This window comes from Maylandia zebra, linkage group LG2 (assembly GCF_041146795.1).
Source record: "Maylandia zebra isolate NMK-2024a linkage group LG2, Mzebra_GT3a, whole genome shotgun sequence".
Lineage (NCBI taxonomy): Eukaryota > Metazoa > Chordata > Actinopteri > Cichliformes > Cichlidae > Maylandia > Maylandia zebra.
In genome coordinates, this window is record NC_135168.1 from 32,239,126 (window position 1) to 32,489,853 (window position 250,728).

At 41.3% G+C, this 250,728-nt stretch overlaps 17 protein-coding genes and 1 long non-coding RNA gene across 33 annotated transcripts in view; 9 read left to right on the plus strand and 9 right to left on the minus strand.

The window, feature by feature from the left end:
- ints6l (integrator complex subunit 6 like) overlaps positions 1–7,101 on the plus strand; it is a 23,109-nt gene extending 16,008 nt beyond the window's left edge. Inside the window, exons 10-19 of one of the 2 annotated variants that reach the window (XR_013101177.1) lie at positions 366–460; positions 549–659; positions 1,239–1,454; positions 1,574–1,700; positions 1,830–1,972; positions 2,064–2,295; positions 2,375–2,749; positions 3,708–3,763; positions 4,785–4,878; positions 5,287–5,382. Coding sequence is in view for 1 of the 2 variants with exons in the window: in XM_004563213.6 (XP_004563270.1) it covers positions 366–460; positions 549–659; positions 1,239–1,454; positions 1,574–1,700; positions 1,830–1,972; positions 2,064–2,295; positions 2,375–2,749; positions 4,785–4,878; positions 5,287–5,382; positions 6,905–6,908 (1,493 nt within the window). In the remaining variant the exon portion in view is untranslated. Of the gene's footprint in view, positions 1–365; positions 461–548; positions 660–1,238; positions 1,455–1,573; positions 1,701–1,829; positions 1,973–2,063; positions 2,296–2,374; positions 2,750–3,707; positions 3,764–4,784; positions 4,879–5,286; positions 5,383–6,904 lie in introns of those variants that run through there. The other variant, XM_004563213.6, reaches the window with a different exon arrangement.
- Positions 7,102–8,176: 1,075 nt separating this feature from the next.
- mmgt1 (membrane magnesium transporter 1) lies at positions 8,177–11,929 on the minus strand. Its single transcript, XM_023153463.2, has 4 exons — positions 11,773–11,929; positions 11,387–11,439; positions 11,184–11,287; positions 8,177–9,033 (listed from the first exon to the last, which is right to left on the minus strand). The coding sequence occupies exons 1-4, from the start codon at positions 11,918–11,920 to the stop codon at positions 8,877–8,879; spliced, it is 462 nt and encodes a 153-aa protein (XP_023009231.1). The 5' UTR covers positions 11,921–11,929; the 3' UTR covers positions 8,177–8,876.
- Positions 11,930–12,091: 162 nt separating this feature from the next.
- On the plus strand, positions 12,092–15,107 carry pfdn6 (prefoldin subunit 6). The gene is made up of 4 exons (XM_004563214.4): positions 12,092–12,297; positions 12,501–12,571; positions 12,695–12,819; positions 14,834–15,107. Exons 1-4 carry the CDS (start codon positions 12,234–12,236, stop codon positions 14,952–14,954), a joined length of 381 nt encoding a protein of 126 aa, XP_004563271.1. The 5' UTR covers positions 12,092–12,233; the 3' UTR covers positions 14,955–15,107.
- Positions 15,108–18,809: 3,702 nt separating this feature from the next.
- Positions 18,810–20,071, minus strand: her5 (hairy-related 5). Its single transcript, XM_004563216.2, has 3 exons — positions 19,933–20,071; positions 19,745–19,840; positions 18,810–19,634 (listed from the first exon to the last, which is right to left on the minus strand). The coding sequence occupies exons 1-3, from the start codon at positions 19,981–19,983 to the stop codon at positions 19,167–19,169; spliced, it is 615 nt and encodes a 204-aa protein (XP_004563273.1). The 5' UTR covers positions 19,984–20,071; the 3' UTR covers positions 18,810–19,166.
- A 4,616-nt stretch (positions 20,072–24,687) lies between these two features.
- her11 (hairy-related 11) lies at positions 24,688–26,167 on the plus strand. Its single transcript, XM_004563217.2, has 4 exons — positions 24,688–24,856; positions 25,069–25,164; positions 25,285–25,378; positions 25,465–26,167. The coding sequence occupies exons 1-4, from the start codon at positions 24,803–24,805 to the stop codon at positions 26,052–26,054; spliced, it is 834 nt and encodes a 277-aa protein (XP_004563274.1). The 5' UTR covers positions 24,688–24,802; the 3' UTR covers positions 26,055–26,167.
- Positions 26,168–50,568: 24,401 nt separating this feature from the next.
- On the minus strand, positions 50,569–53,639 carry fgf20b (fibroblast growth factor 20b). Its single transcript, XM_004563221.6, has 3 exons — positions 52,578–53,639; positions 52,241–52,344; positions 50,569–52,093 (listed from the first exon to the last, which is right to left on the minus strand). Exons 1-3 carry the CDS (start codon positions 52,849–52,851, stop codon positions 51,848–51,850), a joined length of 624 nt encoding a protein of 207 aa, XP_004563278.2. The 5' UTR covers positions 52,852–53,639; the 3' UTR covers positions 50,569–51,847.
- Positions 53,616–74,958, plus strand: micu3b (mitochondrial calcium uptake family, member 3b). Of its 3 annotated transcripts, none has more exons than XM_004563219.6 (15): positions 53,616–53,955; positions 56,915–57,062; positions 59,550–59,581; positions 59,737–59,815; positions 64,073–64,120; positions 64,228–64,310; positions 64,386–64,457; positions 66,316–66,357; positions 68,189–68,284; positions 68,719–68,807; positions 69,035–69,206; positions 71,226–71,334; positions 72,547–72,704; positions 73,157–73,225; positions 74,270–74,958. In XM_004563219.6, the coding sequence occupies exons 1-14, from the start codon at positions 53,689–53,691 to the stop codon at positions 73,223–73,225; spliced, it is 1,464 nt and encodes a 487-aa protein (XP_004563276.2). In that variant the 5' UTR covers positions 53,616–53,688; the 3' UTR covers positions 74,270–74,958. The 3 variants fall into 3 exon arrangements, with proteins under 3 accessions (XP_004563276.2, XP_004563275.2, XP_004563277.2); XM_004563218.6 differs by having other exon boundaries at positions 53,617–53,955; positions 74,267–74,958; XM_004563220.6 differs by lacking the exon at positions 68,189–68,284 and having other exon boundaries at positions 53,619–53,955; positions 74,267–74,958.
- A 2,735-nt stretch (positions 74,959–77,693) lies between these two features.
- zdhhc2 (zDHHC palmitoyltransferase 2) lies at positions 77,694–89,950 on the plus strand. 2 transcript variants are annotated; one of them, XM_004563224.5, is made up of 14 exons: positions 77,694–78,128; positions 80,417–80,443; positions 82,058–82,152; positions 82,774–82,894; positions 83,073–83,142; positions 83,255–83,287; positions 84,410–84,530; positions 84,671–84,709; positions 84,875–85,007; positions 85,634–85,760; positions 87,059–87,151; positions 87,385–87,500; positions 88,608–88,675; positions 88,764–89,950. In XM_004563224.5, the coding sequence occupies exons 1-13, from the start codon at positions 78,002–78,004 to the stop codon at positions 88,646–88,648; spliced, it is 1,143 nt and encodes a 380-aa protein (XP_004563281.1). In that variant the 5' UTR covers positions 77,694–78,001; the 3' UTR covers positions 88,649–88,675; positions 88,764–89,950. The 2 variants fall into 2 exon arrangements, with proteins under 2 accessions (XP_004563281.1, XP_012777878.1); XM_012922424.4 differs by lacking the exon at positions 84,671–84,709 and having other exon boundaries at positions 77,696–78,128.
- A 658-nt stretch (positions 89,951–90,608) lies between these two features.
- On the minus strand, positions 90,609–97,864 carry cnot7 (CCR4-NOT transcription complex, subunit 7). Of its 2 annotated transcripts, XR_013101181.1 has the most exons (8): positions 97,672–97,864; positions 96,912–97,035; positions 96,644–96,837; positions 94,537–94,698; positions 93,357–93,501; positions 93,113–93,223; positions 91,689–91,880; positions 91,345–91,482 (listed from the first exon to the last, which is right to left on the minus strand). XR_013101181.1 is itself a non-coding variant. In XM_004563222.3 (7 exons), the coding sequence occupies exons 2-7, from the start codon at positions 97,026–97,028 to the stop codon at positions 91,351–91,353; spliced, it is 861 nt and encodes a 286-aa protein (XP_004563279.1). In that variant the 5' UTR covers positions 97,029–97,035; positions 97,672–97,863; the 3' UTR covers positions 90,609–91,350. The 2 variants fall into 2 exon arrangements, 1 of the variants encoding a protein (XP_004563279.1); XM_004563222.3 differs by lacking the exon at positions 91,689–91,880 and having other exon boundaries at positions 90,609–91,482; positions 97,672–97,863.
- Positions 97,865–102,519: 4,655 nt separating this feature from the next.
- On the minus strand, positions 102,520–114,453 carry mtmr7a (myotubularin related protein 7a). 2 transcript variants are annotated; one of them, XM_004563225.3, is made up of 14 exons: positions 114,299–114,453; positions 113,877–113,999; positions 113,572–113,734; positions 113,175–113,332; positions 112,963–113,091; positions 111,757–111,891; positions 109,242–109,374; positions 107,822–107,931; positions 106,048–106,173; positions 105,671–105,720; positions 105,386–105,586; positions 105,142–105,276; positions 104,869–104,995; positions 102,520–103,981 (listed from the first exon to the last, which is right to left on the minus strand). In XM_004563225.3, exons 1-14 carry the CDS (start codon positions 114,320–114,322, stop codon positions 103,646–103,648), a joined length of 1,950 nt encoding a protein of 649 aa, XP_004563282.2. In that variant the 5' UTR covers positions 114,323–114,453; the 3' UTR covers positions 102,520–103,645. The 2 variants fall into 2 exon arrangements, with proteins under 2 accessions (XP_004563282.2, XP_076747183.1); XM_076891068.1 differs by lacking the exons at positions 113,877–113,999; positions 114,299–114,453 and having other exon boundaries at positions 113,175–113,385; positions 113,572–113,709.
- Positions 114,454–122,995: 8,542 nt separating this feature from the next.
- slc7a2 (solute carrier family 7 member 2) lies at positions 122,996–132,941 on the plus strand. Of its 2 annotated transcripts, none has more exons than XM_004563226.4 (12): positions 122,996–123,272; positions 124,404–124,781; positions 124,860–125,015; positions 125,921–126,086; positions 126,220–126,356; positions 126,437–126,659; positions 127,379–127,518; positions 129,919–130,021; positions 130,476–130,687; positions 130,794–130,960; positions 131,061–131,169; positions 131,544–132,941. In XM_004563226.4, the coding sequence occupies exons 2-12, from the start codon at positions 124,412–124,414 to the stop codon at positions 131,723–131,725; spliced, it is 1,965 nt and encodes a 654-aa protein (XP_004563283.2). In that variant the 5' UTR covers positions 122,996–123,272; positions 124,404–124,411; the 3' UTR covers positions 131,726–132,941. The 2 variants fall into 2 exon arrangements, with proteins under 2 accessions (XP_004563283.2, XP_004563284.2); XM_004563227.4 differs by lacking the exon at positions 127,379–127,518 and adding an exon at positions 127,774–127,910.
- Positions 132,942–133,686: 745 nt separating this feature from the next.
- pdgfrl (platelet-derived growth factor receptor-like) lies at positions 133,687–138,921 on the plus strand. The gene is made up of 6 exons (XM_024804351.2): positions 133,687–133,920; positions 134,890–135,160; positions 135,755–135,906; positions 136,641–136,934; positions 137,501–137,637; positions 138,600–138,921. The coding sequence occupies exons 1-6, from the start codon at positions 133,866–133,868 to the stop codon at positions 138,783–138,785; spliced, it is 1,095 nt and encodes a 364-aa protein (XP_024660119.2). The 5' UTR covers positions 133,687–133,865; the 3' UTR covers positions 138,786–138,921.
- An 864-nt stretch (positions 138,922–139,785) lies between these two features.
- mtus1a (microtubule associated tumor suppressor 1a) lies at positions 139,786–166,421 on the minus strand. 5 transcript variants are annotated; one of them, XM_076891087.1, is made up of 16 exons: positions 166,287–166,411; positions 164,632–164,783; positions 160,345–162,339; positions 159,972–160,194; positions 158,708–158,941; positions 157,353–157,445; positions 156,865–156,984; positions 150,331–150,548; positions 146,212–146,278; positions 143,897–144,111; positions 143,664–143,769; positions 143,452–143,525; positions 143,258–143,353; positions 142,539–142,655; positions 142,353–142,450; positions 139,786–140,820 (listed from the first exon to the last, which is right to left on the minus strand). In XM_076891087.1, the coding sequence occupies exons 3-16, from the start codon at positions 162,220–162,222 to the stop codon at positions 140,592–140,594; spliced, it is 3,768 nt and encodes a 1,255-aa protein (XP_076747202.1). In that variant the 5' UTR covers positions 162,223–162,339; positions 164,632–164,783; positions 166,287–166,411; the 3' UTR covers positions 139,786–140,591. The 5 variants fall into 5 exon arrangements, with proteins under 5 accessions (XP_076747202.1, XP_012777887.3, XP_012777888.3 ...); XM_012922433.5 differs by lacking the exon at positions 164,632–164,783 and having other exon boundaries at positions 166,287–166,421; XM_012922434.3 differs by lacking the exons at positions 164,632–164,783; positions 166,287–166,411 and adding an exon at positions 164,169–164,582.
- On the plus strand, positions 166,341–179,882 carry polr1d (RNA polymerase I and III subunit D). Of its 2 annotated transcripts, none has more exons than XM_076891122.1 (5): positions 166,341–166,503; positions 172,329–172,426; positions 172,841–172,917; positions 177,327–177,409; positions 179,521–179,882. In XM_076891122.1, the coding sequence occupies exons 1-5, from the start codon at positions 166,474–166,476 to the stop codon at positions 179,566–179,568; spliced, it is 336 nt and encodes a 111-aa protein (XP_076747237.1). In that variant the 5' UTR covers positions 166,341–166,473; the 3' UTR covers positions 179,569–179,882. The 2 variants fall into 2 exon arrangements, with proteins under 2 accessions (XP_076747237.1, XP_004563286.1); XM_004563229.5 differs by lacking the exon at positions 166,341–166,503 and adding an exon at positions 170,542–170,645.
- Positions 166,678–170,112, minus strand: sybl1 (synaptobrevin-like 1). 3 transcript variants are annotated; one of them, XM_004563233.5, is made up of 8 exons: positions 170,001–170,112; positions 169,242–169,420; positions 168,999–169,056; positions 168,591–168,728; positions 168,349–168,439; positions 167,999–168,066; positions 167,759–167,851; positions 166,678–167,643 (listed from the first exon to the last, which is right to left on the minus strand). In XM_004563233.5, exons 2-8 carry the CDS (start codon positions 169,385–169,387, stop codon positions 167,575–167,577), a joined length of 663 nt encoding a protein of 220 aa, XP_004563290.1. In that variant the 5' UTR covers positions 169,388–169,420; positions 170,001–170,112; the 3' UTR covers positions 166,678–167,574. The 3 variants fall into 3 exon arrangements, with proteins under 3 accessions (XP_004563290.1, XP_004563289.1, XP_004563288.1); XM_004563232.5 differs by lacking the exon at positions 170,001–170,112 and adding an exon at positions 169,833–169,994; XM_004563231.5 differs by lacking the exon at positions 170,001–170,112 and adding an exon at positions 169,833–169,994 and having other exon boundaries at positions 169,242–169,462.
- A 4,004-nt stretch (positions 179,883–183,886) lies between the features above and the next one.
- LOC101481778 (endothelin receptor type B) lies at positions 183,887–196,339 on the minus strand. Its single transcript, XM_076891099.1, has 9 exons — positions 196,193–196,339; positions 192,476–192,981; positions 191,090–191,202; positions 190,800–191,004; positions 187,342–187,491; positions 186,905–187,038; positions 186,708–186,816; positions 186,548–186,620; positions 183,887–186,445 (listed from the first exon to the last, which is right to left on the minus strand). Exons 2-9 carry the CDS (start codon positions 192,860–192,862, stop codon positions 186,339–186,341), a joined length of 1,278 nt encoding a protein of 425 aa, XP_076747214.1. The 5' UTR covers positions 192,863–192,981; positions 196,193–196,339; the 3' UTR covers positions 183,887–186,338.
- LOC143421520 (uncharacterized) lies at positions 193,849–198,386 on the plus strand. The gene is made up of 4 exons (XR_013101197.1): positions 193,849–193,957; positions 196,591–196,650; positions 197,169–197,222; positions 197,846–198,386. It is a non-coding gene; the product is annotated as an uncharacterized LOC143421520 (long non-coding RNA).
- Positions 198,387–236,343: 37,957 nt separating this feature from the next.
- On the minus strand, positions 236,344–239,349 carry cysltr1 (cysteinyl leukotriene receptor 1). 2 transcript variants are annotated; one of them, XM_004563280.6, is made up of 2 exons: positions 239,204–239,349; positions 236,344–238,443 (listed from the first exon to the last, which is right to left on the minus strand). In XM_004563280.6, exon 2 carries the CDS (start codon positions 238,433–238,435, stop codon positions 237,401–237,403), a length of 1,035 nt encoding a protein of 344 aa, XP_004563337.4. In that variant the 5' UTR covers positions 238,436–238,443; positions 239,204–239,349; the 3' UTR covers positions 236,344–237,400. The 2 variants fall into 2 exon arrangements, with proteins under 2 accessions (XP_004563337.4, XP_076733281.1); XM_076877166.1 differs by having other exon boundaries at positions 236,344–238,446.
- Positions 239,350–250,728: the final 11,379 nt, after the last annotated feature.

Genomic DNA, 250,728 nt, shown 5'->3' on the forward strand with positions numbered 1-250,728 from the left:
TTGTAGTAAATTTGTCTTTAGGGTGGCCTAAAAAACCCCCAAAACTATAACTTCTGGGTCAGTAGGCCTGAGCTGACATCATATTTAAAAGCTCTCCTTTTCTGGGACACCTCATCATCTCCAGTCATGACAAGTATCAGTCTAACAACACAGAACATCATTAAAAGGTTTATCTTTAACAATTCTGTACAAGACATGAATATTGTCTGGGTCTTTATGTGTGTTTCAAAGCTTGTTGTAGACTTACCATCATCATCCTCAGTACTGATGCATGTGGATCAGTGGGTCTGCTGCAGCTGGACACTGATGCAGATGCTATAATCTCTCAGACTAACCCACTGCTCATTTTCTCCTTCTCCCTGCAGACGATTTTTTCAAAGTGCACAAACTAAAACCAAACCTTAAGTGGCGACAGGCCTTTGAGATGTACCTGAAGACGATGCCGCCATACTACCTCTTGGTAAATGAATGCAACATCTTTAATGCTGCCTTTAGCTTAAATTGATTTATGGTGTTTTTCTTGTAACTAACATCTTAAATTCTGACAGCCCTTGAAAAAGGCACTGAGGATGATGGGTGCACCTAACCTTATCGCGGACACCATGGACTGCGGACTGAGTTACAGCGTCATTTCTTACCTGAAGAAGCTCAGCCAGCAGGTAAGTCACTTCCAGGCAGTAAAAGAGGTTTTGTGGTGCTTATTGATCGTGATGAAATGTAGAGATCAGACTAAACGACACAAGCGCTGAGGAGACTGAACTGAAACTATAAACTTGTCAAAGACAACGAGCACTGATGCTGTGTGAGGCCTCCGGTTCCATCAAAGGCTTCTTATCTTATTTCTTCTGTTAGTTTAAAGAGTATGTTAAGCATCAAGCAGCGGCGTCTAAGTGGAAGTATTATTCAAGTCATAGTTTGGAAACTCATGCACGCTGACTGGATATTTTCAGGAGTGACAGTCTCACCATCTGCTGCAGATACAGGTGCTGACTATACAGCTATGAGTCCCGTGCTGCCATAATTTAACTATCAAGTGTGGAGCTAAAAGAGTTTCTACATGAGGATATAAAGTCTTTATAAATACTTGTCTTATTTTTTAATATGATTATCTGTGGCTGAAATTATCTGCATGAAAGACTGCCAAGAAATGGAGTGGAGAGATGTCTTCCAAATTATATTTCACTCATTTCACTTTGCTTGTTATCCTCATACTGAGATGTTGTTTTGTTGGCTCGAAGGCAAAAATGGAGTCGGATCGTCTGATTGTGTCGGTGGGGAAAAAGGCTCCGCAGGAAACTGGCATAAAGGTGAAGAACCACTCCAGCTCGCTTTCTCTAGCCCACCGGCGAGACTTTAAGCAGCTGCTGCAGGGAATCACGGGGGAGGGGCCCCTTCGCCTGCCGGACATTAATTTCAAAGAGTTTGCCGGTTTCCAGATCGTCCTGCTCAACAAGGTAGGTTTAGGACAGTCGGACACTTTGTGCAGTGTGTGGCATACTTTCTGTCAGCGGAGAGGGAAAACACAGCGTGTACAGTATTTGGTAGGATTCTTTCTGACTAGATGTGTTTGCAGGATGTAAAGCCTCAAGCTTATCGGAATGCCTACGACATCCCAAGACGGAACCTCCTGGATCAGCTCACACGAATGCGCTCCAATTTGCTGCGGACGTCACTAAAACTGATCCGAGGGCAAGATGAAGGTAAGTCAATACGCAGTGTGTTGCTAGTGGGAGGCAACAACTTAATGAGCTTGCATCATGCGTTTCTTCAGCTGGAATCCGGTGTAGTTACTACAACATTTCATGAAATCATCGTTTTGTGGTTGTTAGATTCCCTGCACAGTATTCCAGTGGCTCAGATGGGAAACTATCAGGAGTACCTAAAAATGATGCCGTCCCCTTTGAGAGAGATTGATCCCGATCAGCCTAAACGGCTGCACACATTTGGGAATCCTTTCAAGCAGGATAAGAAGGTAATGCAGTTTAGCTGCACACAGATGTCTTCACTCCGTATCGCGCCCTTACATTGTGTAACGGTTTCCTCTCTCTGTCTGTTATTCCCAGGGGATGATGATCGATGAGGCGGATGAGTTTGTAGCAGGCCCTCAAAATAAGAAGAGAGGAAATTCCAGTGACTCCAATTCGGGAGCTACTGTGAAGAGAAGGCGGAACATGTCACCGTTGCTGCGGCGGCCGCAGACCCCATCAGGGAACACCAACCATGTGGTGATTGGGAAGAACCTAGCAGGGATTCAGGGGCAGCAGAACCTCCTCAAACCGGGTCCACAGAACAAAGGTAAGATGCGAAGGTAATGACAAAGTATGCTCGAAGGTGGTGAATATGAGGCTCACGCTGTTCATTGTTGCATCATCAGGAGTGGATAGCATGGTGGTCACAGAGAGTAATGGCGACAGCGCTCTCGGGCTCGACTCTGGGGAAATCTGGCCTGCAGAGATGGAAACTGAGGCAGGGAATACATCCTCACCGAGTTTAGAGGAGAACGTTGGGACAGGAGCAGCAGTTCGCGGGGAGGACCTTGGCACGATGGAGGAGAGGCTGGTGGAAGATCATCTAAACGAGCAGCCGCTGGAGGAGAAGCACAACTGTGAACGCCTGAGTCCACAGAGCCAGCTGGATGGCGCTGACGCTGAGCCGGCAGTGCCTGAGATCATTTTCATAGCTCCACTAGACGGCAACCTGGCAGAGCTGCGGACGCGGGTCATCAAGGAGGTCCGCAAACCCGGACGAAGTGAGTGCATTTTTGTTTTTCAACAATATCATAATTAAAGATCTTTACACAAAGAGTGCTTTGCAAAAAAAACCAACACAAAATTCAGAATTTTTCAGCTCTGGCATTGCCGTGTAACGTAAGCGTTACGATTTTATGAAAAGTTTCCATCAAACCACGATGAGCTGGTCCTGATGTTTCACAACAAGAAAAGGAAGAAACAGATTCTCAGTTCATCCAATTCCTCAGGGTTCGATCCAGGAGATGAAACTGCATCACGGCCGCTTACGTACATATTTCAGGGCGTCAGTGGGCAGTTTGATCTCTTGTTAGCAGAGCTGGGAGCTGTGAAATCATTTCAGAGAGCTAACTGTCCTGAATCAGCATCTAGCTGTGTGTCTGATTTATAATAATATTATTTTAGTAGTTGTATATGTGTGTTACGAGGTCACTTGTTACCAAAGGCAGTGGCCTGATTAGTCACATCTGTTCTCATCATCTATTTGCAAAAAAATGGAAAATTCAAGCTTGATTGGAAAAAATGCCAAAAATTATCAAGCAAAATTATGTGGTCTGTGTGAACGGCTACATTAAGAATTGGTGAGTCTCTAAAACATATTTTTCCAGGCCTTCATATTAATAATAGCCAAAAAAGACTGTCAATATGAAAAGAAGCAGAAGCAAAACACAGAACTAAGACTGATGCGTGACAGTCTGTATAGTTTATTAGGAAAAAGTGCAAGTTTTAAAAAGAAATATTTAATTTCAAATAAAAATGATCAATTTCAAGTGCATGAAACACGGACTTATTCAGACGACGTTGGAGAAAGTTCAAAAGAGTTCCTCAAACCTTTTCAGATTTTTTTGTTTGCTTAAAATATTTGTGTTAGTGTTTGTAGTGGACGGTCGGACATTCTGGACAATATTGTGATTTAAATTATCACAGTTGATTTTTATTGATTTTTTGGGTCTTTTTCAGCTTTTGTTGACAGATACAGTGAAGAAATGACAGGAAGGGACAGCAAAGACAGAGAGGCAGGGGAAGACACGTGGCAAATCACTGAGCTAAACCGGCGCCCGATCACAGAGGATTTATTGAACTTGAAATCATTGTCCTTTCAACAGCGAATTTCTTTGCATTATACTTCACTTTATCAGGAAGTTGGTACACTGAAAGGCGAGCGCATCGTAGCCAAACACAGCAGCATTCGTCCCATAATGTTTAAATCTTGCCACAGTGAGACTTCTTTAGCTGTTTACATTTAATACTTATTAATCTAAGGTAATCTACGGTTCGTATTCATCATCTGATTATGAGTTCCAGCACAAGCTGATTTCTAGTCATCTGATGAGATTTCAGGGTCCTGATTTTCATCCCCATGCATTTAGTTTTTCATGTGAACTCCCAGATGAAGATGCTCTAAAAAGGTAATTAGACTGAGTGATGCACTTTCTAAAACAGTCTTTGGTCATTGTTGGTGGGGGAATTATGCTGCTGTGCCTTTAAAATGTTCTTTTAAGATAAAATGTTTTCCTTTAGTTCAAAGTTCGGATGAAACGGATGTTAAACCTCTTCAAACACATGAAAACTCTTTTCTCCTTGGGCGTCTGTTAGAGTTATTGTCAGATGTCGTCTTTATGGGGGTAAAGTTAAAGGTCGAAGCTTGATTGTCCTTAATGCTTGATCATATCACACTTTCACATGTTTTAAAATTGGATTAGTTTTCTGATTTTTAGCTTTTTTTCATTACATCAGAGAAGAGGTAGCTGTAGCCCATTTACAGTCTATGTGCACCCAGTGAGGAACACTGCAGTATTTTTAAAAAAAAATAAAACATAATGGATCTGTCAGCTGTGCGGCCAGTAATACAACATTAACAATATGTTTACACATTTTTAAAAACTTTTTTTCATATAAATCCCAAATTGTTTTTGATTTCTCAGCTAAATCAGTCAGAGGTGGCAGAGAAATGTAAAATACTGATTCATTTTATTTCTAATTTGGGGACGTACTGGGAACATTTGAACCGCTTCCTTACCTTGTGCCTTTTCTCAGACTATGATGCAATACTCAGACTACTGCAGCAGGTGAAAGGCCCGCCAAACGTACAGAGGTACTTCATCCAGCACGCCATCAAAGAAGCAATGAGGTAAGAAACTGAGCGGCTTTGAATCTTTTGAAATCCCCGGACAAGCCTGTTAAACAGCGTGTCGCTGCACTGACATACAGTGAGTTCAGTGTTTCTGAGGCACTGCGGCTTCAATGGCATTCATTTCATAGCCCTTTGAATCAAATTCATCTGCAGCACTCTGATAAAGTTTGAGGTTCCCACTGCAGTAAGCTGGAAAAGGAAATCAAATCGATAGTGTGAGCTCCCACCAGCATTACAACTGCACTTGTTCCAAACACCTTGCCGCAGTTCATCTGTGGATTCATCTGTTCTGTCTCTTCTTACACTGATTTCATGTGAGGTTGATGTCGCACAACTCCTTGTTCTTCCTGTTATTGAAAAGTCGTCGCTGTGATCCAAAGTAACATCTAAACATGTCCCGAACAGGTTCAAGAAGCGAGTACTGATCCAGCAGCTGGAGAACGCCCTCACGGAGCTGGAGGAGAAGCAAACAACACCACAGCTTCCCAATGACCATGGCAGGTAGTGACAAAGCCACTTTTGCTTAAATTTTCTTGCCGGCTGGACATCGCAACCCGAAGAGAGGCATCCCTCTAGACCAAGCCTCAGAAATTCCGATTTGGAAACCAGCTTGGGAGAGGAACAAATGCACTGATAGTCCCTGTGCTGTACGTCACATCCTGTTAGAGGCAGAGGGCTTATTCAGAGGAGGGGCCTTGGGGAGCAGCTCCACTGGGGATGAGTACAGACACTTTAAAAATAATCCTCTGACAGATGCCTTAAACACCCATATGGCTTTTGTCTGTATGGGGACGTTGCTCAGAAACCACACATACACTCCATTAGACAGATAACACAGTAAGCCAGCAAAGCAGTGGGTAGACTGGCTTATTGGGATAGTTATGCTAAAAAATAAAAAACAAAACAAAACAGGCCCTTCTTCAGCTGGTCTGAAAAGTGTTTTATGGGTAATAAAATGTGCATTCATGGAAATTCACGGATGGAAGGAGAAATACTGTCCAGAAGCAAGACAAACCCTCATATTTTTTTGTGTTAAATCGGCACTTTGTTGTCCATGTTACTGTTGATCAATATGATTATTACTGGTTGCACTGGCATCAGAGGTGGGCAATATGGGAATAGGACTATGAGTGCCATAGTAGCAGAAGTAACAGAAAACAGAGATTTGAGACATCCAAACCTTCAGCATCAGAATCTGTGAGATGTCGGCTTTCAACCCGATGGCGTGTCCGTGTCCGTGTCATCGGCTGAACAATCCGCGCTTCGTGCAGAATCCGTTTACCTGCTCTCGTTTTCTGTTTTAGCTGTTTGGTGGTTGCTGAAATAATTTTGTGAGCTTTAACCGGAGATTCTGACATTGCTGGTAAAATACATTTGTATTTAAAAATCAATTCAGGATATAATGAATCGATAACGTGTTATTCAAGCTAAAATCGATTTGAATCAGAAAAGTGAGTTTTTTAAACCCACCCTTAGTAGCGATAAAGCGTTGCTTTTCTGGGAATGCATTAGAAATGTGTATTTATGGCTAAATCAGTCAGCAGGCTGCACATTATGGAAAATACTGTGTTCAGTATTGGTGTGTAATAGATTTGAGTCAGTATAGCAAACTCATAGTGTGAATATGACCATATTGCCCAACCCCAAACAGCATTAAATAAGATTCACATATGCCTCACTCATGGCAGCTCCCAACATGTTCTGAACCCACAACCAGCTCCAACCTTTTAAAGCGTGACTTTGAAGGACAGCACCAAGTAGCCGAATCAGTGTTTTTTGTGATAGTTGCACAGAAGCAGCAGTGTTTACTGGTTAAGTGACCGAGGAGCATTCTTCCTCTCACCTGCCATCACAGCAATACAACATGGGTCACTCCTGCAACTCCACAGGCGCACACTCACGCCCGAGTCATCCTCACACCTCAAACGCTCCAGTGGTTCCTCAGCGTAACGCAGTTTTGCATCCAGCAGTCGCCTTTTTGTTGAAGTTGAACCTTTTGCATTTCTCCTCTGCTGCTTTTCAGATGAACCCGGTGTCAGCACTCCTCCTGAGTTCTCCTTGTTTTTACAACAGATGTACACTACTTTTTAATGTTCATAGGGAATAGAGATTATTTTTGTGAAATTGCTTATTTCAGAGTCTAAGAAATATTTTGAAAGACAAATGTTCAAAGCCATTTTTGTAAACTGTTAAAATACATATAAAAAGTGGAAAGTTTTATGAACCTACTTCTTTTTTCATCAAAATAAAAAAATAAAAAAAATGATAAAAAATTAAGCCACGGGTAGAACGGTGTTTTGTGCGTCAGACTGTGTAGTTCTAGCTTGAAGTTGGTGTTTTTTTTAAATACTTAAACAGTTGATGAGCACACAGCTCGCTTACTTTCATCTTTTTTATTCAAGCAGTTTTGGTTTAACCCCCATAAAGTCTCTAGAGTCTGTGTTTCTTTTGTAAAGCCTCACTTTTAAACTGAGCAAATGCTGCAGACACAACACTTTCAGTGTGTGTCTGACAGAGTGATGGAGTTGTGGAGCAGAGCTCTACGACACGCACGGCAGCTGGACCTATTTTCTTGGTGACCCTTTGTCATTGATTACCGTACAACAAATTGTAATTTTACAAAGGCCTGCAAACGCTGGAATTGCATTTACACTCAGCAGCCACTTTATTAGGCACGCCTGTTCAACTGCTTGTTATTGGAGGTGTCTTGCGAGCCAATCACACATCAGCAACTCCGCGAATTTAAGCGTGTAGACGTGGTCGAAATGACCTCCTACTTTATGATGCAGCTCATAAACTTGATCCCTGTGTACTTAGTGCAGCTCTGCACATCACACTTGTTCTTGAAAATTGCACCAGTACATCTCCGAAATCTTTTAAAGTCTCAATTTTTAAATTACTTGATTCTTGTGTTTTTATATTAAAGACACATTAGTGAAACAAGCATTTAATATGTACTTTTTCTCCATTTCTGTTCTACATGGTTTGTTAGTTTGCTCCATTTTAACCCAGACTGGAACTTTAGCCTTGACTGCCACCTAGTGTCCATCATAAGCAGCTGCAGGTTTTTTGAATCAGGAGGGTTTTTTTGTGACGCAGCAGTCCTGCACCAAGGTCACAGGTACAGCACAGCTCTGCAGACTGTCACTATAGTAATTAAATTTTTTAAAGCCATGCGTACCAACTTCTTCCTGCATAAATAGATTACCTGGAAAATAAATAGTCCACTTAGTTTTGTCTCACAAAAGCAATATTCCAGCCCAAGTACAACAAAAAAGGAGATCTGGACACTTCGTAAAATCAGTATGCCTTTTATTAAATTAAAAACAATCTGTTGAATATTGACGAAATGTAAAATGAAGGGAAATAAAAATCCACTCTAATGTACCAGTACTGGCTAGTCTGCCTTATAGTGTTCACAGTCTCATTATAATAGCGCTCTAATATCGCCCATCCCAGTGTTCACCTCATTTCCTGTGACTTAAAAACCATTTTGTGTACAGATCATTTATGCTTCCTGGAAATAATAAAGCAAATATTAGAGTCCACTGATTAATCTAATTTTAGTTGACAAAGTTTTCAGTTGCTGACGTGTGTTTGAAACGAAACAGCAACCAAAGCAGGCTTTGTTATTCCCTTCATACAAAAGATATACAAAGGAGAGTAATATCCCAGTTCAGTTCAGAAGGGATCAAAGGGGTACATGTCTCAGTATTTTAAGACTCCAAAGCGTTTACATACTGTATATACAAACAAGTCTGCTTGGAAATAATAAAAACAAAAACTGAGGGGTTGGCATAGTCAGTGTTGAATATGGTGGCAACCATGTTATGGACAGAGATGCATGTTCAGACAGCATTATTAGTTTATTTACAAAAAAATAAAGAAAAGTTAAATAGGAGAAAGATGAATTCTGACACGTTCTCCCTCCTTCTGCCTAACAAAAACAAATCTTATCTGACAATGACCGTGTTACAGACAGGAAAAGGCCAGTCTCAGTGCAAATGCTCCAGCTTGCGTAACCGTATGGGGTTGGGCAGAGCTTGTTGGTTGCGTACAGAAGAGGGCTCCTCCTCTGGTGTGCGGAATAGCACCCGACCCCTGTGATTGAAAAGGTAGAAGGATGGGTGGTTCCTCAGAGTGTCAAAAGTCCTGGGGAAAGAAAGAAAATAGAAAAACGTCTTAAACACTGGCACCAAGAGGCAGGAAGTTATGGAGATTGATTACATTTGTTAAATTATATAATCCACTCCTGTAGGAGAGAAGGGACAGAAAAGTGTGTTTACATCCCAATACAGAGTTAGAATAAAGAAACAAACCAATGTTAACACCCACTGGAATCATTAGTGTTGCAGTGTGGACAACCCAGTGTCCAGTCATCAGATGAGACATTTTTCAGGTAAAATTGAAAGTTTCAGGGGAGAATTGCATCAACTGTGTAACATTCAAGCTGTGATTTCTCATGTGGGATGCTTTGCTTGCCGATTTGCATCTACAGGGTTCACTTATTAAATCTAGAAGTGGTTACACTCCCGCTGTAAAAACTTTGCCTATATTTTGGGTTCAGCACTCAAACTAACCAGTTAGCAGATCACAACATGAACAAGTCACTTATGTTTGGCTTTCTTACCGCCTTACTTCTTTAAAACATCTCTTTAATTCTTATGTATGGCTACGTTCACACTGCAGGCGAAAGCGCATCAAATCCGATTTTTTTGACCCTATGCGACCCATATCCGATCATGCTATGACAGTGTGAACGGCGCAAATCCGATATTTTCAAATCCGATCTGGGTCACTTTCGTATGTGGTACTGAATCCGATACATATCCGATGTTTCAGAAAGCGACTGCTGTTTGAACGGTCAAGTCGCATTAAATTCGCCTTTTACGTCACCGACACAAGACTGAAGCCAATTATCAGCGCCAGAGAAGCGCCCGAGAAGACATCGCGAACGCTTCCTGGCCATCCAGTGTAGATGTCAGTGAAACTGTTGGGAAGACAACGTAAACATTTTATTTGTACTGTATAATCTGCAGATTCTGACAGAAATCTGCAGCTATCCTTTGAAGCACCGCTCCTCTCTTAAACAGCAATAAGGATAATTATTAGGTTATTTACATTATTATGTAAATAACAAAATAACTTAAAGCAAAAATTGGGAAACGTGAAGTCCGAAGTCTTCATATTAAGGGCCATCAGTCAAACAATGCTGTTGGTCTGGGTCTAAACAGAGCGCGTTGTGTGTGACATCTTCTTTTGCGCATGCGGGCCGCTTTGAGCGTTCACACTAGAGCACGTTTGCTGTCGCATTTAATTGTAGTGTGAACGAGCAGACAAAAAAAATCGGATTTGATCAAAAAATCGGAATTGAGCATTAAGACCTGCAGTGTGAACGTAGCCAAAGACTGCTTAGTTTATACAATGTTGCTGCTGCAGTTGCGTCCTAATCACTTTATTCATTCTTTTATCTGATCTGATAAAACCTCACTGATGGATTAAAGGTGATCAAGCAGGGATGGGAAACATGAGGCCTAGGTACCAGATTCAGCCCGACAAGGATTCAGACCGGGCCCACTCCATGCCTTTGAAAAATGTAAACAAGGGTATAGAGCCTGGGTTTAACAGTATTTTCATGAATTTGACAGCTTTTTCTATTGATAAACACCTCACCTACCTACCTACAGCCATACACACAATGCCAAAGTAATGAATATATAAACAAATAAATGACAGTGAAACACATGAACTTTTCTATGTACTACAGAAATGTGTGTTTTGTTTGTAATGTTACACAGTTCTTACAGTTTAAGCACAAAGACTCATATTAATCACTGCTAAAAATTATTGAATTAATAATTTTAGTCATTTGCAACAGTATGATACTAGACAGGCACACAACTCCTCCCTTCACTAACAGCTGAAGTAGTCAATGTTCATAACACTGAACAACAGACTGAAGCTCCAGCCAAAACACCATCTTGTCACCTGCAGCTGTAGTTATAATAATGTCACACTGTGACCCAAAGTTCTTCTGTCAACCCAGCAACCTTTCATTTACTTTCACGTATAGGCCCCATTCTTTGGCTTTGCTTTGAATACGTTTTCAGTCTTAGGAGGCTTTCAACACACTAGCTGTGTGATGTAAAGCTGCATCTGTGGGATTCGAGGTGAACAGCTTCACAGTAATATTACTATAAATGTCGCTGAGGTGGTGAGCCATGAGCTTCCCCTGTGACAGAGGACAAAAAACAACTGCACTGCCGAGGGAGTGGAGGTGTGCCAAGGTGAAGTCAGCTTACTTGTTTTTCAGCTCTGAGGAAGCATCCATATCTTTGAACTCTCCAGCGATGTGGACAATACCGTAACAGGTCATGATAAATGACAACAAAGTCTGCAGTACAATCTGGAAACATAAAGAAGGAAAACGCTTGGTAAAACAAAAAGAAAAAAAAGAAAAGTATTTGAAATCAGGAAGAAGGCTGAAAGGATAAAAGTTACTCACATCAATTGGTAGCGTCTCGTGCTCCTTCTCTGTAAGTCGCATGTATGATCGATCTGATGGGAGAAACATGTTTGAGCTAATGCAGTTAATAAAATGAACACCTAACACAAACAGTGCTAATTAGCCAACTCTAAAAAGGGCTCCAAAAGAAATGCCATTACTCTAGATAGCTGTCTACCACTAGCACTGACTCTGCACTGCAAGGAAAAGATTTCAATCGCAACCACTGCGCCCCATTCAAAGCGGAGCAGAGCCCACCTAGCATGATGTTAGCTAGCCAAAAGGCCCGAGCTGCTGTTTTGTCGAGCTACCCGGTGATACCGGAGACAGTGTGCGTTAAATATAGCTACAGAGACGTGTCTTTGGCTCTGTGCAATGAAACTCACGTTGTGCCGCTGAGAAAGCCGCATGAGCTAAGGAGAAAAGTCCGATGCCGACAACACCTTTCCAAAACGACGAAGCCATCTTGAACCGAAGCGAAGAGGAACTGCGCGTACGGTGTCGTAAAACGGTGTCGTAAACAGCCGCACACATGGCGGTGTAAAAAAACACCCTATTAATAAGTGGGAAATTAGTTATTAAGGGAAACACATATTAATAAGTTATATATAAATATACATGAATATACACAGACTGAATGGTTTAATTTGACTACTTTATTGGTCGCGAATACACGGCCCTTACCCATTTGTGCTCTTACTTTGAAGGGATGAGCTAATATCCGCTCTAGCCTCTGCCCTTTCCGGTTAGCTCGCATAGAGCTTTCATATGCCATATCATCTATAACTTATTATATCTCTTTGAAACATTTACTCACTCGACAGTACTATTTAAAACAAACACAAATATGGCAGAAGCCATTCAAAAGAAGCTGAAGGTGGAAGTGGAGAAATACGCGCAGATGCAGAAAGGTGGGTGCTAGCTAGCCCTGCGTGGTTTCTCCTAGTGTGACATGATGCATTGAGCTAACTGACCATATTAGGAAAGGTAGATATACATTAAAGTGTGTCGTTATAACTGCCGTATTCATTTGAATTATAGTCGCAACAATACTTTCGCTGTAATTAAAATGTAACCAGTTCCTCCCCTGATTAGCTAACTGTGTATTGTTCAGAGGTTAGCAAGAGCATGTCAGCCAGACAGAAGCTCGAGACGCAGCTGACAGAGAACAACATTGTTAAAGAGGTAACTATGATCGCTTATTTGCTATTATATTCACTGATAGCACCATTGGCATACCATTTGTTTCTATGTTGCGGTATGTGTTGTGTTCTGTAGTAAACACGAGATCTCATTTTGTCTTTCCAGGAGCTTGATCTGCTGGACTGCTCAAACACCGTTTATAAGCTCATTGGTCCTGTATTAGTGAAGCAGGACCTAGATGAGGCCAAAGCCACAGTAGCCAAAAGGCTGGAGTACATCAATGGAGAAATGTAAGCCATTTCACCCACACCAATGTGTGAAGACACCTTCACAGTGCTATGGGAATACATGAGGTTTTGGTCACTGGGGATCAATTATGATTCAAAACACCCGCTGTGAGTTGACTAAGTGTAGGTGTTGTGATGATGGGGGAGAGGTGGAGCGGGCGCACACACCGTCTATATTGGGGGTGGGCAATGATTTTTGAGAACATGAGAAGCTGGGGCGGTTTTGGATGGCTGCCCCAACAAGCTTATAAAGAAGTTAAAATTAATATTGAATTCATATTTAGCACATCTGAGTTCAACTTATTGGTGCAATCCTCCACAACAGTCCCGGGTTCTTGGGAAAATTAATTGGCCTCCTCTGGTCTATAACTGAGACTCATCAGTATTGCAGAATTTGTGACATTCAGAGAGTTCAATTTAAACAAAAAAACTACCGTCAAGTCCAAGAGCTCAGATTCACTGGTGATTGCACACAAGTAAAAAGACAAGCAGCGCCATCACCAACTGCAGCAGTAATTCAAGGTGTTATTGGTGTTATTGTAAAGGCTGCTTCGCAGTCAGTCTTGGACACGTGCATGACTTCCTGAAATCAGCTGTCATGTTGTTTAGTCATATTAAGCTCAAGGAATAACTGATAAGAGTCCAAGTTCTTTTCTTTTCCGATAAGATAAGATAACCTTTATCAGTCCCACACATGGGAAATTAGTTTTGTTCAGGATGAGTTCAGGATGTGGTGGGAGTCAGCAAATCTGTTTAGGATTACTATTGCTTCGCTGTAGACTAAATACAGTGGACTCAGAGGTTCCTTTTGTGCCAATATTCTGGTCCCACTGTGGCCTGAATCTGCAACAGAAGACTTATGAAGCATTTTAACTTCAACTCCAGGCTATACTTACAGAGCTAATTAAACCAGCTCTGGGAAAACATTTGTCTGTTTCAGTTCAACTTCCAACATTAATTCTTTCCTCTTTTTGCTCTTCTTGTCCTTGTCGACATACATGGGACAGTGTTTGAAAAAGTATTTTATTACTTCATGTTTTTTTTTGTTTTTTTTCCCCATTGTTTGCAATCTGTCCAGGAGAATAGATCCATCTTGTTGTGCCCTTGCTCTTGTTGTGTTGCCCCAGGTCTTCCCGCCTCATGTTTCCCCACTGGTGTGCACACCAAGCCAGTTTTGTAGCTGTCCTCAATATCACCCAGCTGCCTCTAAAGAAAGTCTCATGTTATGGTCAAATTGATTCCATTTCCCCTGTTGTGGACTGAAGTCCTTTTCCAGTCTGCACCTTAAGACAGTGAAACCAGAGTCTTTTCACTGGACTCACTGGAGAGGCAGCTGATTATTGCTCCAATATGTATTGTTCCAAAGTGTTTTTATAGCCACATGTCTAATACTGTGGTAAACACTACAGTTCACATGTGAACGTAGTTTTGGGACAACTGGAACCTCATAAAATCAGAAACAATGCCTGCCCATTAAAAATGAACTGTGCAGGCAGCTTACAGATGACTCCATTGTAGATATGAGAACAGACTTTAGCTGTGTCACTGTGCTCCTTCATAGGTAGAGGGCAGTCATGAGCTTGATCTGTGTCAGTCTTTTCTCCTCACTGAGATTACATAATAGCAGAAGAAGATTTAAAAAGACCAGAGTCCTTTAGGCAAAAGTACTAAACTAACTTCTTGATTCAGTTTTATTGCCACTTTGTGCTTTTTAAACGGGTTACATTTTTTTGTACAATTATAGATAAAAATAGAATAGAATTCAACTTTGTCATTGCACATGTCACAAGTACAAGGCAACAAAATGCAAAATGCAAAAATGTGGGTGTGTGGGCTTGTAATACTTAATTTAAGGTAGCGTTCTTTTTGTGTTTGAATGGTTTGAGATATTAAATGTTAAAGTATTATAATCCTGAATAATTACAGATGTTCAGTGTACAAGAATGGGATTTAAATATTCCTCATTTGTGTGTGTGTGTTTAAAACTCAGTGGTTTCCTTTTTTTGTCCTTTTGCAGTCAGAGGTATGAGACGCTACTGAAAGACATGGAAAAGAAATCCGAACAGCATCGAGAAGTGTTGTCAAGTTTACAACAGGAGTTTCAGAAAGCACAGGGCCTCGCTGTGGGCAAAGTCTGATGGAGTGATGTAGCTGCACGCACGCTTACACAAAGTAGTTAATATCATGTAAACCTGCGACACTCTGCTTGTTTCTTGGCATTTCTTTGCAGTGTTATTACTGTGACTTTTCTCTTGATACGAATAAACAATTTTTTTTGTCATGAACCATCACCTTTGCGTTAGTTTTCATTTTAGGGGGCATTTTACCTTTAGGACATGTGCTGCATCCTGACAAATTACACACCAGGCCTGTGCAGCACTCTGTGTTTGTTTCTGTGAACATTTGCCTTAATTACTGGGGCATGCTGGTTGCCACCAGAGCAGATGTTGTCCAGTCACTGACCTCTTCCACAGCTTACAGCAGAGAAAAAAGCACAGCGGTGCTGCTTTGTTCAACTCAATGAATGTGCGTTCCTCTCCATTTACCACCAGCGGAGGGGTTCACTAATAGTCAAGAAGTGAAGCCTGTCTGAGGGTTTAAAGGAAAAACATATACTCTAAATTAATATAGATATGCGACTAAACTGTTGTCAGCCAGCGGATTTTGAGCTTTTAAAAACTGTTCATACAGAAGAAATACCAATTGTGTTATAAAAGTCGCACGTAAATCGGTTTCTTTGCTGAATTTCGCCGCTAACCTGTGTAATTGTAACCCTGCTTTGCAGCGTAGGCTACATGTGTAAAAGCCGAAGCCGAGCGCATTTACGGGCTCAAACTCCTGCATCACCGGTTTGCGTTAAAATGTTTCACATCTGCTGTGAGTATCCTTAATTTGGCTAACGCTAACCTCACGAGGACGTGCGGTAATTGGCACTACGACACGAAGGTGTCCTCGTGCACGAGTCGGTTATCTCCAGCGCGCGTGCTCCAGCAGACCCATTAACACCTGGAGGTGCAATATGCTTTAAACACAGCCAGAGCCGAGCCACTGACAGACCGAAACCAGCTGAACGTTCGGGTATTTAGTCGGTCTACACGAGAGAGATACTTTGCTTTGTTTTGTTTTTTATTGATTTCAGACAATAAAAACTGTCTGTTTACCTGCTATTAAATCATGTGCTGTATTTTGTGGCTCTGACTTGTGTCTCCTGCGAGCGTCAAATGCTTTGTTGTGGAGGGCAAACGGCGTGTTTATTGTGTTCTCCCTAATGTGGGAAAACCATCACGGGCGGGAGCAACTGCTGATCTGCAGGTTTAGTCAAACACTTTCCGATGCAGTTTGGGATATTTGTTTTGGGACAAAATTCAATTTCATGTCCTCTCTGGCATCATTCTGAGCAAATCTATCTGATTTATAGGTTGTATTCTTATCCACTTCACAGCGCCTTTAAAAAAACAAGTTTCCTGTTGACCTGTTTGATCTTCATTTAGACAGATGCCCCTCTAATGAAACCTAATCTGATTTCAACTTTAATTGATTTACTTAGTCTTGTGTGGGCTTTTCTTCGTGCGGTTAAAGCTTAGAGGCGCACAAAGGAGCATCCTGTCCAGAGATCAGCGCAGCGGGACTAACACCTCCTTTGATAGATGTTTTCAAACGCACTTTGAAGGAATTCCTGTAGGATTTTTGATAAGGAGACTTAAAGAGACACACGATATTTCAAGTCGCTATAAACATGAAGCTGTGGATGAGTTTGTGAGTTTTGACGCACAAACACAGAAAAACATACATTCTTTAAAATGTCTTCTTTTATTTGTGTCCTCTGTCATTTTTTAAAAAACTTAAGGCATTTCAGCGATGTGAAGGGAAAACGAGAGCAGTTACATTTTCAAATAAAAGGGGATGATTGCAGGACAATCACCGCTACTTTATCCAGGACGGGTAAGCGTTGGGCTGTGACCTATCACATCCAGCGTGCATTGAAATGCTGATCGGGGGCAGTTCCCAGTTTTGAGTGGATCTTTTTTTCAAATGCAGATAAGCACACAATCGAGGCTGTTATCGCACTGATCACACCTGGCGGTAGCCTATTCAGACAGTTTCATCAAATCTGTCACCAAAACCCAGAACGTGGATTTCAAAGTTTCTCAAGGCTAAATAAATATCAGCCCCTCTCCCCTCACCACCAGAGACAGTTTCCGTGATGCTGTCCTTTCAGTGGCTTTGATGACACAAACAACAGCAAAACACTTGCTGGCTGAATATCCCCAAGATCTAAATGATGGAGATGCATCAAGACACTGGCTGAATATATCCAACATGCTCCTTTTACAGAACCTTGTTAGTATATGTTCTAAGTATAGGTCTTTGGTGGAAACAGACCACATCACATATACCTCAACAAAACTGGCAAACCTACATTACTCAACCAGACCATTTTACCATCTGGACGTTAATATAGTTTAATATATTTGTATTTATATAATGTATTTACTTTAATTAGTTTACTTATTCTATGTGTGTTTAATTATCAGAATAAGATTTAAGAAGTTTGGAATAGTTTCAGTTTATTCTTAAATCACAAATCAACTCAAATACAAGGTCCAACATAATATTATATAAAGCTTATAAATGGGGACTCAAACTTTAGATAACATGGACCAAATACATATATAATTTTCAGCATATATTATCATCCTACCCTAAATCAATGCAAATATCCTAAAATAACCCAAGGATCCTCACATATAAATAACACCAATCCAATAGTTTTAAAAGGTCTTTATCATACAGGGTTTTAGTAGCAACTGCTTTGAAGCTCATTCTAAAATTGTGGATCTCTACAGTTTACACTAAAACTTGTATAATTAACTTTGCATTTATTTCCCCTCAGAAGCATTTTTTTGCATCGTATCTGTGAGAGGAATAATCTATAAGTCTTACATTATTTTACATTACACAAGCATTCAGAAAAATGTTGCATTCAGTTAACTAAAGATTTGTAACTATGAAAAGAGGATCCGCCGGAGCATCCAGCTATATAACTTTGGTTTGTAAAGTCTGTAATCTGTATGTAGGGTAAGTAATGCACCATAAAACAATACAGCAATTTCAGTGAGGCTCCGAGTCAATTTAAACCCGGTAAAAGGTCTCACTTTAACAAATAAATCAACATATTTAGATAATTTCTTAGTAAGGCTTTTAGTTAGAAATGATTCAATGCAAAAATGTAAATCTAATTTTTGTTATTTTTTTCTGGCTTCTGTTTGAACAAAACACAATAAAATTTGTTGAAAAGGAAACGCACTAGATTTAAACCAGACATTCACCTTTATCGATCCCTCATTTATAATATGTTGGACATTTAAATAGTAGCAACATTACTTCATATAGTAGCAACATTACTTCATATAGTAGCAACATTACTTCATATAGTAGCAACATTACTTCATATAGTAGCAACATTACTTCATGCCAGAGAAATTAACGAAAAAAGCTGTCGGCATATCAAAGAATAAGAAAAGACCCTAATGTTGACCCCCCCCTCCCACAGGTGTGTGTGTGTGTGTATATATATATATATATATATATATATTCCATTTCACACCTGGTTTTGCTTTTTAGTTTCCTATAGCCTTTTCTTTGACGTGGGAGGATTTTGTGGATTGGATGGTGCCGCACCCTGAAGGAGTCTAGACTCTGGACAGTGTGTGAATGGGCGCCATTGTTTGCTCCTCTACCCCTGAAAAAAAACTGCTCTGATGATTCGCCTGCCTATCAGCATCACAAAGGATGTCATAACTGTCGATCGTTGTGGTTAACTATCCTGTGCCCGTTTCATCTACAAGTGCAGCAGCTTTAAAAGCTTCACACGATACAACAGGCCACTCTGGGAGGTTTGAGCAAACTGTGTCTTTATTGAAGACTCAGCAAACACATTCATGAATTATTTCTCACACACAGTGGCTCAAATATATACACACGTTCGAGCCAAAAAAAAAAGAGGGAAAAACAAAAACAAAACCCTCAGCAACAGTAAAGCAGGGAAAGCAATTTTTCGCCCGTCCTGTCAGCACAAATAAATGTTTTACGTACTGATGCGTAAATGTGGAAAAAAAAAACCCAACCCCCCCCAAAAAACTTATGAGCACATATAGGTGAGGCTCAACGTTTTAAAAAGAGAAATCACTGATTACACTCGTACATGTGCGAGGTAATAGAAAGTGACTTGAGTGAGCTAAATACAGGCTGCGCAGTAGCCTAAAAAATACACATTTATACATTTTGCTCGCAGTTACAGCAGGTACAGTAGTTACAAGGACACATAAGCCTCGGTCTTGATGCTGGAATCACTGAGGCCAGGGCCTCCACAGGGGATCAGGGATGTGCCCCACACCTGCGGGGGACAGATTGCTGGTGTCAGCGTGGAAGCCAGCCGTCTGCGTCAGGTAGTGGTGAGAGAGCTGGGGGTGATGGAAGGGCAGAGGATGAGGAGGCAGAGCAGCAGGAGGATGGTGAATGTGGCCGGGAGTGGTGGGGTGCATGGGGATCTCTGGAAGCGTAAAGGAAGCCCGAACAGCCGCTCCGCTGGGCTCCCCTGCCTCCTGGCTCTTGCTGGCTATGAACTGGTTGACCCTGAGCAGGCAGGTCCTCATGCCGTCATGGTAGCTGGACTGGCAGGCACAGGCCGGTCTCTGCTCCACGGACAGGGCCCTCTTTGAAGCCTGGTGATCCTTCTGTACATCCTCCTCTGCCTTCAGGAAATCGACCACACTCTCTAGAATCTCTGCCTTCTCCACTTTCGGATTCTTTAGTTTCTGCATTAAAATCAAATCACTCACAAACAGCATATAAAATAAATAACAACAACAACAACAACAAAAACATTATGAACAATCGAAATTAAAACTACGACGCAGAGACGTACCTCATTGTGGGTGCTCTCCAGCATCAGAACTCGCAGCGTCTCCAGACTGTGGTTGATGCGCTCCCGCCTGCGCTTCTCCATCTGAGGTTTAGAAATCTTTGTGGGCGAAAAAGTAAAACACTTTAGACTGCAAACAGGAAGATCGCGCTTTTTGCACAAAGTGTTGCTCCTGCGGAGATGTAACTCACCCTTCTGGCGGCCCTCTGTCCTCGAGCTCCAGGTGAAGATATAGCCTTCATGCTTGCCTCGTGCCTCTCCTCGTTGCTGCAGATCCAAACCGAACGAATGACACAAGTTTGCGCCCTTGTTGCAATTTGTTGATCCCCGTGCACACGGTCACGCCCCCTCTTGACACCCGATAGAATCTGAGTCACGTGGTTCGATACAGCCGTTGCTTCCATTGAATTTTAAATGATTTTGTTTAGGCACTCTTATTAAAAATGTTTATTGATTTAATGGAACTTTTTGAACGAGTGAAACAGCTAAACACGAGGCCTGCCTTTTTTACGCATTTAACTCGGACAGTTTCTTTTAGATCGGCTCCCCAAAAGCATGAACTCTGTCTACTCCTTTTTCTTTTCGGTTAATGCTTGTGTCTGCTTGATGCTTGAAAATAAAGATCAGCGGTATTTGCGCAAACACTGCCTCATTCATATTTCTATTTTGAATTATTTTTGTGCGTTTCTTCATCAATTCATCAGCCTCATGTTGCCTTTTTGCTTGTGCACCCCGACACAGAATACCTTAAAAACCTAACACTCAAAGAGACTCGTTCAAAACAAACAAAAAAGCAAACGCGATGCCATTAACAGTTGTCTAATTGTTCTTTTGGAAAGTAAAATGGTGATCCAATGAATACGTTGAACAGGCACTCGATTTATAGGATTATTGTTTTGCATAAATACACTCAGTCGTCTCTCTTGGCCTCCTCTCCACATGCTGATGACGATTTAAACAAAAATGTAAAGTTGGATTCAGCACCCCAGATTCAGACTTTGATTTTTCGGCACTGATTTTTCGTGTGTAGTGTGGTAGACCTCAGCCTTCCACCCCTTAATTCCTTCCTTTACAGTTTTTTTTTATTGGTTTGGCGCAGTTTCCACAAGCAATTGGTACATTTTCAAAACTCTTAGTACTTATATCACAACAGATCATCAAAAGTGCACCTTTTTCAAACATTTCAGCATATTTTCAATTGTGTTAGTACAATACACATAATGACATAATATCCTTTTCACTACACAAAATAAGTGTTTCATCTAAATAAATGTTTCGTTCACAGTTACTGCCTTTCATAATGTTATCACTATAAAATTTTTGATTTGCATCCCTTATTATTCAGTTTAATACATTTTTTTGTCATTTAATTCAACCGATCTTAATGTTTAATCAATGAATCATTCATTATGTCCATGGATTTTCAACTTGACTGATTGTTGTCTGGTCATTTGTAAGTTCCTTTTGAGAGGAACAATGTCCAGGTGAAACAACTGCGTTCAGAATATATTCAGATACAACACTAAACTGGCATGCAATTACTGTAACAGAGGGTGATGGAGCTGGATGCTGCTGTGAATCATCACAAGTATATTTTTGTTGATGAGGCCGGTTTCAATCTGGCAAAAACTAGACACAGAGGACGTAACCTTATTGGGCTACCATCCACGTCCCTGGACAATGTGGGGGGAACATCTCAATGTGTGTAGCTATATCTGAAGATGGTGTGGTAGGCTGTAGACCAGTTCTAGGGTCATACAACACTGAACACCTGATAGTTTTTTTTAAATGAACTGGAGCAGGCCTGTCAGGGAGAAGACATCGTCTATGTTGTTGTGTGGGACAATGTCAGCTTCCACCATGCACAGCTGGTTCAGGAATGGTTTCAAACACACCATATTCCCCTTTCCTCAACCCAATTGAGAAATTCATCTCTACATGGAGGTGGAAGGTGTATGATCGCCATCCCCATGAGCATGTCTCCCTTCTTCAAGCCATGTGTGAAGCTTGTGGTGATATAACTGCTGAGCAATGTCAAGCCTGGATTCGTCATGCCAGGAGATTTTTCCCACGGTGCCTGAACAATGAAGACATCCACTGTGATGTTGATGAAAACTCATGGCCCAATGTTAATGACCGGCTTGATTAATTGTGTAAAAGTGATGAAAATAAAATAAAAAATATATTGTGCTTATGTAAATGACTTGTTGTTTTTTCTCCCTTTTTCGCGTGTGTGTGTGTGTGTGTGTGTATATATATATATATATATATATATATATATATATACATATACATATACACACACATATATATATATATTTTTTTATGTCTGAACATAAGTGTAATATTTGCTGTGTAAAGTTTTACAGTTCAGTTACACTCATTCATCACCAGGGACAATTTGAAACGCTTACCTTATATTATTTGCTCCTGAATGAAATGATTGGTAAAAGTACTAAGTTGAAAAAAGATCTTACTGTTTTGTTTGGGTGATTAAAGCAAATGTTCTCAAAATATATCACAATGATCATGTGTTCTGAAACAATGATTAAGTGGAATGAAAATATGTGCAAATACAATGAAATCATGACATCAGATTTTAAAGAATGACTAGTGGTGTTACAAATGTGATCAAATGTGAGTTTTGTACTGAGAGATTTAAAAATGCACACTTTAGTTATGAAAATAGTACCAAACCAATTTTAAAAAAAAAACTGTAAGAATGGCTGAAGGAATAGTGGCATCTCTCAGGTCTTGTGTCAGGATTTTGTTCCCTTGTTTCTTAAGGACGTGCTTTTCATTACTGATATTTTCATTAGCTGGTGATATGTTTTTAGGCCTGCATGTTTTTCTTTTGTCCTCCACCTGTGGATTGTCCTCAGTTGTTGTTTTTTTTTAAGGACAAAGTGCACACGCCATGTTTCGAATAAAATCTCTTTGGGAATCCCCTTATTCGTGCAAAAAATAGTCATTTTTCTGCATGTCAAATTGTGTCTTAAATTTGGCATTTTTGCCCCATAGATAGAGGCCGCTGGTAACAATAAATAAATACAGAAATATTAAAACAAAATAAATAAAATAGATTATTTGCTCCATTGAGGTAGGTGCCTTTTTATGCTTGAATGATGTTAAGTGGCTTAACAAGCAAACAAAAACAAAAAAATCCCCAAGATATTGCTTAGACAGTGGTCAGATACAACAACTGAAAATATATGAAAAAGCATTCGATGTCCAGAAAAACACAAAATCCTCCATAAAGCCTGAACACTACAGAAAGTCACTGGAGGCGAAGCATAAAGCCACGAGGAATGGCTCAAGACTTTTTAGAAGTTGATTTTTACACTCAGGTGTAATGATCATTATCAACATCACCAAGAAAAAAATCTACTTTTTCTAGTTTTCTACTGAATAACAAACATGGATGCCCTCACGGCATCTCGCTTCCACACACTGTTATGTTTTTGCTGTTCTTTAAACTTGTTTGTTTCATGTGTTTGGCCTTAAACATTTTATACATTAACAGATGTATTTCTGACCCTGATCTACTGTAATTGTTTCCAACATGTCATGCTGGTGAGACCCACTTTTTTTCCTTCTTTAAAAAAAATCTTTCCCGGGCGTACTTATTAACTATCGAAATACAAATAGTGAAATCATCGAGCTGAACGACTGTTTCAGTGCGACCTGCGTGTTCTCACATGACGCAGAGTGAGTGAAGTTGGCGTTAACTGCGCTTTTAGCTTGGTGTAGCTCTCTGTGCACTGCATTTATGGTCACCCTGATCCTCATAATGGGCTAAAGAGTGTGGAGATAACACTGGGATGATCGGATCACGGGGATCCAGAGGAGATTAAGTAGCTTTTCAAAAGCAATGATACTTCCGTTTCAAATCAAAGAAAGGGCGATTAGTGGAGGCCCGGGGATCAGCCCTGGTTTCTATGGCAGTCGGGAAAGAAACTCGCTCTTTAAGATACACCATTTGCAGCATGAGGATATAAAATATAGATATAGAAAGGAATTAGGTGTTCAAGTTGTGAATGCAAATACAAGTAAACGCACAGTTTGGGTCTCCGAGTGCGCTCGAGCATTAATGTGTGCAGGATTTAAGCCACGTGAACCCGCCCCATAAATAATGAGCCCGTGAAACCTAGGATGGAAACTGACTGGTCTGAAATGCTGCCCTTCTAGCAGAGAAATGGAGCATTCAGTTCTAATATGGTGACTCCTCGTGTGTGCCAGTGACAAAGGAGGCTGGGGTGTCGGACCTGACAGGTTTGGGAACGTGGAGCGAGGTCGACAAGTGGTTTGATTTTGAAAGAGTTTGTGTGAAGTCCAAACACCCAACCAACTGTCCCGAAGGAGAAACTGGCACACACTTAACGCTTGGGTGTCATAATCATCATCTTCACACGTCATCACGTCAGCACACCAACTTGCCCTTCTCCCATTTGGCCCATATCTACAACTGTGCGCTCACGAAGTTGCTTAAATCTAGTTTTTAACGATTATCTTGTGTGCGTAAAGCTGAAAACGCAGACAACACACGAGGCTATCTTCAACTTGCGCCCTGCTCCTTCATCTCAACTTGGTCTTTAAAGAAAAGGAAGGACAAAAATCACTTCATGCAACGTGCTGATGTCTCACACGTCACAAAAGTCCTTGTAGCTGCTCGTTTTCTCACTTTGTCCCTGTTCCCACGAAAATGGGATGTTTCCCATGATCTCACTTCACCAAGTGCACCTTCTTGGTGTTGCAACCAAACCTCTTTCCTTATTAAAAAAACTAACTAACTATCTATCTATCTATCTATCTATCTATCTATCTATCTATCTATCTATAGGCCACACGTTTAGCCACAGATTTAACATGTTGTCTTTAATTGTCACCATGTTGGTAACGGTTTCAAGTTTCGGTTTTCCCACAGTCACTCCAGTCTCTGGTCAGTGTCATCACGCACACATGCCAGCCAATCAGAGGTCGCAGGAGGTGCACTTATAAGTCCCCCTGTAGGAGGCAGGGGGCTTTAAACCGCTGGAGGACATTTAGATAGAGCACTGCAACATGACCAGGAAACTCCAAAACCAAACCCAGAATGATGGGAAGAGCAGGAAAAGGGTAGGAAACTGTATCATTATTCTGTGTTATATTGCATGATTCTTTTTGGGATTAGGAAAACTTTTTATCACTGTAAGCTAATGTTCTTATTCTAAATTGGGTAGACGAGGACAAAGTAGCTTCTTAGCTTTAGCAAAGCAGTGAAGTCAGCATTCGTTGTGTTGAACTTTCATCACATCACTAAAGCAAAGCTTTGTCGTGACCTCTCAAAGACTCTGAAGCCAGTTGTGGAAAAGAAGAGAAGAGATCGAATAAATCAAAGTCTAGCTGAACTGAGGCATCTGCTGATGAATGCCACATCTGATCCAGTGAGTAATGTCTGAACAACCTTAACTGTGTATGAGTTGGCAAGTAAGCCATAAATGCAGTGGGAAAAAACGGTTTCTCCTCTCCTTTGTTCTTTGATTTGACCTGTCCATCATCAACAGCGGCTGCAGAATCCAAAAATAGAGAAAGCACAGATTCTGGACTTGGCTGTTGACTATCTCCAAAAGTGGACTGATAAAAAGGGCCCGAGCAATGGTTAGTTAAGCAAAATCAAACTAAAACCAGCATATTCATGTTCCACTTGTTTATCCCTCACATCTCTGTCTTTTTGCATCCTGCAGACTCATTTGATACTCATGCTCCTTTGGCAGACAGTGGCCACTCGGAGTCCAATGCTCCTCCTCTCTTTGGCAGAGAGAGCGCAGGTTTTCAGCAGTGTGTGGCCCAGCTGACCAGCTACATGCACAGGATAACACCGGCACAGAGAACAAGCCTGATTGAGGGGCTTAAACATCACGCAGAGGGTCTGCAGCTGAAACCAGACTTCAACCAGCGCGCAGCATCCGTGGATACCATTTGCTCATCCAACTCCAAAGATCCTCCCGTTTTGCTTTTCCCGTCTTATTCCCCATTTCAGCCTCTCGCTTGTTCCACGCCATGCCATGACTACCTGAGCCCTCCTCCTTCTCCCTGGCTCTCCCCTTCTTTCTCCATGTATGCCACCTCTTCTTTTGCGTCATTTGCCTCTCTCTTCTCCATCCCCCCCAGCCTTTCACCTCCATCTTCCAACACCTCCTTCTTTAGCTTCTCACCCACAGTTCCTCACTCCAGCCTCTCCCCTCTCACCACAATGAGACCCCCCTCAAACCTTCTACACAGGGAAGTGTTGGCACCAAACTCTTCCCCACCCATTTGGAGGCCTTGGTTTTGATGTGGATCAGAGACTGACATGCTGACAGGAGCAGAGCCACCTAGTGGGGATAAATTGCAATTGAGGGTGGAAAATTCTCAAAGCCTTGAATGTACAGTGTACAGATTTTTAAAGTTGCCTATAATGTATTACTATTCTTGTAAATAAATTAAGTTCAAATTCGTAAAGTGTGTATTTGCTTCCTCCCGTGCCCATGTGACATGTCATTAATCTAAATCAATAGCTCCTAAACAATCCTGAACAATGGCAGAGCCATACATTTTTTTAAAGAATATTTGTGGCCAGGCTGAGACCAGAAACTGATTTTATTTTATTTGTATTTTCAGCTCTTAATCTGTAAGGGAAAAAACAAAACCAGAACCCAACAACCTTGCAACAGATGCTAAATGTATTTTTCTTTAAAATGCTAATAAGGTAAACTGTAGTAAAGTGGGCCATTAGGTAAAGTGGGCCATTCATGGTTTGAGTGTCTCAGCTCTTTGAAACTTAACAGCCAATGATCTCAACAACAGCTTTACAATTAGCATTTAATTTTATTGTTCAGAGTTGTTGAGAGGTGCAGGGCAATTTCTCAGGCAGCCTTAAAATACTTCACAGTGAGTGGTGACATATCAAATCAAATCTTGTTTATAATCTCACTAAAAGAGCTTGAAAACATTATTTTCATGTACATTTTCACAAGTCACAGCAGTAAAGCAACAACTGATGGAGGCTGTGGCAACATCTGGAGGCGTGTTTGCCCAAGAAACACGGGGCAGTTCATCAACCACAGTGCAACAGTTTAGCTCTGGATTGCATCAGTGATAATAAGGGCGACCGTGGCTCAGGGGGTTGGGAATCGCATCTGTAACCGGAAGGTTGGTTCGATCCCCGGGCTCTCTGTCCTGGTCGTTGTGTCCTTGGGCAAGACACTTTACCCTACTGGTGTTGGCCAGAGGGGCCGATGGCACGATATGGCAGCCTTGCCTCTGTCAGTCTGCCCCAGGGCAGCTGTGGCTACAACTGTAGCTGCCTCCACCAGTGTGTGAATGAATAGTGGTATTGTAAAGCGCTTTGAGTGCCTTGAAAAGTGCTATATCAATCCAATCCATTATAATTAATGTGTGTTTTGCAAATATTAGGCTTCAAATTTCCATTTGGTTCCCTGCTGTTTTAGGACAGTATCAGAAGCAGCTCCGCTGGCTAAAAATGAGCCTACACACAGTATGTTAATGTCATGTTACTTATGTGGCATTAAAGAGCATTAGAGGCATAGTTTATCCCGCTGGTTCTCAAACCTTGTCTTAGATGCCAAAGAATGTTCATGCTTCCCCCAGTAATGCCCCACCAAGGGCATCAGAGCCAAAGTTTGAAAACCATGGGTCTAGGGTACATATACACAGCCTCCACATCGCACCATAAGACTGTACTTAAGACTGTGTGAGATAAATTGAAGAATTCATTGGGTTTTGACTACAGTTTTGAATTCACACAGCAACTTAGTAATTGGTCTTTACTGCCCTGCCCTGTGTGCCTTAGAAACAATACTAAAGCATGCCCTTTAGGACCAAGCTTGAACAGAATGTGTTTGTGTTTATGAAATGAATCTTTTAATTACATTTTTTCACCAGCTTTGGAAGGGCAATGGATAAGAGCCGTTAAATGAAGTAACTTGAACATTGACATGATGATCGATCACTTTTTAAAATTTGTCTGATGCAATGTTTGAAGTTAGGATACATACAATTTTAAAAATGTGCAATAAATTAACTCAAAGGTGTCAAACCATGTCAAAGTTCCTCTTTGATGATATTCTGTAATATGTTTTTAACACAGCCCTCTTGTGTTGCCCATAAATTAAGCTGTAGGGTATAAGTGGACACATGTAGTTTCCAGGATACAAGAATGAAAGTGTAAAAAAGCTGAGCCGGTTTGATGATATTCCTTACACGATCAAAAGAGGGCAGCATTGACACAGCATACACCTGTGTGGCAGAGAAGGTGATCTGGCTTCCTTCGTGACCTGTCTTCCAGCGGGTGCTATAAAAGGCGGCTGTCATTCGGGCTAAATAGAGGATGTCATTGAGCTATTCCATCAGCGATAAGCTCGAGATGCACGATCATCACTCTTCTCTCTTTCCGTCTCTCAGTGCTCAGGCCACTCCTTATCTTCTGATTAAATCTCTATTACAAGCTCGGAATATTTTCAGCAGAGAGGCACCAAAGGATTTGGCCTGTGAAAACAGAATTTGTCACATGAGAGAACATGTCTTTGGATAATCGTTATTCCCCCCCCCACTTCTGAAGAAACTCTGGAGTTATGAGGTAGCCATTGTTCTTTGTCAAAGAAATGAGAGGGCACGCACATCACTGTATAGCTCGCTTCCTCACACTGCCTATTTTGATAATTCTGGAAAGAAAGCAGAGACAGTTGCTCATGCTGGAGATATGATATTTTTTTCTTTTTTCTTTTTTTGCGGCATGGCAGATAATTAATAGGAAAAGAAATCACCTCTTGGATTGACCTGACAAAGGATGAAAAATCCCTGGCATTTTCTCAGGACAAGCTGATTACAGCTGATCCTGTTACCCTCTTTAATCACTGTTTTTTTCTGCCAGGTTGCATTCCTGGTTTGTAGAAAGCTCGAGATGTTGTGCTGTGAAGATGTCACAGGTTTGTCTCGGCCTGCAGAGAATCTGCAAATTCCTTTGTGTTGGTGCGTTTCAAAAGTCCAAATGCTGGTGTCAAACACTTCCATCACACATGTGCACACTTGTATGTGTTGAAAGTGCAGTATGTACACTACACAGTATGCACACTGTACTTAGCCCAGCAGGTCCACAACGCAGGTGCTCGTTATGACTGTCTGCCAGAAGGAGAGACATCCAGAAAACATCTACAGGCGTTCTTTTCAGGACCGAGGGTGACAAACATCAGAGATTTATAAGCAGCTCTTATATATTTATCAGCTTTGGTAGAGCACATTTGGACATTTCATGTTTCGTTGATTGATAATCAGTACCCAACATGCATCGCGGGTTTTAGATGCAGGTCATCAACTTAGTTTTTGTTAAAGAATAACCATAAAGTTTAGGTTATTGTTGTTTTTGGTTAGGGTTCAACACACAAAATGATCAAATCAAACTACATGAGACGCAATTTAAAGTGTAGAACTGACAAATCTAATTCTATTCAGTATGTTGAAGCTATCATACTACTGTAGTATCTCTGATGTTGGAACCACCCTTTCAAAAAGGTCATGTATGGTCATATGTGGATGCCCTGGGGCGCCTCTGCCAGTGCGCCCCAGGGCAGCTGTGGCTACAATGTAGCTTGCCATTGCCAGTGTGTGAATGTGTGTGTGAATGGGTGGATGACTGAATGTAGTGTAAAGCGCTTTGGGGTCCTTAGGGACTGAGTAAAATGCTATACAAATGCAGGCTATTTACCATTTAGTCTGTGACCACACGGGGGCGCCCACATCGAAGAGAACAAGAAATGCAAAAAGAGGTATTCTATTGATTATTTTCTGATTGGGGCCATCTGAGAGATCAAGTTGGCTTATGGCATCACAACACTTACAACATTTGTGGTATTGGAAAATCCACACTGATCCTGAAAGTAACCAGCAATAGGATATAAAAGAAATTAGTTAGCAAGGTTGTGCACACTCATAGTTTAATGACTTGTCAGTCACAAGGTAGGGAATGCTTTACTGTCCATTTTACTCTAAATGGCACCATAATTTTTGAAGTCGCCCCCTACTCGTCATTACAAAGAATGCAGTTTAAAACACTTATCTTTTGTGGGAGGGTATGTTTGTGACTGTGATTTCCATCATTTGCTTCACTCATAGCAGCGGCAGATTCTTGGGAATGTGAAAGGATTAGAGAAAGGCTAAATTTCTTTTGCAGTGCAAAAAATCAGGACAAGTACACATTTCAAACTGTGAGATGATGAAAATCATTTACTGTTTTACGCATGAAGACAGCAGACTGTATTAGAATTTAGAGGTCACCTCAAAGTCAGTGATCTGGTCGCTCAAGTCACAGGTTATTGTAATGTGTGACGTATGGAAACATTCAAATCCCCTAAGGTGTCAGTGGGGCTCACAGTTACCGGCAGGACAAATTAATCTTGTTTCACTAAAATCTAACCAGTACTCTGGGAGAAGTAACGTGTCTTATTATGGACTGTCGATGGATGACGGACGCCTCACCATGACCGGAGCCCATTGGTCAGGCCAGACGAAAACTAAGCTAAAAACCACGTGTTGAACTGTCTGTTATAACTTGTGTAAAATGCTCAATAGATTAAAACTCCCAACTATCCCAGCTGCCAGTTTGTTGAAGGGCTAACACAGAGAAACAGATTCACACCTACGGCCAATTAACCTAACCCCATACATGTATTTGGACTTTGGAGGAAACTGAAGAGATTCCTCAAGGATACGGGGAGAATGGCCCAAGCTTATAGTCGAACCCCGGACCTCTTCGCTGTGAGGTGACAGTGCTATGCACCATATCACGTTGCCCCAAAAAGATCATTTCAATTTTTTAAATAAAAATCATCAGTCCTGATATTTTTTCCTTGGTATTTGTCATTGAAACTAAATCAAAAAACACAAATACACTTTCAAAATCGGAACACTTCTGATTCCTCTCCCTCATTTCACAGGTCTTAACCCGTTTGTAGGTCCAACAGCGGAAAATGATCTTACACAGGAGGGAGAATCAGCTTACATTTAAATGCAGAATACTTGTGCACCTTTCCAAGGCCATTTCAGACTGATCCAGTGCTCCTCCCTATATTTTGGCAACATGATGAAATTGCCTGAAAAGTATGCAGAGGAAAAATCCAGACAGCACATTATGCACATTTTGCCCTTCATATTTTGGAATCTGTCGAATGTGAGAAAAACAGATGAGGAACTGCTCTCTGGAGTAACTGTTTGTGATTTTCTGAACCTCTGGTGTCTGGTGTGCTGTCTATTTGTGTAGGAGTGACTGTGCATTCTTTTGGAGTTGAGTCGATTTGTTTGACTAAGCTTTGCTTTGGAAGACAGTCCACGGACCCACTGCTTTTATCAGTCAGATTGAAGGACTGCTCTAGACTCCGTAAGCATCCGCGCAGAGAGGAGGACTCCTCACTAAGATCGCATGTCAATACTCAAGAATGTAGATCTGTCACTACTCACAACTAAATATCATTTTTTCCTACCTTTCATTTCTTTCTCTTTCCCTCTTTTTGCAAAGGTCTTTGATGTAAATAGTGAAAGGATCCCAGACTGTAGCAAATTACCTGAGGACTGAAACATTTTTGACATAAGTCCTGAGAGACGAGGGCAAGCCACTTTTCCTGGCGGCCCCTTTAGCGTTTTTAATCTGGGGCTGAGGGAGACAGCAGCGCTGACAGAATGATGGGACAGCTGGACATGCTTCCAGGCCAGCAGCAAGGGGCAAAAGAAAAGCCATGAGAAGGGCCACTGCAAACATCTCAGCACCGAGCCAACAACTCAGGACTGCAAACCAAAGCAGGACGCAGTGTGACACGTGTCCTTGGGAGACATCTACCTCCTCCACCTTTCTATCTCAATATAACAGTATGCATCTGCAAACACGAAGGAGGGAATTATAAAAGAACCGCTTTGATTTTTTGTTTCATTTATGGCAAAAAAAAAAAGTCTCACACTTATGATATGTAGTGATGATGACTTATAACTGCAGTATTTCACAATAGCTTTGACTTACAGAAGGGGTGTCGAACTCCAGGCCTCCAGGGCTGGTGTCCTGCAGGTTTTAGATCTCACCCTCGGTCAACACACCTGAATCAAATGATTAGTTTGTTCCCAGGCTTCTGGAGAATTTCAAGACATATTGAGGAGGTCATTTAGCCATTTAAATCAGCTGTGTTGGATCAAGGACATATCTAAAACCTGCAGGACACTGGCCTGGAGTTTGACACCTATGACTTACAGTCTCAATTATAACATAAAAAAGATTGGAACTGGTTCATCATTAACACTATTAATGTAATAAATAATTAATGAAGAAGCTAGTTTGATGATGCAGATAACACATTCAGTAATCGATGTCGATTAAACCACAATATTACTGCACATATGCTGTAGATCTCTAGACCAGGGGTAGGAAACTCCAGGCCTCGAGTGCCAGTGTCCTCCAGGTTTTACATGTGTCCTTGATCCAACACAGCTGATTCAAATGGCTAAATTACCTCCCCAACATGTAAAGTACTATGAGGTCTTACAGCGTTCTGGATCAACAGAGGAAACTTCTAGAACAGTCCAATAATATTGGCTTACAATAGTCCAGTTGTGACATGATAAAGGCATGGACTCTGAGGCAAGCTGTTTCTAATTTTACACATATTGCATGGACAGAAAGCAATTTGTTTAATATGCACACTGAAGGACATATCTTGATCAAAAACGACTCAAAGATTTCTCACAGTGTTACTGCCGACCAAGGTAATAATGTCCATAGTAAGTATTTGGGTACACATCATGGTTCTAAGATTTTTAGAGCTGAGCACAAAAACCTCAATTTCATCTGAAATCAGGAGAAGAAAATTATGGGACATTCAGGCTTTTATGTCTTTAAGGTATACCTGTAGTTTAGTTATTTGATTTCTGTCATCTGGCTTCATAGATATAACTGAATATCATCTGCATAGCAGTGAAAATACACTATGTCTTCTATTAACATTGCTTAAGAGAAGCATGTATATGTAAAAAATAATGGTCAGAGCACAGAAGTGCGTGAAAACCACAACTAACCTTTGTGTGTGAAGAAGTCTCCCCTTACAATAAAAAAGCATCATTTGCATTGTGATTAAATCTCACTGAATCAGCTGTTGCATGAAAAAAGAGACAGAGTTCCACATTTCGACAACATTTTGTTTGTAAAGGTAAGAAAATAGTAATATTATTAAAAATTGTGCTTACAGTCATTATTTTGTTTGCATTCATTACAATTTCATGTAAGTCTTTCTGCATTTGTGTGGTTTTCTGGTTTTTTTTTTTTTTGGCTCAACTGGAAATGCCACAGTCAGGATTTAGTGTTTTTTCCTTCCAAGATCACTCTCATCTAACCACACCCTTACATTCCAGATGAGACACACACACACACACACACACACACACACACACACACACACACACACACACACAAATATGTTAAAATGCCCAAATTTACAAGAAATATGTTGACAGCCTGATACAAAAACAGTTCTGACTGCTCTACTTTACGTTCCTCTTCCAAACAACTGCATGATGGGTATTTATTCATTTTTACTGCATACCCTTCTTGCAAAATGTAACGCCTGTAATAAGGTACACAGCTAGCATTTCTAGGTGGGTGGGTGCATTTCTGTTTTCTTCAGTACTTGATTGTAAAGGACAGACTTTGGAGTCAGCTACCCAGTTTCCTGTGAAAGTCAATTTAATTTTTAAATTGTCTTTTTAAATCAAAGTTAGCATCCCATTTAATATCACTTTGAGATATGAATGCTTCTTTTTTTTATCAGCTCTAGCTAGTGCTGGCATCAGCTAGTAATTCCTTAGAGGGTTATATTAAGTTCAACACAGCCAGGCTGTCTTAGGCTTAGCTTGGCTTGACAAATCCTAAAACCCCAGTTGGCGATAACAGATATCACAATGTGCATGCTCACATAAAAAAAGGTTTCACAGGTCACATGGCTTTTCTTCACAGAATATGATTCCTATGAGTGTCACCTACTCCAGTCAGTGACAATATTAGATAGTGGTGTCTGGTGAGTTAGTGTAATAAAATACAATTTATTTAAGTATTTTGTTGAGTGCGCTCTCAGTGCTGCTGTTTATTTACAAGGTGATGGCTGCAAGTTCTGAAACTTAAACCTGGATACATTTAAACATTAAAGGTTACCATCTCATAGACTAATAAGGTTTGTTGGCAGATGAAAGTGAAATTAATTGCACTGATTGAACAGGTATTCTTGATGTGTCCAGTTGTTGGAATTCCAGCTGTGTGAAACAGATTAAATAGCCAATGAGAATCAAATATAAAACATGTACACATTTTCTAAACAACATGCACATTCCTGTGACAATGCAATGCAGTTTGCACTTAACTCTGTGGTTTTATTCGAGTATGGAATAAATCTGCATTACATATGTTTCATATAAAACATGTAAACCCAACAGAAAATCTATACTGTGCTTGAAACATGAAGTACACAAAGGAGTAAATGAAAATGTGGCAATTTGAGAGGATTTTAACCCTTACATGCATGGATTATGACAACCTCAATCAGGATTTTTTTCCCCCTAATATTTCGGCATGAAAGATGAATAAAAATAATTGAAAAAATCTTGATTAAGGTTGTCATAATTCATGCTTGAAAGGGTTAAATAACAGAAACACGTCACACATCTATAATAACATTAAAGGACTAGTGGGTGCCAGGGTATGGAGTGACATGTCAGTGTGCAATGTGGTGCTTTATGTGCAAGTATGCCATCAACACCGACACAAATACAAGAAAACAGCCTTTGAATAGCTGTCCACTGTCGTGACCGCTATGTATGAAAGGGTTAAACTGACATAACCAGGTTATGTGTTCTACATCAGTTACCATGGTGATTTAGCAGGGTAAAAAGAGAGCCTCTTTCGTAACACAGGAAACTCTGACTTTAAGCTTGAGATATCTGGCTAATCTATTAATCTTGCTTCTCAGTATACCCCTCTGGTCTACCCAATTATCTACATATGATCTCACAAAAGAAAACAAAAAAACTCCTGAACAGACAAGATGGCAACAGCCCAAAAGCCAAATTTGAAGGCCAATCTTTGATATAGTGAGTATGTTTAAAGAAAAATGTATAACTTGAATAACTGCTGGTAATACTGGGATGCAGATTTTGTTACACTTGGACAAACTGTTTCTTTCCAGTCTTCTAACAGAAGCAAACCCGCAAACATCTGCAGCCTGTAGAGACACACACACAGTTGTTAACCTGACTCTTGGCAAGAAAGTGAAAATCTTATTTCCCTAAATGTGCAACTGTTACTTTAAGATTGGAAACTATGCCGGATTAAAATAAATCCTTTCACTTGAAAGAAAAAGTAACACATTTAGCTCAGACTGAACATCCCACCATCTTGACGGGAGCTCCATTGTCACGACAAACATGCTTTAAGCGGACAGGAAGTAACCTGAGCCAAACGAGAGGATATTGAATCAGATGTTGCTAGCTTGTTTTTCAGAGCAGGGCAATTATATTTGACATAAGGCGCTTTCCACTCATGCATCAGTGCTCTCCACTTTCAGAGACTGGTATCACATTGGTCCAGTGGTTTGCCTTTCTTCCTCTCAATTTTACAAAGTCATTTTGCTGTAGATGATGAACAATGGCTGTCTTTTCAGAGATCCTATAACCTTTTCTTCCCGGGGGACCCCTTTGCAATCGAGTATGCCAAAGCATATTGTCATTCGCGTTGCTTGCGCGGTCCAAATTGTAATCTTCCCAGTGCTGCTTAGCGATATCTTGAGATTCAAAGCGCAGTTAATTGTCAGCATGTTCTGACCTGAAATGCATCTCTGTTGGCGTCATCACAGTGCTACATTCATCACATTTGTCTTAAACTTTTAACCCAGAGGAGCCATTTCTTCAAACTTGGGGTTTTGACTCGAGCCTCTCCCGCCTGTTTTCCAGCATTTTCCTGTGTTTTGTGTTTGAGCTCTGGAGCGCTCCATTTTCTGTCTGGGAACATGCATCCTCTTCAGCTTGCGTGACCCTGTCCGCCCCCTCCACCCCCACCCATGGGTGGGCTGTGACCCTGCTTGCCTGCAGCCACTACAGGTTACAAACTCTCACCCTGCAATGCTTGTAATCCTAGGGATGCACTTCAGTGTGCTTAGTGCTCTTTGCCCCTTTCTAGAATTCAGTAGGAGCCCAACAGGTCACAGGTCAGCGTACCAAACAGAAGCTGCAGATAAAAATAGCCACTGATACATAGGTCATCTAAAAATACTAGCTCCTGTCCGTTCTTATTTACGGAATACTTTGTTTTGCAGGGAAACATTTGGGAACTTTTGACATTTTCCACCGGCCAACGTCTGCAGAAACAGGAGTGAGAGGCTGTTTTGTTCGGACAAAAAGCGGGCTTGATGATGCAGATGTCTTTTTCTTGTATGTAACCTCATACTGCTGAGAAAATGTCAGTGCAGGCGAAAGAGTGTGTGGACATCAGATTCTCCGGGACCTTAAGGGGCCCCATGCACTGACAAATAGAGCACTCTGTCCTTATCTCGACAAAGTAAGAATTCCACCTCTGCTGCTGGAGACGGCAGCGTCTGAAGCCAGAGTTTATGAACAATAAAAAGCATATTAGGAAAGCTCTAAAATTAGCCACGGTTGAAATAAAATTAGTCTTTATTGCAACTGTGTTTGACTTTGTATTGCCTCAATTTATAGTGGCTGCGCTATGTTTGACAGCAAACAGTGGATAGTTTAATAGGAAGGGTTGATAAAAGGTGATTGACACCAAAGTGCACAGTGTTCCAAATTTACCACGCCATGACAAATCTATAAATACAAGCCTGGTGTTCTTTCAGGAAACGAGGTAGCCTCTTTTTCTAAGAATGAACAAACTAATCAAGACAGCATTCTAGTCCTTTATTGACTTACTCATGCATTACAAGTGTGGAAAAAATGCTTTTTTATTGCACTTTCACAAGATGACACCTGGCAGAACTGATGTAGGTGAGCAGAGTGTGCTCTGTCTTGGGGATCTGGGGTTTCCCACTGCAGCTCCATGCAGGAACAAGCACCAGAGCAACGGAAAGGAGGAAATTATATATCTTGACTGCCAAATACCTACACTTTTAACTTAGGTGGTAGTCATTTGTGAGGTGGCTAGTGCAGTCATGCTAATCAGTAAGTGACCAGAGAGTAGTGATGCTTGGTGTATGAAAAACGGGGAAAAAAATACAATATACAACTTCTTACTAAGGTGTTGGTCCACAATATGCTGCCAGCTGTCATGTAATTAATATATCCTTAGTGCTTATTTTCTTATTATATTGTTTTATGTACTTTAATAATGAAGGTTTGTAAAGCAAGGCCACTTTTGACTCATAAACTGAGTGCTCAGCCAGACTGAAAAACAGGAAGTTAGTGTAGAGCTGTACAAGTATATTAATAAATACAGGAAGCCAGACAGAAAAGAGGAACTTGTACCATATAAGGAGTGTTTGTATCGAAACTGTGTGACGTGTAAAGTACCAAAATAACACCTATATGTGAGACGTTATTAAATTCTAATGTTAGAGTTTCTGCAACTGGCTTTTAGGGCTGTGCAGGGCTCTCTCTTCCGGAAGATGATTGAATAAAAAGAATTATAAATGTTTTTGACCACTATGAGTCGGGTTTTCTCTGTTCTATCATGGGGATCAAAGAATCGGGTTTTAATACAGGTTAGCTTCAGTCTCTCATAAAGCGGTCAGGAGGGTTGAGATATGATGACCACAAAGATCATAACATTTGATTGATATCATACTCATTTAACAATTCAGTGACCTATCGTGCCTTAAAATCGAAGGGACCACTCTCTTCAGATTTCTGTTTCATTGGGGTATAAAGGTGAACTCTGGTGGGCGTACAGCATGCCAGTAAAACTCTGCACACAGCAGAGTCACAGCAGAGCCCATCGCTGTAGGTGTCGGATGTTCCTGGTGTGTGTGACAAATGGACCAGGCCGTGTGTTGGTTATATGATGCTTGTGAGTTTTTCACCACTGTACAGTCAACTGTCCATTCTTTATAATTAGGTGTGTAAACAGTGAAATCCTGGCTGATGAACTGTTCTTTGTGACATTCTGATCATATTCTGATTTTTAGGACTTGTTCAGTTTATCATTTCATACAATCCACGAGGACCATAATTTCAAATCATCCAACTCTAACTCACTGACTCTTTGTGATGGAAACAGCTTGAATCTGTGCACTGAAGTTAAACTGCTCCAAGATCGGCTAGCGGGCTGGTTAGCCCAACTAGCCTGGCTATTTATGATGTGTAATCAAACATTTACTGGAACCTGATGTAAATATGGCCAATCTCAAACTCACATCAGCTTTTCCAGCATGTCCAGTTGGTCTTCATTATAGTAATTAGCTGTGTCTTCGGCTGCGAGTGAGGGGTTTTAGTTGGAGAATCCACAGTTTCCAAAGCTCAAGGTTGTGGATCAGGTGAGGAGTGAGTACAGATTTCTAGAGGAGACCCTAACATGGTCCAGAGGTGTATGAGAAGATGTGCCCAGAAACTTTTAAAATCATTGTTTGCAAAAGCTGCGGCTAGCTTGACTAGTAGCCAAGCTAGCAGCAGCGCATTACATTTACAGTGTTATCTGGCACCATCATCAGGTCTGTTTATGACCACAATCATTCGCTTGACTGGGACTTTCTGTTTAGTGCCATTTGCAAACATTAGCATGCCGCTATTCTAAACTAATGACACATTTATCCAAACTGTCTTTCTGAGCATGTTAGCAGGAGTTAGCTAGTTAGTTAGCATAAATCTTCAGTTTTTCTAATTCATTTTTGACATCTTAGGATTTGCAGGGCTTTCTTGTGTCAATGCTGTTAACTCTCCTGACTACTTCAAGCTCCACTGTCACTCCCGTTACAGTCTCCCTGCCTCTGTGTGTGTTATACATATCTGGTGACATCTGGGAACATTATCATAGCACACTCTGAAGGCCTGAGAGCAGCGACACGATGTACTGCGAGGGGATCAGTGCTTTCTAACATCAAAGCTGCTACGCTTGTTCTACGTCACAATCAGAGATTCTCCGGCACTGATAAATAAGCATTAGTTTGCCTCTCCCAGTGTTTATTTTTGGTGGTGACGTTTTCTTCTCGAGTCCCATCGCCCCCATCCTCAAACATACCCTCTGAAAGCTTGAGGAACTTTTAAGAGATGAGCACGCTATCTCCTCTTGAGAAGTGTTGCGTGAGACCATGTGTGTGTAGTTTATCAGAGCTTTTCTTTGTCTCTTTTCATCCAGCTCCCTATTTCTAAGTTCTTCATAAAACACAGCTGCCTCCTCTTGAGACTAGACTTATCTGTCATTCAGGCTCCCTCCTCTTTTTTCACTGTGGTCTAAATGCATGGACCACCAACCTCTCATCTTCCCTGAGGAGTAAAGGCAAGGCGATGTGATGGAACAGATGAAATTCTCCTCAGAGCTACGGGACCTGGTGGTACTTTGTCTAGCCCATCTAGATCACTCTGATAAGGTGCCACGATAAGTAACATGAAAGTACCCTGTCATCAGCTTTTTCTTCTCTTCTTTTCTGCCCACAACATCACAGCGAGGCAAATAGACAATACTTTTGCATATCACTGGCTTTCAGAAGTAAAAGATGGCATGAAAGAGTTCTCAAGCCTCATCTCATAATTATCTACTTCATTGGGTCTCCTGCTGTCCTCTCCATTAGAACCACATTCTTCAGGTTCAGCTCAGAACCCAAAGCTAACAGCGATGTTTTATTACTGATCTGATACTCTGTGGCACTACATCTGACTTCACAAGGCCCTGACTTTTGTGTTGGACTGAGGTCCTGAGCTGCAGTGCCAGGACAGCAGATTACGCTCACTATTTTCCACCCTTAGCAAAAGCAGTTCATCTAAATTATGCTAACTTTATCTGCTGAAAGCAGTAATAGTTTTCTGTCACAGTAATTTTTTTTTTTTAGCATCAATAGTATCATTTTCACATTAGTATCTCTCAGCACCTTTCTTTTTTGGAGATATAAATACTTTTGCTTGGACCAGTTTGTTTCAAAAACATATTTTTTTTACCTTAACTGGTTAGATGTGGGCCATCTAACCAGTGGGCCATCGCCATTTTCCCCCCATTGGAATCTTTTGCAAATGCCAAATGCTATTTTTTGCATTTGATTTCATTTTTTTTAAAAGGATGTGTTGCTGAAATGTTTCCAATTTACAGAATGACAAGCCCAGTGCCAAACCTGAACAAATTAATTATGTCAGCCACTCTGCAGACATTCAAGCATACTTCAATCAGCTCTGTTCTGATCTTGCGCAGCATCCTTGTGGGTCAGACCAAAGGAATGAGGTGGTCTCTGTGAAAATAAACATTAACTGTGAGATGTATTACACCCAATTGCAAAACATCCACCAATGACAACATAAACCCTTACCTGTCTTCCTTCAGGGCCCGGGATTGTAACTGCGACTGTGATTGGTCGCTCTGGGTGAGGCATGTTGGGGAAATAGCATGCCTTTCTCCTCACAAGAAAACTGTCTTTGTTTGACTCTGACAGGGGGAATGTGTGGCTAAGCATCTATGTGGCACTTTGAGCGCTTGAAATGAGTCCCCAGTATTTTCCTGATGTGCGCAAGGAAGCGCTTTGATCCTGGGTATCAACTCACTGGAAGATAGTGCTTTTCCTGGTTTGTTTCTTTTAGAGACAAACTGAGTTATTTTCTAATCTAAACCAAGACTGAGAAAGAAAAGTGTCAAATTCTACCTTTGAATACTCAAATATGACAAAATTAGCTTTCTTTAATAATGAAACCAGGTATTGTCTTTCTTTTGCCCAACAATTTCTTTTTGCATTTCAATAATACAGAGTGGTTGACCTGCCTAGCTGGCAGCAGGTTTTTGATCACCTCACTGATAACTCTGAATCCAATAAAAACACACCTGGGTTATTGAAAGACCAGAGCCAACCAGACAGACTAATGTGAGCTGGACCAGCCTATTAGTGCAAGCACAGTAAGCATTATAGGGAAATGGCAAGGAAATAAATGGCTCCTCTCTCTAACACTGGAACATTTGAACAACTCCCCAAACTGTTCTGCTGAGTCCCAAAGCTTTGAAGTCTAATGTCTGCCTACTGAAGCAGACACTGTTCATATCTCCTTGGTTGAGGCATGGGAAATGAACCCAAGAAGCACAAGTGAAGGTCTACAAAGCTTAAATATGATATTTCCTGTGTGTTCGGTCGCTCTGTTCTTGGCCAGATCTGTATGGTGATTAGTTACTGGGACGTGGAGAGGTATGCATGCCTTATGAGCAGGAGGACAAGGAAGAAGAACCTCATCAAAACCACTCCCTGTCCAGCTACTGCTAATCTTTGTATTCTACTTATAGCGGTCACTGATCTGTGAAGGCTTTTCTAACTAGTCCTGGGTGTTATTAGAGACTAGACCACGTATGTCCACATTATTAGATCTCTTAAAAATCTGCATGAATTTTCCTGTAATGTCACTTTGAGTTTGACATCTGGGGTTTAGGGTTTGGAAAGGTCTACAATAAAACTGATGGCCACATCCAGTTTTTGATTTGGCCAATACTTCTTGAGCATGTATCTGGAAAACAAATGGCATCTACGTTAGCCTGATTTTGCGTTTAGTGTTCATATCCACATGTTAGCATGATACTCAATGCTCAAACTGAGCTCAGCGTTAGCTCAAGTGGACCATGGAGTCAAGATCAGCCAACATTCTCAGCAGACGAGCAAAGTCCCGCATTAAAGCACCCTTTAGCCTGAATATAGTTACCACTGCCCCTGCAAGCTAATTTGCAACCCACCCAATTTTTCATGTTATTTGCACCATTTCGGACTTATATATCATCTCATTTGTCCTTGATGTCCGCTCTGTTCTGTGATTCACATTCTGCACTCTCTCCACCTTTTCAAGTGTAGTTTAAGGTCACACCATTGGTTGTTGCATGCTTTGACTATGATGTCACCACATTTCCTCAACCATTTACATCTAGTTTTTGCTTGCCACTGTTGCCATCACAAATTGCTTAATGTTAGGTTACCATAAACTAAGCTTGACAAAAACCAATAGGTTCAAATCCAACCCAAATGACAGTAGAGCATTTCGACACCAGCAGTTGTCACTATTGGCATGTGCTACAATTCATGAGGACAGTGGAGACCATAAACTGGGCACTGGTTTTCAATATCTACATCACAGAACAGAGCCAGACTGCAAAAAGTGGTCCTGATAGAACTATGAAGAGTTATATACTGAACTATGTTTGCCTCTTAAACTGTATCTTTGCTTTTAACTGAAAGCATTAATGTGTCTCAGAGTTTCTAGCATGGCTCAGCTGCATGTTGTAAAAATAGAATAGCAACCTCCTTATAATTAGTAAAAATATCAGGAGGTTGCAGCAACCAACTTTTGATCGCAAGGCGATTGCACAGGTCACCTGTGACAACTTATCGCCAACTGCACTTACTCTCAGACAGTTTTTCACATAACTGCTCAGACAGATCGCCCGTACACTGCAATCAGTTTGAGTCAGTCTGCACTGATTTCTGAAGTTCTGTTTCAAATCTATGAGGTTCTGGCTGAATGTACGTAAGTAGTTAATGTGAATTTCTGTGTATGTACAAAGCAAGAAATTGGAGATTTTTTTGCCAATTTATCGTAAAGATATTGCATTTACTGGCCAACCTGAACACGTTTAATTGACACTGATAGCAGGCTGGCTCCATCTTTTTGCCACTTTATCGCTGTCTTGATGCGCCAACGTCAGTTTGAAGACAGCAATTAACTGTAACTGTTACAAATTTGCAAGGTGACTGCATAGTGAGTCAATTAGTCTCCAATTACTGTGTACGCTTCATACATGACGAAAAGAGATGCCCACAACCCAATTTTCAGCCACAAAGAGGAGGATATGTTTTCAGTGGCAACGGTGCCAATGCTAGCTGGCTTGCAGACAACATCAGATTTTTATGAGGCCTTTAACGTGCACGAGTTGTGATGTTGTTTGTTGTGCATATGTGTGATATTTTCATCTTCAGCGAAGAAGAATTTGGTATTCTTCTAAGGGACAGTTGGTGATGTTGCATTCGTTATATTTGTTGAACACGCAACTTGCCAATTCACATCTCAGGTATTACACCATGTATGCAACATGCTCACCGAACTAGAATTGTTCTTAAAAAAAGTCAAAATCTCGATCTTTGAACGGCGCGTCCTCTTCTTTCAGTCTCTTTTAACTCTTGTGGTTTATCACCTGTTGCGGTTCTTTCGTGGTTTTTCATGTTGCCTCTGATACTGGAACAAATGCAGGCTTTGGGAAAATAAAAGCTCGCTCCAGGCTTTGCTGATTAAACACTGAATCTGTGATAAGCAGGAGATATCAGCAGTTGTGAGCAGCATGCTGGGATGGATTTTGATTGATATGGGTCCATTAGAAAGTCTTCTAAAGATACTGTCACAGGAGTTTTCATCACACATGCTGGCTGGGAAATAATCATGTTATAATTCCATTTGAGAGTTTTTAAAGTCATTTTCATTGTCATTCATCCAGTTTTCTCATCTGTTTATACTAGAAGAAGATCCAAATTCTGTTACTTTGTAAAAGGTTTCCTAATCTGAAGAAAGGTCTATAAGACTAGATCCACATATTGTTGAATGGTCTGCACACTGTGAAGCTCCCTGAGATAGACTTAGTCTGGTTTTAGATTGTATAAATACAGACCTGATATGAGTTAATGCTATCTTATCCAATAAACCCATAAGAAGGCTCTCCCCCCCCCCTATTTTACAAAAACAAAATGGCCTTCAGTTTTACAGTTGGTGGTGTCTGGGACGTGCAGAAGTTTGTGTCCAAGTTAACCGAGGTTTAGCACCGTCCACTAGTCTTGTGTGTTGTGGTTTAAAGGTGGAGTCAGTGAGGTGGCTGTGTTAAACCGCCCGTCTCGTTGCCTCTGTAGTGGAGTCATGTGTCTTTCCTGGCCAGGGGATTTCCTTCTTCCAGAAGCACTCAAAGTTATTACTGTGGAGGAGGATCTGAGCTCTGCTGCAACGCCTGTTTGAAGTTCGCCACAACGTTTTGCACCGCTAACACTCCCAGAGATCACAGCGAAGAGCAGCCGCAGCAGCAGGGAGCACACACACGCAGACGCACACACCGCTGTCTGGTTTCATTTTAATGTGATCCGAGGTTACAGGCGTGATAACAGTTGTGCAAATCCACTTTCACCCAGCTTTTATATCATACACACTTAACACTATGCATAAGTGATGTAATTAGGGGTCGTAGCATTTATAATGCAGCAGATTACAGGTCTATTGATTCACATTGATTTCTCTGAAGTGGTTTCTGTGTTGGCTCACACTCCTTTCTATTCTCCAAAACAACAAGCGACTCAAGCGGCACCCTCAGAGCCTAGTGACTCGCCGGGGCTTGTTCATGTTTAGCCCTGTGATTTATACAATGCAACTATGTAAGAGCTACAGATTAATGTACTGTATGGCAAAGCCCTGTTTACTCTATCTGTAGAGCAGTCTTGTCATAGGAGATAAGCTGTTCACAATCACTAAACACACTCTCCTAGAAGGGAAAGGAAAATGAATTTTAATTGTTTAACTTAAGGATTACTTGACAAAAACTGATCTAAGTGCAAAAGAAGTTTCACACTTTAGAGTGAAGCTATGCAAATCCCTACAAACTCTTGTCTCCCGGTTTCTTCTGCAGCCCATTTGTCTTTGTACTTCTGGCAGCGTGATCTCCAGATAACGTCATGTTTAGAATATGAGTTTCTAAGTTCAAAGAGTGCTACACAAATATTAGGCTGCCGTGGTTTTAAATTCTTAATATGGAGAGCAATTATTGACCTTTCTTTGTTAGATGGTAGTTGTTTTTCAAATGTCTTTTATATGAGTAGTCAAATAGCTTTCGGGTTACAGGGAAATTTTTGCATGCCCGGTCGGATGTTCCAGTCAAATCAACGTCTAAATTTCATGTAATACTCTCATAAACCTTTGTATTTAGTGTTACCATTTGCTTAGTGTTATGCACACTAAGATGGCAAACGTGCTGTAAGACTAGCATGTCAACATGGTAAAAATCTTAGCATGTTCATGTTAGCATCACTTTGCTAACTGCTGGTATGACCATAGCTTTGTTGACACTGAGATTTTAGAGTGCAGCTTGAGTCTTTGCATTGGGTGATTGTTAGAAAGTACTTTAGCTAAGCAGCTAATTCTGTTTGAATCTATCAATACTGCAAGATGACAGCTCCCATATCCAGGCTAAATTTATGTATATCGTGAGGAATAGGAGCATTTTTGTCACTTTTTTACAGTCACTGGTCGCCATCTTGATTTCAAAAATATGAATGGGATGAGAAAGGGCGGGTCTAACTGTGAAAAACCACTTGCTCCACAGCAACAAGTTGTTAGCCAAAGAGCATAATAGATAATCCTCAATTTTGTATGACCAAGATTTACAAAACAGACTTTACTTTTATATTCACTGTGACCCGAGATGGATGACAGTGCCCATAAACACATCTGGAAAGAGTTAACAGGGGTCAAAACAGAAAGCTGTTTTCCCACAGACTTCTATAGGATCACGTCTTTTTTCAACCACAGCTATCGCCACCTGGTGGCCTTTAGAGAGAATGCATTAAGAATGGTCTAAGGCAATTTTGCAATGGCTTCATTTTTCTGACCCGGAAACTACTCCCATGTTTTATACTGACCATGAGTAAAAAGCAATAAAAACAAAAACCTCTCTGAAATAATGATGCTTTGAAAACGTGAGATGAAAATATTTGAAACTGAGCCCAGTGCCTAAATGTATTGGATAAATGTGTTGCAAGAAAAAAGGCAACAGAGTTCAGGGAAACAGAAAGATGTGAAAAAAAAGAAGGTTAAATGCAATAATGTCTCACAGGCTGATATTTAAAGCTAGAATATTTGCTTTCTTCACTTTCCTTTCACAAGGTGAAAAACATGCAAGATATCTTTCTGATTTCCTGGAAACAACAGCAGATGTTTAAGATATAGTTACGACTTTTAAAGTTGATATCAAATAATACAAATATTTTTAAAATGTGTGATCCTCTCTCATCTTTTACCTGTTGTCCATGCTCTTCATTTAAAGCATAATCACTTTTTTTAAAGGCACATATCAACCTGATTCTATTTTTACTTTAGACTGCTGCAGCTCAGAGCCTCTGTGTGGACGAAACAGTCAAGCAGTGGAAAAGTTTTAAGTGTTGCTGTTGTTCTGTCAGCTCAAGCAGTTGCTGTCCTCAATGAGAGGCAAACAAAAAACAAAGAATGTTCTGTTGTCACTCGCAGGAATAATTAGTGGTATTCTCCGGATTTGGATGTTGGCCAAAGCACGGCATTTCATCTGCCACTGTGAGCTGAACATATATTGGGTTCAAATGAGCTGAAATGGCCAATAGACGTGCAGGGTTTCACGGTGAATTCTTCTCGCGTATCGTTTTTCTCTTCCCCCGTCTTTATGTGGCTTGCTTTAAGCCCTCTTTTCTCTCCTTCTCCCCTTGTTTTGTTATTTTACCTGGAGGTGCAGGTGTGAAAGGGTGAGGCCGTGGAAAAACATTCGATTCCGTAAGCTTGTCATGAAGGAACCCATTGACTGACCTCTGCATCTTGGCACACAATGACAAATGGGTTTGCAATTTTCCGCCTGACTGAGGGGCAACAAAGCACATTTCCACTTTCACCGGTAGGCAGCGAGAGTACAGTCTCCCGCTATCTCACTTGCTCTTTAACCAGGCGGTAAGCGTTACACATAGCTGGACTCTTTACTTTGGCGCCTTCTACCCGTACGGTCAAAACAGACAGTCCCACTCGGTGTGATGTATCAAGGCAAACATAGTTAAGTGAAAGCCTGACTTCACGCAGTGAGGTAATCTGCTGATGAAGACAAGAAAGGCTTGTTTTTCTTGCATCACATTTTAAGACTACTGCTCTTTTTTCTGCTCACAGTCACTGTCACAAAAGCTCAGATCGTCTCAAACTGGTTTCTTCACCATGACAGTGATTTCACTGTACTCACCAGATCTCAGTTGAGTGGTGCAGCTTTGCGATGTGGTGGAACGCCACATTCACGTCATGAACGTGCAGCTACTGTGTGATGCTTTCATCTCATCTAAACCAAACTAGCATGTGTGTCTTCGGTGGACTTTTGCACTGGTTAAAGCAGCTGCACAAATGTCAAATAACTTTTAATAAAGTCATTATTTGTTGTTGTAGCTGCCTGCAATCTTCCCAAATTACCAGATTAGAAGAAAGACAATGCTCTAAGTGAATGTGAAGTCTGTTATATCTAATATGTTCCAGCATTTCCAAGCTACACAAGGTCTTATATTTTATTTCTCTGTGTGTTATTTTGTTTATGCATGTCTGTAAATGCTAGCTGGTGTTCCTTTTTTCTTTCAATTGCTTCCAAAGTGTCCAAGAATGTTAAAAGTGGAAGCTATGGAAATGAACCAATTGACCTTTTTTCTGACCCTAGAGATCTCCACGCCCTGCGGGAGCACAAACTGTCAGACTGCAGCAGAGTTGGGAAATCAAAGAGATCTGTGCTGTTATTTAGTGCGGCGGCACCTTCAGACCTGCTGCCACTCCCCCAGCATGGATTTCACACACTTTTTTTTGCCACACTGCTTTCAGTTCAAAGAGATAATTTGGTGTTAATGAGAATGGCAACTGTTTAGGAACCACAGCGGCTGGTTTTATTGCTTATCTTGGCATGATTGCACAAAAAACAAATCCACTAGTGATCCAGACATATTTGCATATTTGCAGGGTTATTGTGTGTGTGGATGTTTTGCATCTGCCCTGGTGGGACAGTCCAGCCAAGGAGCCCGGAGTGGCGATTATGTCCTGTAGGGATAACCTGCCATGGTGCTGAGAGCCTAATTGATGCCTCATGCTTTTTGGGAGGCAATTATAGCGTCGAAATGTCAAGACCTAATTTGTGACTCTGTAATGTGGACACGCAGGCCAGAGGAAACGGTGACACGGCTGCTCCGGAGGAACTCACACACTGGTTTGGTCAGCAGATGTGAGGGGCCTCTTTTGAGCGAGCTGGTCTAAAGTGAGGGGACTTAATAAAAAGATGCAATTTTTATTCTGTAAAACAGTTAAAGTTCATGCCTTCAGAGTATAAAACAGGCACAAACATTTAATCAGAAATGTGCACTCAAGTGTGAAATGTGAGCTTACCCATTATCCCAATGATAAATTAGCACACAGTACTGTCATATAATACTCGATCAATCAACGCTGCATTAGCACATATTTTATATTAACAACTGATGAAATTCCTGTTTGTAATATCAAAGCTTCAGCTCTGCGTACTGTTTTAATGCCTTTTAGCTCTTTGTTTTGGCCACAGCCGGACTGTTTTGCTTCACTCCCAATGCTTTCTTAACTTTGCTCCAAGTGCCGAGCAGACGGTTATTTCCAGTGACAAAAGGCTCAGCTGCACTCTGCCAAACAGGAGACAGAGCTGTTGACTGGATGTTGGCATAGTGGAGCATTTAGCATCTGTGTTACAGTTGAAGGTGGAGCTGTAATTATCAACAAATCCGGACATAAAGATGATTATTGACTCCATAAAAAAATAATAATTAAATTTGCAAACTGATTAGAAAGTGTGAAAAAGTTTTATATTGTTTTTTACATGCTCTTAAACCCTGTTATCTGCGTGTGATTGGTGATTAGAGTGCATCATGTGTGGTATATACTTTTATCGACACCCTGCTGATCTCTGTGTGCTGTTTTTGCTCTGTTAGATGCTAAAAATGGCAGCTGTGGATTTTCCAGCTCAGATTCCTCAGCCTCCACCAGGTTCTGTGTGTTCACGTCCCTTTAGTCGAACAAAGCACCGTCAGTCACCGGCACCGTTTCATGCCTTGTTAACCGAGACTCTAAACTCTGCAGAAATGTGCCCCGGCTTCTTCTCCTTTCTGTACCGCACAACACCTAAACATGGCTGTTTTCTACTAATGTCTCCATGGAGATGCAAACAGAGGAGCATATTTTCCACTGGAGCTGACAGCTCGCGATGTGGAGTGTCAGTAAATCAGGTATGCCGGTCTAATTGCAGCGTGCGAAGTGCAAAACCACAAAATCCTCTTAGCTATGACACTAAAAATTATTGAACTCTAACAAAGTACAATGCAGGACGTGTAAAAAACGCCATTTTTCTTTTTCAGGGCACAAAACATGAATGACTACTGGAAGCTTGGATCAAGGGATGATATTTGGGAAGGCTGGATGTAGATTTTTCCGGAATGCCTCTCTCTCCCTCTTTCTCTGTGTCTCTCCATAGACTAGGATAAAAGCCTAAAAGTATCAAGTGGATAACGCTATACTTACACTTCTGCTGTAATGCCCATAAACACACATGCAGCTAATAATTTGTGCGCACAGCAATTTACTAAGGAATAAACAAACAACAAAGAGCCTGAAATCAATAGTTGCAGGATTGCAATGACACAAAGCTGCAGGCACCATCCCTGTGCAAACACAGTCTTAGAAGTGGCCACAGCTTTAAAGCAACAGGTGAGCTTCTCGGCACCTCCCCTGTCTTCCCCAATGCAGCCTTCTAAATATAGAAATTATGCTCTCTGATAATTGGGGGCAGACAACAAAGCTGGCTATATTTCCACCCTCCTCCTCCTTCTGCTGCTGCTGCTAAGTCATGTTCCCAGCTGACAAACAGCAGGCCTGAGATCAGAGTGTGAGAGCTGGAGTGCTGAGGGAACACCTGCGCTGCCTGACTGGACTGTGAAGATAGATGAGGAAGATCACTGACTTCCACACCTGCCAGTGGACTCATGCCATACCCACACATTCACACAAACTTGATTTGCTTTTCCCTCCCGAGGGCTCTTTAAGGCCGCTGCTGAGGACGCGATGAAAGTCGGTGGAGCATCCATTAAGCATGGCAGACGGCCCTCCAGAGTGGGTGTGGACGAAGGGGTTTAAGTGTTTTCAGCAAGGAGTCGTGGACCACCTGGAGGAGGAGGAGGAACAGGGGGAACAAAAGCATCTGTCTAAAGGGGCCAAGTTGACTCCAAAAAACCCCACCAGTTTAACAAGTGCCAAAGAGCACTTCTGGGCATCAGGTATCACAAGTCAGGATTTCCAGCATGTTTAAAGAGATGACCTTCAAAATGTGAAAAGGGAGGGCTTACGTGCTTAGATTGGACAAAGTCTGCTTTTCGTGCCTACAAAGGCAATGGCGACAAAGCCTGCACTGAAACATTAGTATTGTTGGAGATGTCGGGAACAAAAACAGCAAAAAGCTCCAGGTCAAAGTCACGGACAAACTCTGGAAAACATGGAACAAGACAGGAACAAAGCCCTGTTTGAAAACTGAGTGTCTAAAGAAAGACATGCTGGAATAGGCCTGCGTGCGTTTACTGGATGGACAGGGGGATGTCCACGTGCGTGCAGGATATATAATCCACTCCTGGATGCTGTCATTAATCGACAGCAGTTGATGTTCAAGGTGTGCAGGTGGGAAAGTCCCACAGTATCACTCTGTAGACAGGAGAGAGTTGGCAGCAGGGTTGACTATCCATATCAAGACAACCCCACTGGCTCACACACTCACACACACAGTTCACAGACTGATCTTTCATGCTTCAACACAGATCTGATCCCAACCATGGAGGAAACTGTGTACAGATAAGAGATACTGCAATGTAGTTTTATTTTGATGTTCATGTGCAATTAATATTTTGAACATAAAGACATATTGAGAAAAAAAAGAGAGAAAGAGAGACTACAATTTCTTAAAGATGTCTTGGCCACCTGGACATTCTTTAATAGGACATGACAACAAGGCTACAAATCTCAAATGGTGAGCAGGACTTTCTTAATCCTTATCGCCCTGACCTCTTCTTTTTATGCAGCTGCTAAAGTGGCAGGACCCGAGCTAAAGGTCAGATTTTATTTGGCTTCGATCATGTCCTCTACGTTTGGAGCGTTCGGGAGGGAAGCTTTGAAGTTTTATGCATCCATCAGGTCTATGATTCGTCTCCAGGCGTAATGGCATCCATAAAGAAAGACAACATTGATCTCATAAGCAGGTTTAAACTGTTCAGAGGCAAAGTTAACCAGTAAAGCACACCTTTTTTTTTTTTTTTTTTTTTTATTTAAATACCCCCGTGTCAGTTGCCGTGTCAAAAAAAAAAAAAAAAAATTCACAGTAATCACATTATGATAAAATGCATGCCAGATGTGGGAATCTTTTCAAAGAATTTGCTATTGTTTTTTTTTATAATTTTTTAGTCATTAGTACTAGCTGAATAAATGACAGTTCAGTTCAGTGTGTCAGTTTTTCTATAGTACAGTTTCTAGTGGGCTTTTGTTTTCTATATTATCGTTACAATTCTAGCTGTAAAAATATATTCTCAAATAAATAAATATATAGCATAAATATGTGTATCTAAAATGAATAAATAAGCTTTTACACTTTGTTTTTTTAAACAGGTCTAAAGACAGGTGAGATTAAAGAAAAATCTGTATTCCTTCAAAGTCCTTCTGATCAAGCTACGTCTCTCTGAGTGACACTGTAGTACCATCTTGTAATGTCACAGATTCCCACAGACTCCACACCAGCTGGCATCTCTGTCCAACTGAGGAGATACTCCACAACCGTTCAGCCCTGCTTCTTATTTGTCTCCTAATCCACGCAGGTACTTTTGTGGAAACAAATGACGCCCTCATGCAGAGCGTGCAGACATTCTAGCCTGTCCTCCTGGCTGCTGAGAGATGATGGCCCGTGCATTCCTACAAGAGGCCCCCCACCCCCTTCTCCGATGCCTTTATCCCCGCTGGTCGGGCTGCTGTTCACCAGCCTGCGACCGGTCACATCCCCGCCTGCGTCCCTCCTTCTTCCTTTCTGCTCCCAGGACTGCCTGCCAAGGCTTTTTAAGCATCTATTCCTGATCTGGACCAGGCCTCCAGCTCTCAGCTGTGTCCCAGGATATCCCTGTACAGCTCTGGCACGCGCTCAGGGTCCACAGGCCTGGGCAAGAAGTGTGTAAATTTCTGGTGCCGCCTGGATTTAGTCCCATCCCTTGGTGTCCCATCTTTATTTAATGCCACAAAGTAACGCGTCCCTTTGTCTCCGTGCTTGTAGCGGTTGGATGAATACGTGTTGTACCAGTTCTCCTCAAACTGCTCCCTGAAGACACAATCAGCCGTGAGCTCCTTCTGCAACATGATGTGGGGGGAAACAGAAACACACATCCCAGTTATTCATTAGGATTATTAATTATAGAGGAATGAAAAAGTCTTTCGCAGGGGAAAAAATTGAGAAATAAAGATTTGGGCAACAGGAACAAGAGAAATGATACTTACAGAGCCATACAGCTCTCCTTTGTTGTTCATCCCCAGATAGAGTCCACTGTCCACCCCTTTAATGCTTATCAATCCAACAGCCAGGCTTATGAATTCCAAAATACCTGCAGGAGAATAACACAGTTGTTCTGTAAAGCCTGGCAGAGATAAAAGAATACGATCAAAGAAACTCAGTTCATTACCACAATTAATATTTGTAAATAATCAGAATCAGATCGAAACCTGTCTGTTCTAATACCATTGTTGGCGCGTTTTCGTTCTTCCTCTCATTTGTTTAATCTCAACTACTTTTCTGCAAGTGGAATTATATTTTGAAAAAAATGATCTTAGTATTTACCAAAACGGCTGTGGTCCTTCCTCGTGCCTTGCACTGTGCCATCCGGAAGTATTTCCAGATGAAATCCAGTTCTGCAGTACAACTGCCTCCTCCTGAGAATTCCTTTGAGGTGCGTTAAATCCGAGAATCTGTCCCCAGGTACGAGGTGCTCTTCCAGCCGCGTCTGGCTCTCCGTGAGGAAGAAATGAGAGCCGACTTGTGCGACACCGTCGATGCCGTGCCAGACGCCTCCAACTTCTCCCAGAGTGGCAGCACCACCACCAGCAGCAGCCATCGCGTCCGAGCTCAGCGGGTAAAGTTCAGAGAGGAGGTCCGGAGGGAGCGCTCTTGCGTAGTAGGCTACCTGGCTGCCACTTATTGCATGTTTACGTCCCTTCTCCTCCTGTGTTACTTAGCACATGTCCCCGTGTGGCAGTCACAGCCTCGGGTTCGTTTCCCCTGACATCAAACACTCAGAAAATCTCAGCTACTGGCTGCACAGACTTCTCCGGGTTGTTGTTGGGTTGTTTTTTTTAAGGTGCGCCTTCTTCATCAGTTGGAGGTGGGCTGCAGTTGCTGGTCAGACAGCCCGCATGTTGCATACCTGTCCACAGTAGATGCTCGCGCCTCTGTTGTGCCGTGGCGGAGGTTTCAGTAAGTAAGGGGCTCGTTGAACGCTGCAGTGCAGGTAAAAGGAGCTCCTGGAGGTTTTGTGCTCAGAGGCAGGTGCAAAACCACAGGACTCGTAGTGGGCGGGGCTGTCAGATTAGACGTGCCCTTACAGGGCCTTTTCCCCCTCTTATCTCAGTGAGAGAGAAAGAGAGTTGTTGGTGGGCTGGTGGCTTAAACTGAGCGCGCGCATCACTTAAAATAAAACCAAAAATAGCAAAGATAAACTATAAACCACTTTACATCACCTTTAACACGAGATATAACTCTACGTGTAGTTTCCCCCCCAGCAGTTCTTTCACTCCTACAAATTTGACGTTCTTTAATCCACGAGCTACTTGAAATACCCACGGCATTTCTCGCGAGCTCGCGAGTAGCAGACGGCTCGAGCTCCCCTGCTCTCCCTCTCTCTCTGTCTGTGTGTGCGCGTGATATCGGTTACGACACCATAGTGTAAACAGCCATGGCTGCACTGCGCAGGCTTATCGTTTCATTCAGCTCCAAAGCAGAGACGTTCACGGCGCAGAAACCGCCTCAAACACCCTCAAAGGCGACTAAAGCGCAGAAACTTATCGCAGCGGGAGCGAGCATCACAGCCGGCGCCGCTTATTATTACTATTACTATTATTACTCCTGCCGCTCGCACGTCGGTAGGCGCCCCGGACTGAAGAGCCACGTCGAGGCTCGACTCATGCATCTGGCGCTGCCATCAGTTTCCGCCACCGATAAGGTACGATAAAGTAAGCAGCGGCTGCTGTATGGCGACAACATTCAGCACACACACACACACACACACACACACACACACACACACACACACACACACACACACACACACACACACACACACACACACACACACACAGAGAGGAAAGAAATTAAAAATACTCTCAGTTTATCTTCAATGAACAGCAGCAACCTGAACCCCAGCACGTGATCACCAAGACAGCCTCGTGCACGTGAAGTGACAGTTATAATTATATGTCGTTACCATAAGGAGCTATCCGCGACCTTTGGTGCTGAAATGGCAAAAAAAAAAGTGGTCAAAAGGCGTCCCAGATCGCGTGGCCACCATGACTGAAGGTTTTGCCTGATTGGCTTACAGCCTATGGGCCAAGACTGAACATTTAATGTTGTGTACGCACTGCTGTGTAGATTTAAGTGGTGGACAACATAAGAGGAACACCTGACTGCATTTGTAACCAGATACTGTGCTGCAGTGTATTTGTTAATATCAGAATTTGTTCTGTGTGGTGTTTTCTAAAATACTTTTCTATAATTTACTATTTTAGCATTTTGTAAGTGGTCTGAATGACTTGTAGTATGACGATATATACTGCAGTATACTTCCTCTATCTATACTCTCACGGATCAGTTTGTCAGATGCACCGTCCTATTACCAGGTTTCACTCTTTTACCTTCACAGCTGCTTTAATTCTTCGTTTCATAAATGCAACAAGGTGGTGGAAACACTCTTCTGAGGTTCTGGTCAATGTTGACTTGACAGCATCACATAGTTGCTGCTGATGTGTCGGCTTCACTTCCACGATAGGAGTCTCCTGTATCAGCACATCCCAAAGGTGCTCTGTTTGACTGAGATCCGGTGACTGTGGAGGCCATTTGAGTGCAGTGAACTCACTGTCATGTTCAAGAGGTCAAGACTGTGATAATAAGGGGATGAGTATAATCGATACAATACTCAGGTAGGCTATAGTGTTTAAATGATACTTAGTTGTTACTAACAAGCCCCAAGTGTGCCAAGAAAATATGCCCTGCACCATCACACACCACCACCAGCCTAAACTGTCGATACAAGGCAGGATGGATCATGCTTTCATGTTGTTTCTGCCAAATTGTGGCCCTACTATCCAAATGTCTCTTGAGAAATTGAGACTCATTAGACTAGGAGTCTTTTTCCCCAACCTTCTCTTGTTCAGTTTTGGTGAGCTGGTGTGAATTATAGCCTCTGTTCTTCTGCTGCTGTAGCCCATCTGTTTCAAACTTAGACGTGTTGTGCATTCAGAGATGCTCTTCAGCATACCTTGGTTGTGTTGAGTTACTGTTGCCTTCCTATCAGCCTGAAGCAATCTGGCCATTCTCCCCTGACCTCTGGCATCAACATGGCATTTTTGCCCAGAGAATTGCTGCTCACTGGATATTTTCTCTTTTTTAGACCACTCGCTGTAAACCCTAGAGACGGTTGTGTGAGAAAATCCCAATCTGGCATTAAAAACCATGCCATGTTCAAAGTCACTTAAAAAAAAAATCACATTTCTTCCCCATTCTGGTGGTCAGTTTCGACTCCATCAGGTTTTCTTCACTGCATCTATGTGCTTAAATGCATTGAGTTGCTTCCATGTGATTGGCTGATAAGATATTTGTGTTTAAAAGAACTTGGACAGGTGTATCTAATAAAGTGGCCAGTAAGTGATCATCTTATCTAAACAGGACTGGATGTTATTTTAAAATATTATGTTTTCTTTGTAAATGAAACCTTTGTGGTGATTTTGCTTTTCAGGCGCAACATTGCCTTCTTTCAAAAAGCAAGGACAATTCATGGCATCTGAGCAGCTGTAAACCAGAACAACACACAAAGGAGTCATTTTAATTCTTTAAAGCTTCTTTAAAACATGAAGTAATTGCCAGAAAATTAAATCCTTTTTGTGAACCTTCTGATAAAAAAATTAAATATTAATTTGCATGTATGAGTTTTAATTTGTGTCATATTTGCTACATCAGGGGGAGTCACACTGATGATGTAGAAATCTAAAACCCCCCAAATTCATGTATCAAATATTGGCTTTAAAGGATTAAAACACACTGGAAAGTATATAGTATTTAGTAGCATTTAGACAAAGAGGACAACTGCAAAAAATAAATAAATAGATAAATTAAAATCCAAAGAAACAAGTAATTGCTGTCACTTCAGCAGATTTTTAAATGTTTCTGATTCAGGTCTCCCCCTGTTTATACCCATTCTTTTCAGCACCAATTATAAGCTTCATACACAGACTTTTGCAGCCTGGTTCTAATTGTTTAACCTGTGTGCATTGTGTCCTGTTACACAGCACCGCAGAAATGTGTCGACAATGCTAACAAGATTTTTACAGATCATTGGGGGATGTAAACAAACTCTTAAACCATGTGTGATGTGCTCGCTTGGCTCCACGCAGCGAAAAGATTGCTTCTTTGATATCTGTGGCTAGGAGGGAGGTAAGCTCAACTGGTGTCCACATAAAGGGGGGATCCAGGGACACAGGAAACTGGACACCAGAGTTTGGCGGACATGCTGATATTTGATGAGAGGCGGGGGTGGTTAGAGGGGGTTTAATGGTTAAGCAGAGGGGGGCACGCATTCCCCGGGTGTTTGCTCTGTGCCCAGTGGACCTGGCGGTGTGCCACCTGACAGAGAGATCCACTCTGTCTTCACCAGTCCGGCCTTCTGATCTGCCTGGGTTTGAGCAGTTGTAGGGACATTATCTGCTGTGCAGGGATGAAAAATAAGGCTGACATAACATGCGCCCCATTACCGAATTAAAGCATGGGCTTCTTTGTTGTGCCATGTGAGCGAGGCTTTTCGTGACAGAAAAAGCTTCCATGGATTTCATAAGAAGCATCTTTCAGACACTGTAATCACTGATATGATTTGCAGTATTTCATGGCACATGTGTGTCTGTGTGTGCTTGCAGACAAGGACCTACGGTCTGGATGATGGAGATGCCTACATGTCCTCCTATGAAAACAGATTTCGTCTGTTCAGTTCGGTGGAGTACGAGGGACAGCTCTACATGACTCCGCTGAACTTCATCGAGTCGGTCACTCTGAGCGAACCAAAGAGTGAGTCAGCTCCTGACAGCCAGCTCACAACACAGTGCCACATGTGCTTTGAAAGGAATGAAGGAATGAGTGTTGGTGCTCGGGTCAAATGGTTAGCCAGTCAATTAATCTCTTACTTATTCTACTTTATAAAATGCCAGGATTAGCTTGAAGATTTCACTGTGGCCTTTGGGGCTATAAAGAGTGTGTTTTCCTCCTTTTTTTCACTACACGGTCAAACAATTCATAAACTGCTTTTAAATCTTTGCCCTTTATTGAGCCAATAGGACCTTTGGAGACCTTAGAACAAGAAACTGACAGTAAAAAACCTTTTTTCAGTTCACCTATGTGTATTGCTTTAGCACATTGAAATAAATGGTAAAATTGAGTTTTGGTTCTTTTCTTACAGTTCAGTAAATAAAGCCACAATGTAAAATTCAATTCAGCTTATTTTATCTATATAAAATCAATTAAACCTCTTTATATTTTAAGGTAAAGACCCTAAAATAAATCAAAGCAAACAGAGAAAACCCCAACAATCACACGACCCCCTGTGAGCAAGCACTTTGGTGACAGTGGGAAGGAAAAACTCCCTTTTAACAGGAAGAAACCTTCAGCAGAACCAGGCTCAGGGAGGGGCGGGGCCATCTGCTGTGCCTTGTTTATAATAAACAAGCATTTTATAAAATAATCAGACATACCAGGTTCAAATCTAGGGCGCGGGTGCTCATTCCATGGAAGAATCAGCTGTTTTTCTTTTTCTTCTTTTGTAAAATAACTTTAGTATACTTAACAAAGCCACACGAAATTGTACCTTCCTGTTATGAAAACTGTTCACGGTTACAGGCCCTTGAAGCACATTTAAGTTGGCTGAAATATTTTAGCTTTTTAATTCACGTTATTCAGCCAACATTTTTGAGTCCTCAGAGCCTCTTGAATACACATCCAGGAGAGCATGATGGACAGCAAGAAATGGTGTATCCTCCCAAGCCAACCCGGCATGCTTCCACCCACACCTCATCAGGTGTTTAATTAAGCCCATGCAACACCCAAACAGTCCACCATCATCAGTGCGAGGACAGTTTGGGCTGCAGAGGGACGTAACACTTTACTTGACTGTCGTCTCTTTATCTCACGGTTTTGCGTTCCACCTTTATCAATAATCTTGTTAATTATTTTCATACTAATATAGCTTTTAGTGGCAATTGACTGCTACCTGGAGCCTCAGGTTAGGGTTGGACCAACATTTAGCACCTGTAACTATGCTGTATTGTGTCTCACAGGGGTTCATATCGGAAAGTGCCATTCCAGAAATCAGACTTTTTTAGGAGTCAGGAACTTCGGCAAAGGAATCTCATTTAGTTTCTCTGGTTAAGACTGCAGGATGTGTGTAAAATATGGAGTTTTGAATTCAGCATCTTTTTTTTCTCCTTGGCTGATCACAAAGACAGGGTGGGGACAAGTCCTTATCATTTACTGGGATGCTAATTTTACAGTGAAACGCAGGCTCTTGAGTTCAGTGGCATCCTAAAAGCAGGCGATAATGCTTCTGGTGAGATTACATTTGTTGTATTAAAGATTTATCTGACTTTGATTTATTTAAAGATGTCTCTGTCATCCGTGCACGAGGACCTGGTCTACCATTTACTTCACAAACACAGCAGATGCCGCATGGCCTCCGTGAGCTTTGTTGTTCTGCGAATGAATTAACTGCTTTTGTCAGCTGCCATTTGCTTAATTACATGTCCGTCATGTTACCAGATAAATCTCCACTCCTTCATCCGATTGTTTTCAGTTACGCAATGATTTAATAGCAGTTTTAAAAAAAGCAACAAAAAAAAAAAACCCCAGGGTGTTGTTTTCCGGAATATCCTTGTTGCTGAGGGCCTGCGAAGTATCATCGGACAATTAGACACAGCTCTAAGTGCTTTCAGTCATAACACCTGCATAAAGATAGACATCTTTACCAGCAACCTTACTTTTATGGCTCATTTATGTGGTAACAAAGTCACAGGGACCCACAGAGACCAAACAACTTAGCACAGATACCATAAATGTAATGATAAGGCAGTCTTGACTTACTGTGATTGATTGTAACATCAGGTGTGTGGCCTCTATCGCTGCATCTAATGATGAAGGTAAACAGGAGGCAGAAAGGTAGTGGCACGCTATTTGTTATTGTTGTGAAGCTGCTTAGTGTTAATTGTGTGGCTGTAATAAAGCCATGCTTTTCTGTTCAGTGCTGCCATACATAAGATCTGCAGGATCGTTATTCCAGACAGAGGCTTTAAAATGTGTCGGTGGAGGGTTAATGTCAATGTTATCGACACAGTTTCCCAGCCAGGTGTTTTTATGATGTGTTCTGCTTATCTTCTGCTTTATTGGCCCCTGGAATGTGCTCATGGAAACACACAGCGTATATTTCTGTCCCTGTAAACATTTGTTTTCACTCGTGCTTCCCAGTCCTGTACTTTTGACTCAACTAACTGTTGGCCTTGTTTCGTTTAGGTAGGAGAGTCTGCAAGTCCCTTACGAAAAAGGTGAGTTTTCCCGTCATTTGTAGCCCTTGATGCTGCTTCACAGAGCCTCCTTATCTGTGTAAAATCCTCTCAAATTACTGTAACACCAGCAAATACATCACACTGAAGGGCTAAGAAATGAATGTGAGATCAGGGATTTTCTTCTGTTCTCGCAGGAATTAGACAAGATGCTGGCTGATACCCCACCTGTTTGGAAAGGATCATCTAATTTGTTTAGAAATATCCGTGAACGAGGTAAAGAACCCACTCTCTGTGTTCCTGCTGTACACATAAATCCTTTGTGAGATTTTATTTTTTAAGGCCCTCCCATGTCTCGTTCAGTGCGTGCTCTGTTGTCCATGTGCCAATCTGGAGCAGAAAGCGTGGGTCGTAGTTTCTATCTTATCTTTCCATCAGTCTGCTAACATGTCATAGATATATTTTTAGATAACCTTTTCTTGAAGGAATGGCTCATTGATGGTACAGTACACACAACAAGGCTTGTTTGTGTCTGTAGTAAAATGCTTCAAAGGTGAAGTTATTGGAAGCTCATAAATTACATAATTATGACTGTAAGCAGCCTGTGACAAGCATCCTTGAAAAAGAAAAAAATACTTAAAAATGCTACAAATGTTAGGAAAAGATTCATAAATCTGGCGACATAGAAGAGACTAAAACTCAAGTCAAACTAATATAATACTAGAACTTAACGTTATCTCAATATATAAGCAAAGAAAATACAAAATAACAGAAAAATGCTGGGTCACAGACCCAACCTCCAAAAAACACAAGTACATAAATTATTTGTTTGGTTCAATTTAATTCAGTTTTATTTATACAGCACCAAATCACAACAACGGTCACTCCAAGGCGCTTTGTATTGTAAGGTAGACTCTACAATAATATATGCAGAGGAGAAACCCAACAATTGTTTGACTCCCTATGAGCAAGCACTTAGGCGACAGTGGGAAGGAAAAACTCTTTTAACAGGAAGAAACCTCCAACAGAACCAGGCTCAGGGAGGGGCGGGGCCATCTGCTGTGATTGGTTGGGGTGAGAGAAAGAAAACAGGATATAAAACATGCTGTGGAAGTGAGCCAGAGATTAACAACATGATTCAATGCAGAGAGGTCATGTATATATAAGGTTTTATATATATACAAGTAAATATACAGTACTTTGCCAAAGTCTTGATCCACAGGTTATTTCTTTATATTTTGCTTCCAAGGAGCCAGACTTTCTTCTAATTTTGTTTTTTTTAAAGTGGTCATGAGCAACAGTTCTCTTTCGTGTTTTTCTTTGGACACTGGGCGCCTTTATTAGCTGAAAACTTGGAAGATTTTGGCATGGTGCACATTGTATCCATAAAATAAAAGGAAACTTGAGAAGTAGATGAAAAAATACCCAGGCTTAAAAACTAACTTCAGCAGTTGATTAGTATGTGAAAAGTCATGTCTTTAATAAACTGAGACAAAACCTGAGAAATGCATCTGACCCTTTAGCTGATCCATCTACTGTTCACTGAAACCTCATCAGAAATGGTCTCAGTGGCTGTCAAGAAGCCGTTCTTAAGGAAGGGAAACGGGGACAAAAGGCTGACGTACGTATGCCGAATGACACAAGAACTGGACTGATTTGAATGTTTTGGAGAGAGAGAGGTACAACAGTAAATGTCTACAGCCAACTGTAAAACACGGTGGAGGCCCTGTCATGGTTTGAGGTGCTTTCAGCCAGTGGTGTTGGGAATCTTGTCAAAACAACCTATGATGGCCTATCAGCAAGCACTTGGTGACAGTGGGAAGGAAAAACTCCCTTTTAACTCCAGCAGAACCAGACTCAGGGAGGGGCAGCCATCTGCTGACTGGTTGGATGTGAGGGGAGTAAGACAGGACAAAAGACACACTGGGGATACTCCCAACACAGTAAAACCATACCTGGATAGACAAACACACTATCAGTGACGGACTGGCCTCCCCGGAGCCCGGACCGCAACATTATTGAAGCAGTGTGGGACCATTTTTACAGAGCCTGGAACAGAAGGTAGCCGACATCCAAAGAAGAGCTTTGAATGTTTCAGAGCTCTTCCTGAAGACTACTTAAAGAATTGAAAAGAAAGCTGCCTAAGAGAGTTCAGTCTGCACTGAAGAATAAAGGTGATCATACAAATATTCACTTTTAAGCTCGTTAGAATTGTACAAACTCTCTTTTCGCCTTTTATACTATATTTCCCTGTATGTTTGCACGTTTCAATAAATATTCCCATTTTGCTCATAAAATATAAAGAAAGGACAGGTTGCTGAAGACAGTATTGCATTTCAGACAGAGCGTCACAAATACGAAGGAGAAAAGGCAACCAAGACAGATTTTCCCTAAGTTTTGGTAAATGACCTGTATTTGTAGAGCGCTTTTACTAGTCCCCTAGGGACCCCAAAGCACTCTACACATCCAGTCATCCACACACTGGTGGAGGCAAGCTACAGTTGTAGCCACAGCTGCCCTGGGGCAGACTGACAGAAGCGAGGCTGCCATATCGCGCCATCGGCCCTTCTGGCCAACACCAGTAGGCGGTGAAGTGTGTTGCCCAAGGACACAACGACCGAGCCGGGGCTCGAACCGGCAACCTTCCGATTACAAGGCGAACTCCCAACACTTGAGCCATGATCGCCCTCTACTTTTAATTACAGTATGCAAAACACACAGTGGGATCCTTCACTTGTAAACCACTACACTATGAGCCACTATGCTCATTATACCATGCACAATTAAAAAGCTAAAACATGAAGAAGGTTAGAGCTTTTAAAATGTTCTGGTGTCACCTACTCATGTGTAGTGATTTCTTGTTGGTGGCATAAATTATCGAATTTATGTGCTAAGTTTTTACATTGACAGCTCAACTGAAATCTGTCACTTTGCACTCGGCAACATTGTGACTTCCCAGTCTTCACCGTGTGCACCGTGCAGGCTCCTGAGGCCCGTAAACCGTACACATGAACACTGCACTCTGCACGTCTTTAGCCTATATGTGCTGAAAACAGCAGACTGTGAAACTGCCGCAAACCTGAGGTCTTCGTGAGATCACACGAAGCCCAACTGAAGTTGTCGGTGTGACTCAAAGTCCCCTTTTAATGTTTCCACCTGGGCCTTCAAACTCTGAGCGCAGCAGGTCAGACGTGGCAGTGGAGCATCAGATCTCACTGTTCTGCTCTCCTCCTGTGTTGCTTTAGCTAAGTGCCAATGCTGGGATTTGGAGCTTTTAATCCTGCTGTTAAACGTTGCAGCTTTGTCAGTGAAAAAAGGACTAGATTGATCTGTGAACAAAGCGTTGCTTTTGAGAATGAGGGAGCTGTTTGAAACCAGCTGTGTCGAGACATGTCCCACTGGCCACCCCCCTGATCACCACGGACATGATGAAGCCTAAGAATGGCATTGGATTACATCTCCGGGACTGCCACTCTGTATGAAGTGTTTTTGTGGAATTCTTTGTATTGTCTAACAACATCTACTTGAGCTCAGAGGCTGAGCTTGAAGGGAGAAGGGGGGTCTCCCTCCACGAGTGAAGGTGTGTGGTATTGGTGAGACATGGCAGGAATCTTAAAAGTTTTTTTCCCTGTCTTCAAGCTGTTTAAGCTTTAAAAGCTTTGAAGGTAGAGATCTGTTGTCATTATAGGGTCATACCTGCCAAACTGAGAGAGCTGGGTGCTTTGTTTTAGAATATTTTTCGATGATTTTATGGCTGATCCCATGCACAACTGATGATCTTCTCCCACCTTAGTTTGTGCATTTGCAAAATGCTTCCAGCTCCAAGGAGAAGCATAAGACGGTAATAACTAAATCTTTCCTGACTAGTTGGGTTTTATTCCTCGAGTGTTCCTCTTTCTGAAGATATCTCCCTGCAGCAAACCTCGTACCTGAATTCTTTTCCCATAACATCCAGAGCAGTCACCCAGAACTATCTTACCTCGATTCTCGATCTTCCTGAGCAAACAAAAGCTTGGGAATGCTTTCAGAGGCAGGAGGGAGAAGCCTCCTTAGTTGGTTGAGATGTCTCCTGACACTTACTCTTCTCTTTACCGTGTCACACAACAAAGGGGGCTGAAGGATGCGACACAAAGCCCAAATCGGCTATTCTCAATCAGTGACAGATCACTCGAGAATGTATTACACCTTGTTACCCAAACACGATCAGAAAGCCACGGGCCTTAAATTTGTTTGGGTTTGTGTCCAGATAGGTCAGCTCAGTTGTAAAGTTGGTGTTTGTGTGAGGGGAACACCAAGCATGAAGTAAAAGGCACCTTTTAAGATGTTATCGCCAAGCACGAGGAGATTACCTGTGTCTGAAGGCGTGCTCTGTTTCTTTGGATGGATTGTTCATCTCGGCATCATGACTTTGAACATCTGCAAACACCTTGAGCTACCTGGTTAAGTCATTTGATGCCATTTTGAGGGTGAAAAGGAACATTTAGGTTTTTGTTTCTTGTTTTGACTCTTTTCTTTTTTTTGTCTTTGTTCTAGGTGTCATCAGTTATACAGAGTACCTCTTCCTGCTCTGCATTTTAACAAGTCAGCATACCTTTGAACTGATTTACTCTGTTATCTTTAAAATTTATATTTTAAAAAAGCAATATAAAGACGCCTGTCTGACGTAAATCCATTGTGTTTGCTTCTAGAGCCCCATGCAGGCTTCAGGATTGCTTTCAACATGTTTGACGCAGATGGAAATGAAATGGTGGACAAAAGGGAGTTCTTGGTGGTATGGAAATCACCATTATTTATCAGATTTAATCACATGGATTTGATGTTTAATATATGGTATGTTCTATCCTAGCTGGAAGAAATTTTCCGTAAGAAGAAGGACAGAAAAGACATTACTGAAGATATGCAAAGACAGGACCAGCAAGTATGAGCTTAAATCCTTTTTTAGTGGCTCTAATGTTTTTTTTCCATCAGCCTGGATTCACCAGAAAAGGCCTGAAAAGCATGCTGCATGCCGTCTGCACAAGCAACACTGTGACAAAGTTTGCAACTTATCATATAGGAACTATTGGAGGTCTGGATCTGTTTTTTTATGCGCTTATCAGAAAAGCAATGAGGCTTGCTGTGGGGTTAATTTAACACCTTTTCCTGTCTCTGTGCACACACTGGACACAGTCTATTGATATCTTGCAAATCATCAGCCCAGATGGCAGCCCCTCCCTGAGTGTGTTTCCGACTGAGGTCTCTTCCTGTTAAAAGGGAGTTTTTCCTTCCCGCTGTCACAGAATACTTACTCATGTTGGTGGTTGGGGTAGTAATCTGATTGTTGCAGTTTTTTCTCTATTAATGTAGTGTCTTTACCTTACAATATAAAGGGCCTTGAGGTGCTAGTGAACTAAACTAATAGCTCAGTATTCAAGATGTGCTCATTTCTGGCTCCACACTGAAGCCCACTTTGAAGGACTTAGCCAGTGGGTGAAGTCACATTTTTGACATCTCTCTCTGACATACAATCTATGGCAACAACATGCAACAAGGTGGTAATTCAGTGTGTCACAAAAGCTGTTCTGAGGAAACGATAGATGCCACCACTAATTTGCCTCAAGCTAAGCTATTTTTATTTAAACTGAACACGATAATGAGCTGGAGAGTTATACGCTAACGGTAGAGATAAAACTGAATGCCAAACAAATATAGCAACAAAGAGCAGCCACCGGTTTGAGTTGCAACACTAGAAAAGTGTTGCTAGCATTACTTAAGTTGGCCATTTTAACAGGGAGTTTACTGTTAATGACCTCATATGGCCGTTGAGGAACTGCAGTTTTCATTCCTTCATTATTCAGTGCATTTTCGCGCTTTGACCACAAACTGGGAATTGGTGTGAACTGACAGAGCTGAAACAAAACATAATTTTTATATATTTAGCTATTTTTTATGGGCTACAACAGCTTCTTTTTAACTGTTTCCAACTAAGAAAAAAAGAGCTTTTAGAAATCCAACGAATGCTGCCCCCTTAGAGCAGAACATAGTTTGCAGCTAAAGAGCCATATTGTCCCTGAGGAGGTGGTGGAGGCCAAAATCAGAGCTGAAAGGAGAATGAATGATTGATTTACATTCAGAAACCTCCAATGAAATGTTGTCAGTCTTCTTCTCATATGAACTTAATAAGCTGGTGAGACGGCATGTTTACTGCCTGCTCTGTTTCCCGCATTAGTGCCAAAAAAAGAAAAGAAGTAATGCAGATTTAAAGACATCAGTCTGAATCTCAACATTGAGGTCAGATCAGACTGTGTGGGTCTGTGCTCGCTTGAGACACTTGCAGTAATCCTAGAGAGAAAACTCGCTGCACAGAGGTGACGGTGGTCATACAGGGTAAAACATGCCTAAGGCTTTCATCTTTTTGGAGTTGTCTTACACTGCATGCAGGTGGATGTAAACAGGGCGAGCTCAATAGAGCGATAAGAGCGACTCTTTGAGGTCTTATCTCATAAGAACGCAGCATAGAGGAGCTTATTCTGCTGGGACAAACGTTAGCATCTCTGGACGGCCTTGAATTAAAATTGCGCCCGTATAACTATCAAAAAGATCATTAGAATGGATTCTCTAGATCAGGATGGGCTGGCTGTGCATGCGTTTATAAGGCTTAACAGTAATTTGGGACCATTGTCAGATACGCTGTCTCGACTTGATGTCTTTTCCAGCTGTCTTCCTGTTTTAAAATACATTGTGAATTATAAGCTCTGCACTAATTCACCTGTCGTCTTTTTTCTTTTGCATTTCAGAGCCTGCAGCTTTACGGAAATCACAAATCCCAGGCTCGCAGCGTATGTAGCCTGTAAACGGTGCCTCTTCTTGCACGCTTTCTGGAATGTGGTCTCCTTAACCTGAGTTATCATAGGAAATATACATGTTTCTGAGGGGCTGACACCACCCGTATTTGTCCGAGATAACCTCACTTCACATTCAGTGAAATCCGAAATACCTCACTCTGTGCTTTAGAATTATCTCATATTTGTGTGTGTGGCAAAAGCAGGAGGGGTGCAGCTCAGATGATTTATGTACTCGCCTTTTGTCAGTGTTGGGCAAGAGATTTCACTTCAAAAAGCTCTTACCTGAAGACTGACACCGCTTTTGCTCGGACCCACATGTTTTATTTTTACAGTTTCTTGAGGAGTGGTATTTAGGCTCAGGTTACCTTTAGAGATGGGTTTGACCATGAAGATGCCAGTCAGACGGGAGCAGCAGAAGCACTGTGAAAGCCGCTCTGCAAACACGTAGGAGAGCCTGCAGCTAACTCAGAGCGCTGTTTGAACACTTTACCTGTAGGTGTGTCTTCTTCTTCTTTCTTTTTTGTGTGTTTTGATTCCCTCTGCTTTACTGTAGGTGTCTTTCCTGCACAGAGTTCAAAAGTCAAACCTTTTCAATAAGACATAACAGGCACGTCTTGAGTGCTGCGGTTGGGCTTTCCCCAGCATATTCTAATTACAAGTGTTTCAGAGTCTTTTCATGGGATGAGATGGGAACAGCGGCCAGCATTAAAGAGCTGTTCCGTAATTAGCTGCGGGATCATGCCGTACATCTCCCTCTCTGCTAAGAAGCACTGAGGCGTAGACGAAGAGCTGTTTTATCAGCTGTCTCGCTTTCTCCCTCGGGCCTGAGAGATGAAAAAAAGAACTGAATAAGATAAATAAATATTATGAAATGAAGCAAGCCACACTTAAGAACACGTGTCAGCAGCAGCTGGCTGCTTCTGGTTGGTTTTTGCAATACTTTTGTTTTTCAGGGAGGTGATGTCGGGACTTGAGAGGCCTTGAGGCTCAAGAAACGATGGGTTGAAATAATAAACAATGAGAATGAGAGGGGACCAACATCTTTTGTTTCATAAGTGGGAGTTACATTTGTTTTTCTTCACTAAACAGAAGACTGGTTTCCTGTGATCTTTTTTTCTTTTTTTTTATTGCACATCAGTAAGGAGAAAATGTTTTCTGGAGCAGCTGTAGTCGCTCCGCGGCAGCTGGGAAGGCTAAGGAAGAAGTGTAAACTGTAATAATGGTAATTATCCGTTAATCAAAGATCTAAGCCGCCCGAGCTCGTTGAGAAAAATACAGCAGAGTGGCTTCCAGTAAGCATCGAGCAGTGGATGTGACGTGGGGCAAAAAAACACTACAGTTCTGGAGATGGAAGGTGTTCGATTGCCTGCATTTACTTTGCAGTGTAGCATCAAACGATGACATATTGTCGGATTCAGTTTCAGCGCTGACCCGGCATGAATCCTCCTCCAGGTCTTACACCTCGCATGCTTTGGACATGTGTTAGCCACGTTGGCTCGACATCCCTGCCAAGAGGCTGCATGCATCGCTGCAGCGCAGGCTCATGTCAGGGCCGATCAGCCTCTCGGATACGCAGGTGTCAGCCCCGCGCTGTTTCTGCATGTGTCTGTCCCCGTTGTCTCTGTGGGTATTCAGCTCACCTGTCTGTCTGTCTTTTTTTTGTATGCCTGCCCAGTTCTCCATCTCGCTCTGTTTCCTCGATCCTCCCGCCTGTAACGCCGTGTACCGTCTGAGTCTGTTCATCCACCTTCCATTCCCCTTCTCTTGGTGACACGAACCAGATGTGTTATGTCTTCTAACAGCTGTGCTTCGATTGCTACCACAGGTTCTAAAAAAAGACGGTCAGCATGTGGCTGCCCGAGGCATGTGGGATGTTCTCAGACGTGGCACGAGTCAAGTTCTGTTTTCTGATCTCACCGAGGTAGCCGGGCACTTTTTTTTAGCTGTTTTGCTAAATAATCACAAAAACGATGCTGTGCATGATCCTCAGTTTCCTGATGCTTCTGCTGGAATCTGACAATAATGTGTTAGGGAGCACAGCGCTCTCCACTTACGCATCTGTCTAATCAGTGGTGTGAATTTTTTAAATGGCGCGTCGACAGGAAGAAGCGTGGCATGGCTGATGGTTCTGTTGCATGGCACACGTTTGTTAAAAAGGAGAATTAATTAATTCTGAGTCGAGCTGAATCTGGAACATTCAAAAGCTGAACCTGACAGCTGGATGGGAAGTTTTGTTGAAACTTTGTTTCTGCTTTAATGGTTGCAGTAATCAGTGGGATTTGTTGCATTGTGTGGTTTTGCAGTCTGTAGCTAAATCTGTGTGTTAATGCTGTGAACTTTTGTTCCCTCTCATAGAACGTGGACTTAAAATCGGAGACCACACTCTTGGTGCATTTCTTTGGGAAAAAAGGCAAAGCTGAGTTGAAATTTGAGGATTTTTACAAGTGAGTCGAGAAACCCGTTGCTTGCTCGGTGATTAATGACGATGTCCCTGGAAAAAAAAAATCATTATCTGATGCTATTATACGGCCATTAATCATTTTCATACCGTACCGTACTAACCCACCGACAGTTAGTGGTTTTGTTATTGACTATGTTAAGTATTCCTTTGTACCAAGCTTCTGGCGATGGCGTTTCCTGTCAGCAGCTGCCGTCTGTCTCCCTCCTTCAGGTTCATGGACAACCTGCAGACAGAGGTGCTTGAGATAGAGTTCCTCTCCTACTCCAAAGGCATGCCCACCATCGGCGAGGAAGATTTTGCTCAGGTCCTCCTTCGCTACACCAATGTCGAGGATGTTAGCGGGTATCTGGAGAACATGCGTCACAGTATACCAGATGAAAAGGTGCGCTTTTACCTTCAATTTCCCTTTGAACATTACTCAAACAACGAGGTTTAACCTACAGTATAATATAATCCAATACCACCAGTATACTCGCAAAGTATCCCCCTACTTCCTAACAATGAATTTAAGAAGTACATCTGTATTTTCATCATAGCCTGTATGAATGAAAACTCTAATGTCACCCGAAGTTTAAAGTATTGCACCTTTAAAAAATAAAATAAAATACCATATTCATGTGTCCATGCCCTTCATCATACAGCATGATAAAGGCCGTGGTCTTATTCATGCTGTCACAAAACCTTTAACCTTCATTTAGTTGGAAGAGTTGAGTTATATGCATGTCATAGTCAGTACAATTGTTATGAAGGGGTAAATATACGGTGGCCCTGAGAGGTCAAACGCACTGCAGCCTGAGAAAACACCAGCAAAAGCACTGAAAAGCCAACAAAACACCGAAACCGAAACATTGTGTTTTGTGTGCTTTTGCAGCATTTTGTCTATTTGCTTGTGTTTTCTTAAATTGCCTGGCTGCTGTAGACTTAGCTATAATGACCAAATAATTTTTGCAGCAGGTTGTATACATTGTCCCCCCTGATGCCCATGAGTCGGCTTGCTTTTGGAGCCTCAAGTGGCCACACAGGGAAGTGCAGTTTTTGGCAACTGTGCATTGACTTTGTTTTTCTGCAGCAGCAGCCGCAGCTCAGAATTTCTGCATTTCACTGGATTTCACTGTAATTAGCTGCTGAGTATAAGAAAAGAGGGTTGACATTTTTTTGTGCCAAACTTTAGCTTGAAGATGGTTAGTTTAATTCAACTAAGTTTGCACTTAAATATGCATGGGAATGATATCGCCCCTATAGTCCAGTATACTCTCTATCCTAAATGGAAGATATGTGTTGCTGCTAATTGGCAAACTACTACATCAGACAAGATAAGACCTTGTGAAGCCACAAAATATTGTGGCCGTCCTGTTAAATTCCCAAAATGAAAGAATTCCCACTTCTGTGTGGCCCGAATAAAACACAAAGCTTCAAAATTGCTAAACCCCAATAAAAACAACTGCAAAAGTCATAACACTGCATCACTCCAGCAGTCGGAGGGGATTTCCAAAAGCTATGCAGACTTTTCACTAGATGCTCTGTAGAATCATGATTCTTCTACAAAGACAAAGTTTGGATCCTCGCGTGGCTTTAATCCCGAAGTAGTCTGCGAAGATATTGGTTTACATGAACATGGAAGCATTTCACCCATCTCTTCCTTTTAATGCCGCTCTGTGAATTAGCTGTTGAGTGAAACAGCCTCATTTTGGCTTGAATTTGTTTTTCCTCTTGGCACGCTGACCCGCATGAGAAGGTGCCAGCAGCTCCTCAGCCAACTGGAGTAGCCTGTTGCTAGATTTCCATTGATAATCAAGTGGGTCTCATCATTACGCTGAGAGATATTTTATGGCTCTCACATTGTTAAAACAGCAAAGCATCACAGATTAGTCATTACTCCATTTGTTCGGCTGTGTGTGTTGTCTGTTTGGCTGGGCCCCCGGCGAGAGAAGCAGCTAGTAGCTGCAGGATGGTTGAGTGGACATCAATGGGCTCAGTGTTATAGTCATCAGCCAAGCCTGAGATGTTTGGGGATTCATCACTTTTGTTTTTGTTTATTCAAGTATCAGGTTAATCTGCTTTAGAAAAGTCTGCAAACGGCCTGACCTCTTCCCAAAAGCGACGATCCTCCCCCCCTTCCTCACCCACTGCTGACAGCTCAGCGTGTCCATACCGCACAGGGAAAATCCAGCAATGTATACTTTGTCTGTTTGGGTGTGTTATCTATCTGATGACTCCAAGGTCCCACACACACTAAAGGATTCCCCACCAGATGAAAGAAAGCAGATTACACATTGTGTGAATTTTAGCACACGGTGCCGGAGTGTTGACACATGTGTCTTGTTTGCTTTACGTGTCTCGGCGGTATCGTGTCCGTGAATAAAAGCTTTGCCTTTTTTATTTGGTTATTATTCCTGTGCAGGGAATCACTTTTGAGGAGTTTCGGTCCTTCTTCCAATTCCTTAACAACCTGGAGGATTTTACCATCGCCATGCAAATGTACAACTTTGCCAACCGCTCAACTGGGCAAGGTAACGTCTCACATTGTGGATGCATGGACAGAAGGTGCTTTTAAAGTGATTTTAGTTTTATTTTGTGTCTCTGACTTCTTGTTGTCTGTCTCTGACTCATGGGGGAAAACCAAAAACACAACTTCTAAACTTCTATAGAAAGGACCAACCATTTCGTAGTCTACCTGGACTAATTATGAAGAGTTTTAAGTCGAGAAAAATCCATCCATCCATTCTCTTCCGCTTAACCTTTTTCAGGCTTGCGGGAGGACTGAAGCCTATCCCAGCTGTCTCAGGGCGAGAGGCAGGGTACACCCTGGACAGGTCGCCAGTCTGTCGCATGACGTCGAAATCTGTGATATAACTACAGTTTATGATTATTCCAACTCTAATGTTCAATTTCTTTATGTTTGTAAAAAGAGACAAAAAGTGCAGAGTTTAAACGTCTCCTTAGCATCATTACCGTTAACAGATCTGAAAAAAAAATGGTACCATCATCTAGCTAGAGCCAGAAAAAGTAAATCCACACCTGAACACTGAATCTACATGTGAGTGTATTAACAGATTACAACTGCTCAAGCAGCCTCCAGTGCAGCAGGTTACCTGCCTGCAGGGATTTGCTCCCATGCAGCTACAGGCAGTTTTGTGAGGCTGGTCAGAGATGATGGGCTCGATGACCTTTGACTCATAGGTGACTTTGACTGAAGTGTTCAGCCTGCGCTTTAGCTGCTCCTGTTTAAAATGTGATTCGATGCTTTGTGTAGAACTCGAGTCTTAAATCCATTCGATTAAAATAGAAGTATATTTATTTGTTGCACAGAGTGTCGTAAATTCCTCCACCAGTCTGAGTTGTGCTCTTCATGAATAAATTAACCGCTCTGACTTTCATTTAAAAGTTGAGAGAGCTTTAATATTTATAATATTGCTCCTTTGACCAACCACAGCATTAGATTCACCAACCTAATATGGTGATGGTGCCACGAAAACAGCTTGGAGCCACTCAGGGCATAAATAAGGCCTTCTGAGGGTGCCTCGTGTCCTTGGTCTGACATATCGCACAGATGCTTAGTTGGACGGAGATCCGGGGAATCATGGAGCGTGGCAGGACTGCAGCAATGTTTAGGTGGATGGTATCAAAGTATGATCCACATAATTGCGAGGATCCAAAGCTTGATACTGATGTTTGATACTGTTAACATTGGTAATACACATGTGATAATGTGTCATCTGCAGAGGAATTTGCCAGAGCGGTGTACGTGGCCACCGGCATCAAACTGACCCCCCACTTGGTCAGCACTGTCTTCAGGATCTTCGATGAGGACCACGACAATAAGCTCAGCTACAGGGAGTTTGTTGGCGTCATGAAGGACCGGCTGCACCGCCGTGCTGGGGTAGGACAGCTGAGGGCTTTTATGCATTATTGATCTATTTTCTGCTTTTTTTTTCTTTAACTCTCTCTGTCAGTGCAAATGGGCTCAAAGGTGAGCACATAAATCAGAGTCAAACAGGAAAATACGGTTTAATTAAGAACTCAAATATGCATGTTTACATTCAGCGATACTAATTTCCTCTACTTGATCAGCTTCTAGTAACAAAATCGTCATGTGTTCTGCTTAATTTTGACTTTAAGTAAAGGCTGATTTTGTGCCATTTTTCTTTAGCTTGCAGTATCCTTAGATACACCACATAGTAATGTTTAAATTACACTCCTGCTGCATTTTGTCACTGAAACACAACTCAAAGAGTTGAGCTTTATATGGCACTATACTGCCATCTAGTGGCTTCTCTTCAAATCAAACTGACTTTCTTTCTCTTTCTTTCCCCTTTCGCACATAATTCACAGGGCGTCCGAGTGGAGGAAAAGTTTGTCTCTTTCAAATCCTGCATGAAGAAGAAGCTTTCAGGCAAATAGGTAAAAGTTTTTTGCACGGTGTCAGCGTTCACTGACGAATGGGACAAAATACAAAGAATTAAAAACTGCACTACAGCAGCACACAGTCTTTGGAGATGTGTTTGAAGCCCACGCTGTCCTCGTCGGCAGCATTAAGTTTCACTGTAATATTAACGCCTGAACAACTGCCACCAGATACCGGCTTAGGCCTGCATACATGAGCAGTGAGCAGTGCAGTTTAAAGCTGTATACATGTTTCAAAGGAACCTCGCAGGAGAGGGCATAATAATCTGATCTCTGATTAAAAAAAAAAGGAAGGAAGGAAGGAAGAAAAGGAAGGAAGAAACTAAAGGAAGGAAGGAACAGTGGTGAACCGCTGGCAGGGTCATGGACAGGCAATGCTGACTGATGCAAACGGGGAGTGAAGGCTGGCCCGCATGATCCGATCCAACAGGCGAGCTCATGTAGCTCAAACTGCTGGAAACTTAATGCTGGTTCTGACAGAAAGGTGTCAGAATACACAGAGCATCACAGTTTGTTGTGTATGGAAATGCTTCTATAGGAATAAGGTGAGCTGGTGAAGGCACTGTTAGGTTGTGGGTAATGTCTGCTGGAATGGTTTGAGGAGCACAACAATGAGTTTGAGGTGTTGACTTGGCCTCCAAATTCCCCACATCTCAACTTACAGGACTGAAAGGATCTGTTGCTAACATCCTGGTTCCAGATACCACAGCTAGTGGAGCCCGTGCCTTGATGGGTCAGGGATGTTTTGGCAGCAAAAGGGGCACAAACATGATATTAGGCAGCTGGGCACAGTGTTGTGCTCAATAGGTGTACAGAGCCTGTGCTAAAAATTTACTCTACTAAACTTACATCATACTTCAAAAGACCTTGATTTTTTTTCTTCTCTACATACTTGCAGGACTGCTGCTTCACTGAGCTCCATGACCTTTTTTAAGAGAAGGTTTTTGTTCCTCAGAGGGAAACACTGAATTGTCTTAATGCTCCCTTAATGCGATTTGGTTTCATGGTTACTTTTTTCTCTTCTCTCTGTTTTGTCAGCAGGTGCAGGTCCCAGCACCAGTGCATGTCTTACAGTGTGGATCAGCAGCGTCTCCTCTCTGCGACGACAGAAGGGTTAATGCACACTGCAGCACATTATTGCTCTATCTTAGAAGCTTTGAAATAAACAGGATGTGGCACGAAGAGGATGTGGTCAGCCAAATGGAAGAGGCGTTGTAAGCGGTCAAATGAACACAGTGACCTGCTACTTAACACCCAGCGTTACAGGACTCTGCAAGTCTAACTATATGCTTTTGCTATTTATTGTTGCTGACTTTTATTTATTAATTTAAAAAAGAAAAATCAGGGTTTTCTTATTAATGCTTAAGTATTTTTTTTGGTCACTCGTTCTGTCCTGAGCCTGATATGCCTGCATACTTGGTCCTTTTGTGGTCTCTGCAGCCCCCCTGAACAGATCAGCTTCCCCTCCTCCTCTCGCTCGCCCCCAAAGCTCTGCAGCTAAAACCCTCCAGGATCCTCCAGAGAGGCAGCAGGCCCGAACACACTCACTGTGGCTTTCCCCCCCGTTTGACTACAGGCAGCTAACAGTGTTAATCATTTCTTGGCTGGTGCAGAGAAGTGCTTTCACACCACTTGCAGGGATGACCTCTGTATAAACGTATGCAAAATGCTAAAGCCATATGTTTGTTTCACTCCTGAGCTTTAATATAAATGGAGTTACCGAAACTAAATGTACTGTTCCTTTAACTTCCACTTATTGTAATGAGTTCTTAAGCAATGTCATGCTTTGGGTAGAGCTGTGCTGAGGGAAAAAAAGTTACATGCTTTAATATTAACCAGACTAATGTGTTTGCATTTCAGACTACTCTCTGTTTAAATATTGGAATAGCTTAGCTGCCTCTTTATTTCAGATCAGGCTTTGACTGTTACACCGACATGCACGTCACTCACGTGATCACTGTTTTCACGCCTGTAAGCGAATAAACCGCTCTCGGCCGAGCGTCCTCTCAACAAACTGCTGTTGCTTTCTCCTCTCTGTGATTACAGTGGACTGGTGGCAGCACCACACTAGATAAAATTAGCTGTTTTAATCTCAACCTGAAGGCAAATCATTAACAGTATTAATCATTGGGAACTTGGGGCTGTGTGGGTGTTCAAGACTCTAATCAGGGGCTTTTTTTAATCTTTGAATGATTAATTCAGCTCTAATCCTGCACTTACTGAAGTTACATGAAAGGTAGTGTCATTTCAGTGATCACACATTCATTCTTAGCTATTCAACTGTACTTTGCATTCCAGCTTGTTTTGATGAGGGCTTCACTTTTCCTTCACTTTCATGTGAGCAATCAAGTTCATATAAACAGATATTGTGCCATCTGAAAATGTCTGTTTAGTGGTGCTTCAGCAACTTCAAAGAACTGCACCAAGTTGAGAGACTATAAACATTAAAGAATTCCACATTCCACAGGCTGAGGAGCATCACTTATCCAAGTGTATTAGTCTGAATCCATGTGGAAATGTAACCGACGCCTGCTGTTGTGTCACGTTGTGGCTTCACTGAAAGCTTCAGGTCATCTGCGCTGCCCTCCAGCGCCATCTCTTCAATCAGTTTAATTTCCCTCCATTTAACTGGGCTGTACTTCCCAAAGTAACACACATTCATAAGGATATTTTCACTTTATCGTCAGATAAAACCTTACATCAGCTATTCTCATGTAAACTCACGTATTCATGATCACAATTAATTAAGCTTTGCACAACAGGGCTCTCAATAATGTGCATAGCAAATAATAATAATACACATGTGTAATATATTAATTAGTAAAATAAATACTTTTGAAAACTGGTCAAAAAGTGAGCCATAATGATCTGGATTGATTGACTTGATTGATTTTGGTCCGTGTACCCAAACACTGTGAGGCACACGAGGGGAGAGTCCATAGAATGAGCACAAGACCTGTAAGTGCTTATTGTTCTATCATTTATTCTATTATAGTTATATTTATAATTATGATTCATTTGTGGCCCACATTAAGTGTAGGTTGAAGTCCTTTCTGAAGAAATTTAAATACATTTTCTGTCCTTTGGTACATTTTACACGCATCAATTTGCAACGTTTGTAAAGTTCAACACATAAATTAGGGGATAACCAGCTTATACTGAAATATAATACAGTGAAGCTCCCAGTGATTCTGTGGTGCTTTCAAATAATTATTTTCATTGTTTATCATACTGTGTTGTCTTTGCTGAGTATTTCGCACTGTCCTTTTTTCTGTTTGCTAACTTCCTCTTCTTACATTACTCTATGAGTGCAGGCTGTATTATAGAGCATCCTGACTGGGTATGCCGTTGGGATGCAAGATGTTACTGTGCAGAGTTTTGGCGTGCTCTCTCTCAGTCTTCACTCCGAAGATTAAGAAGCTTTAGACCTGCAAAGGTTTGTGGTGTCATGCCCTGGCCCTAACCATGCAACATCAACTTTTGAAAAGACATGGCTGCACAACTTTGCACGTGCCTTCAGGGTTGCCCTTTTTGAATGAAGGAGAAAAAATGTCACAATAACAGCCTGCATCTCAAAGGCATACTGTGTCAGGGTACTCTAAAACAGCCTGCTCCTCTATACTAATGTTTCTTTCAATGTAAGAAGGGGAGGGTTAGGATTCTCTACAACACAGTCTGAAGGGGAAAAATATATGTTCTCCCTTCTAAATAAGAGGCCATGTTAACGCTGTAGCCTACACAACTGGAGCATGTGTTGATATGAAATGAGAAAAGGAGGTTAGAATACAGCCCGCACCCAGGAATGAGTAAATGTAAGGGCAAACACTACATACTATTACATATTAATACTAATATTTATAATCTAATGTGTGCCTATCCCTTTTAAAATACTAAGAAGGTGCTCTTTACTTACATTTTTATGGGATATTTGTTTCTGTTTCCCTTTGAACCTCCAGTTCTTTGCTTTTTTAAAAATCATAAATCACTGTGCAAAATATGGCACACGCTATAGTGTGCAGTCTGCCTGTACAAAGCATCCTGCGGCAGGACTGCGAGAATATTTTGCAGGTGGAGATGCAGTAGAAGCAGCTGGATCGCGCAGACCTCCGCCTCCACTGTCAAGCAATGATTAAACACAAAGGTAGGACGGAGAGAGAGGGACAGAAGAGCGAACAAACAAACAAGAACACAGAGAGCAGGATGAGTGTGTGAGGAAGGAGCTGAATCACATCACTCACTCCATCTGAACAAAAAAATAAAACAGACCAGAGAGGTACAACTGACCTCACAGTCTTGTGTAGACTGGACCTATATTTGTAGTCGGCGCGCGCGCACGAGTCCGTCTGAACTTGCTGAACCCATTTTCTGCGCGCGCTGAAAAATGTGCCAGGCTTGCAGCATCCCGCGGACGTCATGGCAACCTGTGGGGAAGCAGGCGAGCGCGGACTCGTAGTGAATGTGTGCTTGAGCTCGTGCACAGGTGTGCGTGAGCCGTCTGATGTGTTGTTGTAGTCTGTACTAGTAGTCGAGCAGGAAGATCAGAGGGGAGAGCGGTGCAAGCAGCACCACCACCACCACCAGCAGCGGAGGAGGAGGAGGAGGCAGGGCGGGAGGCTGGTTTAGGATGTTGCGTCTGAGCTGTCGATTAGGCTGATCAGAGCCGGAGCTACGATGCAGTGACAGTCTACGGGAAGACACGCACACACACGCAGCGGGGGAGAAGAGGGGAGAGCACCACGCGAATGCGCACGGGAAATGATCCGCTCCTAGACTATGGCACCGTCGGGCTCGCGTAGTATCAAGCGAGGCTGTCAGAGAGTTTTGTACTGGATCCCGGTCCTGTTCATCGCTCTGATAGTGGCGTGGTCATACTACGCGTATGTTTTGCAGCTTTGCATAGGTAAGAATGAGCTGTCTCGGTAGTAAGGGGGGATGATGTGTGTGTGTAAGAGAGAGAGAGAGTGTGTGTGAGGAAAGGGGAAATGCCCCTAACTGGTGTGTGTGTGTGTGGATTTTTTGAGATTGGGTGGAAACACATTTCCCTTTCAGCAGTTTGTGAATCAGGCTTGTTATTTATTTATTTTATTTTGGCATTCACAAGAATGTCTTTATTGTTCACGCAGTGTGTGTGTGTGTGTGTGTGTGTGTGTGTGTGTGTGTGTGTGTGTGTGTGTGTGTGTGTGTGTGTGTGTGGACAGTCACATGACAACAACACTTCAGCCAGTTGTCAGCATATTGTTGCAGGCAAGTGAGAAATGTGTATTTTCACAGTGCAACTGGAGGACTGTGCAGCCTGCTTTTATTATGAAGTATGTAGCACAGGGTGTGAGATTGGGATTGGACCATCTGTCTCAGATTATCTGATTCTAACGCCTCTATCAGCACTATCTTAAAGTCTTACTGTAATAGCTTCAGGTTCAGTTTGCAGTAGCTTCATCGTGTGACAAACACTGCAGGCATTATCCTATAGCAATAAAAGTCTCTTATGGCTTTAGTCAGGCATCCTTCCTTCACTTCCCCTCCTGCAGCTGATTATTGGGTGGCGCGGTTACAGACGGCGAGCCTCCTCGGTGAGCAGTGAGCACAAAGTTGACCTGGATAGTGAGTAATGGTTTCTAGGATGTCTCAGTGGAGTCTCGGCAGCCTACTCTTGTGCTCCATTTGGCACATTGTCAGACCACAAGGAAAGAAAATCTGCTCTGTCACAAAAAAGGGGGAAAAAAAGAAGGGGGGGGGGGGGGGCACAATAATGGAGAACATCTAATGAGACCAAACAGAAGCAGTTTGATGTTCTGGCTGATTGATCCTTTATCTGATCTTCTCCAAATTTAGACAGACACCAGAGCTTAGAGTGTGCAGGAGTCATAGTGTCATGACACAGCAGCTAGATCCTGTCCCACGATGAACCTCTTCTAGAATTACAGGTCACCACGTGTCTGCCGCCACCCACAAGACTTCTTTCATTACTTCAGGGGAATAGAAAAATAGCCTTTTCTTTATAAAACTGCACTGTTTTGCTGAACAACGGGGAAACAACAGCGATGCTCTCGGGTCACATGGAACGGGCTGATGAAAACAGCAGCAGCAGGCCAGGAAAGTGGCCGCTCGGGGCCAGCGTGCTCTCCGCAGCCATACACAGAGTCAGTTGTGTGAAAGCATCATCAGCTGATACAGCTCGCTCATCAGCTCATGTTAATCCCATTGTCTGGCTTACATAATTCACCCCCAAGCAATCTGAGGTTGACCCACTTTCCCGCAACCCCCCCCCCCCCCCCCCCCCCCCCCCCCCCCCACCCTCACCCACAACATCAGCCTTTTGAACAATCGATCGCCTTTTAAAGATTGTTAAAGAACTGAAGTCAGATGCTGTTTAGCTTCTTGTCCATTTTTGGAGACACTTTTTGTCAGGAATGCAAACACGATTAGGGAGCGCTGATCCATGTACATGTCCTTAATCAAACACACACACCGTCAGACTCTGGGGTTTTTATGCTGGCATGGCAACATGCACACAGTTTTTGACTGTGTGCCACGATTCAGCTCCTTGGCTCACCTATTCTGAGTGTCTGTGTGTGTGTGCACGCTGCGTTACTGCCTGATTGCCAAAGATAGATGATTCCGTATGCTTAACTAATCATTGCTTTGAGGTAAATGTAAAAAACACCAACAGGAAATTTCCCAACAGGTCTTAACCTCTGCCTTTCTAATGTTTTAGTCCAGCGCTGAAGGTGTGTGTGTGTCCGTGTGTCCGTGTGCAGGTTTTTTTGGGATGCTCATCCAGGTGCTCCTGTCAGCCTCCAGCTTCACCCGGTCCCTTCAGTGGGAATTCACACACTCAGACACAGACACACTCGCTGTGCAGGATGCTCCTTTGTTTTTCACTACCTGTACTCAATGCTCAGCTATGGAGGAACAATGAGTCAAACTGTTTGACAGGGAGCGTGTTGCATATTGATTTTGTGACTGGTGTGAGACCCGACGTTGGGACGGAGGCTCTACAGAGTCAGCGTTTCTCCGTTTTGCTGATTTCAATTCAGGCGCTGACTGATGGCCGAGCATGTTGACAGTCACAATGAGAACCACCCCACACGTGGGTCATCCCCAAGTTAAGGAAGAAATGCATATGTGAAAAATCTGTTTCTGGTAGTCTGACTGTGCCTTTTCACTGTTTCCCTTTCCATTCTTCAGAGTCCATTGAAGACACAGGAGAAAAGGGTAAGTGCTTTATAATGGCGTTTATCATCCTGAGCTCCATGAGGCAGCTGTTCTCTGTTAGGTGTTGAGCTGAGTGGCCTTTTAGTCTTTGCAAAGGTAAGCCCTCCAGCTGGAAATGTGCCATTGGGTTTTGTCATTAAACTGTATGTTTAAAGGTTTTTATTTAGTGTGCATTTCACAATATGGAGGTAAGTTCAAAGACACCAAATGAAGACAGGAGTGGTTTGTTTTCAGCAGTCTTTTTAAGGAGGGAAGTTGGATGGAGTTAAATATTCAGACTCTCCAGAGGATAAATCCTGATAACTAGTAGCATTTAATGTCACCGACAGGTTAGATTCCACCTATTTTTTAAAAAAGAAACATGGCTAAATAATGTTAAAATGCATGGAAATATAAATTAATTGCTTTGTCAGAAGACCTATTAAGCTGTTACGCTGTAAACTTCATTGTCATAGTTGGAAAATTCCAGTTACATGAAACTGATCTCAGTTCAGTTCAATTTTAATTATATTGTGTCTTTGTCTCTCTTCGGCCGCTCCCTTTAGGGGTCTCCATAGCAGATCATCTGCCTCCATCTCACCCCGCCTCCAGCGTCCTCCTCTGTCACACCAGCCCTCTGCATGTCCTCCTTCTCTACATCCTTCTCTGAGGTCTTCCTGTTTTCCTCCTGCCTGGCAGCTCCATCTTCAACCTCCTTTTTCCTGTTCTGCACACGTTCAAACCATCTCAGCCTTGCCTCTTTAGCTTTAATCTCCAACCTGAGCTGTTTTTGTCCATTCTGGTCACTCCCAATGAAAACCTTTGCATCCTCAACTCTGACACCTCCAAGTCCGCCTCCTGTCTTATAGTTTATTACAATTTATAACCTCACTACCATCTTGTAAACCCTCCCTTTGTTTCTTGATGCTATCCTTCTGTCACAAACCCCCTGATGCTCATCTCCACCTGCTCCACCCTGCCCACACTCTCTTCTTCACCTCTCTTATGCATTGTCTGTTGCTTTGGATGACACCAGGCATTTAAGCTCATCCACCTTCACTACCTCCTTGCATCTCCACTGTTATACCTCCACTATTCACGCAGATGCATTCTGTCTTGCTTCTACTATAGATTTTCATTCTTCTTCTCTCCAGAGCATACCTCCACCTCCAGACTCTCTTTCACATGCTTCCTACCAAGTTTCATGAAATTCAGCTCAGTTGTTTTTGCTGACAAACAGCAATGGCACACTTCCACCCTGGCGCTCGCTTTAGCAGAGGAAATAATCAAAGAGACTCTCTGTAAATGGATTCTGTGCCTGCAATAAAATTTCCATCAGCACACACTTAAGGCATCTTAAAAGTAATTAAGCTGCATACTGAAGCCATGATTGGCTCAATGCTGAGTTTATACAACTTGTTCATTGAGCCCGATTTCTCCTTCACTTTGATTTACACCGTCCCAGTGTTTGGCACAACAACAAATAATAATTACCGCAGGCTGATTTTTAATACTCTACCGATTTTCCAATGAAAAAGGCGAAACTGAATCACCAACATCGTTCTTGTTCAATGGAGTGTACGTGCACCGCTGAAAATTGACGCTGGTGTTCTTCTTTCTTGTTTTTGCTTGCAGTCGTATACTTGCTGGTGTACCATGTCGTTTTCATCATGTTTGTGTGGGCGTACTGGCAAACCATCTTCACCAAGCCCATGAACCCCCTGAAGGAGGTGAGTGTGTCCGACCGTGACGCAGCGTGCATGTCGCAGTGTGAAGGGAAGCTGTAGTTTAGCGCTTCCCCGTGTGATTGAATGCTGCATTTAGACTAATAATACTCTCCAGTGGAAGTGCCTGGATCTGCACTCTTAATGGCTCTGATCCTGGCCACAGCACTTAAGCCCCGCGGGGTGAACACATGCATACATCTTAAGAGAAAAGCCACGGTTGCAATTTCCACAGAGGCGAACCGCAGACACGCAGGCAGCAATCATTGGAATAAAAGTCCAGACTTACATTTGCTGTGCTGTTTGTTATGGTTATTTGTTTCCAGTGTTCGGTTATAAATTGTCCCGGTGGCTGCGAGGGCTGGAGAAAGCCCCCCACCCCACCCCAAAAAAAACACCAAAAGAAAACCCAGAAACAAATGGAAGAAAGTGCCCTGCTAAGTTGGCTTTCACAGTAGTAGAAATTCCCGCATTACTGATTCTCACACAGCATGGGGCTTGTCTGGCAGAATAATTCAATCGGTTTTAACAAATGCAAAGGGGCGGTGAACAGCAGTGATGGGAGATTGGTCTGCTGATAAATCACAGGTGTTGTTTGCCTTTCCCTCCGTGCTCTGCCCTCCATAGTTTCACCTGTCCCACTCTGACAAGGAGCTGCTGGAGCGTGAAGATCGGGGAGAGTCTCAGCAGGAAATCCTGAGGAGGATAGCCAAGGATCTGCCCATCTACACCCGCACCAACTCCGGAGGTACAGTAACGGCACGCGGTGCCGCTGAGGCAGAACAGCTGGAATAGTCTAGACTGACGCGCAGCTCTCAGAGCTCATTTCAGCGCCTGTCACCTTGTTAGTCTGTGGTCAGGAGTTAGGAGAGGCTGCTGGTACTGCTGCTGACGGCTGTGTGATTGAATTGGCTGTGTCTCCTCAGCAATCCGTTTCTGTGACCGCTGCCAGCTGCTGAAGCCTGATCGATGTCACCACTGTTCAGTCTGTGATAAGTACGGCTCCTCGCTCATGCACCTTTAGAGAACAGACCGCACTATTCGCCGCACGCAGGTGCACAGAGAGTTACTCACAGTTTCACTGACGTCTCACCCTGCTGTGTTACAGATGCATCCTGAAGATGGATCACCACTGCCCCTGGTATGGAGTGACTGTCTTTTATTTAACACACAGTATTGGATTATTGACACTGCATTAGTGCACCGCTGTACTCACGTGCACTTATGCTCTTTAGCGATATAAATTCCCTTTCAGTAAAGCCCCACAGCAATAGAGTTTCACTGCAATCCATCATACTGAGATTGCACCACATTGCCAGAGCATTCAAGATAACTAGCAAACAGGCCTCGTTTAGACCACACAGCCCAGCCCACTCTGCCCTTAACAGTTTCATAATGGAAGTGTTGCATATCAGGCTAGTGGAAAAAAATATAGACTAATTTTTTGGTGGAATTTTCATTTCTGCTTCCAATAATTTCATCATCACCTCTGAGCAAATTTTGATTCGGTGTTCCAGCTTTCATTTTTATCTAAGTCAGTAAAGCCTTCTGGAAAAACAGAAAAAGTTTCCCACCCCTGACGTAGATGCACAAACAGCTTGATTTGATACTCTAAGCTACCAGCTGGTTCTGGCAGCAGAGGGAGACAAGACAAATCCGATCCTAGTGTGTCTAATTTTTGGTAAACACGATCAGCTTGTTGGCTCTCTTGTGAATAATGCACCATATCTGGTGTTCAGGGGAAAAACAGGAGAATCAGTAGGAACTGTGTATATAGTTTATACTGGGACATGAAGCAATAAAATCTGAGATTTCTAGTTATTTATTTAATTAGCTGGTTTTATTTGGGAGTGAAACCACACACACCTGTGCTGGCCTCTGATTGGTTAAAAGGACTAATTGCTGGTTGATGATTTTTCCAGCTAAAAAACCCAAACAAATTCACAAACACCTGATAGAAACACTACATTTCTGTCACTTTGCTGCCTGGCAGACTGTATCTTCCCCTTTTGTTGACTGAGCTATGCGTTTTTATTATAAAAACCCCTTTAAAAAGCTGAAATAATAGACACAAATGTAACAGCTGCTTTCTGTCGGCTTAGTTCCATTAGCTAACATTAAAAAAGGTCCCTCCCCCTAGCCCATCCCTGCTGCTCTGCACAGCGATGTAAAGCGTGTCCGAATTGTCTCAGGAATATTGAAGTGTGCATACAATCGTTTCCATCAGCAGCCTGCGTCCTTTCATCCATTCGTTATTTTGCAGGGTGAACAACTGTGTGGGATTCGCCAACTACAAGTTTTTCATGCTGTTTTTGTTGTACTCGCTACTCTACTGCCTTTTTATAACTGCTACGGATCTTCAGTACTTCATCAAGTTTTGGACTGTAAGTACGAAGCGATCATGGTGTAATATGTCCGTGCGTGAATGTGTTGTTGTTGTTGTTGTTGTTGTTGTTGCTGTTGTTGTTTTTAAACAACTTGTTTAATCACAGATGAATATTTATGTTTTACCCTTTTTCACAAGGCTGGAGGTAGAGCACATTTCCGCCTAAAAGAATACCTGGTATGAACCAACCAGCTACTAAATTAGAGACTGCTTCCCTTAAAACAGCTAGTTGAAGTCTCTCCAGTTAGAGAAAACCCGCTGATGAGATTTAGTTTATTCTTGTGTCAGCTTTGTGCCGGTGTAGCTCTGTTAAAGTGTGTGTGTGTGTTTTTCCCTTCTCAGAACGGCCTCCCAGACACTCAGGCAAAGTTCCACATCCTCTTCCTCTTCTTCTCGGCCTCCATGTTTTCCGTGAGCCTGGCTTCGCTTTTCATCTATCACTGCTGGCTCGTCTGCAAGAACAGATCCACTCTCGGTAGGTAGCGTCCTCCGCGCCCGCATGCGTGCGTCTGTGTGTTTTGAGTTTTGACGCAGTGTTTGCAAAGCCTCAGCTGGACACCAGCGCTCTGTTTTCTAGGAATCTGCCTCCTCTGTTTGCACAGCATCGTCTTTGCACTAATGATGAAGGATGCTGTATGCCTTTTTCCCCCCTTTCTCCATCTGTCACCATTCTCATCAGCACACTGCCTTGATGAGCCTCTTTGGGCTGCTGTCAGACAGAGGAGTTTCCCATTATGCGTGCACAGTGGCACACTTTGTCCCTGTGCGTGGAGGAGAGTGGATTATCCAGAGGAGTATGTTACAGTGTAATGCAAAGACACAAGGCTGGGAGCAGTAAGCAGCTTAGTAAGAGACACTGATACGGTGTTCAGAGGGAGAAGTCACACCTGGCGAAACAGCCTGAGATCTAGTTTTTCCTGCACAACAAAGACACTTTGATTCAGAGTTGTTTTCTCGATGCCACAGTTCAGCCTGAGTGGGTCCCGCGATGATCCGCTGTTTGATCGAGCTCCAGTTTAAAATTAGCAGATTGTGCAGAGGCTGAGGAGGGAGTGCTGTGTTTCTAATTCTTCTTCTTCTTCTCCTCATCTGCTGTTACAGAGGCAGTGCGTTCTCCTGTGTTTCGTCACGGCACAGATAAGAACGGCTTCAGTCTGGGCTTCAGCAAGAACTTCCGCCAGGTGTTTGGCGATGAAGTCAAATACTGGCCAATCCCTGTCTTCTCCAGGTGAGCTCATCAAAAGCAGCTTGAAAACCACTTCTCAAATACCAGACAAAGCATTTGAACCAGTCATAAATGATTAACACCAGCCTACAGAGGGTTATTTTACAGTTTATAAACCCCGATGACCACTAAAATTTCAGTCTAGCCTGAAGAGCAATCAGGTCAGAGACTCGAGGAGCTGCTTCAGGATACAATAATGTGATCAGTAGAATTATAATCATCCCACACCTGCTGAGAGGCTAATATGTGACTGAAAAATGTCCAAGCATGATATCAGAGCATTCTTTTATGTTTTTTTTCCCCCTGGTATCTTAAGTAAAGTCATACAAACAGCCTATTCAGAATGTTATATTATTAGATCAAAACCAGCTCTGAATAATGCCGGCATTAACATTTACACTTACAGTCATGTGGGGAATTCACATTTATCTTCTTCATAATCATGTCCTTCAGGCAATGTTGTAAAAAAAAGAAGCAGTTTAGGGAATTATTTTAGCATATTTAAACACAACGTTGTCAAAGCAGCCGTGAATGAATGAAGTCAGCAGTGAGCTCAGGGATTGCTGAGCATCGCCACTTAGTTTGAAACAAAATGGTTCAAAAGAGACAGAAAGTCCCAGAAGAGACAGCAGCAGAGCATTAGATCTCAGGAAACAGCAACATCACCGCTGTGAGTTGATGCTGATGCTCCAGTTTTGCAGCTTAAATATTATTTTGTGACTATACAGCAATTTGGCAGTGACAGCTATATGAACTGCAAAGTAACAAGAATCTGACCTGCGATAAAAATGGAACATGGACTTCCTGGATGTCACGTTACAATTAACTACACGCCAAGCTATGCTGTTATTTAAATGTAAATATCTGATGTTTTAAAGAGAAAAGCTGTAACCGTGCTTATTTGTGCTGTAAAGTTGGATTTTTTTTAACACTGTAGTCGATGGGGTTTGACGGAATGTTGGTGGCGGGCTCAAGTGGCCACTAGAGGAACTGCAGCTTTTAGCATTTCACAGCGGTTGGTATGAATAGCAGTTTTTGGTGGCTAGTGTTACCTAACAACACTGCATTGCATAACTAACTTTGCAGAGTCGTTTTCCTGCCTTGATTATCCATACATGCTTTAATGTTTAGCTTTTTTTAATCCTATAATTTCAAGGGACTCATATTCAGTAAAAACATACACAGGTTTGCTTTAACAGAATCTGCTTAAACTTAAATATGCATCCATAACATAGAACACTTACAATCTGCAGTAATTGGATCATGACAACTGTGCTTCTTCTTGTCTGGTGGCCTTACAGTTTAGGCGATGGCTGTTCGTTCCCAACCTGCCTGGTGAATCTGGATCCGGAGCAGCCCTCCTCACCAACTGGCTCCAACCCAGCCAACAAGAGGTGAGTAAAAAATAACACCATCCAATTAATATGTGAACTCGAGTACTTTACAGAAACAGAGTCTGCACAGCTGCATATTAGCCTATAGGGGTTTTATCAATTGTGCAGATTTAATTATGCAAGAAAATAGATCACCTGTTAGCAGCTCCATTATCAGTGATGGGTCTCCAGGTTTAGATTACAGGAACATTTTGCATTGATTTTCACCCCCGGTTCTGTTTGTGTAATCTTAGTGCAGCAGAGGGCCGTCAGTTCCCCTCCAAACCACTCAGAGAAAGCCAGAGTCGTCTGCTCACCAGCACCCCCTCCTGGTCAGAGAATGAAACTGCAACGGACAAGGACAGAAAGGGTAAGATGATGCTCCTTCTGTAGGGTTCTCCGCAGCTGCTTGATGATAAAACAGCAGCACTGTACCAAGGTCTTGAGCCACTCATTTTCAGAGGAATGGGTTTTTTTAGTAGCTATTGATCAAAGGCTGAGGTATGCCAAATCACACGAACCAGACTGAAAATCAGGCCTCATGGGGTGATGAATGCAAATTTGAAAATTTTGGCTCAAAACATTGTTAGTATGTGCGAAGGAGGTCAGGAGTACGGTGGCCCTGAGAGGCCAAACACACTGCAACTTAAGAAAACACCAGCAATAAGAAACACGTTGCAAAGCACACAAAACAAAGGGGAAAAATGAAAACAGAAATAGGAAAAAACAGATTTCCAAAAGCAAGGGAAGTGTTTTTGGGGAGACAATAACTCGACGGACCAGTTACAGGAACCAAAATATGCTAAGAATTGCTCTGGGAGACACTTAAAAGAAGTGGAGGATCTATCGGTTTTATGAGGAAAGAAAAGATGAGAGGTAAGTGTGTTAGCCTAACTATTAGCCTAAAAATTCGTCATCAGTATTATATGAATCATCAGATTAACACACACCTAGCATATTTTGGTTCCTTCAACTGGTCCGTCGAGTTATTGTCTCCCCAAAAACACTTCCCTTGCTTTTGGAAATCTGTTTTTTCCTATTTGTTTTCGTTTTTTCTATTTCTTTTTTCCTATTTCCGTTGTGTTTTGTGTGCTTTTGCAGCGTTTTTCTTATTGCAGCGTTTTTCTTATTGCTGGTGTTTTCTTAAGTTGCAGTCTGTTTTTGTCCACTCATGGCCACCGTACAGGAGAGACGGTTGTGTTGACAGCCATCAGTAAAACACGTTGGAGGCTCTGTAATGGTTTGGGATGTTGTCATAATTTATGGAATTATTATTCTTTTTTGCATGGCAAAAATCCCAAACACGCAGTGCAGTGAAATATATGTGTGTGTGTGTGGAGCACCATCAGTCATGGATTGCTGCACCTATTTCCCATTTTCCAGTTAAAATGTTAAAAACTGAGTGCGAGCTCAGGAGTTTTGCACAGTACTGCACTCCAAGATGTTGAGTAATGTTCCACCTGTGTGTTTGATTCAGGTGCCAGTAACCCAGGGATGACCATAGAGAACGAGGCGTAACCACGTTTGACACTACAAACCAGAAAAGTATGTTTACGCTCACGCACACCTTACCTGCAGAATGAGATTCAGGATTATATTTTTAAAATTCACGTTTCCTTGTTTTGTCTCGCAGGTCTATGCTGCCCCCTCCTCTGTGTCCGTGCCTATCAGAACGTGACGTGGTGGTGACATCATATTTGTCGTTTTCCATTAGTGCACCATGCTTATGAGAGACTGACTTCGCTAACAAACCGGAGGAAAACATAATAATCGTCATTTACTTCTCTTATCGTTATTATCTGCTGCTGCCTGAAAGTTGGAACAAGTCGACCGTATTTGAAACTGCATTCCAATTATCCCGTTTTCTTTTTTCTATACAGACAAGCACAGAGCAGCAACAGAAGAGCGGACTTTTTGCACTTTGAACTATAAGTGAGCTGCTTTTGTACGTCCCAGTTCAAAAGTCTGCAAGTCTGTTCGTTTTCAGTCGTTCTCACAGCGTAGCGCTCGAGTAGATGCAGTTTGCCAAATGTTTGCTCTGAGTATAGATTAGTAGTGATGTTAATGTGCTATATAACTGACATTCCTTCAGACATTTTTCTTTTTCTGTTTCTTTTTTTGTCGTTTGAGGGGCTGGGGGCAGGTTTCTCCACCCGCTGTGTTGAGTATTGTGCAAGTTGATGAAATGATGCATGCTCTCATCTCAGGATGTCAACGCAAACACACCTTGTGAAGTGAACGTGTCCCCCGCCCACCACAGAAAAGAGTAGTTAGTAGTAATTAAATTCCAATAAGGGCTCTGCTAGATCTTTATAGCATATATGAGGATGTTGCCGTCACACCTAAAAGCTGGTGGTGCTCTGTGCGTATGACAGCGCCCCTCCCCCAGTCCCCCCTCCTGCCAAATATGTCCTACAGTCTGACGTCAAACTGCTGGCCAAAAAGCTTCCCGACTGTTCTGTCTATGAAGGGCCCGCCAGCAAAAACAAGCCTTTGTGCGATGCTGCTGCAGATTCTGTTGATTGTTTTAATATCTCACATGTTGTGGATGTACTGCAGAGCAAAAAAAAGAAAAGAAAAAAATCTGCTCCGGTCGCTTCGTGTGGTTCACTTTGACCTTCTGAGGCTGGAAACGATTAAAAGCGTCACTGAAAATTAAAGAATGTACGCTCTTCTCAAAACAAAAAGCTTCATAGTGACAGTCAGTGTTCGATCTCTATTTTTCTATTCTTCTGTGTATGACTTAAAGACTATATGGATGTGAGAGGCAATGTACTGTACAGTTGTGATGCCTTACAAGAATAAAATGAGCTCATCTTCGGTCTCACTCGATTCTTTAATGGAAGAACGCGAAGCCACTGAAAGATACGATGGTAGAAAAATTTCAAGCCTTTATTTACAAAATCATCTAAAAACATTCCTCTTTTTTATTGCATATTCTTCTTCGACTCGGTTACAGTGAGAGAAAGACGTACTGCAGAAAGAGGGAAGTGCTTCAGCTGTCGAGTTTCTGTCACCGGAGGTTAATAAGCCGTGAGCCTACGCTTTAACACGCACCTATGCAAGTTCAGGATACTATTCAACAACAGCGTTTATTCTTGTTTTTGTTTCTTTTGTACATGCGGCAGTTTTATGCGGCATGAATGAACTGGAAAAGCAACACTTGAAGGGAACCAAAAAGCACAAAAAGTCTAATTCAAAGGTCAGAACTACAAATGAACTCCCGCTTGTTAAAAAAGCACCGTCACTTCGAGTAAAACATTCCTCTTCTTTTATTTCAACACTAAAACTATAAATTAAAACAAAAACTGACTCTCTGGTGGTTACTCAGTGGTTACCTCGGCACTTCCTACAGCTTTCATTCTGTTTTTCTTCCCAACACATTTTTGTTGGTTGGCTGAGGTGATGTGATGTTTACACGCACATCAGTGTGCATCCATTCTGACCAACTGATAATAAAGAAATGGCATCCACTTGCTTTATGGTCTGCACCGCTTTAAAAGGCTTATTACAGTGGACTTAGCTCTTACTCGGGTCGTTATAAACTTAACATTAACGGGACAGATTAGAAAAATCCTCAAGATTCAAGTGCATGTAAACACACCCCAACTATCAGAGAGGAAATCTGTGTGGACTTAGTGTTGAAATGGGGGCAACTAGTCCATGCCAATAAATTAAAAAGTTAAAAGATAAGAATGCAGTTATTATTAAGGCTGAGCGTGGTGAGAGTTGTGATCGTACAGCTTTACATGTTCACAATGTGAAATGGGAACATAGAGAAGGCAACAAAGAGGCCAGAGAGACACACAAACACACCGGAAACATTTTCAGCTTTCCTTATAAAATCAGGTTAGAGCTTTAAAGTGCAAAACATTTCTACAGAACACTTTAGGAAAACTAAAATCCCACCTTTTTAAGCATGTTAAATTGAACTGAACCGACCACACGCCGTCTACGCTGCCTCTTAGGAATAAAAGACTAAACTCAAACATGCAGTTGTTTGCATGTGTGAGGACAGCGGTGATTCTTTTTTTTTTGGACCATCATATTCATTGGTCTAAAGTGAGCAGAGCCTATGAGAAACTTGAGAAACAGCTTGCTAAACGATGCACGTGTAGGTTATTTTCTTCTTCCATCATTATTGTCACTCGGGAGCTTGGCGTCAGAGCCGCACTGATTTTGGGTGTGAAGTGCAGGATGGGAAGAGTTTCGGAGCGATGTCACGACTGCTGCTTGTTAGCCTCTTCTTCATAGGCGTTTCCGGTTCCGTTCTGGACATAGGCGGAGCCTGAGCCGAGCCCGTACAAGTGACCACAGTACTTTGCATCGTCGATATGATCCTCAAAGAACATCTATGGGAAGGATTACAAAAAAACCCACACAATAATACAATCAATTAGTGGTTAGGATAACACACAAAGTGTGAAAAAAAGATCACGTCAAAGTGTACCAAGTAAATAAAGGGCCAAAATTACCGATATCAGTTATTGGTATTGGTGATATTGATATCATAGTGGTATAACTTTCCAGAATAATTATTTAAGACAATAAAACAAACCTTCCAACACACATTACTGTTTGTAATGCTTTCATTCAAGGTCAACACTATGCTTCCTCAAGCATTCAAGTCACATGACTTCAGAACAACTAAACACAGCAGAGCAGGGAGGAGGGGGTGGAGCCTGTGTGAAAGAAGCGCTGTTTGCACTGCCATGTCTACTTTCTGATGATTGGGAGTAACGCACTGAACCTAGAGAAGAAAAACAAAGTGAAGTATCAATTCTTTCATGCTGGTATCGATCCAATACAAGTACCAGCGTTAGTATCGATACTTGCGATATTTGAATCGATCTGCCCACCTCTATCAAAGCGCAATAAACCTGTATTATTAGGTTTGGCCAGCACGGTGGGGACTTTTCTGGTTGCTATGGGAAAACCAGCCTACTGCTTACTTCAATCCAGAATTACATTCAAAGTCCGGCTCCTCACATACAACGGCTTAAATAATCAGGCCCCATCTTATCTTAATGACCTTGTAGTACCATATCACCCTATTACAGCACTTCACTCTCGCTCTGCAGGCCTACTTGTTGTTCCTAGAGTATTTAAAAGTAGAATGAGAGGGAGAGCCTTCAGTTTTCAGGCCCCTCTTCTGTGGAACCAGCTTCCAGGTTGGATTCGGGAAACAGACACTATCTCTACTTTTAAGATCAGGCTTCAAACTTTCCTTTTTGCTAAAACATATAGTTAGGGCTGGACCAGGTGACCCTGAATTCTCCCTTAGTGATGCTGTAATAGGCGGAGGGATTCCCATGATGCATTCAGTATTTCTTCTTCAGTCACCTTTCTCACTCACTATGTGTTAATAGACCTCTCTGCACTGAATCATATCTGTTATTAACCTCTGGCTCTCGTCCACAGCATGTCTTTATCCTGTTTTCCTTCACTTACTCCAACCAATCACAGCAGATGGCCCCGCCCCTCCCTGAGCCTGCTTCTGCTGGAGGTTTCTTCCTGTTAAAAAGGAGTTTTTCCTTCCCATGGTCACCAAGGTGCTTGTTCATGGGGGTCATATTATTGTTGGGTTTTTCTCTGTATGTATTATTGAGGTGACAGTGGTTGTGATTTGGTACTGTATTAATTGAATTGAATTGAATATTATTTATGACATTAAACACTTTACTGTTGAGTTTATGGTCAGATCAGTCGTCAAACAATCAGGATGTGAGTGAAGTGCAGACTTTAAATCACAGAGTTTTACAAAAGTACTCCATTAACGGTTTAGGACTTGAAGCCATTTTTACAGTGTCCCCAGCTCTATGTTCATGTTGACCCTACACTCAGCCTTTCTCAGAGACTGAAGTTTTTAAACTGATTACATGTATTAAACACGTCTGAGTTTTGGGTTGATAACGTGTTAACCTGTATTATAAACTGGGTCCTTATTCTGATCCTCTCCACTCTCGAACACGGGGTACGTACCTCTCTCATCTTGAAGAAAGCCATGCCTGTGAGCAAAGAGTCCGAACCAGCCTGATGTTGTGGTCCAATCCTCTCCAGCTCTAGTTGCTCAGCTACTTCCTGAAGCCCACCCTGAAAGCAACACACTTGAGATCAGTGCATGCAGTCAAAGTAAAACCTGAGGGATTGCATCAGAAATCAAGGTGATTAAATTAATAAAGCAGGAGATGCTGCGTGCATGCTGCTGGAATATTTATAGAAGCACCTTCAGGTTTTTACAGCTCTTCATGAGGTACTTGACATCGTAAATGACTGGGAAGTACAGGCGAAGAATCTCAAAGAAGTCCACCTCCTCCTCAGGAAGGTTAGCGTTGGACAGAATCTTAATCAGGTATCCAAAGTCATAGCCACTGTAAAACACACACAGCACACACTTTAACAAAGTTGCTTAGGAGCACAGCAGCTGGTGTCAAATACTATATCACTTTCAGTCTCCAAGGAAACAAAGATAACTAAGAGTTTCATATCAAAGAAACATTGAAATAAAAATACACTGTAGTTATAAATTCCATTGTGGCAACTGAGAAAACTAGACGAGAATAAAAGTAACATCAGTGACCTTCAAACCCAATCTTTGGTTTTTTTGTCCCATTTTTTTTCTCTTTGGTATTTTTTCATACATAAAAATGAGAACAAATGATGTGTTTTTGTGAAAATCTGCTAGTAACAAAGTAGTTAAGTTAGTAGTTAAAACCAGTTCTTTGCAAAGTAGTGTGTTAGATGTGGCTACAACACTGGTTCATCTCTTGAGTTAGGTGCATTTACTGCTAGGACGATTCAGAGGTCAGTGCTAAATGGCTTCACAAACAAACAGGAAAAAAAACATTCCTCTGAATATTTTCAGGTACAAACACTTGAAAAAAATCAGTGAAAAAGTCGTCAGTGTTCAGAGGAAAAGTTTGAAGGAGCTTTAGAAAGCCTGACAGCAAGTCTGGCTGCTTGGAAGCAACATGCAAAGAAAGACGGCACAGTGCTGTGTTTTTGGTGTTAACACGTTTGTGGCTAAATAATCTTGGTGCTCTGTAACATTTCTTATTAAAAAGACGAGACAAGACAAAACTATTTGACAGGTTAAATATAATTTCAAATTGAAACTAAACAGCATGTCTGAACAGCTCAGCAGACATGTAATTTGGTTCAAACACTCATATTTGAAGAGCTTTTACAAAGGTAATATATAATATTCAAACTCGGTGATAGTGTACCAAAGGTAAAACGCTGTGTTTCTAATAAGTGCTTTGTTATTAAAGAGTAAAAAATTGTGGAAATCTGCCTTTGCTGCCATGTGTGTATAAAATAGCTATAAGCCAGTTTCTGGATGTGAAGCAGCAGGTAAACACAAGTGTTACTAATGACACTGCGAAGATTAAGTCAGAGCAGAATACCTGTGAAAAGACAGCCACTTGACTCCGTCGCAGAGCACCACACCTGATGTCATCAGCAACTCTGCAAAGTAAAGCGTCTCAATGCCTTCGTCCTCGTGCTTCTTGAACTGAATCCCTGAAGTGGTCAGGAGCTCAATGGAGTCCTGTGCATACATATCTTCTCTAAAGGGGAAGAAAGTCACAAACAACAAAGTCAACTAGGTAACAGGTCAGTAATCAGTTTAAGTTTAGGGATTATAATGTTGCTCTTGAATGACAAATAAACTGGCCGTACGAAATTTTACAACATTAGACAATCAACTCATGTTTAATTTGGACAGCTTTTTTCTGGGGGACAAAAAAAAATGTGTAATAAATTAAAATGCCAAGTCTCAGGATTCATTTGAGTAGGTTTAGATGAATATTACAAAAATGTAAGGGAGATCAAACCCTTTAACACACTGCACCTAAACTGCAAACAGTGAAGAAAAAGAAAGCCACAAAACTAAACAGAAATGTACTAGAAGAATATCCTCTGTTCAAATAAAAACTAAAACTAAAAGAAAACGTTGATTGCCAAAATCAGCTGGTTGGGTCTTTTGTGGATCCGCAGAAAAAATATATAGATGGTAGCAACAAACTATGAATGCACTTCAGGATGCAGCGTACATGTTTTTCCTTCAAGAAACGACTCCCTGTCCATGACTTCAGAGCTCTCACCACTGACAGGCTGCAGTTTGCAAAAAATGTACAAAAAGAAATAAAGTAGTGTTTTGGAACCACGTTCTGTTTGATCAAACCAAAATTTACCTCTATTAAAATGATTAAACATCTCTAGGAAGGGAAAAGCTTGGAACATAAAATGCCACATCATCATCTAACATCGAAGGGCTTCTGTTAGGATTCGTGCACGTAACCCTGCCAAACGCCCTGGCTCACTGGTGTTGATGATTTCACTGCTGGCAGAAGCCATACGTTGAATGCAGAGTTGTGCTTACATTCAGCCAATTGCATCAGAACCTGTTGGATGTTTCATTATTCAGCAGGACTACAATCCTCTACATAAAACCAAAAGGCTTACAAGAGTAAAAAGAAGGAAAATTCTCGACTGGCCGAGTCAGCCCTCTGATTGAGCGCCATTCCAAAAGGTGGCGGTAGCTGACACAAGCAGCAAAGAGCTGTACGTGAGCAGTTGAGGACTGGGAGATCATCAGCAGGGAGGTTACAAAGCATCTGCAACTGTCTTTAAGTCAAAAACTCAAAGCAGTCGCTTACAAAACTGCAAACACAATGATTTTGTGTGTATTTGAATAACTTTTGAGCACCAAAACTCTGGGCCCCTGTCTCACACACTTCTCTCTCTAGTTTTAATGCAATACTCAAAATTAAAGCTGAGACTTGGCAGTGTAGTGTAGTATTAATTGTTTTATTTCAAACTTAGTGTCATATTGAAACAGTGCGTAGACCAAAAGCTGTCCAAATATTTACAGTCGGGCCTGCATGTAGAAACGATTCATGTCCCGTTAAAGCTGGAGTGGAGACTTTTACACAGAAAGAAACAAACTTATTTTACATCCAAGTCCTTTGTCAAATGCATTCACACAAAGCGGATCAAGCCCATCAGATAAATCTCTCAACATTTTGTATTGACAGATGGATACAGTGCCACACTACAGTAGTGAGTAAAGGCATGGCACGGTTTTCTTACTGTCAGAAGGCAGACAGCAACAGCATGTCCACACTGCAGTTAACTGCAAATCTGGACACATCTAAATTGAATACGAGAAAAATAAAGTCTGATCAGTAGAAGGATTTTGGGGGAACTTTGTATTGCTGGTTTTTAGGGAGTCAAAACCCCAGTAGTGTGTGCAGTTACAGTATTTCACAAGCAAGACAGCATCTCTGTCTTTCCAGCAGCAGTGAACGCTGTCTGTTTATTATACTTAAGAACGAGCCAGGAGTACTGTAAACAATGGAGCATCTTCGTATGTATAACATGTAGTTTAAAAAAAAAGTCAAGAAAGGATTTACTATTTGCACGCACTGATGGGCCGTTATCAGCTGATCAATCCATCTATGGGGCTCCAGCAGGAATACAACAGACAGACAGACCGGATTGCAATCTTACGTGAGGTTAAACTTAAAATTGAACTGCCACGTTGACGTCCCGGGTGGGTAGTCCCCCTGCTCGTTCATAAATGTGAGGCCCAGCTGTATTATCTTGAGCAAATCCACATTGCAGCGCAGCAATTGGTACTGATAGTCAGCGTTGCTTCTGAACTCTCCGATCGGTCTGGCTACAACACCTGGAAACTCCGTGTCCTGCAAGCAGACGAGTCACGATGAACAACGGAAATGTGGGCACGGAGAGGCGCCGCGACTGTGGCACCACTCACCATAGCAATGTAGTTGTACTTTCGAATGACATGTCGTATCCTCTTCAGCTCCTCCTCCAGGTTGTTGGCCCAAACCTCACATATTCTTTGGCTGTGATCCACAGTAGCTGCGGGCATAGTGCCACTTCACCATGCAAGGAGACAAAGAATTGTACTTGAATATAAACACAACATCTGCAACGTGGTGCATAAGTGTACTGTCATAGGTCAGCATATTACATTAAAGGGGGCTGAACAAGTGCACTTTAACACCTAAACCAAAGGCACAGAAGGATTCCTGACACAGCACTTGACTGAAAACAAATGAGGCTTCTATATTGGGCACAGGAAATAACTTTAGCCTGCTTGTGGTACACTGGGGAAGCTAACTTTACTCGCAGTTAGTGTTTCCATTCTAGTATAATGTATGCTAACTGTTGTTACATAAAGGGAACCAGTGGGAGGAGCAGCTATCTCCTCATGATGAGCAGGACGGGCTTAGCCGACTGCTCTTCGCATTAGCTCGGGTTTTCGGCAGCACTTCGGCTAGCTAGGTTACCTGCAACAGTTAGCAGGCTGCAGAGCTAGCATTAGTTAACACGGGCAGGAGGAATAGGAGCTCTGTAATGAGACAAAGCAGCTCCTGCAAGTGGACAGCTAGCTCACAGATAACTGAGACTGTGTGCAGAACATGAAAGAGACTGGTGCAAGCACGCACACACAGACACACACTCGGCGCCACTTTGATACAGCAAAGGTGAACGTAGCTTCGTTAACTTACCGTTCCCCAAACCGGGCGGGTGTGTGTTTTAAGCGTGTACTATCAGAAAACTGTTAGTTTGTTCCACGTTATACTGTCGGGGGAGTTTCCGCTAACTTTTAAATACTTTATATTCAGTATCGTATTGATGTCAACCTACGGCTGCCATCATAGCTGAGCCTACAACTGGACGTCATCACGTAACACAGCAACGTCATACGCGTATATACGTGTGTAAGTATAGCTTAAGCACAGAGCCCTTGAAAACTGTACTAATTTTTTTTTACTATATTAGATATGCACTAGTGCTCCAGTCAGTATAATGAAAATGAATACATGAATAAAAGTCATTTCAGTAAATAAAAACACAACAACAACAACAACAATAATAATGTTGTTGTTATTAATATTATTATTTACTTTTGTCAGCAAAGTATGAACACCAAAAAAAGACCAACCCAGCAGCAACGTTTATTCTAGAAAATGATTAGAAGAAAGTTCGGTTTCTACCACAAAAGAAAGTTAAAAAATCACAATCAAAACTAATTTGGTTATGATTGTGACAAATATATTGCAGCATTTTATTCTCCTAATCCAATCACATTCATACATTTAAGAATACTTTAACCTTAACCTTAACCAACTAAGTTCTAGTCTTGTGGAATACTCCAAGTTTTTTTATTGATCCGAAACCAAGTAAATACAGGCTCCGTATTACATTAATTTGAATCTATACCAGCAGCTTATGGACGGTAGAGCAGTGTGTCATGATTTAGAAAATGAATTATCATCAGTTTGCAAATTTTGAACACATTTTAATGGTCACTAAATCGTCACAATAATTAGTTAACAAAACAAAAAACACCATTCAGCTTTTGTTGAAACTGCATTTTATTGGTGACCTGGAAGGTAAATATGTCTGTCTTTGAAGCACTGTTGGTCAGCTTCTGCTGGTTAAATGTGACGTAGGTGATAAATAAAACAGACATGACAGTCAACACAAAAACATTCAGACATCTTTCATAGTGCATGTTTGATATATATACACTCAACAAAAATATAAACGCAACACCTTTGTTACTGCTCCCATTCCCCATGGGATGGACGTAGAGACCTAAAATTCATTCCAGATACACAATATAACCATCCCTCCCAAACAGTGGTCACGAATCAGTCCAAATGTGTGGTAGTGGGCACATCTGCTATATTGAGATAATCCATCCCACCTCACAGGTGTGCCACATCAGGATGCTGATCTGACATCATGAGTAGTGCACAGGTGTACCTCAGACTGCCCACAACAAAAGGCCACCCTGGAATGTGCAGTTTTTTGCGCTATTGGGGGTCTGGGGACCCAGAACCGGTCAGTATCTGGTGTGACCACCATTTGCCTCATGCAGTGCAACACATCGTCGCATGGAGTCTATCAGATTGTCAATTGTGGCCTGTGGAATGTTGGTCCACTCCACTTCAATGGCTGTGCGAGGTTGTTGGATATTCGTGGGAACTGGTACACGCTGTCGTATACGCCGGTCAAGCACATCCCGAACATGCTCAATGGGTGACATGTCCGGTGAGTATGCTGGCCATGCAAGAACTGGGACATTCTCAGCTGCCATCTGCCCTGAACAATGTGAACCATGATTCATCCGTGAAGCGCACACTTCTCCAACGTGCCAGACGCCATCGAATGTGAGCATTTGCCCACACAAGTCTGTTACGGCGACGAGCTGGAGTCAGGTCAAGACCCCGATGAGGACGACGGGCATGCAGTTGAGCGTCCCTGAGACGGTTTCTGACAGTTTGTGCAGAAATTGTTTGGTTGTGCAAATCAATTGTTCCAGCAGCTGTCTGGGTGGCTGGTCTCAGACGATCTTGGAGGTGAACCTGCTGGATGTGGAGGTCCTGGGCTGGTGTGGTTACACGAGGTCTGCGGTTGTGAGGCCGGTTGGATGTGCTGCCATATTCTCTGAAACGCCTGTGGAGACGGCTTATGGTTGAGAAATGAACATTCAATGCACGGGCGACAGATCTGGTTGACATTCCTGCTGTCAGCATGCCAATTGCACGCTCCCTCATTGCTTGTGGCATCTGTGGCATTTTGCTGTGAGACAAAACTGCACATTCCAGGGTGGCCTTTTGTTGTGGGCAGTCTGAGGTACACCTGTGCACTACTCATGATGTCAGATCAGCATCCTGATGTGGCACACCTGTGAGGTGGGATGGATTATCTCAATATAGCAGATGTGCCCACTACCACACATTTGGACTGATTTGTGACCACTGTTTGGGAGGGATGGTTATATTGTGTATCTGGAATGAATTTTAGGTCTCTACGTCCATCCCATGGGGAATGGGAGCAGTAACAAAGGTGTTGCGTTTATATTTTTGTTGAGTGTATATATATATATATATATATATAAACATGTTTTTTAAATAATTGCATTTATAGTATTTATATATTGCATAATATATATGCAATTCAGTGGGCTACATACTGAACTTAGGGGATAGAAACAAAGCCTCGATCCTATCATGCTAGTATTAATCTGATACCAGCACCAGCGCTGATATAGATACTATCAGTATTTGGATTGATCCGCCCACCTCTACTATTCCCTTTCCTTTTATAAATCATGTAAACAAATATGCATTACTATTCCTATTATAATTTCTTAAAACCTTCTTTGTGCAACATCTCTAAAGTTAGAAATATCCTGTCTCAGAGTGACGCTGAAAAACTAGTTCATGCATTTATTACTTCCAGGCTGGACTACTGCAATTCATTATTATCAGGATGTCCAAAAAACTCCCTGAAAAGCCTTCAGCTGATCTAAAATGCTGCAGCAAGAGTACTGACAGGGACTAGAAAGAGAGAGCATATTTCTCCTGTTTTGGCTTCCCTTCATTGGCTTCCTGTTAAATCCAGAATTGAATTCAAAGTCCAGCTCCTCACATACAAGGTCTTAAATAATCAGGCCCCATCTTATCTTAATGACCTTGTAGTACCATATCACCCTATTAGAGCACTTCGCTCTTGCACTGCAGGCCTACTTGTTGTTCCTAGAGTATTTAAAAGTAGAATGGGAGGGAGAGCCTTCAGTTTTCAGGCCCCTCTTCTGTGGAACCAGATTCCAGTTTGGATTCGGGAGACAGACACTATCTCTACTTTCAAGATTAGGCTTAAAACTTTCCTTTTTGCTAAAGCATATAGTTAAGGCTGGACCAGGTGACCCTGAATCCTCCCTTAGTGATGCTGTAATAGACGTAGGCTGCCGGGGGATTCCCATGATGCATTGAGTTTTTCCTTTCCAGTCACCTTTCTCACTCACTATGTATTAATAGACTTCTCTGCATTGAATCATATCTGTTATTAACCTCTGTCTCTCTTCCACAGCATGTCTTTATCCTGTTTTCCTTCTCTCACCCCAACCGGTCGCAGCAGATGGCCCCGCCCCTCCCTGAGCCTGGTTCTGCCGGAGGTTTCTTCCTGTTAAAAGGGAGTTTTTCCTTCCCACTGTCGCCAAAGTGCTTGCTCATAGGGGGTCATATGATTGTTGGGTTTTTCTCTGTATCTATGAAGCGCCTTGAGGTGACTTTTGTTGTGATTTGGCGCTATATAAATAAAATTGAATTGAATTTGTTTTGCTTTGTTTAAGCATAAAAAGATAATGATAATTAGGAAAACGCCAGAACAAAACTGGAAGCTATCTAAGACTAAAAAATAGATACATAAACATATAAACAGTCCTAAGCCTGCAGTGTGGATCAAATCTGTCTCTTTTAGTAATTAAAATTACTTATGTCCTTCCTTCACTTTATATGTCAACCATTTGTCCCAGTCTTTTAAAACGTGCTCTTTTCATGCTCAGTCTGTAGTTTCAGTTTTTCCAGCAGTAGGATCTCCTCAACAACAGTCAACCGCAGTCTTTACCTCCTGTCTTCAGGAGTTGTTGTTGTTTAAAAAAAAAAACAACAACTAAAAACTCGTGTTTTTGGAATTGTGTTGGGTTAACTTTTTGTCTGTTTTTTTAAATGCCCTGGTATTTTTTGTGAAGCACTTTGTGATCTTTGTCTTGAAAGGTGCTATATAAATAAAATTTGACTTACTTTACTTACTTAGCCAACTGTCTGTTCAGTTTTTACTAGAGGTTTGGTTTAATCTGTACATTTTGTAAAGACTACAATGATAAACCAAAAACTCACACCCATAATAAAACAGCTGAATGAGCCATGGAGCAGGACTGCTGGTGGTGGCAGCGCTTTGGGGTCTGGCTCCCCGCCAGCACAGCTGTGCAGCAACAACAAGGACATTGAAGTCTTCATCATTCATCCCTAAAATGAGGGGCAGTCTTTGCTGCCATTTACTGACAAAACAAATTTCCCACGTGTGGGACTAATAAAGCTTATCTTATCTTATCTCTTATCTTTACCTACCTGATGATGTAATGCAAATCTGTTTTATGGTGATTAAGTCCAAATATCAAATAAATTGTTTTCAGATGAAGGATTTGAGCCTTACTGCTTTGTGTAAATAATGTCAGACTGTGCATTTATGAGGCAGCTGCTCGAGTATCTGACTAGAGAAACAAAATTAGATCAGGAGAACGGGTGACCTGAATACACAAATGGCACAATAACAGCACACTTTAGCAAAGACTCTCATTTTGTGCAGTGGCTGAGTTTACTTACACTGTTCTCCATTTCTGAATGTGATATTGTAATCTGACTCTATTCCCACTTAAATAAAACAAGAAAAAAGTAAGTATATGGCAGAAAACTGACTTAAATTTACATAAGATTGCCTTTCGAGCACTTTTGCAAACTTATCGTGATCCAACTGAACAAATGAGAGCAGCATCAGAACGCTTTAAGGCTTTTTTCTGGTATTTTTTTTAATACAAGGACAGAATTTGGTATGACTCAGACATTTTAGACACTGAAAAAACAACAACAAAACAAACATTTAAAGCGAGGTCAGAGGAGACAAAAATAGGTTATAGTACAAAAATATTTTCACATGCTTTGCCCAGTAATCTTTGCACTGTTCTTTAGCAGGAGTTCACCAAAATAATAATGGGTACTGCACTACTATAGCAAGCAGCTTTACTGCCAGTTGGACAGCTGAGATAACACAAACACTAAAGGAGTCTCTGTTGGTCATCTGCTGCCCTAAGCAGCACCATGTTTGTGTGTTCAGTCCGGTAGTTCAGTCATGCACTGATGTCGAAACACGCTGCACAGACGTTTATTAAATCACTTTGTCTTTTCAAAAGCTTCCTTTTACGTCCCTTGGCAGTAAAACCCCGTGAAATCCTATAATATGCTGAAATATTCAGGAGTGGACCGCAAGGTGCTGAAAACAAACCACTGACCGCTGGTTATTAGAGTGTAATGACTCCCAGCCCCAGCTGAGGTCACTGTGGCCTGCAGAGTGAGTTCACCTCAGTCATAAATATAGTCCTTTGGGGTTGAAGTGCTGCTACATTTGGGCATATCAGAATCACTGCCACTCTTTCAGCATTAAATGTTAACTAATACCATGTATTACTGGCCTATGTTCAGAGCACACGTCATGTCATTTTACACTGTTAAGGTGTTTACATTGTAAAGCCAAATATCTACTGAATAGAAGCACTTACATGGCTTATCATTAGAAATACAGTAAACTGCAGAGAGTCAGTCTTGCTCCTACTTTCTGTTGAATATGGATTAAAATGTCCAAAAATGTAAGCTTTCTTTGGACTCTTTAACTGAGACAAGGTTAAATGCAGTCTGCTACAGGAAACAACTATGAACACGAAGGAATGCAGGAACATGGAAAGTCCACCATGCATGCAAACAAAAGTGTAAGCAAATCGTGCAACCCCAATAAAACCCGCACTGAAATTGGCCAATAGTCGGGTCACACGATCAACGTAATGGTAGTGTTTGTTCAGTGTCGCTCAGGTGACGTCTGGCTAGCATTGCGCCTCCCAGCCAATGCTACACGTCCTCAGGCAGCCGAGTAGGCTGCCTCATCGGAGTCCGGATCCCTGGTGCTGTCCTCGCTGAGAGGTGAACGGCAGCTCAGGTCCGCGATCCCAGACTCCTGGTCGCTGCCGTTGGAGAAGCTGGCGTCAGATATTTGGTTCGTGCTCTTTGGCAGGAGGATGCTGTCTGGTCCTTTAGGCTGACAGGGGCTGCCGGTGATGAAGCCGCCGGTGTAGTCCTGAGGAGTGTTGGCTAGACCGAGGTTGTTACCAGGAGCCCAAACCGTGGGGCTCTTATCAAAGGCGGCTGCTTTGCAGGAATCACTGCACTCCTGCTCCTGCTCCAGCTCAGAAATCTTCTATTGATAATGTAAGAAATGAAGACAACAGTCATTTTCTATAATCACAAAAACATCCAGGTGGAATTTTCTTTTTTTCCTTTGACTTGTAGTATGAATGCACGGTGATCAGCCACAATATTAAAATCACCTCCCTAATATAGTGCAGCCCCTCCCCCGTGCTGTCAAAACAGTTGCGACCCATCCAGAGACAGGCTCCAGAACCTTTGGCATCACATTAGCATGGAATAATATTTATGTCAGAAGTTATAAAAAGGCTCCAAAACTTTTCCTAGAATATCCGATTTGAAAGATTTCTTCAGCTTTAAAGTAATCCTGTGCCAGTTTTTAGTATATCCTCGCACGCGTGATGGCTTCTTTGTGCACAGGTTGTTAAATTTACTCACAAGGAATTACGTTTTTTTCAGCATGCTGCACATACTGGAGAATTTGGGAAGGTCTGGGGAATTTGCTGAGCTGCATTATCCTGCTGGAAGAGGGAATATAACTGCCATGTTGGGGTGAATGTGACATGCAGCGAAGTTTAGGTCACTGGTTGCCAAAGTAACCAGTGACCTTTGAGCATCACGCCACCTCAGCTAGTTTGTCTTCCTCCCACGGGTCACGCTGATGTTATCTCCTTCTCAGGTAAACAAAAGATATGTCAGTGTAAAAGAAAAAATGTGATCAGACAAGTCCTCCTTCTTTCATTACTTTGCACATGCATACCACAGTTTGTAGGACCACAGGAATCAACATGGGAATTCTGACTACTCTGCTGCTACATAGCAAGCTCCAAAACATTGTTTTATTATAGCCAGCATCAGGTTTTCAGCAATTTCTGTTACACCTATGGCCTTTTTTAAATGGCTTTAAGCTTGTGGCAGATCAGCATAGCCCTGTCCTACCTGTGTGTGTGAAGAAAGCTGCTCCTCCAGCTGCTGTGTCTCCTCCTGGATGGCCCGTAGATAATCCTCTACGGACTGCCGAGGATGCATCCCATGGTCAAAACGGTTGTACAGCCCTTTCCAAAATCTCCATAAAAAAAGAGAAATGCATCAGCAGAATAAAATTTCAATGAATGTCTTTACCTTTCACATAATGATTATCTTCCTGATTAGAGTGCACATACCAGGGTTCAAGTGATGCTGTGTGAGCTGGTGCGGTTGGAGAGAACTTACTTAAAACTGTAGGGGGAAGTTGATGCACGGAGGAGCCCTTGAGTCTGGCTGTGGTTTGGCCTGTACAGGGGGTTGGTGTAGTCTGTACGGTTCGCCCATAGATAACTCCACAAAGAATGAGTCCTCTCATGAACTCTATGTGAAGTCCAAATGGAAGACAGGGAAATAAATATGAGAATAAGGTCAGGGGAAAGACAAAAAGACAATCTTCTCCCAACATGGTGTCTGCATGTTTAAACCTCACCTCAGCTCTATCCTCTCCCTCTGGTTGTTTCCAATGAAGTTGCCAAACTGGCAGGAGTAGACGTGATTGTGTATAGTGATTAGAAACCTCTCGTTAAACTCAAAGGCACAGGGGAACTGCTCCATCAGCTGCCACACGCACTCCAGCAACTGATCGATGATGGGAGACACCTCTTTGGGGTCTCCAACCACGTGTTTGCATCTGGAAAAGAGATGCATGGAATGAAATCAGAAGATTTAAACCACATCCAGCAGATGCCATGAAAGTCACGTTTCAGAGGCAGACCTGTGGGAGAACTTGTGTCCAAATGAGACCCAGTCTTTTTCTATGAGAACCTAAATGCAGAAAGAAAAGTGTTAAAACACAAGCAAGATGACTTTGAGTCACGGGAAGAACGACTGAACCTCCACACCCACTTTGTGGGGTAATTTCCCCCCCGACTCCAGGGGGATTTCTCAAAAGTAGGCTTCTGTGTTTTATTTATTTTTCTGGTGTATTTCACATTAGCCAGTAAAGATAGCTTTGGATTAAACAAACAAGCAGCGTGAGCCTAGTATGACCCCCTTTGATGTAAAGCCAGAATGCATTTGGATATATTAACATGATACCACTGAGCTGTAACCCCGCTCTGTATCTTAAATTAAAAAAGCTCCAGTATGTACCATGAATCCTCTGAGGGTCCTGTAGTAGGGGTCCAGCAGCACACAGGCCACTGAACACACCTGAGAAGTACGGTCCCACCCATCTGAACAGTGAATAAGGACGCTGACGCCCTCCTCTGCAACAGCCTACACACACACACACACACACACACACGAACACACACACACACACACACACACACACACACACACACACACACACACACACACACACACAGACAAATAAAAAGTCCAAAATTAGATGTGGTGATTTTCCACTTGTGCACTATACGTACCTCTGCTTTGCACACAGACGCTATTTTACAGCAGCTGTGTGAAGAAAACCAGCCAGTCATCAGATAAGTTTTAATCACAGGAACCCCGTACCCCATACTGACCTTTTACTAATTTTAGCTGTATTACCTCAAACCTGAGAGACGTGTTATTAAAAAAGTACAATCATGATGTTTTAATTAGAAGACCCACACAATTTCTTTAATGACACTCCTTTCTCCCTTGGATAATTTGGAACATTATTAAAAAGCCACAGCAGCGCAGACGGTATCAGTCTGTGTGTGTCTTTCTGTGTACATTCGTGATGGTATCATAACAAAATGTGGTCGAGGAGTAATCTGCTGTAGCTAAAAACACCACAAAGGTGGTTTTGAGGTGCAGACAGTATAAAACATGGAGGAAGTTGTGGATCTGAAGTGTGAAGCCAACACTGAAATGTCTTAAACCTGCATTCTTTATAATGGCCAGCAGGGGGCAACAATGTTGGCTTTCCAAAACACTCGTGGTTGTATAGGAGTCTATGGGAAAACGGTCCTCGGCTTGTTGTCTCGTTGACCCCAGTGAACATCTTCCTGTTAAATTTATAGGTTCAGTAATAAGTTTCAGGTAATATTGAATAAGACATAAAGTTAATTTTATTGACACTGATCATTCGATGGATATGCTTGGTGCCAATCACACGCTGTTAGCCAATGAGCATGCAGTTTTGCTGTCAGGCCCATCTCTTAGTTAAAACATGCAAAACAAACCCACTCTGCTCTGAAGTGCTGTACTGTATGTTTGTAAGTTTTCTCCCATACAAACACAACAATGTCGATGAAACTTTTTGCACCATCAAAGACACCTGCGGTAGCACCCAGAAGGCAGAGAAAGATGCTAACCATCGCACAAAATGTTGGACTTCTGGACATGCTAAAGGAAGGTAGACGCTACGGATTATAAGGTGCATTAAGTGAAACAAAACAGTCAGATAAGTCAAACTTTCCTCAACTCATTCTTCTTGCTTCCTCCACTTCTGTACCATTGATTGGATTCTCTCACAGCTGCTCTATTCCCATGTTCTGGACCTGAAAACAGGGTTTGATCTTTGGTTTCATTCTATGATACTGGACTTATTTTTCTACAAAGGTTTGAACTTTGAGAGTGTTTAAACTAGAGAGAAAAGTGTGAAAATGTTCATGCCTGTCTGAGAAAAGTGTATAAATTGTGTAGTGAGGGGTTTTACAGCCTTAAAACATCTATAATAATTGTAAAGAATAAAGTTGGCTACTTTGTGGATTTCACCGGTTATTTTTAAAATGTAACTCCCATGATAAAAGAGGGACCGCTGTACATTGTAATGAGATGATAAATATGATAACCACTTCATCTGTCAGTGGTTGTGGCTCATTCGTGTAAATCTGGGGGAAAGCCTCAAGGGCTTCTCGTAAACAAACCCACACCTAAACCAATATTGAGGGCAACGGTGAGGCAGACAGTGAGGATTAGCCTCCAGACTGACCTTGGCGATGAAGATGCCTGCATCCAAAACAGCTTTGATGTGCTTCAGCCAGCCTGAGCTCTCCAGACCCTCCAGGAAGTCAGACATGGAGGGGGAACGCAGCTCACACACTGTAACCACAACACAGCTGTCTCACTGTCAGGAAACACGGAGCATACCTGATCGCAGGACTTTATTAAAACCTCACAGAACACTGACAGCAGCAGAGACAAGTTTACAGGGAATCTGTGCACGCTGAGACAACATACGGGTCACCCGAGCATATTTTGCTTTTTTAAAGCAGATTCTGTTTATCTTCTCATGTTATTTGTTCCCACTGGCGATGGCTTTGTTCACACCAGCAACAGCCACTTGGGGATGAGCAATATAAAACCACTTCAGTTCACTTATTCAACTGCCATCAATTTGCCCAGACAGTAATGGTTCCCCAGAGGATGAATCCTTTTCATTTTAATGATGCACTAACTTTTCCCTCTAGTGCCAACGGCTGCAGGCTCACTGTGTCGTTTCATTGTAAAATGTATTTAAATTATTTTCCAAACATTTTCCATCGTCAGGTTCACTCACAGGCAGCGTGACACGAACTCAATTGAACTCAGCTGATGAGACTATATTACACTAATGGTCACAAATCACCTTTAGAAAACTGTAACCCTCAGATTACTCACTGAGGTGTGGACAAAGTGGGTTTTATGTTGATACTACATCAGTTTGCTGACCTGTAAGAGCTGATAACAGAGAAGCAGGTGAACGGGTTCATTTTAGCCTCTAAGGTTTTGTAACACTTCGCACAGTGGACTTGCACTAAGAAGAGATGTTTGAGGCTTTGCTGTCAGGCGGGAGGGGGGGTCTTCTTAATCTTATTGAAGTGTGCAACCGGGGAGAGAGAGGAAGGCAGAGGGCAGACGTGAAAGGGCAAGGCACTGTCTCCAGCATTTAAAGACTTCCCTTGTGCTGCTAGTGGGCAAAGAGTTATCACAACTGAGAGCAGCTATAACTTTTCAGGCTTGAAATCGCATCATTCTCACGCCCTCTGTCTCTCTTTGGGGGATAATGTCCGGGGTTTTGTCCGCTCCGGGAAACCAAAATAGCTCTGAAATAAAACCCAGATGGATTCAAAGTCTTCCTAGGAGCACCCCTGCACAATACCCAGAAATTCTCCTGTGGGCTCATTTGAGGCTTGATTCCAGCACAGTTCACTCTGCGTGACTGCATATGAAAAAACCCCACGGGGGACCCGCTCTGCTTTAGTAATGTGACGATGCGGCCAATTTAAACAGACAATGCCAGAACATCTGTGTAAAATATGATGTGGTGAAACATTTTTGACAGCTTGAGCTGGTTTTTTATTTGCTGTCAAGCAAATAAAAACCCAGCTCAAGCTGTCATTATAGCTAAATGATAATTACATAGTAATTACCTTCCAGCATTTTCTGCTGGCTGTTCCTCATGACATGGATGTTCTCGATCCCAACAAACTGGAATTTGATGTTGGAGTAGTTGTCTTCGTTTTCATACCCTTTTCCTGCAGCTCGGTTTGCGATCGCATTCAGCTAGAAAAAAAAATTCTGTCAGTTTTTTTATCCAGCTGTCATTCAAGAATCCCGACAATCTGTAATCTCAGAAAGAGGCTGGTTTTACAACTTATAGTAGCAATACTGGACTATAGTAACATAGTGTATCTAAAACTTATTTCCCTCCTCCCATTATACTGTAAAGGAAGAATCAGACTATAGGATCAAGTTGATTAAACTTCTGGGATATTGATCCTGTCAGTTGGGTAGCAGAAGGTACTGTTATTCAATGAATTGACAACAGGTACACTAGAGGGGCAACAATGAGAAAAGCCCCCACATCAGGAATGATTTTACAGATGGGAGCCACAGACATTTTCATTCATTATTTTTTCACAATTTATGCATTTAGTTAGATGCACTGCATCTAACACGAGGAGTCCAACTCTTCCACGATGGCACATCAATCAGATGATTTGCTGTGTCTTGCAGCCAAGTCTGAAGAGCATGAAGGAGATTCCAGAGCTGGACAGGGCCATAGAAGGTCCTTAACCCATCAGCAGGACGAGACATCAGATATCACGAGGAAGGCCAGAGGGCCCGACATCCTTTAGTGGGCTCTGTGCTCACTGTCCAGACCATGGAGCTAAATTGGCATTTGCCATAGAATACCAGAATTGGTAGATATACCACTCACGATAAGAGGATGCTGCAGGTATTAAAGGTGCTGTGCTGTAGTAGTTTGAATCACATCTATCTAATAGACTTTAATTTGTTAATTTAAATGAAGAGTCCTCCTCACACACTAAGGTCAGTTTTGGAGTTCCACAGGGTTCTGTGCTGAGACCAATTCTGTTTCCATTATACATGCTTCCCTTAGGCAGTATCATTAGAGGGCGTAGCATACATTTGCACTGCTATGCAGATGACACAGAACTTTATTTATCAATGAAGCCAGATAACACACACTAATTAGTTATCGGAAGGAATGTCTTCAAGACATAGAGACTTTGATGACCTCTAATTTTCTGCTTCTTTATTTAAGATAAAACTGAGGTTATTGTACTCGGCCCTAAAAATCTTAGAAATATGGTATCAACCAGATGCTTACTCTGAATGGCATTACCTTAGCCTCCAGTAACAATGTGAGGAACCTTGGGAGTCGTTTTTCACCACGATATGTCGCTCAAAATGCATATTAAACAAATAGAGGGCAAATGGAGAGACAATAATAGATCGAGACAAATGTAGGACTGATCCTGTAGATGCAATGTGCAGGTGAGGCTGTGCTTTTGTACATATCATCACGGTCACATTTTAAAATCCTCTGTGTTGGCATAAAGAATAAAGAGTCAATGAAAATATATTTCTTGGGGTAATAACAGATGAGAGACTTAATTGGAGAGCACACGTAAGATATTTTCATTCCAATGTATCAAGAAGCATTGCAATACTAAACAAGGCAAAGCAGGCATTAGACTGTACATCTCCCCATATTACCATACCGTTCGCTGGTTTCCCTTTACTTAAGCTGTTGTGCAGAAGTCTGGAATCAGAGAATTATACAAACTCACTATTCTTACAGTTTGAAATACTGAAATTTGCAGATCTAATGGAATTCCAAATAGCACAATTTCTGTTCAAAGCAAAAAGTAATGAACTACCAGGTGGTTTTGTGAATGTGTGAACTACCAGGAAAAGTTTTTGTGTTTCTGTGCGTGGAGTGAAACTGTGGAATGGTCTGAGTACGGAGTTGAAGCAGTGTCCAAACATAAAGCAGTTCATAGTCTTCCACTTATCCTTGTCAAGGGTTGGAGCCTATCCCAGCTAACATAGGGCGAGAAGCAGGGTACACCCTGGACAGGGCGCCAGGGATAACACAGAGAGACAGTACGTGGAGAGAATCCACGCAAACATGGGGGCAAACATGCAAACTCCACACAGAAAGAGCCCGGCCAGGTGGTGGAATCAAATTCAGGACCCTCTTTTTGTGAGGCAACCGTGCTAATCACTGCGCCACTGTGCTGGCCATGGTTCAAAAAGAGTTATAGAGACGTGATCTTCATAAGATATAAAGAAAGGGAAAATGATGAATTTCAGTGGATGTCTCTGTTTAGGGAGTTGTTATTTCATGCTCATTGGCTTTGCTGTGTAGAGGCAAAGTTATGGTGATCTAGAAGCAAAGCAAACTACTGAGTTCAAACACTTTCAGAGGCCAAATTACATAAAACGCATATGTTGCAGAAACATTGCCATCAATACTGATCATATAACACCTAGCAGAGATCTGGGATGTTTTCAAAGCGTTTGCTGTGAGATCTTCAGCCGGCAGCGCACAGTCTGGAAAAATAAATCCCAGCTGAATATACAGTTGATGCTTTAAACACTTGCAGGCCTTTCCTTTAGATACAAAGGGCTCACCTTAGGCCTGGTATCCACCACATACATGAAGTCACTGCAGGGATTGGACCTCAAGATGGCCTCAAGCATCTGTTCATCCTCCAGGCAGCGAGCGCTGAAACCTGACAGGGGCTGGCTGCTGCGGCAGATGGCAGCCTGCGAGGAAGCAAGAGGAGCTAGGCTTCATACAGGGACTCATCCTCATCAGTTCACAGCATTCAGTGCACACGCACAATAACCAGTCTAATATATGAGAATTAGGACGAGTTGAAATTCACAGTACTTTTCCTTCCCCTGCATGTTCAATTTAAATTATTCAACCACACAGTTTCTCATATCTCCACATTTAATAGCAACATGGGAAATAGCCAGAGATCACTGTGTGGCTCTCCCCTTGGGCACATGAACTAAAGTGGAGCTTTTTGTATGCGCTGAACTCCACAAGCAGGACCCTGAACCCTGGGAAGCTGACCTCACACACATAAAGCACTCCTAAACGTCGAATTATGGATTAATAAAATAAATTATGAGCACTTTGGCTTTTTCTCGTGTCAGATATACGACTTTCACAAATATGAAGCCAAGATCAGGGAGACAGTAACGATTCATGTTGTTATTTAATGACCAAATGGACGTCTGTCTTGCTTTCTTTTTTACAGCCTTGTAACACAAGGCTGTAAAAAAGAAGTTGAAGAAGAGGAACAGTATTTAGCAGGGTCATATCTTACCCCTGCTAAAAAACATTTATTAAGAATGTATTTATTAAGAAGGCAAAATACATTATCAACCATCTTGACCACATTTTGTCAGGAAGTTGCTCTCAGGTCGCCACTATTGCTTTTTTGGGATTAATTAAGATATCTGAATCTGAATACATGACCTCAGACAAATACAGAATCTGGTGCTGTTTCTCTACCGGCCAATCATCATGAAGATGCTGCTTTCACGTGGAAATGGGAAAAGATTTCCTGACAGCAGTGACTCATGTTCATCTTAAGAACAGACCAACTTTTCTCACTTTTGTGGCTAAAACGGTCCAAGTGAAGCATTCAAAACTTATTTTATATACCTGTAAATAATCTCTTACCTCAGCTCCTGCAAAATTTTTCGTTGTGCAGGACTGGAGATTTTAGCTCTGTTAGCATCACTTCATATCCCTTGTATTACTATGGGGCAGATTGGAAGTGTATGGGAAATAAAAAGAGAAATACTCTGTAATAAACTTACATGATTGTCTTTGCAGTAGTATGACAGGGCAGGAAATCTGCCTCTGCTTCTGAATTTGGAGCTCCCCACTATGACCGGTGGTGTGGCACTCTCGGGTACAAACAGGTCAGCAGGGTAAGTGTCACTCACCTTTAGAAAAAAAAGACCAAACAAACCTTTAGGCATAGCTGTCCATATTAGGATGAATGTGCATCTAAGGCCAGCTCAGTGACCTTGTAGTGTTGGTTAACTGGGGAGAGTTTCCACAGAGAGCTTGGGAGTCCCATTCTGCTGTAATCAGCCTTGAGGTCCAAGAAGTCCCATTCCTGTCGTCTCTCCTTCTCATCAACATTTGGCTTATAGGAGAAGCAGTACAGCTCGTCATAACTCTCTGAAAGACAAAACAGGGACTGACAGCTAAAGGCTGATGAGCACAACCTTCAACTTGTTTCAGTCCAAAAGGCCAAAGTGTTGCAAAAGCAGAGGAGATGAAAACTAGACCAAATGAGCAGATATTTACAGGATATTTAGGATATTTACAGTGATACAGAAATGCTGGCATAAAGAAAAAAGAAGATAATCAAAGAGGAATACAGTCCAAGCCTTTGCTGACATAATGACAGAGCTCACCTGGCTGGGAGAGCCGCTGCAGGGACAGATGAATATCGTGGCATTCCTGCTCTTTAGAAATGATAAAATGAAGAACCTGGAAGTTCTTGCAGTGAATAAGCAGAGGACATCCTGAAGGAGTTGCAGCCAGTTTGTCCACACTGCACACCAAACTGTGAAGTACCTGAGCAAAGGTTAAAAAAAACAAATTTACTGAAGTGTGCTTTGGAGGATTGCAAAATGTTAGTCTTGCAGCCTGCTGGTGACGCACGCTTAACATTTTTTTCTCTTCAAACAGACTGCTTATCACGGGCTGTGATCCCTACCCATGTTTCATTGCGCACTCCGGCCTCGCTCTCCACAAAGATGGTGTGTGTGGCAGTCAGGTACAGGGTGCCCACCCTCCTCCTTCTGTGGGAGATTCTGTCAAGCAGCTTGACATTCTCCACCTGGAAGGGGGAGGAGGAAGGACAGCATCAAAACAGCCTCATCCTCTGCACATCTCACGCGTGTTTGACACAGCTGCACATATGTGTGAGATGACAGAGAAACACATCCTCAAAGCAGTGACTTTACTGCCAACGTGGCGAACACAGCAGCACGCGTCCTTTGGATTGAGACAGATGTTTGTCTTATTTATTTGACTTTAGATTTGATCTTAGAGTGCGCATGACGCTTTGCTGCTGGAGCGCCAGTGGCGGTACAGTGCGGAAATGTAGCAAATCACTGCAGCCAGACCCGCGGTTACCTTTGGCAGTCGGATGTGCTCCATCGGCAGCTAAGCTTCCAGCCACGGCTAAACTACCAGCACTAGAATATGTGCACAACAGTGTTATAAAAGGCGTTAAATTGGCTCATAAGGTTGGAGCTGTCCGTCAGTAGCTCTCAGGTTAAGCAGCCATAATATTGCTATTGCCTGAGCTGACTTCAGCGCATGGTCCTAAAGCCCGCTCGGTGTCGTGCTGTTACCGTCACGGTTGTGAACATAGACAGTAGATAAAAGATGGAAACAGCTTTGTGTCTGAAAAGTGAACCCAACACAGACGAGCCCTGAACATCATTCATTTTAGAGGCCAACAGAGGGCGACAACCTCAGTGAATGCTGACCTGATGACTTTAAAAACTCAGGCGCTGGTTTCAGGACATACTGAATAGTCTAGGGAGCTTGGAAAGAAAAGCGTCTGGACTTCCTTAACTTGCTTGAAGCTTCTCATCCAAGAAGCTTCTTGGATGAGCTTCTGGATGAGAGGTGAAACATCTTCAAGCAAGAAGAAGCAGAAGTCCAGAACATTTTCTTTCCAAGCTCTTTGCAAAGCTTGGACTGGATGACTGAGAACTAGAGCTGGGCGATAGAACGATAACGATATGTATCGCGATATAACTTTTTCTCGATAGAAAAATTCAACTATCGTGATAGACCTCGCCGCTCTTGTCCTCTTTAAAAAAAAAGAAAAAAGAAAAAAAAGAACAGCCAATCCAAATTAAGTAGCGCAGAGCCGAACCAATCACAGCCGCAGCGTCACGTCACGTGACTTGTTACGTACAGCACAAGTGCCAAGCCGCACGTGTATTTGTTTGGGAAGCAGCCAGCCACCGTACCGCCCGGGTAATGGAGGAAATGAGTGTGCCGACTAGAAAAATCAACCGAGCGTGACCGAAGAGAAAACAGATGATGGTTCCAATGCCGGAGAGATTGTCGAACGGAAGAGCCATAGAAGTTCCGTAGTGTGAAGGTATTTCGGCTATTTCAAGTCTGACAAAAAACAGAGTAGCGTGCACTGTAAATTGTGCCGAAAGCAAGTCTGGAAATACAATAAACTGGTGCATGCGCTACGTCCACACGTACCCGGGTATTTTTGAAAACGCAGATTTTTCTATGCGTTTGCACCTTTCGTCCACACGTAAACGGCGTTTTTGGTCACTGAAAACAAAGATTTTTAAAAACTCAGTTTTTGCATTTACGTGTGGACTAGAAAAACGGAGAAAACGCAGCATCAAAGGTGTGCGCATTTTTTGACGTCACACTGTGCGCCACGTTATTGTTTCGGTGAAATGAATTCCTACAATACTGTTACTGTTAATTCTACTCTCTGCAGTGTTTAAATGCTTACATATACACACACAGTTACTGTCCCTCCACACGTACGACTCGGTTCTGCTTCTATGCCCCAGCTTTGTTTACTTTTTCCCACCGAGGCTTCTAGACTTCTGATTGGCCAACATTTCTGCACGGTTAGGAATCTAGCGCCACCTGCTGCTTTGGCATGTTCATAGCAGCGTTTTCCTTCATTTCTCCCTTTATGTGTGGACGGGATTATTTTTTAAAACGAAAACGGAAAACCTCCGTTTTCAAAAACACCCGTGTACGTGTGGACGTAGCCTCAGTCTCTGACTGGAAGCGCTAATTTGTCATTCGGCTTTTGTCAGACTAAAGTAACTGTTAAAACTAGAGATGGCACGATACCACTTTTTTATGTCCGATACCGATACCGATATCATAAATTTGGATATCTGCCGATACCGATATGAATCCGATATAGTGTTTTTTAACCAACAAAACTGTTTTTTAAAATATCTTGCTGCATTTTGCAAGTCTGCAAGTTCATACTCAAGTTTAAAACAACAACTACACTAAAGCTATTCTGTTATACCTGTATACAAAAAAAATATTTCATAGTTCAGCAATACTGATCAATCTAATAAACTTAAACCTACACCATCCTCCCTATTCTGGTATTTTAAAGAGTACTTAGTGTAAATATTAAGCAACCTAACTAATAGGATTCCAACTCCCAGCAACAACAAAAATAAATAAATAAAAAATAGGGAACCACCCCTCACGCTCCACCTCATGATGCTTAATCGACGTAATCAACCTTAATTTGATGCAGTGCGAAAAAAAATGCACAGAAATCAATTATTTTTCAAGAAATATTAAATAGATTCAACATCTTTCTTCAACAAAATTGCAGACTGCACAGATGGTACCTTCCCAAAGTAAAGAGTACTATAGCTTACTAGGGTATATATATTAGACTTAATAGTCACTATATACAGTAATTGACTTCTATTCATTTTACATCAAATTAAAACTTTGGGTGTCAGATAATTATTTATTAAAAGCTAGACATTTTAAATGAGAATAAGAAAGAAAAGTATGTCTTTGTGCCCCCTTTTCCCTGTTCATGCCCTATCGGCCCCCCTGGCTAAACTTTGCAAGATCCGCCCCTGCACAGTTACCAGCCGTCAGCTACGTAGAAAAAGATCCTGGAGTAGAAAGTAATAATAAATAAATTCTAACAACAGCTGATCAAGCTTAAACGTGCTGCTGTTGTTCAGCCGCTGGTTTCCTCTTTCTGGTGCAAAGTGGGCCAAAAACAAACAAGAGAGACGGACTCCCGACAGAAAAGCCGATCAGCTGATCATTAAGCAGTTTCATGATTGAAGTAGCAGCCGGAGAGCGAGAGGCAGTCGCTCGTTAAGCTTAACGCAGGAATGCTTTACAAACATTCAGAGATGGACTTACACACTTGCTTTACTTCTCTCGGGGATAACTTTGTCGGAGATGAAATGCCTGGTTGCTAGCGAAGCTCCACATGCTATCCAGACCACCGACAGGTCCCGCATGCCACAGCCGCTCTATCACGTGATGCATACTGCTCCGACGTGCTAACGTTCTGAGGTGAGTTACGGCGTGTTGCAAGTTTTGTGAGGTGCTTTCGTGATATTTAATGGATCGGATTACATTTTTTATTTTTCTCCGATATCCGATCCAGTAATTTAGGTCAGTATCGGACCGATACCGATACGTAATATCGGATCGGTCCATCTCTAGTTAAAACTGTTTGAAAAGCTAAGCTATACAACAAGGAGAAATTGAGAATTTCCTTTTAGTTCTCAGTTTATTTGATATTGACAAAAGTTAGTCTGTTTTGTCTGTTCTTCTGTAAAACAAACTAAGATTTATTTTTAGAATTAATATTTTGTTTCTAAGTGGAATCGACAATTTAGTCTGTTTCGTTTGTTCTATTTTGAAACTTAAACACTTTAGCGGCTGCCTTTTGTGTAGTTTGCAATATTTGCCTTTATTTATCTGAAAAAGTCTCATGTTCCTTAAGTACATCTACCCTGTTGAACTTATTATGGGAAATAAATATTTAAATAAAAACAAGCTGCTGATTATTTCACATTTTACTTGTGAGCAACGGCACATTTAAATCTTACAACTATAGTTATTTGGCTTATATCGTGATAGATATCGTTATCGCCTGAAATGAAAAAAACATATCGTGATATGAAAAAATCTTATATCGCCCAGCTCTACTGAGAACCTTCACATACATAAGTCGTACTGAATAGTACAAATACATAGTTTGTGGAAAAGGCTCCAAACCCTATAAAATGAGTTCCGCTAAACTCGCCCTAAGACCACAATTTAGAATTTTTAGAATAAAAATTCTCCTAAATGGCCAACAGGGGGAACAAAAATGCAGCCAACACAGAAGTGTCACAAACTGCAGTTCCTCTAATGACCACTTGGTGTGTAGTTCAAAATGAAAGTCAATTCCCACAAACCCATGTTATAATGCCCAATTTTCATCCATTGAAAACATGCTCACATGGCCACTCTGATTGGCAGGTCTCTGCGCAGAGTCAGTTGTAGCCAGTAGCTGACTGATAGGCCTCATCTCCACTAATCAGAGTCACTAAACTCCACACCAGTTTGTGCCGTTAGGCCCTTTTGGAGCATTTTTACTGGAATTATCTGACAGATATGTATTTGTGTGGTGAAAACCACCATTTATCACTAACTACAAAGTATACATGTCTGTGAGGTACACTGGTGCAGTTTATAGATGCTGCTTGCTAACCAAGCTTGCTAGCCTAACACGTGAATTATACATCTACGTAATCTTAACTTACGCCATAACTGGAAATGATTTTAACTCAATGCCGCAACCTTTATGTAACATGATGTGTACCTATCAGGAATTTAACTACACTTTGGGTCAATACATACTTTACGACTTGAATGTTGTGGAAGTTTGCGGTGTAGGGATAAACAGAGTTCATGGTTACTACATAAATTAGGACACAGATTTCCTGCAAAAGCCTAAATCAAGCTTTTGCATTTCACCTTCTGGCTTCAAAAATGCAACATGGCTGCACCCAGAATGTTAATGTTGAGGCTTCAAAGAACACAGTTCAAAACAAATAGATGATATCGCTGTAAGTGTGTCCATCTTTTATGTACAGTTCATGAAGACTCCCTAAACATCCCCTCACATGTGAAAAACTCATTTTTCTTAATGTTTCCTGAAGGTGACAGTTCTTGTAACACTTGTTAGAACTATATAGCAATTTTCTCTGAAGGATATTTAACTTTTAGAGAACCTTTAAGCAACATTCTCAGGAAATGTTTAGGAAATGTTCCCTGCAGGAACAAAAAAAAGATTTTGCAAAAATACTCCTCAGAAAATGATACTGTCATGAACTGGCTGTGTGGAGGCAGAAGAAGACCCAAACGCAAAACTCACGGAGACAAAAAGCTGAACTCAAAATCACTGCTTTATTGCAGGCTTCACAAAGAAAGAGAACTAAACTGGGAATGCTAACAGAAGACCGAGGGAACACAGAAAGACACACAGGTTCAGGGAGGAGACATTGACGACGCAACACTGAACTGAGGGAGACATGCACATAAATACACAGAGGGTTAACGAGGGAAGTGGGAGCACACGGGGAACACAGCTGACACAGATAATCATAACGAGACAGGGCAGGAGTGAACACAACATGACGCATACTGACGAGAGACTGTCAAAGTAAAACAGGAAGTACACAGAGGTTCAGACAGGAGGAGAGAGAGCACAGACATAACGGGCTGGGGAAAACATTAAATGAAACATGAGGGGAAACGAGGGTTCACAGATACACAGAGGGGCACACAGGGGGTAATCAAATAAGGAACATTTTTAACAGAACCTAGGAACCACGGCATACGGAACAAAATACAAAAATACAAGAAAACTAAGAATGCTGGGCCAACATGGCCCAGGACCATGACAGATCCTGCATTTTTAAAGGTTTGTAACTGTCATTTTCTGGGAACTTTAAGGGAACAATAACTAAAGGTCAAGGAAATGACATTTACCAATTTCAGTTTATTTAAAAGGAAAATGTGCACATTTTGATCGGATTGATCGTTTATGTTGTAAATTGGTCGTCATGAATTTAAGAGAGGATTTACACTCGGCCTGTCCAGTTGATCCAGTCAGTTTGCTGGTGTGGACAGACCACGCACTGCTTAAACTGGTTTGAATTTCTCTTGTTTGTCGAGTGTTTTAAGTGATTCTGGTGGATTAGACCTACTGAAGTATATGTGAAGCTCTGTTGCCACAGACACTTTGGCATGTCAAGACTGCATTCCACTGATGTGAACCAGTTCCAGTGAGCCAGCTGGTATTATGTATGAAATCTTTGCACGAGGTTGGAAAAATAAATGTCAAAGTATTGCGATAACAAAAAGGACCAGGGCAGAGAGGAACTGAGGAGAACATGTCTAATTAGGCACAGTTACATCCTGGGGCTTTGATATTTGTAGGTTTATTAGATACTCTAATCATTATGACTAGTTATCAATAGCTCTGATATGCAAGTTTCTTTTTTACCTTTGTTCTACATTATGAAGATGTTTTAATTACTACACAGAGACAATAGATACTTGATTTGGAAATATTGTGCACTAAATTCTGTCCTCTCTCTTTGTTCAAACATCACTGTAATTTTCTTGACACCGGCCTGAAATCAAAACAAAAGCTGATGTAATTTGTCCAAAATAAGGATGATTAGAAGACAGGATATGTTGAATATGCACAGATTGCTAGTTAATGTTAAAGCTATTATGAGTACAAATACAGATGGGCCCCACATGATTTGAAACTGGACGCTATATGAGCCTCCACTCCCATTTCACTTTATCAAGCTCTGCAGACATCTTTATAGTTTTGGCAACTCAAACCAAAACTCAAGCATTTCTGTATTTTTATCATCTGCAGCCCAGCGTACACCAGTGAGAAGCAGCGCCCATCTGTTGCCGGGCAATAACCAGAAAAGAAAATAGAATAAAAGCAGTAAAATTAACTAGGAGGGATTTGTGACTTAGTGGCTCCTGATGCATTCATGCATGAGAAATTCTCCCTGAAAACAAAACAAAACAAAACTTTATTGTGAAATTAGTATAAAGAAAAAAGTTCATTTCTAATGTCACACTTCAGCAGAGACGAGCCAGAAAAGAATCCAACAAGTTATGTGTTTTATTATCGATGTGTGTCCAGTGGTAGTAATTGCCAAACACCCAATATGTATTTAATGTTGCGAAATTCCCTATGAAGACCATCCAGCTTTGTGGGTACACTTTTTTGGAAGTCATTTTCACTCGAGGGTCTCAAACATGATACTTGAAAAGTGCTGATCACGCTTAAAAGAATCTGCTGCGATTTCCAAATATGCTGCAAGAAATATCTGATGGCTTGAGTCCTTGTATTATGACCCACATTCAACACTTAATGCGTGGACGTTTGTGATTTTTGACATTTTCTGCAGGAGTGTGACCCATTAAAACAACCGTCTACACTGCACAGTGACCCAGATACAGACAGGAAATCACTTTCAGTAGAGCTCCGAGTGACTTTTCCTTCAGCAGTGGTCTTTGTAGCTCATAAAAACAGCATTATGTCAAACTAAGAACAGGTAATGTCTTCGGGCTCGAGCCCCCAGACTGTTCTTGAAAAGCAATATAAAGAGGCTTTACGCCATTCCATGAAATTCGGCATCTAAACCACTCTGGCCTTCTAAGCAAATGCCTAACCTGAGTTTCTCCTTTGACTTTACAGTGAGCTACACGATGATGCTGGTTCAGCTCAGTATATCTGATCTACAGCAGCAGCAGCATTTTAACACACTGGTTTGCCACCCTGAACTTTTCTTTGCTCATTTTGCTGTTTTCTTATTTGACATAAAAAATGATGTCTTGTTTTTCATTACTTGAAGTTATCAGTGGTATCCTCCAACCCTGTAACTTTGGCATTTTCACATAAAAGTGTCCTCCTGTCCCAGACATTTATGTTTAAATCTGGGCATCTCTGTCATTGCAGCCTGGCTTATCAATAATTGTTCACTCTAACATTTCCTGGTGACAGTAGTGTTAACTGGACCGTGTTAACGAGTCCTGCTATCTGCAAGACAAACACCACTCAATCTGTTGACCATATTCACGTTTTTGGAGCTGGTTCACTCAGCCATCAGGGCATCCAATTGGCTTCACACAATTAGCACATGTCAACAATGAAATACAGCGAGCTCGGTGGGTCCTTTCCATCCTTTCCATGGTTACAGTGTAAACGGTATGTGAGGAAAGCTCGTCCATTCCTAAAAGCACCAAACAACACAGTTTAAAAAAGAAAAAAAGAAAAATTGCTTTAACCCTCATTTCAGTCCATATGAATGTGAAGAGCATGAGCATTAAATGCTGTGTCTCCTGTTAGCGCACTACTAAGGAAAACTTTGCTTTCCCATCAGCATGCCGGTCAGCTAATCCGCTCCTGCAGCCAGGCTCGGTGGGCAATCGCCCATGATATTGGGCTGCTTGGCTGGATGGCCAAACTGAGAGAGAGTTTGTTGTTGTCATGCTGTCGAATCTCTGGTCTGTGGGTTGGACGTGTTTCTAGGGCCCAGCTGCCACCTTCCCACTGAGGTTTTAAGCTGGTTTGAGCTGGTCCTGGCAGAAAAAATAAAACACAGTCTCCGCTGCAAACTCGACCTTTAGTTGTAATTTGCAGGTCGTGTTTGATGGAAAAATGGGACTTTGTTTTTCCCTCCAGGAGCTGGAGCTCATAAGTGAAGCTCCTGTGGAGATGCCAGGCGTTTCTGGAGGCGTACCATGGCGAGCTGTTATTGATTTTGTAGTCATGGGTCATGGCTCAGGGTACATTGAGCAATATCTGTCTTCCATTAGGAGGATTTGCACTACTTCTACACCCTTCATTGACCAATCAGGGCTTTTAGCAGCGCTTCTGTGGGCTGCACTGGGTAAACAGTACTTGTGTTTATCAGAGAAAGTTGCCCAATCATGTTGCCCAGTGGTCAGTAAGCGTGTGGACAGCTGGGAATTTTTAGCCTGAGTATGTATTAGAAATGACAAAAATATAAAAAATCCTTTCCCCATTACTGTAAAACCTCATTTTTTTCTGTGTTATCTTGTGAAGGGAGCTTATTGTGCAGTTCCTCCACAGAATCTTACTCCCACAAACCAAAAGCATGGAAGTGCCCCCCTCTCTTCCACCCATTCCCCAACCCCACTTTAATTCCCTTGGGTCCCCTCCTCCTCTTGCGTCCCTCCTCTAGGGACGTCAGTTTAGGGGTAAGGCAGGGGCAAATCCTATGAAGAAACACTGAGCCACTGAGGGGAGGAGTGAAAACTGCTGCTCTGTATAGTTTATGTGACAGCACAGTGAATGAGCGCTCAGCACACTGGAGAGATTTGAGGCTCCAGCGCAGATCTGTAGGTGTAGTCTCACTTTTACCTGAGCTTCACTGTGCAGCTGATCTCTCAAGGTTCTCGGCAGAACCAAGGCAGAAGAAAATAACTGAGACTTCTAGCAGCTAATTTTGGTTCTGTGTCTCAGCGTGAACCCCTCAGTTTCCTACTCATCTGTTCTAAGGTAGGTCCGCATGTCTAATGAAGTAGAAACGTGTTCAAACCTTTGAACGTTTTTTGTTTTTGCAAACTAACAGTTTCGCTGTGAGGACTCTGGTGAGCCTCACTTTAAGATCCGTACCACATGTTGCATGCAGTCATGGCACAATCTAAAAACACACACGACGTCTTTCCCAGCAAACTACAACTTCTACTTCACTATACTTTAAGCAAAGCTGGACTTTTACTTGCCAAAATCTTATTTTGCTCTCTGCTATCTTCACTTTCCATCCACTGTATTTATGGAGATTCTGTGATGCAGCCCTCATTGTAATATTAATGAGCCATCACATTGAAAATTAATATCTCCTGATATTAAATAGAAACAAATACAAATCTGCATTGCAAAAGACATCAATGTAGATTTGGACGGTTGTCATTGCTATTTTATGGTCACGATGATCAAAGTTTAAGTTTGAAGAACGAGTTCTAACGCCAAAGAGAATGAGCAGGAATTCATGATGGAGCGGGAGTATTCATGCCTATTTAACATATTGTATTCATGCAAATATTTTTAGACAGCTTCCCCATCGATCTCATAAATGGAACAAGAGACATTTGAATGAACACAAAGGAGGCTGTACAGTCTTTTAATGTCCTTTATATGCAATTAGTACAGAAGGCTGCAGGAATGTCTTTCATGAATGCAGCTCTTTGAGTAGTTAGAGCTGCACGATAATCCTGAACAATGCATTCTGATAGGAGTCTTTACTGTATGGACCTTTTGCCAGCAACAGCATTTGGCAGCATTCCTAGAATTCATGGCAGGGTTAACGTTTCTTTCGTCCCCCCACCTTTTGGTTAATCTCACAGGTTGTGCAACCTGTGATTTGTCAGCAGAGAACAAGCTGTAAGTTCAAACTGCAGAGCAGGTGCAGCTAACTCAGACTGCACTTGCACACGGCCCTTTTGGTTTCGCAGTTCTGGAGCCCTGTAGGGAATTTTTAAGACGTGATTTTCTTTCTCTTGGTTGCACTGTGATTTTGACAGGTTGGCCTCAAGTATTAATATTAAAACTATTAAATCATCAACTCATGCCCCACAACATGTGAGCAGACTAGTTTATTTAACATTTTTCTTTGCTCTCTGATTTCAGGTGTCAACATGCTGAAGCAGGTTCTGTCATTCAGCCGCTCCTTGGTGCGAAGGAAAGTGGTCGACCTAAACAGCCTGGAAGACTCCAAGCTCTGCCGCTGCTTGGGAACCCTTGACCTTATTGCTCTGGGAGTGGGCAGCACTCTGGGGGCTGGTGTGTACGTACTGGCTGGAGAGGTGGCCAAGGGAGACTCCGGTCCCAGCATCGTCATCTCCTTCCTAATCGCCGCCATGGCCTCTGTCATGGCCGGCCTGTGCTATGCCGAGTTTGGCGCCCGAGTCCCTAAGACCGGCTCCGCTTACCTTTACAGCTATGTCACTGTAGGCGAGATTTGGGCCTTCATCACTGGTTGGAATCTAATCCTTTCTTATGTGATCGGTGAGTTAGGGGCAATGCTCAAATTTGTTTTTATGTAAAGAAGACACTGGCTCCCCAATTTTCTTTGTTTCCTCACAGGCACCTCCTCAGTTGCCAGAGCATGGAGCGGCACATTCGATGAAATGATAGGAGGACACATAGAGATATTCTGTAAAACCCACTTCAGCATGAATTCTCCCGGTTTGGCCCAGTACCCTGACTTCTTTGCGGTCTGCCTGATTCTGCTGCTCTCTGGTAAGGCAGCAAAACAAAAGCTGAAAATCACAAGATTCATGTCAAACCGTTGACACACAGGCTGCAGCGAATAAATGAAATTTAGAATTGGCTGCATCTTGAGCAAAAACAAGCTTATGAGCCACGGCTGACATAATATAACATAATCTAAAACAGGAAAGCAGGGGACTCTCGTGTTAAAGAGGGCGAGGGATCCCAGAGGGCTGTGTGAGTCTGTTAGGTGCACACATGCACCCTATTTTTGCAGCTCCTACAGATTTTGATCACTTAAGTCTAAGCATAAGTTGTGTCTTGCTCACATACAGTAATTTGGAGAATTTTGCACAGTTGCACTAGTTTTTGTTACGTTCAACCCTTTAACCCTCAAACAATTTAATCATGGTTTTTGCTCTCGGCCTGCCAATACGATGATTACATTAAGTCAGTGGGACTCAGTAACAGTCCACCAGTGTTTGGTTGTTTTTGTGAGGATGGCAGATACACTAGCTATGCAAATATAAGATAATCCATAACAAAATCTGAGTCGGGTCGTGTCCTAAAACACAGCAAATAATTTTCTGCCTTCATTCTCTGCATTTGTTGCACGCACTGCTGTTAGTTTCATTTGAGGATTTGTACAGATATCCATGTAGTCCTGAGGAAAAGCTGTGATAAGTTTGATAATCCTCCTTCACGACAGAAACCAGTACAGACATAACCTTTTACCCAGGATGCTAATATAGCATGCTAAACAAAGCAGGTAACTTTTTTTATAATCAGTTGGCTCAATTGTGACAATTTGCAATCAGTGACAGCTAGACTTGGATCCTTGCAGGGTTAGATTGAGAGACAGAGATAGAGTTGTGCAGGCATTTTAAATATTCTACAGCAAACATCTGAGCTCTGTTTTCTATCTACACATTCAGGACTTCTGTCCTTTGGAGTGAAGGAGTCAGCCTGGGTCAATAAAGTCTTCACATCGATCAATGTGCTCGTGCTCTTGTTCGTTATCATCTCTGGCTTTGTCAAAGGAGACGCATACAACTGGAAGATAACCGAAGACTCCCTTATAAATGTCACCATAGCTACAAGGTAATTGATTTATTTGCAAAGGCAATCCTAGACGGGGCAAAGACGCCTACCCTTTAATACATCAGTTAATATGAAACAACGTGCAGAGCATTGTAAGCAGCATTGCTTCCAGTCACGAGTGTACATGTTACAGGAACCTGTCCGTGACAGCCAATGTGAGCAGCGATTATGGCGTTGGAGGATTCATGCCCTATGGTTTCAGTGGGACCTTAGCAGGAGCTGCCACCTGCTTTTATGCTTTTGTTGGCTTTGACTGCATTGCAACAACAGGTGAGTCACGGTCGGGTTGAGTTTTAATGTGAGTTTTAAGAAAGCAGAGCTTTATGTTTTCATGCGTCTGTGTCTGATAGGTGAGGAGGTCAAAAACCCTCAGAGGGCCATTCCCACTGGCATCGTGGTGTCACTGACCGTGTGCTTCTTGGCATACTTTGGCGTGTCAGCTGCCCTCACACTGATGATGCCCTACTACCTACTGGACGAAAAAAGTCCCCTGCCTATGGCATTTGAATATGTGGGTTGGGGCCCTGCGAAGTATGTGGTGGCTGCGGGTTCACTATGCGCCCTATCCACAAGGTAACCGCTGGATTTGTTTTAACAAATCAAGCTGCATGCATTAGAAAACGAACACGTGTTGCTACAGAAAACCTTTAGATGTAATGCTACATTTGTGATCGCTGTGGACGGATAAATGGGGCTGAGATTTGGTTGAAAGTTTTGACCACATATCTCCAGGTGTGTCTTGTTAATGGATTGATTCTTCCTTCTAATCTGGGGTGTGGCGGGTGCAATATGTAATTGTGTCTGTTTTGAGACACCTGCATGACTCTGTGATGTCATTCTGACATTTAAAGCCTCTTCATTTAATGAGAAAGTTGGAGAGTGTCTCCAAACTATCTAATGGTGCAGTTTCTATTCTGTCTTTCTTCCCGGATGGTCTATAAATCAGTTTACTATCAAGAAACCTTGTCAATCCATCTCATGGTCACATTCAGGTGAAAATTATCTGATTGGACTCAAAGCAATTACATTTTGTATTTTTGCCAGTGCCTGTAATTTATATATGCTGTTATTGTACTGACTGGCATTTTTATCCTTATGCAAGAAAAGTGCAATCCCTTTTAAAACATAATGGGATTGCACACCGCTGCTAAACTTGAAAAAATGATGATATTACCTTCAGGAAAGAAAGACGTTCAGTGTGTGTTTCAGCCCTATGTGTGTGTGATTTACTGTCCTGGTTTGGGGCTTTTGACTAATGTGTTGGTCTTGCATGTCTCTGCTATCTCATGCAGTCTGCTGGGCTCCATTTTCCCTATGCCTCGTGTAATCTATGCTATGGCAGAGGATGGGGTGCTTTTCAAAGCCTTAGCCCGAATCAATCCTAAGACGAAGACCCCACTTATTGCCACTATGAGCTCCGGTGTAGTTGCAGGTGAGAGCCAGGGAGAATCCAAGTGGGATCACTCTAAGCTAATCTTTCTCCTCACCGATCAACTGTGAAAGACACAGCGCAGTCAATGTTGGTTCTGAATCAAATTGGGCCTTACGCTTTCTGATATTAATTATCTAGCGTGTAAGGACCTTGTCATACGTCTGTATACACCTGTTGTTCTTTCACAGTTGTGCAGGTGTCATGTTTTCTTTCCCAGAAAGCCCTCAACTTAACCATCAACCCTCTTCTCCCTAGCCTATTGGGCTCCATGTTCCCTCTACCACGCATTCTCTTTGCCATGGCACGAGATGGTATTCTATTCAAATTTATGTCCAAAGTGAGTAAGCGCCAGTCACCTGTGGCTGCCACCATGGCGGCAGGTACCACTGCGGGTAAGCTGCCAGATCTATCATGGGGTTGTATCGTGGTGTTTTTCTTTTTCTTTTAAAACAATCTCTCTACAGATAATCGTTTGGTGACGGTGACTGCATGATAAACTGGGTGATGGTGTTTCCACAAGCATGTGACAAAACCAACAACCCAGTTCAGAGAGTTTCCATCTCCAAGGATATTGTCTGATTTTAAAAATGTTCACCACATGTCCACAAATCCAGCTGGCTACTTTTTGAAAAAGAAGCTAGAAAGTAACTAAATACAAGTGCTGGCAATAATAATAATAATAATAATAATAATAATGGAAGAGTTTTAAACAGGCATGGTTAGGAAGATACACAGAGACACAGATATCTGCTAAGTAAATAACACAAGCACTGGCAGTTGATGGTATTTATTAAATAATTCAATTAAAATGCTCCAAAAGGGAACAACACCACAACCATGATGGAGAGTTCCAGTTAGTGCAGAGGGAAGGTAGCAGGAATAAAGTAATTTCTTTGCTCCAGGCTGTACACGTTTCCTCATGCTGGTTATCCATTTGGACATGGAAGTAAACTGGAAGCAGCTTCAAGGGGCCATTTGGGCAACTGCAGCTGGCTTATTCAGCTCTGGAGGTGTTGCATTAGCTTCAGCTGTACTTTGTGTTTGGGCACAAACAGCAAAGACAAGTGTTCAGTGTGCTAAACTATTTTGGTGGACATGCTAAACAGAATCAGTCAAGTTGTCATGTACGCTAATATTAGCCCAAAGCACAGCAGCTGCTCCTGGCATCAGACTTTTAGCAGAGCAGAGAAGAGCTGAGGTGAAGTTTTCAACACAGCCGCGTAAACCTAGGCATAGGACTCACACACACACACACACACACACACACACACACACACACACACACACACACACACACACACACACACACACACACACACACACACACACACACACACACACACGCGCTTATCTACTTTACTGATAGTGGAGCATCACTGTGCATTCCTTCTGAAAAAAGTAAAAAAGTATTTCTTTTATAATCTAAGTATTTGAAAAAAGTTTCAATAAAATAGGATGTATTCGTTTCAAGTAGTCTGGCCTTTGTGTGTCAATGTGGTGCACATACCAGTGTTAATTTTGGATTCAGATTCAGTTTAATCGTTGTCTCTTGACTAAAACATAATTCAGTTTTAGTCATAATTAAGTCATCCAAATTATTTAAATGTAGTCTTAGTTGGATAAATGTCTAAACTAAACAGCTGAATTTAAAGTTGATTCAGTTGACTCAAATTAGATTATTTCTTGACAAAAGCGTTGATACATTTCATCATAGTTTTTGTCCTCGTGTATTCGTTTTTATTTATTTAGCGTCTTGTTGTTGTTAGAAAACAAAGGATCGTAGGCAAAACCTATGATGAAAATGACTGTGAGACAGAATTAACACTGGCTCTCGCAGTATTTTAAAGCTCTCCTGCTGTGGATCGCACTCATCCAGCTTAGACTTGCAGTTTTGTGAAGTGGCTGGCAGATGTGAACCCTGGGAGAGACCCAGCACACCTGCACCACCACCACAGGCTATGTACTGAGCACCTGACGGTACCAAGCAGGGGAGCTTTCTTTGATATTTTTGCTTTAATATAATGTTGTGAGAAGCAGCGGACATACCACTGCTCTGTGTCTGAACCATGCTGCTGAGAAAACTTCCATACTGAAGTCTGGTGCTGAGATACAAGACAAGCAACACCGCAGTATATCTCACATCAAATGACTCAATATGGAGATGAATACAGCTGTTGTGCTCTAGTGAAAACACATCTGCATGAAATTTGATTTGCATCTGGTGACTGTCACGTTCAATTAGAAGGAAATGTCTTTTCCATGTTACTGTATGTGTGTGTAAAGGATCGTGTTCTGTGACTGTGAAGGGAATCAGTAATGATCCTACCTGTTGAAATTAAGTGTTAAGGGTGAAAGTGTTTGTGTTCATTTCTTTCCTTCTTCTTTTATTGCTTACTTTAGCCATCATGGCTTTCCTGTTTGACCTCAAAGCCCTGGTGGACATGATGTCCATTGGAACTCTGCTGGCCTATTCGCTGGTTGCTGTGTGTGTACTGCTTCTCAGGTTGGTACATTTTTAAATAACTCAAAAGTTTAACTGGAGCAGAATCATCTTTGTGTAATATCCTGCAGGGGCGTCTCTAATAGCTTTTCCAGATACCCACAGGAATGATTGCCTTGCTTGTTATTGCATCACACTGGTGATGTAAGGGCTGTGAATGGTCTGACTGTACACTGCTCAGTGGCTGCTTGAGTAAATAAAGATGTTTACTTGCTAAACTGAACTTGCTGCACACCTCTGTTGCCTGCACCACAAATATCAGTAAACACGGACACACTTTGCTTGTTCAGTCAAACTGAATCATTTAAATTAAAAAAGTCTAGCGCTTTTGTGAAAGACATACAGTAGTTGATAGATGTGCAGAACACTGAGACTGCATCAGAACATAACACCGCCTTACAGCAGAGCAATCTGGAGTTTAAACCTCCGTAAAAACCAACATTTCTCTTTCTTCCAGGTATCAGCCAGATGGAGCTCTGGAGCGGCAGGCAAGTAAAGGTGAGAGGGATTGCCTCGCGTCTGAAGAGGGCGAGTCAGACTTGACAGAGTCAGAGTCCCACCTCAACATGCTAAAGGGAGGCAGCTCCACACTGCAGACTATTCTACACCCTCCCGAGACACCTTCTGAGCGTTCGTCCAGTGTTGTCAACATGTCCACTGGCGTTCTAGGTAAGTTCACAGTTTACGTTCTCAGTGAGGATTTTTTCTCCTGATTGACTTCAGTCTGTTTGTAAGGTTTCTGTGTCACAATTAATTGTGTGTCGTCAATCCACAGTGTTGGTGGTGTGTGTGATCAGCTATCTCACCACATACCACATCAACTCCGTTTTGGGTTTGGAAGTGTGGATCCTGGCCTCGCTGTCCGTGTGTCTGCTCGTCTTCAGCAGCTGCATCTTTATGGTCATCAGGCAGCCTCAGACTAAGAAGGAGGTCTCCTTCATGGTACGCACCGGCTCTGTAACTCTGGTTTTAACACTAGGTCTTTTGTTATGAGATAACAGCATCTAAAACTGATTATTTTGGTCTGATTTTTCCTTTCTAGGTACCTCTTCTGCCTTTTCTGCCAATCTTAAGCATATTTGTCAACATTTACCTGATGGTTCAGCTGAGTGGAGACACCTGGATACGTTTCTCTGTGTGGATGGCTGCTGGTGAGTGCCTTTAGCCATGAGCCAATACAAATTTTTAAGGAAGTATATTTGGGTCATAAACATCAGCATGTAAAGTTGTTTACTTCTGCTGTGGATTTGTACATTTTACCATGAGAGGATATGCAGGAAATAACTCTTGAAAACACCCTCAAATGGCAATTTGAGGGGCTGCAGTTCAATTTTAGTTTATTTTTTGAAGCTTTTAAGGTTTCCCTTTGGAAATTAATCTGTAACGGTAAAGTGAGTAAGCAATGAAGATATAATAGAGCTTTAGATATGCTGGTAGATTACTTTGGTTACCTTTGAACAGAGTCAAGCGGTTCCCTGTAAGCTCTTTTCCACATCTCCCCCTGTCTCATCACCACTTTTCTCAGGCTTCCTGATCTACTTTGGGTATGGCGTGTGGCACAGTGTAGAGCGTCAGCGCCAGCTCCAGCTTCAAAGTGGCACGGCACAGGAAAACACCAGGAGCAACCAGGAGAAGCGTGACAATGTGGATGCAGAAGGAAAGGAACAGGAGTCTTTCATCTGCTCAGAAAAGACCAGCCAGTGTTAAAGGCTGCCTGCTCCTTCACAGACTGTGTGAGGGAACAGATGCATAAAAGCACACAGCAGCTATTCCTGGATGTGCCTGTATATACAGCTTCACCGTGTGTGCTTCATAAGCACATTCAGTCTGCAAAGGCAGCATCAGTATTACGTATCAGTGGCACATGATGAGGAATCGCTCTATGACTGGGATGGGACCACATCCCATGAGTCACATTTGTGGACAAGCATGGAGGGAGAACGGACAGGTAACACACTGGAGAGTGATTTTCATTTATTTTAGCGTTGAAACAGTCAGTGCAAGGCTGCAGAGAAGCTTTTCCATACCTTACCTGTACAAACCTGTCAGTGTATCAATGTAAAGTTCAATGTAGAGTTTGATACACCAGTAGCTTAGTGCAGCATTTGGTTGTTAGCCCTTTCGGATGATCATTACATATATAATTCTACTAGCTGTGTATAAATCATAATCACAAGACTTTCAGAGAAATGTACAATGTGTGAAATAGTTTTGTAGACACATAACATGTCCTGACGTGACTCACCTGAAAGCACGCCAATTGTTGGTGGTAGTTTTCAGCCATGTGTAGTATTATGTAACAACCCATAGAAACCTCTGTTATAAGTAGTGAGATCTCTGTAACTGTTGCTGTGGTCTTATTTAACAGGTTCCCCCTGGAGTTTGTTGACCTTGTTACTACATAAATAAAAAGATAGTTATTTGATGCAGAGCTCTCACTCTATCACATATATTTTTCTGTTTGTCTGATATTTTGCGATATTTTGATGTAGACATGCTGTTAATATAAGCTTCATGAAAATGTCCTCTGTCATCGCTGCCTAACAAAGTATTCCTGTATATAAAGTAAGCTCCTCATTCCTCATGTATATATGTATTTTTTAAACGGTTTGTAACTGGTTTCCAGAGATTTTGTGTGGTTGTATTCATTCCTCTTGGCTTTTAAGGACTGCTGGTGTTTTCCTTGGAGTTTATTTTTCCATAGAGCATTGAAGCTGTGGTTCATCGATGTGCTCCGTGGTCTAAAAACTGTGAAACAAATTCAGCAGGTGTTAGTAAGGTGTTCTACTACAAAGAAGCTCTACACTGACGTGCAGATGACTGCAATAAGGGTACAGGATGAAGAACGTACTGCAGAAGATGCTGTAATGGAGTGTCACACCAACTGCACAAATACAATAAAATAAAATGTATTTTCCGGTAATACAGTGTCAGATGTGTCTTATCGCTTGTAATTTCCACAGGAACTTTTTAGTTTGTATTTTTTCCTCAGAAACTTCTCAAAAACAGGAGTGTCCATAAACACACACTCTCCACTTGGGGGTGCTGCTCAAAAATTGTTCAAGAACGAAAACTCATTATTAAAAGTTAGCTCACTTTCACATCTAAACTCTATGCAAAGAGAAATACTTACATTTGTTGTTGTAATCTATGCTTTTTAAGCTCATTTCAAAGAAAGTAATCCTCTTCAGGATTTGTCTCTGCAAAAACACAAGAATCAGAGAAAGAAGCATTGTGACGGCTGCAGATGTGCTTCAGTCTCATGAAAACATTGACAATGACATCAATGAAGTTCCCACTAAAAGTCTAAAGTCCTTGTTCTATGACACAAAAATAAAAAGGTATAATTAGAAAACTAAGTCAAAAAAGACCCTCTTACTTACATTTGTTGTTGTAATCTATGCTTTTTAAGCTCATTTCAAGCTCATTCAAGCTCATTCCCAATGAACTGCTCACATTTTTTCAGGTTACATGCTGGTACATATATCTAGCTATTCATAATGAGGCATTATTAATATTTCACTTTCCTTCGATATACGTATGGGCATGTGCCTTGAATTTTCTTGTCTAAAAGAAGGCCAGTTCACACTGAGGGCCAGCAGAGGGCTTCCAACTACAAGTTTCTGCTCTTCAGATCAGAGAAATGGGAGTAAACAGAGGAGCTCTGAAGTTATTTTCCCTCTTCCGTTCAGTCTGTGAGGAGGATGGAGCTGGAAATCTAAATAGGGCAACTGGAGCCTGCAAATTTCCAGCCAAGCTCCAAGCCTGACTTTCTTTACCCGCCTCACCCCTTCATAAAACCCCCCGATCTCTCTCCAGAACTTGCAGATTCCTCGACCCTCTGACCATGAACCTCTGGGCTGTGCTTTGCTTGACTCTGCTCGTGGTAGAGCTCCAAAATGGTAAGTCTCCATTTCCACATCTGTCATGACAATTTGTTAGTGAAGAAAGATGGCTGTTAACGTAATCACGACAGCTTTGGCTGTAACAATGCAGAAGAGGGAGAATGAGACAATCTGAGGATGCATCAGGACTGGCTGGGAGCATCGGCCTATGTGGTGGGCGTAGAATGGGAGGTGCAATCATGCAGTAGATCTCACTCACAAACTGCAAAGTTTAAATTCTGTTTACACTCCCTCTGAGGTCTGCAGCCACTGACTTTAAAAAAATCTTTGCATTTTATGTATGCAAAGTGTAAAAGCATGCAAAGGATTTGAGTTTTTGAAAGTTTTTCCCAAAGTGCTCCTGCAGAGCGACTCAAACCAGCTGGATCTAAGGTATGCAGCAGGCGTTTTTAATTATCTGGCCTGTACTACTGACCTCTCTCTGAGTTTCCATTAATGCAGCTCTGAGGAATAAAACAACAAATTCTGAAAGTCTACACTTCAGGCTGATTTTTCTTGTATTTAACGGTTTGTGTGTTTCACAGAGAACAAGAGAGCAAAAGGAGAGGAACAGCTATGGTCATACTGTGCCAGTAACTTGGACTTTTTACACATCCTGTTTTAATGTTACCGCAGCTGGAGAAAGAGCAGCTAACCTAAATGGACAGAGCTGCAGTGTTATTGTGACATTGTCATTGTAACCCTAACAATCATTTTAGATCATTTTAGGGTTTTTATTTTTTTATTTATATCATGGTATAAATGAGTTAATTTTTTGGTCATTTTAAAATGAAAGTCTTTGGGGACTAACTTGAGCCACCCCCAAGTGGCCATCGTAGGAACTGCAGTTTTTTTTTGCACTTTCCCTGTTGGCTTCTTTATCAGACTTGGACGTTATAGATATATAAGTTACATCTATCATATCTATCTATTGATCTATTTATTATTAGTTTCTCCCCTCTGCCCTCTATGGCTCTGTGTTTGCAGGTGCCTGCCAGCAGGTCAAGCGAAGAAAAGACATCGGAGAGAACCGCATCCGGCCAGGTGGGAAACGGGTAAAGGTGTGGCCTACGCTGAAAGACGGACGAGGCAGAAGCCATTCACTCCTGACGCAGGTGTTGGATAAAGGCCGCTTCCTCCGCCTGGGCCAGAGCACCATTTTGACTCCTGGGAAAAACATGGAGCTGCGCTGCAAAGGCAGCAAAATCGGATGGTCTTACCCGACTTACCTGGATACTTTCAATAACTCACGCCTCAGGTGCTGGAAGGAAACACGAACTACTTCATGCAGTGAATCATTAAATCCGAGCATCTTATATATATATATATATTTTTTTTTCATTTGATTTTGATTTTATTGATTAGCATTCAAATTCAAATCTCAGTGAAAACAGTGAAAAAAAAAACAAACAAACAGTGAAAACAGAACAAAAATCTACCATAAAGAAAGAAAGCATGAGACAAGGCTAATCAAAAGGTATTGGCTGAAGCATTTGCTTATTACGCCAACCCTTTTCACAAAATATCTTTTTGTATGCAGCTCCTGTACACAGGGCTTGAAGAAAATAATAAAACAAAGCAAAAACCAAACAAACAAACAAACAAACAAAAAAAAAACAAAGAAAAAAAACTTTCCACCTTAGATAAGTAACTACATCAAAGCAAAAGAATCAAGAGGTTGTTGTTTTTTCTCCTTTTTGCTCTTTTCATTCTTGATTTATATATTTTTCTAATACTCTATTTTTAAACATGTTTTTAAACAAGGAAAATGAACTACACCTTTTTAAATCACTGTCATAACTATTCCACAGGTTAACTCCTCTAACAGAAATTTTTTGGTTCTCGCCTGCAGCATCAAGCAAAGCGACAAGTACAGTCAGCTGATCCTGACGTCGCCCTCTGCTGCCGACACGGGGGCTTACAGCTGCTGGGTGATAGTATGTGATGGCACAGAGTGTGAGAAGGACCACGATCGCGCCTACGTCTCATACATCTATTTCAAAGGTAATTTTAAAAATTCTTTATATTTTGCTTCCAAGGAGCCAGACTTTCTTCTAACCTTTTAAAGTGGTCTTGAGCAATAATTTTCCAGGCTTTCTGAAGGTCTTCTCAAAGTTTTTCTTTGGATCTTGACTGCTTTTTAACTTGTGGTATTTTCCGCACTATAAGGCACACTTTATGTGGTACACGGTGCTCAAAAACTTTGTCAAAAAATGTTTTAGTACAACTTTGGTAAGCTAAGGGAATCACTCAGGACTCACTCACCCCCTCCCTTCCTGTGCTGAATCGTAGCGTAAACGAATCACTCACTTACTCACCCCCTCCCTCCCTCCCAGCTTCTTCTTCTTCTTCTTGGTTGGCAACCAATGTTAAGGAGCATTACTACTGGAGCATTTTCAATCACTCATCTTAGCAGTAGGATTTACATGAAAAGAGAAACAAATTAAGTTTGAGTGAAACTGTACATTTTTTTGCACTCTCTGGTCAACTGACTCAGTGACTCAAGTGACTCAAAAAACTCGATTGACTTTGATGAGTTACTCATTCAAACTCAAGGACACAACGACCGAGACTGTCCAATAAATTGGCCATAGGTGTTAATGTAACAACATCTGTATCTCTGTGTTAGCTCTGCATCAGATTGGCGATCTGACCAGAGTATAGCTAGCCTCTCGCCCTATGGTAGCTGGGATGGGCAAGTTCTTAACAAAAATATCAATAACTTTTTCTCCAAACAGACAAAGACAACCTCTTCGTTCCATCCACCATGCACTTTGAGATTGTGTATCTACGCCCAGACCAGCCTGCCGTGGTTCCCTGCCGTGTGACCGAGCCACAGGCCAAGACATCCCTGCACAGAGAGGTCCCCCCGGTGGAAATCACAGCAAATATGACCCAGATGGCATATGATCCCACCAAGGGCTTCATCCTGCAAAACCCAAGGCCAGAGCACCAGGGAGTCTTCTACTGCAAGGCTGAGACCATGGACACCCCTCAGATCTCCACAAAGTACCAGCTGCTTTATGTGGAGGGTGAGCACAAATCAATCACATGACACCTCATGAATAAATACAGTAATAGAAGATATAAACATGCTGCATGTAGAAACACTAACTATTGTTCTGTGAAACTAACTGCTACGCATAACCATTTATCTTACTGACTCTAAGTGGTGACAATCAACTTTTTGCAATGTTATGAATCAAGCGCTGGTTACTTCTACGACGTCTACTTTTTAAATCGGCTTCCAGGAAAGGGTTGTATTTCAAAAATGTCAAGAGCCTCTTTAATCCTCACTGCTGTGCTTGGTTAATGTGGACGCCTGCCAACTAAAGTGGAAACAGTCTGGATTTTGCAAAAGGGGGACAGATTTATGCAATGGAACTATTGTGCGGTTTAGATACAGTTAAGCTGCTGTGGCACGGTCGACTGGCAGGTGGAGAAAAATCCAGATTCAAGTATGGTTCAACGGTTTGAATACCATCAAATATATATATATATATATATATATATATATATATATAAATAATTTTTTTTAATTTTTTTAAATGACTTTAATACTTTAAGGAAATGGAACTTATCTTTCTCTCGATGACAGTTCCCAGTGGGCCACCGTTTGTGAGCCTTGAAACCTCTCCAGACTCTGTGAGAGGAGGCGACAACGTCAATGTAACCTGCACAGTGCTGGGAGAGCCAGATGTGGACGTGAGCTTCACTTGGACTTATCCTGGTCAGGTAAGAGAAATCCTGGACTAAAAGTCAGACCCGATTACAGGTATTAAAAATGAAAAAGATCATCGTAGTCCTTAAATGGGTAAAGTTAGCTTTTAAGCATGAATCAACATGTTTTTAAAAGGCCCTTAAAATGTACTTTTTATAATAATAATTCTGTCCAACTCTTTACTATTAAGAAAAACAACAAAGGAGTCTACAGTACAGAGCTGAGGTTGAAATTTAGACTTCATATATTTAGGTTTTTTTATTTTATTTTAATAATGCAGCACGGTGGTTAGCACTGTTGCTGCACAGCAAGAAGGTCCTGAGTTCAATTCCACCATCAGGCCGGGGTCTTTCTGTGTGGAGTTTGCATGTTCTCCCCGTGTTTGCGTGGGTTCCCTCCAGGTACTCCGGCTTCCTCCCACAGTCCAAAGACATGCAGCTTGTGGGGGGTAGGTTCATTGGATAATCCAAATTGCCACTAGGTGTGAATGTGCGAGTGAATGTGAGTGTGAATGGTTGTCTGTCCCTGTGTGTTGGCCCTGCGACAGACTGGCGACCTGTCCAGGGTGTACCCCACCTCTCGCCCTATGACAGCTGGGATAGGCTCCAGCGCCCCTGCGACCCTGAAAAGGATAAGCGGAAGCGAATGGATGGATAGTTTAATAATGGTTTTAAAAGAGAAGGTATTATTTAGTTGCGTGTTTTTATGATTCATTAGCCTTGTTGTCATAAAAGTGACTCACTGCATTTGAGTATTTCGCAGATGCCCTAAAAAACAAAAACAAAACCCAATTGTGGTATACGTGATGTTCTACTTAAAAGCTGAAGGTTAGGAGTAAAAGATTCTGTTGCCACCTTTAAAATTTTTTTTTTCTATTTTCTTTTGATAAAAGTGAAATGAGTTTGTTACAATTATGCTCTTTATTGTTGCTGATAACTGTCACAGTGGGAGGAAATCATGTGTTCATGTTGTGTAGGGCTCCCGACCCGTTCACATCCAGACTTCCTGGAGGCTGGTTAACAGAGGTATGGGCTACACCACGCGCGTCACCCAGAGCATCCTGACGGTAGAGGACATGGAAACCATTGACTTTGGAGAATACATGTGTAAAGCCAAGAGCCAGCATGGCGAGACAATCGTGGGGACCACCATCTCCAAATAGCCCCAAACAACCTGACCTGCTGGCTCCATCTGATATTCAAGAGTTTTTGACACATTTGTGTGTCTTTTTTTTTTTTTTTAAATCTATGAAATACATGAAATCAGCATGTATATAAATAAAAATACATTTTTGCCAAGTTGAAAAGTTCATGTCATTAAAAGCAAGCTATGGACGACAGTCCTTCACATACATCTATTAAAACAAATATTTAGAGGTTTCATTTTGCAGCACAACAGGGAGTCTAAGCATGCAAATACCTGAAGTCCAAAGAACAGTAAAGAGCCAATCAGCACACTCCAAACTACTCAAGATCTCAGGAACATCAGATAAAAGAAAAGTTGTTTCATAACATGCATCATGTGATCCCAGAAGTCAACAAAACTGGAAAACACAATTTTCTTAACTGTAGAATAACATAAATGAAGGTAATAGCACAAGCTCTGGGGGGAGGAGTCCTAATCATTTGGGGCTGTCATGACGACACCACATGGCTGCTGTCACTTCTGGCAGAGGGCTGTGTTGGACACCAAATCAATCATCCCTGACTAATCAGAGTTAGGCTTCATTTAAACAGAGTAATGAAGCTGTAAGAAAAAACAGAAAGGAGAGTGGCAGGAGTCAGAGTCCCGCTCTGTCTGAAGAGGAGCTGTGTGCCAGGCGGGCGTCTTAATGTGCTCCGTATGTGGAATGTGATCTGAGGCCTGCAGCTTATTTTGATCCAGTGCAACACTTGCTGATATTTCCACTTTGCTGAAAAGTTACTGGTGGTTAGGATTTTGAAATATACTTTGGATTAGGATTATGAATGAATGCTTGTGGTTTATAAAAGCATTAACAGGTTGGACCCAGTATATACACTGCATAGCATTTCAGTCAACTAGAGTGAGGGAAATTTGGCATTTAAACTTCAATATCTCCTTAGAAAAGCTCACGAGTAGAGCTTCATCATAAAATGTGGGTACCACTTTTACTAGTTTTGACTGACAATCCATTTCACAGCTTCAGTTTAATACAAGACTTTATTAATAGATTATTTCAAACAGGATCAGCACATCTATTATATAAATTCAAAACAAAAATACTCAGACATTTCCAAGATACAGTCTCTGACACAGATGAGCAAAGCTGCTTCTGGTCAGCTCTTTGCACAGACGCTGACTTTAAAGCTGTGTTAGGAGGCTTCGGTACGGGCTACACATGCAAAGAGACTTTGACTGGTCCCTCGGTCAAATAAACATTGAAACAAAACCGTACAAGGCCACAAATGATCCAGAACCCAACTATTACCAAAAAAAAAAAAAAAAAAAAAAAAAGCCTTAAAAAATAACATAACCAAGGAAATTCTGAACATACTTATTAGTTTTATAGAAAGAAAATACTAATTTAAAAAAAAAAAAAGAAAAAAAAAAAAATCGGCATAAGAAGTTTAATGTTTTTTTTCCTCTTTTTCCCGCAAATGTACACATGCATGTATTTTACTGCATGTACTGTGTGTGTATGCCGAGCTTCAGCAAAGATAAGCCTCTACAAATAACAAAGTGTTTCATTACATAGAAGTCCTGAGATTTCCTCTTTCCTCCATCCAAAGAATCAAATTCTAAAGGCAAACATCGTGGCCTTCCTTATTAAGTGCTTCTGTGCAGTGTTGTTTTTCCTGTATTTCTGCAGTGTCAGAGTTCGGCTCATTCTGAATGAGCCAAGGTCAGGCTGATGTTTCGCTAAATGCAAAGGAAACAAAGATGGCTCTTAAGTCCAGACGGATAACTCAAATGCAGTGTTCTGCTTCCTGGAAGCAGGAGCCCGTTGTTATCTGGGTGACAGGGGAGGGCTGGAGAAGCAGCCAGAGCTGCGAGGTGATTGGAAGTTGAAGGAGTGGGAGGGAGAGGTGGAGGTGGGAGACACCTTGCGTGGGCTACTCAAGTCTCCATTATGGAGCTTCCACAGCAGCTCCTCGTTCTCCATGGACAGACGCTTGTTCACCTTGGACTCCTTATGAAGAGACTCCTGCAGCATGGCCTGCTCTGTCGACAGCTGCCTGCGGTGCATCAACACAAGACAAGCGGAGGCCTGAACAAAGCTTTTCATCGTATACAGTTTTTTTAAACTGGGGTGTACTGTGACAGTCACTTATGCTGCAAGGCTAACCTGCTCCAGATATGCAGGTACCACGTATGAAAACATCACCTACCGGCCAATCAGTTCTCTGGAAATGGGGTCAGCATTCCGGACAGATTCCCTTGACCTCCGTATGCTGAGAGGAGGAGGATCTAAAATTCTTCAGCAGTGTCTCGTGTCTTTGTGTTTCTCTGACAAGTTTCATTAATATACACATTCTTACACTTGATTCCTTCCAATTTTACAGTTTTAGGTTAATATATTAATGTTTCTAAGACATCCTCGGACATCTGCGCTGCACTTTATATCACAACTGACTTTATGTCAAATTTGGACACAGACTAAAGGCCTTTACACACCAGAAGCACAAAATCTGTATAAATATTTTATGTTTCAATAATATTATTTTGGACACCTATTATTATTTTTTCCAAACCAAGCTTGAGTTTTCAGATTTTCTGGATCCAAATCAACAGATGTGACCAATCAGATCACTGTACTTGGCAGCAAAGTGCATTCACAACTCAAATATGCAACGATAGGAAAATAGTAGATGCACAGATAGATGCTGTCTGGGTCAGTCGACTCTATAAAATAAAGTCTCTGCTTACTCGGATGTGCCCCCAGCTCTGAAAACAAGAGCTCAAACTGACATCCTGAAATATGTACACGAGCAAGCGTGATGCAGCTTCATCTCCTGGATGAAACCATGAAATTATCACTGCTGCCTTCTTCTGAGAATTACTTTATTAATTTAGCAGGCCTCTTCCAGTGTTAATGACCGAAGTGCACACTTTAATTTAACACACACACACACACACACACACACACACTTCAGGTGTGTGTGTTTTCTATATTTGGATGAGTTTGAATCTCAGTAACTTCCACCTGAAGGCATAAAGGTCAGTTTTGCAGCCCTATTTGACAAAACGTTGGGATGCTGTGGAGGCCCTGTGAGTTGCGTTCACAGACAGTCATTTCTAGACATGCTTGTGAGCATCACAGAATCAGGCCTGTTTTTAATGCTGTGCTCACCGACGGCCTCAGCCATACAATATTCCTTTTTGGCATTTTCCTTTGTGCGGCAACAAAGATAAGACAAAGCATCCCAAATTTTATTTGGAATTAGGGTCGTAAAAGCAATTCCAAAAAAAACAGTTCTACAACCGCACTGACCTCCTCAGATGGAAAAGGGAATATGAGTCACTTTTCGATACATATTTGGAATCTTTGTGAGTAGCTGCGGCACCAGGATGGTGGCGTGATCGATAGTTTTTGGAATAAAGTGGAGGTGCATTAGAGGTTAGGAATTATATTGGCACACAGAAAAAAGCTTGGTGTTCATTACACTTAATGAATGCAGTAATTTAAAATGAGTCTGAGCTGAGGCAGCTGTTCAGGTGCTTCACTCTGTGGAATTAATCACTATGAACCCATATGGTGGACTCTTACCTTGAAAGAGCAGCGTGTTTTTCCATGCGGGCTTTGAGGTCTTCGTTCTCTTGCTGGACTTTTTTAAGGCTCTCGTCTAACTTTACATTTTTCTCTGTCTGGAAAAAAAAAATGAATGAAAAGAGCGAGTTTAAAAGGGAAAGTCTCAGCAGCAGTGCTGAACTTTAAGTTTCTTTATCGTCTGACCAGTTTGTCTATCTCCATGAGCTTCTTCTCCTGTTGGTGGACCTGTGTGTTTTTGATATCCAGCACCACTTTGAGACTTTGTAGCTCCTGCTCCAGATACAGAGTGTGAGGGTCCTTCTGTGAGTGAAAAAAAGTAGAGGGAAATTGCTTAGGATCCTTTATGAAGATAAATAAATAAATAAATAAATAAATAAATAATAACAGACCATATATGGGTGGGGCGGTGGTTAATGAAGCACTCCATTACTGATCATGTGTCGTTTTATTAAACTGCTGCTTGTGCCATTTTTTTCTGAATAAGTGTATTAATAACAAATATGGAGTGACAGGTAATGTGAGGTAGTTAGCCTAAATAACTATGCTGGGGGACAATACAGAGTACAGTTAGAGCCACTTTACATTAATGAGGAGTGGCGGCCTTACTGTACAACAGCACTGCAGGAAAATTAGCTCTGGGCGGGGGAATCTAGTGCATATGTAGCAGAAATTAACTCATTTCAATTCATACCTATTCATACAGTAGAGAAGAGTTAATGAGGGTTAATTACTGAACAAACACAAATCATTGCAGACTTGAGAATGAAATCCTCTAAGAAAATATGAAGACATTTTTGCATCTGTTCCCATTTTATCTTAAATCTTTCATGCTCAGGGGGAAACCACACTAGAGTCACAAGATGCTTCTGTATCAGATCTGAGCTATAATAAGCACAGAGTACCTGACTGTTTTCAGCCAGCTCTTTCCTCTTCCTCTCCTCAGCAGTTAGCCTCTCATTTAGAGCACTATTCTCCAAGGTCAGCTCCTCAATTTGACTCTGTGGATGTACAGCACAACAAAGTCTGAGCAAACCATTACAAAGTAAGCTACAGTCCTGTTGTAAGATGACTTAAAAGAGCAGAAGAGGAAGCTCACAGAGAGAGAGGCTTCAGCATCTTTTAAGGTTTTGTCCAAAGCCTCCAGCTCCTGGTTGTGGACTTTCCTGAGCTCTGAAAGGTTTGCAGATTCCAGTATCACAAAATGAAATGAACACAATGAAAATGCATGGAATAAAAACAAAGACAAATGTTCCAATATTTAATGCCTGCATTATGCAGGTGATGAATATATTTGGATTGTTCTCTCACCTTCCAGTGACATCTCATACTGCTGTTTAACACACTGCAGCTGTTCTTCATGGCTTTTCTCAAGGTCCAACTTCATGGCTTCATGATTTACTTTAAGCTCTTCAATCTTTAAACAGAACATAAAAGTCAGTTAATTTTCCCCACAGGATTAAATAAAATTGACTACTAGACTAGGCTGTAAATCATCTTAAAATTTCCCAAAATAAGAATCAGAAGGTGCTGTAGAGACAAACCTGCTGCTGCATGACAGTTTTGGACTTGTCTGCCTCTTTCTGGTAGGCACAGTGAACTTTGTCCCTCTCAGCCTGGTAGTAGGCCTGCAGCCTCTGCTCCAGCTCAACCAGGTCATTACGGTGCTGTTCCTGCAGTTTGTGCAGTGCATCCTCCAGAGCAACACGCAACTCTTCATTCTCCTTCTCCAGATGCTCAGATGAATGAACAGAGGAAACTGGAAGGATAAAGTTTTATCTTGGTGAAAGCTGACAGCTTGCATTGTATTCAGCTACTCTGTTTATTAAATATCAGTCTGTACAGCTGCAAAGTCAGAGGAAAATTTTCATTAGTAACTGTAAGAAATCTGATGTGCCCTCTAATAAAAGCCTTTTTAGCAAAGTCCTCGTTGATGCGAACATGTGTCACCAAATGCTCTCCAAAAAGGAATGGAAAAACTGACTTTCAAGGGGAGGTGCCTGCACACTTGAGTGCTGATGCCAGCTACACTGCATGTCAATTCCAGACACAAGAAGAAATAGAAATGAGTCCAAATTCTTTCACAACATCTCAAGGCAGATTTCTTAAACCATTTCCAAGATGATCATTGGCCATTTTATCCTTTATTTGCCATTGATGGCTTTTGTTTTCCATCTCCAAATCAGCCTGACAAGTTCCAAACTGTTTCCACTGACAAGTGTTTATATCTGGGCTGAAGTGGGTGAGAGAAGCAAACTCCATAAACTGTCTGCAGCTCAAGTGTCTGTGCACAAACAGTGCAAATATCTGTCAGCTGGCAGGTCAGTCAGTGCACTACAGAGAGACTGCGATAGTGTTAAGACAGTTATGAAGAACAAAAACTTCTTCCATGTCAAACAGGCTGTGCTCCTCTAAAATCAGAATACTTTAATAGTTCCTAAGGAAATTATGTGGGTTACAGTTGATCCAAAACAAGAGTAACAGACTGAACCAAATAATACAATAATGTATTGTTTATTGTACAACTAACACTAATAAGAATGACAAAAAAACCCCTCAAACATTCAGGACTTGCAACTATGTGCACCTGCAGCAGTGGCTGTCAAATGCTGAATCCAGATGTTGCTCTGTAGTGACACATGTGTGGCAGGTACAATTTGATGTTCTCAGGGTGTCACTGCACAGTGGATGTTTGTAGATCATTTCCAAACAAAAGGTAATCTCCCAAACCAAATGAAAAAAATAAATAGAAAAATAGAAAAAGGAAAGTCAAGGAATTACATTTCATTGCCTGAGAATGAGGAGCCGCCTTATTCAGAGTGGAATAATGGCAGCAGATCCAGGAACAGATGACAAGCAAACGAAGGGACAATCTATCAGGCTTTGGCACGTATAGTTCAACAAAGAGGAGCAAAGCATTTTGCAGTCATGTGACCTTAATGTCCAAACCCCTCCACATAAAACACCTTGTGGCTCAGAGTCTGGGTGAGATGGGGTTTGGAAGCAATGCAAAAATACCATCAACAAATTGCTCCTTGGATAAGTAGAGAATCTGTAAAGTACACATACAAGGAAATTAACTAAAAGAGAGACAATATCCCTAGAATAATTCCAACGACTTCACACATCCAAACAAGTTTACAAAAAGTCTGCCTGAGGTGAATGTAGCTTCCCAAAGATGAAGAATGTGTTTCAGTGCAAATACAACAGCGCTCGGCATATAAGAGCAGTCATGTGGAAGTCCCGCGGCTGTGAGGGAGGGGCCACAGTACTACTGCTGCCTGAGGTAAAAGAGATAAAGGCTGGTGTGTGAGCCATGTTTGAGTGTGCTCGGGCCTGTTTGACAGCACTTAAGCTGGACATAAAACATGGATCACTCTCTCCAAGAATTCACAAGGCCTCATGTGGTGTGGCATTCCACCAGCCCCTCCTGTGTGGGTTCAGAGGTCAGACTGCCACGCTGTGGGAAATGGAAATCACTAACAAAAAAACTAAACGTAACCAACTACTTGCCTTGGCAACTGATTTTCAGTGGACAAAACAGTTAAGTAAAGAAAGTGCTGAATGGACAGTCTGTGTGGTCAAAGCTTTATCTGCATCTGGAAATGATCATCTTTAGTCATGAAACACATATAAAATTTAACCCGTGACCGCAAACAGGGCATAGCATTAAAGATAAAGTCAAATCACCCTTAAAGATTTCCTTAATTTCTACCAACCTGAACAAAAATCCAAACCTAAGGGATTAAAAATAAAAATCCAGACAAAGTAACTAAATGCAAACCCTGCACCAGCAGAGTTTCTTTACACAGCTAAACACTGCAAACACTTAACATGAAGCCAAGGTGACCCAACTTACCCAGCTCTTCTCTAAGATTGACCAGCTCCTGGGACAGCTCCCTGCACTGCTGTGTGGCTTCATTACGCTGCAAGCAAGAAAAAGGTAAACAGTCACACACACATACTCGTGCATTTATTTCTGCAGCTTTATTCCAGCACAGTAACAAGACTAAATTGTGACAGTCAAGATTACAAAAGGGGAAATGCAAGTAATGCAATCATCCAATTACTGCAGTTTTCCTACTAAAATACTGCATTTGAAATACACACAAAAACCACCAAGAGCAGCAGCAGCCACAACAACAACCACCACCAGCAAACGCAGCTAACAAGAAAAAGCCAGAACAAGTGATACTGAGAGGAACTGAAAAAAGAAAAGAGAGAAGAAACTCCCTTACTTCTCTCTTTCTGAGTCAGTTTTGCAGTGGAAAGGCTGTGCTGTAGCTGCAGTGCTCCTGCAAGACTTCAAACTGACGCATAGATGATCCAAAAACTGTTTATCTCCCGTCTATTACGTTTCACTTACTGTCCCGATTCACATCAACAACCTGACACTGTGCACAACACACCGAATACCTGGCATTATTTAATTATGGATATGAGAAAAATCAGGCAAGTAAGACAAGCCAAACATCACCTCACTGATCAGTTTACATTAGCAAATACGTGTTCACCCTGTCCTGCATCTATTCCTCACTGCAGAGTGGAACAATGTAGAAGCTAGTTACCCTCTCTGCAGCGCAGGGAGCACTAAGGCATGCTTTGCTGCCAGAACAGCCCATTGTCCAGCCTCAGCCAGAGGCTTGGGTGCTGGAGTCCCCCCCCTGCGTACTCCAGGACAGACAGTGGTCCAGGTGGGCGCGCCACCTCCTCCCAGACTGCTCTGACTACATCTGAGGCAGGACTGAAAAAGCCGCTTCCCCTGGCTGTGGTGAGTGACTGCAGAGTGCATTACCGTATTCCATCTAAAATAACAGAAGGGGCAGGCTACAGTGTGCATGAGAACAGCCTCCTCAGTGAGGTGAGGTCACTTTAAGACAGCAGTAAAGGCAGCCGGAGTGGAGCAAACAGATAAATTCTTCAGAGCTGTCTGACATCAGGCTGCTGGAGCAGGACTTGTGCTGTGCAGTGACCTACCCGTGGGATACATGGAGAGGCTTCATTACCACCATCCCCCACTACTCATCCAAACAGATTAAATCACCCCTCTGCACAATTATATTACATCCTGCTGTAGAGCTACAGGCTGCACAGGCACTGTCTTCCTATAAGGTGATGATACAATGCTGTGACAGAGGAAATTTCCAGCTTCTGTGTGAGCAACACGATTTATGTTCACTGACTGTAAATCGTGTTGCTCACCAGCATTCAAATATTATTTGTTCACTAGCTGGCAGTATAGAAAATGTCTACAGTTAAACTTGTTTTCCTCTTTGGTTCACATCAACTACAATGCAGCAGTGCCCTTTTATTCTTCTTTATTTACATGATTTTCACCCAGAAATTGAACAACAACAAAACCCCCAACTTGCTACCATGCAGCCCTACAGTGTAAGCAAAAAATCTCCTTCATTATCCAAAATACAGATTGTTTTGTTAGGCAGTGGATGCTTTCGCTAATTTAATTTGATATCATTACTCAGCACAAGCCTCTGCACTGCACAACTCTTATAGCCCAATCCAGAGAGGAGAAATGTCCCTTGTGTATACAACTATGATCCATGTCAGGTGTAGGATGACATGAAGCTCAACTGAGACCATGACTGATGTAGATCACGTTCCCGTCTCCTGGAAATATTGAGACTTAACAAGCAAACATATAAATAGCTAAATAAATAAAGGTCGTATTTTTGATTTTTTGTAATGTGCTTCCATTTCTGTGCTAAGAGGAAACCAGTCTTATAGCATTTCTTTTTCACCCTGTCAAAACAACAGTCTGGTGGGGAAAGTGTTAAGAGAAGGCATGGCAAACACCCCATCCAAACAGATGATAAGAAACAGTCCTTGCTTAGCATTTGGCTGCTGTTCATAACCATATCAAGTCAACAGCTGGGGCATTCTCACAGTGTCAGGGCCAGGGCCAGCTAGCTATTCTTGGTATGATCAGTGACCACCAGATTTCAAAGCGTATCTGAACATTAATACACCCGACATCCAAAAATCACTAGATCTGTATCGCACAACCTCAGTGACTTCAGATTACATATAAAAAGGCAAGTCCCTGCGTCTGATATACAGCAAGCATTAGCATTAAATAGTATCATCCTATAGGGGTAGCAAAAAGAAGCAGGACATGCAATAGTTAAAACTGACTCAGTGGGAGGAGACTTTTGTATTCTAGAGGAACGAGCGTGTTTTTAATATTTGTTGATGCATTCAGTTTCACAACCCAGCCGTCCAAACAGAGGGGAATGAGGCAAAGATCAGTGACACAACATCACACACTGTGCCTCATACCAGCTGTCACATTACATCACATGACACGAGCAGCGACTTAAACGTATTCTGCTCCAAATGTCTTCCTCATGACTGCACCGAGACCACACGGAAAAAAAAATCTGTTATGTTTTCATGTAAACAAAAAAAATAAGTTTTGATTTAAAAATATTCACAAGCTACTAAAATAAATATATATAAATCATTTTGAAGCCAATTTCTAGTGCTCATCACCAGGTGGACCACATCCATTGTCAGGGTTAAAATTCTGGTTAGACTGAGGCTGTCCAATGAATCAGCTTCTCAGATACAAACTAATAATAAATAAATAAATAAATAAATAAATAATGATCACTTAAATTTAATCTTTATAACTTATCTGTGCTACTGGACACTGGCCTTTCAAACTAAGTGAACCGAAAGAGTTTTAGCCATTTTGTGGGAGCATCGGGTAAGTAGGGAGAAAGAAATGGTGAGAGTTGGACACCTGCACCAAACTGACTCCACCCCGAATAAGGAAAGGCATGACTCCATACTTCAGGAACATGCTCCACCTTCTGGCTTTTATTTCTGTGGGGAAGAATTCATACTGCAGATCAGTAAGAACTAGAAGATGTTTCCACAAACTAGCAGATAAACTTCAGACATTATCCAAAGTAATGAAAAATTAATTCAGGGGGAAATAATGTGCAGTAAACCACACAAGCTTTTAAAGAAGTTATTGCTGTTTTTTTGATTGGTTAGAATGATGAATCATGTTAAATGGAGACAAAAATGTTCCCTAGACTCGAGTCCTCTGAGGTTTCTCTTGGCCAAATATGAACTCTGTCGTAACTACAGTAATGATAAATTTGTCTGGTGTCAAAATCTGGAGTAAGGCAGAAGTAAAAGCAGTTGCTGACATTAAGGCCAAAGGAGAAAAAACTTCAAAGGTGACTGCATGCATTACAGCTGAGAGAAGCAGTGGCTTCGTTTTCTGAAAATACTGTTAGCTGCAGAGCGCCCTAACTACACCACAACAAACTGAGCTTACAGCACCGTGGTGCTAAATGAAGATTTACAGACACGAACATATCAGCGTCTGACCACTGCAAAACACAAAGTGACCAGGAGAGAACAATCCTACCAGACCAGACATTTTGCCACTGATGCATAACATATGATGTAATCAAACAAGGGCATTACTGAATCAACCCAGAGAGCTGAAACACTGTGTCCTGCAGATAGTACTTCTTCTCTTTAAGAACACATGGATTCAAACAAAGAAACAATTTCACTCACATTATCTACATAGTTTTGCTCTGACAACTAAATAAGGCAGTTTGATGGTTGGGTGGAGTACGACTATTAGGATAGATGCGCAAAACAGTAATGCCATTAAGTTTCCCCTCTGTCAGAACGCACGATGTGATGTTACAACACTTGTAGTTATGATTCAAGCACAATGGACTCATGTATGTGTAGAAAAATTATTAGCTTAATATAAAGAGCAATATTTTTTATGTGTTTTACTGGAACGTCAAACTCACTGCTCAACAACATTAGTTTCTACTCTAAACAGATGATCATAAGAAACTACTGTGAGCTGAACTCACTGAACTTGGTTAATGATTGCCATGTCTCAAAACTAACAAAATGTGTGTCATAAAATATACTTTAAACTACAAATGAAAGTGTTTTTATGAAATAAATCAATTCTTACCCCAGTCAATGTTTGCTGCAAGACTATGGAGAGTGCTTCAAATCTACAGTTACTGGCTCTCAGCAGTCCTTTGAGCTGCTGGACGTTCTGGTTTATTCTGTCAGCTTCTGTAAGACTCGCTGGCACTGCATCCTGAGGCCTGTTGCTCTGCTTCTGTTGTGATGCTTGCTGTTGAGGGAGTTGTTGGTGGGAGCCAGCTTTGGATTTGTTCTTGTCCACTGTGGGAAAAAAAATACAATAAAATAAAATAAGGACTTTAGTGTCGTGACAACCCCGATCATCAACAAACTCCCCTCCATAATCACTGCAGGTGGTCTGACAATACAGTATAAATCACGACACTCATGTCAGGCGCACATTTGCAACAAGGCCCGAGTCAAAGCACTTATGCATGCATCTGTCCAATCAGGCAGTCTGATGAATCCCAGCGCTGCTCCTCTGATGGCCCCGAAGGGAAAAATGGAAAAAAGAAAAAATAGATTCACTGAATACAATTAGATTTTAGTCTAGTGCTCTGCAGGCACTGGTCTCCAAGGACAGCTTATTTTAGCAAGGCCAGCGTTGATTTACATCAGCCTTATACATACATCACTGATATGCAACAGCTACCATCAGTTCACATCGTTTACTCTACTACATCGTTCCCATCCCAAAACAGTCAAATGTCACATGTCTGAACGATTTCAGACCTGTGGCACTCACCCCCATTCCCGCCAAATGCCTGGAGAGACTGGTCATTAAACACATCAGAGCTGCTTTTCCACCATCCCTGGACTCGCACCAGTTTGCATACAGGGAGAACCGGTCAACCGAGGATGCGATCGCCACAGTGCTGCACACATTACTGAAGCACTTGGAACACAGGAACACCTATGCACGGCTCCTCTTTGTAGACTACAGCTCGGCTTTTAATACCATCCGGCCATACAAACTCCGTCCCAAACTCCACCAACTGGGACTTAACTCCTCTCTGTGCAACTGGATTGTGGACTTCCTCACTAACCGTAGACAGAGTGTCAGAGTGGGTAAGAACACCTCTTCCACCCTTGTGGTCAACACCGGTGCCCCTCAGGGGTGTGTTCTGAGCCCTCTGCTATACACTCTCTTCACCCATGACTGTATTTCCTCCTGCGCGTCCAATCTCATTGTTAAGTTTGCAGATGACACTACAGTGCTCGGACTTATATCCAACAATGATGAGACAAACTATAGGACAGAGGTGCAACAACTAGAGTCATGGTGCCACGACAATAACTTGGTCTTAAACACCAAAAAGACCAAGGAGATCATTGTAGATTTCCGGAAGAGGGGCCATAACAACCATCTGCCTCTCTTCATTGGCAGTGAGGCGGTGGAGAGGGTGAGCAGTTTTAAATTCTTGGGGGTAACTGTGACCGAGGACCTGTCCTGGGGCAACCATATCACCTCAGTTGTACGGAAGGCCCAACAGCGCCTCTACTACCTGAGGAGACTGCGGAGCGCACACATTCCCAGATCTCTGATGTTGAACTTCTACAACTGTGCCATCAGCAGCGTTCTGACGTATGGATTTCTAGTGTGGTTCCCCAGCTGCACCAAGGCCGATCAGCAAGCACTCCCAGCGGGTGGTGAAGGAAGCTGGCAGAATTATTGGAACAAGTCTGCCAGAGATCAGTAATATCTTCCCCACTCGCTGTCTGAGGAGGGTGCACAGTATCCTGCGGGACCAACATCACCCTGCGCGCCACCTTTTCCATCTGCTGCCCTCAGGGAGAAGGTACAGGTCTATACAGGCCAGAACATCCAGACTGGCCAACAGCCTGTATCCACAGGCTGTGAGGCTCCTGAACTCTCTGCCCCCTCTCACGGACATAACCATATCCAACTTCTTAATAGCAATGAACTGGTCTGCATTGGTGCATCATATCTTTATTCTCTTCCCCCTCCTGCCCCCCCCCCCCCTCTTTCTTAAATAGATAACTATCATATCTGATATCATATCTCACAGTACAATAATATTGAATGGGTTGCATTGTTGTATTTTGTCATGTTTCTCAGGTCTTTGTCTGAATTTCTACGAACATTATTGCTAAGGATTGTCTTATTGCATTGGAGTCACACTGGGTTAAATATGTACACTTGGGTTTTAAGGGGTATTTATTATTTTCTTCTTTTTTTTGGGTTGTATGGAAGCCCCAAACGCAATTTCATTGTTCTTGACAATGACAATAAATAAATAAATACTAAATACTAAATACAACAGAGGAACACCTGACTGAAAATTTCACTACACATGCTGTTTTGGGGGAGGAAAAAAAAGAAAAGAAAGAAAAGTTCCAACATCAATTACAATGATACTAATGGACATGTTTATATATCATGCTAGCTCTTAAGAGACAGTTTCATAACATAGTAGTGAAAATAGCCTGGGACATATCAGGAATCCTAGCTTTAATGACTGGAATATACTGCTACTACATGCAGCTGCCTGTGGGACTCATTACTCTGGGACTAATTATCACCTTTCAGGGGTAAGCCTCCCTCAGGTTGATGTTTAGACATTGAACAATAGTCATGAAAGTCAGTAAAGTTGACCTTTTGGATATACATTTTTGAATTAAGTCACATTGATCTTGAACTTGTATGTAAGAGTGTCATTGTTGAGTCAAATTAAACATTCTGATAGCAACTCATTCATTAATCAAATTTTGGAGGGATGAAATCGATGCAATCTTGCTTTGAGAAACTAGAGTTATATAAAAACAGATTCATCATTCTGCAGCCATAAAATGTTGGCGTCATAAAGACAGACTTGAGTTTTCAAAGCTCTGTATCCGGATGTGCAGCTTACTTTACGGCTGCCAGAGTAAACTGTTCAGCACGAGCGTTGGGCACAGCCTTTAAGACAAACAAAACGCCTGTCTTGTTCTGCAACAACTACATGTGTTACAACTGTTAAGACATACTGCAGCATGGGCGCTGATTTAGCTCAGTGCGTTGAGCGGGCGACCACATGCCATACGGCTGAGAGCGGTCGGCTCGGGTTTGAGTCCGACCTGCGGCATTTTGCTGCATGTCTTTGCCTCTCTCTCTCTGCCCCCCGCTTTCCTGTCCTTTCTTCACTGAGGCTATCAAATAGCCAAAAAAAGGACATACTGCATCATTCACGGAAAGATTCTAAATATTTAGATGTTTGGTTAGCAATTGTCACCATCGTGTAGCTGGAACCACAAGACTTGTGATCCTGACTAAGTTATGTTTATAAAAGACTGATGTTTGGGACTCAGATGATTCAAGACCATTCAAACATTTTTTCTGAAATAATAGAGATATGTAGTTAAAAAACCCCAACACGTTTTTAAATTTCCAAGCTTTTGTTTTCAGTTTTAACGTCTTACAAACATTCCGTCAGACTTCAGTGTCTACACTCTCTTTTTTGTAAACAAAGCTAAAACATGAAACACTTTTTGGCCAAGTATTTCAATATGGATTTTGTTCATAGTTCTGATATCTTTTTAATGTTGTACTAAATTGAATTGGAACTCTAAAAGTGTGTTGCATGTTTTGAACAAACCTAGCAGAGGTTTGTTTGAATTACAACGCCCTCTGCTGGCTGGAAACTAGAACAAATAGAGAACATCTCAACTTCACCAACATGTTATATAAACATGCTTGTAAAGAAGAGAAAGAAAAAAGATTATCTACTGTATCATATGCTTCATACATTTACACATTTCAGGCTGTAAAACTATGTTTCAGTGAAGCATTCACTTTTCTCCTGTGATGACGACCCAGTGTAACACTAATACAAACTCAAAACATTAATGAAATATTCAAATATTAACAAACGTATTGTCAGGGAGTCACTATTAAACCTTTCTATAATGCTTTAAAAGCATCGTGTCACTTTTGCTTTACATAAACACACAAATCTGCACCCACATGACATTTAATTTCCTTTACATAAGCACATAATCGCCTTCTTTGTCTACTGCTCCATAGCAACACAGGACTTACAGCTATTCTCATCCAAGTGTCTAAATACAAAATAATGACAAGCTTCTCATTTCACTTCAGACTCAAAGAAGGATAACTGTACCACTCTAACTTCTATACTTAAACAGAGAGATTTAATGACTCCACAGCATTGTGCTCTGCTGGTGTGAGGAGATATCACATCATAGCACAAAGCATGATGGATGATGAGACCCCTCACAATCAGGGGCTTGTTACAGTTCTTGGCTGATACAGTAAGGGGCACAACTCTAATAGTATGATAATGAATGAAAATAAGAAAAATGCACGAGTTTTAATACTTGTGAATCAGTGATACAGTAGCAGATTAGAACTTAAAAAAAGAAATGATACTATTTAATTACTAGAAGGATACAAAGTGCTTCCGAAATTGCTTCATAAAACAAATTTACCACATTTGAGAAAAAAAACAAACAAAACAAAACAAAAAACGTACAAAAGCTTTAAGCAAACATGCAGTTCTACAATTACAACAAGACTGCCATGGAGTCACTTAGACATAAAGAACCAAAATAACCCCGGCACATTTGACTGAAAGAAGAGTCTCAGAAATCCCAGGAAGCATGAAAGGGAAGTGGGACATTTGGATACATAATCAATGCTTGAAGATAATATAAACAAACACTGAATGTCAAAGACTATTACAGTTTTTGGTTAAATCATTCTTCAATTTTTCCATTCCTAGCATACTTCAGCCCAGGGTCACATGCTTTGGAGCCATCTGTATTGCCAATTAGTATATAGCTAAAAATGGATTTCATAAACTGACACCACAGATCTACTTGAAAGGCAAACTGATTGGCTTAAATACAACAGCACAGAAACTGCTCAAAATGTCATAATAACACTGACAACAATATTTAACACCAAAACAACTGACAGACCTGCTTGGAAAACCACAGTGTTCTTCCTGCATCCTGAGAGCAGCTGAATATTTCGGAGTAAACCTTTGGCTGTCAGACGCACGTGGATGTTGGACAAGGAGAGCTTCGGCGACCATAACATCTCAAAAACAATGCAAAAGAACCAAAGTCTTCAGCTAACAGTTTGATTTAAAAATCAAAAACCAGTTTCACGATTCAGATGGTTGGTGCTAGCTAAGGACCACGAGCTGTGGTGCCTCTCAGTGCATCATGCCTCAGGTAACAGCAGCACTGATGAGGTCTGATGGAAAATTACTAAATAAATCAATAAAAAGCAGTAGTAACAGCTACTCCACTGATATGGCCTTGAAAAAAGTGAGGGCACCCAGTTCGGCATGGCAGAAGTCCCAACTCAAAATTAATTCCCAGCTGTGAACAGTACAGGGTCAAAGCCTGGCCATTGGTCGTGGCACAGTCTGAAAGACGTGATAAAGGCAGAATGGGGGGGAAGCAAAAATCTCTTAATCCTCTGTAAAGTCAGCCGTCAGCTTTTCACAAAAAAGCACAAATCTCCCAAAGTAAAGCAGCATCTCTAAGCTGGATGATGGCGGTGCTGTAGCACTGCCAGGATGCCAGGGGAGAGAGTAGAGGGGGTGGGGCTAGGGAGCATTAAAACGGGTGGGAGGAGCAAGCATGAGAACATCAGCCAATGGGAATTTGAAGTTGCCAAGGCATTACTCTATTTCCCTGTGTCCCTGGCAGTGGGATAGTAATAGATAACAGGAAGCTCATGGCAAGGTCAGTATGATGACAAATCAGGTTTAATTTAATGTGTGTTCCAGTTTAGCTTCTGCTCAAAGACACAATCCACTGACACCATAAAAGACAGCAAGAGATGAGAAGCCCTGAAATTTCAAGCACTGCGTATGAATCACAGCGAGCAACTCTCAAGTTAAAAGCTGGGTTGACTAATATGCCACACGTTCCTCGCAGCAGTGGAAATATGAAATTGTTAGTCATTAGTAGACAGCACACTAGCTTGTCTGCACAATTTGTTTGCCTGGTCTACGTTGTATTTATACTTACATATAGATTTCTTTAAATAGCAGCTAGATCAGTCGATAAGGCATGAGTGAGGACTGCTGTCCTAGGGGTGAGGAGGTCAATTATTAGAGAGGGGCTCGGAGTGGAGCTGCTACTGTTTCATATTGTAAGGAGCCAGCTGAGGTGGCTCAGCTATCTGACAAGGACGCCTCTGGGGCATCATGTTCGGGGCATATACTACTGGGAAATGGCCCCGGAGTAGAACCAGGGTACCCTGGACAGATTTTTCTCTGCTGCCCTGGGAACACTTTGGTGTTTCTCCAAATAAGCTGGACGAGGTGGCTGGGAGAGAGGGAGGCGTGCTCCCCCTACGACTCAAACAGAAGCAATTGGATGGATTGATAGTTTAATAGGTCTATAAATGTAGAAAAGGAAAACTTCATCTGTTGCTGTTATACTTTAATAGTATATAATGCACTGTGTTAGTTTTGGTCCGCCACACTATCAAATGGAACAAAACCTACACCATGCTGATGTTTAGTTTAGACTTAGAAAATACAAACAAGGACGTTAAAAATTCTGTAAAATACAGAGAGAATAAAACGAGTCTTACCAGATCCAACCAGCGTTGATCGAGCAAGTTTTGCAGAAGCTGTCTTTAACAGAGGACCAATTATAGAATTTGATGCTCCTTTTCCAGTGGAAGCAGCAGGCTTGTTTACCGTAGACAAAGCTGTTACAAGCAAAAGATCCAGGAGAGAAAAGAGGCTGGAGTTAATCTGACCCATAATGAAGGTGACACACTGCCTGCTGAGTGAATGACAACTGTGAAACACAAAACTAGTTTGAGGAGGAGACAGTTTAATTTAATCAAGACTAAACAGTGCTTATCAAGCATCGTTACCATACTATACAAACTTTAACAGATTAGGTCACATTTATGAAGGTCATTGAAAGATAGATTTAAAAAAAAAAAAGAAAAAAAAAAAAAGAAAGTCCTGTTCAAAAAGTGATCAATTGTTATTCAAAGAAGGCTTAAATATAATCACATGTTACAATGAAAGACTGCGATATGTGTGGCGTGTGGTAGTGTGATCCTACTTGGTCCAGTGTTTTTCCCAGAGGTCGAGATGAGCCTTGCTTTCAGTACCACAGATTTGAATGGGGTTGTTTTGTGTGCAACTCCTCCAGAAACTGTTGGAGGCATTAGAGACATACTGGTTAAATACTGCAATGTATGTCATGATGTTCTGGAAATTCACTGGGAATTAGTATAACAACCTTTGGCATCACTGGTAGTTTGTCAGAAAGTCATTTGAAGCCATTTAGAGACAAAGAATATTTTAGTTCTAGCATGTGCAATGTAGAATGTAACAATGTAAATTAAGTATTGGAAGAGTGTATTATAAGGAATGTTGATGACAAAATGACCAAAACAATAGCAAAAAGAACTGAATCTACAATTTTTAGCACGCCAAACAAACGGTTATGTCATCCAAATTGATAAGATCCCAAACAGTAAATAAGTCACCATGGCAACCCCACTAATGAGTCAGCTGCCAGCCCAACTTACTTCTCCACAGATTTCTCTCTTTTCCATTAAATGCAGCTAACAAAGGGATGATGCAAAAGCGATAGGATCCAATGAGCAGGCAGGTCAAGAGAGTGAGGTCACAGCTGGATGCTGCACTGCCTTGTGTAAGTAAAGAAGAACTGTTGAAAACATGAGCTGGAAATTCCGTCCAGGTGCAGCTTCGAAGCCCAGTGTAGCCAGCCATTGGTTTTCAATCAAAAAACAGAAGAAACGCTCCTTTGAATCCACCTCAGACGGCATCAGTTGTAGTGTATGTCTGCTCTTTCTCCTCCAGGCAACACTGCGTGTGAACTAGAGTGGAATAGGAGCCGTTGCCATGACAACCAACAAGGGGGTCCCCGACTTAGACAAATATATTCTCTCAGCCAATCAGAGAGCTCTATGCTGTTGAGGATTTGGGAAGCTCACATCAAAACATTGCTCCATCTATTCATGACACATCAGTACATTCTGATTGGCTGTTCAGAACTCCAAAGCAGATAACCCTTACAATGAAGATCATTTTCCCAGTTTCCTGGGGTTCCGTTCATTCATTCAGCTTTATGTTTAACATGTTTCTACATCCTTTCAGAATAAATCAGAAAAATCTATGTTTAAGATGTCAAGCACCTATAATCATAGCAGAGGTGGAGGATTGCAATCAGAGAAAGACTGCCCAAGGGGAGATTCCAATCCTAGCCAGGGCAAAGTAGGTCATCATCCTAGCCACATGTGTCCTTAAAAACCCTCCAATAAACATCATGGCTAATCCCAGAAACCAGTTCATAACTGTTTTTATACCTTTATATAACAGCATACTGGCACTATTTCTAGAAAGAATATCCTATTTCTAAAAGCGACAGAAAATTCTTAATAATCTCACCTTGTGTATTCCCAGAGCTTTGGGATAGCGCATGCTGAACACTGGTTTGAGTAAGGCTCCTAAAAGGCCCCAAAGTCCTGTGTGGTAGTTTACTAACAGGGGTGGACCGAGGACCTATAACAGAGGGCTGAGTGGGAGTCTGAGGAGGTTGTAGTCCATTGACCTGGGGCTCAATGTTGGCTGCTGAGGCAGATCCCAGGGATGGCTCTCCTATTGCCTGTGCTCTCTGACAGCCTGGGGAAGGAAATGAGGTCAGCAGCATGAACCTCTTTATTAAGGATAAGCTCACTAATACATATAAAGAGTCATGTTCTAGGTATTTTTGATGTGTCAGATCCAGATAAAAATAAGGATTTTTTAAAAGTTAAAGCTAAAACCACATTCAATTGCACAAAACTAGAATGCGAAAGTGTGACTACTTTCAGTTTTAACAGTCACTGAAACATAAGTTTGGGAACTTTGCAATCTTACCAACTCTAAATATTTAAAAATCAAACAATCCTAACAATCCATAAACAAAAATGCTGTAGCTCAATTTAAATTTAAAGCTGTGTGTACAGCTGAAAAATGACAATGTCATTGGTCATGACATTTTACTGTACTAAAGGTCCAACTGGTTTAAATATTGTCCTCCTTTCAAACCATTGCTAACCTCAAAAACTCCCTTTCCTTCCCCTACTTTCCAGTTTGCAGACCGCTTCCCATCAGATGAACAGTCTCTCTCCTTTCCTCAGGATTCATCTAACAATAGCGCTGAGCAAGCTGTCCATTTTTGACAAACACCTGAATAATTTGTGACAGACTTTGCTCAATGTCACCCTCTAGTGGAAAGGAAATGTCATGACAACCTAATTCTAGTATGAAAGCACATTGAAAAGTAATGAATTTGCAGTCGTTACTTCTTGAAGTATTGGGTGAATATTATAAATATTTATAGTCCTGCTTTATCAGTTGGACTACATGCCCAACTTCCTGGAAAAAAAAAAAGAAAAAGAAAGAAAAGAAACTGTGGTGCTTTGAGCCAAAAGGTTAAAAAGGCCTGTTACACAATTCTGTTTACATAACATCGAAAAATCCAGTTAAGAAATCCCTAGGTTCTACTTTTACAAGGCATTGACTGTGGCCTCCTGTCTAGTATTTTAATGCATTTATAGGTGAACTTTGGCTTCCTCAAGACAATAAAGAATAACTTTTAACATTTCTGAACTGTTGCCACAGAACAAGTTCAACATAACAGGTTTAATCAAGCAAACATGACCCATACCTGTAATGCTCGTCTGCTTGGATTGAGGTTTCCCTACAGCTTTAGGGGTCCTGATTTCATTCATCCCCAGGGATCCCAGTCTCTGCCTGGCTGACAAAGTGGTTGGTCTGGGACTGGCAGGTGGAGGTTGTGAAAGTGGTGTTCTCCTAGCAAGTCTAGGGGATGGTCGCCAAGGTACACATCTAGTCTTACCATCATCCAAATGAGCTCTTGCTGACTCTGCCTGAAAAGAGAACAATTCTTCACTTAGTCTGCAGGTCTTGTGCATTTGGCCCAGATGGACTACAACACACAAGAAAAAGCCCCCTGTAGCCCCCCCCACCTCTGACACTCATACATATTCACCTTCAAAATCAATGCTCCATCTACTCACCACGAGGCTTATTTTCTTGACCTCTCTGGAGGAGTTTTGAGTAGGGTCCTCGGAGTGTATAGCCTGTTTATTCTGGGAAGAGCAGCTCAGGTTCTTTGCTTTGGTTTGTCTCTGGTGGGTCTTGGCTTTAGTAATGTTAAAACTAGCTGAGAACTTTAGAGTTGTTTGCTTCTCCTGAGGTGTCCTGGACGCTGATGATGAACTCTCAGATGAGCAGCGAGGCCATGTCTTGAAGACAGAAGACTTGTCCTGACCCAAAGATGAGCCTGATCTGGCCACAGCTTTGTTTGACACACCCTTCTTTGGAGTTGGTTTGGGGCCACTTTTACCCGGGGATTTTTCTAGGGATGAGAAGCTGCTCTGGCTGCAAGCGTGCTGTGCTGAGGTTTCGGATACTTGGCTGGAAGAGGGCCCCTCTGTTTGAAAGCTGGGTTTACTGCACTGGCCTGCTGGGGTTTCTCTGCTCTTGCCCTGGCCATCCACAGCAGTATGCTCACATGACTGTGTCACTGTTAATCCCAAATTAGCAGCTCCAGCATCCACTTCTAACTGTCCATCATTAAATATTTTACTGGTGGCAGAATCAGATGTAGTGCTACTTCTTCTCTTGGCAGGAAACATACCATTTGGGGTTCTTCTCAGGGATTCAGTACGTTTATTCCCCAAATTAACTTCTGGCACTGAGGTTTGCTGTGGATCTCTTGTTACGACTTTGGATTTTACATGACTGAAGTCAGGTTTGGGAAACCTTTTAATTTCTATTTTCTTAGCTTTTCTTGCTGTAGGTGGCAGTCCTGGGTCTAAACATTGTTTATTAGTGACAGATATTTGCTGCTGTTTAACAGGGTGACATCCTGGGCTGCTCACATTTCTAATGCATGGAGACGAGGGGAGGCCGTTTATCTTGTTCTCAATGTTTTGCACCGGAGTGGAAGTGCAAACACCCTCATCAATTTCCTGCGTATTTGACAGAGTGGACACAAAGGTCTTGCCTTGTTCTGGTGTAAATGCCGCTGAAAATGGGGGCAAAGGTTCTGCTTCAGCACTGGTACAGTTTGCCTCTTTTCCACAGTCTGGAGAGGTTTCACAGATGAACGTTGTGAAAAGCCCCCGTTCATTCTCATTTGGCAAAGCTACAAAACAATTCGATGTTGCCATTTCATTTTCCTCATCGAGGAGCTCCTTGTTGTCTGCCTGAATGAAAGTCACACCAAGACAAGGATGGCCTGTGTTCTCCTCTGAGACTCTCTCTGCGGGTTTATTGCAGACGCCCAGAATAGTGGTCGACAGCAGGTTCGATACAGCAGGTGATTCTGGTCGACGTGCAGCTGGAGAGATGGATGATTCCTCCAGGGAAGAGACTAATAAGAGTGACTGGTTCTCCAGACAGAAACTATTGCTCCTCATTACCATTTCCCCAGAGCTCAGAGAGCAGCAGTCATTCTCATTGGATCCCCTCCAGGATGCCCCACATGAACTCTGAGACATTACAGTATTGTTACTTTCATCCCCTCTGTGCCTAATAAAATCCTCCACGTCTTCATTGCTCATGAGGCTCAAGTTTTGTTTCCAGAAATTAATGCCATCATTCACAGGTGTGGCAATGAAGGTTTGATTCAAGTTTGAAGTCACACCACAGAAGACATCCCCATGTGTTAAGGTGGTATTGTAAAGGTTATCCACAGGGGAGCACTGACTAAGGCGATGTTCGAGTACATTAATGTCAGCAGAGCTGCTGGCTCCTCTGACATTCATGTACGAAATACTACTGCTGGAGTCAGGTGACACAGGCGTGGATGGGTGAGTCTCAGATGAAAGGATCAGCTTTATGTCACTGTGAGGTGGAGGCACCATGCTTTCAGGTTGGTCACTGGCCATGTTTAAGAATTCTGATGGGATTTTATTTCTTGTGTATCCCAAGTGCTGAACAGCTTCAGTTATGGGTTCAGCTGGCAGCACTTTAGCCCATTAAAATCTGATACCAGGGAAGGATTTCTGTAAAAGAGGAGAAAAAGAAACCATTTTGGTGAAAGCAGCACCATAGCCTGTCAATACATTTGTATGTTCAAAGAACAGCATAAAAGCACCAACATACACTGACCAGCCACTTCATTATGTACACCTGTTTAACTCCTCCATAAAGCAAATATCTAATAAACCAAGAAATTTGACAAATATTCTGAATTTCAACCTCAGCATCAGAGTGGGAATGAAAGGCAATGCAAGTGACTTTTAACGGGACATGATTGTTGATGCCAACTGTGGCAACAGTAACCCAAATAACTCATTACAACCAAGATAAGCAGAAGAGCAACTCTGAATACACAACTTATTGAACCTTGAAATAGAAAACAACACACGATGCCACTAATGTCAGCTAAGAGCAGGAAACTGAATCTACAGCTCAGCAAAACTGGTGAGCCTGTGTGAACAACCAACCCAAACAATTTGTAATCTTTTCAGCATGATGCATTTTATATTTAAACTGAGAACTGCATGAAAATATCACAGTCAGTGTTGATGTCTCTGTAGAATCATGATTTCAAAAATGGCTTCAATGCAAGGATGGACCAACTTTTAGGAGGGATGTTTTTACTCTGCCGTGGCTCGTGTGAGAGTAAAAACATGAATGAACTGTCTCGGCAGCTTTGCTATGCACTGTTGTGTTTATCCAAGCAGGCTGGATTGCAGAGCTCGCCAGCCACGACTACAAAATCCACTGGGGTACAGATGACAGGAAAAGCAGACATTGGGTCACCAACAACTTGAAAATGCACACACAAAGAGCTTTTAGGATTGCTATTGCTTTTAAGAACAATTAACACTTGGATGTACACAAAGATAAAGTCATACAGTCTACTAGCTACTTTTAAAAAACATCCTTACTGACTTTTTTTACATTTTGTTTCCATCATTTTCATCCTTTTAATGGGAAAACATTGTTAACTTAAGTGCTCGCCACCCATTGTTGGGAAACGGCCTATAAGCCTTTGGCCTATTTGCGTATTTTAGTGCCAAGATATTTTGCAGCATTATGAAAACAATCCAGAAAAATGACCCTTTTCTTTCCCTGTGCAAAGACCTGGCTCTTCTTGAAGTATGACACAAGTTGGCAGTTGCACAGACACCTGCAGATTATACAGATTTTTCTTTTTTTAAATAAAAATATCTCAATCACCTTAAAAAAGGTTCAATGTAGTTACATTTATTCAAATAAAGCACTCTTTGAAATGGGAAATCCTATGATGACACATAGGATTGAACCCTCAAGAAGTCAAATCAAAGCCTATTTCTTTGAAGAAACATGGCGTTATATCCATATCCTGCCTCGCCTTCAATATCAGAGCTGAAAAAATTCCAACAGTTTCAGTGAATCTTATCAGCACGATCAGTGGTCAAAAACTCGATGAATGTGTTTGTTTAACAGGCAGAGAGAACACACCTTACTGTACATTGCAATCTCTACAATGAAGTATAATATATAGCCCTGACAAGCTGACGTGCACATTGAACTGTGGAAGTGCACCTTCAAGGCCAATGACAAAGAGCAGTTGTTTTGGTTGTTACAAATAAGCCTGGGCATGGCGTATTATGTAATGTGCTGACAACCTGACGATGTTTATGGGTAAATAAAACCAAGAGATTCAAGTTACAAGACACTGAGACAGTGAACAGAAATAAGGAACAGTCAAAGAAGGAAGCACAACTGTGTACAAAGATTTAAGGAGAGGTACTCGGCTACAGTATAAACTAACTTTCAATACCTCCATTTGCATCCTCTGCATCCAGAGATTTACAGTAAGAAAGAAAATATCTTTAGTCACCTTTTAAGCTTACTGTATTGCACTTTTTGTAGCTCCATTCGCCTCGTTTTAGCCTTTTACAGACAATCCAATTACTACTTTCCTTGCAAAGTCCAAAATCCAGCCAGCTAAGCAGGTTATTGGCTGAGAGTCTATCGCCATCCCACCGCTCCTCTGTCCTCGTGTTCAGAATCAGCCGTGCATCAGTAACATCACAGTCTGAGTGAGAGTGCCCCCCCCCCATGCAGTTGTTAGCTTCACTTCTTTCACTCCCTGAGGTAACGTGATTGTCCTGTAGGCCTGCTGCAGAAGTGGATCATCAATCCATCTAACCAGCTCCTGTCTCAGACAAACTCAGTAACTTAGCTTCACACTGCTCCGCCTGTGCAAGCATGCAAAGGTCCAGCTAGAGGCAGTGCTCACTGCAGAGGTTCATTCCCCAAGTTCACAAAAGGATCAAGTGAGGCAGAGAGCAACACGTTACCTTATCCATGCCGAGGGGAGTGGCCATGGGCTGCCAGACAGACTTGGCATTCACTGTTGCTAAGCAGCCAAAGTCCCTCTTTTATGAGGGAATGGATCAGGCGGCTTTTTTAGCAACGGATAAATGAAAAGTAGAGCAGAATGATGTGAGGCCTAGCAAGAGGAGAAAGTTGCACTATGAACGTTTTTAACCGTACATCAGTATTGGAATTTGCATTCAAACTCACACAATGATGGCAAAACACAGTTTTCAGTCTGACAACATCATTCTTTGATGACACAGCCAACTTGACACCTGATCCTGAAATGACAACAGTGATGTGACACCAGAGACTGAGACCACCAAGACCCAAGCTATTTCTGCTTAATCTATACAAGGCCTGTGACCCGAGACACGGCAGTCCAATCTTGACTTGAGATGTAAATCATGGTATGGAGCACAGTTATTAACCCCGCTCTTGGTTTTAAGAGTCCTACAACTTTTAAATCCTGTTGCTCTTGACATAAACATGATTGGAGCTTTTTAAAAACAACGAAAAACACTGGTCTTACACAACAATGCAAAAAGTTAAAAGCAGCTTTAAAACACAAACATCGCAATGTGTTTGATTAAGGGATCCATTTAAGTGTCTCTGTTCTCCTTCAGAGCAATGTAGTGCAAGTTACTGCCTGCAAATTAAATTATACATTTAAAAGTTGGAGTGAGAGCAACAGAACAATGCTTTTCTGTTCACGAAGCCCCTCGGGCACGGCATACAATGCCCCAAATGGCCTTTTCCTGGTTGACTGGATCATATCAGTATCACACAGAGAGTGGTTATGAGTAGCAGGACCAGCCATCAAAAGCCCAGTCACTGGACTGTCCAACACTAAAACAGCAAGCTCTGTTCAGGGAAAAAGGCTGGTCAGACAGCCCAGGGGAACAAAGTTAAACCAATGAGCCTGTGCAGTCTGCTCTCTTCAAAGCAATGAGCAAACACCAACTACACAGAGACATGTCCATACTCACAGAAAGCTACATGTGGCTGAAATTTTAACAACACTAAGTCCTACATTGTGCCAACTGAAAGTTTATCATAAATTAACTTATTCAGGGGTTATCAAAAATAGAATGAATCCTGCTAGGTGGCGTTTAGAGAAGCACTATAATTCCCTGGCCCTTTCACACGGATGGTCATTAGTACAGCAACTTCTGATCAAAACATCTTCGACCCCTGAACCCGACGGATATCCATTCGTGTGTGAGGCCTCCTCCAGCAGTCACTCAGGTCTACAATTTCTTCAGGAGTAAACATAGGATGTTGCTACAAATAGCAAAGAAAAAGCTCATTGAAGTCGCTGTGGGGTCTACGGTCTGTTAGCAGTTCTCCTCTGACTGTAGTTACAAAATGGTTCAGTATATACAAGGATTAACTTCAACGGCTGGCCAAAATGACCAAACAAAGAACGGTTGACAAACAAGCCGAGGCGTTTAGAGTTAACATTATTTTCTATTGAAAACAGGTGTAATTTTCGATACCTTTAATTTTCTAATTACATATTTACAAAGAAGAAAAACAAAAACTTTTTTACATTCTCTCCACCTTTTAAATCATACTGTAGGCAAGTGAGTTCATAAAAAGTACTTTCACAGAAATGTCAAAACTTGCTAGCTACCTGTCACAGGGGCGAGCAGCAGCGACGGGAGCGAGCGCTCGAGGATTCGGTGGGCAGTCGGTTCCACGTGCTCGTTTCTCCCCTTTTCACTGTATTTTCGTCGTGGAAAACTTCACGGTGTCACGTGTTTCACCGTGCCAGAGTTCAACTATCAACAGGGAGGAGTGATTGAAGAAGAGTTGTTTACATGAACTTTGACCTCTGGGAGACACCGACGGTGAGTTGGTCATATTTCTCACATAATTAGTTGTAAAATAAAAATAAACGTATTCCGTGCATGTGCTATTTACCTAGGATCAATACACACCGACACATTCAGTTAGCCTTTTTAAAATGAATACATGTCACAACACCCTTTTGTCCTTTCCTGGTTTAGAGGCAAATCACTCAGTTCCATCAGAATGTATTTATTTTAAATGAGGATGTACAATTATTACATAATGATCATCAGCCATATGATGTCAGGAAGCAAATCTATGTACAACATAATATAAAAAAAGTGCATTTTGTTAACAGAAAGAAAACTTGGGCACACTGAACCTCAAAGAGGGAGGTAAAAGGTGAAGGGAAGCCTCAACTCCACAGGCAGAAATCACACTTGCTTTAAAACAACCATTCTTCCTCAATCAAATGTACAATATTTATTTTTATGATCATACAGGGTATTTCACAACATTAACCTTAGAAGATACAACTGTGCTAAGTGATAAAACTTATCAGAAAGTCTGTATACTGCATCAGTTTAGTCAACAATGTGTTTAAAGTTCTTCAACAGAGGCCCATACACTACACCCTCGTGATACATTTAAAACATGTTACCCACATACTCTGTTGGCATCCAAGATTAAACAGGACACTCACAAATCAAACATTGCTACCTTTGTAGTTAAATCTATATGGATTAATTACACAGGCAGGTGCAGGACAGTATAGTAACTGATACATCAGCCAACTGAGTGCATGAGACAAGATGAATGCACCAGACTAACATAAGACAAGACCATTGTTCCACATCAGTTTTAGGCCACGTGGCTGCTGTCCATTAGTGTGGGTATGAGGTGGGACTCCAGGTCCAGAAGGCATATAAATGTGCACTGTCAAAGTCAGGGTGAGAAAGGAGGTGGGAGGAGGAGGAGCAAATAGTTTTCCAGCTCTTCTGAAGCCAAAGGAGTAAAAAGCAAGGAACGTGGTATTTTCTACTGTGTCCACTGGCAAGCAGAGTTAAACAGGCACTTCTCCCCTTTGTCCCTTTTCCTTCATCTCCCTCTCTTCTGTCCCCGCTCTCTTCTCATTGTTTGACACACGTGGGCCAGTTGAGACCTCCACAAGCAGCAGAGACAATAATGTAAATCACCACCTGAAAAAGAGCACAGACAGAGTTCACTTCCTTCACAACTGCTGCACTAAATAAGGCACAGAGAAGCCAAGCTCAATGCACTACTTGTTTTCATCATCTCGATGTCTGTACTCACAAGGGCAACCAGCACAATGACTAGAGTCAGCTTGAGGTTCTTCATGCACATGGCTCGTGTAAGGTTACGGCTCGTGGTCTTAAATGTGACTGACTGAAGGAGGAGGAGGAAAAAAAATGTAATCAGTAACAATATCTGTTGTTTAATAGACTGCAGTTGCAGTATATACTTAATGACAAATGTTATGCATCAGAAAATAAGTAGAAGCAACAGAGCCTAATCAGTTGTAGTTAAACTCACTGCATCAACCAGGTTTTCTGTCTTGTCAATCAGCAGCTCCAGCTTTTCTCCTCTCTGAGCTACCAAGTCTGTAAAAACATGAATGCAAACAGTGAATTTAGTGTGAATACACATAATACAATACATATGAGTAATTCACTAAACACAGCACATCATGCATCGTAAGTGAGGTGGTCGCTCATGATATAACACTTCACTCATTTAAAGTCACACCACACACCAATCAAACATTACAGGTTTTATCTAACTTGGTTTATTAGAGTTTTAGTCAATGTTTTTCCATCTCAGAGCCTTGTTTGTTTATTTATTTATGAATAAATACAAAATGAGGAAATTAAAGAGATGCTCACCTATGTTGCGGACCATGATGCCCTTCAGGTCGTCCACTTGCATCTGAGTCTCAGTGACACGATCGGGTCCACGTGGATCTGAGTGGTGTTTCTGCAAAGAAAAGGAACACGTCACACTTCTTCACGTCTTCTTCCGTTTCTTTTTTTTTTTTTTTCTTCTTTTAAACCACAGAAATATTAGGACATCACAGTGCAGTAACAGGAAACGTTGCTTGGTACATTCAGGCTTTCATCATACACACCATTTGAGCTGCCAGTGTAGAGGAGAACTCGCTGTTCATGGCATAAGGTAGGGCTGTTTGTGCTCGTGAGCCATATGTTGTCTGGAAACGCTTCTTCACTTCACTGAGGAAGGTGAATGCACGTGACCTCTCAAAGTCCTTTAGAAGATGAGAGTCAAATAGATTTATAAGAAGTTGCATACAATAAATTGTGGCTGCCTCAAAACCCTATCTCATCTTTAGCAACAGCAGTAATGCTAGGTTTTCTACAATAACACAGGACATGTGTCCATTTCCTACAGTGGCTGGGTGGTTTATATTTATTTTTATACTAATTCAGGTTCTTAAAATACATTCATAACATCTACAAATGGTCTACTGCAAATCCAAACCCCGACAAAATTATATGACTGTCAAATATATACTTACGTCGTCCGTGATGCACAGGTATATGATTCTGTCATGGCAGATGTAATGAAACAGATAGCTAAAAATAAAGCAGAAGGGTTAATCATTAGATGAGAGGTGTTTTATACAGTAGGGCTGTTTTTCCTACAGTTTTTACAAGGAATGAACTCTGTGGTATTTTATCACATGACACCGCCGTAGGCATTGTCACTAACAGGATGTAAACTGCCAACTGGGGATGACACAGGCCGCACACGCCCTTACCTGCCATGGCTGTATGTCAGTTTGTTGTTCTCTGAGGGAATTTTAGCTAAAATCTGCTCAGTAACTTCCAGGAAGTTACCCCCACACCATGCATGCTTGGCAAGAATAGTGGTTCCTCGAGCCACCACAGCAAACAGGATTGCCATGGCAACAGCTGGGTTTTCACCTTTATTACCACCCTGGAGGTAGAAGGACAAGGAAGGCGAGTTGTTACTGCTGAGCTGGGGGGGGAAACACCCAAACGATAATGATTAGGGAAGAATAATTCTTGTGAAACAGCCAAAAATAGTTACAGATAACAGGAAGAAGGAAATAAAATGACATGTGAACAGGTGTAACTAAGAAATGCAAATACTGCGATTAGAACGCCGTAGGACAATTCCCAATCATGAACAGGTTGTCATGCTAGAGTAAAATGTCAGCTAAAACTAGATGAACCAAAATTTGCGAAACAACAAGCTAGCTAACACTGTTGTTGACCATTAAACCTATATTAGCGTCAGAAAGGTAGTTAGCCACTTGACGCCATGTCGGTTGTTTTTAGCTACTGAGCTAACGTACGTAATAGTCACATAACATCATATTCAGTACCTGGATGTCTCAACGACGATTAAAGTGGCTCATTTAGCGCAAAATTCCCACATTTAAAGACGTTTCAGTTGCTAGTTTGCTAATCCTTTTCGAGTGACTTCTGCCTGCTTCGCAAATCGTCCACACAGGAAACACATTCAAGCGCGTGCTGGGGAGTGTAGTTCCTACCGCATTTCAGGCTCTATGTGCTTAACGTCGTTGTTTCCCTTTTGGAACTACTTTTTTTTTTTTTTACCCCCAGTTACATATTACGTAGTTCCGTCGTCACGTCTTCGTATAAACAACTTGTTATAGAAGGGCCGCGAATTTTGCCCCTGTTACAGTCTTCCAGGCGACTTGAACGCTAGGATAACGCTTTCCCCTGCAGCTAGAGATGTGACAAAACTTACCATTGTTAATTGCTGAACAGGTTAGCTTTTATTAAAATAAATATTTATTAGGTAAGTATTAAAAATAACTATTTGTTTAAGTAAACATGTTATGTTATTAAGCATCCAGGCACAACAATAATATAAAATTTAAGCCATAATCACGCTGCAGAGTAGCCAAACGACGTGTTTGACAAATATTCTACCAACCACAGAGCTGCGTCACTTTAAATGAAAATTATCTGATAATTTGATCATTTATGGCTACAATCATACATATGTTACCAAAACATTGAGGTAAATTCCAGTCGTATTGAACTTTCCTTTGCCTGTCAAACTAGATTCAGGGCTAAAGATCACAGAACTAAACCTTACTCTGTTGACGGATGCAGTGGGAAAGTGAAGCATGGCCGGGGAAGGAGAAAAGAAAGCAGTACTAGAAATGGTAAAAAGCGAAAATCGTGTGTGGTTTGATGGTGTGCGCGGTTGGATGGGTTCGTCTTTATTTTCTCCAGGTCGGATCGATTAACTAAAGAAGCAAATGACAGCGATTTGACCGCCTGTGTGCTCCTCACGTGGGTAGCTAGTGACTAGCAGTAAATAAACTTACACGGCGTTAATCTAACTTAAGTATACGCTAAAATCTGTCTTTTTGAAGCATTACCAGCACCGGAGACAAACAGTAATTTGGAACATGAGGGTACCTACTTGTTTAATTTAGATGCGGATTTGTCTCAGTCCACGGGTACCTAACAGTATCTCCACTAGGGGGCAGTAGTTAAACAGTGTTCATGTCCTATGAAGATAAACGCCATAAGTATTTGGAAAGTGATGTATTTTTCTTAATTTTCCTACCTCAGATGATGTGAAATAAAGATGCCAATTAAGAATGAAATATGAAGCTTCAGGTTTAATTCAAGTGGGGGTTAAAAGTATTGCTTTAACTACCTTGGAAGGGGATAATATGATAAGAGGCGAAGTACCTCATCATCTTTGGTGAAGACAGTGTTGTTGCATGGGCATGTGTGGATGCCGGTATAACTGGATCATTGGTTTTTATTGATGATGTGAGTGCTGATAGAAGGAGCAGGATGTACTGTGAAGCGTACAGGGAGTACTCTCTGCTCAGATTCAGCCAAAGTGCTTTAGAACTGATAAGACGGTGCTTTCAGTGCACCGTCTTATCCGCAGATGGAAAGGAATCCAAGAGTTTCCTAAAGCAAAGACATGAAATATTCCTGAATGGTCAAATCAGAGCTCAGCCCAGCAGAGCATGGTTTTCAGTTACTGATGAAGACAAAACTGAAAGCAGAGAGAGTCACAAACAAACGGCAGCTAAAGACGGCCGCAGTGAAGGCCTGCATGCCTTCGCAGCTGTAAAAATGTGGGTTGTCGTGTAAAAATGGCTGCAATTCTTTGATGGTTTTCCATAAAGAAAGCAAAAACTTGAAAATAATGAAGTTATTAAAAAAAAAGACTCTTAAGAGCTAAAAAGTTCCGGCTTACTCTAAACAGCAAACTATTGTTTCTCCTGTTGAGAGTGGATATCCCTAACATGGTCAAGTCAGGCACTTTAAATACGCTCTAGCTGCTCCAGTGCAGATCTTCACTTTGTGAATGGTGGCCAATCAGATGAAGGCTGGCCTAAAAGAAGGAGGAATGGGGTAACATTGTGTGTTTTAGATGTTTGATAAAGTTTATGAGGCCTGAGTTTAAAAATAAGAACATTTACTGTGACCCAAACAAAGAGTCCAATGAGCAAAATATGGAGCTGGAAATGTGCACAGTAGGTCCACTTTTGTTGTTAAAACACTTGAATTAAAGCTCCAAGTCACATCTTGATTTTTCTTTTTCTCTTAGATTTCACATCCACTGTGCTGGCGTACAGAGGCAAAAAAATCAAATAAAATCATGTCCTTTCTCAAATACTCTTGGACCCAACTGTGCATGCAATCAGTGTCTGCTTCTATTTGCATCTGTAACTCTGTATGTTTTGAATATTTTGGAAGTGCATAATGAGCGTGAGCGGCTCGCCCACTCACTAATCTCAGAGGAGGAAGCTGGTGTAATGTTTCTCTTCCATGTTGGCTGTGCGATGTTTTAAGAATGGACTTTTTTTGCGTTCTAGGTCCAGGCCGACGGGGCAGATGAGGGCTGTGTGACTTTTGTGCTGCACGACGAGGACCATACGTTAGGGAACTCCCTCAGATACATGATCATGAAGAAGTGAGCGTTTTTGTGTTGGTTTTTTCCCCCTTTGAACTCAGCATGGTCACCGTCGTGTTTTCTTTTTTTCTTTTTATATTTCAAATCGCTTCCCACACATGTGGCTTATTTGACATTCAAACTGAAGCTTGACGGCTGTTATCTGTAGTAAGACTCCAGCTAGAAGGGACTTTCCTTGCTTTCCAGCTCATAGACAATAATAAGATAATCATTTTATTTTATGACAGTGTTATCAAAAGGAAGCATGTGATTTCTCCTCTTCCCTGTTTTTGGGGCTCTCTTGTCATCCTGCCAGGAGAGGGTCTGCTAATCTAAAAAAATATAGTCATTACCAGTCTTTTTTTTTTTTTTAAGCAGAACTCTGAGAATGCTCGCAAACCTCAGCTTCATTTTCCCACTTTTCTCTTTTGCCAGCGCGGATGTGGAGTTTTGCGGCTACACCATCACCCATCCGTCAGAGAGCAAGATCAACTTTCGCATTCAGACACGAGGTGAGAGACGTCTCTGTTAATACACACGGCTCCGTATGGCTGTGTTTATTGGTAATAAAGGTTTTCAGGCAGCGTTGCAAGGTAAAAAGGCTGATCACGATATACTGCAAATAATAACACACGCACCCTAATTTTGAGAGCAATAATCACTTGCACCGTTGCCAAAAAAAAAAAAATCTGTCATCCGCTTTCACAAAGGATAAGAGCAGCCCTGTCACATGAAAGGACTCGGCGAGACTGAGAAAACAGCTTGTTTTTGTTGTTGAACCAAGTTTCTGGTTGCCTGGAGGTTTCTTTTTTTTCCTTCACGGCTTCAATACAGCTAGACCCGATTACCTTCAAGGCACAAGGAGAAATAAAAAAATATTCCCCCTCTTTTTCACTGCGCTTTCGGGCATCAGATCGCCCTTTGAAATGATCTGTATTTATTTTGGTTGTTAAATTTCTCCACCAAGACCGCAATCACAACGCTGGATTGAGGTCATCTGTGTCAGTTGAGGGGGCCAGGAGGGCCGCAGCATTCTTTTCGTTTGTTTTTTAATGCCACATCTTTTTTTTGGTTAATCGCTTAGATTATCAAAACAAGATAGTCAAGCGCAGCGACATAAAAAATTGACAGCTTGGTTTCAACAGCAGCCAACAAAAGCATATTCAGTTAACGATCAATGACACAACCCTGAATTGTTTCCTTTTTTTGTGCACTTGCACAGTTGCTCATGACGAACATTCATTTCCTATATCCCGGTTTTGTGTCGCTGTATATTTAGTTTAGCATAAGAAAAAGGGAAATATTCTTTTAACCAGGCCTCAGTTCAGTTTTTCCTTTGACTTTTTCAATCAGGTGTTCTATTCATGTTTTAATGTGATTTTGTGTAAAGCTGTCCATGTATTAGTTCCCACTTTTACTATTTCTATTCCAGATTTTGGCACACGTATACAGGGGGGAGTAATTATTAGGTCTCCAGCTGAATATACAAACTTTTTAACAAACAAATAAACTGTCTCTAATTTTATGGCAGCTTTATTTAAATGGAAAGAGACAGAATATCAACCAAACATCCAGAAAAGATGAAAGTTGTGGGTTGATTTGCTGGTGTTCTGGCTGAGGGAGGGAGGTTCTAGGCCAGAATTTTATGGTACATAGCTTCGCCCTCTGGCCACTCATTGCAGTGAAGTCGTCCTGTACCTTTACCAGAAAAACAGCCCCAAATCATAGTTTTTCCACCTCCATGCTTGACTGTGCGGATGGTGTTCTTTGGGTCAAACTCAGCAATTCTCTTCTTTTAAAACACATCAGGTAGAGTTGGTGAAGCCAGAGAGTTAGATGTTTGTTTCATCTGAACGCAGGCGTTTCTCCCAAACCTTCTCTGAATCATTTAAATGTTCACTGGCAAACTTAAGACAGGCCTTCTTGAGCAGGGAGAGCTTGTGGGTGCTGCAAGATTTCAATCTGTGACTACATAGTGTGTTACCAGTGGTGTACTTGGGGTTTGTGATCCCAGCTGCCATAAGGTCATTGAGAAGCTTTAGTTTGGGGCTTATCCACCGTCTTTTTTTCCCTCACCCATGAGGTAAGATCTTGCACGGAGATTCAAACTGAGGGCGATTGATGGTCATTTTATATTCTCCATTTGTGAATAACTGCACCTTCTCACCAAGCTTGTTCTTGAGGAGGTTGCAATGGAAAAAATTGAAAATATATGTGTTTTATACACGTATTAAGATCAAGACGTCTGTAATTGATTGCAGCCAGAATTATGGCTGGGTTGTACCGAGTCAAATTAGGACTGCAGCTAACCATTATTTTAGTAGCCGAGTATTCCTTTGATTAATCCATTTATTAATCAAAGGAATCAGATAAAAATAAATAAACATTTTTAAATGTTTTCTTTTGTATCTTTGAAGTCACATCCTACACATGTGGCTTATTTGACGTACAAAGGGTATGAGTGAAGCTTGACGGCTGTTATCTGTAGTAAGACTCTAACTGGAAGGGACTTTCCTCGCTTTCCAGCTCATAGATAATAATATGATGAACATTTTATTTTATGACAGTGTCATCAAAAGGAAGCATGTGATTTGTCTCTCTTTAAAACACAGGTGTTTTAATGGTAAATGGTCTGTATTTGTATAGCGCTTTACTAGTCCCTAAGGACCCCAAAGCGCTTTACACATCCAGTCATCCACCCATTCACACACACATTCACACACTGGTGATGGCAGCTACATTGTAGCCACAGCCACCCTGGGGCGCACTGACAGAGGCGAGGCTGCCGGACACTGGCGCCACCGGGCCCTCTGACCACCACCAGTAGGCAACGGGTGAAGTGTCTTGCCCAAGGACACAACGACCGAGACTGTCCGAGCTGGGGCTCAAACCGGCAACCTTTCGATTACAAGGCGAACTCCCAACTCTTGAGCCACGAACTGCTCATTGCTTTTAGTAGTTTAAGTGCGTACTATATCTGTCAAAAATTACACACTGGCTCTCGTAGATTAGCAGGAAGAGTTCTGACAGTGTTGTATCACCTGGATGAGCTAGATTTAGTTTGTGTGTGTGTCTGCATGTTTAAGTGTGCTGGTGAACAAGTGAGTACGTGTGACTGGAATGAGGACACGCGAGCATGTCAGCAGTCTCTGTGACAGCGTTTTAGGGCTTCAACGATTCATCGAGTAACTAGATTCTAAAAAAAACAACAACCCTGTTTTGTTTACTTCAATGCTTCGTTTAATGTGCAATTCTGTAACGATCACATGTCACAGTGTAAACACGAGCGTTTCACCGACTAAAAACAGATGACCAGTGATAAGAGCGCACATATCAATAAAAACTGTTGCACAAAGTTGTCCCTGTTTATTGTGGCGCCACAGAAGAGCACGGTGAAGAACGAAGAGGCAGAGCTGTTACCTAAATGCTGAGCTCAGGCGAAGTGAAAGTTGGCTCTTTTTAACGTATGAAACAGAAACGTTTGTTTCCGTGAAGAAAAGGGAACTTTGTAGCTGCTCCCATCCATGTTTTAAACATCAAACATCTACATTAAAGCCACAGAACTTACATTAAAATATGCAGATGAACTGTTAACTTGGTCTGATATGATGTTTAAATCGGGCAGGTTGCTGAAGGCAAGTATAATATACTTTTAGATTAATCTAATTCTACAAAATAATGTTACTAAAGCCCTGAAATAAATATGGTGTAGACTTTAGACTCAGTCCTGCTTGTTGCAGGTATCGCTGCCATATAAAATAGGATCGCTGTTGTGTTATCAATCTGTTTGTTGAAAAACTGCTATTTTCTTCACACAGGTGCTCCTATCTCCTACGTTTCTATTTAAGGTCTTTTTTTAATCATAGATGTGGGCGAAACACTCAGAACAGCTCAGATCAAAGACTTATTACACAAATCCATTTATAACATGGCTGTAATGTGTGTCTTCAGTATCTTCATTAAGATAAAACTACGATAAAATTAGAGACTGTTTATTTCTTTGGAAGTGAACAAACGTAATAATCCTAGCAGGTCATCAAATGATTATTTTCTCAACTGTGTGCAACTCTGAAACAAGCTTTTATTTTATTTTTTTAGCTCTTCTTCCTTTAAGGCACACCTACCTTTAGCTTTCTTCTGATTGGCCGGCCATTGCAAACAAAAGAATTAAACGAGGAGAGTTTTTTAAGCTCATAACAAGAGCTGTGCACCTGAGAAAACCTGTCAAAGACTCAGGAGCACAAAACAACTTTTGGCTTACAGCGATTGCTGGTACATACATGGACCTCATTATTTACAACAGGAGTATCCACCACTGTAAAAGTATATATAACAGGAAATAAGGAACAGCACAGTCAGTCCCCCATATGGTAAATATCCTACAAGGATCAGGTCATGTGACTGTGGGGGAAATGTCCAGGATTCCTTGGTTTTCTTTGGCCCTCGAGTAGTTCTCGCAAAGCTTCGAGGCGTGTTTGGGCTCGTTATTTCTGCAGCAGAATGAATCTTTCCCCATCGAGATGCCGACCAGAGCGCGTAGCGTGCCTACAAGCCATCGTCGGTGAGGGTGCAGTCAGTTCGTTGGCAGAGTTTCTCTGTAGCGCTCACGATGCATCGCTTGCAGGTGTGGCGTTTGTTTCGACACTTGAAATATCAAATTGAGCAAGACAAAACGATCCCACGTTGCAAATGTGGTTGATGCGTGCTTCTCATCTCTTAACAGCGCTGGTGACCCTTGTCAATAATAAATTTGTGTAGAGCGTCCGCTTTTGTGCTCATCATGGGCGCACGATGACTCACAGCGCTAAATGAAACCCAGAGACGAGTGGCTAACAGAGTGCCTACATCTTCTGCGGTTGTTTTTGCTCTGTTTGTGCTGTCGGTGGTGGTTTTCGTCAGAAGTATCTGCTATCTGCTTCAGGGGGAATTCCAGCCGCAGAGCCGCTGCGGAGAGGCCTGAACGAGCTCAGCGATGTTTGTCAACATGTTCTCAACACATTTCAGGTAAGCATGTGTGACTGTTCTGTACACAACATGTGTCTTACATAGAAAAATGACCCGGGGTGCGTTCCAGAAAACAGGTTTGATAAACTCTGAGAATCACCTTGAACTCTTTACTCTGAGACAGGAAAGTCTGAGTTTGTGGTTTCAGCACAGCTGGTCAGAATTGGTTTAATCAGCTCTAATTTAAGCGTGTGCGTGGGGAATGGGGGGAAAAGCCATCATCAGTGGAGGGCAGATAACTTGTTTTCCCTATTGTGACGGCTCAAGTATAAATGCACGGTCCCTTTGGACCACAGCGATTATCTCGTAAAACACGAATGGAGATGTCATTCGACATGATCCAGTCAATCATCATTTACGCATCCTAAATTTCCCTTAATTGATGACAGAGCTGGAATCTTGCAGAAATCCCAGCCTACGGTCATGTCTGCATGTTATCTCCTGATTAACTAAATCAGCCACAGTGCCTTGAGAGCAATCTCCTCGCTAGCTTTATTAGTCTAATTTCATTATAAACAAGCATGCACCTGCCTATACTCATATGATTTCTGAAAATTGAACTTCTATCGACTTGTGATTCGAGCACATAAATGACTGAGTAATAAGTGCTTGAGGCCTCGTGTCATGAGCAGTAAATTCCACAGTTATGGAATCATTTCTTTTTTTCCATTTTGATGAGAGAGGAGGCTCGATCTGGGTGGAGCTGCTCCTGCTACTATACACTGAAGCTGTCGCTGAATGTGCCTGCCAGTGATTGGTCAGAACACAGAGACCTAAATTATCCTCCTAGGACCTGGCGTCCACATATGTGGACATCACATTTTGGGTTATTTAGACCAAAATACTCAATTTTGCTCAACAAGGGCCTGATATCCACTTATGAGGACATTATACTGCTACTGTCCTATCGAAATTTTAAACGAATATCCTCATATGTGGATCTCATTTTTTTAGAAACAAAAATCAGGTAAAAAAAAAAATCTGGCAATTCTTTGTTTTTACATTCATCTGGCCCCAATCAGCCCAAATATCAAAGAGAAATCAAAAATGCATGCCGTGGAAGAGTTCGGGTCTTGGGAGGTTAAACCATTAAAGGTAATTAGAGTGGACAGTACTGGACTGATAGGGCAGCGGTGCAGTGATTAGCGCTGTCCCCTCACAGCAGCGAGGTCCTGGGTCTGACCCCGCTGATAGTGAACTGGCTTTTCTTCGTGGAGTTTGCATGGGTTCCTCCAGAGTCCAAAAACATGCATATTAGGCCACTTAGGGATTCTAAATTTGTGTGAATGTCACTGCAAATTGTTCTTTATGTCTTCGTATTGGCTCTACAATAGCCTGCTAACCTGCCAGAGTCTACCCTACGTTTCAGGGTATAGCTGGGATAGGCTCCACTCCCTCCACAACCCTGCATTGGACAAAAGGTTGTGAAAATTGATGGATGGAAGCTGGTTATTGGTTGTTGAGCTGTGGAAGTTTCAGCTTGACCTTTTTGGCTACCTGTTGAAACAAATGCAGCAACACTGTCAACTTCATGCATGCTGAACACCAACTTGTCTGGTTTCCATGAGACTGGACAAGTTGAAGTTCTGAAAACGTGGTTGTTTTTTTTCTTTCCATTTGTTTTCATATGTTCTTTGTTCCTCCACACAACATAAAAGATTTACTAACGCCCACGCAAATTGGTTTTGGCGTTAAAAAATGCACAGTGGTATTTACAAAGAGAGCACAGATTGCACGTAAGAGGTGGGACCTCAAAGACTTTTATGAATGATCTCTGGGAGTTCCTTTATCACAGTGCAAAATATAGAGAGCAGAATATTCAAACCAAGCGTTAGCAGCTGCCAACAATTTCTTCCTACCCCAGGGTCTCTTCCCATCACAGGAGTCCTGCTAGAAGCTGACCTGGTGCTCTCATTTCTAAACTGGGGAAAGCAACAAGAAGCCAACCTGAATTTCCATGCACGTAACAGGACAGAGAAAGAAACCCTGGGCGTTCTAGCAAACAGTAATTTTAAGTGAAAGGACAGTCAGCTGACTTTAATTAAATGTGACACTCCCACATGCTGCCTGAAATCCACCTCTGACGTGGACGTTCTTTAAATTTGTTCCAGGCAAGAGTTAATGAGTTCAAAGAAAGACAAGAGCAACCCATGGAATGAACGGCGTTTGGCACGAGGGACAGCGAGGGAGTCGGAGACACCAGTTCTGCATCCACACCATGAAAATGAGTTACCTGGACATTTCTACTTTTTTTTTTCGTATTATTTAAATATACATACTAGGGAGCAGGAGGAATGGCAAGTTCTCCGATTCCTGAACACAGTCTGTATCAGTTTCAAACATCTGTGCAGCTTTTGTATTTGTAGTATTTTCAAATTGATTAATGATGATAAATGTGAATACGTTTTGTGTTTATCATTCCCTGAATGCTGGAATGATGATTGAAACAAATATAAAACATTAAACTCTTAAAGACTTTGCGTTTTCCTTTTTGCCATGGATTTCACATTATTATTATTATTTTTTCCTTCATAGGGAGACGGTTTTCACGGATGTCCAGATCTAAATGTTGTTTTTCCCTAGATTGCTCTCATCTGTCCTTTGAAGCTGTGTTTGACGAATGTCCTTATTAGAAGAAGAATGTGGTGTGAAGGACTGCGCCCAGTGCCAAGAATACAGAGGGAAAATATGAGGGGAGTGAAGTGTGAATAACAAGGTTAAAGTTATTTGAGGTTAATCGCATCTCTTCATCAGTCACATGTTCAAGCAAGGCGCGCTCTTCGAGTATGGAAAAGAGTTTGAGGAAAAACAACAACCAGCTGAGAAACAAAGTGTGGAGTAACCTTGTTTCAGGACTGCAGGCATCGTGAGAATGAATTACAATTGTTAGATAATTGCTGTAAATGTCAAAATTTGTCACAAATTTGCCAACATAACCAAAGTACCACAAGTCACCAGAAAAGCATAGTAGGAAAAGGTGAAAAATAAATGAAAATACAATTTAAAGTTGAAACTTTATGGCATCCTTGACATTTTCCAAAGTTGTTTGGTGGCCCAGCGGCTTTGCTAGGCCGATTCTGGTCCCCAGCCTTATCTTTGGCAACCCTAATTTAAAGGGTTACTTTGGCAGGTAAAAGAAGTGAATTTTGTGTGTGGACTTTTCTTTAAAGTTCAAAATTAAGTTGAATCATCCTAGATCAGATGCACCAAAAAAATTTATTTCAGTCTCACCTGCTCACAAAATATTGTTAAAGCAGTATTGAGATTCGTCCATGTGATCTTGAGCAAACTGTGTACGTTCTTCTGGAGAGCAGCGCTCTGTCCTTGAAGCCGTTCCATGCACACGATTGCCGTTCGCCGTTCTCCTGATGGTGGAGTCATCAACACAAACATTAGCCAAGAAAGAGAGAGAGAGGCCTGCGACTGTTCCTTTGTGACCTTGATGACTGTAACATGGTTTGCTGTGGGAATGATCTTTGATTGTCAACCTCTCCTTCATAGTTGAACACCATCTGTCTGACTGATTGGACTTGTGGAGTCTGAATTGTTCTGGGATGGTTTTGTAACCTCTTACAGCTGCATGAGCATCAACACCAACTACGATCCACTCCCTCAAATGTGTTTTGTAAAGATCAGCCTTTGATAGATCCCTGTTCCAGTCATGTTGTTGTTGTTGTTCACTTAAAAACATCAAAAACCCACCATCCACGCCCGATTTTCATTCAATGAATTGATAACATGTGTCTCCTAATTTTACCTTTAAATTATCCACTAAATCAAGAAATTCTTAAACTTTTGCCCCATCCCATGTACAGTGGGGCAAAAAAGTATTTAGTCAGCCACCGATTGTGCAAGTTCCCCCACTTAAAATGATGACAGAGGTCAGTAATTTGCACCAGAGGTACACTTCAACTGTGAGAGACAGAATGTGAAAAAAAAATCCATGAATCCACATGGTAGGATTTGTAAAGAATTTATTCGTAAATCAGGGTGGAAAATAAGTATTTGGTCAATAACAAAAATACAACTCAATACTTTGTAACATAACCTTTGTTGGCAATAACAGAGGTCAAACGTTTACTATAGGTCTTTACCAGGTTTGCACACACAGTAGCTGGTATTTTGGCCCATTCCTCCATGCAGATCTTCTCGAGAGCAGTGATGTTTTGGGGCTGTCGCCGAGCAACACGGACTTTCAACTCCCGCCACAGATTTTCTATGGGGTTGAGGTCTGGAGACTGGCTAGGCCACTCCAGGACTTTCAAATGCTTCTTACGGAGCCACTCCTTTGTTGCCCGGGCGGTGTGTTTTGGATCATTGTCATGTTGGAAGACCCAGCCTCGTTTCATCTTCAAAGTTCTCACTGATGGAAGGAGGTTTTGGCTCAAAATCTCACGATACATGGCCCCATTCATTCTGTCCTTAACACGGATCAGTCGTCCTGTCCCCTTGGCAGAAAAACAGCCCCATAGCATGATGTTTCCACCCCCATGCTTCACAGTAGGTATGGTGTTCTTGGGATGCAACTCAGTATTCTTCTTCCTCCAAACACGACGAGTTGAGTTTATACCAAAAAGTTCTACTTTGGTTTCATCTGACCACAAGACATTCTCCCAATCCTCTGCTGTATCATCCATGTGCTCTCTGGCAAACTTCAGACGGGCCTGGACATGCACTGGCTTCAGCAGCGGAACACGTCTGGCACTGCGGGATTTGATTCCCTGCCGTTGTAGTGTGTTACTGATGGTGACCTTTGTTACTTTGGTCCCAGCTCTCTGCAGGTCATTCACCAGGTCCCCCCGTGTGGTTCTGGGATCTTTGCTCACCGTTCTCATGATCATTTTGACCCCACGGGATGAGATCTTGCGTGGAGCCCCAGATCGAGGGAGATTATCAGTGGTCTTGTATGTCTTCCATTTTCTGATGATTGCTCCCACAGTTGATTTTTTCACACCAAGCTGCTTGCCTATTGTAGATTCACTCTTCCCAGTCTGGTGCAGGTCTACAATACTTTTCCTGGTGTCCTTCGAAAGCTCTTTGGTCTTGGCCATGGCGGAGTTTGGAGTCTGACTGTTTGAGGCTGTGGACAGGTGTCTTTTATACAGATGATGAGTTCAAACAGGTGCCATTCATACAGGTAACGAGTGGGGGACAGAAAAGCTTCTTACAGAAGACGTTACAGGTCTGTGAGAGCCAGAGATTTTCCTTGTTTGAGGTGACCAAATACTTATTTTCCACCCTGATTTACGAATAAATTCTTTACAAATCCTACCATGTGGATTCATGGATTTTTCTTTCACATTCTGTCTCTCACAGTTGAAGTATACCTCTGGTGCAAATTACTGACCTCTGTCATCATTTTAAGTGGGGGAACTTGCACAATCGGTGGCTGACTAAATACATTTTTGCCCCACTGTAGGTGTAATTTTGATTTTTTTTTCCCTGAATTTCATGAAAATCTTTTAATCTTCAAGGTCATTTTTATGCAGAAATGTAGAAAGACAAGTGCTCAATAACCACTGTAACGTGGGATGACTAATAGAGAAATAATGCATTGATGCCACTGCTGTGGTTTTCAAAATGATTTAATTCGAAATCCCAGTTTAATGTGCCAGTCATGCACAAATGCAAAATACACCACGAAACTCATATAATGACAGAGAACCACATGAAACATGGTCACAAACTTTAAATACTGTTTACTTGGACATGTGGTTGTTGACAGCAGCACTGGGACACTGAAGCATTGCTATGAATATATAATTCTTTTAACAAACAATAATTTTGAGTGTTGATGTGGTTTTGTCAGCGTCACGAAGTTTAGAATTGAATAGAAGCAGGATGAAGTTCTAGCCCATACCATGTTTATGTAAAACATATTGGAACTCTCCAAAGTGTCTGGTGTAGGAGCTCAGAAAGTCCTATAAAGTGAATATTATTTTTCTAATCTTTAAATATTTGCCTTGAAGTCCTTGTAAACATGCCAATAGAGGATTTTATGCTTAAATTCTTTAATTAAGTTGTTCCAGGAATCCAGTGCAGCGCCGTCTCCGTTTGACCTCAGGACTCAGCTATGTTGTTTTGTGACAACAGCCAGTTTTGTGAGATTAAAGAGATCTGTAATGTGAACAGTTGTTAAAGATCTTTTTCTCCCATTCTGTCTACAGTAAATCACCACAAGACCTGCTTCTTGGAATCAGCTTCTCTATTTGTCAGCAGTAAAGTCAAGACGTTTCACAAGTTGCCATTTTATGATCTGTGATATCAAATGCAAACCAAATGCAGCTTCTTCTAAGAAAAAGAAAGCATTATGTTTATAAAATCACATTTAAGCTTCTACAAGCTGTTATTGACAGAGAAGACGGGTTGTTTTGTTCACCGTTTTCTACTTTATGTAACATGTTGTATTGTGTCAATTTTTGATGGCATCTCTACTGACCTGTAATGACTCAAACAAAAACCCTCAAACAACACAAGTGCTATAAAATGATATTTATTACTGCATACTAATATAAATGTGATTTCAGACATAAGGGGATATAAACATTTAACTTGATCGTCCAGGTCAAATTACCGACGTGTCTCAGCTTGTTGGTCCCACTTACAAAGGAAACTTACAAAGTTGTACAATCACTTAGATGCAGCTGAAAGCAGGCTCAAAATGGCAAGAAATAGATTTTAATGAGTCACATACTGCATGATCAGCTGACTTGATTGATGTTGTGTCCAGGCGTTAAAATGATAAACATATTTCAGTGTGCTCTATTTCAGTCTTCCAAATGACGGCAAACACGTTGTCTGGATTCTCAGAATACGCACATTTCACGATTACTGAGAACAGTGAAAGCGTTTCTAACCACATCTTAGAAACACTGTACTGAAATTACGCTACATAAAATGGGTTCATCCTAGGCTTTTCTTTATCACTGGACTGAGTGTTATTAATATTGGCACTGTCCCATTTTCTTAAAATGAACTGTAACATGCAATTTTTTCTCCCCAAGTGACAATGTTGTGAATACAGAATAAATGTGTTCCTTCTGATGGGGAGTTTTTATATTAGATTTATATGTGATTATTAAGTGCTTGTATTCACTTTACTTTCAGCGACCTTTATCCTTCTCATTGTGAGATGACGTTAGATTAGATTAGATTTTTCTTCAAAAAGCGTTTTGTTTGTTTCTGTTGGCTGGCATACAAACAGAGACACAGCCACGGGGTAATTAACATGTAATGCACTTGCACATACACAAATGCTGGCAATGACATTGGTCAGTTACACAGGTGACTTTGCAGGCTCTACAAAGACTCACCACAGAAGTCTAGACAGACAAGTTCATGCAGCACGGCCCCTCCCCCCACTAGCAGCTGAACGCATCAACAGACTCTGCAAAGCATCTTAATTTATATCCTGTCTTTCTGAGGAAGTTTGAGAGGTCAGTAAAACTCCTGTTTCAAACACATTTAGTATTACTTAGTTAACACAAACATTAATCTGACTGGCATAAATGTTAGCATTAGCCATTTAACTGTTAGCAGCTAACCCACGTTAGTTGTCTGTTATCATTAAGCTAGCAGCTATGGCTAATAATGAAATATTAACGGTAATTTTGGAGCTAGGCAGCAGATTTTATCAGTCCTGCCTGTCTGTAAAGTTATTGGACTGTTAATTTAACACGAAGGCACAGTTGCTTTTGTAAAAAAACAGTTTCATTTCTCACTGGCAGCCTACTCTTCAACTCTGTTCAGCAACAAAAACGTGGGACTAAGTCGACAGAAGCACAGAAAATGAACAGGGCTGTGGTTCAATCCTTTGCATGAACCAGCATTGTTCTAATATTTTAAAAGAAGTATGCCTATTTTGTCATTTTTTCATCTGCGGTGTTAGAAATAGCATCAGGTATTGAGTATTTTCCTGAGTGTCGGAATTCTAGTATCGCGAAAACCCTACTCAGGACATTACAGCCCAGCCCTGCTTCGACTGTCTGACCCTGGGAGACTAATTTACTGTTTAAAAAAATAGATAATAATGATAATAAGAAGAATATGTGTGCTCCTGGTCACACTCCTCGTTCAAAGCTGCAAGCTCTTCCACTGCAATTTCCCGTTTGGTCTCTGGGTCTGAGCACCCAGCTGTCATTCCTAGTAACGATCCTCAACATAAAAGCTGAGTCTGTTTGAAACAAAAGTCGATGGTTGCTCTCTGCACAAGTTACAGGTCCATGATGCCTCATTTAAGTCATGTCTGACCTCAGCTTTTTATGGGCTGTGTTGTGGAACTTTTTAACCTTCCCTTGTTATGTGAGTTTTTAAATCATTCACTTACATACAGCTTAACCAGCAAATTTCTTTTTCCTTCCCAAAAGCTTTTACATGGCTCAGAAATGTATTACTTAAACAGCTCTCACAAAGCATTTTCAGACTAATTTCCAGCCACAGAAACATTACTGCTCTCCGATAGAGGTGAAATATTTGGCAATAATAACACGTGGACACCTCACGTCTTTAGGTAACACAAGCTCTCCGTGTGCTTTGTGTTGTTTTCTTAGAAAAATAGAAGCTACATTGTAAAATTACTAAGGGTCACAGTTTCCCTCTAGCTTTCCCCGTGAGGTAATAAAGCTTCAACAGGTAGTGTTTTTCAGTGCTTATTCATAGCTACACAAAGTACTAAGGATAAATATGATGGTAAGTTTGCACTCTATATGTAAATAATACTGTACATACATTTACATAGTGGTTTGAATAAACATTCTGTATAAATGCATTTTTAGTGTCACCGAGTTGTCCTCTAGAGAGGCCTCAGCGTAGGAATATGAACGTGTTTATGTAGCATCGGTTTCATCAAAGCTTTTGCATTTACTATTACAGCCTGAGGAGGCACACTTCCATTATTTCATCAGCATTTTGGGGTTGATCTTTGAGTCTTTCAGTCTGCGGCGAGTCCTGTAGAAGTGACTCCAGGTTCCCCTTCTGACTCTGATCTGAAGGCCAGTTTGTTGGTACTGAGACTGCTGTTTGTCCCTGATGGGAGCACTGGTGTGTACAGGAGGAGGTGTGCAATTAGTGTGTTTTCCATTTATGAAGAGCTTGTGTATTTCTGACTGGAACGGGAGCTGGAGCGGTCTAGTCCGTTACCGTGGCATGAGCCCTTCCAGCGTCCTTGGTCATCCAGATGAGATGTTCTGTAACACCAGCAACACAGGCAAGACTACGAAACAGCAAAAAAAAAAAAAAGGTTTAGACTTTTGACAAATAGGTTTTCTTGTAAAACCACATTTGTAATTTTATTGCATACCTGGAAACAGTTTTTAAACTTTTGGCTGACAAAGTAGAGGGCAATCGGGTTAATGCAGGAGTTTATGGAGGCCATGTTGATTCCAATGTAATCCATCACTAACAGGAAACTGACAGATAAAAAAGCCAAGGTTTACATGCAAGACTACAGGAAGGTTCAGAATGGAGAACAATCGCACTGGCTATCTACGTGCCTACCTGAGCAGCTCACAGCGGTCGGGGTCATCCTCCTCATAGATTGTTTTCTTCAGAATACGGCTGAGATGAAGGGGCAGCCAGCAGAAAGCAAAAATCAACACCAAGCAGAACACTGTCTTTGCTACTTCCCTCCTCTGCAGCACACACACACAAAGAAATCAGAGGAACAGTAAGGTGACCATACCCAGCTCTTGATCTAATCACAATTCACAGGTTACTGTAATGTGTGGTGTACAGAAAGAAAATTTTTGCTGTCATTGGTTAGCTGTATTTCACAAACTAATATAAAGATCCACTGTGCCAGTGAATTTAGTCATTAGTTTGAGTGACCAGTACTCTCTGAGAAGAAGTGATTCTTGTAAATTATAGCAGACATCGCCATTGCATAAGCTAATCAGTGTAATGGTTCCCAGCATGGCTGTCATCTGCATCTCTACCTGCTTCATGTGGTCATTGAGTGCGATGCGCATGCCTTTTTTGCGGCTGAGCATCTCACAGGACATGAGAGTGTAGAAGATTCCCGTGCAGACCAGAGGGAAACAGAAATAGAAGCCAAACAGCCACCAGTCCTTCGCTTCCTTGTAGAACTGGGAAAAAAACAAAACAAGGGTACTGGAAAAAATACATATCTATTTTTCAAGATAATGTCATGTTAAACCTGTAAGAGGCAGGTACAGTGCAACTTTGGTCTAAGTACATAAATCCATTTGTATCTCATTTGATCCACAAGTTTCCCAGAACTCTGCGTCATCAACATAATCACTGTTTTCCTGGCCTGTTGTACGTCTTTGGTGGATTAGCTGCGTCTTTGCTAATCTTTGCTTATATGGATAATGTTGATATTGTTGCTGATATTTCAGCTTGAATATTTACTTTGTTAAACCAACATAAAATTGTGTGTATTATATTTTACAGTACTGTGCAAAAGTCTTGAGCCACCCCTCTGTTTTTAAAAAAAAATTTTCCTAGGAAAAGTGGAAATAGGTGAAAACATACATGGAAATACAGCATACAAGGAAAAATACGAGTTTGTAAAATTGCAACAACCTTGAAAGCCAAAACATGACAGAGCCTCCACGGTGTTTTACAGATGCTGCAGACATTGAACTTTTACATACATGCTGATGATGACTTTCTTATTTCTTAAGGACATAATTTTCAGATACGATTCCTCTGACATAGATAATTGGATACATCTTTTTTTTAGGCCAGCCACTTCTTTTGCACCAAAACATGTTTTTGGGAAACACCTTGATGGTGCAGAATATTATTTTAATGCAAACATTATTTGGCTTCAAAAACTTTGATGTGTTTTTCTGTTTTTTTCTTTTTTAATTCAGCTCAAGAAATGAGAACAAATAATGTGGTTTTTATGACAGGCTGCATTTAAAAAAGTGCCTAACGATACAATTTAAACTGTTTTTTTGCCAAGTTGACTGTTATGTGTAGACAACATTTACTCATCCCTCATAGATTAATGTTAAGCAGTTTAACAAATGAAAAAACAAAGGGAAAAAAAGATCCTCTAAAAATGTTTAGGCACAAGGACCGGACTAAAAATGTGTGATGATGCAGGCGATGTCCAAACTAAATAAAAACTTTGAAAGACCTTCAGAAAGCCTGGAGGACTTAAAAAAAATAACAGAAACTCTGGTTTCCTGGAGATTGTAAAGAAATGAGGAGTGGCTTATGACTAATAAACAGTACCTTGATTCATAGCAATAATCAGCTTAAATCTGACTATTGATCAAAGCTGACATTGTAGGTTTATAAGATAATTCAAATCCTGATGACACATTAAAAGCCAGCTTCCTGCTTTGTTTCCACTGAACTGTGTGGTTCCTTCCTTCAGATTTAAAAGAATCAAAATATCTTTGTGATTTTGATCCTGCTTTATCAATGAACTGTGAAAAAGTAATTTGACATGTTTTGCCTGCAGTGTGTTGTATTGCATTTCTTTGCTGTCACTAATAACTTACTGGCAGAGTGATAAAAGGAACCTGATTAAAGAAACACTCTAATTGTATCATTGCTGTCCAGGCGCTTTACTTTGAAGAGAACCATTCTGTTGACATTTGCACTCGAAAGTAACATCAGGTGCAAGCTGAATAGAATCCAAGGGGTTTATTCCCCCTCAGCCCAATCCTAACAGATCCAAATCAACATGCTGGATAACTTTGACCATGTGTTTGTGGGAAAGTTTAATAATCCCTATCAAACATTTTGAATTGATACATAACTCCTCTCTGCCAAACTGAAGTTGTTTAGATCATATATCTCAGAAAGATGTAAGTATCCAGCTGTTTGGAGTTTTTCCATTTTGCTGGTTTTCATATTTTCTCAGCTAAGGCGGAGGTTCAGACGGCAGACAAATTAAAGGAAAAATCTGAACCTTTGACCCAGCAGCATCAAACATTTTAGTCCTGACGGGAGAGGTCACTTCCTCTCTGATCAGCTGCAGCAGTTTCACCTATCTGCAGAGGGGTCGTCGTGTGATTTGATGAGTTTATAATAATGTGAATCACCAATGACGAGGCACACTGAAACTGTTCTAGAAGCACATGGTGGCCCATCGCCTAACTTAGATATTGTGTGTTGTTCTTCTTCTTTAAACTGCCACCCTGTCTGTAATTGTTGGCAGGATTATTCAAAGACTAACAAACTCGATTTTATGAACGTCGGTGCAAAAGGACAAAGGACATGGTGGAAAGAAGAAGCTATTTTAGTTTAGCGCAGATCCCGATCGCTTTCTTTAAAAAAATTACAAAACAGGACAGTGGATTTTTTTCCACTTTTGGTGTAGACCACTGATGTAAGTGGGAATAATGTGCAGCTGCAAGTTAATGTAGCCCACGGGAGGCTTTAATAAGCGAACAGGAGTTCTGTGAGGTACATCCACAACGTTTCAAGAAGGTACCTACATCATTTTAAGCTCTTTCTGCTATAAATTAGGTTCAGCCTGGAATCTAACTCTTACCACATTCTTGCCAACAAATATTACACACGACTTCCCCGGGCAAACTGATGTTCTGTGATCAACACATGGAGCTGTGCTGATGCATTTCTTCGATTTACAACAGTTTAGTTTTTCTGTACTGAAGGCAAAATGCCTGAGACATGTTGTTGTTTCTACACTTCGTATTTCTCAGGCTGTTTATCATCTGTTTTGCGAACTCATGGTATAAATTATAATGTTATGACACCCTTAGTTTAGCATATCTCAAATTTATTCTGTTTATAGCAAAACACTAGTCACCTTTAATTTAATTCAGTTTTATTTATATAGCACCAAATCGCAATAATAGTTGTCTCAAGGCTCCTTATATTGTAAGATAAAGATCCTACAATAATACAGAGAAAACTATCCAACAATCACATGACCTCCTCTGAGCAAAGCACTTGGTGACAGTGGGGTGAAAAAACTCCCGTTAACAGGAAGAAACCTCCAGTAGAACCAGGCTCAGGGAGCCATCTGCAGTTACTGGCTGGGGGTGAGGGGAGGAAGAGCTTGTATGTTATTTATTGTGTTAAGTGTCCTGCATTTTAATGAGAATGTCATCATTGCCAGTTGTTAGCCCAGTGTTTAAGTGATTTTTAGAGAATGCTATCAAGCTGACAGCCCAAATTAACATGGTGGACAACGTGATCATGTTGCAGAAATAAGAGTATAGGCCAAAATGTAGAAGAGTTTAACAATATCTTGTTAATTTCTGTGCACAGTGATGAAAATTGGGAAACCGAAGGTAGCAAAGGACACCTTTTTGCAACAACTAACACCTTATGACCTTAATACATTTATATAAAAAGTACTTGTGCAGTTTTTCCACCTCATACTGGTGACCTCTACATTGTGATGCTGTAAATTTTGACTTGACTGTGACAATCTGGTGGTTACCTTCATAAAGCTTGTGGTCTGTTCTGGATGCAACAGGCAAACCCTCAGCTTGGTGCCTCTGTATGGTATCTCCAACATGTCGAATGCGAGCGCCTCGGGAACTGCCAGCACCACAGCAAGCAGCCAGATCAGTGTCACCTCCACAGCTTTCCACAGTGGGATTCCCATCCCTTTCACCCTGCTCCATGATGTCACTGCATGGTAGCTATAAACAGAGACATCCATTAGCTGCTTTTAATACTAACACTTGTCAGTGTCTATGTATGTGTGTGGAGTAGTGGTGTACTCACCGGTCAATACTGAGTGCGCACAAGCTGAGGACGGTGATTCCCACCGACGCTTTCTGGATGAACGGCATCAGCTTACAGACGTACACGCCAAATGGCCAGTCCTCGGCTAACAGCTGCAGGAAAAAGAGACGGAGAGGAGAGAGTTTTGTAAATGTAAGAAGTTCACCTGTGTAAACATGCGGGCAGACCTCTTTGAGGTCCATTTAGGGGTCCTTCTTTCCTCGTGTCTTCTTTCATTAATACAGCTTCTAATGCCAAAAGCAACAACAGCATGTTCCTCGTGACTGCCAAGTCCATCTCCCAGGGGCAATAAGTTCTGCTCAGGGTCAGGACAGCATGTGTAACAACAAATTATGGCCACACATCTGAATATCAGAAGGGACTTTATATTTTTCAGCTGCTCACAGCAATCTGTACTGTTCGCTAATCTATCAGAGGTTGTAAAGCCTTCGCACTCTAAATGTTTCTTCATTAAATCAAAAAGTTGAAATGCATCTTAATACTCCCACAAAAAAGTTTCAAATATTGTTTTTTGGTTTAATAAGCTCTTGCAGGCTGGGATTGTCTGGCTGCACTAAAATCTCTGACCATTGGATAGTGCAAGTGAATAAAGTCCTTTCTATGAAAATCCTAGCATAACACTTTACATCTGCCTTTTTATGGGTTTGACAATCCCTTGAAGTTTTAGGTAGACAAGTCTCCAACATCAAATCTTACAAAGCAATAAATAAACCTGATTTATTTATTCAATTCAATTCAATTTTATTTATATAGCGCCAAATCACAACAAAAGTTGCCTCAAGGCAACTTTTGATACAGAGATAGATACAGAGAAAAACCCAACAATCATATGACCCCCTATGAGCAAGCACTTTGGCGACAGTGGGAAGGAAAAACTCCCTTTTAACAGGAAGAAACCTCCGGCAGAAAAAATTACAATTATCAGGTTTACATTTTAGGCAATGTAAACTGCTTTAGCTTGAAGTAATACTAAAGTAAAATACAAGATGCATCCTCAGCTTTGGTAATAAACTGAATCAATATTAAGTTTCTACATATTGTGTAAGTCAGCTAAATTATTTAATGAAGACTTTGTCATGCGAAACTTTCACTTGTATTAACAGTGAATTGAATTTTATTCAAAGATATAACTGTGTGATTTTAACACAGCAAACAGTTTCTGAATTAGAGACCTGAGAGACAGAGATCACATTAAAGTGACAAACTCCAAAATGAAGCCACAAAAAACAACAGACAAACAGACTCATAGCTGGCAGAGGGGTAATCCAGCAACCAGTGGGTAATGTAGCTATGTCCATCTTTTATGTACAGTCGATGTTAAACTATGAGAAGAATCATAAAGACACATAGTATAAATCTGGTTACCTTGTACACATTGATGGGGATGGCGATGACAATATATAACAGGTCTCCCAGTGCCAAGCTGCCAATGAGTACATTGGGTCCATTCCTCATACATTTGTTCTTATATATGATCCTGAGCAGTGTTGAGTTGCCAATGATTCCCACGACAAAGATCAGGCAGGATATGATGGTGTTCACATATTTGAAGGTTTGCTTGATCTCCGTGGGGTTTATGCACATGGGGGGGTGCGAGCTCCGTGGTCGGCCCGGCTGCGAGGGTGGAAGAACAACTGATGCGTTGTTGTTGCCGGGTTCTAAAGCTTCAAGCCCACTTTGGGAGTCACGGACGAACCTGGAGGCTGCAGCCTCCGCAACCATCAGAAGACACAGCAGTGTGATGGCCCTCATCTTCACAGAAGCCTCACCCAAAGGTGCACAGAAGTAAGAAAACAAACACTTAAGGCACACACACGCATCCACCCACTGGGTCTTGCTCCACAGCTGGCAACGTCTGAGTCCAAGTTGTCCTGCAGAGAAAATAGTTCAACCATCAAAACAGAAAACTTGCTGCATGTGTGAAATGAAGACAAGCCTTCCAGAATGCATGCTGAAGTGAAAACCAGCAACGATGGTGAGTTCACCGCTTTGGCCTAAAGTATTTCTAACAAATGTTAGATTCTCAGGGCGCATAAAAAGATATTTATGGTTTGAAGAGGATGACTTTTGATTCATCTAGAACGCCAAAAGCACGTCTGTGTTTTTGTTTACCCTATAAAATATGTACTTGTTGCTGATCCTGTGATTTTTCAACTTGGGGTTCACATTTACAGTTCTGTACCAAATAATTATAAAAATAACTACTGAATGGATTATTAAAAAGTTTATTACATATAATAATGCCCCTCTGAGCATGACCAACATCACCAGGTGCAAATTTAAATTTCTCCTGTGCTTTGGTTTATGGTGAAAATTCTTTTTTTGAAGAAATTAAAAAAAAGAAACCCGTTTAACAATCTCAGCGACCCCTGCAGTATGTTCATGGATCAACTAAGAGCAAAATCATCCCCACACCATTGAGCCAGCCTATTGTCGCTCGATCCAGTAATTATAAAACAAAGCAAACATTTCAAGCACAATCCTGAGTAAGCAATTTGCTCTTGAATCAACAGGCGTCACAATATATTTAACTGAGTACATGTGCACGTATATTAAACACATCATCAAAGCAGCGTTTTTATGCGATGAAAAAGAAGCTGTAAAATAAAGGCTGGTGAACAAAGGGAGCAGGAGGGATGAAATATTGATGAAAACAGTGTTTGTGTGTCCCGTGCGCTCTAACATTGATTCTTTCTTTCACTCATAGAGGACTCTAACTTGGCTATGAGCCCTCTCAAGAATCATGCCCCCCCCACCACACACACACCCTCAGAATGGCCTGGAGCATGGAGGGATAAATGGGCTGATTGACGAATACAACCGCGTCTATAGAGACATGCTATCGGGGTGAAGACGTACACACACGCTCACACACCACACAGACACACTCACACACACATGGGTACAATCTTCATCTTGGCGCAGATGAGCAAACCTCTTTGACATGATGGTTTGGAAAGGCAACAATTTGCGGACACACAGGGTTACTTTTAAATAATCATGTCAGAATACACTTGCATTTGCAAAATTTAATGCAGTTGCACTAAAAGAAGCAACATACGCTTGAGCGCATGCACACACACACACTCGCTCAAAGACAACTGCTATTCATAAATGCATTTGACTGAAAAACACTAGTTGGTTCTGTTCTCACACACAAAGACAGAAAATCACATGGGTCAACTCACACACATATCACAAGAAATCAGTTTTGAAAAATGTGGCCATCGTCCAAACGTATGTCTCGGTCATGTGAATGATGCCTTTGTGTTGTGTAACATGGCAGCTCATTAGGCTATGTTAGAGCAGAATTGTCTGATTTAATTGGAAACCTGAGTTTTAACTGGCCCGATCCTCTTAATCTAATAGATTTGGCTTTAGAGACCATCTCCAACCTTTAGCTCTGCTGGCTCCACATCTGAAGAGGTTGAGAGAGAGGGAGGGGGAATGTTGGCAACCAGCTGAGCAGCAGTGGAAGGGATATTGCGGTGGTCAGATAGTGTATGCCTGTGCGTGGGGGCTGAAGGTGGGAGCGCAGAGAAGTGTTGAAAACTGTGTTTTTAAAAACAATGAAATGCAGGAAGACACAAGAGGCCAGGACAGGAGAAAACTGACAACTTGATCTACCGTACAATTTGGAAGGACAATAAAATAGGGAGGAATGCACAGGAAAGGGAGAGCCAGAATGAAGGAGGGGGGTATCTGAGCTACAATGAAGAAGAGGGCAGAAGTCATGAGAGTGACCTCAAAGTAAGAGATGGCAGGAAGATTTTAGGAAGCATTTATCCTCAGCATAAATTTCCAGGATGTCCATGATGTGAGGAAATGACATCAAACTGTCTTAATTTTCTTGGATCTTCACATTCTGAATTATCCGAGCAGCACACAATAAATGTGACTGTTGAAAGCAACATGTGGTTTTCATCCCAAGCTGTGGAAAGGAGGTGGCTTCATTTTATCATAAATTTTATAGCGCTGGCTAGATAATTAGTTGGCAATAAAAGTGCAACAATCAGATAAAGCTTCGCATGCCTTTATGACTGAAATGATTCCCTGCGGCAGAATACAGCCGCTGAAAGTTATGTATTTTTTTTTAAAAGTGAGAACACAGTGCGCATAAACCTGAAAACTGTATTTTTAGACAAAAAGCTTGGGAGCTTGTATATCCGAGCAAACAAATCCCGCATAAGTAAAGTTTATGGGAATATTTGTTGAACATCGTCACGTTGTCACTGCTGTTTAGAAGCGCAATGTCTAAAATCATGTGCACATCATCACAGTGCCGTTTTACATGGCTGTGAGGGGATAAAAACCAATGCTTCCAAATGTTTCCAAATCCACCGAACCTGAATTTAGGTAATAGTTAAACAGCCTCCTTTAAAAAAAAAAAAAATCCCTATTAAAGTGTTAAATGTTTCTCCGACAGTGCCCTGCAGGATCTCCAGGGTGAAAAGATCCGATAAATCCTCTCTAGCAAGAAGGAAAAGCTCTTCAAAGCTTTACTCTTTTGATGGTGTTGTGATGCATTCATGCCACACATTTTAAAGACAAAGCCTGCGCGCTTGCAGGTTCTGGAAGCGACAAAGGTCGCAGCCTGAGATCAGCTGGTGATGCGGCGCACAAGCCGCTCGTTTTCAGCTCTGCAGCTGTCCGAAAACTACACGATCATGCAGGAGCATCAGAGGGCAGGCTGAAAGTAGGTTAAAGCATTCATCAAGTCCGGCACAAAGGACTGAATGGGGTTCAAAGCAGTAAATATAAAACTCTATGACATGGCAACAAAACATATTTGGCATGCAAAGTGCAAACTTCAAAAAGCCCGGAGAATGCAGTAGCAGACGCACAAGAGCAGTTAATATATACACAAAACTGCAGATAGATAGATAGATAGATAGATAGATAGATAGATAGATAGATAGATAGATAGATAGATAGATAGATAGATAGATAGATAGATAGATAGATAGATAGATAGATAGATTGGAGTCTAGTATAACATAACATACATTTGTTGTTGCCTCTCCATATTTAAATTGAATCAAATGTTAATTATTAAATTAATACCAGCTTCACTCGACTTACCGGACCGCGCTGTTATGATGTGCTCAAACTCAACGTTTTAGATCAATATTCCTCTGATTGGCCCGAAGCTGTTTGTGTGAGTTCCTGGCGTTCAGAGTTCACACCGTGCTTAGCTGTGCGTAAAACCTCCCCTCCCTGCTCCGCCTGCGCTCTGAGCAGCCTCCCGACAAGTCGAGGGGGTTAAATACCCAAGCCGGGAGGTTGCGAAAGCAGCCAATCAGACACAGCCATCCTTTCCATTGTGTTGTCAGGATGAATGCAGGAAGACTTTAGAAATACATCTTTTCAATACTGCAGATGAAAAGCTTATCGGATTGTTCCCGCAAAATAATAAATGTGTAATATATGACCTTTCCTTTGCTGTTTGCTTGTTTTATGGGAATCTTTTTTGCCTTCAGCCGTTCTCCACTGATGAGCCTCTTCAGAATCATCGACTCCATCTCCAGGGGAAAACTGAGGTGGGTTGCACCAAATATATCTCAGTTATTAAAACACTGATTCACCTGGACCACCTATGGGAAGCCTCATTCATCCATTCAAAAACACACTGATTTTTTTTTTTTTAAAGATAACATTCATCCACACACTCACACTCCAATGGTTGTATCAGGGGAAACTTGCCTTTCTTCCACATGCAGGCTAGAGGAACCAGGGACTTAACCACCAACCTTTCGCCACAGCTGCCCCCGTGAAATCTTTTATCATTACTTTAACTGCTGTATTATGATCATTTCCCCCAAAATGGGTCAAATAAAGAACGTATTATTTATCTTACTGCCCACATGACTGAAAGATGATTACACACAAAATGAAAATATTCACATGATTTATTCAAATGGAGGAAGTTAGCGTTGTAACTGAACTCGGCTATTGAGGGTGGGCAGTTGCAACAGTGACACATATGCTGTTACAAAAATGTATCCTATGTTTATGATATGACTGCATGCATGACTCTAATATGGAAACATCTTTACAGGCTGCAGGATCAGAGGGTTTCACATCTGCCTTTTGCTGTTACTCTAACCTGCAGGTGTGAACTTAACACTTGTTTTTATTGCATGCATTGTTGTTACTTTGATGACTAAGTGCTGTTTAGGTATTCAAAAGGTGCAACACATGCATTATCAAACAAACACAAACACACTGTGTGCTTTCATTTTTTAACAATCTTAGAGTTTAACAATTCAAAACATACAATAACAATAAAATCATTTCTCTTTGTAACAAATGCATGCTTGCACACTTACCCTCTGCATGTGTGAATCCTTCACAACACACACACACACACACACACACACACACACACACACACACACACACACACACACACACACACACACACACACACACACAAAACAAAGGACCTTTCTGTGGAGTCTGTTTAATGGCACCCATCCCCTGCTCTATTTTGGGACGCGACTATTCCTGGTGCATCATTATTGTCATTACCACAGCCTCAAATTATTAAACCATTAACAGACATTATCACCATTACACACTCCTTAATGCAGCATTGCTCTGCACCTGTGTGTGCTTGAGGAGACGGAGGAACCGAAGAGAGGATGTGTTGTTGTGCTTCTAGAGAATTTGGCCTTGGCAGATGCACACAGGCACTTTTTAAAGCTCTTCCTTCTTCCTCCTCCTCTACCACAGGAAGCCACCAAACTCTGAAATTGGAAAGCAGCAAATACGACAGCTCTTCAAGTTGGAGTCTATTTTGTTTTCTACTCAAGAAAGAACAGAGGTTGCAAAAAGACAATAGAGGAAGACAATGATTGATCTTCATGTGTGAGTTAAGTTTCCATGGCTCCACCTTCAGGCTGATGTCCAGTGGGAGGAACCTGATGAGCATTTGTTGGATATGATGTTTCTTGCTGCACAATAAGCCTCCTGGGGCAAAACTCATCCCCAAACTTATTAAGACTCTTTAAAAAAACAAACAAACAAACCCCTCACATCATTGCTGAAGTTTTTCTGCCGCTTAATTTCTTTTCACCCATCTGAGCTATTTTTTTCCTGAAGGCACACAAGTGCACAGTTCATTCTTCTTTCTTCAGCTGTAATGTGATAAATCCAATTTCAACACATCATGTTCCGCTTCCAGAAAAAGCACAAAAAGAATCGTTCTTGTATCTTTCATTTATGCCTGCTCAACCTCTTGAACTCTGGAGTTTTTTAAACTTTGAAAATAAAGCCACACTTCTTCATAATGCCACAGCACCATTACTCCATCACTTTGTAAATAAGGTCTTCCCGCAAACTCAGAGACGTTTGACGTCTTTTTGTAATGAGTTATGTTAACTGAAAACAAATATCTGTGGGTTTGAACAATGCTTGGTCACGCAACATTAGTTTTTAACAATTGATATCACCGAGTTCATATGGTTAAAAAACTTAAGGGGTGCTGGATCTAACCTGATGAAACATGACGAGTTTATCCAGCAGACAGGACTGTTTTAACCTGGCACCATCTCTTTTTTTCCCTTTACCGCTTATCCGATCTTGACTGTGGTGGGGCTGGAGGTTATCCCAGTTTACCTTTGGGAAAAGGTGGGGTGCAAATTGGAAAGGTTGCTAGTCAAGGCTTCTGGCACCACCTCAAATAACATCAAAAACTCAAGAAGACTCTGGAGATTCTTTGTGTCAAATTTTGGCTTTGTATCTGATAAAATGAATGATGAGCACTGCAATATGAAATCCTGCACTGGCAGAAAAATGGAATGAACTTGATGACTGATTACATTTTTGTTGATGTGAATATCTGAAAGAGAAGTCTTTCTAGGGTGTAGCTAACCTGACAATTTGCATAATGGGAGAATATGTAAAATTTACTGGTTAACAATACTGGCCAGCACCAGCAGCTCAAATTAATCTCTTCGTGTAGGCTCGTGGAAACATGACTTTTGACATAAATCTAGAGAGGCCAAGCAGCACGAACAGTGAATGCACCATCTTCTTCTAAATGTGAAGACAAATGGAGGCTAAATGTTTCTTTTCGCTAAACTAAAACTTAATATGTGCTTATGAAAACTTACAATATATTTTATTTTGATCTGATTTTAAAACAGAAAATATGAAGACAGTAAAATCAGGTTTTAGTGGCAATATACATGCATACACCAGCAAAAAGAAACTTCCCAAACCAATACCATCCATCCTCTGCTCAACAGGGAAACATAGCACAACTGTACATAGATATAAGTACAAGTTATTCTGATACGTCAACACTTGATACGTCAACACACAAATGCTGGAAGAACCATCACCTTCAGATGACAGGAAATTGGTTAGGATGCTCAGAAACAACACAGGAACCACCATGAAATATGAACTCCTGAAACACCAGTCTCACTGCCCACAGTGAAGTAAAACATCGCCAAACACTCAAAGAGGCTGATTAAGAAAGAAGCACCCACTCGAAAATCAACACCTTCAAGCTCAAATGGCTCACATGGACAAGCTATGGTCAGACAAGACAAAGATTAAGCTAGCTGGTCACAATGAATGGTTGAGCTGGTTTTTATATAGCATGTCTCTTCTTTACTTGTGTTCACAGTAGTAAAGGTTTTCAAACCTAAGAAACTGTACCAACTATCAAGCATGCTGGTGGTACCATCATGCTCTGGAGCTTTCTTGCAGCCAGTGCTAATGCTGCATTGAACAAGGTGAATGAAATAATGAAGACATTCTTCAACTTCACCTTAAATCAACAGCTAGATGGTTGAAAGTTGGACACAATTATATGTTCCAACAGAACAAGGATCCCAAAATCCCAAATCCACTGCTGGAGACAAATAACATTCACATGGCCAATTTATAACACTTAACCCAGCATGCATGACTCTGAATTATGAGGGGCAGCGTGATCTCCCAAAGGAAACCCACAGGGAGAACATGCAAACCCAACACAAAAAGGCTCCAGTCAACCAGGAGGTTTGGATTAGAAGAAGTCCTGCTGTGAGGTGACAACGCTAACCAAAAAGGCAAACATCTCATTCTGTTTGCATCTTATTGTGACGTTTACACCTTATATACAGTTTTTGCAACCGTGAGAATAGCCTGCAGGACAAAATCATCAGGGGATTGCATGCAGTTTTGCTTGTCCTGTTTCAGCTCACTTGCTACCGTCAGCTTTCACTGATAATAAGAACATAAAGTACTGCCAAATGCCAGAACTGCTCTTTTTACAACATCGAGCCGTCCTCTATTGGTGTGCTGCTGTGATGTGGAACATAGCAACCTTAAAATGCATCCCTCTGGCTCTTGCTGTTGTATCATTCAGGTGTTAATGGAGAGATATTTTTTCAGTGGTGAGTATTAAAAGTTCTGTTTTACACGCTAATCATTTTTAAGGAGGGGGTGCCTTTTTGAAGGTAGATTGAAATAAAGAGGAAAGGCTAAGAGGAAAGTTCCTTGAACTAGTGGTCAGACTACACTATGTGCTGTAAGTCAGCGGTGCCCAACCCCCGGGTGAGTCGTTTGGTACCGGGCCGCGAGAGTTGAGGCTCAGGTGTGAAATTTATGGTTTCGGGGGTTTTATCAGTTTTTATTGTTATTTTTTTATCGTCGTTTATCGTTAAGTCGGTTTCCCTGGGTCTTTTCCCGTGTGTTATGAATAAACCTCCAGTTTTTTTGGTACCGGTACTGGTTTTATTTTGTTGTATTTATCCGCGACACCTTAAAGGCGTCTGTGAAAATAATGTCGGACATAAACGGGTCTGTGGCACAAAAAAGGCTGTAAGTTATAAGGAAGAAAGTTATCAGATAAAGTGTCTCATTCCTTTTGTTTCTAGACAAAGTAGCTCAATCTGATGATTTTTGGTAACTTTTACAGAAAGATCCAATTTCTGTGGTTCTTCTCCTAAGGTCCAGAGATTCCAAAAAATCTATTTTCTTTTCTTGGTATCTTTCACTAAAATGATGCTAAAACCCCAAAACATCTCTGTTCTGCAGAGTTTAGCTGTTTGCCACTGGAGTGGTGACAGGAAATGAGGGAGAACATTGTGCTCAAAGAATAGTGAATATTTGGATGCATAATACTCTCCATGTTCTCCAAATGTGTGAACAGGGTACAGTTGGTACTGCGTGTCTTTACTATAGTGCTGACAAAATAATGGTTCATTGTTTACTCTATTCAGCTGAGCTAGCTCCGGATGGATTGGATATTTGTGAGGGGAAACAAAGATTTAGAGCACAGCTGAACTCAATCTTTCAGTGACCAGACAGACTTAAATCTCAGGGGACAATAGCCATTTTTGCTTTGGCTTGATGGAGCTAGAACTGTATATGAGTGATGAAGTTGAATAGGTGGAGTTTGGATTCCACAGGAAGATTGCCACATTAGGATGCTGGAAATTAAACAGCATTGTTAGGCCTCCTCGCCAGACTTCACTCATCACTGTTGCTAAAGCTGCAAAGAACTCGTGTTGGTCCACTGTCTCAGGATTGCATATTCCTGCCCTTGCATCAAGTCCAAGTTATCCTTTGTTCAACAGTGCTGTGGTGCAGAAGGACCTGTCTGTTTTATGGAAGTACTGGTTTTCCAATATAAGTACAAATCATCCTGAAGATGGAACAATGGACGCTGTGTACAACTGAGAGATGAGTTGGATTTACAGTTACTCTGGTTTTGACTGTTTTTAAACATTTTGGTTTGAAAAAAATAAATAAAGGGAGGATCCATTCATATAGGAAATTATCCATGAGTCCCCTTTTAGGGTGGCAGCATAAATCCTAAAGCATTTTTCAGATTTCTTGTAGAACAGACCTATGACAAGAATTGCATAATTTTCCTTATTTTGTCCATCATTTTGACATAATAGTGGACACTACAACAACAAATGGTACATTACCCTCAGAAGACAACATAAATGCATAGTGGGATTAAAAGGCATGAAGGGAAAATGAGAGAAAAGGTGCTTAGTGCTTTGTGGACTATCTGGAAACACATTGTCTGGTCTGTTTTCAGGGCTTCTGGAGTAGCCAGTTGATATTTGAGCAAAAGTACTCAATTACAAGCAAAACTATGAAGAGAACCCCCCCCCCCCCCCCACACACACACACACACAAAAACCCAACCCCCCCCCCAGAAAAAAGAACAACAACAACAATCTGCCATTGAAATTGGCACCAGCTGTTTAAAGATTCTCGATATTTAAATACAGAAACTGTTCTACCTTGGGAAGAGCCAAGGCCTATAGCAGTATAATTCAGCGATGGCGAAGGATGAAGGTGATAAATCCTAAGACAAATTGTGAGATGGATTGACTGATCAGTTTGCCGTTGGACTTAAAGATGAGCTTTGGCTCTGAAATAATCCTAAAAATACAGCTTTAGACTGACAGGATCAGGGGATGAGTTGAGCAGAAGGTGCACATGGTCCTGCCAAAGACAGCACCATTAACACTCTAATAGTTTCTCTTCTGCACGCTGCTGCTTCTGTAGCAAGATACCACTTGGCAGGAGAGAGAAGAACAGTAGGCAATATATTAGAGAGAAATCTCTTCATTGAGCTTGGAATTTATTCTTTAATGAAATCCAAACCAGCTCTGTGATTTTGTTTTCTCTCTTACGAATAAAGAAAATACCGCTGGATATCAAATGTACGGAAGACTGAGAAAATTGCAGCATTACTCAGTAGGTGATTTTCCCAGGGATACAACCTGAACGATTTGTCATGAATTTCTTAGAGTGTTGGATGATGAGATCTCTGTGCCAAATATTTACCAGAAAATTACGTTTTATGATAACTGCAGTTTTCCGGTAAATATTTGAGTAAGGTTGGAAATTGTCATATAGTTGGTGCAGAGGAAAAGTACATCTGGTAGCAATCTGTTTTGCAGCTCTGTATTACGTTTAGTGTATAGCTGGGCCTAGGCATGTGTGCATTAGCACTGACGAGAGGGTTATCACAGGGCTATTATGAAAATCCCCCCTCCCTGCTCTGTCCACACCCGTCTGCTGTAATTTTCAGAAACGTGTACAAATTTGATTGATGATGTGAGAAATGGGAAAAGGTACCTTACACTGTACAAAGTTTCTTCTTCTTTTTTTAATTTTTGAAGCCTTTCCAATTAGTAGCTCAGTGATAACCCCAAAGCCACACTATGCACACATGTTGTAACCCTCCCTCAGTACGTGAACAATTCCCACCAGCCCCTGGCTGGTTCTACCCTTGGGAACAGGAACAGTGACTTCCAGATGACATCAACATCTAGGAAACCTGCTGCACGCATCCGATTTATTATTGAATAAGCAACGTTTGCAGTGCTGGCTTCGGGGCAAAGGGTCTATTTAGCAACAACATAACAGTACGAGATAGCTAGTGTCAGAGTCAGGATAGGTGGGTACTTCCTTTCCGCTAAGGCCCTGTGCAGGAAACATCTGATACACAAAGACAGCATCAGGGATGCTGATAACTTCAAGGGCTTGAATGTTTCTTGTTCAGTAGTTCTCAGTTTGGAACAATAGCTTGCAGAATAATTTAAACGTGCATGACAGATTTAGAAGTTCTGTAACTGAAAACCTCAATAAGCTGGCATGTGAACTTAATAAATCTGACCTTCCCTGATAAGCTTGGTTCCCTTATTGGACTAATTTTATGGGAAAGATTTGGGATAGATCTTCTGCAAAAAATCCCCAGCATGTGACTTTTATCCCTGCAAACATGGTTAAAACAGCAACAATGTCTTCCCAGTCAAAACTGGTCAGCTAACAACATTTATTGACAACAGGTTTGGTTACTAAGTAGCTCTGAACCTTGTGAACAATTATTAGCCAAAGTATATTTTTGAGGATTCATTTTTACTATTGATCAAGTAAAATGCTAAATCCAAAATGCTAAAGTCAAACCTGAATGTCTATGAAAGCAAAAGTGAGGTTTTGGCTTTCCTAGAAGAATAGAACAAGTGAGAGTAATAAAAAAAATCCCCAACAGATTCTAAATCTAACCCCACCTCCACCTTGCTGGCATCTGATTTGAGGTGGAGCTCAGTGCATGTTTCTGGTCTAGCCACAGTCCCGTCTATCTGGCCCATGAAGAGTCACTCTCATGTCATCAGTCTATAAAATCTTTGAAAAATCAGTTTTCAGATGTTTCTTGGTCCAGTCTTGATGGTTGGGTTTCAGCCTGCCTTACCTTGGTCGTGTCTCTGAGCACTTTTGCCTTTTCAGAGTTCGTTAAAACTCTTTTTACCTCAGGAAAAGGAACTGCTTGACAATGATGATTTTGAACTTGAAAAACATGGAAGTTCATGCCTGTCTGAGGTTGAGAGGTTTTACAGCCTTAAAACACCTATAATAATTGTAAAAAATAAAGCTGGCTGCTTTGCAGATTTCACCTATTGCAATTTATTTTTAGAACGTGACTCCGGCGGTAAACGAGGGACCATTGTACTACACCATTACTATGTGAAGGTTGAACCAGTGGCATCTTCCACTCACTTATCGATGCTTGGCTGTTCATGAAGCTTTAATACATCTTTAGTACAATACCTGACTGGTAGATGTCTGAATGATGTTAACACATATAAAACATAATCATTTACTATTTCTCTCCTCCCTAGTTTTCATAGAGGACATCTGTATTGAGGGGAGAAAAAATATCCAGACAGATCATTCTCATGTGGTTTAAATGTGGTTTCCAGCCCCAGTAAAGCTCAAAAACATACCATATGTTCATTGGTTTAGAGCTTCGGTGTACTGCCTGGTTCTCCTCTAACACCTGTCCCCCCCCCAAATACAACGTAAGCAGGCTGAATGTCACGCTACAGGGAGGCCTTTGCTGTCATCTCTCTTATTTTATCACCCTCTGCTGTGGGTTTCTTGTGGTTTTCAGGAGTTCTGGAAAATCTGACCATAAATAAATCACTGATTTTATTTGTCCCTATGGGGCTGTTAGTCATACTGCAGTGGGATACACCATAACCAGTGGGTAACCCATTTAGCACACATAGACACATGAATGTAACACTAAATCAGGAATTTAGAAGCACACAATATAGAAAGCCATGCATGCACAAAAACAATCTTTTTTTGGTTTTGGGTGGATGGGTTATGCTAACTTATCTAAGTCTGATCAATGTCTCATTTTTGTAGAGTCCATGAGTACAAAAGGAAAAAGAGGACTGACATTTAACTCTGATAGCGAGCTTATGCAATTGCATGTCTGGCTGTGTGGCGCTGAAGTCCCCAAACAATTCTGCATTTTCAGTCGAACTCTTAAGGCGAAGATCCTGAGTCCCTTCTCAGTTCTAGAAGCAAAGCTCACTGCTGTTTTAAATATTTTTTCTCATGATTTTATTAATAAAGAGGTCAAGGCCGTGGGTCTGAAGTCATTCTGAAATTTGGGAAGTTTGGCTTTAGTTCAGGAAGCTATCATGGATTGTTCCCACTGTTTGTGGACCCTGTGCAGTAAAAAGGACAGAGAAAAAATATAAGAGTAAATATAGGGACTGTTGTTCTGCTCAATAGTCAAGCATTTGGGTACTTATATTATCAAGGACAAGACATATTCCCTGCTAGCTCTAAACACAAGTATTTATTTTAAATACAGAGGCTGTAACTGTTACTTTAGCTAGGATCTTATTAACCTTTTATTATTAGCCATTTCACACACATGAAACTTTACTAAACAAACTATAATAAAAGTTCAGAAAGGAATAAAGAACCAGACAGAACTACTTAATATTGTTTTACCCGTTCACCTGAAAACAGCTCCCTGAATGCAGATTACAATAAGACAGGCAGTTCTTTACTACCATGTGAATGATGGTAACAACCATTTGGTGCTTCCTTCAGGTCTGGACTGTAAAATAGTGTCTCTCATCACCCTGTGTGTGCAGAGATGCACGTATAACAAGTCTGCTGTTCCATCTGTATGAAACACTGAGTAGTACAGGGCGCTGATTGAAATCTGGGATTGTTAGAACATCCTAAAATGGTTTTCATTTGAGTATTTTTTTACAAGTGTAATTCTGGTATGCCAAAACCAAAACAAATCGTGTTACACTCAAGAGATCTAGCATCACATGTACTGAAAACCTGATGGTTTTCTCCAGTGAACATTGATTGAAACTACATAAAATTATCTTTGGAGAGTTTGGAGATAATAAACATTTGAACAGTAATTAAAAATAAAATCTGCAGCACTGTGCAAGTCTTTAGCCACTCCTTATTTCTTTCTATTTGGCCTTCATGGTATCAGACTGTGGCATTTTTAAACGGCATCTTCAGTCCAGTCCTTGTGCCTGACCATTTTCAAATGATTTTTTTCTTTTGCTGTTTTTCTGTTAAACCATTTAACACTGACCAGTGAATTCAAGCACAAAAAGGCACCTAACTCAAAGGAGGACACAACGCTGTGTCTACAGAAAACTTAGTAAAGAACTGAATTTAAAATGTTATCTTTAGGCACTTTGTTACTAACAGCCTGTCACAAAAACACACATTTTGCTTTCATTTCTTTAGCTGAATATATGAAAAAGGCCAAGAATAACACAGTTTGACAGACATGAAATAATATTTTTACACTAACAAGGTGATTGGCAAAGAGCTATCAGCTGGAAACTTGGCGTGGTGTCCAGTGTTTCCTTTGAGGAAACTGGACTGGTGGAGGAAAAAGGTATAAATGTCAGACCTGAAAACCTATCTACAGCAGATGAGCAGGATCTGAAAGTCATATCCTTAAAAAAAGAACTGACAAAGGAACTGAGAGATGATTCATCTTCTGTTCACCTTATCAGAACTGCTCTCAGTGGAGGGTTGGCTATCAAGAAGCCATTCTTAAGAAATGAAAACAGGGAGAAAAAACTGATATATGCCAAATTATACATGAACTAGACTGAAAATCAGCGGCAGTGTTATGGATGGATCAGTCCAAATGTTAAAGCTTTGGTTCAAATAATGATCAGTATGTATGGAGGAGGTCAGGAGATGGGTACAGTAAAACACGGTGGAGGCACTATCATGTACAGTACAATCTGGAAGGAATCTGATTGACAAGAGCTGCATTTTTCAGCACGACAGTGATCCCAAACACTTTGTAAAAACATACCTGGATAGAAAGACACACTATGGATCACTATCCAAGGCCTGCACAGAGCCCAGATTGCAACATTATTGAAGTAGTGTGGGATCATTTTGATAGAGAACAGAATAACAGACAGCCAACATCCAAAGGAGAACTTTTCAATAAATCACTCCATCTTTTTCCCATTTTCCTAGCAAAATTCCAGACTATTTGCATGGTAGTGTAGTATATTTTTGTCCATTTCTAAATTCCTGAAGTGCTAAGGACTCTACCAAACTGACCTCTGAATTGCACACACTGTCTTAGATGTTTGACGCCATAATTTTATTTTGTAGATTTGATTCCAGATGGTTACTGGGGGAATAACATCCCACATTCCTAAAAAGCAATTGCTGGTTTCTTCACTAAAAAGAAGCATTTTAGAAAAAACATTCTGACAAGTGCTCATCCTGCACTTGCCACCTCCATAGCAGGTTTAGTAAAATGTTTACACTACTCCATCCAATTCTTGGCTTTGTGCTTGGTGATGAAAGGCTCGGCCATGTAAAGCTATGCTGTTAAACTCCTGGGCCCGTATCCCTAAAGAATCTTTGTGCAAAAAGTGGCTCCTAGCGGCCAAATTCTAAGAAAATTCTCGGAGTCGTGACGTTTTCTTAGAATTTCCCCTAAAAGTGACACGACTATCCCAGTTAATATAAAAGCTATTCCTCAAGATTCCTAGCGCTTAAAAGGGCTCCTAAGGCGAGATCTGCTAAGAGCAGGGAAGAGGACTTTTAGTGGCTTAGGAGTTCCCCTAAGCAGCTGCACAAAATGGCCAACAGAAGAGGCAGGAGAGATGTCCTGCAAACACTGGATGACAGGGAATTATTGAGACGCTACAGATTGGATCGTGCAGGAATCATGTTTGTGGTGGATCTCCTCAGAGATGCAATTACTTCACCAACTCGACACCACAACACTATTACACCGGAGACGAAAGTAATCACAACCCCGAGGTATTTGGCAACTGGGAAAATGCAACAATGCAGCAGTGATGACTTGGGTCTGCAATCACAGACATTGCTAAAAGCTGAGCCGTGTTATCCTCGTTAAGACCACACTGGACTTGTAACATTGTGATTTCTACTTCATTAAGGACAGCCCCTTGAGATAGGCCATCTTGTTTTCAACAGGGTCCATATGGGAGTGAAAGTACAAAATATGTCAGCTAGGATATTAATATGAGCAAATAAGACACGAATCATTATTTGAACAGGGTGTAATGAGTTTAAGTTTTCACATATTTTAGATTCTAATGTTAGGCTACACTCTAAAAAATGTTTTGTTGGCTCAACTTTAAAAAATTGAGGTAACAATTTCCACTCAACTTTTTAAGTTACAAATTTTGCATATTATTAAGTAAATCCAGCAAGTAATTTTTAGGTTTGGCAAACTCAACTAGTTCAACAAACCAACATGATTTACTTTGACCTGTAAAAGCATAATTAAGTTTAAGCAACCTAATATTAATTTAAAATTTCTGGTAATATTGAGTTGACAAATTACATTAGTTGAGTTAATCTAACTTACTTTTTTACATATATCCTACTCACAATTATCCATGCAAACATAGCCATTTAAATTATTCCAACTGATGAAACAGTTTATTGCATAACATTTTCGAAGTAATACACTTCTGTGTCATACAACATAAATCAAACATTACAGCAGCCCTTTAATTATAAATGAGTGGGCAAAAACAATAATGTATTTCAGTACAATTCCTCCACAAACAACCTCAGTAACAAAAGAAAATGTAGCATGTTTATTACCTGGACAAGGTGGGTTGAATCAGAAGCTAAAACATACCAATTTACTTCGTTTTTCTTACTCCACAATAGGGCTGCCACAAACGATTATTTTGATAGTCGACTAGTCACCGATTATTTTTGCGATTAGTCGACTAATCAGATCATCATCCATTGGACGTACAGCGTACAGCTTATTGCACCAGCAGCATCTGGTCTTATATAACTATCATTAGCTTACAGCTTGAAGTGTTTGTGCTAACTAAAAATAAAGACAAGATGGTAGTTTATTAATTTTTAATGAAATTTGCAGATTGTTTCGGTGAAGTTTAATAAACTCCTTGCTTTCTAAAATATAACAGGACACCGGAGTATATTATCCAGCGTCTCACACTTCTGATAATCAGCTGTCTGCTTGACAGTTTTAGCTGTGCAAAAACTATAACTTTAATCTCAGCCAAACCGATTTACTCAGGAACAAATAAAATACTAAAGAAAGCCAAACAATAACATTTTTAAGTTATCTAAGTGACTTATATATATGTTTAACCTGACTAGCGAAAGACGGCGGTGGGTTTGAAAACGATTTGCCAGGAGTCCGGTGTTCTCACGGCTCTAGTTAGCCTTGCCCCCGCCTAGCTAACGAGCTAGTGGGTAACAGACGTCTCCGAAAACGTCGGAGCGCTTTTGAAAATATGTGGTGTCCTGATAAACTGAGCAGATATTTGAGGTTTACACAGCTACATTCTCGCCTGAAAATATGTTAAACGTTTATTTTGTGACCAAGAAAGAATAATAAGAGTAAAGTTAAAACTAACTAGCTGCCGCCATTGTTGACAACTGCGCTGGGCTGCGCTATGAATTCTGGGACACAGCTTCTTCTTCTTCGGGGTTTAACGGCAGCTGGCATCCTTGTACATGCAGTGCTGCCATCTTCTGTTTCAGTCCGTTATTACACTCTTAAATCCTACTACTCATTCCTGCGTCCTTTGTGATCTTACAAAGCTTCAAACGATGCGTCGACTATTAAATTAGTCGTCGACGATTTTAATAGTCGACATAATCGTGACTAGTCGACTAATCGTGGCAGCCCTACTCCACAATGGTGTCTACAACTTCTGATTAACTGAACACACCAGCCAATCAACAGTGTTTAGTTATTAATAGAAACAAGCAGAGCAGTGGGGCCTGATGACCGACTTTGAGAACCACTATAAAGATTTGTAAAGGTATATTAAAAATAAAGCGGCGCATATATATATATATATATATATATATATATATATATATATATATATATATATATATATATATATATATGTATGTATAAAAAATCCATGAATCCACATGGTAGGATTTGTAAAGAATTTATTCGTAAATTAGGGTGGAAAATAAGTATTTGGTCAATAACAAAAATACAACTCAATACTTTGTAACATAACCTTTGTTGGCAATAACAGAGGTCAAACGTTTACTATAGGTCTTTACCAGGTTTGCACACACAGTAGCTGGTATTTTGGCCCATTCCTCCATGCAGATCTTCTCGAGAGCAGTGATGTTTTGGGGCTGTCGCCGAGCAACACGGACTTTCAACTCCCGCCACAGATTTTCTATGGGGTTGAGGTCTGGAGACTGGCTAGGCCACTCCAGGACTTTCAAATGCTTCTTACGGAGCCACTCCTTTGTTGCCCGGGCGGTGTGTTTTGGATCATTGTCATGTTGGAAGACCCAGCCTCGTTTCATCTTCAAAGTTCTCACTGATGGAAGGAGGTTTTGGCTCAAAATCTCACGATACATGACCCCATTCATTCTGTCCTTAACACGGATCAGTCGTCCTGTCCCCTTGGCAGAAAAACAGCTCCATAGCATGATGTTTCCACCCCCATGCTTCACAGTAGGTATGGTGTTCTTGGGATGCAACTCAGTATTCTTCTTCCTCCAAACACGACGAGTTGAGTTTATACCAAAAAGTTCTACTTTGGTTTCATCTGACCACATGACATTCTCCCAATCCTCTGCTGTATCATCCATGTGCTCTCTGGCAAACTTCAGACGGGCCTGGACATGCACTGGCTTCAGCAGCGGAACACGTCTGGCACTGCGGGATTTGATTCCCTGCCGTTGTAGTGTGTTACTGATGGTGACCTTTGTTACTTTGGTCCCAGCTCTCTGCAGGTCATTCACCAGGTCCCCCCGTGTGGTTCTGGGATCTTTGCTCACCGTTCTCATGATCATTTTGACCCCACGGGATGAGATCTTGCGTGGAGCCCCAGATCGAGGGAGATTATCAGTGGTCTTGTATGTCTTCCATTTTCTGATGATTGCTCCCACAGTTGAGTTTTTCACACCAAGCTGCTTGCCTATTGAAGATTCACTCTTCCCAGTCTGGTGCAGGTCTACAATACTTTTCCTGGTGTCCTTCGAAAGCTCTTTGGTCTTGGCCATGGCGGAGTTTGGAGTCTGACTGTTTGAGGCTGTGGACAGGTGTCTTTTATACAGATGATGAGTTCAAACAGGTGCCATTCATACAGGTAACGAGTGGGGGACAGAAAAGCTTCTTACAGAAGACGTTACAGGTCTGTGAGAGCCAGAGATTTTCCTTGTTTGAGGTGACCAAATACTTTTTTTCCACCCTAATTTACGAATAAATTCTTTACAAATCCTACCATGTGGATTCATGGATTTTTTTTTCACATTCTGTCTCTCACAGTTGAAGTGTACCTCTGGTGCAAATTACTGACCTCTGTCATCATTTTAAGTGGGGGAACTTGTACAATCGGTGGCTGACTAAATACTTTTTTGCCCCACTGTAAGTCCCATCATTAAGGCACACGCTCTGGGCACATCAAGGTCTTCCAGGACAGCTGTTCCTTCAATCACAATTTTAGCGACGGCTGGAAGTGGCACTGCTGCACGTCTGGTGACTACAATCTTTACCACTTCTTCTGAGAACTGTTCTTCACCATCCTGGCAAGTAGGTTAAAAAGAAACATGTCGGTATTTTATGTGCTATTTAAAAATATAACACAAAACAATGTGAGATTTACCTACCAGCTGTTCTCTGAAGAGATCCTCTTCTTTCTCTTTCAGATACACCATCAGGCAACGGATTGCGACCTCTCTTCTTGTTTCCACTGAACTCTGGAGAATAAAAAAAGTTTACTAGGCCAAAAGTCAAACATATTACATTCATAGGACTAGCGTTTTGCTAATTGTTGATTTAATTTTTGTTTTTAACAAATAAACAATTTAATTTTTATAACTTGAATTTAATCTGTTACATACTGCCCTGCTTTCAATGCACCCTTTGCTAGCAGTAGGATAAGGTGAGTGAAAGTAAATGTAACCTAGATTTGGAGACTATTTCAAACAGTTTTTGTTGAGTTCTAAGGACTATAAAAGACTACAAAGGCTTATCGAGGCTTTTGAGTTAACAAGTTATTTTAAGTATAAAACCTTCTCTAAAATACTACAATGAAACACTGAAAAGATGAATCCAAAATTCAAAAAATAAATAAATAAATCTACAGACTGTAGTTTAAAATTGGAAAAAGTGTGTCATATCCAAATGTGTGAGAGAATTTTCTTTTTAATTATTTGAAGACCACTGTAGACATGCCACAATCCCACACTTCACATTATGCTTACAATTACAGAAGGCAACGAAAGCAAGTCTTATGTGCACACACACAATTTAGTTTTTTCTTGCTAGGTCAACTAACTTTAACCTCAGGCATATTTCACATTTGCGCTTAAAATATCAATACATTTGATAGAAATACTTTTACTCACATAAATACTCTGGCATAAATTCACCACATTTCACTCTGTCAGTAATTAGTTACCTCACCCAAGACCGTCGAGACAAATTTACTCTGACACCATGATAAAAATGCAGGCAGCTGCTGACTGGTTAATTTGAACATATACAGGTTCAAATTGAACATGCTCTGCTGTCTGCAAGGTCTGTCAGCTAACCAAATGCACCCTGACAAGTGACAAATTTTAAGTATAAGTGGAAAAATTGACAATGTACTCTGTATTTGCGAGGAACGTTTGCTAGCTAAAAGAAAGCTAGCTAACAACTTTAACTTTAGCAACTTTACTATGCTAAACTATGATTAAAACCATCAAATTTAAAGTGTACAAATATAACTTGTAATTAATCTATTTTGAAATTCAATACTTAGTTAACTCACCGAACACAGTCTAGGGGAAACACACCTCTACTCCCACAAAGTGATAAGAATGCAGACAACTGCTACGCCTGTGATGATACGAACATATGCTACGGGGTTACCCTCTGCTGTATGCATGGTCTCATACACACCTATGGCTAACCAAAGTAACGACCGGAGTGACAGATTTAATTGACAGATTTCATTAACAACAGGAAAAAATACAAACGCTCTTTTATACTTTTATACTTTTATAGAGTAACAACTAGCATAACACAGAGTGTCAATTCACATCATGTAGCTGCCATTGTCAGACTAAACTTAAGCAGTAAATTCCTGTAACTAGTACATATTTATTAAAGACTATAAAACAAGGAACTTACCAGGTAGTGGTGCCAACCTCTGTTTTTTTCCATTTCTTCTTTTTTTATGGTAGTTGTAATTATTTTTTCGTTATGGTCCAGTTATGGGCAGTTCAAACACGAAAGATGTTCAAACTCACTTTTACATGTTACACAAACTTAATATTTTCTGTTGTTGATTGATGATAAAAGTATTTTGTTCAATATACTCAAACATTTAAGTTAAGGAGGTGTTTATTAATTTCTGTGTTGCACTGACTTTTAACATTGATTAGTCAACTCACTGAAACGTGTACATGTAGACAACTTACTTTTTTAAGTAGAAAAATGCTTTTTTGTTAAGTTCTACCTACAAACACCATGAATATTTTTTAGAGTGTATAACCCCTACAGCTTACTATTCATTTTCCAGATATTTTCTTGAATGTGAAATATTATTTACAATTACAGTCAGCATAAGATTAGAGTGTATAATTATGTTTATTGATTTGAGGGTACATCCTTTGCTCATTATCACCAAAAGCTCATTTCCATCAAACTTGTAGGATCAACCAATCACGGCTTTCGAAATGATGACTCATACCTAGCAACGGGGTCAACCACACCTCCTCACTAAGATAGGATTTTCCATCCATTCCTTGCTCAGAGTTCACTGAAAATGTTCTGGAATCACTTCTAAGCTAAAACTCCTGGCAAGGAATTTTTAGGTTAAGTTAGGAGCTCTCTGAGAGGATTCTCAGAATCTTTAGGGATACGGGCCCTGGTGTGCACTGTTTGTGCTGATGTTAAAACCACAGGAGGTTTGGAACCCTGCAGTTACTGAATCACCAAAGCGCTGGCAACTTTTGAGAACTATGGGCCTCAGCACTCAGTGCCTAGCTCTGTATCTTTATGTGGTTTGCCACTTTGTGGCTTCTTTGGTGTGGTTCCTATTTGACTCCATCTTACAGTAGAATCAGTTACATCTGATCGTTCAAGAGGAAAAAGTAGCAGAGACAGAGGTACAGTAAATATAATATGATAATATTTGTTTGCTTTAATTATCTAGCAGAACGTAGTGTTAACCTGCTAATTTGCTGTTGAATGCTAGTAGCCTTTAGCCTAGCATGGTTTGCTAATCAATAAATAGCTAGTTTTAAGATCAGTTAAAGTGCTTTATACTGTGGCCTTGAAAGCCAAACGGACTGCAACTTAAGAAAATACCAGCATTAAGAAAAACGTTGCAAAAGCACACAAAACACAACGGAAATAGGACAAAAGAAAACGGAAATAAGAAAAAACATATTTCCAAAAGCACAAGGGAAATGTTTCTGGGGAGACAATAACTCGACGGACAAGTTGCAGGATCAAAACATGCTAGGTAAGTGTGTTTTAATCTCATGATTCATATAATACTGATGATAGATTTTTAGGCTAATAGTTAGGCTAACACACTTACCTCTCATCTTTTCTTTCCTCGCAAAACTGATTGATTCTCCACTTCTTGTAAGTGTCTGCCAGCACAATTCTTAGCTTATGGTTTCCGCAACTGGTCCGTCGGGTTATTGTCGCCCCAGAAACATTTCCCTTGTGCTTTTGGAAATATGTTATTTTTTTGTATTTCTGTTTTCTTTTTTCCTGTTTCCGTTGTGTTTTATGTGCTTGCAGCGTTTTTCTTATTGCTGGTGTTTTCTTAAGTTGCAGTCTGTTTGACCTCTCAGGGCCACTGTAGCTTCAGGATTAGGAGTCACCTCCTCCTCCTCAGTGAAATTTTATTTTTTAAAGATTTGATCTATTCAGCAGGTGTTACATTTTCTACATTTTTGTTGCTATCTGGTTATAGTATTAAACTCTAAATCAGTGTTGAAGTGCACACCGTGAATGTTAATACTAAATTTAATCAATAATTCACTGTAATGACAATACATTTGAATCTAAGTAGAAACATTTGCTTATTCAGAACAAAGCACTGTATATAACACTTGTACAGTATAGAAAATGTCAAAGACAACGCCATTCAGTTCCTTTCAGGAGTATATGTAAATAGGAAGTGGAATTTACTGCAATGCAAGGGTGGGGGCGCCACCTAAAATCTGGCCTAGGGTGCCAAGTGGTTAGAGCAGGGGCTGTGTCCCCTACAATGCTCAATTCAGTGAGCTGATTAGAATGACCATTGTTTCACCAATGTTTGTAAAATTTATACACCTGTGACAACGGGACTGAAAACTCTTGAATCTAAATATTAAGAGTTGTGGCCCGTCTACTTTGTCCATATAGTGTGTCTCAGTATTTGGTTGCCGTTTTCAGTCTGCTTTCAGGGCAGATAGCATTGTTCAATCAGGCTTGTGCAGCCTTTGGCTTCATGCAGGTAAACAATCCTTCTGAAGTGCAGACGAAAGAACGTATTTGCAGAAATTCAAAAACACCGGCTGTTGTCTGATGACAATTTAGCTTTGTATTAGCGTTTTAAAATTCATCAGCTTTTGTGAACAATGACCCGGAAAACAGGAAGTTTTTAGACTTTAGCTACATCGGATATATACAACAACAGGCCATGCGCTCTGCTATAAAACAGTAGAAGAAGAATCTTTGTTAGTTGGTCTGTCTGTACCACCATTGTTTGTGTCCGTCATAGTTTGTCCTCACCGTATCTACTGGATAATGGCTCAGGAACAAGGCAGTTGCTCAGGTTGCCAGATAGGCAACTCAGACTGACTGCAATCCCTCTCAGACAGACTGATGGTTTGCAACTAATTACCACCCTAGTTATAAACACCAAATATGAGTAATTGGAATCTATGTGTATGTAGACAACAGCAGATTTGCAGTCTTTGCTGATTCATCAGTTAATTGCATGAGTTTTACATGCAGAGTTTGCATGTAGTTGCCAACTTAACCCCATTCAATCACAAACTGGCAGCAAACCGATAGCAGACAGACACGGTTTTATTGCCACCTTGTCACCATCACATTGCGCCAGAGTATTTGAAGATGGACTGTGAGTGGTGTCAGACCTGGTCCCCATCTTTAAAGCAGCCATTTCAGTTCATGGCACACATTTGCAGCTATTTTGTTTGTGCTGCAGTTGGACTGTAACACAATCACCATCACACTTACTTTTCTACAGTCGTCATTAGGGCTGCCACAAACGATTATTTTGATAGTCAATTCAATTCAATTCAATTCAATCTTTATTGGCAGACTTCATGTCCATAAAAACAAGACAAAAAAAAACACCCCCCCCCCCCCCCCCCGCCCAACACAAGGTATAAACCATTAAATATATATATGTATATAAATAAGTATCTAAAGCATTTGTAAAAATATAAAACCATAATATACATAAAACACAATTACTTAAAATAAATCAATAAATACACAAACACTTTAACCAGTGCTTTCTGAGACTGGATGAGTAACGGGAACCACTCAGTGTCGGATCTGTAAGTGCTACAATTATACTGTTACTCGAACCATCCAGTCGTTCTCTAAAATTGAACATTAGCTTTCTTAAAAGTGCTTTAAAAGTCCAAACACCCACAGCTACAAACATCTGGCTGGCACTACCACTTCTAGGTATCCTGCATAGGATTCTCATCACATCATTATATGCAACATGCAGCTTCTGCATGCTACATTGTTTGTAGGATGACCACAAGGGGGCAGTATATAGCGGTGTGCAATACGCTTTAAACAAAGCCACTTTAACTGGAAGTGAACAAAAGCTGAATTTGCGTGCAATAGTATTTGCCTGCACATAGAGCTTACATCGTTGTCTGTATATGTCATCATCATCATTCATTTGTTCAGTAATAAAGTGACTGAGGTATTTCACCTTTTTATGAACTTCAAGAGTTTTTTGTGCCAGTTTAAACAAAGGGAAATTTAGCTGTTTATCCTGCTTGGTTCTACATATCAAAACAGCACTTTTAGCAGCATTGTACTCAATGTCATATTGCACACCATATTCAGTACAGACATTAAGAAGATCCTGTAACCCAGCACTGCTTGGACTAAAAACAACCAGGTCATCTGCATACATAAGTTGATTTATCAATGTTTTACCTAATATACAGTCACCGATTATTTTTGCGATTAGTCGACTAATCAGATCATCATCCATTGGACGTAAAACGTACAGCTTATTGCACCAGCAGCATCTGCTCTTATATAACTATCATTAGCTTACAGCTTGAAGTGTTTAAGGTCTGTGCTAACTAAAAATAAAGACAAGATGATAGTTTATTAAATTTTAATGAAATTTGCAGATTGTTTCAGTGAAGTTTAATAAACTCCTTGCTATCTAAAATATAACAGGACACCGGAGTATATTCTCGAGCATCTCACACTTCTGATAATCAGTTGTCTGCTTGACGTTTATTCAGCTGTGTAAAAACTATAACTTCAATCTAATCCAAACCAATTTACTCAGGAACAAATAAAATACTGAAAAAAGCCAAACAATAACATTTTAAAGTTATCTAAGTGACTTGTATATCATGTTTAACCTGAGTAGCGAAAGATGGCGGTGGGTTTGAAAACGATTTGCAGGGTGTCCGGTGTTCTCACGGGCTCTAGTGAGCCTTGCCCCCAGCTAGCTATCGAGCTAGTGGGTAACAGACATCTTCGAAAATGTCAGAGCGATTTTGAAAATATGTGGTGTCTTGATAAACTGAGCAGATATTTGAGGTTTACACAGCTACATTCTCTCCTGACAATATGTTAAACGTTTATTTTGTGACCCAGAAAGAATAATAAGAGTAATATTAAAACTAACTAGCTGCCGCCATTGTTGTAAACTGAGCAGGGCTGTGCTATGAATTCTGGGACAGAGCTACTTCTTCTTCTTCTTCGGGGTTTAACGGCAGCTGGCATCCTTGTACATGCAGTGCTGCCATCTTCTGTTTCAGTCCATTATTACACTCTTAAATCCTACTACTTATTCCTGCGTCTTTTGTGATCTTACAAAGCTTCAAACGATGTGTCGACTATTAAATCAGTCGTCGACGATTCTGATAGTCGACTAATCGTGGCAGCCCTAGTCGTCATGTGCTTGTGCAAGAGCTGACCCACATGATAAAACACTCTGTTAGGCAGACTGACTAAATTCAAGTCAAAATAACTTGTACCACCAGTCCTTTATTTTAAACATGTTATGTGTCATTAAACAGTTAATGTTATGTTTAATGAAGAACTGCACAAAATAAAAACATGTAGCAATAAGGTGGCTCTTTTTCAAACCCATTTTCAGCAGAAGAATCGAAGCACAGATGCTTTCAGCTCTTTTGTCTTCTGGTTGAATGATGGCAGCACTGAAGGCCAGGCCACCCTGGTGTGTGTAAATGTGTTTGCGGCCACCAGCGAGGAATGTCGAGTCTTTGGCCGCCTCCTGTACTCTTTCATTTGCGGTGTGTTTGTGTACGAATGCAAATCTCGAGGTCACTGACAACAGAGAGGGGCTCACCGCCTCTAATGAAGCTCTCATGCATCCCATTACCGGCTGGCAAACAGTGTAATTGGGGACACAAAGCTGCCAGTTGTTTTTCGGCCCAATAAATGTATGTTGTGAATCTGCGGCAAAGTCCTTTCGCAGTGGCTGATTTTCTTAGACTGCTAAAAACGAGGTCAGTGGACAGAAGAGGACAAGAGAGGAAGTTGACTAGCTGGAAAAAAAACCTCACACCTGCTCACAGCTGAGGGTGATCCAAATCCTGTTTTACATTATTGCACATTTACCCAGAGGCTACACACAGACACACACACCATTATATTTGCACACTCTGATTCCAAACAGCTCGGGGCTTGTGAAATCTCTTCCATAGCTCCAGCTTTTTTGCATCTGTTTGTGCTGCATGTTTAGGTGCGCTGGTCTCAGAGCAGCCTGATGGGATTTTTAGGTCAGCGAAAGCCAGTAGAATAAAAATTTTGAAATCTCTAACCTGTTTTGGCTTCTAGTACAGCATCTCATCAGAATTTATGTTCTTTCCTCAACATGGGTGCTGTGGAGGGGGTTTGGCTGTGCTTACAAACCCAGCTGGACATCTGCTTTACATTTTTTTCTCTTTCCTCTGGTCCACTGACTTGAATTTTCTGAAAACAGCATGAAGCGTCATTGCCATCACCATGGGTGGAAGAGCAGGAAGACATTAAACCTTTTTTTTTAATTTTAAAGTTTATTACTTCCCTCATGCCTTGAATGTAAGATATAAATTCGTTGAAGAACATGCAAACTTTTCTTCATTTCATGAACAATTCCACGAGTTCCCCCTTGAGCTTGCAGTGGCAACACTAAGCAGAACTAACTTCAAAAACACATCACTGCTCTATGACTTTTATGAAACAGTAAATATGGTAGGTCTTCAAACTTTCAGACTTCCTGTCTCCACAAATATTGACAAATGCTTAACATGAGCATGTGAGCTCCATAAAACCGGGCAAAAGGTTTCTACCAAAGAGAACTGTTTGGTGAAAACAGATTTGTTTTTTTTTATCATGGCCGCAGTGTCAGGGAGCAGGGCGTGCTGGGTACATTGCTAATTACAAGCTTTGCAACAGCCTACGTAAGCTGGTGTCCCATGTAATAGCAGCAGCAGGTTCAGCTGACTACACATAAACCGCTGATTATTCAGATGTGAAATACACGGCGGTGAAAACAACAAAATCGCCATGTTCTCATATTTCAGTGGCTTTCAGTGTTAACTGGCCGTAGGATAAGAGGTGCTGTCTTCAGTTAACTGGAGGAAATGGCTGCCGCATCAATAGGCTGCATTGATGAGGTTGCGTCATGAGCAAGTGGCACATGCAGGACCATGCCGACATCATGACTTTGACCCTGAAATCTGCAGGAGAGGCTTCCTGTACACTCACTGGAGATAACAAGCAGCCCATTGTGTGCATCTGAGTGTGTGATTGTGCGTGTGTGTTTTTGTGATGGTAGATGTTGAGGGTCGAGCTCAGCCCTGATGAGGAGACTGTGACCAGGTGCCATGTGATGGGTGGAAGTAAACACAATGGCCACTTGAAAAAGAAAGTAAACAACCTTAACCCTGCATGCTGTCTTCTCCTACTGTAGCAACTGCCTCACCCACCGACAGAGGTACACGTCTGCTCTGTGGATCTGGAGCAGTATAACACGGCACCACTTCAGGCCTGCAGTGCAGACGGCCTGGTCCTGTTAAAAATGGGTTTTTCCTTCCAACTTTAACTAATACTGTAGGGCCTTTAACTTACAGTATAAAGCACCTTGAAGCAACTGTTGCTGTGATTTGATGCCATGTAAATGAGCCTAATTCAGCAGTCCCCAACTTTTTTGTGCCACGGACCGGTTTAATGTCAGACAATATTTTCACGAACCAGCCTTTAAGGTGTCGCGGATAAATACAACAAAAGAAAATCATACAATCAACACAAAAACTGTGGTATTTTGTAAATATAACAATAAAAGCCAATTTACTGTGTGATTGTGTAACTTTAGCAGCGTCCCGCTGAAATGCGCCAACAACATTCAGAGTAACATCCTCCTCTCTGCCCCTTAATGCTCTCGTCGCTATGGTAACACGTAAATATTTCTTTCAAAATAAGACGCACAACTGCAACACGGGAAAAGGCCCAGGGAAACCCAGTTAACAATAAAAACCCTGAAAACCATAAATTTTACACCCGAGCCTCAACTCTCGCGGCCCGGTACCAAATGACTCTGTGGCCCAGGGGTTGGGGACCGCTGGCCTAATTGAATTGAACTGGAAGTCAGATGAGTCAATTAAGTCCCGCCCACATTCTCATATACCAACAATGACAGTCACGTTTAATGAAATCCAAGAAACCCATTCTAAAATATTTTAGGGTGCCCACAGTCATGCATATGTTTTTTTTTTCAGTCATGCATATGTGTATATGGTAATTACATCAAGATGATCCAGCCTCTCTCAGACTCAACTACCAGGTGTACACTGCAAGTATGTATGCTTTGATACAGCAGAGTAAACATGGAGATTACACAAACTATAGCAACTATCTATAAAAGCAAATCTGTGCTGTAAATTATTACTTATTTTTGTCAAAGAATGGACTGAATGTTCTCGTGTGGTTTGTTGTGGTGTTCGAATGGAATTTTTCTGCATGAAAAGAAACCAAAGTATAGTACAAGTTTACTGGCTCGTCAGCAGATTTTAAGTAGAGTAAATAAGCTAAAGGTGTGAACAAGCTCTTTTGTAGACTCTGGGCTGAGCTCTTTGTGTTACCAGGGGCCAGGGTCTAGTCTCACAGCCTTACAGGTAGATGTAAAACATCTAAATTGGTTCTGTATGGATTGGTGCCCCCCTTTGCAGCCACAACAATTTCCACTCTTCTGGGAAGGCTTGTTACAAGATTTTGGAATGTGTCTGTTGGAATTTTTGCCCATTCATCCAGAAGAGCATGAGGTCAGGGCTTTTTGTGGTTCAGTCAAGTTCTTTCACACCAAACGCATACAACCCATGCCTTCATGGACCATGCTTTGTGCACTGGTGCACAGTCATGCTGAAACAGAAAGGGCCTTCCTCAAACTGTTCCCGCAAAGCTGGAAACATGCAATTGTCCAAAATGTCTCAGTGAGCTGAAGGATTTTGATTTCCCTTCATTCCCTTCAAGGATTTCCCTGCACAGTGCAGCCAGGCAGGTAATATTCTTGTTAACTCAGACTTGTCCATCATACTTTGCAAACAGAGAAGTGTGTTTGATCACTCAATAGAAAACATTTCCACAGCTCCAGAGTCCAGTGGTGGCTCCAGCCAATGCCTGGCATTGTGCCTGGCCTGCATGCAGCTGCTCGCTCATGGAAAACCATACCATGAAGCTCCGGCCCACAGTTTTTCCCCAATGTTAATGCCAGAGGAGGACTGGAAGTCTATAATTACTGTTAAACACTATCCAATATGACTTCTTGTGGTTAAATAAATCATGTAATTTTTTATAGTGTACATGTCATTATTCACAAATTGCAAATTTTTGCAAATTGCTTGTTGCTTTTTTCCCTAATAGTCTGATTAGTCTGAAAGCATATATATAAATATAAATTAATGAGAAAATCAATTCATTTAATTAGCCTGCATGTAGATTATTTCCATAGCGACTGCCTTTTAGTTCAAAATTGTATAGACAATGCTTCAGACGTGATAAAGTAATTAATAAATACTCCAGTAAAAGTTGAAGACAGTTATTGATTCAGCTTCTTTACTCAAGTAAAAGTAAAAAAGTACTGGCTCTAAAATGTACTCAAAGTAAAACAGTAAAACGCAGCTCTTTGGAGGACGCTACTACCAGCTATTTTAGAGCAAAGCTAACTGAGCCTTGTGTTATATTAATGTAATAATGAAATAGCACGAATAAATGACATTAAAAACTCTACTTCAGTTTCAATGTTAATTCTAATGAAAGTAGTCAGCTTTAATCAGTTAAGTAGAACATGAGAACAGAAAAAGAAGGAATATTTAAAAAAGAGAGGAGAGGTTAAAATGGATTCAACAGGCAGGAGAACCTTTAAATCCAACACAGAACAACAAGCTAACCTGTTTATCCTGCATTAACCTTTTCATGCAACCTTTTGTTGTGTATGACGCTGTGGATAACTGTGAATAACAACAAGTCAAAGAATATAATTTAAACCAGAATTACACATAACGTGACACCTTTAAATAAAACAGTTACTCTACCTCAGCTTTTTTTCAGCAATATGAAAAAACCTAATGTCGCCTGTACAGTCCCAATATCTGATTTAAAAGCATGAAGACATCCATCCATCCATCCATCCATCCATCCATCCATCCATCCATGTTCTTCCGCTTATCCGGGCCGGGTCATAGGGGCAGCAGTCCAAGCAGAGAAGCCAAGACCTCCCTCTCCCCAGCCACCGGCTCCAGCTTATCCGGGGGAACACCGAGGCGTTCCCAGGCCAGCCGAGAGATATAATCTCTCCAACGTGTCCTGGGTCTGCCCCGGGGCCTCCTCCCTGTAGGACATGCCCGGAACACCTCACCCAGGAGGCATCCTTGTCACCACCTCAGCTGGCTCCTTTCGATGTGGAGGAGCAGCAGCTCTACTCTGAGCCCCTCCTGGATGGCCGAACTTCTCTCCCTATCTCTAAGGGAGAGGCCAGCCGCCCTTTGGAGGAAGCCCATTTCCACCTCTTGTATCTGTGATCTAATTCTTTTTGTCGGTACCCACAGCTTCTTCTCTTCTTCCTCTCCTGTCTTTCTTATCTTTCTCCATCTCTGGGTGAAGTTAGCTCTCTTTCTTTTCTCTCCCTTTGAAATAAGTTTGTGTGTTTGCTTTGTTGAGCTGATAGAAACGCCGCATTTGAAATTAGCTGACACTTAAAAGTCACTCCCGTTATGCTCGCACCTCTTCAGTGGAGCTAGCTAGATGCTAAAGTACCACAACCGCAACTTGCGGACAACTGCAGTTGTTAAATAACGATAAATCGAAACACAACCCACTTTAGCCCCTGACTTTGGCACACAGTTTTGCCTCTTTTATCTCATCTATCTGGTTAACAGGCAACAGGATTTCATGTGTTACTGTTAATGTTTGAATGTTTGCAATGATGTGATATAATAACTCACAGGCTCCTAACTTAAAACTACTCAAGAAAAGTACAGAGACCTAAAAATTCTACTTAAGTACAGTAAAGAAGTGTTGCTACTTTGCATCCTGTAACATACAAGGCAAAAGCACTCCTCTGTAAACAAACCTGCTGGTTCTGCTCAAGCCAGCAGCTTTTCCTGGGTTCCCCTTTTCCACCTCTCCCTTCCTGGTTTCTTTGTGTCCTCTGACTCTGCTGATATCTCAGGCTCAGCAGCTGGCTTGTGTTATGTTATTCCTCAGCCTCCTTTAATTATACCCACAATTTTCAGGTTGTTGTGAGTCTCCTCCACACCAGGGCACTTCAGCTACAACTTCAAAAGCAGCTGTTTCCTCTCGCTCACCTCACAGAGGGCTTGGGCCTGTATGTGTGACATAACAGATACATGGAAAATCTCGCAAGATTGTGTGAAAAACAGAAAATTTAGATCTAGTCATGCTATCCAGTTTAATTGTAATTAGACTCATCGCACGTCATAGTTGTTTAAGTGCGCAGAGCTACTATTTAATTTCATATTTTACAAACACAATCCTGGAAAAGTTGGGACAATAGGTAAAATCTTAATTAAAACGGAGTACAGTGATTTGCATATCTCATAATCCTATATTTTTTACTATAAAAAACCAAAACTGTTAAAGTGCTATCATCTTCTCTGAGCCAAAGCTCAGTTAAAACAGACCGAGACAAAGTGGAAGACTGTTCTCTGGTCAGACGAATCAAACTTTTACATTGGCGACCTTGGCTCAGGGGGTTGGGAAGTGCATCTGTAAGGTTCGATCCCCGGGCTCTCTGTCCTAGTCGTTGTGTCCTTGGGCAAGAGACTTTACCCTACCGCCTACTGGTGTTGGCCAGAGGGGCCGATGGAGCGATATGCCAGCCTCGCTGTGGCTACAACCCTAGCTTGCCTCCACCAGTGTGTGAATGCAAGAGTGAATGAATAGTGGCATTGAAAAGCGCTATATAAATCAAATCCATTATTATTCTTTTTGCAAAACATCAAAGTGCACCCTGCAGTCTAAGGCCACGTCTACACTAATCTAGAGCCGGTACTTTCACTAATGTGAAAACGGTATTTTCGTCTAAAAACACTCCCGGTCTACACTAACGTTTTCAATCGTTTCCAAACAGTTGTTCATCCACACTGAAACGACTGAAAACGGTTACGTTCCTGTACTGCGCATACGTGAAATGTAAGACAATTCAACGTGCCTCATTTCTGTCTGCTGTTTATTTACTTTCTGGCTCTTTGAAACGTTGCAGCAAAATATCGAGGAAAAGCACCGAGTTTTTTAAATGGACTAACAATGAGAGAGAGTTGTTGCTGTGAGTAACACAAAAGTACAAAGTTGCAAAAGCGAGTGAGAGTTAAAGGATTTGAAGAAAAGCTATCTGGAGCATGTACAGACTGATATTAATCTTTAACAGGGTTGTCAAAATGGAGAGCAAACAAAACAACTGCTGTACAATAACCTCCACTATCTTAGTTGAATTGGTTACATGACTGCATCATATGACTAAAATGCGTCATGGTTTTCGAAAGGCTCCATTTACGCAGTCTGCACTGTGACGCGAAAAGCTGCGTTTTCAAATGCATCCGCTTTGGAGAGCGTTTCCAAAAAGCTCAGTTTTCCTTGACTAAAAACGCCGTCTCAGTGTGGACGGGAGGCCAAAATGAAGAGAAAACGATGTGTTGTCAAACGAAAATGTATTAGTGTGGAGATGACCTAAAGTGGATAGGGACCATCCAGCTTGTTATTAGTGCTCAGTTTAAAAGCCTGTCTATGATGCTAATGGGCTGAATTAGTGCCTATAAAGCTGACAGCTTGCACATCTGGAAAGCCACCATCAATACTGAAAGGTATATAAAGGTTTTAGAACAACATCCATCTAGATGACGTCTTTTTAAACTAAGGTCTTGCATATTTCAGCAACACAATGTTAAACCACGTAGAAGAATTTGAACTGTTCTGCCCGCAGTTCAGACTTTTCATGTGCCAAATCATAAACGAAGGATCCAACAAAGAACCAGCACTGTTGAGAAGCCTGAATCCTGTATCAAACAAGAAAGACACAACATGACTCTCCCAAAGGTCCAGCAGCTGGTCTCCTCAGTCCCCAGATGTTTACAGAGGGTGTTCAAAGATGAGGGAATGCCATACAGCGGTAAAAACGACCCTGTCCTAGTGTTTTTGAGACGTGTTGCTACCATCAAATTCAAAATGACCTTTTAAGTTTAAAGATGAATGTGGTCAGTGGTCAGATAACTCACTTGCTTTGTGGCTGCAGTGATAGTCATAGACGAGAGTGAGTGATGATTCTGTTTTGTGTCATGTCAGCTCATCACGCTGTCAGGTTTTCCTGTGATGTTTCCAGAAAAAGAGAGCAAAAGAAGCCCAGCATGAGGAGAAAATAGTTGGGTTTATTCCAGAAGCCATAAATCCTATCTGTCTTAAACACAGCGGGAATAGTTGCTTTACTGCTTAGCTCATGCACCAGCGTCTTTTGCCAGTCAATTATAATTTATTATTGATGATTTTAACCTGAAAGTATTTCAAGTTCTTATGTGCATGATGTCATTATGTCATACTATATATATGTGGTGGTTTCTTGTCTGCCTTGAGCTGCTCAATAAGCAACGACTGAATTAAATTAAACCGAAGCATGCAGTAGTAGAGGCTTGTTGCCAAAAAATGGCTTGGAAAATGGGAAGTTAGTGCAGTACATAAAACAAGAACATGGTACAATTTTAATGAGCTTAAATGTGAATATTTTTAATGACCACTTTTATTCTTCAGCACAGTCTGAACTCTCTCAGGCAGCTTCTTTGTTATTTCTTTAAATAGTCTTTAAGAGTAGTTCTCCAGGCTTCTTGCAGGGCATTCAAAACTCTTCTTTGGATGTTTCTGCCTTTTGTTCTGTTCTCTGTCAAGATGATCCCACACTGCTTCAACAAAGTTGCAGTTCTTGTGTAATTTGACATACCTCATCCGTTAACTCCTGTTTCCCTTCTTTAAGAATGGCTTCTTGACAGACAACCTTCCACCGAGGCTTCAGTGATGAGTAGTGAGATAAACTGAAGGGCCAGATGCATCTCTCAGGTCCTGTGTCAGGGACATGAAACGCTGTTCAACTGCTTTAGTTAGTGTGGGAAGAGGTGCTTGGGGAGAATGTGATTATGTACTCTTGGTTTCCTATTTTCATTGTAGGTAGAGAGGATTAGAGAGCTATGCTTAAACTTAGGTGATTCTATTTAGATTGCTGAGATGAGGAAGACCGGAGGCAGGACAGTTGAAGGGGGCGGTACAATGGGTGGGACACTGAACCCATAAGATTGTGTGTTGACTCCCGGTTGTGAGCCAGACCTCGCTAGACATAGCGGAAGTAGGCTAGTTAGCTAGGTTGCATCTGTCTTTTATTGTAAAGCGCAAATAAAGACGTCTGATTTTCGAAGTAAGAGTCTCCGCCTAGTCGCTACCATCAAAAAGAATCCGTGAAGTCGGCGTACTTCAACACTAGTTTTTTAGACCTGCCTCTTCTTCTTTTGACCTCCAATTCTCCAGTTTCCTAAAACCTTTTTAATGACAGTGCACACAATACTGAGATATTCTAAGTTTTTAGCCAATATTTCCTTTGAAGTTATCTTGTTGGATGCAAAAACATTGTTTTATGCCTTTTGAACTATATTAGCATTGTCATTTTCTGTACATGAAACAAAAGAAATGGAAACAAATGATGTGTTTTTAACAGATTCCAAGTAAAGTTAAGTTAAGTTTTGTGTTTTGTGTAGACACCACACTGGTGCATTCCTTGAGTTAGGTGCCTTTTTTAACTGAATTATCCACAAGTCAGCGTTAAGTGGTTCAAGAAACAAACAAACTAAAAACATTCCTCTGAAAATGGTCTCTTACAAAGACGGGATTGAAAATGGTGAAAAAGCAGCCAAATGTCTAAAGAAAAGCTGAAAGAACTCCAGAAAGCCTGGAGAACTGTTTCTCAAGAACACTAAAAAACACAAATACAATAAGATCTGTGTCTTTCTAATTAAAATATAAGGAAATTAGGGGTTGTGCTTTTGCCCAGTGTAATCAGCATTAATGAAACCTTCACTGTGAATAACCCAGGCCATGTTCAGTAATGCCCCCCATGGATGTTGCAGTGTGTGCTGATCATTTCTAAAAAGAATTCCGGCTGAATTCCCAGCAGTCGTTTCCAGAAGATGTCCTCCTGCACTTTTCCAGACTGAGCTGAACTTCCATGAAACATGTTGATGGAATCAAAATCAAAATGAGCATGTTTCCCTTTTTCAGATTTGTCATGTTTTCATGCAATGTTTTTTAATGTTTTTTTTTTTCAAACTGTTGTATTTTATTTTTATTTATATAACACACAAAATCTTCAGTCTTGCTAAATCATTTGAGTTTCTTCCGACACCTCAAAGGACCTGGCAGTTATTTCCAAGTGTCAAAATATTTTGCTATTACGCTCGGTTTTGATTGAAAAGGTCATTCCGATGGCAGGAAACACGAGATATGAGCCAAAAAGTAACATCTTTGATGAATCTAACGTTTTCCTGCATCGATGAGTTTGTAATAAGCCGGATTCAAATTCACACGTTTGCTCTTTATTAAAACAGTTTCTTTTATGCCCTTGTGTTATAGAGGACTGCAATTCCTGTGCTTTTGTAGTTCCTTGTAAAGCTAGTCTTTTGTTTCTGATGAAGTTTTCAGTTGAAGAATTAAAACGAGTTAAAAGCCCTCTTGTTGTCTTAAATTGCATGACCTAAGCATTGCATGCTTATAAATGATGATACCTGATAACTTTTTAGTATTCATAGGGAACAAATTGTGTTTACATTTTTTTATTTGCTCAAGATCTGCTCTGTGAAGTGCTCTCTTTGGTTCAGATGAACTTGTACAGGCTGCTCACAAACTGTCCCAGTACTCCTAACCAGTTTGTCTTGAAGCTTTCAAACAGGCCAGTATGTGTTGCTAATGTTCAGGCAGTGACGTGCATAAGGCACCAAAACAGACGAGGTCTAACTGGGATATCAGCAGGATGACCCAGTTTCACTGCGTCTGGACATGCTGCAGCTTTTCAGTGAATTTTGCATCACGACTGTCTTCTCCTTACCAAAGCTCCAAATCCTCTCTTTCTTCCCTCATTGACTAACAAAGCAGTTTTCCGCCTCAAAGAGTCAAACTGAAATTTTCAAAAGGGACTGCTTCTTTTGACCTCCCCCCGAACAATGAGCTTTCTGTTTGAATAATCCTCCCAAAGTTAAGTTTTCTGCCAAACGTTCATTTGCAGCTTTTGCCATTAAAGTGCTCTCATAGTGTGGACTCAGCTGTGAAGTTCTGCTCAGACTGATCTGATTCAGATTATGTGAGAATTTCATGGTAGAAGATCAGCAAGTCTGTGACTCATTTGGTCATTGGTGCTCACACAGATTGAACAAGATTTAGGCTTCTTGGAGTTTGAGAATTGGAGAGTTTTAGGAATCTTATTCATTCTGTTTATTGGAGAGGTAAGCTGGCCGGACAGAGAGCAGTGAAACTATGGCTTTTGCCAATTTTAATTAATATGAAATATTGCACAAAGTCATGAGAAACACTGTCAAGATCCTAATTCCTTTAGCACTTCCTACTTCAAGGACTTGATGTCCGACAAGTTCTCGTCAGGTCTATAAGTGCAGGATAAAAACAAGAACGTACACAACACCAACACTGTAACATCCCAACAGTTCCCAATCTATTTTAAAAGCGACCCTCGTTTTCATTTGTTTTGTGGAAAACAAATGCCACAAGGCTTTATGTGATTTAGAGAAGTGATGGGATGATAACATTTTCAAAGTCATGCAGACTGAAGGGGCCTTTCTCTCTGCGTGCGTCACAGTGTGACACTGCTGGCTAAAAATATTTTCAATACGATACACAATTACTGTCATTGACACTGCTGCACTCTTCACAAGTTTACTGTTAGAGCAGGTGGGGCCTCGTCTGGAGGGTTAGTACAGCAAATGTGACTGTCTGGTTTTTTTTTTAGTGTAGCGGTCTTCTCTGATTGGAAGAAGTTTGGCTAATTACCTGATATAACTTGAGTCCAGTAGTTATTTAGATTCAAGGATCTCTTCTCCAAATTCAATTAGTTATTTAAAAACCACAAGGCCAAACATGCTGTATGTAACATATAGATCCTGAAGCTCGGGTCCTCCTCCAGAGGCGGTTCTCAGGACTGCGCTCTCCTGGTCAGAGATCTGTTGGAACCACTCTTTCAGCTCTTAATGCTCCTGTTACTACTTTAGACTTTACCTTCTCTAGTTGTGCCTTCAGCATCTGGTACTTTTCTATTTTCTCCTCCTTCCTGATGTTGCTGTCTGCTAGCACTGCCACATCTGTCACAACTGTGGTCTTCTCCCCCTTTTCAACCACCACTATGTCCGGTTGGTTGACCAGCAGCTGCTTGTCTGGAACTTGAAATCCCACGGGACCTTTGCCCTGTTGTTCCCAAACACCACTGGTGGTGTCTCCCATCGGGAGTTGGGGACTTCTAGGCCATATGCGGCACAGATGTTCCTGTGTACTGTCTCAGTCACTTAATTAGCCTCTCAGTGTAGACAGTCCCAACAAATATCCTGCTACTATGTGTTAGATAGTCTCAGGTCATCTTTGTAGAGTCTGCAACTTGGGCCCTGTTAGCTGTGGTAGACTTCTGCCTCTATGGATCTGTTGCTTAGGGCCTGTTCCTGTGCCTCCATGATCAGAGCGTCTGTTGTCCTGTAAGCCAGGCTTTTCTAGACACGGGTATGATTTCTTGATGTCAGCCACTTCTTAGAGCTTCCTCTCCGGGGTGCAATCTTCCTGATCTGTTCACAGATGCTCCGTGTTTCTTCCTGGATTGTGTCTCTGGCACTCTTAATCCTCACCCTACCTCTTTCTGTTGCTCATAGAGTCTTGGGGTGATGGACTTTGGATGGAGACCTCAATGCATTGTGTGGAGCTTCTGTGTCTTGACATTTCAATTCAATTCAATTCAATTATATTTACTCTATATTTATAGAGTGTCAAATCACAACAACAGTTCCCTCAAGACCCCACATTAAATGGTAACTGGCCTGTATTTGTATAGTGCTTTACTTAGTCCCTATAGACCCCAAAGCGCTTTACACTACTTTCAGTCATCCACCCATTCACACACAGGTGACAGCAAACTACATTGTAGCCACAGCCATCCTGGGGCACACTGACAGAGGCGAGGCTGCCGGACACTGGCGCCACCGGGCCCTCTGACCACCACCAGTAGGCAACAGGTGAAGTGTCTTGCCCAAGGACACAACGACCAGACTGTCGGACTCTGCCAACTCTTGAGCCCCGATTAACACAAAGAAAACAAAGAAAGCCTCAACAATCATAAGACCCCCTATGAACAAACACTTTGGCGACAGTGGGAAGGAAAAACTCCCTTTTAACAGGAAGAAACCTCCAGTAGAACCAGGCTCAGGGAGGGGCGGCTGCCTTCTGCAAACGACTGGGGATCAGTGGATGAAGACAGAACAGAAGACATGCTTGGAAAGAGAGCCAGAGATCAATAATAACAAATAATTAAATGCAAAGAGGTGCATTAACACATAGTGAGTGAAAAAGGTGAGTGAAGAAGAATCACTTAATGCATCATGGGAATCCCTGATCCAGCCTATATAACTATATACTTTATCAAAAAGTAAAGTTTTAAACCTAATGGTAATAGTAGAGAGGGCGTCTGTCTCCTGAATCCAAACTGGGAGCCTCCCATTCGACTTTAAAATATTATAGGAACCACAAGCAAGCCTGCAGTCTGAGAGCAAAGAGCTGTAATGGGGTGATACGGTATTATAAGATCATTAAGATAAGATGGGGCCTGATTATTCAAGACATTATTCAAGTAGCTGATGAGTAGGATACGGATTTAACAGGGAGCCAATGAAGAAGAATTATGCTCTGTTTTCCTAGTCTCTGTCAGGACTCTTGCTGCAGCAATTTGGATCAACTAAAGACTTTTCAAGGAGTTTTAGGACATCCTGATCATCTGTCCAAATCAGTTTTTACAGAACTGTGCAGGAGATTTGTTTTTAAATATTTTCTGGCAAAGTCTAGTCTGATCTTCCTGTTTTTGAGTGTAACCCATTGTTTGTACCATAAACCTTTTATATTTCCATTTGTGAAGGCTTCTCTTGATTGTAGACTTGACTGACACGTCAATCACACCTTGACTGTGGTTGCATACAGAGGCAGCAATACAAAAAATGTGGTGGCCAAGCCAAATCAAGCAGTGAGTGAAAGTGAAAGTAAAAAGTGAGGAAAACAAAGTGTAAACCTCCCACACAGGTCATGAACTGTAATCTTGTAGCTGACCAGCCCTTCAAGGCACTCCACCATCACTGCTTCAGCCTGCTGCTACGTTTTTGGTTCCTAAAAAGAGGCTGTTCTCTCCCTGCGTTTAATATCAATGCAGACACTGTCTCAAGGCATGAGAGCCAAAGGACACCTTGTCTCTGTGACGCAAGCAGGATTTCACAGAATGCCGGGATGTGATGCCCGGGGATGAAAACATGTTGCATACGTATGGCCTTTGGCTCTTGATGTGCTTTCTCCAGTCTAAGAAAAATATCAGCTTGTGTTTAGAGAGTTCAGAGTTTCAACAGAAAGCTTTTGTTACACACTAGTTTGACAGATACGACTGTTTACCAGGCAGGAAAGACGCTATGGAAAAACATTTTTCGAAGATTTCAAATCAGCTGACAAAAATTTCAAAAATTATAGCTGCATGTGCGAAGGAAAAGAGTACTCGACTCTAATTTCTGCTAATAATACTTCATTGCAAAGTCCCAGGCATAAAAACAACAGCAACAAAAGGACCGCTCAAAAACTCAGTAACTGATTGTGATGATATAAAATGACGGTGCCTGAAAACTTGTTCTACTTCTCCATGTTGAACGCCCATGAATTAGATATTAGTGAATAAATAAACATCTGTGGGGTAATTCTGTATCACTTTGGGCCATTCTGTTTTTGATCAGCTCCATAAAAACCCTAAACTCGATCGGCCTCTCAAACACAGAATAATAAAACACCATGGACAACTACATATTCAAGGCCTGTTCCGCTCGTGGTATTCATCAGTGTGATCTCTTTGTCTAAGGCAAATACAAAAATCCCTCAGAACAATTTTAGCAAGCTTTTTTGATTAGGTTACTTAATTTGAAAATATGACTGAAAGGCTAAATGCCTGAGCTTCTCCCAGGAAGCTCCTCCAAGTGTTTCTCATCTAGCAGAGTGAGTGTTTACACATGTTGTAAAAGTAAGTCTGTTTCCCCTTAAAAAACAAAACACAAAACCCCACAAAACCATTCAGTATAATCTTACAGTGTTGGACATTTACATTTAATATGTTTTAATAAGTTTTAAGTAATGACTTAAACATGTTTAAAAGTCGCTCCTATGAGTAAAATATCTGAGGAAGACAGTCTGAATGGTTAGTTCAGTTTCAGTAACCACACCCAGGCCTAATTACTTCCAGACCTGATGAATAAGGATATCACTTAAATAGAACCTGTTAGACAAGGTGAAGTCAGTGAAAGTGGATTAGAAAAAAACAAACTAAGTAAACAAATAAAAACAAATGAAGGTTTTGGAGGTTTTGAGTTTGAAGTCCAAACTCAGACTTGATCGAGATGCTCTCTAATGACCTTAAACAGGCTGTTCATGCTTAAGTTTTCCAGTGTTGCTGAATTAAAACAAGTGTGCAAAGAAGAATGGGACAAGATTTCTCCAAGGTGATGTCAAAGAGCAGTTCTTGCAATTCTTGAATTCAAGAATGGTAAAATTTGTTATCGAAACAGACGCCCACCTATGGGCAAATCACCCTCAATTAGCCTAACCCCACTAACTGCATAGTGCTAAATGCTGACCACTACGCCACCATATTCTACTTTTATATAAACTTATATAAACATCATGAAAGAAAAGCAATGGTTTCATTACTTTAATGGTTAGCTGACACCTTAAGTATATGTAAACAATAGACAGTGTGATTGCTCATGGATATTTACTGCCAGGCTGGAGCTTGAGTTGCAGATGCATCGTGCTCATTGCTGGCTTTGAACGGCCCATTTTCTTCATTAGCTGCAAAAAGTTTAAAATTCCACAGTGTCGCTCTGTAAATGTCCACGAATCTTTAACTGCCTCAACATGTCAGGTCAGTTCATTTCCTGCGTCCTCTGAAATTTAACTTCTGTTGATATATCTGTGTGTTATTGTAGGATCTTTACCTTACAATATAAAGCATGCTGAGGCAACTTTTGCTGTGTTTTAGCATATATAAATAAAACTGAAGAGTCTCTCTACACACTGTGTTTCTGTTCAAAGTTTAAATACAAAATGTGATTGTTCCCGAATGCTCCTGATTAAATTTTTTTTTTTACAAAAAGACTAAGAAATTACAAAATATTTAGATATTTTTAGTGTTACATAATAATTAATATTTTAATCATAGAAGTTTAATGAGTTATCTCTAAAGTCATCTTTTAGATTTAGTATATTTTTAATGATCAAAGATGGATGATTCCACAGGCATTTATTGCTCAAAGTCATCAAATCCGTGTATTTATTAAAAACAAATCTTTAAAATGATCCATGACTTTTCTATTATTGATACTTTTCCAGAATTTTATTCTTTTGGTTGAATAACATCTGTAAAATTAGTTTTAAAAAAGTATTTATGGCAAACTATACTTTCCGTTTTTTCTATTTAAAAAATAGCCTTTTCTGATATTATGTTAAATTTGTAATTGTATTTTAATATTATATAATTTTATCTTGAAAATTTTTTTATGTTTATTTAAAAGTACAGTTAATTCTATTTTAGGTCTTTATCATTATTAATTTTTGTTCGCTTTTAAAATAAAAGTCTTAATTTTATTGCAATTTCATGTACTTAAAAATAAGAGGAATATTTGTTACATTTAACAGATGAAATCTGTCAAGATTTTTTTTTAAGCATGTCCAACCTGGAAAAATATTAATTATAATTAAAATATTAATAGAAAATCATGTTACTTAGCAGGTTTACAGGTTTCGAACCTTTCCAACAATAAAACAGTTTTTACAAGCCCCAATTTCTGCCCCTCACCGTGCTTCCAGATGCTGGCCAATCATAGACAAGACTGTCTTTAGTAAGGTGGGCCTCAAATAGCCTTAGTTTAATGAATGAAATGATTGTCCCAGAAAAACAATGCAGAGCAAGAAATAAGTATGATACATAAATGAAGCTAAATTAATTAAATAGGAATGAATCTGCAGCATGAATTGAATAAAGCTATGTGAGTGACTTCCTGCAATGAATAGTGCACAATTATCTATACCCTCTTTAGAAGCAAGTAAGAATCAAGCAGGGACTTTCTCTGCTTCCTGTATAGCTAGCATCCTTGCTGTGAGGTACACTAATACTGTTATGGGATAGATAGCTCCTGTTTTCCAGACTGAGACAAACAGCTTTTTGTGCCAATGGCGGGGGGAGCCGATCATGTGCTTGATATTATCTGTGTATGAAGCGGTAATACAGTGGCCTTCTATGTTCTAATCAGCAGGGTCAGCCTCATCAGTCTCATCTTCTCTCACTGTTTTGTATTTCTAAATTACCCCCGAAGCATAATTCATTTATGGCTGTTGTGGGTTTATGGAAGGATGAAATATGCTCTTAACCTTTACTTACCCTCAAAATCACTCCAAAAAACCAAAAAATCCCAACAAAACACACACAAAACCACACAAAAACAACCCAACAACAGCAAAACAAACAAACAAGCCAAAAAAAAAAAATCAACAAAACAAAAAAACAGAAATGTCGATAAAAGAGGACACAAACCAGATGATCATCCAGCGTCCCACCTATTTTGGGAACTGGGGTTGTATGCTCACATACCATACATATGATCATATGACTTATATGTTTCTCACAAATTCAATTTGTGAAAGACCTCCACAGTTTCTAGACATGAAAACAGTGGCTCATTGTTTTTCTAAAAACATAGTATGGCAAGGGAGACAATGAGCTGTACGCAAGAACTAACAATATTTGTACTGGTGTTGACCCCCAGTGGCCAGAGGGTGTAGCTGCTCCTAAGGGCTCTGGGAATTTAATAGACTTTTATGACAGAATCTTTTATTAATGCAGTTATTATACATGGCTTGAAAATTTGCTTGAATACAGCAACATATTTCCATGTGTTTAAAGGAATAGTTCGACATTTTGGGTAATAAATGTTGCTTATTTTTGCTAATGTCAGGTAGTAAAAAGAGTGGCACCATTCTCATGTTGCTTTGTGAAAGTGAGGTTTAATTCAGCATAAAGCCAAAGCTGTAAACATTCGAGGGATTAAATATGTGCACTGAGTAGTGAGCCTTACAGACACCTGTAGGTGGATGTGTTACCTGTGGAGAGCAACATGCAAGCTATTTAGTCCCTCTTCCAGTCATGTGGCTTCAGTTTCACATGGGTACGTTCTCCCCAATCTCCCAAAATGTCAACTATTGCTTTAGAGGTACCCTCTAAATCCTCAAACCTTCCTGTAAAAATGTGAAATATTTATTACTATTCATACATTAAAAAAAAAGAAAAGAAAAATAATGTCTAAAATGTGTAGAAATCTCAGAGTAAACCAAAACACATAAACTAAGACAGGAAATGATGATAACTCGTACTGAAAAAACAGAAATCAAAGTAATGTTTCCACAAAGAAATGTGAAAAATAAAAGCGACAGCATAGAGTAGAATAATTATAAAGGAAAATAAATACCCACAGTCTTTACCACACTGCTCTTTCTACAGTATTCACCATGAGGCAGAGATTAACCCTTCATATGCAAGTTACAAAGTTCGAACCTTGACCTTCTTGAACCTTCAATAAAAAGTCATAGCCTACTACACCATCATATAAATACATTCATGCAGTGACATAACATATATATTTGCATTTACACCACAACCTTTAGATCACGACAGGCTACATTATACTGAAAATACATAACATCACTTAAATATTTAACAAATACTTTGAGATGATAAATATCAACTTACGTGAGGATGATCCTCTGGAGACAGTCTGTTTAAATACTTAAAACTGTCAACATTTTTAAACTTCTGTCTTTTGTTGGCGTGAGAGCGCTACTCACTCTAAGCCTGATAAAATGTTCTTGTTGACAACTTGTCTTCATGGTGCCATTTAACCGGTCTTCAGCTGTTGGTTTTCCCCTGACTCTGAAGCTGTGATGGGCTTTCGCCTGTCTGTGCGTTGCATGGTGCTTGCCTTCATGGATTGGCGCAGCGAGGACAGCCGGCTGCGGAAACCCTCCCCAGAGAAGAAGTAAAGCAGCGGATCAAAACAGGAGTTGGCAGCAGCCAGGCACAGCGTCACCACCACCAACTTCTGCATGGAAACGTTCTCGCAGTGGGTAGTGTCTCCCCGAGACAGAAAGTTCAGGTGCACGGTGCGCTGCACGTGGTAAGGCATGAAGCTGACCAGAAAGGTCAGCAGGACAATGACAATCATCCGGATGGCTCTGGTGCCTGTGCCCCGCTGACGGCGGGCAGCGTGGGTGCGGGAAAGCAGGGTTCGGACTATGCCAGCGTAGCAAAGTATGATGACCAGAAAGGGCAGGACAAAGCCCACCATCAGCGACACATAGTTCAGCGCAATTAGTTTTTTCAAGCTTTTCCCGGGTGGAGGTGGCTCGAAGCATTTGGTTTTATTCGTTATCGGATCAAACTTCTGGCCAGATATCAGGAAGGGTGAAGATAAAAGACAGATCACTACCCAGATAGCACCACAAACAAGGCGTGCACGGTTCTCTGTCACCAGCCGCAGGTTCTGCACAGGGAAAACAATAGCCAAGAAACGCGTGAAAGACATAGCTGCCATGAAGTAAATACTACAGTAGAGGTTTACATAGAGGGCGTAAGAGCTGATACGACAGAGAAAGTCCCCCTCGTGCCAGTCTCCCTTTCTGACATAGTAGAGAACTCGCAGCGGCAGCGTCATAACGCACAGCAGATCAGACACAGCCAGGTTCAGCATGTAGACGTGAAAGGGTGAGCTCTGGCGATACGTTCTGATAAGCACCACCAGGGCAAAGCCATTCCCAACCAGGCCTAGAACTGTGATGAGGGAGTATGCTGTTGAGTAGACCTGGTTACGGAAGTCATCGATGGACTCGCACCGACTGGAGTTGTCCTGCAAACCACCTGTCACATTCTCCATTTGTGTAGCTGCTGAGACAGAGGGAAAGCGCATTATGAGCGTGCATAAAAATGTGTAAATGAAAGTGGTTCAGGCCCCCAAAAAATATGCATATGAGAAAGCAAAAACGCAGAGCTGTGTAAAGTGCTGTAACCCCAATGTGGTAGATTATTTCTCAGATAGTCTGTGAGCCTGTCGTGCAATTCTGGAAGAAACACCGAAAACAGATAAGCACTTTCAACCTCCATCCTGTCACATGGTAAAGCTTCTGTTTTTGGTTTCATAAGCTAATGTCTCTTTTAGATGCAGTTCTTGTGAAATGTTGAGACACTGTTCATTGTGAGCACTTGTCACAGACTCATTATTAACAGATGGATCACATTCTGTCAGACTCCACTTCACTACGGGGCAAATCATTTCATTTAGCATTGTGCAGGCGATAAATTATTAAGGAGCGTGCATATGTGTTACATAACTCACCATGCACCTGAGCGTAACTGTAATGCACATTCACTACTGTGAAGCTAAAAACTCGTTGATTCAGTTTCAGTTAACAGACTTTCTGTTGCTCTTTCACTTTTGATTGAAAGACATTCTCAAAGCACTCTTTAAATTAACAAATAGATTATTTGCACCGCTCAGACAATGAGTGGTAACTTCTAACAATAAGCCTACACGCTGCTGAGCGCTTTCTCTGTCACCCACAGCTGTTAGCAAAAGTATAAACATCACAAAAATAAAACCCACATTCCAGCAAATTCAACTCCAGCTAAGGCATGTTCTCCTTACCGGTGAATTCTTGTTTTCAAAAATCAATCTTCACTCCCGCCTGACGTCCGCAATCACAATGCTGCCTCAGACCGACTGCCTGCTTCATCTACCAGATGTTGCCACAGTAATGGAATGATGCTGCGTCTTCAGAGGCTCACTTTGAAAGCAAGTTGAAGTGGGGCTGGTCTTTCCCTTTAACTACGCAGCACAGTCACATCAAACTCAGTGACATCACAAACACTTTAGCTCATGGGGGGAAACCACTGTAAAGGTGATCTTTTTTTACTTCTTCGCTGTAGGCAATATTGTGCTTTCATTTGCCAAAATTTGTTACTAATATTTTTTTTACTGCCACTTACTGATTTATCCTGATAGGCCAGTATCTGCTTCTGCTGAACACACACCCTAAACCATATTTTCCACTCACTTCACACTTTCCTGGTGCAATGCAAACACCATCTGTTCTTTATTTATTTTCTCATATTTCCCCCTCAGATGACTGTATCAGCCTGCCTGACCTGTTCGAGTCTGACACCTTGTTGACACAGCAATTTCTAACAACATATTGTGTACATAGTGTCTAATGTCACTGGGCACTGCATGAAAAGTGTTGGGAAATAGGAACATTTAAAGTCTTTGCTTTAGGTGACAGCTTATGTCTAGTCGCTTTGTAATGAACACGTCGTTTACTATGCAGCTGTCGAGTAAACTGGAGAGTTTAGCGCAGCTGTTTTGTCTGAACATGTTGACAACAAGTTGGAACTCGGGTTGACACGGGTGATGATGACGATTAGCTATAAAGAAAGGAGATGCAGAGATAGTTAGTTAACCCAAAGAAGGAAAACACAACAACATCATCAACAGCTGTTGTGCTGCATTTCCTTTGTATATTGCCAATGAGCGTGGTTTACACTAAGTTAATGGAGTGCGGATGCTGCAGTGGAAATGGGCAAACTCATTCTCACAGTTGAACGGCCTTTGGGATGGAAGGGCAAGATAATTCATCTATAACCTATTTAGTGGTTCAGCACAAGCATAAAAAAACAAAGGCGTCTGTTACATTATGTATTAGCTTGAAAATGCATTAGCGCCAAACGCAGGGAGTAATGACGGGTAGGTGGGGGCAGGTCTTTTGAGACGTTGAAAGATGTTGAGAGGATATTTGTGTGTTTGTTTGTTTTTCTGAGTCATTACATTCCACGAAATACAAGCGCCAGAAACTGAAAAACGTACAAAGTGTTTAGCGTTTACCACATGTAGCCGTTCTTTGTGTGACCTCAATGAGATTTGAGTCTTAATGTTAGCAACAAATGCTTTCCTCCGCCATCGCAAAACTTAATGGCGCATTGAGAAATCTGGATTTGCATCTATCAGTACATCAAAGTGCACATATGCAGTGGCAGACTTACCAACACTTGCTCGACAGATTAGCGTTATCTGTTTGCATCTGTGAGCGTGCACTTGAAAACTGTTAACTGGTGATGAACTCGAGTGCACTTTGTGGATTCTGAACTGTGGTTTCTTTGTGGATCATAATTGTATTGATCTACAAAATGCAATAAAACAGTCCAATGTGAGCGGGAAGTGGAGACGCTTAACATGTTGAGTGCATCATCCCAGATTTACCTCATTTACTCAGAATTTTACTGACTGCTCATTTACACAGAGCTCTTTTGCTGTCTCGCCTCAGCATTTCCAGCTAACTTGTAGCTCTTTGGAAAAGCCTAAAAAGACGAGCCTTGTTTCCCCCAATACCACGGCTGCTACAGCTGTGTAACTGCTAATTGCTATGTTATTCCTGCGCCTGTGTGAGTTCTCTCCAGGTGTTCTGGCTTGCTACAGTGACCCAAAGACATGTGTAACAGTTTACTTGGTATTTCTAAATTGGCTGTGGGTGTGACCATGACCTGAGCAGCAGGTATTCTGTTTATTACCCATTTTCAGCTGGGATAAGATCAAGCCCTCCATGCTAAATCCACAGTTAAATATATGAATAGCTACAGATAGATGGATTAAATTAAGCTTTATTAGCTACACAAGTTAGATAGATCCGACTTTTTAGCCTGTGTTTGAGCGCTAACAGCATATTAGTTTTAGTTTATCTTCCTTGCTAAATTCTCTGCGACGGTCATAGGGCAACACAGTGGTTAGCTCTGCTGCCTCAGCACAAGAACGTCAATGTGCTTGCAAGGCTATGCATGCTATATGCACATCTATAGGCATGCTAGCTGATGATTCTAAATTGGCTTTCAGTGTGAATATTAGCAGTGTTGGGAAGGTTACTTTTGAAATGTATTCCACTACAGATTACAGAATACATGCCCCAAAATGTATTTTGTAACGTATTCCATTACGTTACTCAGAGTAACGTATTCTGAATACTCTGGATTACTTAATATATTATCATGCTTTTTACAACCACATGAATGTCCTATTGCTGTGTGATTTATTACTATCACTGAGGGTTACTTGCCATACCAATACCAACTAGATTTTTAAATCTTAATATAGATGAGTAACAGTAGGGTGGACATTAGGTAAGGCTGCACTTTTTGCAGCGATGTCATATAGAAAACTATTCCGCGTGTATATAAAACAGATCCGCGGCTCTGAACCGTAGTAAAGGGACGTCTGGCTAATACATCGCTAATACGTCGGGTTCCGTGTCGGGCTTTACTTTTTACACGAACACAGTGTACAGTCAAGTCTTAATAGCTTACTTACAACTGGGCTACACTGCCCATGAGGCTACATTCTCTATGCCTGTAACACTCTGCCTATTGCCTTCATATTAAATAATTTTTTGAACAATAATTCAAAAAAATATTTCATTACGTCAATATGCAGGCCGCAAGTAGGGGTGACATGGGCCGCGAGATTGAGACACAGGCATTAGAGCGTCTTAATGCGTGTTTTGTTTGGGTTTCCAGCGGCGTGGAATTACCAAAAATTGAGGGAGCATGGCCCAACATGTGAAACAGGAAAAGACCACCATGTAATCCCTTTGTTTCAACAAAGTAACTGCATTCTGGATACTACCCTTTTAAATGGTAACTGTAACAGAATAAATCAACTTTAAACACGTAGTGCCGGTACATGTATTCCGTTACTCCCCAACACTTACTTTTAGTATGAGCAGTTGTCTGCCTCTCTGTGTTAGCCACCCACCTCTTCTTCTTCCTAGCGTTTGTCCCGCGTGGCAGGGCTTTGCGACAAATCCGTCTCCATTAGCCACCCACCTATGACCCTGAATTGGATAAGTGGAAGAAAATAGATGGATGGACATGAACAGATGGACATTCACTAGCTAGTTGCTAGGTTTGATGCTTGGTATGTGGCTTACACTGGGTTAGCAATGATTGGGGAAAAAAATAACCCACTAAAAAAGAGAAAGCGCTGACAGAGCTGACTTATCTGTGGGTTAATGCTCACATTTAAAAAAAAAAACACCAAACATAAAAGCGTGTTTAAAGCAGTCGCTGCATTGTAAACTGGAACACAGACCTCTTTTGTGATAACCATTAATGCTAGAGGAATCCATGACTTCTTTTGGAAGTAGTCACAGATTTAGGTATTACTCCTGTCAACTTCTGTTTATTGGATGTAGCCACCCTACATACTTGAAATGGGCCCAACAACACTTCTGACTTCACAGCAGCTCCAATCCTTTCATGGAAATGAGAGCAGCCGCCATTTAATTAAATCATTTTAAACCAGTGTTACACTGTTGAGTCTGTCATTATTCACCTCCATAATTTGCAAAATATAGCTGTTATAGATTAAAGAGAGATTTGTTGAGGTTCAAATCACTGTTAAATATATGTGTGATCCCCTGAAACTCAAATCTGTTTCAAATCATATGAGAAAGAACATCTTCATATGATTGATGTGATATCTGACTTTAAAAATGGTCCATTCTGTGGGTTTTTGCAGAGCCGGTGCTATCCTGCAGATGTTTATGTAGGTCACTTTATCTCTGAAATTACCACTTACCTCAGCAATTACCTCTGAGACAGAACCCTGCCAGAACACTCATAGGAAACAAACAACATGTAAAGCTTTGTGGTTTTCTAGTCGCTGACATTGTGCATGTATACAGAGTTCTTGTTAGCTGATCTAGAGATATTATTTCAAACATCCGGGATGCTTTGGGTCAGTGGAAATAGTGACACATCTTTGAATGGTACAGCTTGATTTTACACATCATGATAAAGAATTTAAGCCAGAGTGTATGCTGCACATATGTAAGAATACGGTCCGTTCAGATGACCCCCTGCTAGTCGTTATAGTCCTCATGCAGAGTATGTAGGGTTATATGACACTCAGCATTGTTGTTTCATATTTTTACCACATTTACCACATAACACCTCTCAAACAAAGACGAAACCAGACTAGTTTAGTGAATACAAACAAATGAAAAAACAAACAAACAGATAAATCTAATAGTGTATAAAAAGCAATAAAACCAAAATCATACAAAAGAAATATTCATGGGGAAACTGTTGTTTATCTGAGCTGTTAACATTGTGTAAGCGCTGTTTGTAGCATCCTGCAAAAGCAGAACAACTTACAGGCCACTTTCAGTGGAAGTAAAGATATGAGGACACACTTTGTGTGAAAGTGTATCTAGTCTACATCTGTGTCAACATTTTTACAACCACGATTGTAAAAAACAAAGTTAAAATGTTGTTTAAAATCAAAATACATCAGAATGCACAGATTTCCAAATGTAATAACCTTATATTTTATTCACAAGAGAGCACATATCAAGTGTTTCAACTGAGACAATGAACTGTTTTAGGAAAAAAACACAGCTCAGTCATGTTTACCTATGTGTAGCATTCCCCTTCTTTGACAGCGGTCAGTAAACATCTAGAAACTGAGGACACCAGCTGCTCAAGAGGATTCCAGATGCTCATCAGTCGTGACTCGTGAGAGTCCTTTGTTCTAACATCCTGATGTTTTTAGAATTGTATTAAGTCAAGTGTCCTTTAAGTATGTGAGTCTCATCGTGAGCATGTTAACCTAAATGGTCATGCAGATTCCAATCAAATCATTGATTAGATCATCACTGATATTATTTATCAGATATTTATCAGTCAGATGTAACTACTGTTACACTGTAGACGGCTCATATATCCTGGGTTTCTTCATCTTCACTAACATTTCATTTATTCAAATAAATCAGCCAACCAAGAGGCACATTTTCAAGAGTTTTACTAGTAAATCTGCTCATTGTGTAGACTAGCCAAGTGTTCTTTCAGTCTAGTGTTTTGCATCTTCTACTAACAGATTATCGTAAATTATAAATTGTACGGTGGCCCTGAGAGGCCAAACGGACTGCAACTTCAGAAAACACTTGCAAAAAGAAAAACAGCTGCAAAAAGAAAAACGCTGCAAAAAGAAAACCGCTGCAAAAGCACACAAGACACAACGGAAATGTTTCTGGGGAGAAAATAACCCAACGGACCAGTTGCACGAACCAAAACATGCCAACAAGTGCACTGGGACTGGGAGACACTTCAAAGAAGTGGAAGCGGGGCGGCCAAAGAGTAAACTTTCAAAAGTAAGTACTGAATATGATGTCACTTATTTATGTGCAAATGTTTAATAATGAAGAACATTAAAACATTACTGTTGGCCACATGCCGGCAAAGTTATGTGACATTAGCGATGTTTGTTTTTTCAGCGTTTACTTGGTTTTAAAGCCTTTACTTTATATGCCGTTCGATAGTCGACCTTAATCTTACAGAGAATCTGATGATTTTATGGATAATTAAAGTCAGTCATATATCCACAAACACAACAAGCTGAAAGTCAGTGATGCTGCTCGGTTTGCAGTCCTGAATATCACGGCACAAGCAGGATTCACTGCACTGTTAATGTTAGCCATGCTATATTGCTGCCTCTGTTCGGTGGTGTCGAGCCAAACGGACTTTAACGTGTGTTTGAACGAGCTGACGGTTCACTCGTTAAGCTGAAAGAAAGATGCCTTAATCACAGGAATCACACATGTGTCCACTGTACCATCTGGGAACCCTTCTTGTTTAGCACTCGTAATAACACAAACACTAAATCCTCCTTCTCTGGTGCTGTTTTGTAGCAGTGTATACACCTGAGACTGTCACCTGTCTGTCCTGCACTCTCTCTCTGTTTCTTACAAGTTACACTTGTGTTTGAATCCTGCAGCTTATCACACATTTGATTTCCATGTGTGACAACTGCAAGTGTCCAGAATGAGGACAGACTGAGGGACCCACTGCTGCACATCATCTGTGAGGCTTTGCACCCCTGATGATTCACCAGGACAAACTCAGCAGTAGGGATGGGTACCGGTGTCTGGTGCCATGATGGCACTGGTTCTGACATAAACGGTAGTAACCAGACCGAAAAGCAGCGCACATTTCGGTGCTTTATTTTGGTGCTTTTTTTTCCTGAGCTGTGATAAACTTCTAGCCAATCATTTTACGTTTCCGAGGATAGTAGGCAGGGCCAGGTACGTACGTTCTTTTATGCAGAGCTACAGATTAAAAATGCCCAAGGCGAAGCGGTCAAAAGTCTGGCTGTACTTCACAGCAAAATATGCAAACTCAGCAGCCTGCAACAAGTGCTTTAAGCTGATACTGTGATACTGTCAAAGGAGGTAACACCTCGAATCCGATGAAACACCTGGCGACGCATAGCTTTTATTTTTTAAAAGCTGAGAAATGTGCCGTATTTGATGGCAGCAGCAGCCGTTCTTCTCTGCGTGAGTAGCTTAATGTTGTTCGTGTGTAATTTACGTTGAGTAGGCTAACCACGTTATTACATTAATGCATGTAAGGTGAACTAGCAAACATCATCATAGCTACATGCGGCTGTCTTCTTGTTTGATGGCAGATACTCCCTTCACCCTGGCCAAAAAGGCTAAAATGACCAAAGAAAAAGAGGGAAACAGCTAAACATGAGAGGTTTTTGGACAAAGTTTGTATTTTTTCCATTGTTTAAGCACTGCTTCCGGCTAAGAGTGATACCATATATGCCCCATAGCTGCAGAAAAGGCACACATTGTTATCTTTTTACAAAAAACCAGCTGAATATGAGAGGTTTTTGGACCAATTTTGTGTTCTCCATTCTTTAAGCACCGGTTTGAGCACCGCTTGAGCACCGGCACCGTTTCAAAAGTACCGATTTGGCACCGGTATCAGATAAAACCTAAACGATACCCATCCCTACTCAGCAGTGTGTGAGGAAGAGGAGGAGGAAGAGCCAGCAGCAGCTGACAGATGGAGAGAATAGACAGACTGTTCCCTGTTTGTGAAGGACTGCTAGAAAAGTTTAAAATAACTAATTGTCTGTCCTGAATCAGTCTTATTAGGTAATGTTCAAATCATTTTATCATTCCAGTGTTTTCAGTGTGGGAGAAAGTACTCAGGGCCTTCAAGTTACACACTATGAAAGGCAGCAACAAGTGTAATATTCAGAAACCTAAAGTATGTATCAGCAGCAGAATGGAGCTAAAAAGAAATGTTTGTTTCAGTTCTATGAAGCTTTGAGTATTGAGTATGAGGATTAGTAGTGCTGCTGTGTTTGTTGCATCATATTGCTGTAATTGTTTATATGCTTTATATATTCTGAGGTAAGTTGATCTATAGTGTTACATCATATTCTATAAGGATGTTATGTGTTTGTATACTTTCTGCCCAGTTTGACCCATTTAGCAGAAGTCAGCCTGTTTGAGGCTCTGATATCTATTCTGTGTGACTTAAAGCAGTTATGACATGGTCTGATTTTCTCACCCAATAAAGGAATATTTCATATATCAGTCTACTCTTCATTCTATCAGAAACAGTTATCACAGCTCGTACATTTTCTTTTTACACATATGAGCCAAATTTAGTAATGCCAACATATTAAAAGAACAATATTTGTCTCATATATAATACATCTATATATATACTGTCAAAGATACTTGTCTTTGAGTAAAGATTTAAGGTGATAGGAAATATAAATAAATGCAACTTGAATCTTTACTGAAGCTCAGTATTTGACACGGAGTTCAAACTCACTGCTGTAATAACTAATAATGATTAATATAATAACTATAATATTGGCCATATTATATTTACATTACCAAAGTGAGATGACTTTAGTCTCATGAACAACATTAGCTAATTGTTATTTACTAGTTAATCTTAAATGACTGTTCAATACAGAAATGAAGCCCAACAATCATGTTTTACAGCCCTGTGGTCTCAGCCTCAGATACTTATCAAATCACACAAAGCTCATGTAGAAACAAATGTACAAAATATGTTCTCCTTCATTTCTGTCAAACAAAGCTGTGTGAAACGTTTCCAGCTGTTAGTATCATGGTTGCTAGGCAACCTGGGCAGCGTGACAGAGGCTAGACCGTCCCATTTCACAAGCCTACAAGCCTCGCACTTCCGGCCTCAGCGGTCTTTGAGTACGCGGCCCTTGAGGACCGTTAAGGCTGCGTACTTTAAGGCTGCAGACCCTGAATCTGGTTGTTCAGTGATGACGCGACGAATCCTACTTCCGGGTCTAAAGTAGTCTGTGTTTAATATGGCTTTTGTGTTGTTAACATGTTTAATGTTATGTATTTTCTTCTATTTGATCTCAAAAAGCTCCTAAAACAGTCAGTGATCCCTGTTGACCTCCCTCGGCTTTTATTACCGCTAATCATTTATTTAAGCTCAGTTTTTAAAACCTTAGGATGTAACTACAGCCCAGCCCATGCAGCAGTATATGAATGACTAACTTCGTATTGTGGATGGATTATCTCAGTTGTTCTCCTGGCTGAAGTTTGGTCCTTTTACAGCATCCTGCCATGCGATTACAATTGTTTCTGACCACCGAGAACACTCACGTTAACTTTTATCGAGTGGAAAAAAAGTTAGCTTGTTTATATTATGCTAACATAGCTGTGTCGCTAGTGGTCACGTAGCACATCATTATATACCAGCTAGCCCAACTTCAGTAACCCTACAAACGTCACTGCTGTTTAGTTTTCTGTCTTCATTTATGCTGGAAGTGATAAGAAAGCTGTACGTTTTAATTTGTTTCCAAAACCCCGCAATCAGGACATGCTATATTGTATTTAGATAGAAGCTACCGAGCTAACTCCCTGCTAACTTCTAACTCCGTTAAATGTCATAAATTCCGTTTTCATGGATGCCTGGATGTCTTTTTGCAGCATTTTTCTTTTTGCTGCGTTTTTCTTTTTGCAGGTGTTTTTCTTTTTGCAGGCATTTTTCTTTTTGCAGCGTTTTTCTTTTTGCAGGTGTTTTTCTTTTAGCAGGCGTTTTTCTTTTTGCAGGTGTTTTTCTTTTTGCAGCATTTTTTTTTTGCTGCGTTTTTCTTTTTGCAGGCATTTTTCTTTTTGCAGCATTTTTCTTTTTGCAGGTGTTTTTCTTTTTGCAGGCGTTTTTCTTTTTGCAGCGTTTTTCTTTTTGCAAGTGTTTTTCTTTTTGCAGCATTTTTCTTTTTGCAGCATTTTTTTTTTTGCAAAGTGTTTTCTGAAGTTGCAGTCCGTTTGGCCTCTCAGGGCCACTGTAAAGTTCATTTTGAAATGAAGACAGCTAGAAGGACGTGTGTGTGTGCGATTGCTCAAAATGTGACTGTGCAGAACATGCAGACTGTGGGTTTCAGACTTTCACAACAGCCACTCATCATACAGCATATGTGAGTGACTGATGTCATTTGTCACAGGAAAACAGAGACAGTTAAATTAACTGGAAACATTTTTTGTAGCAAGACCCAGTCTGAAGAGCATTTTAGACCCTTTCAAATAGCTGTTTGAAAACTTGTTTTTAAGAGTGAACTATTCCTGGAGGCTGCTTAAAGAAATTACAAGAAAGAAATGTGGCTCAGTGTACGTGGGCACCCCCAATACCACCACCACCCCACACACACTGGTTATCCTAACCATTTCCAGCTTGGGCCAAAGAGTCACCAACTAGAGGTGCATTAGAAGAACATTTCTCAAAAATAGACAGACTGACAGATGAAGGATCCTTATTCATTTGAGATTATATATAACGGTTTTGATGTGGAACAGAGGGCATTCATTTGATGAACTGTTTATAACCTATTTTGTCTGAAGTCATTAGCTTTGTCTGGGCCCAAACAGGTCCCAAAGTCAAACGATCACTGCGGCATTACTGAGAGTTGAAAACTATCTAAAGTCTGTCATTTTTAATGAAATGATCAGCGTTGCTGCTCTACCAGGTGTAACAATTAAGTTTAACATCCAGGCATCCATGAAAACAGAATTTATTAAATTTAACAGAGTTAGAAGTTAGCAGGAAGTTAGCTCGCTAGTTTCCATCTAAATATAATATAGCATATTCTGACTGAGAGATTTCTGAGACAAATTAAGACGTGCAGCTCTGCTATCACTTCCAACATAAATGAAGACAGAAAACTAAACAGCAGTGACGTTTGTAGGGTTACTCAAGTTGGGCTAGCTGGTATATAATGATGTGCTACATGATTGCTAGATACACAGCTAAGTTAGCATAACATAAACACAGTGAAGCTGGAGGAGGAACGCTAACTTTTTCCACTCAATAAAAGTTAATGTGAGGGTTCCCGATGGTTAGGGACAAATACAGTCGCATGGCAGGATGCTGTAAACAGACCAAACTTCAGTCAGGAGAATAACTGAGATAATCCATCCACAATACGAGGTTAGTCATTAATGCTGCGTGAGCTGGGCTGTAGTTACATCATAAGTGAGCTGCCGTCATAGGCAACTCTCGCATTTAAGTTCATTTTATTAGATATGTAAGACTGAAACAATTAGTAGTTGAAATATTAAGAAATAATAAATAAATAAATAAATAGTAATTCATGTTTTGTTCTTTAGATTTATATGTTTAAATGTGTTATTTGTGCTAATTGTGCAATTAGATAGGAACCGTTTCTATAGTTCCGTCTGTTATTGCTAAGAGGGTATTTTTTTGGCTGTCACACTCAGCAAGCTAATTGAGAGATGAGCCACAAGGTTTGCACGTCTACAGTAAGATAAATAAAAGAGTGCCTTTTTTGGACCTCCCCACGACATAAGGATTAAAGTTTTATTCCCTTTGAGTGAGGCCAATGAGGTAAATGTTTTCTTTTGTTTATTATCGTTGTATGTAAATACGCTAGTGTTGCGTGATATTTGAGTGCAATTACCGCAGTGTGAGGTGTAATGTGTATTTTATTGATTGTTTTGTTGGAATGTTTTGTTATATAGAATGCTTAAGGGCTTTATTAAGAATATTCATTTAAGTTTGTATTTCTTTTTAGTTCTGACGGCATTGTATCGGCTGTGGTTGGACATCATTACATGTTAAAGCATGTCGAAGAATCCTCCTGTCCGAAATAAATGTCAGTTAAAACGCAAAGAACAAGTTGAGCTTTATTACGACTCGAGGGGAGTAACAATAAGGTTTTAAAAACGAAGCTTTAAAATAAACAGTGGTAATAAAATTGAGCGAGGCCGACAGTGATCACTGACTTTTTTAGAGGCTTGTTCAGATTAAATAGAACAAGAT

Bases quoted from the DNA above. Each gene is read 5' to 3' on its own strand.
- mmgt1 (XM_023153463.2), bottom strand. From the start codon at position 11,920: ATGTGTGCGGCTGTTTACGACACCGTTTTACGACACCGTACGCGCAGT. The intron at 11,440-11,772 runs GTGAGTTTCATT...TTCTCCCATCAG, and splicing joins GGCTTTCTCAGCGGCACAAC to ATCGATCATACATGCGACTT. The intron at 11,288-11,386 runs GTGAGTAACTTT...TTATGTTTCCAG, and splicing joins ACGAGACGCTACCAATTGAT to ATTGTACTGCAGACTTTGTT.
- pfdn6 (XM_004563214.4), top strand. From the start codon at position 12,234: ATGGCAGAAGCCATTCAAAAGAAGCTGAAGGTGGAAGTGGAGAAATAC. The intron at 12,572-12,694 runs GTAACTATGATC...TTGTCTTTCCAG, and splicing joins AGAACAACATTGTTAAAGAG to GAGCTTGATCTGCTGGACTG. The intron at 12,820-14,833 runs GTAAGCCATTTC...GTCCTTTTGCAG, and splicing joins GAGTACATCAATGGAGAAAT to TCAGAGGTATGAGACGCTAC.
- her5 (XM_004563216.2), bottom strand. From the start codon at position 19,983: ATGAAGGCTATATCTTCACCTGGAGCTCGAGGACAGAGGGCCGCCAGA. The intron at 19,841-19,932 runs GTGAGTTACATC...TCGCCCACAAAG, and splicing joins GACAGAGGGCCGCCAGAAGG to ATTTCTAAACCTCAGATGGA. The intron at 19,635-19,744 runs GTACGTCTCTGC...ATTTTAATGCAG, and splicing joins TGGAGAGCACCCACAATGAG to AAACTAAAGAATCCGAAAGT.
- her11 (XM_004563217.2), top strand. From the start codon at position 24,803: ATGACCAGGAAACTCCAAAACCAAACCCAGAATGATGGGAAGAGCAGG. The intron at 24,857-25,068 runs GTAGGAAACTGT...GACCTCTCAAAG, and splicing joins ATGGGAAGAGCAGGAAAAGG to ACTCTGAAGCCAGTTGTGGA. The intron at 25,379-25,464 runs GTTAGTTAAGCA...TGCATCCTGCAG, and splicing joins TAAAAAGGGCCCGAGCAATG to ACTCATTTGATACTCATGCT.
- fgf20b (XM_004563221.6), bottom strand. From the start codon at position 52,851: ATGGCTGCTGCTGGTGGTGGTGCTGCCACTCTGGGAGAAGTTGGAGGC. The intron at 52,345-52,577 runs GTAAATACTAAG...ATTCTCCTGCAG, and splicing joins GAAGGACCACAGCCGTTTTG to GTATTTTGGAATTCATAAGC. The intron at 52,094-52,240 runs GTAAGTATCATT...ATCATGTTGCAG, and splicing joins AAGGAGAGCTGTATGGCTCT to AAGGAGCTCACGGCTGATTG.
- micu3b (XM_004563219.6), top strand. From the start codon at position 53,689: ATGGCTGCACTGCGCAGGCTTATCGTTTCATTCAGCTCCAAAGCAGAG. The intron at 66,358-68,188 runs GTATGTAGCCTG...TTGCTACCACAG, and splicing joins ACAAATCCCAGGCTCGCAGC to GTTCTAAAAAAAGACGGTCA. The intron at 69,207-71,225 runs GTGCGCTTTTAC...ATTCCTGTGCAG, and splicing joins ACAGTATACCAGATGAAAAG to GGAATCACTTTTGAGGAGTT.
- zdhhc2 (XM_004563224.5), top strand. From the start codon at position 78,002: ATGGCACCGTCGGGCTCGCGTAGTATCAAGCGAGGCTGTCAGAGAGTT. The intron at 85,761-87,058 runs GTGAGCTCATCA...GTGGCCTTACAG, and splicing joins CCAATCCCTGTCTTCTCCAG to TTTAGGCGATGGCTGTTCGT. The intron at 87,152-87,384 runs GTGAGTAAAAAA...GTGTAATCTTAG, and splicing joins TCCAACCCAGCCAACAAGAG to TGCAGCAGAGGGCCGTCAGT.
- cnot7 (XM_004563222.3), bottom strand. From the start codon at position 97,028: ATGCCCGCAGCTACTGTGGATCACAGCCAAAGAATATGTGAGGTTTGG. The intron at 96,838-96,911 runs GTGAGTGGTGCC...GTCTGCTTGCAG, and splicing joins AGTACAACTACATTGCTATG to GACACGGAGTTTCCAGGTGT. The intron at 93,224-93,356 runs GTGCTTCTATAA...TGTTGCTTTCAG, and splicing joins AGAGCTGTAAAAACCTGAAG to GGTGGGCTTCAGGAAGTAGC.
- mtmr7a (XM_004563225.3), bottom strand. From the start codon at position 114,322: ATGGAGCACATCCGACTGCCAAAG. The intron at 107,932-109,241 runs GTAATTACTATG...TTGTGGTTACAG, and splicing joins CCAGCAGAAAATGCTGGAAG to TGTGTGAGCTGCGTTCCCCC. The intron at 103,982-104,868 runs GTAGGACAGGGC...CATTATCAATAG, and splicing joins AGCTTTCTTCACACACACAG to AAGATTTCTGAGCTGGAGCA.
- slc7a2 (XM_004563226.4), top strand. From the start codon at position 124,412: ATGCTGAAGCAGGTTCTGTCATTCAGCCGCTCCTTGGTGCGAAGGAAA. The intron at 126,087-126,219 runs GTAATTGATTTA...TACATGTTACAG, and splicing joins AATGTCACCATAGCTACAAG to GAACCTGTCCGTGACAGCCA. The intron at 130,688-130,793 runs GTAAGTTCACAG...GTCAATCCACAG, and splicing joins CATGTCCACTGGCGTTCTAG to TGTTGGTGGTGTGTGTGATC.
- pdgfrl (XM_024804351.2), top strand. From the start codon at position 133,866: ATGAACCTCTGGGCTGTGCTTTGCTTGACTCTGCTCGTGGTAGAGCTC. The intron at 133,921-134,889 runs GTAAGTCTCCAT...CTGTGTTTGCAG, and splicing joins CGTGGTAGAGCTCCAAAATG to GTGCCTGCCAGCAGGTCAAG. The intron at 136,935-137,500 runs GTGAGCACAAAT...TCTCGATGACAG, and splicing joins CCAGCTGCTTTATGTGGAGG to TTCCCAGTGGGCCACCGTTT.
- mtus1a (XM_012922433.5), bottom strand. From the start codon at position 162,222: ATGGCCAGTGACCAACCTGAAAGCATGGTGCCTCCACCTCACAGTGAC. The intron at 156,985-157,352 runs GTAGGATCACAC...TGCTTGTAACAG, and splicing joins TGGGAAAAACACTGGACCAA to CTTTGTCTACGGTAAACAAG. The intron at 146,279-150,330 runs GTAAGAATTGAT...TCTTGCTTGCAG, and splicing joins TGCAGCAAACATTGACTGGG to CGTAATGAAGCCACACAGCA.
- sybl1 (XM_004563233.5), bottom strand. From the start codon at position 169,387: ATGGCAATCCTGTTTGCTGTGGTGGCTCGAGGAACCACTATTCTTGCC. The intron at 167,852-167,998 runs GTGAGTTTAACT...CTCCTCCTTCAG, and splicing joins CAGAAAACCTGGTTGATGCA to TCAGTCACATTTAAGACCAC. The intron at 167,644-167,758 runs GTGAGTACAGAC...GCTCTTTTTCAG, and splicing joins TCATTGTGCTGGTTGCCCTT to GTGGTGATTTACATTATTGT.
- polr1d (XM_004563229.5), top strand. From the start codon at position 170,607: ATGGCCGGGGAAGGAGAAAAGAAAGCAGTACTAGAAATG. The intron at 170,646-172,328 runs GTAAAAAGCGAA...TTTGCGTTCTAG, and splicing joins AGAAAGCAGTACTAGAAATG to GTCCAGGCCGACGGGGCAGA. The intron at 177,410-179,520 runs GTAAGCATGTGT...AATTTGTTCCAG, and splicing joins ATGTTCTCAACACATTTCAG to GCAAGAGTTAATGAGTTCAA.
- LOC101481778 (XM_076891099.1), bottom strand. From the start codon at position 192,862: ATGAGGGCCATCACACTGCTGTGTCTTCTGATGGTTGCGGAGGCTGCA. The intron at 187,492-190,799 runs GTAACCACCAGA...TTTTTTTCCCAG, and splicing joins AGACCACAAGCTTTATGAAG to TTCTACAAGGAAGCGAAGGA. The intron at 186,817-186,904 runs GTAGGCACGTAG...TTTATCTGTCAG, and splicing joins GACCGCTGTGAGCTGCTCAG to TTTCCTGTTAGTGATGGATT.
- cysltr1 (XM_004563280.6), bottom strand. From the start codon at position 238,435: ATGGAGAATGTGACAGGTGGTTTGCAGGACAACTCCAGTCGGTGCGAG.